General features: G+C 40.9%; 5 protein-coding genes and 1 pseudogene across 8 annotated transcripts in view; 4 read left to right on the top strand and 2 right to left on the bottom strand.

Moving 5' to 3' along the window:
* Window positions 1–43,987: 43,987 nt before the first annotated feature.
* On the top strand, window positions 43,988–50,666 carry cfd (complement factor D (adipsin)). Its single transcript, XM_028566743.1, has 5 exons — window positions 43,988–44,089; window positions 44,763–44,919; window positions 48,635–48,776; window positions 48,901–49,191; window positions 50,002–50,666. The coding sequence occupies exons 1-5, from the start codon at window positions 44,026–44,028 to the stop codon at window positions 50,179–50,181; spliced, it is 834 nt and encodes a 277-aa protein (XP_028422544.1). The 5' UTR covers window positions 43,988–44,025; the 3' UTR covers window positions 50,182–50,666.
* Window positions 50,667–55,560: 4,894 nt separating this feature from the next.
* Window positions 55,561–81,470, top strand: dnaaf9 (dynein axonemal assembly factor 9). Its single transcript, XM_028565861.1, has 37 exons — window positions 55,561–55,737; window positions 56,187–56,266; window positions 56,418–56,543; window positions 56,644–56,768; window positions 57,402–57,498; window positions 57,707–57,813; window positions 57,969–58,046; window positions 59,596–59,697; window positions 60,012–60,067; window positions 60,179–60,314; window positions 61,984–62,065; window positions 62,324–62,360; window positions 62,481–62,565; window positions 63,503–63,579; window positions 63,687–63,731; window positions 63,894–63,939; window positions 64,054–64,165; window positions 64,429–64,499; window positions 64,639–64,686; window positions 64,783–64,873; window positions 65,180–65,277; window positions 66,290–66,433; window positions 67,249–67,334; window positions 67,695–67,796; window positions 68,976–69,093; window positions 69,230–69,318; window positions 69,471–69,605; window positions 69,953–70,078; window positions 72,298–72,335; window positions 72,682–72,817; window positions 73,156–73,242; window positions 73,941–74,047; window positions 74,336–74,410; window positions 75,674–75,843; window positions 75,991–76,056; window positions 76,595–76,688; window positions 77,504–81,470. The coding sequence occupies exons 1-37, from the start codon at window positions 55,682–55,684 to the stop codon at window positions 77,608–77,610; spliced, it is 3,435 nt and encodes a 1,144-aa protein (XP_028421662.1). The 5' UTR covers window positions 55,561–55,681; the 3' UTR covers window positions 77,611–81,470.
* A 3,567-nt stretch (window positions 81,471–85,037) lies between these two features.
* Window positions 85,038–95,300, bottom strand: ky (kyphoscoliosis peptidase). The gene is made up of 7 exons (XM_028566837.1): window positions 95,227–95,300; window positions 91,369–91,976; window positions 90,107–90,221; window positions 89,453–89,570; window positions 87,968–88,159; window positions 86,995–87,185; window positions 85,038–86,793 (listed from the first exon to the last, which is right to left on the bottom strand). Exons 2-7 carry the CDS (start codon window positions 91,954–91,956, stop codon window positions 85,466–85,468), a joined length of 2,532 nt encoding a protein of 843 aa, XP_028422638.1. The 5' UTR covers window positions 91,957–91,976; window positions 95,227–95,300; the 3' UTR covers window positions 85,038–85,465.
* Window positions 95,301–104,556: 9,256 nt separating this feature from the next.
* Window positions 104,557–250,818, top strand: slc4a11 (solute carrier family 4 member 11). Of its 4 annotated transcripts, none has more exons than XM_028565928.1 (20): window positions 104,557–104,819; window positions 168,355–168,405; window positions 185,945–186,061; window positions 194,595–194,638; window positions 200,766–200,994; window positions 211,477–211,558; window positions 212,111–212,234; window positions 218,373–218,582; window positions 222,653–222,737; window positions 223,697–223,822; window positions 224,890–225,003; window positions 227,664–227,796; window positions 228,601–228,674; window positions 232,161–232,389; window positions 232,775–232,881; window positions 237,230–237,395; window positions 240,784–240,957; window positions 242,396–242,591; window positions 243,985–244,154; window positions 249,855–250,818. In XM_028565928.1, the coding sequence occupies exons 1-20, from the start codon at window positions 104,759–104,761 to the stop codon at window positions 249,919–249,921; spliced, it is 2,559 nt and encodes an 852-aa protein (XP_028421729.1). In that variant the 5' UTR covers window positions 104,557–104,758; the 3' UTR covers window positions 249,922–250,818. The 4 variants fall into 4 exon arrangements, with proteins under 4 accessions (XP_028421729.1, XP_028421731.1, XP_028421732.1 ...); XM_028565930.1 differs by having other exon boundaries at window positions 104,737–104,819; window positions 185,950–186,061; XM_028565931.1 differs by lacking the exon at window positions 104,557–104,819 and adding an exon at window positions 128,681–128,757 and having other exon boundaries at window positions 185,950–186,061.
* Window positions 239,743–239,851, bottom strand: LOC114547477 (uncharacterized; annotated as a pseudogene).
* Window positions 250,819–254,404: 3,586 nt separating the features above from the next.
* The window catches only part of rpia (ribose 5-phosphate isomerase A (ribose 5-phosphate epimerase)), a 13,096-nt gene continuing 1,216 nt past the window's right edge, over window positions 254,405–266,284 (top strand). Inside the window, exons 1-9 of the mRNA XM_028565760.1 lie at window positions 254,405–254,763; window positions 255,826–255,886; window positions 256,098–256,153; window positions 256,914–256,973; window positions 258,659–258,723; window positions 258,825–258,893; window positions 259,499–259,640; window positions 264,054–264,153; window positions 265,799–266,284. The exon at window positions 265,799–266,284 is cut by the window's right edge and continues 1,216 nt beyond it. Coding sequence (XP_028421561.1) covers window positions 254,554–254,763; window positions 255,826–255,886; window positions 256,098–256,153; window positions 256,914–256,973; window positions 258,659–258,723; window positions 258,825–258,893; window positions 259,499–259,640; window positions 264,054–264,153; window positions 265,799–265,896 — 861 coding nt within the window. The 5' untranslated portion in view covers window positions 254,405–254,553 and the 3' untranslated portion in view covers window positions 265,897–266,284. The remainder of the gene's footprint in view (window positions 254,764–255,825; window positions 255,887–256,097; window positions 256,154–256,913; window positions 256,974–258,658; window positions 258,724–258,824; window positions 258,894–259,498; window positions 259,641–264,053; window positions 264,154–265,798) is intronic.

Raw genomic sequence — 266,284 nt, 5'->3', positions numbered from 1 at the left:
TGGGAACCTCATTTTTTAGGAGACAGGTTTGTTAGGAATACCAATTCTCCCTTTCCTAATAAGTTTTCCTTCAGCCTAATTCAGCAACATTTTAAAGCAGCTTTCTGTCCGAACTGTTACTGGAGGTTACAGCTTGTGGAGCCTTGGTGAATTTTTTAGGCCACCTGATTGAAATCCACAGAAATGGAAAGAGGGTTATGGTCTGGGGTTGTGTGTGTGTGTGTGTGTGTGTGTGAGAACAGAAGGGGGGGGGAGCTGGAAAGCCCCCGGTGCAGGTGCAATCCAGGGCCATCCGCGACGCTCCGTCAGCTTTGCGCCGGGCCAGTGAGGGGTTCAGACAGGGGGGGGGGGTGGGGATGAGATCTTCTCACCCCGCTGGCCTTCCTCTGCGAAGAGCGCTGGTAATTTGGACAGAAAACTGGATTTGTGCCCAGCGGAGCCTGGGCAGCGAGGCAGTGAAGCAAGCGGTCGGGGCTCACAGCAGGGGGAGAGGGGCTGAACTCAGGATGACCAATATGTTTTCAGTCAGTCATTCATTCATTCGGATTTTCCTCAGATTGTGCGTCCTCACACACACACACACACCCCCACTCCGTTCTCTCACTGTACCGATCCACTTCTCTGTGATCAGCTTAGTCTGCCTCGGCGGTTCATCGACTCCATTGTTAACAATGCATACCAGTAGAAATAGTTTTCTCTGAATTTGGCAATTCCCCTATTATAAAGTCTTTCAAATATAATTTTTTTTCTGTATAAAAGAATGTAAATAATATTACATACAAACAAAACACATGAGATAGAACAGAATACAAATTAAAAAACTGTGTTTAGAAGTATAGTTTTTTTCTTTTCTTCCTATAGTACAAAATGTAATGCAATAAGTGATTATTTTACCAAGCGTTGAGAATTTGTTTTCAAAACACAGAACGATGATAGATAATTTTATTTTGGTTAGCATACAATAAAGAAACAATTATTTCCCACAATTAGCCACCGTAGCTAAACTGAAAAAGAAATAGGCTTATTTTTACCTATCTTATAATCCCCATACAATCACCCAGAAATCCAACACAACTAAATGAAACTATGAGTACAATCCTAGTAAATTTACATTTTAATCAAATTACTTCATAACTACAGTTGGGTATTGTTTTTTTCGGATAACAATGATGAAACGATTTTAAAACACTTTTAAAACAGTGCCGGTGCCTGAACCGAGGCTTAATAGTTGCAAGTGAATGCACCATGTCTGTGTTTTTTTTCTGACAACAGCAGCTGCATAACATCCCGCTGTTGGAATCCTCTACAGTGAAATACAGACACCTTTTACATTGTTTAGTTGTCAGCATTTTAACCGTGTTTAATCCAGCTGCTAGCTAACGGTAGGCTAACTTTACTTGCTGTTGAGTGAAGTGTTAACTAGTGTCACGTGCAGCGATGCTCCTGTTGCCTCCAGCGTCTGTTTCAGAGCATCAGAGAGCAGCGCAAAAAGGCAGTTAATTGGCACCGAAATGAGGCACCGAAATCTGCGTTGCAATTCGGTCTGGTAGATACCGGTCGTTTAGGCACCGGGTTTCGGTACCCAACCCTATTCATAACCCTTAATTAATCTCAACAGAGACGTACGCTTTCAACTCATCATTAAGTTCATCCCATAATTTAACCCCCAAAACTAAAACACATCTATATTTTACATTAGTCCTAACTTTACCAGTTTCAAAGATAGAGAACCGTCTTAAATTATATTTACCTTCTCTTAATTTAAAAAAAGATATATATGAATACAGACAGGAAGGCCATTGTTCACAACTCAAAAAGATATTTCCAAAGTTTTTAAATATACAAGATCAGGAAATTTTAAGATTCTGGAACTAAATTTTTTATTTGTTTTGAAATTGATTAGTTGATTCATAATAAGCTTTATATATTACTCTAATCGCTCTCTTCTGAAGTTTAATCATAGGATCTATATTTGTTTTATATGCATTTCCCCATATCTCTGCACAATGTGACATATATGGCATTACAAGTGAACAATACAACATATGCAGACATCTCTTACTCAACCAATCCCTTACTTTATAAAGAACAGCAATAGACTTAGATCATTTCCTTTTAATCTACCAACCCCCACAATTTACAAGCAAGCAACGTATACCATTTACAACATTGCAGATTATTTCTTTTGTTTTAGCTTATTTGGTTTAGCTTTATTTGGTTGATTGAAATAACTTATGAAACTACACATCACCTGGGACCATTTTTATTAGAAAGTCAGTTTCACAGTGGTCGATATCTCAAAATGTCTGGGAAACCACTGTATCTTTCGTGATTTGTGTAAGCGGAGTGCACAGAGGAAAACGTGGTTGATGACAGCGCAGAGAGTGAACCACAACAGTAGCCACGCTACGCTAGCCTCGTGAGACCGTCCTGATCTCGCGAGCTCCAGTTTTCCACTCGCAGATCAGTCTGGCATCTTGAGGCAGAGAAAATTTGGAGCCGTTAGCCAAACAACCGGGCCAATCAGCGTTGGTTTTGAGGTGGGTTAGGTGGTGATAGACAGATGGTTTATCCAATCAGCTAACCAGTATTATCAGCCAGCGGTAGCCCTAATTCTGTTAGCCGCTCGCTAATGCTTTTTTTCTCTTGGATCCTTCTTTTGGAATATGGTCCGGGAACCTGAAATGGTGCCTTTTATTCCTAAACTCTCGTTACACAAACGGCAAATCTCCTTTACCGACATGTTGCTTGCATGCTGAGCTTACGAGCTATGCTTTGCCTGCAGCAGCAGGGGCGGGCTTGTGGTTGTATTTTCATACTCTTCGTGGATCTGATTGGTTGATTTGGCCCGTCTATTACCAACATAGGTGATAGACAGATGGTTCATCCAATCAAATAACCAGTATTCCGCCCCTTCCCAAAAGTTCTCCAACGGAAAGTTCCCAGATGGATATGCCGAGCAAATGCGAAGCAATCCATCTGGCGGAGTCAGGTTAACGCTACGCTGCTGTAAGACCAAAACTATGAGCTATGAAAAGGCACATACAACCTCTTCAAGGAACAAATTAGCTCATTCGTTTGTTTCCATTATTCAAAAGTGACTTGACTATGGTCTGTCAATGTTGTCGGGATCAACAAGTCACAGATTACGTAATCCTTGGCCATCGTTATCCATACCTAGACTTTTGCAATGATATAACTTCATCAACAAATCCATCCTTGGATTTCTGCCAACATACAGTATGTATCCATTTACATGTCACACAAGCACTGCAGTCCCGGCCTACGCTCCCAGGCCTTTATTCCCTTCAACATTGTACAGAGCTTGGCAAAAAGGCTATCTCTTTCTCTGCCCCCTCAACCTGGAATACACTGCAGCAGGATCTAAAAATGTCCAGCTTGATCCCGATTTTAAACTCATTTTAACTGTACTAGAAGAAAACAAACATTGTGATCTTGTTTTTAGCACTTTAGTGTTTTAAGTGTACTTGGCACTTTTGTTTAAAGCCTCGGAACACCTACACAGGCAATTTCAGTTATTATGGCTGAATAGACCTCTGCTCAGGTTGAAGGTGGGCTCTAGCTTAAGCCTGGTTCAGACGGCAAGATAATGAGGCCGATTTTAGCCCCGATTCACCCCTCCCGACAATCCTAAGGATGCTCCGATTATCATAAAATAATCTGATCAGATATTCCTGCCGTGTGTGCTGTGTTAAGACTGCTTTTGTGCTCGGAAGGACGTTGGGACAGCTCCGATCTCAAATCGGGGATATCCAACATGTTGGATTTTTTTGGCCGGATTTCTCCTTGTGTGTGCAGTGTCCCCCGGGGACAAACGAGCACGCAGCCTGTGTAAAATAAATAGTCGATGGGCATAACTACATCCACAACTGCAGTCCACCAGAGTACATGGAAACAAATATATTAACTTTGATTTCAACGGTAATTAATCTGTGTAATACGTAACGACATTTCTATGAGAAAAAACTAATCACCTCCATATCATGATGTAGTAAGTATAGTCCATGCTCGCGTTGTCTTCTTTGACCATCGCCTTTTCTTTTGATAACGTTTTTTTTCTACAACTACAAACTATCGCCACTGCATCTTCTTCGTCCGCAATGATTGTTTACTCTGAAGTCACGTTTGATCACGTTTTGCGAGATTTCCCGTCTGACCTGGGAATGCTCGGGAGTCAAATTGGTTTGTGTGTGATGAGTTGATTTTGCCGTGTGCTGCGCACCACACACTGTACGACCAAAACTGTTAGACCCGTGTTTTTTTATTGCCGTGTGTGGGGTCTCTCAGGATTGGAAAATCGGCCAACCATTTTAAAATCGTCCTGTGTGAAGCAGGCTTTAGATGGGAATTTATTAGGTCACAAATCTTTTCTACCAATAATAGGGTGTTCCATTTACCTCTGAACTAGGAAGCAGGAGCGCAGAATGGCGTCATACCCGAGTTGAATGCGTTCCATTTACAAGTCTGACTTTCATTGTTTTCATTAGCTCTATCCAGGTTAGCCATTGTAAGCAATATCAGTTTATGACAACGCATTACATTGTTTTTAGTGTGCATACAAACACTATAGCAACATGTCCACAGATAGAAGACAGACAGCGCTGATTTAGTGAGACACAAATAAGACAGAAGTGCTGATAACTGTATGTTAATACAGCTTTCACTGCTGTTGATGCACGGAGCAGCCATGTTGGATTTTGAGGTGTACTCGGTGGTTGTCCGAGTTCCGAGCATGGAAATCTGAGGTCAGGGTGTTTCTGACTTTGACCTCGGAAAATCCGAGTTCTGAGTACAAATGGAGCACACTATAACAATGATAAACCGTTCATTTGTCCTGCCCTTACAGGGGCAACAAAGCTAACAGGAGACTCAGGAAGATGTCAATTAATCAATATATACACACCCACGGAGACCTGGGAAGAGGTCCAATCAGCCAGATTAACTGAAAACACCTGTGTGGGTGTTGAGAAACTTTAAATATTGTACATATTAAATATTGTGTATACTATTGTAAAATGTTTGTCTGTCTAACTGATGTTGTGTATTGTCCCAAACAGGTCCCTCTAGAGACTGAGACCCTGGGCCCTATCTTGCACCCGGCGCAGCGCAAAGCCCGACGCAAGTTGAAGACCGACTCGGTTGTCAATTTCCCATCCAGTGCCCGCGTCATTTAAATAGCAAATGCACCTGCACCCATCTGTGCGCCCATGGGCGTGCTGGTCTTACAGGGAGGTGTGTTCAGGTGCATTCTTTTGCAATTAGTAAAATGCTCCTAGGCTCGTGCACAGAGCGCACGCACTATGCTTGTTACACACACATGGAAGCGCAGCAGCACACAAACATGCAAAATATTACAAATAAAAATATTACGGTGCAAATCCTCCATCATAATAGCAATGGACCAAGGTCCAAACACGCCTGGCTTTTAAAGGGAATGGGAGATGACACTCTGATTGGTTTATTGCATATTACTCCCAAAACACACCTATGAATTAATGAAGACACTAAGTACAACCCTTTTGAACCCTTTTTTCCACCCTCAAACTAGCAAAAGTGGATTTGGACACGCCCCAAACGCACCTGCGCTATGCGCTTCACCCCGCACGCTTACATTGTTAAAAAAGGGCCCCCTGAGTCTCAATGAGATTACCTGTATAAATAAATGTTCTATAAACATTAAAAAAACACCTATGGGCTCAAATCAGCTCATTTGTTTGTGTCCATTATTAAAATGTGATTTGACTATTTGTGTCATCCCCAGGCTGCTGTAAACCGTAGTTTGTCAGTGTTGTTGGGGGATCAACAAGTCACAGATTACGTAATCCTCCTTTGAAACGCTGCTCTTTTTTTCTGTCTATCTTTGCACTCAAACAGAAGAGCAGTCTTGTAGATTCACCTGCCAAGCTTTGTTAGTCAGTGTGAGGTCTACATGTGCCAAGGCAGGCACAGCAGAGTAATAGAAGGTAATAAAGTAGCCCGTAATAGAGCATCTCAGGGGAGGTAATTACAGTGAGGGGTGCCTCTTAAAGGGTTGTTTGTAATGATTCATGGTTGCACAAGTGCAATTTTGGTTGTCACTCCCCTCTCATCGCTCACTGCTGCTCGCCTGGATCTGCAGGTAACCTTCCCCTCACCCCATGCAAAGGGGCATCTCTACTCTACACAGAAATGGCACATCCTAAGGAAAGCTCATTGTGGGACTGGCGCTAGTGGCTGTAATTCTGCACCAAGGCTGAATTTCGGGAAAGAGACTTCAGATACAGTATTAGGGGACCACTAAGGTCTATATAAAACAGACTTCAGATACAGTATTAGGGGACCACTAAGGTCTATATAAAAGAGACTTCAGATACGGTATTAGGGGACCAGTAAGGTCTATATAAAAGGGACTTCCGATACAGTATTAGGGGACCACTAAGGTCTATATAAAAGGGACTTCAGATACAGTATTAGGGGACCACTAAGGTCTATATAAAAGAGACTTCAGATACAGTATTAGGGGACCAATAAGGCCTATATAAAAGAGACTTCAGATACAGTATTAGGGGACCACTAAGGTCTATATAAAAGAGACTTCAGATACAGTATTAGGGGACCACTAAGGTCTATATAAAAGAGACTTCAGATACAGTATTAGGGGACCACTAAGGTCTATATAAAAGAGACTTCAGATACAGTATTAGGGGACCACTAAGGTCTATATAAAAGAGACTCTATATAAAAGAGACTTCAGATACAGTATTAGGGGACCACTAAGGTCTATATAAAAGAGACTTCAGATACAGTATTAGGGGACCACTAAGGTCTATATAAAAGAGACTTCAGATACAGTATTAGGGGACCACTAAGGTCTATATAAAAGAGACTTCAGATACAGTATTAGGGGACCACTAAGGTCTATATAAAAGAGACTTTAGATACAGTATTAGGGGACCACTAAGGTCTATATAAAAGAGACTTCAGATACAGTATTAGGGGACCACTAAGGTCTATATAAAAAGCATCCAAAGAGCACCATGTCATGGGACCTTTAAAGGGCATCATCAGCCCTGTCTCCTAACGTTCCTAATAATGTCCCGTCCAAAAAAACTGAATTAGCCTTCATTTCCTTCAAGATTACACGCTGTCGTACCGGCAACAGGTGCAGGTTGTGAAACAGTCAAGGTTTGAAACAGGTGGCTGCGTTTTGAATTGAAAAAATAACTTCTCGGTTAAGTTTAGAAAATTGTTTGGATTCAAATTTGTAAATTTTTTATGTAAATTAAAGGGACTGTACTCAAAATACTGACAAAACAGCGGGCTGGGATTGCCTTTTTCACGGCCACGTGCACAAATAAGCACGCCCATACGTTTGTATCCTTACATAATTACATTACATATTTTTGCTGCTATGTTAATGTTCTGAATGTCGAGTACAGCTCCTTTTAACTGTACATAAATAAGTATGTTAAGTATGTGACGTAAGTAGTTACATAAATTAACTCACTTTGGGTTTGACACAGGGACACAAACAGCGATCTCCTGAGTTAGTCTTGTGTTTGTTTAACCCATCTATCCACCACAACGTCCTCCCTACGCAAATTCTGAACACAGTCTTTGTTTAGAAACCATATTCATAGGTCAAACACAAACGTAATCCAGGGTATAATACATTTCCCTCGAAACGTAATTAAGAATGCATTTTAGTCGTTCAAGAACGTCATTTTTCAGGAGACAGGGCTCCATTGAGGCTCATTCTTGGCTTACATAACTGTGCTAAAATAATCTTAACTTAAAGTTCACTTACTAGCTTTGCTCCAGAGCTTTCAACCATATTGCTTATTCTTCAGCGGGGGGGAAAAAAGACGCTGCACTCATTCTACAGTGAATACAACAAGTGTCATTACCTGACCTAGGGGTTGAGATCCCCCATAGCTGAAGTATGCAGGTATGAGAAGCTCAAAAGCTCAGGACAAAAAGCTAGTGAGTGAACCTTGAGTTTAGAATATTTCATACCGGTGATGTACAGGATAATACTGACTCAACAGCCTCACTCGGGATATTCCAACAGTCATGGATTGCGGATCAAAGAAAAACTCCAGTGCATCTAATTGTTTCTAAATTCCAGAAAAGTTCATCTTTGACTCTCCCCCCCTTTTTTTTTCATGTGATGTAGTCAAATTGGAGATGTCATCATCTCTGCCCCCTGACTCATCTCTGATCCCTCTGTCTCTTAGTCAGTCTTGACAACTCTATGGGCCTATTTGTCACCACAAGAAAAGCTTCTCAGCTGCCCTTGGACCGTCCCCCCCCCTCCTCCCTGCCCTCCTTCTTCTTTAATAACCTGGGTTCGCATGAGACGTCGTTCATGTTCAGAAAAAGCACTCGGGCGGGCTTGGAAGAGACTCGCGGCAGCAGAGCATGCCGCAGCACACCGCCACTGTCTCTTCCCCTCCGCATCCTGGCCCCATCCGAGACCCAGACATCAAAGGCAGGTGGAGTGAAACCATGAAATTACAGGTAAGGTGTCAATTACCCTTTGAAACCAAGCACTCTCCAAATCCAGGCAAGACCCAGCGGGTCCCTGGAATTAGAACAAATAAAATGGAACTGAAGGGAGAATGGCAGAGAAGGGGGGGGGGGGGAGAGTGGAGGGGGAGGTTTTACGGGCCGTGTTGACAATATGGCATAAGTATAAAAGGTCCTAATTCAGCTTTAAATTACCCCCTGTGCTACTCTCCTCACACTGTACAACCTCCCCCTGCCTGTGTGCTTGTGTGAGGGAAATAGGTGGAGAAAGGACTGGTTGCACGTAAAAATCTGCGTCTACACAATTGTGTTTACTCACACCGAGATTTTAAAAAGCAATACTTTTCGACTCAATTACATCCCCCGGTCTCGCTCAACCACCTTTCTCTCCAACACCCTACGCAAATTTGTGTAATGGAAGGTAAATCCAACTGAACACCTTCTAATTTACAGGAGCACTTTATTTTTTTTTACGAGGGACATAAAAATCTTTATAGGGCATATTACACTAAGTAGCATCAAATTGATGTAAGTCATTCAAGTTTACACTTCATGAAACAGTGCTTCTCGGGCACACAATCTACTTTTTGTTGTTTTTATATTTATGTTTGTACTGTAGAGGGGGACTTTTTTCACAAGGCTTAGTTTAGTTTATTACTGAGCCAAACAGAAAGAGGCTGTGGACAGCAGCAGTCTTACAATACAAACACAACAATCTCATAGTTCTCTCTGATTTGAGTTTAATAAAATACCTTATTTATCATTTCCTCATGAAGAAAAACTGTCACTGTGGGAGTTAATTGAATTAATTATTGTTCTCACTTGCCTGTCTTCTTTCTCTCTCTCTCTCTCTCTCTCTCTCTCTCTCTCTCTCTCTCTCTCTCTCTCTCTCTGTGTGTGTGTGCCATGAAGCCAGTTGACAGCTCATGTGGGAAAAAAATCCAACCACAGCTTTGGGTTACACAACACTCACCCGCCCGCTGAGCCACAGACAGCGCTAGCCTGGTCCAGCCCAGACGCTGCAGAACACCCACAACGCTTCCCCGCCCCTGGCCTGCCTTGCTCTGCCAGGGAGCTCGCACCGAGCCTGGCTCTCAACTATCTGTAGGAAGGTAAGGATGGACCGGGACAAAGGGAACTTTTTTCTTTACAAAGAATATGCTGGGTGTGATTTTTGAAAAAAAGCAGAGGGGCTGGGGATGTTTTTTGATCATGCACAATAGACAGTCCCTCCAGAAAAACGCGATTATGCGATCGCATAATTCAATGCATAATCAGCCAACGTCCGCACATTGATGCGGGGGCCGCATTTTTTCAAATACGCCACACTTTCGCCGCATAAATTGCCAATTTCTGCGCTAAATATGCGGGGCTTGCATGATTTCATAATCCCCAAAAAAGTCCCATAATATATTTTAGCAGAAAGTTGAAAAATGTTGCGTTTACTTCACACAAGAGCAGCCATTTTCCCCTGTTGCCATGGGAACCTTATCAAGTGACGTAATTATGCGACGTGAACATCATCGAAAAGCAGGGTGTTGGGGGAATCTTTTTTTTTTCTCTTTTTCATCAAACTGCAGTTTTTGCAAGTTCCCGCAATTTCATTGTATAAAACTGCATAAATATCCCACATATTCCATCGCATTTTTTAAGAAAATGTGCCGCATAATCGAGGATTGTTGCCTGCAATAATCACACAAAAAAAATTCCTGGAAGGACTGAATATAGGATGGACACCCAAACCAAGTTTAGACAGATATTTAGAAATGATGTTCGGGTTCGGGTCAGGCTCAGTCACATCAGCGAGATAAGGCATTGAACATCTTAAATTTAAAACAGCTTATTATGCAGGTGCGCGTCTGTGTTAATGTGCGCTTGTTGCCCCGTGTGCGCTGATGCGCTCATCTGTTGACATTTCCGAATGCCTTCCTACAGTTGCTTAATAAAATCTTTCCACACAAATAAACCTACATGTGTCATTAGTATGAGAAGAAAACAAGATTTTAACTGTGTCGGGCTCGGGTCGGGCTCGGACATAAATATCTTAATGCCTGTAGGGCTCGGGTCGGGTTCGGTTATAAGCGACCCGATCCGCACTCTAATGCACAACAAAACAAAAGATGCAAGAATTAAAGCCTCCTTCCAATACTATGGATATAGGGCCACTCCGCCAGCCATGCCAAAACACTTATTTATGAACTTCAATATTTAATGGAAAATAATCTCAAAATGAAATAGGACAACGTGGTGTCAACATAAAACACAACGCTTTCAAGGCGGAGAGCTGAGTTCACTTGGCGGCGAAAACAAAATACTTTCACCCAGGAAGCCCTCGTTCGTTCCTCTGTGTGTTAACCAGTGTTGGGCAAGTTACTGAAAATTAGTAATTTAGTTACAGTTACTAGTTACTTCTTTTAAAAGTAATTGAATTACTTTACCAATTACTGTATATCAAAAGTAATTAGTTACTAGGGAAAGTAACTTTTAAGTTACTTTTATGTCTTTTTCAATGTAAATATGAACAGCACTGAACAGTCATACACAATAAACATACTTTTTATTGTAATCAACAGGGCAACAGGCCTTCAGATCAAGCAGTAGTACAAAAGTCCCTTTTAATACTTGAAACAAAATAATCATTTAACAGTTTTTTTTTTACCACATTAGGCCCAATGAAATAAAAGCGATTGGCCTACAGTATACCTAGCAATCAATGTATTCAGCTCTGCCTGGCTTATCGGCTGCACTGCAGTCCGTGTAAAATCTAGCTTTGGTTGTTTGCATGGCGTGGCGCCTTCAGCATCCGTAGGGCGGGGCTCTTTCGCTACTAGCCGTGTTGAAGCGTGTTGCTTCAACAGGTGCTTCATAAGATTTGAATTGCTATTCTTAGATGTGGATAGGTTCTTTTCACGAGCACAAAATTGACAACTCACCACTACATTTTGTCTTTAATTTCGACGAGCGAAAAGTAATGTCTGTCATATACGGTAGTAAGAATGCGCCTGCGCATATACTGTGATATATACAGTAGCACCCAAAACGTGTGTGTCACTGCTCATTTGTTACTTGCATCGGGACTTCAGAGTAAAGAAGACTAAAGGATAAACTGCTAACTATCATTTTACAATGTCCATACTTTCCTGAACTTTTGGTCGTTTTGGTACTTACACTTAACTGTCATCGCTGCATGATGCTCACTTTTTCTGGCTAAACTCCATTTCCCCTCGGGGACAATAAATTGTATTCTATTCTATTGCCGCCTTAACAACTACCGCTGGTAGCCGGCATCCCGGAGCTCTGTAGCAGCTAAATACAACCAGCAACGGCAGCTCGGATTTTATCGTTCTATGGCGCTATGTGTTCACGTTACAAAAGCTGATGTGGAGTTCTCATACCCTGGTTAAAAGACCTAGATAACTCCTTTAGTACCCGGGGTATTCGTGCATGTGTACACCTTAACCAGGGTAGGATTGGGTTATGCGTCTGTGCATGCTCTTTAGGTTATAACTGCCCCTCCCTACTGCGCTGCAGTGGCTGTTGACCTAGAAATAGAAAAGAGCAGTTGTAAGCAACAGCGCCAAAAACAAGAGCAACAACACAAGCCTACACCTTTAAAACCACTGAGGACTTCTCCATGGCAAGTTCTATCAAAAAGACCTATTTCTGGACAAACTAGGAAACAAAGTTCTCCCCACTTTAGTTCAGTGCATCTCACTTTCCTTAAATTGCAATTTGGAAGGAGGAGGAGGGAAGAGCAAACGAGCAAATGTGTTTAAGAGGGATGAGACATCCTTTCCTCTGAAGCGTCACATGAATTCGTCAGCGGTTTGGGTGGAGTAAGCAACCCTTTCAGCTACACGGCTTCCAGGAAGGCTGCTCTCGTGTTTCCTCGCCTATAGATCCTAATGAGCCCTCCTTGATGCTCGCTCCTCGGCGTAGAAATAAGGGCTTTGAGATGGCCTCGACGGAGGAGGGACAGAACCACTACCGTTTCAGCCAAGGACCTAGGAGTCGAGGAGTTATGAAATGAGGGACATGGGATGTACCCCATGTTTTTGTGATTTCGGAACCAGAAGAAAAAGCCTTATTCTGACCAGTTGTGTGTTGGCAGAGCGCCATCTACTGTACTGGAGGTAGAGTAACCCCTGTCTTTCTTCCCCTTCTTCCCCACTCATGTATACGGGGAGAACTGGCATAACCCGGTTATTCACTTAACCGCAGTAAGACCATACCCCGGTTATTGCTGTGCATGTAAATGCACTAACTAACAGGTTATGTTTAACACCAAAGAGAGAGTTCCATTAGACGTTTGTTGTGAAAATCTACTACTGTATATACATTAAGTGCATTCAGAAAGTATTCAGACCCCTTCTCTTTTTTCACATTTTGTCATGTTGCAGCCTTATGCTAAAATCATTTAAATTCATTTTTCTGTCATCAATCTTCACCTAATATCCCATAATGGCAAAGAGAAAACAGGATTTTCAGAGTTGTCAATTTTAAATTGTATTAAAAATAAATAAAAAACTGAAATATCACATTGACACCGGTATTTAGACCTTTTGCTATGACAGTGTACATTTGGCTCAGGTGCCTCCCATTTCTCTTGATCATCTTTGAGATGTTTCTACACCTTGGTTGGAGCCCACCTGTGGTTAATTAAATTGATTGGACATGATTTGGAAAGGCACACACCTGTCTATAGAAAGGTCTCACAGCTGACAATGCACATCGAAGCAAAACCCAAGCCATGAGGTCAAAGGAACTGCCTGCAGAGCTCAGAGACAGAACTGTGTCGAGGCACAGATCTGGGGGATTCTACAAAAACATTTCTGGAGCACAGTGGCCTCAATAATTCTTGGAACAACCTGAATTCTTCCTAGAACTAGCCACCCAGCTCAACTGAGCAATGGGGGGAGAAGGCATTGGTAAAAGTGGTGACCAAGAACCGGATGGTCACTCTTGATGAACTGTGAAGATGCTGTGTGGAGATGGAAGAAACATACAAAAGGAAAACCATCACTGCAGCAGTCCACCGATCTGGGCTTCATGGCGGAGTGGCCTGACGGAAGCCTTTCCACAGGGAAAGACACATGAAAGCCAAAAAAAGCACATGAAGGACTCTCAGACTGTGAGAAACCAGATTCTCTGGTCCGATGAAACTAAGATTGGACTGTTTGGCCTCAATTCCAATCATCAGGCATCATGTCTGGAGGAACAGGAAGGGAACCAGGTAGTACCCTGCCAGTGGTCAAGCATGGTGGTGGTAAAGACTGAGGGACTGGTTATGGTTTAGGGGGAGCACAACAGAGCAAAGTAAAGAGATCTCCTTAATGAAAACCTGGTCCAGAGCGCTCAGGATCTCAGACTGTGCCCAAGGTTTATGACAATGGAAAATAACCCTCAGCACACAGCGAAGGCAGTGGATAAGGATAACCGTGTGAATGACGAGTGGCCCGGACTTGAACCCAATCGAACATCTGCGGAGAGACCTGAAAGTGGCTGTCCACCAACAGAGCTGGAGAGGATCTTCAGAGAATGGCAGAGTCTCCAAATCCAGCTATGCAAAGCTTGAGCTTTTGGTCATACCCAAGAAGACTAGAGGCCGTAAGCACTGCCAAAGGTACTTTAAAGGATTTTTCCTCTAATACATTTGCTAAATTTGTTTTCACTTTGTCATTATGGTGTATTAAGATCAAGATGTTTATTGTCATACCGGTTATACAAGTACAAAGATGTGAAATGCTTTAGCTGGGAAGCGAAATTAAAGAAAAGGACATAGTTACTAGCAAATAGTAAATGTAAAAGGCATATCAAAATATAGTATAATAATTCTAAGAGGCAATGGAAGAAAAACAGAAAATGTAAAAAGACATCAAATTTTATAACAAAATATAAAAAGTAATAGAAAATACTAATATATATATATATATATATATATATATATATATATATATATATATATATATATATATATATATATATATATATATATATATATATTTTTAATATACCTTTTTAAAGTAGAAACACAGAGTGAATATCACACATGGGGTTGAACTCTATTCAAGACGGCGGGTGTAAATTGAGGAGGGGAAAAAAACGACTTTAGCATAAGGCTGCAACATAACAAAATGTGAAAGCGAAGGGGTCACAACACTTTCCGAATGCACCACTTACCATAGTTCATCTGTAGCTGAAATCTTTACACCTTAATGTGGTTTCAGATGTCTTAATTAAGCAGCTATTTAATGGATCTTGTGATATTTTTAGTCAGTTTACAAAAACCTACTGATGCAATAACACAACTTCCTTATTTCAAGCTACACTTTTGTTTTTGTTTAGTCTACTGTCGAACAGTACATTTTGTCTGCACTCTGTGAGGTCCTCTGTATTTTTTTCATGCATTGTGTAACTGTCTTGTAATGTGCCAGCACCAATTAATAAAGTTAAATTCCTGGTGTACCACTTGCACTTGGCACACAGACGTGATCCTGACACCGAGCAACCGTAAACAGGTTCATTCAATAAACTGAGTCACAATTTCTGCACTCATAAATTTAGACACATTTTGACAGTTACCATGGAACCACCGACTGTATTATAATGACACCGCCTCCTAGTGCTGACAAAAAAATGTTAACATAATCTTTTGAGTCAGCTGGCAGGATTCCGTTACACCGACTTTCTTCATTACTAAGTTGGCGTGTTAAAGTGAAAGTCCGTCTGTTAAGTCCCTATCTATAGCTGAATGAGGTAACACAATTGATTGAGCCTGTGGCCCACTGAACGCCCAGCGGCTCGCGTGAAAATAGACTTGTCGCTTGTCTTTTTAGTGGAATGGGGCCGATTGACGCACACTTCTATTACGCAGCGCAAGCGTGCCCAGTGGAAAATAGGGGTTAGTCTTGCGTCACCCAGCAATGGTTTGTCCGCCAGAGAGGAAAGGCGGAGCTAATGCAACAGATTCACTCTTCAACTCACTTGTTTTTTTTTCCCCCGGTATCTGCTAGCGTTGCGAATAAACGATTACTGTAGCTGAACAAACAAAATAAAGGACTATGACTTGACAATAAGACTCGACATCCATAAATACACCCGCAATTACCGCTTATCGCCATAGAGGATGAAACGTAAATCTTCGAGATTGTAACTTTAAGTCCATTAACTACAAGTTAGTTTTAAACTTCACTAACTTCACTAAATCAGGTTGCACCATTAAACAAGAAGAATGTCTTGGCTAGTGAAGACTTAATGTGTCAGTTGCAGGAAACGGTTGTAGTGTGCCATCCAATCAAAAGCAAACTAATTCAACAGGCAGTCGCTGTAGCAACATTAGCTGTAACATAACTTCCAGAAGTAACAGTTTTAGGGGATGACTAACCTCCGCCAAGGAGGTTTTCAGTTTTATGTTCGGTCTGTCCGTTTGTTTGTTGGTCTGATAGCAGGATTAAGGAAAAACTTCTTATGAAACTTGGTGAAAGGCAGAAGAACACGGAAGAACCCATTACATTTTGGAGTGGCTATGTACATGGAGAACTATGTATGTTTTAGGGTTAGTTGTACTCATGCAATTTAGAATGTGTGCAGTATCTGGTTATGCTAACCTAGCTAACATTAGTAGGTCATTTAACAAAGTTTTGTAATTTTGAGGTATGTTGTTATTTGAGAATTAAAGGGACAGTTCACCCCAAAATGGCTCTTATCTGTAGTGCTATTTATCAGTCTAGATTGTTATGGTGTGAGGTACCTAGCATTGGAAGAACTAGGTCTGTGGGTTATCTTGAGTATCTGGGTCATGATTTCTGGAACGTGACGTTGCTGTTGAGTTTTTCAAATGTATTTTTGGGCACTTTGAGCACCACAAGCAGAATGCAGTCTGGTCGCATTATATTATTAGACGGCAGACATCCCTATGGCCAACACCACATACTCTAAAGAGCTTTCTAACATGGACATTTCTTTCTTGAAAGGAATTGTTATATATCAGCTGAACTATTAAATCACCTGATCAACACATCAATGACTAGTGTGAAGTTCCCAGAAATATGGAAGCAAGCAAGAGTCATTCCAATTTTAAAATATGGGGCAATTATCGGCCAATAAGTATCCTTCCTGTTTTCTCAAAAGTTTTGGAAAAGATTGTGGCAATACAACTAATATTCACATACATACTTATCTCCAAACTGTCAAAGTATAATTTTTTTCTGAAAAAGCTTTATCTTGGTTTATATCATAACTTATGAATGGTGAACAATGCGTTAGATTAACAATACAAATGTATCTTTTCTGAAGTGTATAACAGTAATCCCTCAGGGTTTGATTTTAGGACCGATGCGCTTTAGCCTAGGTATAAATGACCTTCCTGAATCATGCAAAGGGGCAGGTTTATAAATGTAAGCAGACGACACGTCTGTGTGCCTATGTTAAAACAGCTAAGGCAGATGTACAGATACAGTACAGATGGATGTGTCTTGTATGTTTATGTGCTTTATGTATTTTAATGTGGCATTGTTAAATGTTTGTTTTTATGACTGTTTAAAAAGCCTTTCTAGGGATGGGCATTGGAAAATAGCAATAGTTATAAATGCTGTGATGCTGTACATTGGATATTTGTTGCACAAATATCCAATATCTATGTCGTAGCATCTGTCCCTATTCAAATAAACATTACATGAAAATGAAATGAAATATCTCCAACACTGGGTAATGTGGACCCAAACAATCTAGACTGATGAATAGCACCACAGGTAATAGGAAAAATATGTATTTTTGATTTGGGGGTGAACTTTCCCTTTAAACAGCAGTTTATGTGGTTTACTTCAGTCATGTGTACATTTCCTCTTGGTAAATACGTATCGGTCGACTTATGACGAGCTGGTGCAGCCGGCTACAGCACTGTTGAAGTATTGTATTGAAAATCTGCAAGTCATCAGTCCAGTTTACCTAAAAATATAATCAATCATTATACAAACAGATTACAATTTGTACAAACTGTTTACAAATATTTCAGTTGTTAAACTGTATACTTTGGTCCTAATGAATGTCGGAGTATTAAAATGCATGTAAACAAACTAACAGAGAGAGCGAGGCAGACAGCACGTCTATCAACAGCCTGATGACAATAATAAGTCATCTACCTTTTCAGGTTCATAAACAACTTCCCATTATTAAAGACTGCTGTGATTCATTGCGGTCTCCACAGCTCATCGCAGCCAAGTGTTTTATGCATGGGGTGTGCTGAAAAATGTGTGTGTGGCATAGTTTCCAGCAGCCTGGGCCAAACATCTGTCAATTTATTTGACACTTCCTAATGAACATTTAGGCTTTGTCTCTTTCATCATCAGGCGGCTGTGCCGCGCCTCGAAGACTGCTGGCTTAATTCTGGCCATGGATCTGTCCTTTAAGCCCTATGCTTTATATGAGCATTCTGTTACATATAGTCATTCCAGGGAGATGCGTGGGTTAGGTTTCTTCTTCGTTGCATTTAACCCACACGGGGAAACATTTAGATTTTTCAAGAAAAGCTCATACAGCTACGTTTGCTTCAAACTAAATGCCAAGTTTAAAGCCACTATATGAAAAGTTTACCTTATCATACATACATATGTGGGTGCCAAAATTCCTACACACAGTGGCTTTGAGATAAAGTATCAGTAATGTATGGATACTGGATATGTTAAAGTTTAAATAGAAGTAGGCCTATCCTTGATCGACAGGTGTCTTGCCGTATCACAGTCAGCTATTGAACTGCTTCAATTCAAAAGGGCTCAACAATTTAAGATATTGATGCTACAGCTATAAGTTTCTAGTGTGTAGATCAAGTACCACTAATGTTTGCTGAACAATCAGAATAATCTCAATAATATACTTTAGTATATGGTACAGCCTATATGAACTTTTCTCTTGAGGTCAGTGAATGTTTTTTTTCAAACAAGATGTTCGCAACTCAGCAGCTAATTCAGTTTCTTCTAATGTGTGTTTTGCTGGTGTGTTGGTTTATTAGTTTGTTAATTAAAGCAACACTAAAGAACTTTTCCCGCTACGGTCCCCCTACAGGTTAGAAGCGGAATTGTCCATTACCGCTGTTGTAATGTCTCATTATGTCTCATAGATCCGCTACCCGATCTGGCAAACTTGCATAATGTAATGTAATGGACAATTCCGCTTCCAACCTGTAGGGGGACCGAAGCGGGAAAAGTTCTTTAGTGTTGCTTTAATTAATTCTCTTGAGGTGATTGTACTTGTGTAGTTGATTAGCAGGTTTCTTAGCAGAGATAGAGCGCTTCAGTGCCACCCAAGATGATTGTGATTGGTTTAAAGAAATGCCAATAAACAAGAGCACACTTTTCTCCCATCCCAGAATGCTGCATGGACTAGCCCGACCCTCCATCATAGCGCTGTGGAGGAAGGTCTGGCAATGCAAGACTAATGCTAACCTACGTACCTACAGCGTAGATTCAACGCAGAACCATAAATCTGACTATATAAGTAACAAGTTGTAACTCTACCCCAAACCCTGTCTTTTAACCTAAACTTACCCATTCATAGCTAGCTATAGCTGCTAACTTTTTGTTCTATTGCTTGCACAGCATGCCAGTTTGGTTCAGTAACTATAGGGTTGTAGTAATGTGTATTGCAGGAACATAGTATAGCATTTGTGACTTAGGGCCCTATCTTGCACCCGGCGCAGCGCAAAGCCCGACGCAAGTGTCTTTGCTAGTTTAAGACTGACGCAGTTGTTAATTTCCAGCAGCCGCATTGTTTAAATAGCAAATGCACCTGTACCCATCTTTGGTGTGTTCATTACTCCCTAAACACACCTATGAATTAAGGAAGACACTAAACACGGCATACGGACCCTTTTTTACACCGTCAAATCAGCAAAAGTGGATTTGGACGTGGATTTCACACCGTGCGCTTAGATCGTTAAAATAGGGCCCTTAGCGTTAAAATGTTCTCAGCACCTGGAATACCTAAATTGCTCAGGAAAAAAATGTGATTTACTAAATCTAATAATTAAATAAATGAACTCTGTCCATTGATATTAATATTATTTTAGTAACACTTATTTCAACATGATTTCAGTTTCCAGAACAGCACCCATTATGGTTACTTGAAATGATTCTGTTACACTGAAATATTACTGTCCTATATTGTCGCACGTACATGGTTTTTAACATGTGAGTGATATTTCCATAAGAAATGCCATGCCTTTAACTTTGTCAGCAAAAGCCATGTAACATCAAGTAACCGTTTAGGCGCGGAGCCTTCAGACAACGTGTGAACTTGCCTTCGTCAGAGCCGCGCACACAACGACAAGTGAGTGACACTTTTTGCCTGAGTCCCTCAAAGGGGAAGTGATGTAACGTCGAGCCAGGAGATCCAAAAACAACACGGAGCCCAAATGAGAGAGGCCGTCCGGCCTCGCTGACAGACAAGGTAGTCTACTTGACTGGGGGAGCCACGAAAAAGTCTTCAAAGTCTCTTGGTTTGGTGTCACTTCTCTGGTGTGTCTCTCACGCACACATTTAGGTTTCAAAATGGCTTCTGTGTTGATATCCTTGTGTGCAGAAGCCAGTTCCTCTGGGCGAATGTGAACAGGCTCCCAGCTGCTTGCCTCTACGTAAGTGGCTGTGTGTGGTGGATTTCCTTTTTTATGACTCAAACATAAATTACAGATGGAGATTACAAAACATAACATCGCTCAAGGTTTGATGAGTAACCACAGATAAACCCGACAACATCAAGTATATGAATATTTTTCTGGAGGTCTGTTGTTGTTGCTCAGCTGGGACAAGACAGCTGACCCCCCCCCCCCCGTGCTAAGTCCTTACATCGGATCCCCTTATTACAGAGAATCCCAGCAGTAATGGAAATAACCTGTCGTCATGGGCCAGGTAGCTTGAAAGGCCCATAAATCAAACCGGTGTTTGGGCAGGCGAGGGAGGGGGGGTGGGGGCATCACAGGGAGAGTATGCAGAAGAAGAAGAAAAAAGTAGGGCAAAGAAGAGGGAGGAGTTTCCTGTGCTTGTTGACAGGCATAAAACCAGGCTTGAGCAAACAGGCTCTTCAAGGTGTGAGGAGCTCAGACAAGTAGGGGAATAGGTAGACTGGTTAGAGGCACAGAGACTGGCTGAGAAACTTTAAAGTAGTTCATTCACGGCTCATGAAAGTAAAAAAAATACCCTAGCAACAGCAGCATAACTGTAATGACCCTCATTTTTTTTTTTTCTTTCTTTCTTTTTCTGGTGCACCGGGTGGGTGGGGTTCACTCCATCAGTGTGGCTCAGGTAGTGGGATTGGGAGGAGTGGGGCTGTTCATTGCAAATGTTTGTGAAAATAAGTTTAGCATGGAGCATGTATTATCAGTGACGTCTGTCAAAGCCTCAGTTGATCCCAAACCCTCCCCAGTCTAAACACACACACACACACACACACAGGTTTGTGGCACTATCTTTGTGGGGACCCGTCATTGGCATAATGCATATCCCTGGCCCCTTACCCTAACCTTAACCCTTAACCCTTACCCTAACTGTAACCATCACAACTAAATGCCTAACCTTAACCCTTACCCTAACCATAACCTAATTCTATCCCTAATCCTGAAACCAAGTCTTAACCCTCAATCAGCCCTTTAAACTAGTGGGGTCCAGCATTTTGGCCCCACAAAGCTGTTGGGACCCCACAAGTATACTGGACTCCCGGTTTTTGGACCCCACAAATATAGTTAAATAAGCCCACACACACACACACACACACACACACACACACACACACACACACACAGCCTTTGTTCCAAGTGTGTTGAAAAATGTATTATTTGAAGATAGCATTTATCCAATGTTCGACAAATCCATGCTTGGTCTGAGCGTTTTAATGTACCTGAGACTAAAGTGTACAGATGGCACAAAACACAGTCATGTACTACTTATGGTACACCTTTACGTAATACTTTACACATTGGGCATCTTTGCAATTATTGATTAAACAAGACTTAATATTGTACAGCCATGCCAGCAGCTCTGTAAGGCTGTGCTCAGACACAACATTGATGCTTTGAACTAAATGCTAGCAGCATGTTAACATGGTCATAATGCTAACAAGCTGATGTTAAGCAGGTATAATGTTCACCGTCTTAGTTAAACATGCGTTGGCATGCTAACATTGGCACTAAATAAATGTATGCAGCTGAGGCTGGTGGGAACATCATTCGTTGTGCAGGTGTTTGCAGTATTCAGATCCTTGACTTATAAGTAAAAGTACTAATACCACACTGTAAAAATACTGTTAAAAGTAAAAGACCTGCATTTAAAATATGAATTATGTAAACATATGTAAGTATCTTAATGTGTAAAGTAACTAGTAACTAAAGATGTCAGATGAATGTAGTGGAGTAAAAAGTCCAATATTTCTCTCTAGAAGTAGAAAGTGGCATGAAAAGAAAAGGCTCAAGTAAAGTACCAGTGCCTCAACATTTGTACTTAGTTACAGTACTTGAGTAAATGTACTTAGTTACATTCCACCACTGGGTATTTGGTAATAAACCAAAGTCATGCACCAACTGCAATTCTGACCTGATGATGGTGCTCGATGAAAAGTCAGAGGTTTACCCAAGCAAGGTATTACAATTCATCAGGTGGGGGCCATCATCCAATAGCTGGACCAAACTAGTGACAGACCGACATCCCCAGAGCCCCATGGATGGCTAAAAAGTTAAATGTGTCTCCATGAAAGCAAAAAAAAAACCACGGTATCCCAGTCTCATCTGTGTGATCCGCAGTGCACCACAAGCTTTTCCATTGAGTGCTGAATTGCTAATTGTTTGGTTGCTCATAATTAGCATAGACACATGTACTCCTCGGTGGGTTGCTTTGTAACAATTTGTCAAAGAGAGCCTTGTGGCATCATAATAATCAAAAGCCAGTTTCAGATTTGTTGTACTTGGGTTGGGATTTTGGTGATTTGTCTCTGGAGAGGGGTTAAATGCCTTGTTGCTGAACAATCCTGCCACTGTTTCTCCTCCTGAGTTGTGACTGATTAAGTGTCTAATTATGATCTCGCAGACTAAAGGCGGAGTGGATTCTCTGTGATCTCTTGGTGATTAGCTAGTATGATGTTTCATTGCTGTGTAATGGAGCCAGAGAACTCAAGTCCTCATACCTAAACCAATTAAAAAAAAAAAAAAAAAAAACACCGCTAATGTCAGGGAATTATCAAGGCCACGGTTCAAAGACACCACTGACTATAGGTAGTAAACAAAGTTACCTGCTCTATAGTCTCGCTTTGACAGACCTTCCTCCACAGCGCCGCGGAGGAGGGTCTGGCTAGTCCACACAGCATTCCGGGATGGGAGAAAAAGTGTGCTCTGGTTTATTGGCATTTCTTTAAACCAATCACAATCGTCTTGGGCGGCGCTAGGCGCCGTACGGAGCAACGGTGCCTCTGCAAAATAGTCTCGGGAAGGAACTTGTTTTGGTGGAACGTGTGTACGTTCAAAAGTTTTTTTAGTCGTGCAACAGAAAGTCAGACATTTCACAGCTGAAACACACGGTAAATGTCACAGGCATCCACGTGGCACAGTTACCTAATAGTCAATAGTCCCGTTTCTGTTTTCAACTGTAAAGCGAATTTGAAGCAAACTTTTGAAATGTCGCAAAACAAACTTTTCCATCGACTGGTTTGGAGCGAATTAACCAGGCTACAGCAAAGTTCTGTCAGTTGTTCCTATAGGTCACGCTTGGCTGGAATCCACCAGTCTATCAGTGGTACTTTGGAGTAATGCGGGGGTACGTGATATTTTTAATTAAAAAATATCAGTCATGCATAACCCCATAAATATGTATGCTATAATAATGGAGGAATTTAGTGATACAATTTCAACATTTGAAATGTTGTCTTGTGTCTTTTTCAGTAACAGGGTTGTGACTAGTAGACTGATGGTGCAGCACTGTAATGCACCAAAAAATGCTTTGCGCTTGTCAGGCGGTACGTGGCTGAAAAAAATATTTCAAAGGTGGGTAGATTATGAAAAAGTTTGAGGAACCACTGATCTAACCCACATGTGTCAAACTCGAGGCCCGCGGGCCAAATACAGCCCCTGGCAGATTTAGATCCGGCCCTCATAACAATTTATATTCATCATAAATTTTGGCCCAGCTAGTTTTTGTCACTTTTTCAGAGGTTTTTGTCACTTTTGTCGATGCTTTTGGCACTTTTTTTTACTTTTTCGCAACTTTTGCCAACGTTTCTGCTGCGTTTATTCAACTTTTTCCCCTCGCTTTTTTCGACCTTTTTTCTTTGATGGCTAAGTTACATTTTTGGGGCTTTATGTTGACCAAGCTGTACGTGAGGAGAGTATATGAGACATGCAATAATACAGTCAAAGATGGTTGACTTTTTTGATTAAATAAAAACATGTCAATAAACTAAAAATGTCTGGCCCTTCTTATTCTTATTTTCCAGTGTGGCCCATAGTGAAACTGAGTTTGACACCACTGATCTAACCCGTTTCCAAGAGAAAAGTGGAGCGACGTCTTCAGGAATTTGGTTCAAATGGCAATCGGCAATGTTTCATGTTGTCCGGAGACGAGGACGTGTTATGGGAATATCCGGAAACGCCATCCAACAGCTTAAACAGCTGTTTATATGTGAGTTAAATTTTAGCTAGGTCAGAACTTATTCTGCAAAAGCGTTTCCATTTCCCATTTAGCGCATCAACTCTTTTTCAACAAAGCCAAAAACCATCTCAAGGGAGCATAAAAATTTTTTTTTTTGTTGTTTGCACGATTGAGGAAGTTTTATTGAACATACCGCTTCGATACGTTTTCTAATGCCATACTTCGTAATGCGCATAATGATAAATGGAAAAGGCAAATGACACTTGACGCTTTACTCGTCTGCAAATGTCTGCACAGAGTTGGAGTTGAGAGGTTTTTCACAAGTGTTAATTGAAGCTGTAAATGATAAAAACATTCATTATACATTAACTTATATCAAAGCACTACATAATTGATAGTTTTGGCAGCGTGTTTCACCAATTGTTTATTCACGGATAGTCCAACTGTGAGGATGATCTGGCAGAGGTGTAGTGTTTACGAGAAATCCAGAGGGAAGCCACTTAGAGCCGTATTTATCACTCCCATTAGTAAAAAAAAAAAAAAAATGGAGGAAAACGCAGGCGGGTGCCGAGCACAATGGCGCAATTGTTTTCCTAAGGGTAGGGGAGGGCGATATTAAGTGCTTTTAATATTCACATATATCTGTTAGCAGTTTGGTCTGCAGCCTTGTCCTCCTTTCCAGGAGGGCTCGTTTAGCGCCGATCCCTGCGGGGGTTTGGGAGGGGGGGAGAGGTGGATGTTAGGTGCGTTCTCTCGTCGCATCAATATGCGCAAACCCACACACACACACACCAGGACACAACACGGCAGAACGGATGGCATAGTTCAAATGTTGTTTAATCAGCTCGTAATTGTGCCTTTGTGTTCCAGAACTGCCTTATTTGCATACCTCATGAGTCGAAAAAAGGCCGATTATGTTCCATCACGCCACCCCATCGACGTGTTCTTTGGGCATGCAATGATACGTGTGCTTGGCAGGGGTGCTAGCCTCTGCATTTCAACACAAAGCATTTTGTTTTAGTGCTAATTACACGGCAGGCAAAGACAGATGGGCCCCGTTTCTTCCTCCCCTCTGTGGGTGACAGTTATTGACAATTGGCCCTGTCTAGCCATAATACGCCAGAGGCAGTCAATCAACCACTTCCAACGTAAACACTGCAGGGAGAGGAGGCTTCAAATGGTGGCAGATTCCACCTTGACAACTGTAACTATGTTCAACAATTAGTCCCAGAATCCCTGGGTGTTTACACTCCTTGAAATGAAAGAGATTGCCTTTCCTGTGACAGACAGGAGGGATTCTTCAGATTTTGTGTTTTGTTTTCATTGCTGCGGTTGTGAACGGGCACAGCGGATCACACACACTCCAAGATGCCAGTCTGATTCTCTTTAGGTGTGTGTTTGCGTGTGTGTGTGTGATTGCCAGAGGGTCAAATTGTATTTGCAAACTGTTCTTTGCAGATTTCTTTTGCCTGTGTCGTGTTCCACATTTGCTGCAGAACAAATCCGAACAGTTTGTCTGTCAATTCCAGGACATTACACATTTATTTTCGGAAAGGCATTTTCCGTGCACATTTTAATCCTCTGTCACTCATACTCGAATATTTCCTAGTCTGTTTTATGGCTTGCGCTAGCGTTTCTGAAGCTAGGGTGAAAGATCAGCAGCGCAGGTCTGTTTGAACCCAAGGATTAGTAAGTCTTCCCTCCCGCTAAGTGACTCTCAGTCTTGTGTGAAGGTGGTTGGAAGGGTCAGCGCCTGTGAGTGACCCTTAGCTATTTCCTTCGCTCCACGGATTGTCCCAAGGTCTGCATCCAACACTTAGTCACAGCAGCTTCAAAGGAAGGCAGCCCGTCACAACCCGCACATCAAAGACCCACTGTCAACATCCGTGACAGTCAAACTGTACAAGTAAGGGAATCCACACGCACCTTGTAAAAGGACCCACAGATGTGACATCCTGTTGTCCCCAAATGGACTTATAGATTTGCCCAGTCTGACTGGGTGTTTAACCAGCGACAGTCAGTGCCGCATGTCAGTCAGTACATCCCGACCCAGAGCGTCACAGGTAGGGTCGGGCATCGTTTAGATTCTAACAATTCTGATTCCAATGCCGATTCTTCCTTTCCATTCCGGTTCTTATCGATTCTCGATTCCGATTCTTTGAGGGGTGGAGTTGAAACGGGTGACATGCTTATTTCACAAATAAGAGGAGTTTAAGTTTTATTTTGATTCAGTGTAGGGCTGGGCAATATATTGTTATTATATTGATATCGTGATATGAGACTAGATATCGTCTTAGATTTTGGATATCATAATATCGTAAATGGCTTAAGTGTTGTCTTTTCCTGGTTTTAAAGGCTGCATTATAGTAAAGTAAGACTGTTCTAGCTGTTCTATTATGTTTACCTTTACCCACTTAGTCATTATGTCTACATTACTGAAGATTATTTATCTAAAATCTCATTGTGAAGATAATTTGTTAAAGCAGCCATTGTCAACCCTATAATATCGCCACATCGAGGTATTAGGACAAGAATATCGCGATATCTGATTTTCTACGTATCGCCCAGTCCTAATTCAATGGTGGGTTGCAGTTTTACAGAGCTTTTTCAATAGAAAATAAAGCCACACTAGAGCGCTGTTTACTGTGCTCCATGGCTGCAACACAACAAGCGCCTGGCCACTAGCGAACCAAAACTTGCGCATGTTAAATTGTGAACCGTTGATCGGATTTGAAATCAAATCCTCCAAACGATTCCAATAAAGAAACGGTTCTGCTGGAATCGTAATTTTTGAAATGATTCCAAGTTGGAATCGGTTCTCAGGCCCAATCCTAGTCAAAAGTGACGCCAAGAGTCCCGATGCTAAAGGAGACTTTTAGCGTGAATAACAAACGCCAAAGGCACATGACCAAGCGTTCGTATTTTAAGCGATGGGAGAGTGAGAATGTGTTGACCCTCCAGCTGCAAACCATCTATTTTTTGTCTTTTTTTTTATAAATGTTTTAGAGCATTTTGTAGTTTTATTGGACAGTAGAGAGAGGACATAAAAGAGAGATAGGGAGTGACATGCAACAAATGTCCCCAGCCAGATTTGAACAGGGGGACATTAAGGTTCCTGGTCAGACCATCAGGACACCCCACAAACCAGCTAATTTTAATGTTAGTTTGAATTATTTGTTCAAACTGAATTATTTCAGGTTGCCATTAGGGGAATTTATTTGTGGTCTATAGACAATGCAACATTCAATACAGACATCAGCTTACAAAAAGGCATAATAAGGTAAGGTTTGTCAGCTGTTATTAGAGGTTGATAAAGTATTTCTAGTGCTGTACATTAAAATGGGCGTGGCATTTGGGCTTGCAGGTCTACATTTTTTGTTGAGCACGTCCTGATTTTGTCATGTGGTCACGCGGTCGAACGCTGCAAGCGGACACTGATCAGCACAATTGACAGTAAACAAGGCCTCAGGGCAACACGTACAGCTCCCAGCATGCTTCAGGTGACAGAAAGGAAGGAGAAGAATCAGGAGAAAGTGAATGAGAAGCCAGTAAAGCGTTTGCACTGCAAATCGTATTTTGAATCTGAATTACGGAATCAAAAACAGAAATCTAAATAACCCCCTCCCTTTTTCCTCCCGACGTTGGCTTCACTGGCCCTCCTGCAGCAGCTGGCACTTTGGGAGGGTTAATCAGCTGATGGGCTGACACCTGGGTAGGCCTCAATCTAGGCCTCAACCAAGGCTATATCTACATGGCGCGTCTCATTGGGTTTGTCTCTCTCCTGGGCTCCACATCTCCTGGGGCATGGTCAATCTGAAAACAGTGTGCTGCGGTTTCCTGTTTGATCGACATGTTTCCTCGGACCGGTGCAAAGCGGCTTTGAGATATGGTTTCTCTGGTTTTATTGGCCGTGTCCCAGGTGATACCCAATCAATAAACTCATGGTAATGAAAAGGCAGAGACGCTTGCGCACACAACAGGGTGTTCAATGCACTCCCATTTCAGTTTAAAAAATTTTTGCTACCGTTTGTTGGGACTGAAGTTATGTTGCAGTCACCAAACATCCACTGCTCCTGTGCGTCTAATGTACCAACAATCAACGCAACTGACTTTATACACTCATAGGAAAATGTTTCGGTGCATGCGTGCGTGCGAGCGTGCATTTGGACTTAAAAAGGTGGCACATGATCTTGGTAAGCAATTTGACAAACTCGTAATAAATATTTTTGGTGCATCAAAAAGCGTGCTCGTTAAGATACCAGCTAATCCAGCCCAAATTAGTGCATAAAAAGTCACCAAAATAAAGTATTTGAACCTCATAATTGTATACAAAATGAGGGGAAAAACTGCAAAAAGGTCCACTTTTTGAAAAAATAGAACCCCCACCTTCCACTAGGCTGGCTACGGGCCTGTATCTAGCCTCATATATCGATGTCGGTGTAATATCGATATACTGCCCAGCCCTAATCTGAATGAGAGCATTGACTTCCAATAGATCCATCTTCCTTAGCGCTGACAGCTGCTTTAAGCCCTGTGAATACCTCCAGGCTGAGACTCCCACATGTAGCCTACGTACACCCAAACACAGCGGAGGTATCCGACTGCCAAGAGGAGCACTGTGAGCCACGTCAGGCCTCAAATCTCACGCTTTAGTAAAAACACCGGTTCTCTGTCTTCGCTCCCAGGGTTTTTGTTTTTTTATTTATTTTTTTGTGTGTGCAAGTTGCTCACATGAGCTGAAGTGCAGGTGGTCCCACATTCTGCCAAAGTGATCTGAATCTGGGTAAATTACAGCGTCTGAAAACCTCACTTTCACGACATGTTCAGACGAGGCTCGCGCTCGCAGATCATTCTCTCTCTCTCTCTCTCTCTCTCTCTCTCTCTCTCTCTCTCTTTTTGTCTGCATGCTCATGTTTTCTTTGTTTTCCTCCTTTTTTCTCTCTTTTCATCTTTGGTCTTTTGCTGTGTCTCACCTTTCTAAATCCCACATTATTGTTGTTTGATTTGTATTTTTCATTTCTTTAGTATTCTCTTTTTTTTTTTTTTTTTTTCAGAGAAGGAGTCCAAATTCATACAAACCATTGATCTATTGCACTACAAAAAAAGGGCAGATTAATTTCTGCCCCGGTAGGTTAACCCTGTGAGGTCTAAGGGCATTTTCATCTTCTTAAATTTACCTTTTTAGGGTGTTTGCATATAACTGATCCCAGTGTGTGTCACATTCAATTGTTCGGAACAAACTCAGCTTTCCGTACAGCGAGGCCCAGATTTTGTCCCAGAGCAGCGTGTAAAGAGAGAATTTGGCGCGAAAGCTGAAAAGTTGAAGTTGGCTTCTTGAAATTCCTCAAATCTCTTTTGATAACAAACCTTAACTTGTGATGTGTTGAACGAACTGTTTCGGTGCTTGAAATGAGTTCACCCCAAGTCTTAGGCTCACAAAGCACCGTGATATAGGATTGAAATAGTAAATAAATGTCTGAAATGAAATTTTGTAATATTGCCTTTTGAGTAGGAGTTTTGCCAAAAACATGGAATGAACATGGACGTTTGGCGTCTTTCGTCCTCGGAGGGTTTTAAAATGAAATGTGATCAGTATGTGGAGGAAAAATGTTCATTTCTAATCCAACAAAAAAAAAAAAGCTCGTACCGAATGTGATTACTGCAGTATTGCTGCACTATGGTGTAGAAACAGTGCAGTATAAAATACTGCGGTTGGATATTCCACCTAAATGAGTCATATTTGTTTATTTGATGAAGACGATAAGATTTCTCTCCTGAAAATGGAGGGTTGATGATATTGAACTCAAGACTGACCACTCCCCTTTTATAGAAGTAAAGGGATTTAAAGGTGTTGTAGGTAGGATTGCCAAAAAATGTGAACATCGACAACTTCTCAGTCCCTCCCCCCTTTCCGCTGAAGCCCAAAACTGTCTCCTAAGCCCCTCCCCCCACAAGGGAGAATGAATGCGTGTGCACGAGCAGTGATTGACACACAGGCTGTAGGTGGTGCCAGAGGAGTCTGTTGACCTGCTTCATGTAGTTCTACTGGAACATAGGATCAGTTTCAGCAAATATGACAGAAAGTTAGTTTTATAAGTCTTATCTACAGCAGCTTTAACTGTTGAACAGAATTATTATTTTTTGGGCTTTTCCACCTTTAATTTTTGCTTGTAGCTAGGTGAGAAAGGGGGAAGACATGCAGGAAATTGTCACAGGTCAGACTTGAACCCTGTACCTCTGCGTCGAGGCATAAGTGTATAATAATCTCAGTAGAAGTGCGCCTGCTCTACCCACTGGGCCAACCCGGCCACAACTGTTGCTAAGAATTAACGCAATCAGGCATCTATCAGTCATAGGATTGACTCTCAGACTAGATAAGTGTGTTGTTTGATTGCACATAACCGTTCATCAGACCAGTCAACAACTGATGCAAGTATTAGTTACATTGCAGTATTTGAAAAGTTATACATCTCTTTCTCACTCAGTGGACACATCGTAATATCCCAAAACGCTAGGGTAGAAAGCAATTTCATGTTTATATCCCTCTATCTCGCTTACTCTCATATACTACCTTACATACTACCGAGTGTACTTATAATATACTATACTTTAACAGAGCAAAACTAAAGAGAAAACAGTGAATATAATCAGGTTTCTCTTTTGGTTTGACTTTGTTTTCTTTAGATCTGGGTAAGTTTAATTTTCTATGGCAAAAACCGTAAAATGCACCTTTTTATGGAGACATCAAATGCAGTAGAAAAGAGGGTTAACAGAAATATTCATCAAGTTCTCTTATTTTTTTTTTTCTGTCTCCAAATTTGGACCTTGAGATATTTTGCTGTAACTTTTTTCCACAGTTTATTTTTTCAGTTCTGTTGTTTATTTAGACATTATTTATTCCCTCGAGGTTCATTACAGGCATGTTTTTTTTACTCATTTTCTTTCCGAATGTGTTGTGAACATTGTGGGAAATGTTTTTTTTTTTTTTTTTTTTTTTTTTTTAAGGTCTGTGGGACAGTCCCACGTTCTCAACCTGCTCTCTCTTGGATGTACAAACACTGAGCGCCGCGCACAGATAGGGACAAAAGGCAGGCTTATGGGCGAGGCCGGGAGGAGTCAGGTGGATCAAGGAGCCATGTGGGAAAAGGTGGAATCTCCCGCCGATCGTCCCGGGACCACCACCAGGAAGAAGAAACGTCAGATTTACAGGATTCAGCGTTCTCCTGGGAAACGAGGAGGCTTTGACGCACTCACACGCAGTGCACACTTTCACACACACATACACACACTGGGAAAATGGAACAACTTATTAGCTAGTAGGTAGATGTTACACTGTTGGACCATTCCTGAGAAAACGAGCTGATGGACTTCTCACACACGCATAGGCATAATTTCGAGTAACAATAATCAGAACTGGCCAATGCAACCCGTGTTATGACTTCCTTTACATAAATAAAGCCATTTGCACCATCATTTGATGCAGAAAATGTATACATTGTTGCAGGAAATTCAACAGAATACAGGAAACTTGTACAGTCACACATGTCCTCCCAACATCTGGCTGCAGTAGCTGAACTGTAGGCATATGATTATGCACATGCACACAAACTCATGTACAGCTAAAGTCAGATGATATACCCTTTAATGGTCAACCCTTGTGTTGTCCTCCTGGGTAAAAAAATTGAAACCTAACACTTTTTTTAGTTCTTGGCACTTTTTTTTTTTTAAAGTTTCTGGCACTTTTCTCAGGATTTTTTTGTTTCTTTTTTCTACACTTTTTTTTTTTCTCAAATTTTTTGAATTCATGACCAATAAACCTCATTTATATGAAATTATACCTATTTTTTTTACTTAAAAAAAAGCTCAAATTATTAATTATTTTGACTAATATTTAAAATCAGTGGAACATATTGAGAGGATCACAGACTGGTCTATGTCAAAGTTTAGTCAGGATACTGTTTTGAAACCAATTCTTTTATTTTTTATAAAACACCTAAAATTAAATGAAAGTAGTGAACTGATTATTAATTGTACTCGAGGAGCCTTTCTCTGAAACCATCCATGTCATTTTTTTGCAATTTGGTTGAAAGAAACTCAAATTTCTGACAGAAACTTTAAAAACAGGTACAATTTGGGGTTTAAAGGGTTGTTAAATGGTAACAAAAACACTCCCTCACATTCACACACTAACAAGACAAAAGTCCAATTTTACAAAATCCTTTCACAAGTTGCTGCATTTGAAAATCCATTTATGAATTTAAAAAAAAAAAACACATTTTTGGACTAATGCTAGTTTTCTGTGTGAACATTTGGATTTTATATTCTCGCTCCACGTGCAGCAGGTTTTACTTAAAGTGAATATATTTCAGCAGCTTTATGGGACAGATATTTTCAACCATGTTCACATACTGAATCTAAAATGTCTGATTTCAACCTTTTCGAATGTAATTAAATTTTTCACATAAAAAATAAAAACTGATTTTGTCTGGATGATTGCCTTATTTATATATTTCAATTTGATTTCCAAATAAAAGGCAATGTCTAGAAAACAAAGAAAGCCAAAGTGTCTAAAAAAAACACATGTACTGTATATACAGTGTATATGTTGAGGTCATTTATCACCGTTCAGCCCTGAAGTATAGATAATGTTAGAAAGCCCCATCATTATTTGTTATGGTTTCCCATAGGGGGATGGGGGGGGAAACACACCTTTTTTAAAAAGTGGCTGTATTCTCCAAACTGAAAGTACAGGCTTGTCATGTTTTTCAGAAGGCTTTGGTAGAAAGCGGAGTGTGAGGCAGGCAGGTCTGTGGGACCCCGGCCTGAAGTAAGAGGAGAGATTAGAGAGATTAGAGTTAAAGAGTAGCTGGTCCTGTGGAGCCCCCCCTAAACACCGGCTCCCATCACAAGGGCCACGACTGGTGGAGGAAACAGCTGAGATTAGACCCGTTTACCAGTAATCCCTGTCCTCTGGAGCAACGCCAGCACAGCGCACAACACCACCACTCCACTGGAGAGACACAGAGAGAGAGACAGAGAGACACAGAGAGAGAAAACACACAGAGACAGAGACACACAGAGACACAGAGAGAGACACACAGAGACACAGAGAGAGACACAGAGACACACAGAGAAAGAGAGACACAGAGACACAGAGACACACACACAGAGAGACACACAGAGACACAGAGAGAGACACAGACACACAGAGACACACACACAGAGAGACACACAGAGACTCAGAGACACACAGAGACAGAGAAACACACAGAGACACGCAGAGAGACAGTGAGACACACAGAGACACAGAGAGACAGTGAAACACACAGAGACACACACAGAGACACAGAGAGAGAGACACACAGACACAGAGAGAGACACACAAAGAGACACAGAGAGACACACAGAGACACAGAGAGAGACACACAGAGAGACACAGACAGAGAGACACACAGAGACACACAGAGACACACCGAGACACACAGAGAGAGACACAGAGAGACACACAGAGACACACACAGAGACACAGACAGAGACACAGAGACACACACACAGACAGACACACAGAGAGACACACACACACACACAGAGAGACACACACACAGACACAGAGACACAGAGACACAGGTACAGACACACAGAGACACAGAGAGACACACAGAGACACACACACAGAGAGACACACAGAGACACAGAGAGACACAGAGACACAGAGAGACACACAGAGACACACACACAGAGAGACACACAGAGACTCAGAGACACACAGAGACAGAGAGACACACAGAAAGACAGTGAGACACACAGAGACACACACAGAGAGACACAGAGAGACAGTGAAACACACAGAGACACACACAGAGACACATAGATCAATTTACAGGGGGGACGGGGGGTTGCAACAAGTTTGTCATGCTTTTTCTGACATTTGTCACCTTTTGACATTGACCATTTTTTCGAGGTTTTTGTCGCTTTTTCTCAATCCATGCAGACATGTCCCGGGACCTCCCTAGATAGTTGGAAATCACATCCCCCAGATGTCTCACTTTTTTCTCAGCTTTATTGTTTAAAATAGGGGCCGATCACCGAGACTTAGAACAGAAATATTAACCCTTGTGTTGTCTTCCTGTTGACCATGCAACGATTTGTTTCTCTGGGTACATTTTTATATTTTTTATTTTAACGTTTTGGTCGTCTTTTTCGCCACTTTTGTCGATGTTTTTGTCAATTTATTCCACGTTTTTGTCACTTTTTCCAACGTCTTTGACAATTTTTTCTGTGATTATTTTTATTTTTTAACAGTTTTGTTTTTCAATGTTTTTGAATCTTTTTTTCAACGTTCTTTAAAATAAAAAAAAAATTGAAATGCTATGAATTGAACATTGAACACCCAAATTCAATGAAAGTAGTGAACTGATCATTTATTAGATTTGTGAAGAGTAATGGTTGTATAGAACCATCCACGTTTATTTATTTTGACAATTTGGTGGAAAGAAACCCAAATTTCACTGAACAGGCCTAAAGGAGCCAGGCCCAGGGGATCAGGTGGCCTTTGGGCCAGAGCCAATGGTTAAAGTGAAAAGTGTTAACACTCACAGAGATCTGTTAAAACTACAGACGTCCTGATTATGTTTTTATTTTTAATTTTTTTTGTTTTAATATTGTATATATTAAGTCTCTCCATCTGTGGCATGAAAAAAATGACCCACAGCAGCACCTGAGAGTTGTGGTCTACCTGCAGAATATCCCCGGGAGCGAAACCGAACAACGCCAGATGTCGACGCTGTTTTGTGTCTTTAAGTATGAGAGTCTTGTTGCATTTACATGTCTGTGCCCAGAGGCCCATTTTCTCATAATCTGTCCATGTGCAGATTGTCATTTATTTTATTTTTTTTCAGTGGGTAGAGCAGGTACACATAAACGTAGAGGTTTATGCCTCAACGCAGAGGTCTAGGGTTCCAGTCCGACCTGAGACGATTTCCTGCATGTCTTCCCCCTCTCTCTCCCCTTTCTCACCTAGCTGTCCTATCGATTAAAGACCCCCCAAAAAATTATCCTTTTGAAAGAAAAAAAAGCCCTTTCTGAGAAACTTTTGATGTTGGGCAATATAAAAAAAAACTAACGAGGCCATACAGGGTCAAACTTTTATTTGAAATATGAATCTATGAGGTCTCAGTAAAGTGGGATGGGAATCTCCCTAATGCCAGTGTTGATCCTCACAACAACAAGAATGTAACTGCAATGTGACTGAAGTCTAAATATCCCCATTAACTTGTAACAGTGATTGGAATGTATGCACACTAAGAAATAGCTATGTATTAACAGAAATGGATTCACAGTTGTATTGGTTTTTTTACTTTGGGATTGCATCATTCGTGCAGTGTTTTTTTTTTTTTGAGACTGCACATGTAGTTTGCGCCCAGTTGAGTTTCTCTTAGTGTTAAAGGTGTATTGGCTGCAACTGTTGCAGTGTTTTTTTTGTGTGTTGGCATCTGTCAAAATGACATCTACTAAGTATGTGTGACTAATGCACTAGTGACTCAGTGACTTCTGTAACTCACTATCACACATGGAGCTAGCTGTCATGTCAAGTCCAATAGTCAGAAAGTCAGAATGGCCCAATCTGCCCAATTAAATTGTAGGTCTATTGCTTTAAAAATACATATGGTTAATAGTTTATATATATATATATATATATATATATATATATATATATATATATATATATATATATATATATATATATATATATAAACTCTCTAACAGGCCAAGACTGAGGAGAGCCCAAAGACATAAACAGACAAACTGGAAAATGAAAAGACAAACTGAGTGACTGATTGACTGATAGATAGAAAAAACCTGCCAGACACACTGACAGGCTCGCTGACTCAGTGTTTGAGAATGACAGTCAGACATAGAAATGAGCGAGCGAAGGAAGAGAGACTTGAAGAGAGAGACAGAGAGAGAGAGACAGAGAGAGAGAGAGCAATGAAACATTTAAAACATTAAGTGGAAAATGACTCTGTTAACTCCAGACCACACACATGGATGAACAGATATGGATGCGCACACGCACACACGCACGCACTCACGCACGCACGCACGCACGCACATACACACACACACACACGTAACAGACAAACACACACACACACATTTATGCATGTGTATATACATATATGCAAATAAATATGTGAAGAATTAAATTGTTTTGTATTTAACTAAAGTATTAAAAAATAGAAAAACGTGGTAGGACCAGAAAAGGTTTTTTTAAACTTCTTCGTACTCCTTTTTGAACATGGAAATCCTTATTTAAATAATGTTCTATAATTTAGAAAGAGATGTTTACTGAGGATTTTGTCAATATTGGTTTTCTTGCCTGTACTGAAATGTACATATTCTTATTTACCTTTTTCATTTTTTAAACCCTAACCCTTATGTTAAAAAAATAAATAAAAATAAAAACTCAACAACCTTTAAACTCTTACAAGAGAATTTGCTTTAAATGTTGTCACAGTTATTTTTTTTTCCCTTCCATTTTCCAGCGAATGTTCCTGCAGCTAAATGAACACATCATCATCTAGGTGGATACAGATGTCTTTGTCAGTTTGAACCTATAATTTCCAACTGTTATGTTCCTCCTAACATGTAATTGCGAGTGCGTGAGTCATGACTTAATTGGCCAGGAGTATAGGAAAATGTTATAAAGCGATATTATTTCCCCACTTTACAGTAAAAGCCCTGAGTAAAAGTCAAAGCCCTGAGACATTAAGAAAGGAAGCTCTTAGTAAGCATTTGCGTAACTTTAATTTTCACAACAGGCCTGAGAAAATAGCCGTAATGATGTAAAATTGGCATCCAGTCAATAGACCATAACACTTTTTTGACACGACAAGACATTTGTTCATGTATTTTGCTGTTTAACGTTCAGTCAGTTTACATTAAAGGTGCTGTAGGAAGGATTGAGAAGATCCAGGACTTAGCCCAAAAATGTGAACATTGACAACTTCTCAGTCCCTCCCAGCTTTCTGCTAAAGCCCAAAATGGTCTCCTAAGCCCCTCCCCCTACAAGGGAGAATGAATGCGTGTGGATGAGCGGTAATTGACACGCAGTTAGACACCCCCCTGGCCCTGATTGGTGCATCTGAACAGGGTGCTGTGGATTTTTGCAAATCACACTACAGGCTGTAGGTGGTGCCAGAGGAGCCAGATTTTTTTTTTACCTGCTTCATGTAGTTCTACTGGAACATAGGATCAGTTTCAGCAAATATGACAGATAGTTTTATAAGTCTTATCTACTGCACCTTTAACAGCTTCCAAAGTTAATATCAACTTTCATCAACACATTCACTATTTGAGTGAAATGTGAAGTGTTAACCCTTGTATTGTCTTCCCAGTGACCATGCACTTGTTGTCCTCTGACCCGGTCTGGTTTGCCTGTTAATAAAGCATAGAACAGTATAATGTGTCTCTTAAAGTCTTACGTCTTCCCAGCCAACTTCATTCCAACTCATTTGAACTAATTTTACACTTACTTTTGCATCAGTGGTCAATAAAACCTAATCCACAGGAAATTATCCATCATTTCTAAGTAAAATGATGAGAAATGGTTAGTTGTTTTGGATTACAACAGACATATGTACTATGAGATTTTTTCAAGAAAATGTGATTATATATCCCTTTTCCGCATGTCATGCGAAAAATGAAATCAATTGTAGCCACAATATTTATGGCCACAGAATGCTAATTTGTGGCCACAATATACTAATATGCTCTGTTGCTCCGCGGCTTTTCGGCGATGTGTAGCTGCTCTTTCCACAACTTACATTAACAACGTCATGCTGATATTTACAGTAGACCTATAAATAGTCCAGATGTCTGCTTTACGTTGTGTAGATGCTATACTCATATTTATACATTGTCCAGATATCTGCCATAGGCCTAACTAACTTAATTGTTTTTTCACTATTCTACATGAATCAAGGTGATTTTGGCATTTTATCCTAGACTTTTCATGTGTCCCAGATTATTCTTATTCTTTATTTATAAAGGACAACACAAATTAATTAACATTTGTGTAAATGTACCAGTGTTAGCCAGCTAATTTTCAACTGTGGTCCTTTGGTCAGATTATGTTAGACCAGAGCAACAGGAAACAGCAAGACAGGTTAAACTATACAGACAGAAGTCAACAAGACACCATACAGACAGCGAGAACAACATATAAGCTTTCTCAGTAAGCCATGCAGAGCTACAGGAAACAGCAAGACATTAGCACAGTTATTATTAAGGACACAACTGTCCCACATTAGGAAGCTGCAGTTTTTCTCAGACAACTTGTGCTAAGAGCACTGACATATCTATAATTTCTTTTGCCAACGTGTCTTTTGCCATCGGCATTTTCTCTTTTGATTTGATTTGATGACATTGCCAATAAGCCTACGTCGAGTCAATGTGCTTACTGGGAAGTAGGCCAATTTATCCAGAACATGCCCACATTATAGTAAGGCTATGTCATTGCCACAAAATACTAGTTTGTGTAAACAAATGACTAATTACTAATAACACATTTTGATTTATTTTTTTTCGTATGTCATGTCAGGGGCTCCGTACTTAACTGATTTAAAACCTGAGTAAATATTCAAATAGTATTCACTAACATTACAAGTAAGTTAGTTAGTAAGTTACGGGTTTGGTCGCCGTTCCAGGGCACTTTCACAGGTAGAAGGTTGTGAAAACACGAGTTACGGGTTGCCTGGAACGCAGCATTAAATACACAGTGAAAACAGAAAGTTAAAAAATAGAACTATAAAAAAAAAATTCAATACAAAGAAAAAAGGAATAGGCTAAAGTAACTTGCATAACAAAAAAGGCTGAATGGGTTGAGTGCAAAATTGATAAAGTATATGCAAAGGGCAGATGTAAAGTCAAGGATGATGGTTAGTGCAGGTTAGTATAAGTGTAGTGACTAGGGATGGGGGGGGGGGGGGTTAAGAGTCAGTGGGGGTCCAGAGCCTTGTTGGTGAGACTTACTGCTGAGGGGAAGGGTTAGGTTTGGGTTCAAATGCAATGCCTGGGATGGCCGCTACGAGGGGCACAGGCGGAAGGGGGCCACTGATGTGGATTAAACACTTAACCTTTGTGTTGTCTTCGACGTTGTTGTCACTTTTTTCTAACTTTTTGGTCACTTTTTCAAATGTTTATGTCAATTGTTTTTCCTGCATTTTTTAAGCTTTTTCTGACATTTTTGTCACTTTTTTCAACGCTCTTTTAAAAAAAAAAAAACAATGTATGTAACTTGTGAAGAGTAGAGTATAAAGGGAGTATAACACTATAAATAAAAGGTCACCTCCACACCTGCCCTGCCCTCTCTCCTAAAAATATTACAAATAGAACTAAAAAAATGAAATAAATATATATATATAAATATAAACGCCCCGGTGTCACAATACAAAAATCTATCCCGACCTTAAAATATATTTTATTTAACATTAACAAGGACTAAAAACATATAAAGGTCTAAAATACTTTCTGAATGACTTGCCTTTGAGGTTAAAAAGTAAACATAAGATTAGTATAACTATATTGAGTTAGGGTTAACAGTATTGAGTTGAGGGAAACCACAGCCACAGATACAAGCTGCACAAAGTTTTAGCGCTGGGAAAAAAAACGTAAATCAAGGTTGACAGGACCTCCAATCTAAACTAATCCCAAGGTGCAACAGACCTTTGCTGAAACAAAACAGCATTGGTACTGTATATTTCCCTGGGTAAAATTGTTTTTTCTGCGCGAGGCCTCTCCTCCCCGAATGTAATCAGCCAAACGCAACATTTCCCACACCCAAGGCAATATTTCTTTACATGTTCACGACAGGATTATTCTTTCCAAACAAGCCAAAAAAAGAGATTGAGTTGAACAAACATTTCTCAGAGCTGCTCTGGAAGCAGAAACCAACTCATGGCTTGTTTGTCTGGTCTGGACAAGTAACGTCAAACCGATGCCAAGTTAAAAAAAGACAAATGAGGTTGTAATATTTAATTCAAGACATAGATTTCACAACACTGCAACTATGGTATTTCCCAATGTGAGACATTTGGACACTGCATATACTGTAAAACCCTTTGATAAACGAGATCCTGGCTTAAAGTGTGTATTCAGAAAGAGACATGTTGTGCTTCAGCTGAGTTGAGAGCTTTATGACCTGCATCATTCGTTGCTGTTGCAAAATTGGTATTTTCATGCCGGCATCATGTTGGAAATATTTGATCTGAATCTGTGCTCTCCTCAATGGCTACAGATGGGAAGATGAGGTCCAATCTCTGGAAGTTCTGGGCACACCGGTGTAGTACGTTATTCCCTTTTTGTCACCTTATTAATGAAGTACCGAGGCGGTCATGACTGCTCCAGTGGTGGAACGTAACCAAGTATTCCTTCAACCTTCAATTCAAGTACTGAATTGAAGGTACTTGTACTTACTATTTTCTTTCCATGCCACTTTCTGATTCTACTCCGCTACATTTCAGAGAGAAATATTGTACTTTTTACTCCACTACATTCATCTGACAGCTTTAGTTACTAGTTACTTTTCAAATTAAGATTTTTGCACAAAACCACATGTAGTTTATAAAATACAATGTTTTACCATAAATTAAACTACCCATCAATATACAGTGCTACAAGTCCAGCTGAAATGATCAGATGATTAAACACACAACTGTGTCACCTAGTCACTACACTTTGCCATAACATAAATATTTTTGCACAACCTGCACAAAACCATTCCACCTAGTTTTTCTTAATGTTAAACAGCTGTTTTGGATATATGTGTGTCTGTATTTGTAGTTTACTTCGTATTAATGTGATATTATGTTTATGTATGCATCAACCACCAAGCCCATTTCTTTGTGTTACTTGCCAATAAATCCTTTTGTGATTCTGATTATATATTTAAATTGCACTGTATTTAGATTGCATTCTTGCAATGCATTTTTTGCGCACACAAAAATACCAATAGGAACAGTGTCCATATGTAGCAGCCTATATTGAGGTATATGAGGTCTCACCCAAGATGGTGAAACTGCCAATAATCACTTTTTGTAAAATCATGTTAAAGGTCCTATGACATGGTGCTCTTTGGATGCTTTCACATAGACCTTAGTGGTCCCCTAATACTGTATCTGAAGTCTCTTTTATATAGACCTTAGTGGTCCCCTAATACTGTATCTGAAGTCTCTTTTATATAGACCTTAATGGTCCCCTAATACTGTATCTGAAGTCTCTTTTATATAGACCTTAGTGGTCCCCTAATACTGTATCTGAAGTCTCTTTTATATAGACCTTAGTGGTCCCCTAATACTGTATCTGAAGTCTCTTTTATATAGACCTTAGTGGTCCCCTAATACTGTATCTGAAGTCTCTTTTATATAGACCTTAGTGGTCCCCTAATACTGTATCTGAAGTCTCTTTTATATAGACCTTAGTGGTCCCCTAATACTGTATCTGAAGTCTCTTTTATATAGACCTTAGTGGTCCCCTAATACTGTATCTGAAGTCTCTTTTATATAGACCTTAGTGGTCCCCTAATACTGTATCTGAAGTCTCTTTTATATAGACCTTAGTGGTCCCCTAATACTGTATCTGATGTCTCTTTTATATAGACCTTAGTGGTCCCCTAATACTGTATCTGAAGTCTCTTTTATATAGGCCTTAGTGGTCCCCTAATACTGTATCTGAAGTCTCTTTTATATAGGCCTTAGTGGTCCCCTAATACTGTATCTGAAGTCTCTTTCCCGAAATTCAGCCTTGGTGCAGAATTACAGCCACTAGAGCCAGTCCCACAATGAGCTTTACTTAGGATGTGCCATTTCTGTCTGTAGCTATTGAGGAGGAGAGAGGGGGGGGCCAAGATGGAGGGTGGGGGTGTGGCCTTGACCAACTACCATGCTTCACTCCTTTGAAAGCCATGATGTCTCTCTCTGTCATGGGTGGGCCAAATTCTCTGGGCAGGCAAAGCAGAGAAAGGGGAGGTAACCTTGCTCCTTATGACCTCATAAGGAGAAGATTCCTGATTGGTCCATCTGAGCTTTCATTTTCTCAAAGGCAGAGCAGGATACCCAGGGCTCGGTTTACACCTATCACCATTTCTAGCCACGGGGGGACCATAGACAGGCTGGGGTAACTCATATTAATGTTAAAAAACTCATAAAGTCAAATTTTCATACCGTGGGACTTTTAAAGACACACTGAATAATCCGTCTGGTAGGTGGGCCTGTTATATACAGTAAACCACACCTTTTTTGGTTTGTGTGTGCACTGCAATGTTTGTGCACAACATACATTGCAATGGACAATATTATCATTGGATAATCATTTGTGACCTATTGTAATTGCAAAAGACGCAAGATGTACTTACTTGTTCCAGATTGGCTGACGTTTTCCTGCTGGATTTACTGGAATAAAAGAAGAAAATAATGTCTTCTTCTCTGTGAGTGTTGTGATCTCAGCATTATGTAACTTGAAACATCATTAAATCACACAAAAAGTGAAACTTTCTGCTGGCGTACATACTTAAGAAGACTGTTTGTCTGTATAAAAGGTGAGTATCTTTTTTTTCTAGTCTAAACTTCACCCAAAGGTCAGGCAGAAGTAAGTGATGTGAAAAATGAGAAGGAACATACAATAACTGAGCATAAAACGTATGCTACAACATTTTTCTCTGGAGTTGAGATCCACTATACACAATTGTCAAAAAATATTTAAATCTAAAAAATATAGCCATTACAGAATTTTAAGTGAAGAAAGTACCTATCAAAGAAAAAGATGACTCCAGATCGATGTAACACAAGCTGCTGGAGAGGATGCAGTGAGAGAAAAGCAAATCAGACGCACATATTTTTAACTTGCTCAGTAATTCAGGTGTTCTGGCAAAAGTTAATATTAAACATATACTTGACATTACAGTTCCACTCACACCTGGAAATCTTTTGGGTATTAATACAAACCTCAAGATCAATGCTAGGGACAGATACATATTTAAAATGCTCATCTTAACGGCACTGAAGCCAGTGACCAGGCTGTGGAAACATGCCAATTCCCCAGATCTTTAAGCATGAACAAACACTGGAAATGGAAAAGCTCACTCTAACAGTAAGAAATCAAATAGAAAAATTGAATAAATTGTATCCAGAGCATATAGTTAGAAGAATAAATAATCTTGCTAATAAGTGCATACTGTAGATGGATATGCATGCACACATGCACACATACACACACACACACACACACACACACACACACACACACACACACAGCCTTTGTTCCACGTGTATTGAAAAATGTATTTGAAGATAGCATTTATCCAATGTTCGACAAATCCATGCTTGGTCTGAGCGTTTTAATGTACCTGAGACTAAAGTGTCCACCGTTGGATAGGTTGGTAAGAACACACACACACACACACACACACACACACACACACACACACACACACACACACACACACACACACACACACATACAGTGCAGCTGCCCCCTCTTTTCTTCTTTTGTGTGTGCGTTTTGTTGCTGTCTTTTTTCTCTTCCCTGTTGTGTGATGTGTTCCCCCTGTTCCCCCTTGGTGTTATCTATTGAATGTTAATATGGGAGAAAAAAAATGTAGTACGATAAAGAATGTAATGCTTTTTGCACTTGACACTAAGGAAAAAAAAAATGTTGTTTTGCATTCCTGTTTTACATTCCAGGAAACTGGGGAGCAGGAGCAGTGTCAGACTCCCACTTGTGTCTTGCACCATATCTACATGATTGACATTTCCTGTCTTTCTAAAGGAAGCCTTTAAAACCCCCCAGTTGCTGGTTTTGGTTCAGTTAAACCGACATCATGGTGTCAAAGAAGGACTTTCTTGTGGCTGCTGCTGTTTTGGTTTTCGCCCTCATTTCACACAGTGAGTGTATTTTCTTTTAATAGCTAAGTATTCATCTATTTAGATTTGGCTTCTTAGTAATTCATGTTCAATGGTTTATATTTGTATTGTATTATTTTCACTGTAGTATAGTGTTAAAACATTTATTTTTCTGCAAATATGGGTTGGTACTATTCTAAAAATGTTACCATCTATTTTATTATCTATTCTTTCTGTTCTTCTAACTGTTATTCTAACTGTAAGCATTTAGCTGATAGCTAGATATGTTTAAATAACAAAGATTCTTTGACATGAGATGCAAAAATTCCTTAACTTTAATGAATATGTTTTGCCGATGACTCCAAAAAAATATCATATATCATAGTGGGAAGGTCTGGGTGCCCTCCCCCAGGGAAGTTTTGGGTATCAACGACTTCATTTCCTGTATTCATATTCACTTTTATGCACCAGTTTATGGTGGAAATACCTTTATTTGGTCTATGTGAAGGAGAAAAACACAGATGACAATTCAAAATATAACAAACATTTAATGGAAAGTATGTTGTTGCGTGTCATTGGGCATTTTTAAGTGAATATATGGAAATCCTGGAGCTTTCTTAGTGGGTATACCTGCGTATCCCGCAGACCACATCACTGGTTAAAACTACTTTATTTTGAAACTTTTCTTTGAGCCTGTGTGTTTTGATCGTTTCAGGCGAGGGTATACTTGGTGGCAGAGAGGCGGCGTCGCACTCTCGGCCCTACATGGCCTCCATCCAGGTGCCAGAAGGAGAGAATCTGAAACACGAGTGTGGAGGGTTTGTGATCGCAGATCAGTGGGTGATGACTGCGGTGCACTGTCTGCCAACAGGGTGAGGCCAGTGGTGGAAGAAGGATTCAGATCCTTGACTTAAGTAAAAGTACTAATACCACACTGTAAAAATACTAGTACAAGTAAAAGACCTGCATTGAAAATATTACTTAAAGTGCTCATATCATGCTTTTTGGCTTTTTTCCCTTTCCTTTATTGTGTTATATATCTTTTTTGTGCACATTATAGGTTTACAAAGTGAAAAAGCCTAAAGTCCCCCCCCCAAAGGGACTTACCATCTCCAACAGAAAACACTGTTCACCAACTGCTCCAAACAGCTCTATTGTAGTCCAGCCTTTACTTCAGAGACAAACGTGGTCACTTTGTAACACACGTTATAATGCTCGCCTAGCTGCTAGTGTAGCACGCACTCATACTCTGCTTCTGACTGGCTAGTAGTCCTTACCTAGGTACTGTCAGGGCACGCCCTCATACTCTGCTTCTGACTGGCTAGTAGTCCTTACCTAGGTACTGCACATGTGCGACTCCCAACAAAGATGGAACAGAAGTGAGATGTCTCACTCTCTAGCTAAAACAGAGAGCTCAACACACAGGGTGAAAAGAGGAGCTGCAGCAATGTGCAGTACAACAAAATAATATGGTGTTTTCTGAAAATTAAACCAAGTAAACCTATTCTGGTACAACCTCTAAATACAATTATGAACCTGAAAATGAGCATAATATGAGCACTTTAAAAGTATGTAAGTATCATCAGGAAAATGGACTTAAAGAATTAAAAGTAAAAGTCCTCAATGCAGCAACATCCTCACAGTTTAGAAACTGGAAACGATCCAAACAGTTCTGTATTTAATCATCTAATCATTTCAGCTGGACTTGTAGGCCATTATATTGTTGAGTAGTTCAATTTACAATAAAACATTGTATTTTATAATCTACATGTCTTTTATGTTCAACAATCTTAATGTGTAAAGTAACTAGTAACTAAAGCTGTCAGATGAATGTAGTGGAGTAAAAAGTCCAATATTTCTCTCTGAAATGTAACGGAGTAGAAGTAGAAAGTGGCATGGAAAGAAAAGACTCAAGTAAAGAAACAAGTACCTCAACATCTGTACTTAAGTACAGTACTTGAGTAAATGCACTTAGTTACAATCCACCACTGGGTGAGGCCACCTTCTTCTAACCACCATGGAGGAAGTTTGTTATGTGGGAAGCAGAACGTACGAGACGAAGAAAAATTAGGGCCATGCAGTATTGTTATAAAACAATTCCATCACAACTGGGTTGTGGTTCTTATCCTGTCACGTACAGGCACGGCCCCTGTTGATTCTGAAAGCAGTTATGAGATCTCGGAGAACAAAGTGACGCGAAGCAGGGTTCAGCTCACAATGTTCTAAAGTAGAGATCTTCAACTGGGAGTCCGTGACCCAAGGGCCGAAAACGCACGCATACTAGAAATAGAACCAACGCCTACTTTTCACGCGACACGCAATACAAAAAGATGTTTATATGTCATTTTGACACAAATACATTTAATAAATTACATTTTTTGATGTTTAAAAGTCTCTAGGTTTTTACATAAATGCAGATATACATTTAATTAAAAAAAATAATAAATAATTATCGATTTTCAAGTATTGCACCTGTCAATACAGAACGAAATATTCCGTAGCCTATTTTGCCGTCAGTACTACCGACGTTGTCTTTGCTGTAATCAAATTAGTATATGAACAAATGTGCAAACACACAAAATAAAGTTGAAGAACACACGATTATTTCATTTGATCAATGGAAAACATACATGTGTACGGACAAGGCTAGCAGCAGCAGCAGCGCATCAGACCTCAGGGGTCCTCAGAGTTAGTGCAGGACGATAAGAAAAAGATAAGAAAGATAAGATTACTATAGGTACGGTAGCCACTATAGTAGCCATACAGTTAAGGAGTCACTGTGTCTTCCAAATGTTTAACATTAAAACATGATGTATAAATAATAACCATTTATTTTCATCCATTCGGTCCAGTTTATTAATATGCAACTCAATCGTATACAATATTTGTCATTTAGCTGACGCTTTTATCCAAAGCGACTTCCAATTTAGTGCTTTCAACCCTGAAGGCGCAAACTCCAGATAAGTACTAAGTGACAAACAGCCAAATGAAAGTGCAGCTTTAAGAGTATTTATATATATACAGTTGTGTTCAAAATAATAGCAGTGTGATTTAAAAAAGTGAATAATGCTCAAAATCCTTTGAATAGCTTTTAATTCCATAATATCAATGCATTGCGAACACTGCACATTCAATTCTAAATCAAAACATGACCAAAATTTATCAAGTTTGTGTTATACCTTTACAGAAAGTGAAGAAAAAGTAAAAAATTACTTTTTAGTTAAAAAAAATAGCTGTATGCATTTTTCTTTACAAACTCAAACATTTACTGAAAAACTGACAAATGTCTCAAGGGTTTGCTTTACTTTGAACCACTGCACTAATATTTAGTTGCATAACCATTATTTCTGAGAACCGCTTCACATCTGTGTTGCATGGAGTCGACCAACTTCTGGCACCTGTGAACAGGTATTCCAGCCCAGGACAATTGGAATACATTCCACAATTCCTCGGCATTACTGGGTTTGGCCTCAGAAACAGCATTTTTGATGTCACCCCACAAGTTTTCTATGGGACTGAGGTCTGGGGATTGGGCTGGCCACTCCATAACATCAATCTTTGGTCGCTTACTGGTGTGTTTTGGGTCATGGTCTTGTTGAAAGACCCATTTCAAAGGCATTTCCTCTTCAGCATAAGGAAACATGACCTCTTCAAGTATTTTGATGTATTGAAACTGATCCATGATCCCTGGAATGCGATAAATAGGCCAAACACCACAGTATGAGAAACATCCCCATAACATGATTTTTGCACCACCATGCTTTACTGTCTTCACAGTACTGTGGCTTGAATTCAGTGCTGAGATGTGTTTTTAGCCTTCGGCGGAAGTTGCGTAGGCTTTTGACCATGGTTTTACAGTTAAGTGTCTGAGTAAAGTGCTATATAAATAAAATGTATCGTTATTGGGGCGAGCTCTAGCTCACCCAGTAAGAGCGTGTGCCCCATGTAGGCTGAGGCCTTTGCAGCGGCCCGGGTTTGAATCCGACCTGTGGCCCTTTGTTGCGTGCCATCCCCAATTTCTCTCCCACCTTTCCTGTCTATCCACTGTCACTCTGAAACAAAGGAAAATAAGAATCCTTAAAATGTATTATTATTAATATATGCAGTAGGGGGTCCCTACTCAGTGTCTCTTTCAGCTAAGGGGTCCCTGGCCTAAAAAACATCAAAGACCCCTGTTCTAAAGGTTTAATGAGAAAAACAAAGATTTATACATTTTCTAACAATCGCTCCCTTAGTAGATAAATAAGTAAGAGGCTCCATAGGAGAGGAGGACTGGTCACACAGATAAATCAAACATGTGATTCTCCACATGTAAACGTTCTGCGAGCTGATGTAGCTCAGATTTGGTCTGTGAGTTTTCTTTGGCAGTATTATCATATTTATTTGTTCCGTTTCCATGAATTATTTGGGGGATCTCTAGTTTATATTTTTGAAGGAGTACAGAATGTGAAACAGAGCATGCAGTTTTATCATTACTTTTTTCAATTTATGTCCCCTTATTTTGATTTTTTGTTTTTGTAAACGTGTGTATAATGGTATGATTTGAAGATTATTCTATACTACAGTATCATTGTGCTCTTTTCACAGGCCAAATGGAAGGAAAGTAGTGCTGGGTGTCCATTCTCTGAGTGAACCTGAAGAGACGAAGCAGACATTTGATATTTTGGAACTTTACAATCACCCAGACTTCAGCGCGTCCAATTATGACAATGACATTGCTTTAATCAAAGTAAGTGTATAGATTGTGTCAATTGCCAGTGGTACCGAGGTGTAAATTGTTGTTATGTTCTGTTTTGGGGAACAAAAAAAAGCTTCCAAATTTTGAAACCATTGTCTTTATGATCTTTTTGCAGTTGGATCGTCCATTCAACGTCTCTGAAGCTGTGAAAGCAGTGGAATTCCTGCGAGCAGGTGGCACAAACCCCGACACAGATGCAGTGGTGGAGACAGCCGGGTGGGGATCCCTGGATAACCTGGGGTCCAGGCCAGACAAGCTCATGGAGGTGGTCATCGAGGTGGTCAACTCCAATCGGTGCAAACGCAGCGACTACTTTGGCAGAAAGTTCACCAATAACATGATCTGTGCCCATAAAGTATGCCCAGACCCCTGTGATCAACCACATAAGAAAGAAGACACTTGTGATGTAAGTTTAAGTTCTTCTCTTCTACTAAATGTGAATGGTTGTCAACAAATGGGAGAGACGACACATCATGTTCGGGTGACCACGAGCCAAATGATGTAGATATTTGTCTGATTTTCTTCTCTTTTTCTGTGTTTAAAACTTCAGGGACTAAATGGCAAAACCGACTATTGGTTTGGCTCATATTACATATTATTTTGCTAATGCTGATATTATTATCTAGCTATTGTTTATTGTGTATTGTTTATTAAGGATCCCCATTAGTTATCGCCGTAGTGGAGACTATTCTTCCTGGGGTCCAACACAAGACAAACATAAACAAATATTATAGCGCAAAATACATATTGTTATATCAGAACAATGAAAACATCCTGGATTTTATAAAAACAAAAGGCACAGTAGCATGTTTTTCATGTCATAAAAACAACAAAACAGTAACATGAAATAAAATATATGAAAAATAAAGAAGACAACAGAAAGGAATAACAGAATCAAACAGGTTTTAACCTAATTTTACAAAAGGATAACAGATTCTCTTAGTTTCTTTTTGAAGCTGGAAATATTTCCCATTAGGATTAAATGTGTGTGTGTGTGGGGGGGGGGGTTCCAATAAGTTATAGCTCTATACAATACATTGTATTAAGAGCATTGGTTCTGGACATTGGCCGGGTAAAGCCATAACCTACGGCCAGTCTAGTATCATAACCATGTCTGTCATGGGTGGGTAATAGCTTCGAGGACAGGCTGGTGGGTTTGCGTAATGATAATAAATAAGAACTGAAGAATACAGTGTGTCTTTCTGTTGTCCCTCAGGGTGACTCTGGAGGTCCTCTGCTCTACAATGGCATCGCAGTGGGCATCACTTCCAACGGAGGAAAGAAGTGTGGCCAAATTAAAAAGCCTGGAATTTACACCATCATCTCCCACTACACTGAGTGGATTGACAGCACCATGGCCCTGCAGCCCGCTGCAACACCAGACCAAAGCAATTAAAGAGCATATTATCGCACTTTGGTTTCCACCACTGAGTCACTTATTATTGTACCTGCTATGAAGGGCTCCAATCCCCATTTGCAACTAATGCATGGCTCTAGAGCAGATGTGTCAAACTGAAGGCCCGCGGGCCAAATCCGGCCAATTGCAAATTTAGCTCCGGCCCCCCTGGTTGTGGGCCAAACCAAAAAGACAGGAAACTGCAATTATCAGAAATTCCCCCAGAAGCCGAGAGTTTTTATATTCAGCCTGTGAAACCGGTTAAACACATTTGAATACAGTCAAAAATATTTGACTTTTTTGATTAAATATAAGCATGAAAATACACTGTACACGTCTGGCCCTTGATGTGATTCTCATTTTCCATTGTGGCCCTTGGTGAAGTTGAGTTTGACACCGCTGCTGGAGAGATATACATCCACTTGTACTAACAGATTATCCATCACTTTATAAAGGAATCAATAAAATACAGTTTATCACGTTCACATGTCTGTCTTGAGTTGTTTCTTGGACAATAAGCGTAAGATGCAGTACACTAACAAAGAGAGATGTGTAAAGATAAACAGATATATTATAGCATACTAATTAACACAAATAAGAGTTGCACAATAATTGCTATAATACAATCTAAACACGTATTGCATCAATCTTGTTTTGGTGCAGTGGAATCAGTTTGTTGGCAACTGAGTCTATCTGAAGGACAGTGTTAAAGAATGTAACTGTTAGGCAATCAGGATTTCAACAAGCAAATCTCATAAATCTGTCAGATACTTCCATACGGGGAAGTCCAAAAGTAAATAAAATCTGCAGCTGTACTTCTTCTTTACTCCCCCTCCCTGCTCTATGTAGATAAACACAGCCATAAATAATCCCTAATGTGTTCTCCTCTTCTGTTTAGTTTGGAAAATCCCCACACACCACCACCAATTGTTTTATGCACAATTCTAAAATGTATTAAATATTTCTGATTTGCTAAACAACCTTGACTGGTTGTGCCGGTTGGGTATAAATCTCAATTTTCTTAGAAATAGAATGCATGTGTCATTTACCTTTGATGAATGTATGCCTATATGAATATACCGTTTACATAATTAGAAATCTATAGAAAGATAATTCTCTTAAATTGCAATGGTTTGAGATTTTGTCACTCGGAGCACCTCCAGCGGCAAGATGACAGCATCTATAAAAGTACATACCTTTGCAGTGTAATTCAATCCAGTGCAAATTCCCTGCAGGACTGATTCCAGATAGTTGAATAAACTCTCCTCTGGCACCATGCTAAGATAAATAGGCAAACGATTGCAGGCCTGTTGTATTGGATTGAATCACGTCATATAGGTGTTGCATCTATTTCAGGGATCTTCAAAAGGGAGTTCGGGACCCCTAGGGGTCCTCAGAGTCAATGCCTCCAAATTATTGTAAAGTTTTTTAAAGTCGTAACATGAATCCAACATATTATTAGCAAATATAAATCCCCACTGATGATAGGCTTACTATCCTATAGGTAAGGTAGTCACTGAGGTAGCCATCCACAGGTACAGTTCATGCTAAGGATTCACTGTACCACATGTATGTCTAACATTAAAAGATGATTTACAAATTTCAACAATTACAAATGAATAGCTTTGTATTCTATGCAAAAAAGGTATGTATAAAGGCTTTGGGCCGCCCTACACGTAATTCTAAGCCAAGTTTAATATGCAACTTAATTTTATACAATATATGTAGTAGGGGGTCCCTGCTCCGTATCTCTTTCAGTTAAGGGGTCCTTGGCTTAAAAAACGTTAAAGACCCCTGAATTATTGTGTTAACCCCCCCACCACCACCACCACCATCACCACCACCTGCGTGTATATAGAAATCAAGGATCTCTTAATATGTTGATGCCCTCCAAAGCCCCCTCCTTTCGCTCCCCAATCACTTTCTTTCTCCCCTGCAGCTCCTGCACAGAAAATCTCTTCACTGAGTAGGAGCGTCCTCCGTGCAACGCCACCAGTTTGTTGATCCCTGAGAACATTTCTTGTACCTGAAGATAGCTCAGAGCATTCTGGGACTTTCAGTGACGTTCAGCTCATAATACCGGCTCCCACACTTCCGGATAAGATCCTGGAGGGTCGCGTGGGCTCCGGCCACGTGCTCGTTGATCCTGTGAGCCCTGTGCTGGCTGCCGTCAAAGCGAACGAGGAGCACCACGGCGTGCTCTGCAAAGTCCCCACTTGGAGCACCAGTAGAAAGACGTGGGGTCCAGGTAAGGACCAGTCCTTGACCAGTTCCAGAATGTCCTCTCTGTCCTCGTCCCACACCTAAAAGGAATGGCCTCCCTGCTGCAAACACCTGTTTTCTCTCACAAAACAAGGTGGGCTTAGGGGGGTCTTGACTAGACTCATTCATTGAGTATTGATTACCTGTTCTCTCTAGAATTACATTTAGAGCAGAAGACCTCCCGCTGCCAAAAAGACCCAACAGGACGACCGACGTGTCATAAAGTCAAAGAAAAAAATGGAAATGGTTGTTTTTTTAGAAAGATTAAAGATTAGAACTTTAAATATTTTAACAAAAGGTAGAAATTAAGAATACCCACTGGCTTGAAAATTGTGTTATTTTGTATATTTGTAGTATATATTGTAGATTTGACATTGTTTGGCATTGTGTGGACAGCAAAGGAATTTCATTGTACAGGGAAACATGTTTTCCTTACTGTGCATATGACAATAAAACTTTGAAATTGTAAACCCATTTCTGGCTACCACTAAAGCATTTTTATTGTATTCATAATATTGAATGTGTCATTTGCCATGTTGGGGTTGAGCATGAATACTTTCTGACTGTCAAATGCTGTAGATGATGAGTGGTGCCTGCCCATCTCAATGTGTGACTGTATCACCCCCTAGTGGGAGAGGTTGCGTCATAAAAATTAACTTTAATGTCAAGTGGACACTTCTCTAAATGAATGGATACTTTTCTAAAGAATGTTTTTTTCTAGTGTCTCACATGAAATGAAAGTTGATCCAGTAAACCTGTCACCTGTCCTGTTCCAGTAACCACTGTACTGCATTATGTATGTGTACAGATGTAAATGTTTGGAGTACAGGAAACAGGGCAGAACTTGAAGCGACTGAAACTCAAGTCTTACCATCAGTGGCACTGATCTGCAGCTGCACCGTGGCTCTGTGGCTTATCACAGCCTCCACCAGGCTCTCTCTATCTATGTGTCATATTGCTTTCTTTCAGCTGCCTCCTTCTTTCTTTCCTCAGCGTGTTTTGCCCTCAGCTGCTCCATCTCTTTGGCTCTTCTCTCCTCCTGTTGTTGAACCAGTTGCTTGAACGCCTGCTCCTTCTCCTTGACCTCTTCACGGCTGAGTCTTCTGTGCTCATTTGCTTCACGTGGCATTGTGAGCAGCTTGTCTCGAGCTGCAGATGATGAGATAGGGCGGTATCTTCCATCGCACATTTTTATCAACTCCAGGAGGGCATCATCCAGTGTGTCAGCAACCTTTCCATCTTCCAGAGAGATAACCACCAGGTATTTTAAAGCCTCAGCTCCAAAGTGTGCCTGCAGTATATCTACCATTCTTCTTTCCCTCTGTGTGTAATGTCCACCTTGGATCAGCAGCAGAAATGTACTGATTCCATCTGTGCAAGACTTAAGGCAGCCATCTATTGCCTGGCTGATGCCCTCCTCTGTCATGTCGTGGGTTTAAATCTGCGTAAAGAATGCTGACCAAGCGACCATCCACTGTCAAGTCGCACACTTGATTTGATCCCAGAAAACTAAAGGTTAACTTGAGAGGTTTATCCCCTAAGCTATCCTGTTGCAGCGCCTTCATATATAGGACCATTCCTCCACTGTGGATATGACCACCATCATCTGCTTGGTGGTAGTTTTAACGTCTGCCAAACAACACAGTAATGACTTGTCAATGAATTGTAATTAATATTGAGTGCACGCACACACCAAGTTATAGTCAGTATTACCATGTTTTTTTAATAGTAGCTAACACTTTTTCTAATAATATGACCGCAACCCAACTGCATGTGTTATTTCCGGACCTTGCAAACATTGCCTTTGTATTGCAAATTAAATTAGCATTGAATGTGTAGGAAAACACAAATGTATGTAAAAAAGAATGACTTAGTGTGCAACATGTCTTCAGGTGCTCTCATACAGGTCTGCTTTATCCTAGATCCTTGCCAGCTCAAGACAACACCTGAAACAGGGTTACAAATAAGATGCTTCCTGAATACAACATTTCATGTGTGACCCCCAGTTTTGATTTCGAGGAAGTGCATTCCACAGCACAACCTTGAATAAACAAGATACTTGTCCAGCGCATCTCCCTCATTCTTCACATCATGCTTGAGTTCTACGAAGAAGCAGTAGGCCAATACCTTTAAACCAAGATTCTGTGTTCATGCCAACTGTAAAACACTCTCTCACATACACACACACACACACACACACACACACACACACACACACACACACACAAATAAATAGAATTACCATTGTGTACCTATAAGGATACAAATGCTTGTCGAGGGAGAGGTACCCTTTTGACAGACAACTGTGCACCTTTCAGTACCAGTACATTTTTGTACCTTATTTAATTCTACCACTTGAAACTGCGTGAATGTGAGTACATTTTTAATATGCCAGTGTTTCAAAAGTCATATTTGAGGTGAAAATTTTTAAACTGAACCAATATGGGAATTTGCAAACTCCTAATCAGTCGGCCTGATTCAGTTTCCTTTTCCTACCTGACTCTATTAAGTTGCTGCCCTCTACATAATAAAGCCTGTCTGAGAGGCATCCTGTGATTGTTCCTTGTCTGCATTATTGCTGAATCAGCCTCACTGCAGACATCCATCACATCTTAGTGATATGAGTGACATCCAAGATTAAATGTGAGCCAACGTCCAGTAAAACTGTACATTTCTGACAAAAAATTAAATAAAATCTTTCTGATGAATTAGCTCCTCGATTGCTTTCTTTATCTTCATATTAAGAAACGAAAAAGAAAACAAGAAAACAAGTACAGCATGAAATTAATAATTAATGTATTGCAAGAATATAGCTGAGATTACTGAGCGATTGCACCATCTCCCTGTGATGCTGAGCGCGGCTGTCTGCCGCTATCAAAACGGCCAAAAACAAGGCAGTACGACAGCTTAAAATGGGGGAAACAGTCTGGTAAATTCTGATAATTTTTTTTTTTGTTAAACGCTTAATTCAGCAAGTACAAAATATGGTGTTACATAAAGCACCTTTTTAGGAAATTATAATAATTAGTGCTAATATTTTTACTATTTCCCCCAAGTATTATATTGATACTCTGGACGCCCCTAAATATCAAATGGTTTGCTCCGTTGCTATGCTATCTTGTGTAGACATTCTCCAGGGTGATGATGAAGATGTAGCTAGTTATTCAGCCTGAAAATACATAACATTAACGTTGTTCGGTTTGAAACGTAAATTGTGTGTAACGTAACCACAATTGCAATGGCCGGTATAAGGAGAGTTAACGGGAAATTATCGGGAATCAACCCAGCTGTCAGGTAATGTTAATCTCGAATCGTGTATACAGAAAACGCCTCAGTGAAGCTGTCAAGCTAACGTTAACCTAGCAAACGTTAGCGCAAGCCGTTATTCTTCGACGTTTTAACGTCAGTTATAGTTAGTTAACCGACACTAGTATCAGTAATTCTAACGTAAGCAATGATTCTAGCCAGCTATAGGTTCGCTACATTGTCAGTATTATTCAGCTGGTTAAGTTATGCTACACATTAATTTAGCTAACGTTAACGGTGCCATTCCTAGATATTCCCTGCACATCACTCAGTCAAGTAGCTAGCTAGCTACGTTAGTAGTGACGTAAGCTAACGTTAAACCGTTTGGCTCAACATTCACCTAAAGTTAATGTTAGTAACTGAAGCCATGACTAGCTATATAGCAGATACTGTATATATACATATATATATATTCTTTTTATTGTGATATTTTCCAGTTGCTGTCGCCTGTGTCAGGTTCAGTCTCTGCTATACGAAGGTGGCACTGCCACTCCTGATGGCATCCTGTGCTCTCTTGGTATGTTGAGTTGCAAGCTTTTTAAAAAAAAAAGAAAAATCTGTAACCTTTATATCTTTATCTGGCCTGGTTAACCGCACTGCCAACTGCTAAGGCTGGAGGAAGTACTTTTTCAGAACAGATGGTGAATCATTGTTTTCGTTTATTTTAGGAATTGACAGCAGATATAATGATGGGTGCACTGAGCTGGCGAAGTATCTGTTCTATGGACTATATGGAAGAAATCAGCTGAATCTGGAACATGTCCTTGAGGAATTTCCTGAAGAAATGCTGGATGGTGAGTTTTTCAAGTGTTGTTCACAGTGTTGCAATCATATTTTATGCCTGCATTAGTTTTTTATATTTTCTTTCTGACACAATGCTTGTCTGCTTTCCAGATGTAATCCTGTTGATCAAGGCAGAGTGTGTTCATCTGTACTGCAACCCAATGAACTACAGTTACCTGTTGCCCTACGTGTCCCACTGGAGGAACCTGCATCTTTACTGCATGACAAAGGCAGAGGTATAAAAGCCCTCTCACTCCATTAACAGGCTTATCATTTCTTTTAATTATAGTTCCTGTATTCATGTAGGAGTAGGAACTTTATCAAGAGTATGTAGGCATGTTGATGTATACACCTGGCTGCGATTTTAACCCTTGCAAGCATGGTTCAAAATAAGCCGCATCTTTGAGCCAAATGCTGGTGAAATATGGAAGTGGCTGGCAGATTTGCTTCACTCACCAGCTAAAAAAACAATTGTAATCGATTGAGTGGCTGGTAAAATTTGATCGTTCACTAGCCATTTGGCTGGTGGATGAAAAACAGTACATTTTGAACCCTGCTTGCAGGTTACTATTTATTTTTTAGACACTTTCCTATTAGACCTGTGTGCTTATATGTTATACCTTGTCTACACAGGCTGCACAATGAAAGCAGCACATTCACTTTCACCAATGACATAGTGTTTTCTAGTTTTTACCACTGTACCTGCAATGTGTGCACAAGTGTATAGGTCTTTTAATGTAATGATTGCCACATTGCTGAAAATTGTAAATATGGCCATTTGTAGCAGTGTTTGTAATTGTCATTCCATCCTGAGATTGAGTCATTTTCTAAGTTGTCTGCCCATGCAATTTTCTCACCTCCACACACAGTATGAAGATGAGGAAGCAGCAGAGGAATTCAAAATCTCCAGTTTCGTCACAATGGTGCAGGACTGCTATCGTATTGGAGTACCATACAGCTCCCAGGGTACATTTCATCACATTTTAATCTTCACATTCATTCACTACACATATGTTAAAGAGATAGTGAAAAGCATTCACAAACATGACATTACATCTCTCAGTAAGCTGGAATACAATGTAGTTTCACCTTCCTAACAAGACATACTTTTAAAATATAATTACAACAACAACACAGGTAATTGTACATGTACTTGCTCTACTGTTACTTTTAGGACACATCCAGAGGTTTGATATGTTTATGATGGAAAAGTGGCCCCTGATTCAAGCTTTTGCCCTGGAAGGCATCGGTGGAGGAAGCTTTTTTACCATGAAATACAAGGTACCTTCAAGCAAAATCAAAAAAAATAAAATATTTCTTAAGCTCTGAAGTGTTGCAAAATTTAATAATATATAAAAAGGATTTGTAGCACTACGTTGTACTTGTGGTCCTACACTTCTTGTTTCAGCTTGTTTTATATATTCCTGTTTTCCCAGCTAATGGACATGAGTGAGAAGCTGTGGCAGGTTTACAACAGACTCGACCCAGTGTCCCTGGATAATCTCCTCACAGAGGTAAGACTGAGCCTCTTTTTTCATCTAAAAATTAAAAGGTTTGGCAAGTGTTTCAAATACCTTTATTTGTCATCTTGATGTACGTGTATATTAGAGCTCTCAGTCTTCCTCTATAATATCATTCAAATTTCATTTGTTATTTTTTTAAAATATTCAAATAATATTTGAATATTAAATGCTCAAATGTAGCCTGTTATTAATATGTACTACACTGCTCAGGCTTAGGCATTGTCAATGCAACTATAAGCATGGGGTTGTTGTTACACGTTCTGTCCACTAGAGGGACTTCCAACATCAGCCTGGCCTTAAAGGGGATCTACGTCATGGCGCATTGCATTTCTGGCAAGCCGCTCTCTGTTTACATTATATCCCACCACGAGCACACAGCGACAAACCCAAATCAACAGAGAACTCTGTAATGAAACATTATATAACAAGTGTATTGAAGCAGCTCTGTTGTAAAGGCTAACGTTGCTCGGTTAGCACAATGACATCACGTTAGAAAGCACAGCCAAAACAATTTGTCATAAAGTAAACAATAGTGTTAGCCATGATGCTAACGGCATTGCTAACAAAGCCAAATGGTGCTGTCACTACTATTTTAGTGATTTATAAGCAACCTGTTTCTTCCAGATTGTCATGTTACTGAGAATACAGCTGTTAGAAGGTAATATATGAAGTTGAAGCTAACTCTGACAGCTGTAGGGCAGCTAACATTAACTTTAGCTGTCTCCATGAAGCTCCCAGCTAAGCTCCTATAACCCAACACAAACGAGCTAACTATGGATAACATAAGCATTTTGGCTCGGTGGATGTCGATTTTAAAGTCATGTTAAAACTTGTCTGTGCATGGTCTAAACAAAAATCAGCCTTGGTCATTCGGTAAAACCAATATAGTAAATGTTCAAATTGAATAATGTTTTTAATAACTAAAGGAACTACAATTATACAAATATGAAGCAGATTTGGCTATTTTCTTTTCTATATTTCCCCTTTTTTCATTTCCTTGTGCAATGTTTTACTTGCATGTTGAAGGTTTTAGAGAAGTCCAATGAAATGATTACATTTATGAGATATGTTATTTCATATTTCGTCCGTGTTACACAATATATACTATCGCAACATCAATGTCAAATCAGGTTTGTTCATGAATATTTATCCTCAAATTAATAATTTAAAATACAGTCATGGTCAAACCAAATGACTCTTTTGGTGATGGTTTGTCTGTATTGTAAAAAATGACAGAAGCTGTGTTAATTGATTGCATAAACCACAAAATCTCATTGGTTTGTTAACATTAATTAATCAAATGAAATAATGTTAAAAGGTACAGTAAAAATGTCCCTATTGTTAAAAGCAGTTGAAGTAAAATGAATTGATTTTAATAATGAAGTGTTTTAGTCAGTCTCAAGTGACATTAATATTTCCTGGCTGAACAATAGTTATATTTAGTATGTGGTATACTGTATCTAGTAAGTGGAAGGTGTTAACATGATCATTCAGTATGATTTACTCTTAATATATGTTGGTATTGTTTGTTGTATTTTAGGACTTGGTTAACTTTGAGAAGCAGTGGAGTGGCTTTTTCTCCAGTATGGACCTGGAGAGCCATCTGTCCATCTTGGAGCTATCTGAAGCACAGGCAGGCGAGGTACGATTATTGCAATATATGTTCCTACAAAAACTAGGTGGAGTGGACGGCAAAAGTGACTGGAAGGAGATCAAGTCAATGTGTGCTTACATGACTACTTTTACATTTGTTGTGAACTTTATACTTTGCGTGCGTGCACATGTTTACAACAAATGCACATGCAGAGTATTGCGACTTTGAGTCTGTAAAAGCGCTATATAAATTCACTGTATTATTATTATTATTATTATTTTCAAATGGCATTGTTCAATGTCTGGTCCTAGTAGTCAGCAAAGTGTACTTTCTGCATAAAGTGTATTCTCATCAATCCATAGGCGTTCCGTACATATTACTCTCATGGACTGATCTCAAGCAACATCACAGATAAAAGGTATTCTTGTTATTCAACAGTGTCTTAATACTGAAATGATGTTCCTCTGTAGACTTGTGGTTTGAAGAACGGAAAAATACTATTGGGTAATCAAATGTTCCTTCATTTCAGTAAAAGTCAGCAGCCCTTTGTGTTGTTTGGGAAGCATTCCTCCTCCGAGGATTTGGAGAGTTATTCGTTCAACTTTCCCTCCGAGAGTCATCAGGTCCGCAACACAGGACATCTGGGTTCTGCAGCCAGACACATGGTAAAAAGTCTGAAATGGGAAACACTGAACTACTTTCATTACAATAGCGTCCCTATTAATGGCCTGGCACCTGTCAAAGTGGTTAGTATAGTAGAAGAACTGCCAGTGTAAATACTTTTCAGCATTTCAAATAGCATTGATGTATTTTATCTATTATGTGTGTTTTATGTCTTTAAACACGCATTTTTCAAGTTAAAGAGGAAAACTGGCCTGCAGCACCTCCCTCTGAAGTAATTTGGTACAACCAGTGGTTTTCAGAGGAGTGTTGACAAATCATCTTAAACATCTCAGGGAACATGATCACTGATCCTATGCAGGGGTTTTTCCCTGGTTAAGGTGCAGCAACAAGCTGTTTTGGGCAGCACCTAAGCCTAATGAATGTATCTAAAGGTAGAGATGCACAGATTACAACTTTCTAGGTCGATTCCGATTTTCTTTGAGTTAGGCCAGCCGATACCGATTTTAGCCGATTCCGATTTCAGTTTTCTAACCACTTAACAGCACACACAAATATACATTTTTTATCTTTTCTTTAATAGAACATTTTGCACAGAACATAGACATATTTTTTAACAGATAATGGATCACAAAATGGATCATAAAAGAACTATATAAATTACTCATGGTGTGGGAAATTCACACACATCTAAAGAGCAATGTTAGAACCATTTCCTTCTTTTCACATCCAATATCCAACTAAAAAACTGTGATTTTGGTTTTTGGTGTCGTCCCTCCACGCCCTACTTTTTCCTTGCAGGTGTTGCAAATTGCAAACTTGTTATCTTCTGCACACACGCTGAAGAATTTCCAAACAGCTGACATGTTGCAGGTTAATTCACGCGGTTCCCTAATGTGTGAGAATAGCGCGGACACACGCTTCACACTGCGAGCGGTACGCACGACACACGGCGGAAAAGTTGAGAGAAAGGAAAAAGAGACTGTGCTGTCGCGTCCGTGTGTCCTTGAGAACTGTAACTCGTTTAACTTATGTTGTCAGTTAATTGTAGCATTGACCGGCATGAAATCGGCATATGTCAGACTGACCTGCCGGTCACCGGTCATGGCCGAGCACTTGAAAACCAGCCAATTCCGGTCACCGGCCGGTCTATTGGTGCATCTCTATCTAAAAGACTTTTCTCAAATCTAATGATTGAAGTTGGACTTCTTTAGAACATTTTGTTGTTATGCTTTTTAAATGTTTTTTATTTATCTGCTCTAGATTTTCCAATGTTTTAGACACCGATAATAATAATAATAATAATAATAATAATAATAATAATAAGATAACAGATAAATAATAAGGGTCCAAAATGATGTGAAAAAGAGACACCACTGACTACAAAAAGACGGCATATGACCACAGGGACCCAAAGAAAACCAAAATGACCAAAGCGAGACACAAAACTACCCCAAAGACAACCGAAAAAGGAGACACAAGATGACCACAAAAAGAGAAAATCCCACAAAGACCGAATGTATGGGGGAAATTATTTTAATTTTTTTATTGAAAAACATAACATTTTCTTGAGGAATGAGGCCTAAGCCCCTCGCCAAATACGGGCACTTAAGTCTTCCACAAAACTAGGGAAAACACTGCTATGTTTCCTGTGTCATTTGTGAACATGCCATGATTCTATCTAACAAATTAAACACTTTTTTTGTCCATTAGATTCTGCAGTGTGTGGCTCCCAAAGGACCTCTAGCCTGCTCTCGAACCTATTTCTTTGAGACCACCCACACTCCATATCTTGGTGAGGTTTTACTGTAGGACTTTGCTTATTTAATATTAATCAACTGCACATTTGTTTTTAAAGCATATTTTATTAACCCAGGGTTTCAAGCTATATTAACTAACCCTCTGTCAGAATTGTTTGTGTGAAATGTTACTTTGCATGAAGTCAAATGCAGCGTCCAGAAAGGTCTTGCCTGGGGTTAAGTGTAATATGAGAAGCCTCTTCTTTGTATTGTTAGTATATCATTTATTTACACTCGCTGTATTTCACCCACAGGAAATCAAAACACAGAGCAAAAGAAAACAGAAGTCTTGTAAGTGATTTAATTTTGCCTCTAATAATCAATATTTTTTCCCTGAAGGCTAGTGGCTGGCCATTGTTACATGTTAAAGAATGTCTGAATTAAAGAGTATGTTTACTGTTTTGTTTATAGGCTTTTGTCACAGATATATTCAGCTGCTGTTCAAGCAGTCCTTTCAGGAATCAAATGCTACTCCTGTACCTCCAGTGCTACCAAGGTATGAAAAAAAGGGCACCTATTTTAACATTTATCTTTCAACATGTACTTTAAAATGACAGAGGCCTATACTACGAAGCAAGATCTGGGGTTACCGAGGTAAGTTCAGGTTCAACCCAGGGTTTTGTGTATCACGAAGGTGGGTCACTTGTTACCGGATTACATCGGCATGGTAATTTATGCTGAACACCTAACCTGCTCAAGCTCAGAGATCAACCGGTATGAAAGCACCGCCTACTGACCAATCAATACTCAATTGAGAACGGCGTCACCATTCTTAGAAGATCCGGCGGAACAAGGTGCGCGAGACCAACAAAACCGGTTAACATTCCCTGATGGGTATTTTTATGAAAGATATAGATTTTCAGCGTATGAAATTACATATCTTTGTCAGCTTCTTGAGCCGTATGTTGCCAATGTGACAAATCGGATTGAATTATGTTTTTATATTTATTTTTTATTTGCTCCCAGGATCGCTTACCACTGCCAGGATGGCAACTGAAATAATAGGCTAAAGCAGCGACAGTTTATGGAATGCGCAAGTGTAATTATGGTCCGATCTTGTTGTGCCTGACTGATGGGGCAGTGATATTGATAAGCCGTTGCAATTTTTGTATTACGTGTCTGTGTTCTTCTTATTTCTGTAGGATTATCGTTTGCTCTTCTTGTGTAAAATACGCTCTGGTAGACTTGTCCATGTTTGCGATTGGTCAAATGGTCCAAACACCGCCCCTTGTACAGTATGTGAACGCACTTGTCGCTAGTTTGGGAAACCCTGGGTTGATTGAACAAATTGACAACCACCGTCGTGTCACACCTTATGTGGGACCGCGGTTGTTAGGTTTGGTGAAGCAGGGTAACAGAAATAAATCCAGGGCATGGTGATCTTGATTTGTAGTATTGGCCTCAGATTCATTATAGCGTGTTTATTATTGCAGGCTAAGGATGTAGCAGAGAACACCTTTCTCATGGCTTTGGACTCGATGAATTTAAGTCTGTACCGCAGTTCTCTCAGGTACAGTTTGATTTAGATTTTTTTTCACCTCTGTGTGAGCCTTCGGCCAAGCATGAAATGTTTTGTATGTATTGTTTGAGGTTTGATTCTATGTTTTCTCTCCTCAGGTCCAAATGTGAATTCAGCATTCAAGCAGTGAATATGCAAGGAAGGTAAGTGTTAACAAGTCCTTAATGAACATTTGCAAGCATTTGTATTTTCTTACACAGCTCCTTGAAAATGTAATTGTCTTATTTGAAAAGGAAAAAAACATACTACATTTTTGTAAAAATGTGATTTCAGATCTTAAGAGCCTGTTTTATTTTTGTTTTCAGGATCATTCCCTTGATTGATGAAGAAAGCCGTTATGCAGTTAAAACAGTAAGTTAGAGAAGTCTATTGTTTTTTGCTTGACCAAAGGATAACAATGAAATGACTTCAAATGAAAAGTTTTTATTTTATTTTATCCGCATTAATTCCACTTTTGTTTTGAAGGCCTCCATGACTGTCCGTGACATCCCAGACTTGCAGTGGGATAGGGGCGACCTGGGCTCTGTGGTCTTCTCTGAGTCCTTCTTGGAGTCCAGCATCAACATTCAACAGAAAGGTACAATATTGATTTGATTAAGTCTAAGTAGAATCGCTGATTAAGTCCACAAAAGAAATGTGATTTACATAATAAGCAGGACAAATCCACATTTCACCGTTAACAGAAAAAGGCAAAAGTAATTTTAAAACAACAGAGCACTGGTCTAAAAATAGCCTATTTCCTTCTCTGAGGATCATATTCTTCATTTATCTTCTTTGTTTCTCATCATTTGGCTTTGTTGTTTGTGCTGCATTTTAAACAAGTGTGTTTCTCTCCTGCAGATGGCACTGTGTCCTCAGACAGCTGCTACGCCATCCTGACTACAACTGTGCCTCGATATGCCTGCTGGCTGGTATGTATGGGGCTGAAAATCTATTTCAGATCAATTTGTAGATTTTCTTTACAGTTTAGGTTTCCCAAAACACACATTTTTAGTCTTCTTCTATCCAGAAAGCATGTTGTCAAAAGTCTTGTGGTCATGTTGTTTTTAGATGGAATCTGATGTCAAGGAATCTGAGCAAGCCCAACATCTTGCTAAGGTAAGTTCAGAAGCATCATGTGTCCGCTGCAGTGTATGAATACATGTTTATGTATGTGCATGTAACATCATCACTGAGATTATGTGTTTTAAACAGAAGGAGGAAGGCACGTGTTTGGGAACTGCTCTGACTGTAGCAGATGCTGCGTATGTGTTCTCCAGCAGCCAGCTCTCCACACCTGAAGAAGGTGACACTCTCCATTAATAATAACATTTCTGCCATGTAGTTGATATTTATATACAGTAACTAGTAAGTTACTATGCTGCTGTGTAATCTTTGATTCTTAGATTTCTAACTCAACTGTAAAGTCAACTTTACACCACCCTGTGAATATGGCTATGGTTAAAAGTCTATTTTATTGATTCACCATATTCATTTGTGTTTGATTGATTTGATTGAAGATATATTTTCATATATTTTGGCCAATGTCATCCCTTACGTGACAATGAGTTGCATCATTTTTTTTAAATATTTCTTTAAATGTTGATCCTAGGAAAAATAATTTTCTTCTCTGAGGGACTCCTGTTTATCCATTCTCAATACGGAACCTTTACCCTGTCCAAGGATCACATCAGCACCATCAAGTTCTATGCCTAATGGTTTGATATCTTATGGGTACCGCCTCGCAACTGGTGGTTTTCCATTACGTGGTATGTGTGATGTACTGTTTTTTTAGTGTCAGTCGAGGTTCCAAGCGAGCTGTGACGTGTGTGTGATTGGGGGAAAGAAACGTCACTGACCACTGTGAGCGAGGGCATTTTAAATAGTTTAAGCGGTGTTTTTGCTGCCGGAGGCTCCAGAGAGCTTTCTCCGTAGCATACAAGTTGCCTAATGGTTATCTGGTGCCTGGTGTGTGTGTGATGATGTGTGTGTGTGTCGAGCGTGTGTGTGTGGGGACTCTAGAGTCATATATATATATATGACCACGGTGGGAAATCTGGAGCAGTAAACGTTAACTATCTCTTTGATATCATGTTGTTTACGGAGAACCAGGAAATGCGTCGGGGATATGTCAATGGGAAAGCAAGCTACTAAGCCACGCCCACGGCAGTCGCTATGACGACCAGCCACGCTGAGGCGATACTAAAATCTGCAATCTAATTGCGATGTTACGATTAAATTTTTTTTTTTTTTTTGCTAAAATATTGCACCTTCTACGATTATGTTAAAAATAAGGTGATAAAAAATAAATGAAAGATCCACTTAAAAAATGGGACATTTCTGCAAACAATCTGTGATATGTAACATTATTCCAGCCTTTATCTTATGAAAAAAAAAACGTAAATATAATAATGAAAAGAGAAATAAAAAATGTTAAACCAAATGTTAGACCAAACATTCAATTAAATATTTCACATTTGATTAATCACGGTCTTCACAATTAAATAATCACTTTCTTCTAATCACGATTTTGATTTGAAAATGATTAATCGTTCAGCCCTGTTTTCTACCCAAGATCTATTTTGTTGTCACATTAAAGACAGTTCTTTACTTGCTTCCCTATACTTGTTGTAAAGTGTGGTAAAACATATAATATGGATCCATGTGCAATAAAATTTCTGGTTCCAACTTGTATACAATTTCTGTGTCTTCTTATTAACAGGACTCCAGTGCTGTGGCATCTCTGCTTGTGGAGTATGAGAGCAGCGTGCTCCCACACCTTCCGTTCCCTCTCCACAGCGCCGACCATTGTCTGGTTTTTGCTCTCCAGCCCAGGTCAAAGAGCCACAGGGCCTTCTACTCCAAGGTACGGTCTTTAGCCAGGGACTCTGACAGGGTTTGAGTCTAAAGAGGTACACATGGGGCATCTGATAGATCACAAATCTGGCCCCTTGCAAATTTTGATCCGACCCCTATATCAATTTAGTACACAATAACTTTTTTGTTTGCCCATGTAGTTTTTTTCACTTTTTATGTTTTTGGCACATTTTCCAAAAAATATTATGCTTTTCGTGAAGTTTTTGGCACATTTTCCAACATTTTTGACGCTTTTCACGAAGTTTTTGGCGCTTTTTAGGGTATTTCTACTGCTTTTTTTGTTGTTTTTACTTTTTTTAAGCTTATCCTGACGTTTTTTGGCATTTTCTTCGACATTTTTGACGACCAAACTGTAAGTGACAGGCTATATGAGACATGCAATAATACATAAAAGCAATAAACTATACATGTTTGGCCCTTGATGTGATTCTCATTTTCCAGTGTGGCCCTTAATGAAACTGAGTTTGACACCGTGATTCAGTCTCTACATCGTGCCTGTATAACATTAATCTAAGGATTTATTTATAGCAGTGGTAAACGTAGTAAGAATCAAATCGGGACAAAAGCGTCCCAGTACTAGTGTTTATCCCAGTTTATCGGATGTTCTTTCAGGTTTTGCTGCGACTAAATTCTATACAGTAATTTTCAAAAAATACATGTGAAGTATTTATGACAGATTTCTTCTTTTTTTTGAAGGATGAGTTGTGAATGAAATATAATTTGGGACATGATTGTATAACTTCTTCTTCACTTTAAGCTCATTAAAGATACAGCTCCAGTTATATGAACCTTATCTCTCTGCAGGTGTTGTCAGTGTGGCAAAACTCTAAATCTGGACTCACTCTGCAAATGGTGGACCAGAAGCACCTGACCTGCAACCAGAAAAACATGTAAGAAAACTGTGTCGTCTTTACAATTTAAGATTAGTTGTCTGTATGCTAGATTCCATTAGAAATCTAATTTGATCCAATAAGATCAATTAAAAACAAATCAAACCAAATACACATAGGTTTTTGATAAATTCTGACACAATGTTGTTGAATTTTCCCAATTTGTTTTAGAAAAAGTGAAGAAAAAAAAAAACATTTTAATATGTTTTACCAAGCCCCTTTCTTATCATGTCACAAGATTTTGAGATTGTGATTCTGTTAAAACAATGAATCAGTCTTCTTGATGCTATAAGGTAGGCATGTAAGGTCTATCCAATGAATCACAACAAAGAAATTGTTATGACTTTATTTTCCTCTCAGGCACACTAAACTGCAGAAGCTACATGACAGTCAGGAGCCGCCCGTGGCCAAACGCAGGGGCAGCCTAAAGACCTCATACTGCCAGCTGCCAGACCAGGACATGTTAGTACACACTCAAGTCACTCAGTAGAGTGCTTCACAGTTTGACCAAACAAGTAATAAAACCTGATGCTAGGTATTGCTTCATCGTGAGTATGTCTTCCCAAAATAGAATCTAAGCCTGTGTTTCTTGATGCAGTGTATTCATCACTGGTGACCATCCACACTTCAAAGGTCTTTAAATAAGATAATGAAGCTTCATTATCTGACCCACAGTGCACACATATTCTTTTTTTTTTTTTTTTTTGCCATTATAGCTAAAACAAAGACTACCACATGCAAGGATAACTCAGCTTCATGGTCTTCCCAAATCTGTCACCTGGTATAATTAGATGTACAACTGTTTTAACCCCAAATAACCCTACCATACATAAATACAGTATTCATCGCTCTTTTTTGCACAATTTTGCATTATCAGTCTTATTTATAAGCGCTCTATTCTAGCAGAGAAAAAAAACAGATTTTATGTTTTTATATAAATGTATACTGCAACAACTGGAGCAAATACGAGTAAAGCTTGATTTATGGTTCTGCGGAGGCTCCACGCAGAGCTTTTCCCATAGTCTACGTAAGTGGCTTGAAGATTAAACTTCACATATCAGTGCGTGGGTGTGTGCATTGAGCCGGCGTGTGTGTGTGGGGAGTGTGTGGTAGAGCGAGAGAGAAAGTGAGAGAGTGACGGCGATTAGCTTGGGAGCGAGTAGCGACTCTACAGTCATAGTGAGAAACAAATTGTCTCCCCTGTGCTTTCTGATCATGGTGGGAAATCTGGAGCAGGAAAAGTTAACCCTCTCCTTGATTTCATGTTGTTTGTGGAGAAGAAGAACCAGGAAATGAGTCGGGGGAAATGCAACGCTTCCATGCCACGGCCGAGCGACGTGCGTCGCCGCAAGGTGTAGTTACATTTTTCGGGAGGTGCACGTCAGGCTACGGCGTAGGGTCGAGTCTCCACGTCCCTACGTACGTAGCCACGGCGTCGATTTAACGCAGAAGTATAAATCACGCTTAATGAGAATAAACGACGTGACTGGTACGTCTTAGCTGTAAAATTAAAGCACTCACTTTCGTGCATTACCTTACATACACATGATCGGTCCCAAAATACCTATTTTATGTAGTTGTGCCTGTGAGTTGTAACATCATTTCTGCTTGCTGATTGTTTGGTTCTGGTCTCTTTGCCAGGTTTCTTCAGCACTTTGCCTTGAGTAGTATCGGTCAGGAGCCCATTCTGTATGACCACCTGGGGGTGCTCTTCCCCTCTGCAGAGCTGAGGGATCCAGTTAGCAGTCAGGGAGACAAGGTGAGCATATTAACTAAGGTGCAGTGGATATTCCTCATTTGTAAAAATGTATACAAGAAAAAGGAAAAAAAAACCTTCAAAGAATTCTTTCAGATAAAATTTAAATCTGATGTGGTCTTTTTTTGTGTGTGAAAAGGTTGTCATTACCATCATCACTGGACTACCGGGAAGCCATAAGAAGAGACTGTGCAACTTCCTGGTCCAGTTGAATAAGGAACAGGGAAGGTGAGAGAGATTTTCATCCAACAAGGTTTCTTTGGTTTCATTTTTGTTTCTGTTCCATTTGTTGCTCTTTCTAATCTCACATGTGTTATGGCTATTTCATAGTAATGAGAATAACAAAACCAAGTACAAATTGATTTTCACTTGATCCATAGGTGGGTGGTGTACCAGCCTGATCCTGACAGCTGCAACAGCTTCTCAGCCTCTCACCTGCAGCAGTATTTGTCCAGCTTCCTGGAGAGCCAAAGAGGCCCAGGAGGCAAACCCCGTCTGTTGGTGCTCTCACCTGGGTAAGAAAGCCCGCCGATCAGCTTGATACAGCTTGATACAGCTTGGTACCGAAAAAGTCAAGACTTCAGTTGATCCAGTAGAGCAGAGCTGAGCTAAATGGTTACATTCCAAAAATACCTCAGTTTGAAAATGTTATCTGACATTTATCATTTAATGTCTTGAATACTAACAATTTCATCCCAGTACATAAAACAGATCTTAGCATCTGTACCTTATGAGTCTTTAGAGTATGTTGCAATATTCAAACCTAACAATAACAGTGTTTGAAGAAAATACTTAATGAATTTATTGTTGTTTGTCAGTGTGAAGTTGACTTATTCATTTGTAAATGTTAATATTTGGACAGATACACAGATGTTCTGGATGTGGTCCAGGCTGTGCTTTTCCACCCTGACCCAGTTGTCCAAGCGTGTTTCACCATCGGCGCTGTCACTGCTTGTGTGGACCCCCTCGCCTCCTGTATGGAGCACAGGTGAAATTTCAGTAGATAAGTCTCAACTCTGCAGCTGTTAAAGTAAAAATAAAACAATCTTTGGCTGCCATAAGTGATTTTTGTCACTCCAATCACTCCTATAGCACAATCCGCTATTCTGCTATCTTCCAAAAACATACATTTTACATTTCACTAAAAATAGCTTCCATTTGTTCCTAGCACAGTAGGTTTGCTTATATTTTTTTGTTTGCTACCACTTTATGCTAGTGTCATGTTTTGGCCTATTTTGCAAAGTTAAAAAGGCTAAACAAGCTAAAACACACTAGTAACAGAACCTGACACTCTAGTTGAGGTTTTCACTTAGTTATGCTTTCAAGTAACATATGGACAGTCCAGATGATGACAGACAGGGCCGGATGTTGATAAATTGTTGAAGCACCAGAGGTTTCCAGGACGAGGTTACATGACACTTTTAGCTATTGAAACTCAAGGCTGGGTCCCTTTTTACAGAGAGGGATCAGTCCTACATTTAATCTCACTCTCCTTTTGTTACAGGCTTTAGATGTAGCTTACAGAGTTTCTCACTGTCGGAGATTGACTGAGCTGCTCCACATAATATGACATACCACTCTGGGTAATAGGTTGTTTTCCACTAGACAGCCTAGCTGCATTGGCCAGAGATACTTACATACAGATGAAGTCAGTCTAGATGGTCTGGTTTTTACAACACTCTTGAAAGAAACTACTGCTCCTGTCTTTCTTCGCCAGAATTTTAATTGAAAAGCGAGTAGGTGTTATAACAAATGCTGGAACTAGTTGAAGTATAACAATTTGTCACATTCAAAAATACTAGAGCATATATGCAGGAAGAAAAAATCTACCTGGAAACTCCCACAGTGAAACTCCCAATAAGGTGATTTCTAGCAAATTGAGATTTAATTCTGAGTTATTATTAATACATCTTAAACCTGTTTTGTATCCTGTGCTGTCATCATATTGTGATGAGTCTCCTGTCGAACTCTGAAGTCCTACTTGGCTCAGCAGTGGAAAAATGTACTAATAAGAGGTTTAGTTAGCAATGTGGTTAGCACTGACTTTTCCATGTGAGGCATCTTCAACAAGCCCCCCCTATCACTGTCCTTTGCCAAAGATTGTGTGGAGATGTGTGGACCCCCACTATGGCGCTAATTGGGTGTGGTTAGCCCAGCTTAGGCCTGACCTGCCTGTCAACCCCCTCAACATAGCCCTGTAATCCCCTAGGTCCATGTGCGACCAACACCCCCCTCCTCAGTGAAGCTCATCAGTCAGTCATGAGCCATTCTTTGTGATGAATGTAGACAGTTCATTACATCAGGACAGGAAAGATAAATGCCTTTCAAATTGCTGATCCCCCAGCCTGCAGGCTCGCTAAGAGCTGCGGGGAAGGGTCTGTGGTGGCTGGAGGGGCTCAAAAGAGTTATTCAGAGAGTGGTGTATAACAGTAATCGATTTGAGAACTCAGGATAAATTATTTTGAGATTAAATGAGATTACAGAAAAGCTTTCACATTGGTCGGTTTCCAGTCACAGTCATGATGTCACCCTATGAGAAATGCCTCACGATTGATAACCGGATTGCTAGCCTAGTGCCATAACATGGAATTATCCTGTTTTATTACTGCACAGCTTTGGCAAGCACCCATTATTCATTTATATCATTTTTGTTAGTGATGATATATGTGGAGCAAGACATGGGTTAAAATAAAAAGAGACTGTGAATTAAATAAATTAAAACACAGCTCTTATGTGTGTGTCACTCAGGAACAAAACACCTTGTTTTCAACATAATCTATCCACAATGCTGCAGTGACCATCTCAGTCAAACTAAATTTGCATTTGACTGATGGATGGCACTCAGTCCTCACCCTGTACTCAAGTATACTGTATATTTAAAGTGCCCCATAAAAAACTCTCTCTGTTACTAATGTCTGTGCCCAAGCACTGACTAAGTGAGAATCTACTGAGCATGTGTGACTCCCAACAAAGATGGAACAGAAGTGAGATGTCTCACTCTGCAGCTAAAACAGAGAGAGCTCAACACACAGGGTGAAAAGAGGAGCTGCAGCAATGTGCAGTACAACAAAAATATGGTGTTTTTTGAAAATTAAACCAAGTAAACCTATTCTGGTACAACCTCTAAATTAAATAATGAACCTGAAAATGAGCATAAAATGAGCACTTAATAACGTAACTTCTTCTGTCCCTTGTCTGTCACTGCAGGTTTGCATTTCCTAAGCTGTTGGAGCAGTGCAGTCAAGGTAAGTCCTGTCCTGTCTGCCTGCCTGTCTGCCTTCCTGTCTGTCAGAAAAATCCCAATTTGGGAAGTCTGCTTGGAGCTGTTAGGATGAGCAAGAAGCAACCAGCACAGTTTAATCTGTCACATAATTATTTATTATGCCTTTTTATATCTTAGCAATCATTTTGAAGGAATCAAAAGTAAATTTCCCTAATCGTTTAGCTTGCAGCAGTATTACCAGTAAACCAAACCCAGTGTGAAATATAGTGTTTCTGCTGTGGCTACACGTACGGGATTTTGTTTTTTCAAGAAAGTGAGCCAGTTTCTCTCGGAATTCATATTTCCTTTTTGCGCCTCTTGTATGTCAGGTATTGTGAGTACAGTGGTGTTCACTGGGCTGACAGCAGAGCAGAAGCGCCCTCTTATGCAGCATGTTCATCAGTTGGTACGCTCTGCCAACCCCACCGCAGCCTTCATACTGGCAGAGAAAGGAGCTGTCACCAGGTAGGCGCCCACAGAAGCATGATCAGTGCCGCAAACAGTCAATTAACTGCTTTTATCTTTGCCTAAAATATTCAGTCTATAGGCTACATTTTATTCCACTTTATGAGTCTAAGTCTGAATCAGTTGGGTCAGAGCACGGCTCGGTTTGAAGAGTAATGTGTCATGAACATTTCCCAATGCATTCTGTACTTAAAGAATATTTCATTTTTGTAACTAAAACCCCATTTTGGCTAAAGTATATTTAAGTAGTTATGTGTTTTTTTTCATGAATGTATTTGTACAAGTTAAGTATCCCATATAATTCTGTATTTTTTTTTTTTTTTTTTTTTATCAATTAGGAATGAAGATGTGAATTCGATATTATCTGATAGCAGCTTCAATGAGCCACAGATGCTGAGAGCGCGTTATGTCCTCTACCCTGGATGGTAAGACCCTCACCCTGTGTCCCTTTCTACTGGTTGTGACCTCCGTGTGTCCTCCTGGGTACACACTCAACCTTGTAGCCGCTGAGCGACAGATTGGCGTTGACTCCTGCCTCAGTCCTGCCTCCCCTCCCTCCCTGAAGTGTAATTGCCACTCAACTACAGTGGTGGGGGTATCTGCTGCCGATTGCTGTAAATCCCCTCAGGGCATCTTGTGTTCTATCACCAGCTGCCTGCTGGCAGCACAGGAACAAGCTGTTGGTCATGCAGTTGCCATGTACACAGAGGGGGTATCCTTCCCTTTGGACTAGGTCCATTCAGCCTTCGTGCCTCAGTGGTCAGCCTAATATGAACCTCTGCTAAATCCTCCTCTCAGATCATACTCTGGATATCTGGCCAGTCTGCTCTTTTTGATTTACTCATCTTCAAGCTTTATTTTGTGTGTATGTGAGTGCGTTTGAAAGGCTTCTCACATGTCCTAACCCTTTTTTTACCTGCTGATGAGAGTATCTACATTTACAGATTTATCATCCACTTCCACAGTTTTACCATCAAAATCACAATCACTGGCCTATTTCCTGTGGGCAGCTGGTAGAGTAAACAACTTTCCAGCCAAAGACAAAATGTAGCACAAACATTTGGCTTGCTCTAGACTTAACTTTCTCACCATTTGTGTAATGTGCATGTGTTCTGTGTTTCAGGTGCAAAGGGCGATTCTTTTCCGGTTCTGGGTCTCTGGTCCTCACCCAGCAACGTCTGGCTTTCAAGCGGCCCCTAGAGAGGCCTCTATTTGTCACCCGCTGTAAAGGTGAGACCGAAAGGAATTCTCCCCCTCTTATTTTGACTCTTACATGTGACAGAAGTTCCAGATATGAGCTGGCAGGGTTTGATGATTATTACATAAGCCGCCTTTGCCTCCAAATATGGAGACAACTGAGGTCTCAAAGTAATTGTTCGCTGTTGCTGTGAAGCAATCTGTGATCCCTAAGGATCCACTTATGACATCTTGCTGCCAATGTTGCTTTTCAGAACATTTATATTCTAAACAATTTATTTCACAGTACTAACTGCTAAAACTCTCATCATGTTTCTGTAGCGTTGAAGTCATCACTAAGACCAAGCCCCTTCCGAGGAAATGTGTACAATGTTTGGGGAAAAGTCCGATTTTCTGGTAGGAATAACACATTTTCATTTTATTTTTGTCGTAAAAAAATACAATGCCACTTCTGCTAACTTTTTGAAATTTCAGATCAGATTTTTAATTCCAGAGAACTTTGAACTTTGTTCAGCATTACTAAACAAATGTGACTTCTTTTCTATAGTAAATATTTAACCTGCATTTGCATTTCCCAGTTTTGGGAATTATTAGAAAAAAGGTTGCCCTCAAGGCAGGCAAGAAGCTCCTGACGGTAGGAATATTGCTCGGTTGTTGCTCTGGTGTCTGGTGTTTAGAATTCAGCTCATAGTCCACTGGTTTGGTTTCCTCCACATAGTTTTTTCTCACTCTTCTTTCATTTGGAGACCTGTGTAGAGTTGTTGCATGAGGAGAGAGTGCAGGTGTCTGTGAGGAGATGTGCAGAGAATGTGCAGATATTTTGTAGAGAGCCTGGGAAGATACAGTAGTATGGAACGAATGTGGAGACTGTACAGTACCATCCTTATCCTAATACTTGCATTCCCTTGGTGTCAAGTGTGTATCTCAGTCACTGTCTTTAGGGTAGTGTATCATTTACATCACTTTATATTTAGTTATTTTTTACTTTCTTTTATTTTTTTGTACTTAGCTGTTGCACATTCAGTACATATTTTATATTAAGTTAGGACATATTTGACATGTTTTATCTTTTTACCACACACGTGAGTTCTGTGAGCCATTTTGGGAACAGAGAGGTTGTATAGATGTTAAAACATTAACACCCCTCCGACAGCATGTGGTTGTTTCCATATGGAGCTGCTGAACTGTAGCAGGTGTAGGATTGGGCATTGAGAACCGGTTCCAACTTGGAGTCGTTTAAAAAAATTCCAATTCCAATTGAAACGTTTCTTTATTGGAATCGTTTCGAATCCGATCATCGGTTCCAAATTCAACACGCGCAAGTTTCGGTTTCCGTAGCGGCCACCGTACTTTCAGGTGCTTGTTGTGTTGCAGCCATGGAGCACAGTAAGCAGCACTCTGAAGTGTGACTTTATTTTTACTTTGAAAAAGCGGTAAAACTGTAAATCACCATGGAATCAAAATGAAATGTTCCTGTTATCTGTGATATAAGCATGTGAACCGTTTCAACTCCACCCCTCAAAGAATCGGAATCAAAAGGAAGAATTGGAATCGGAATGTGTTAAAATCAAAACAATGCCCAACCCTAAGCAGGTGTTACACAAGGTGTGAACTGTATGTGCGACTTGGATGTGACTTGCTCATCTCTGGAACCTCCAGACTCAGACCAACTAATGGAGGTGAGCTACAACACAGTGAGCGGGAGCCTGAGCATTGTCCCTCTGACCCCGGGCCCCAAAGACCCCACCACGGCCTGCTTCCTGATCTTTGATGGTGTCGGCCTCACTGAGGATGGACTGAAGGACTGGCTCCGGCTGTGTGCCAAGCAGGTAGGCGTTTAAATAGGCTTGCTGTTTTTAATGGCAATACACACTGAGACTCATGTATAGATCTATGATGATTGGTAACATCAGTCAAGTACTATATAAGAATTGTTGTGTAATCACAAGGCTGTTGTTTCTGTTTGGTGTTTACAGAAGCAGACAAAGAAGCCTAAGAAGACTAAAAGTACTTTATCGCCACAAGAAATCAAGAGCATACACGTGAGTGTGTTTATATGTATTATTATAATATCATTTTAATTTTACCTGTGGGTTTTGTGTGGACAAAACAGCATTAAAGCTTGACTATGGGCGATTTTATGAGCGCGCACCTGCTTTGTTTGTACCTATATTGAATTACTAGCATGCACGCAATGCACATATGCACTTCCCAGCTGCTGGTTTCATGCTTGGTGGCTGTAAGAAATTTAGCAGATGCAACTGGCAAAAGATGGAGAAGAACACTTCTAGTTGATCTAAATAATGCAAGTTTCAAATTATTAAAATGTATCAACAAAAAAAAACTTGCTTTGCAAATACATGTGGAATGAAATGCGTTCAACACATTGTATAGGCCCCAGGGATACATGAACATATGCTTTCTGATAAACCATGAATGTAAGCATAATTGTGTTTGTTTACAAGAAACCTCCACAGGCTACCTTTACTTTTATTGTCCATGAATGCCACAGGAATAGCAAAAAGTTTGTTTGTTTGTCAAAAACTTTGACTGAACTTGATATTATATGTTCTTGTTTAGATGACCAGGCACCTGGACCCACTACCACCAGGCTTCTTTTACAACGGTTATCAATACGTTGACATCTTTGGAGAAAAAATGAACTTCCATCCCTGTATCCTTTTCCAGCCTATTCTCATGAACTGCTTGTACGTATAGCTAAAAAAAAATGCACTGTAATTCAAAATAATTCTACGTATTAATTATTGTAGGCCCCGGATTAATGTTTGCTGTAAGGCAACGTCTTCTACTGCCTGTAGTTAATTATGACCGGAGCAAAAAAATCAGCGTAGGAAGGAGGTCGGAGTGGTGGACGACACAGGACTCGTCCACCACCAGGAGTTGTTTTGGTGTATAAACTTAACTGTCAAGTACGCTACGTAACGGTGACCAGTTGCCATTTCCCAGTTGCCATTTCCCAGTTACCTTTAGGTACATATACTTAACTGTCACGTAACCAGTGACCAGTTTCCGTAATTTCGTAAGATATCATACAAATTGTGTTGCATAAGTTTACGTGCAATATCATACGAACCCCTTGATGAGAATACGTTGCCTTTTCATAGTGGTGACTATTGTAGAACCTCAACTACTGTACATCTAAGTTGTCACTCAGGCTTGGAATACTGGAGGATTTTCATATTTCAAAGGCTAAAGAAAAGAAAGAAACCAGTGCACTTAAATCAGCTGTTTAACAAAAGCGTACCAGGTGTTGATACAGTTTGATGTTAGTCAGTTTAGTTAATAAAAATCCAGCTCTGTGTTTGATAAGTCATAGAAAATGTGTACAGTTTATTTGACAAATATAGATAGAAAGTTAACTTTTTTGAGAGCAGTGATTGTGAATCATTGTGCAGGTCTGCTTGCATCTATATTTACTGTTGTCGTGGTGATTGTGCGGCTGTTGCCCTTACATTGCTTTTACCACAGACATGGAAGAGTTTATTAAAGAGTACCTCGCCAAGGCCAACAGAGAGGTCGAGCAATTCAACAGTAAGCTGGAGCTGCAGGGACAGCCTGACCTGTTTGATCCATGATAGAATCTGTCTGTATGTCCACTGCCTCCATCTGTCTTATTTAACTCTAAGGGGAACCACTGTGGGAGGGACAGGGAGGGCTCCAGGGCTACTAAACACTCCACTAGAATGGTCAATGTGTGGTCACACCACATGCATCTGCAGACGCTGCTGCTAGAAGTCCATTCATTATCTATGTACTATGTCACTTTGTTTCCTAATTTGTGTCCAAATGAGCTTTTAAAAAATGACATCACCCATCCAAACCCGTTACACATGACATGGCCTTACTTCCTACTACAACACCACTAACTGTACAGTTAGCACTTTGGCGAGTTAGGTATTATATTTATCAAATGAAATTCGACAAATTGATGTGGTCACTTTTTTTACACAATTAAGACAGGTTTGTCAAGAGATGAGAGTTGCTCACAACTGCAGACAAATCTGCAACATAACGTAACACAAGACTCCATCTTTAAACCAATGTGATTACGCCCCACTAAGCCTGCAAGCTATGGGACTTTCACAATTGAAGGGAATTTCCAACTGCACACTCCTACAGCAAATTAATGCCTCTATTTCTGGACAGGCATGGATAGCCGTGTGATTCTGGTGTGCTCCCTGGTGGGGTTTCTCAAGAATCGCTCCTCCTCTGTTGTCACCCAATCCATGGCCCACCTGTTATCTTGTCTGCGTGCCACGCTGCAGCAGTGGGAGTGCTTGGCCACAGGGCTGTAAACATTGGACAGCCTGTTGGCTGCAGACAACTGATGAATGATGCCATTAATCACATAGCTAAACACCGTCCCAGTGCTTTATTTTAAGACTCCTAAAGTGAATCTAATGAAAGTGCAGTAAAGCAGATTTCAGTCCGTGCAGCAAAGTGTTGTAGTTATAAAACAGCCGAGGCCGTCGAGAAGCATATTGAATCACTCAAACAGAAACTTTATCTGAAACCACTGTGTTCTATTCATTATGCTGCTAGTTAAGAGTGAGAAACCAGGTAGACACAAAGTTAAGCTAAGCATCACTGCAGCCAGGTGTGGATCACTAATTTCGTCCTTTTTGTCAAAATGTTCATTTGTTGTTGCATTTGTTATAGGTGTGAACATTCCCACGTTTTTTGTTTTTTTTAATCTTTTGGGTAGGTAAAGGGGGAAAATGAAATAATCTGGGAAAACCTAGATTCAATTCCCTGTTGGGGTAAACATGAGTAGAGCCTTTAGTGAAAAGTGATAAGGCTTTGTGTTAGCGGTGTAATGTTGCGGAGAATCAGACTTTATGTCCTGTTTAAATGAGTAGTTATGCTACTGTTTGCTCTGCGTTCGTGTGTCACACTAATGGCGTATGCATGTCTTCCTCTTATCAGGGTTTCTACACAGGTTTTGAAAATCTATTGCTTAAAATGTGTTTGATTGGGTGGACAACCAGTGCAGTCATTTGTACAGTTGCATATTTGGGTCGTATAAGACCCACTAAAATTTTAAGTTGGTATATCTAAACAAACCAAGCATTTCAAAGTGAAAGCTTGGTATATAAGTGGGATTTAGAAGTTATAAATGTGTAGGAACCCTGCTACATTCTCTGGAGATGTGATGGCTTTCATTCATTATGGGGTCAGCAGTGTAACATGCATAGTAATTCATCTTTGGGTCATGTGGCGCTAAGTTTGTCTCGAGTAAATTGATACTGACAAAGGAACATTAAAATGTTCATACAATTGTACACCTAGTACTGCTACTACAACAGTAGAGTATATTGCATTGGCCTGTGTTCACTTACTATACCAAAATCATTAATGAGTACTCTGAGATTTTTACCATCTTGCTAAGAGAATATTTTAAACCCAAAATCTAATTCCTTAGGAGACGGGGGAATTCTTGCTAATGTGGTAAACATATATTCACCGTTGTTGGGTTTCTTGTCTAAGATATTTTTAGATCACTTGTGACCTCAGTGTATTTTGGGTTGCCGTTTACAACACTGGCTATGTCGTGTTTTTACATGTCTATCAGTGCTGTCAACAGCCAGTAAAAATCAATACTTTTGTTTTCAGCAGACCGAGAGAGAGTGATAACATTGTTAGCAAGTTATTCCCCCTCTGCCCCCACGGTAGTATCTACAGATTCAAATAATCCTGATGTGAACTCGGAGCTGACACTGCTGGCCCCATCCGTCCTCTCAGTAGAGTCCACTCTAATGATCTAAACAAGCCATACCATCTTATGCTAGATGTGCCACTGTCTTTTAGAAGAATCATCTAATGCATAGGATAGCACATAACATAGCAATGAAGTATGCCTCTAACATGTATTACCCTGGCATGTTCCAGCCAGCAAGAGTTACTCAAAGTTACTCATTCCCTTATCTCCTCTCGTACACTCCTTCTCTTTTACTCTATAAAAAAAAGTGCAATTGTATCTTGTGTCTTTATATATTGTACTTACAGTACCCTCAAATAGCTCTTTAAGGACAAAGCAAAGAATTGAGCTGCTAAATTCTCAGTCTCTCCCAGCTTGTGTTCTGTGAGCTAATGGATTCTGGCTTTGAGTGCTTGTAGCTCACACTAAACAACAAGTGAAGGGTTTTGTGCAAAATGAGATGCCACTTGAAAAGAAAAAGCTTTACCTCCGCTTACAAATAACAGATGGAACATAATGCAAACAGATTACAGTGCTTTTTTTTTTTAAAGTGGAGCATGATAGTATGTAACATAAATCCTTTGTTGACAATATAACTGTTGTTTGAGCTGGGTCCTCTGTTCAGCGTTTCAGGGATGCATTCTCAAAGCAGTGTGTTGTGAGCAACAGTTGCTGTCGCTCTGTAGTTATGTAATACTGCAGAGAGTTACCTTGATTGACAGTGAAATAGTTGTGAGGCTGACGTATGAAGGTTCCACAACTTTGAAAGCTGTGACACATGTCAAAGAGAACCGTGAAACTGAAACTATAATTGGCCAAGAGACCAAAGAGTAGTCCTTAAAGAGTTGAGGGTTATGTAAAATGTTTGTGATATTTAAATCAAATTACCACTTACACATATACAAAAATACATGTCTACACTATTTTGCATGTGTTGAGATGTCATGTGAATATAATTCCACGTATTTTATGACAAAAATTGCCTTTCACCAAACTGGTACAACAACAAAGAGAAAAGAATCACATTTATTTTACGTATCTGCTAAGAATTTGAATTACCTCGAAAAAACGACAAATAGTATTTTTATAAGACTGTGAATTGAACATTCTAGGTGCAAGCAAAATGTCTCCTTTCGCACAAGCTACAAAAAGCAAAAGCAGATGCAATTTTTTTGTAGGAAAAAAACTCAAAGAGAATCTGAATGGTCGTGAGATGTCAGGTTTTTCTGATCCAGCAGTGCCTTGGCTATACGGCTAAGAAAAGCAGAGATTAAAGCCGCATTCAGAGCTCCATCCCTCTCCCTGTCACAGGCAGGGAGGAGGAGTTGTCAGGCGAATATCTGCCCTTCAACAGTGTTGGTGAAAGGGATCCATAGAGTCGTTCTTTAAAGCAATGTTGTTGTTTTTACTAAGTCAGAAGGTAAAGTAGGCAATGTCACACAGGGGGGAGGCCGCTGGAGGGCTCAGGGAGATTCAAGTATTCTTGCAAATTAACCAAAAAGACGTTGGAATACGGGCTGGGTACCACAGCAAGTGCTGAAACCGGTACAGTTTGTTTGCTTAAAATGTATTCAGGCTCAAAGTAGTACATTTCTTGGTTGCTTATTTTCATTTGGTACATGGACAACATCAATTCAACCGAATGATATCAAATTCATTAGCTGGATGCCAGCCGAACTTTGCTCCGCCCACAACATTTGAAGTCGGGAAGTTCAGTCTGGACTTGATCCGTTGTGCAGCAACTGTGCTCGAACCAGAGCTGTTCGGACCAATCAAATTGTCTAGGGCGGGCTTTATACGATGATGGACAGATGATCAGCAGTAACTGAAACTGCCGCCTCTGCTTTTTGCTCTGTCGAAGCCTGCCTTTGACTCGCAGCTTCTGTGACGTCTGTCTCCGTTGCTCTGATTGGTTCTAGGTCTATCCGTTGCTCTGATTGGTTCTAGGTCTATCCAATTGAGTGCAGAGGCATTTTCTTTTCTGGTTTGACTAGAATCTGAGTCTGACCACGTCAGGCTACAAATTCATTACTTCAGTGTAAAATCACGGAAGGCATGTAACAGAGTTGTTGTCATTTCTCAGAATTCCTCAAGGAGACAGAAACTACGCACTATAGCTTTAAGCTGCATCTTTGTCAATGTCAGTAATATCCTAAATAGCGGGAACTAGAACTAGAATGCCCAGCCCTAGTTGGTACGGACAAAACCAAAAGAGTATTTAAGTTTGTTGGGTGACCCTTACTTATTTGCACGTTGGGGGCCCAAAGAGCCCTCCACAAGCCTCTCGGTGTGACTGCTACGCAGCTCTCTGGCAAACTGAGCACCCTGGTGTCTTCATCCTGTACGTGGAGACTAGCCATTTTGTAGCTGAAGTTATAGGAACAAAAACAAAGTTTGGTGTTAATTGGTTTTATACAAAGGGGGGAAATGTGGTGTTCTCGTGCTGCAGTGTGATAACGCAGTATGAGAGGGTTTTTTTTTTTTGTTCTTTTTCTAGTTTTAAAGATTGGCTCCGTGTTCAAAAGGGGCCATCAGTGTGGAACATATGCACTTCTTGAAGAAGTGGATAATTTTAAGGTATTTTTGTGCTTATTGGATAAAGCGGCTTGGAAATGGATTTTTAACTGTCCTAATATTTCTCAGGCCTCGGGGGACTGTTGATACTAATTGTTGGAGCTGTTCTGTCCTAGCGAGGTTAAAAGGGAATCGCAGGCTCTTAACCCACGCAGTCCTCACAGACAGCGAGAGGAATTTGCTCAGGTGTATTTATTATTTCCATACCTGAGATTACATATTTGCCCTATAAAACCCAAGTGGGATAGAAGAAGATGGGGGTGAAATTGTGGTTAATATCTGTAGCCACACACCGCCAGCCGTGTATAAAAAAACACCCGGATGTTTTATTATTCGTGTCAAGTAACAGTAACGACAATTCAAGTTGAGAGGTGTTTGATGTTGTGATGGCAGAATTAGATCGGGGGGGGGGGCAAAGAGCTCATTTCTTCTCCGCTATCTACACGCCGTCCAAAGTAAAAGAAAAAACTTCTTATGGTCTCTATTGTAATGACAAGAAAGAAAGGAAAAAAAAAAAGAACTTCAAAAGTGCCAAACTGACTTCCACATTTTTTGTTTTGAGGGTGTTCACAGAAAGTGAGCAAAACTGAATTGCATTTGCACAAAACTACTGTAACTTCTGTTTTTTTCCTGTGACTGATGCTTTTATAATCCAATGATTGTTTTATTGCACCACTTAATCCATTAAATATTTATATGGTTGATCAATGTTGGTTCTTGTGTCCAGCTATTAACGCACTTTGTTAAGAAAAAATGGCAGCTGAAATAGTGCTGGAGAGAATGTGAGGAATCCTGCACACCCAGTTTTAGCCCCCATTTCCTCATGCTGTGTGTGTTTAAAAGAAAGGGGGTGTGTGTGTGTGTGTGTGTGTGTGTGTGTGTGTGTGTGTGTGTGTGTGTGTGTGTGTGTGTGTAAAAAAAGAAAGGAAGGTTATGTGTATGTGTTATTAAAAGAAAGGAAGTTTGTTTGTGTGTGTGTTTTAAAAAGGAAGTTTGTGTGTGTGTTTAAAAGAAAGTAGAATTGTGTGTGTGTGTGTGTGTGTGTGTGTGTGGATAAAAGAAAGGAAGATTGTTTGTGTTCAAAAGAAAGGAAGGTTATGTGTGTGTATGTGTTACTAAAAGAAAGGGTGTGTGTGTCCTGGTATTGTTGCCAGGCAGATACAACGCTCCACATGGCTCACCTCTGACATCAGTGTTTCCTCGCCTCTCTCCTGCCACCAGTGCCGCCAGTTTCTCCCCAGCGACTCAAGGCAAGACCCCACACCCGCAGATACACTTAACACACTTAAAACACACTCCTACCATATCGCTACCATTAACCGCCCTCTTCTCTTCCCCCGCGCCCCTCTATTGTATTTTTACTGAGGCAGTGAGACGAGGCTATTTGTGGGCTATTATGACAGCTACATGTAAACACTCTCACTGGCGTCTGCCAAATCCTGCAGAGTGGGCCCAGGTCACTGCAACAATAGTACACTCTACAGCCACTTTCATTAGGTGGGATGTGGGGGAGTTCTTTTCCTTTTTAAACTGAAGCTAAGACGCCAATATGTTGCATGTTCTGGTATCACCAGCCGTGACCCCAACATGAACTCGTCCATGGGTTTGACTGTTGTGACTGTGCTGTAAGAGTTCTACACTCAGTTGTCGGTTTATTACGTATGCCTAGCTAAAAGTAATGCAGTCTTAATGCAACATTCCTGCAGTAAATCCTACCTTCAGGAAGGTTATGATGTTCAGTTTTTGAGAGGTGTTGATTCAAATGTATTGAGAATGCCATTTGTGGTGCATGTTGAATTTTATAGCGCTATACTGCCAAGTGTTTTTATGATTTTTATTATTATAGTTATATTATCAGTGAGGGTAGGCTAAATAACAGAAATGCCTTTCTGTATATTGGAATACAGTTCAGCAGCACTGCAAACTGCAAACCCCCTAACCTGACTGCACTGACTTGTAGGGTGATCAGCACTGGCACTCTAATTTTTCCTTTTTTTTTCTTCCCCTTTTATAATGGGTGTAACATATGTGTGTGTGTGTGTGGGGGGTGTTTACATGTGCTTTTAATGGGTATTGACTGTCCTGTTATGAATGCTTTTTGTTATTTTGTAATGAGCACACTGCACCAAATTCCTAGCATCTTAGCTGTAAGGCAATAAAGCATCGAATGGCAAATGAGTGTGAATTACTTTTTAGTCAGTGTTTTTCCAAAATAGTGATCAATTATAAAAAAAACAGCTAATAAAAACAGACAATTTAAGCTCTCTCAATAACGTTGTACATAGTAATTCCAAGCAGGTTTTGAGTATGTATCATTTGTTACTGTATATTTTTTGGCATTTTAGGCCTTTATTTGTGACAGGACAGCATACACATGAAGGGGTAGAGATAGGGGGAATGACATGCAGCCGCATTGGCCGCAGATTCCAGCCGAACCTGCGGCCGCTGCATCGAGGACTGACGCTCTGGCGCCCTCTACCAGGTGAGCTACCCAGGCGCTCATCTTTCTGGATATTTTGATTAAGTTTAGTTGCCTTAACCCTTAGGCTACCTTTTTTTTTTTTTTTTTTTTTTTTTTTTTGTAAAGTTATACTTTTAACCTAAACAAATGTTTGAAGATAATTGTTAAGACTATATTACATAATTCATGTAATTGTTAAAACTAAGGTTGCAATGTTTCACAACTGTGAAAAAAAAGTCCAGATTTAGATCTTTTCACAGTATATTTTTATTGCATGCTTTTTGACAATTATTATATCATAATGCAGGTTTACATCTTAAAAAGTAAATATAGCACAAATGCACTCTTGATCAGTATGATATTGGGACTGAGCACAATGTTTGTACTGAATACTACCTGGATCAAATAATTGCTTTTAAAAAAATCCAAACAATTGCCAGGTAAGTTTTGAACTGCATTTCTATCACTTCAGTGCTACAGAGTTCAAATAAAATTTTCATACACCTTATGATGACCTATGACGTGTCGTGTTGATGCAGTTAAACCTGAAAGATCGGCTCACAGTTAGAATTATTTGCAAATATTTTCTACCTCAGTCTTATTTCCATTAGTCCAAAATCAGTGACTTCATTAGGCAGTTAACAGCTATGTTCAGAGAGCTATCCATCCGGGCTTTCTTGTTATTATTATTTTTCTCTCACTCTTCTTTCTCCAACTGCTTGATGTCAAAGGTCATCAAAACAGCCATGTCACTAGACTCTCCTGACGTCGCGGCCAGTTTCAGTTGTTGGAGACCGTTTCCGCTGAAAACCTCACCCTCCCAGACTCTGCTCTTATTCAGTTTCAGATCAGTTCGCACCTCTCCCATCACGCTCACTCTCTGGGCCCCGGGGACCCGGACCCTGAAGCGAACCCACGAGAGGGGCTCCAGCAGGCCCACGCGGGGCTCAAAGAGCACAAAGCCTTTCCTCCAGGCTGAGTAGACGCAGGGGAACGGAGGACCCGGCTGATCACAGCTGTTCCTCAGAACAAAGTCACACATGGGGTTGAAATCTCCACCGGGGGTGATCTTGGCATACAGCCCCAGCCGATACACCCCGGCATCGGGCAGGCTGACGCTCACCGTCACCTTGCTGTCTGTGTACGTGCAGAAAAGGTGGCGTGATAGCGGGACGGCTGCCGTTTCAGTCTCTTCCCTGCTGAGCACTGTGTGAAGCTCAAGGTCCCGCTGGTTGTGGAAGGTGATGTTACACTTGCCTTGCTGGGTGCTCACCAGCGCTGCCGTGTGGCTGAATTTGGACAGCCCTGCCTCCAACGTGCGGGTCCCCGGCCCGCACACAGTGCCCAGGTGGGGAGGGTAGAGCTCGTCCGGACGGACCACCTTCCCTTTGCAGTGCAACAGGAAGTTTGCAGCGTTCTGGAACTTGGCTTCCGTTTTCTCGTAGTCTCGCACGAACACCGACAGCCGGTAGAAGCCACGCGAGGGACACAGGACGTGGCAGGTCAGGGCGTCAGGTTGAATCTGAGAAGCCAGGCAGCGCTTGGCCACAGCAGCTTCCAGCTCCGGGTGGACCAGCTCACACAGCACCATCAGAGGCCTGGACGTCTTCAGCGCCAACTCGTAGACGCCGTCTTCCACCTCGGCGGCCTTGCTGCCCTGGCTGCTGCCGGTTATGCCCAGGGACCCCGCAACAGGCTGCAGGCCCCAAGACAAGAAGGGGTTCTCTGGGATCTCCTCCCTGGCCCTGGGGATCGGACACTCCACTGTGAAGGAGCAGACCCAAAGCAGAGCCGTGGTGGCCGTTTCAGGCCGGGCGAACACCTTCACGTCATACACGCCGCTTGCAGGCGGCAAGAGCTGCAGCTTCATGCTCCGATGGGAAACGTTCAGAAGGCCAAAGGAGGAGTTGCTGGACTCTTTCTGCTCCGGAGCTCCACAGTGGAGAAGGTCCCGGTGCTGTGTGATCTCATAGGTAAACGTGGCTGGCCTGGAGAAGCTGAGGGACACGTTTGCCTCGCCATCATCTGAGGAGGAAATCACAGGTGGAATTTTTTTTTTTTTTAAGCAGTTTTAAGACCATATTTCTTTATATTGAAATGACAGATATGAAAGATTGATAGATGTAGGTTGGGAAACATCTAAATATCGTTGCCTGAATTTGCCTCAAATTGTGTTAAAACGGGAGGACTTATACATTTGCAGGCCATGTGAAATCCCAGACGGACCTGTGACGATGTGACAGTGCTGAGGTTGAATTAGCCTGAGCCCCATGGTGAAGAAGGTGGAGGTCTTGAAGACCCTCCTCTCAAACTCCCCCAGGGGGATGGGCGTGTCCAGGAGCTGCCATTTCTCCTCATCGGGGAAGTGAGAATCTATGAACTCCTCCGGGTCCGTTAGGAAATAGAAATCGTCGAACCTTGGAGGGAACAGATGGAGACAGCAGACTGCTTTGAGACTCGAACCCCCTGCTGGTTTTGTGTGTACGATAATAAACCAACGAGCAAACTCAAACTTGTCACGGTTGCAGCGCCATGGCGCTTTCATGGAATTGAACTGCAGTAAAAACAGATAGATGCTACATCACTCCGATTCAGTTTCAAATTCCAAGTTTGGACTTATTTCACAGAAAATATTCGCTCTGAAACTACATTACCGCTGAATGGTGAATGTTGGGGGAGGGGTCCTTAGTCCTAACCTCGTGAGACCGTCCTGATCTTGCGATCTCCAGTTTTCCACTTGCAAATCAGTCTGGCATCTTGAGATAGAGAAAATTTGGAGCCGTTCGCCAAACAACCGACCAATCAGCGTTGGTTTTGAGGCAGGTTTAGGTGTGACGCAACGAGAAGCGACTGTTAGTCTAAACAACGTGGCAGCTTCCACGGATGAGATGAGCGTAGCTATCGCGCAATTTTTATCCGAATTAGAAAGTATTCCTTCACTGAAAGAAGAGCAAAAAACGGCACTTTCTCTGAGGAAAAGATGTTTTTGCTCTTCTCCAGACTGGTTTCGGCAAGAGTTTGATCTGATTGGTTGATTTGGCCCCAGACAGGCAGATGGTTTATCTAATCAGCTAACCAGTATTTTCGCCCCTCCCCAAAAGTTCTCCAACGGAGAGTTCCCAGATGGATATGCCGAGCAAATGCGAAGCAATCCATCTGGCGGAGTGAGGTTACCTTAGTCCCTCTTCCTTTTGCAAACCTTTTGACGAAGCTTTCGTGCTCCATATCTACTCGTCCTGCTCCCCAGCAGGCGTCCAATAGGAACCACTGTCCTCCCAGAAGCACAGAGTTCCACAGGTGATCCGATTTCACATGCTTGAGGCTCTGGCCCTGAAGGTACCCGATGCCTTTACTGTGGCCCGGCACTTCTTGGCACTCGATGCCGACCTCTCTGTAAACACAAACCATACGGAACACGCTCACTGCCTTTTGTTTGTATCCTTGTGTCCGTAAGCTCAAGTTGAAGGTTATTGTTTGTGCTGTCGAGTGGGTCCTGAACACAATCAGTTCCATGCACATTATTTATAATAGAAAGGTCTATCTTGAACTTAGAAGGGACCAAGGATGCAGAATGCAGCACAATACCAAATGGGTGGATGGAAGAATGGCAATAGAATGATTAGAATGAATTTTGGTGCTCGCATCGACTTCATTGTCACTGAAAATTAGGCCCTATGTTCCCACATTTCTGGGACATTTACAAAATTAGGTCTTGTGTTCCTACATTTCCCTTCAATGTAAGCCCTATCCTCCCACAAGATTTTTTAGGGTTAGGCTTAGGGGGATAAAATTTGATAGAAATTTATGAAAAAGTAAATGTGGGAACATAGGGCCTAATTTTGGAAAGAAAATCTTAAATAATGTGGGAACATAGGGCTGTGGGAACATAGGCATGCTCCCAAAATGATAATAGTAGGGAAAACCCTGAGTAAGTTCAAGTCAAAACTAGGAAAATATCAATGAGGCATAACCCCGCAGCCTGGTTTCAGCTTGTTTAGGTGATCCATTTGAATATAAGGTATTTGTAATAAAAGGGGAAAACTAGTCTTTAAAAATGACCAACTGTTGTGCCGTTATATGTGTAGACATTAAGTTGTGAGACATTGATGTCATTTATTTGAGGAATAGTTTTTAGTAAAAATGTTCAACGTAAACCTATATTCAGCCGGGCCTTTGATTAAGAATGATTTATAGACATTATTTACATAATTTTATTGTTTCTACATTGTTAAAGGATACTCTTATTTCATCGCTGGTCATTATTTTACATCTTTTTATACCCCTTATCAATTTTAATTCTTATTCTGTCTATTCCATCTAGTTTTTAGTCTCGCTTTTACATCTTATTGTTATTTTTATTTTATCTTCTAAATCTTTTTTATTGTCCTCTTTTAATTCCTGCTTTGTCTTTTAATCTAGTTTTTATTTCACCCTGCTTTACTATCATGACTCTCATTATAGCTCTTAAATCTATTTTATAACTTTTCATCATGTTTATTGCCTCACGTGCATTGGTCTCTAATTGTTAAATATTTTTTGTTTCTTTTATAGTTTTACGGTTTACACTTTTTCTGTTTAATCATCGGCTGGTCGGTCATCTGCGAAGCCCTTTGAACTGCACTCACCTCTAGAAAAATGTGCTACACGAATGAAGATGGATTGATTAAGTTTATTTTGTGTTTACCTGCACATCTCCGTACAGAGGCTGGAGTAGCCGCAGCAAACGCCCCGACCGGCCGCTATCACCTCCTCTGGGGAGCTCAGCTTCTGTGAGTGGCCAAGGTACCCACTCACATCATACTCTGTGAACACAACATTCCTTTTATTCCCAAACAAGGATAACAAATATAACACCTGCTCTAAAACATTCACAGATTCTAAAATTCACAATGTGCCATATTACCAGGGGCTATTCCAGGATTTTTTAAGTGTGGGTGGCACGGGATATCAGAATACAGCATAGAAAATCAGCTAAGAAACATAGGAAACATTGGATAGGATAAAACAACACTATGTAATTCTGCTAAATAGAACAACATTCATTAGTAATTTCACTTCTTTTCATTTTAAACAAATTGTATATACGAATACAATACACATTTTCTATAGGCTCAGTCTGCCACTTTAAAAATGTTTTGGATATTCACTATGGAAACATGAATTGGTCATGTTACGTGGGCTAGGGAACATGGCAGAAAAGGCAGCCAAGTGACAGTTCTCTGATTCAATGGAAATCACAATTTTCAGATTGACAGCACTCTAGCCCAATGGGTTGGGGGGGGGGATGGTGCCATCCCATGCCTCCCTTATAGTACATAGAGTTGAGTCAAATACCCACCGATGTTGTGGCACAGCCAGACCCAGATGGCCCGCAGCCTCTCCAGCTCATTTCTGGCTCCTTGGGTGATGCTCTGTACTATCGTCTTCACATCATACACACAATTATCCTTCAGCTGCAGCACACAAACGCACAATAAATATTAACTGTTAGATAAAATATGTTTTCGTTTTTGTTTAATGTATATATAGGTGTCCAAAGTTTAAAAAAACTTTCATTCAAGTGTTTTCCTCATCATACATCGTCTTTCCGTGTCATTTAGTGCATTGAACGAACCCGGTTACTCATCCAAGCTCGAGGATGTCAGTGCTGCCTGAGAGCTGCGGTATTCACTGCAGTAGATGAGTACTGTTTTGGCTTTGTGTTTTGGTGTTCTTAGTTATCTTTTGGTCCTCTTATTTAAGTATGGATGAGCTAGAGTTGTTGTTCTGCATAGCTTAACAGATGAAGCATGGACTGATGTTAGTCATTGGTAAGTAGATTTGCACTTTATGACCGCCAACAGTAAAAATGTGAGCACTCCCTACGTTATGTAGGGCTGGTCACCGAGTTCAATCATTATTTTTAGGCACCGGCCAAATTGCCTCTAAAGTATTTAGTATCAATACCCAATTTCAACACCTAAGGAGTAAATCTCATCAGTGTCAGGGAGCCAATAAGCACGCAGCATTCTTCTACCAAGATCTAGTAATGCTGCTGATTGGCTGGCTAACGTTACACGTCATAGACTGGCACAGGCAGGAAAAACTCGACGTTACGCTCAGGGCTCACGTAGTCGGAGCTGAAAAATAAATAAAAAGATTTGTAATGTCATTTTTTTGGGGATATAAAATTGGTATCTTTTAAGAACCGGTATTGAAGTCACGGTATTGGTATCGGTACTGGTATCACACTTTTTTGAACAATACCCAGCCCTAATATTGTTATTCCAGGATCTGGGTTTCCCCCAGAAAAGTTCTTTAGCCCAGTGGCAAGTGTCTTTTTTTCGCCAAAAAGAGCCCAAAAGATTTTGCGATATCAGAATCATGGGCAGAACTGAGGAGCTATGAGACAGATTCCATAGGGCCGTACATTTAGTCAGTGCTAAAAGCTAATTGGAAATTCGAAAATATAACATTGTCTAACTTTCCAACCGAGCAGCCCCACCGTAACTAGTTTAAAAAATTCATTACTAAATAATTCCCAGTGACTTAGGCCTGGTGGTGGCCCACCAGACTTGCATTACATGGGGGGACACTGTTGTACTGTATGTGTGTCATCACCTCTGCTCCTGCCCTGATGACATGGGAATCAACCCTGTGGAAGACCTCAGAGTTGGTAAAGAGGTCCTTTCGACGCCTCCTCTTCCCTACCGCCACAGGGTGCGGCGACGCACTCGGCCCCAGGTGTGCTTTGGGTTTCAGGTCCCTGTGTTCCTCCGCCTCCTTCCTCACTGCACTCTTCTTCACCACGGTGATGGTCCTGGCCGCGCTCTCAGACGACAGCTGTCTCTTTGCCGCGGGACGCTGATCTTCACTCTCAACGGTCAGTTTCTCAAATGCACTCTGCCTGGGGACCACAGCACTCTGGGAAGCCTCAGCACAGACCTGCAGGACCCGGGCAGCTGCTGCGTACCCCCCAGGAGGGGGCTTTGGACTCTCCTGGGCATGGTTCTCATTCTGTACCAGAGCTCCTACGACAGCAGCAGGGCTCGCTTCGCTCAAGATCGGGTTCTCCTGGAGGTCATGAAGCTGCAGGGGCTTCACCTGTACGCATCCCTTCTGGGTCCCCTGGTCTGGCTGAGAGAGGCGTGCAGCACCAGCACAGGAGAAGGGGAAGGAGAACTTCTGGGTTGCAACTGAAGCTGACATTACGCTGGAAGCATGGCGCCCTGACCGAAGAGAAGGGAGATACTATTCAAAAGACAGCAGCCATTTTCTTTGAGTTATTTTTAGCCAATATTTTTAGTCCTGGGAGTAGGTAGGGCTTCAGTACCTTGTTTAATAGCTTACAATGAGACACAGGCAAGGGTGTAGGTTTTGTTTCAACATTATGGGGGGGGCACACATCATAACTGACCCCCTGGAAAAGTTTAAGCGTCAAACGCTTCATTTCCTGCATTCTGGTGAATCTTTATGCAACAATTTGTGCCTTTTCTGCATCAATTTATGGTGCAAAATGGGAAATTATTATTATTAAAGGTGCAGTAGGTAAGACTTATAAAACTAACTTTCTGTCATATTTGCTGAAACTGACCCTATGTTCCAGTAGAACTACATGAAGCAAGTAATAAAAAAATAAAAAAATCCAGCTCCTCTGGCACCACCTCCAGCCTGTAGTGTGATTTGCAAAAATCCCCAGCTCCCTGTTCAGATGCACCATTCAGGGCCAGGGGGGGTGTCTAACTGCGTGTCAATCACTGCTCATGCACACACATTCTTTCTCCCTTGTAGGGGGAGGGGCTTAGGAGACTGTTTTGGGCTTTAGCAGAAAAGGGGGAGGGACTGAGAAGTTGTTAATGGTCACATTTTTTGGCTAAGTCCTGGATCTTCTCAATCCTACCTAAGGCACCTTTAATCATATTCGAAACATCACACGTGTTTCGGGATGGTTGTTTTTTGGTATTATGTACTTCTCAACAACAAATCTGTTGGCCATAAGCTCAATTTAAGTCTAAATCTACATGAATCTATCTTTATTCTTTGTGCTCCTGTTGAGTTTTTTAAGCCCAATGTAGCACAAGTACACCCAATTGTTGTTTTCCGTACGTGCCCCCTGAATGATATTTTTACCTCTTTCGTGGAGTGGGAATGTCTTTCATATTTTTTAAAGGGAGGACAAATCTACCTCTTCAAAATATTGGGGGGGGACAAAAGGAAAGATCCATACAGCACTGTTGCACATGGGGCACTGAGTGAAGCAGAAAGTATATTCCATACAGTACTATTCTGTGTAAGACAGTGATGAATTGGCAATTATATCATGTCTATTCATGACCAGAAATGAACGCAAAAGGTTGGAAAGATTAGTCACTGTCACAGCAAACAGCGCGAAGAAAGTCAAAGCCTTCACCAGATTAGGATGACCTTATAGCTCCATGTGTGTGTGTGTGTGTGTGTGATGAACCTGCAGACAGACTGATGGGCGGATTCAACATGCCTCAGGAATGTGCAACATGTGTGAACACATTTTGACTAAAATTTAGTAATTTGTTAAAAAAAAAAAAAAAGTCGTATTCTTTTGAAGGGACAGCAGGTTGACACAGTGGAGAACACTGACCATCCTTCAACCAGACGACCCGAGCAGAAGCCCCATGTTGGCAAGTAACTAGTGTTGGGCACCGAAACCGGTAGTAGGATTTGTAGGAACCCTGTTTCATAGTGGAACCGGTTCCTACGCAACCGGTAGGAATCGGACTGGATTAGAACGCAAATTTCCGGTTCCTCATTTCGGTTCCACTTAATGTGTCGACTGAAATATTTTCCCTCTGTCGCTCCGAAACAGACATAAAAATATCACCCTTTCTCTTTCTTATTATATATTTAAGTACTTTAAACGTTAATGTATTGTTAAATTTTAATTATTTCAATTTTTTAAAAAAGCTCTATAAAAGAGCTTTCTTTGATGTCATTTTTCAGTTTTTCAAGCATCGTTTTAGGAATCGGAATCGTTTTAAAAGTACCGGTTCGGCATCGGAATCGTAAAAATCCAAACGTACCCAACCCCTACGAGTAACTAGCAGCATCTCTTCTGACTCTGTGCAAGTTTTAAACTATGAATACCGACTTCTGCCTTCTAACAGTCCCCTCGATGAAACACAACAGGCTCAAGAAGTCTTTTATACATCAATCTATCCTGTTGCTAAACCAAAATCAGTGTGCTGCCAATTAAGGTCTGGATCCGAGGATATCATGAGACATATTTCTTTGTCGTGGCTGCTGATATGTTTTCATCTTTTGTACTATGTGTGTAATTGTTGTTGACTGGTGTTGTCTTCGACCATTAATTTGTTGTCCTTTCGGGTCAAAGTCACACAGTGTTGTCAAATATCTATTCCGAAGCTGTAGGGGGAGCTCTATAGAGAAACCTGCCAGCAAAAAGCGAGAAATGGCCAAAACTGCATAATGCCCCTTTTAAAAATTTACTTTTTTTGGCGCTTTTCTCAATGCTTTCTTTATTCATGGTCAATAAAACTAATTTAAAAGACATTATAGCAAATTCTTTAGTTACAAAAAGCAGAAATTATGATTTATTATGAATAATAGTAAAGTTTAGAGGATGTTGAGTGGATCACAGACTAGTTTATGTCAAAGTTTAGTCAGAATGCTGTTTTTTTTTTTTGTCAAATGCTACAAAATTGAATAAAACATCCAAAATTCAATGAAAGTAATCATTGGTTTTACCTGCAAAGAACATTCTATTGGTTCTCTACAACGTAAATACATACATCCACGTTATTTGTGGGTAATTTGGTTGAAAGAAACCCATATTTTTCAAATTTGACCCGAGGACAACACAAGGGTTAAGCAGAGCTGCTCGGGATCGCAAAATGAATTTCAGTGTAAACTGACGACGAAGTTGTATCTCATGGTATCTGCCCAGCTCAAGTGTCCTTCAGCAGGCTACTAAGCCCTATCAGCTCCGTGGGCACTACACTATGCTGCAGCCGACCCTGACCTCCGGCCCTCCTGGAGTGGGACTACGGTAAAGGTCCCAAAGGATACCATAAGGTTATCACCGGTGTTTGGTGTTTTAAGCCCCCAACGTCGTCTTCCAGGCAGCGCTGCCTGGAAGGCACTAGGATTACGCAATGGTTAGGGTTAGGGTTAGGGTTAGGTGCCTTGAATTCAACGGTTGCAGTGCTGCCTTGAAGTCGACGTCGGGGGCTTAAACCACCATCGAGCTGTTATCACCACTCATGCTGGAGTCAATCCAGTCCCAATGATGAAATATAATCACGATATGCATTTCCCTCCCAAAACCACACAGCATTTTACCATCACCGATACAATGTTAACGATAACTCTTCAAAATGCAGATTTATGTTAGATTTACACCCACAACAGCAAAGGTGGGTGAAGCCAGTCTAGGCAGGTTGAACTGTCGCTACATCCCTAAAAGTCGCGGAAGATTTTACTCACCCTGAGAGGATTGAAAACGCTTGCTGGGTGTTTTTTTTTCTGGACTGTCGGGCAGAGATGTTTCCACTGTGTGTTCTGAGTGGTCCCCTGTTGCAGGGGGGGGGGGGAGGCTTATATACCCTCCCAGTGGCCTGCCAGGACAGGCCCAGGAATAACAGGCCTAAAAATACTACAAAGCAGTTAAGACCAGCCAATAGAGTAAGCCCCAACTGAGGAGCGTGACGTGTGTGTGTGTGTGTGTGTGTGTGTGTGTGTGTGTGTGTGTGTGTGTGTGTGTGTGTGTGTGTGTGTGTGTGTGTGTGTGTGTGTGTGTGTGTGTGTGTGTGTGTGTGTGTGTGTGTGTGTGTGAGTGTGTGTGTGAGAGTGTGTGGCTTACAGATGTATGTCGTGATGTGCTTGTGTGTGTGTGTGTGTGCGCGTTGGGCCAATCAACACACTGCAGCATATCTGAGCACAGTGTGAATTTGTGATTGTGCGTGCGTCAGGTTGTGTATCTCGCCATGTGCCCGTACGGATTGTGAACGCGTGCGTCTGTGTGGCGTTGAGGGGCGGGTGGGAAGGTTGGGGTGCGATGAAAGGGTCCGGATTCGACGAACAGTTGACCGTTCTAAGAAAAGGAGCGAAAGGTTCATGAAGGGTTCATGAAGGGTCCTGGCATACGGAAATGCCCACATCGACATCAGACACACGCAGTGGCGGATCTAGAAATTTTACATGGGGGGCAAAGGGGTAGCAAGAGATCTTGGTAGGGTGGCAGGGGAAGACGGTACATGGGAACCCCCATATGTAAACTGCTATGCCATACTACGGCCCGCAACGCCCTGCTACGCCCTAAACTGCTACAACTATTATTTCTAGTCATAGTTCCATTATCTTTTTTGTTACTATAATTACCATTATTATGAATCATAATTCTCTATATCTGTATATCTGTATCCATCTGTATCTAACCGGCAGGGGCCACCAAGACCCTGGATCTGTCTGATGTTTCTGCCCAAAAGGAAGTTTTTCCTCGCCACTGTTGCACCAAATGCTTGCTCTTGGGAGAATTGTTGGGTCTTTGTAACTTAAAGAGTGTGGTCTAGACCTACTCTATCTGTAAAGTGTCTTGAGAAGAGTGAACTGTTGTTGTATATGTAAATATTTACATATCTAACCCTATAACATATACAACAGAATGGAAATAGCCAAAAACAAAAAAAAAGGTCATGTCACGACATGTTATGTTACTGTACTGCAATTTATATGTAAGGAGAATATAAACCAACCATATGGTCCAGGGGTAACTGCAGCCTCCTCTTCCTCTCTGTCATCTTCATCTGCCTCCTCCTGATCTCTCTCTGCCTCTGTCCCTCTCTCTGAAGCTGCAGCCTCCTCTTCATCCCTCACTGTCAATTCTTCCTTTCCCTCTTCTCTTTCACTCATTTCTGCAACCCCTTCTGTGGTCTTCTCCTCCTCTGTCTGACCTGCCTGGTCTCTCCAGTTTCCTGTCTTCTCCTTCTTCATTTCCCTCCTCCTCTTCCTCCTGTGCACATCTCAGGATTTTCTTGGCTGGCAATATCCCCACTTTTAGGCTTCTGCTAATATCTCCAGCTACTCTGGCCTGCAAAAGTCAAGATGTGAAAAGCTCTTGTTATTCTTCTATTCCATTACACTGTATGGCCCTGTAGCTAATATAAGTAGCCTAAAAAACATAACATCAGACGAGATTTATTACATGCACACATCAGTTATGTTTAGACTAGCCTTCTTAACCCCGTTGTATTTGTTGTTTTCCCAGTTTGACAGTAAAGGATGTTGCCTGGTTTAATTTGTGCAGCCGTATTGCCGTGATATGTGAGAGGAAGTGGATTTTATAATACTCCTTAACTAATCATATACATATGATCGGTCTCAGCAAGCACTGTGTAGTGTGTTGTAACGTAACGCCACCGAAACGGCGACCCTCTGTAAATGTTATGAATTCAAACATGCCAGTTTGTAATATTTTGTATTATGCTCTTCTTGTCTTTACTGAAATCAAACTAATCAAACAGCAGAATGCTCTTACAAACCACGAGGGAGCGATTTGACTTTTGGCTAACGTAATGGACGCGCTGTTGTTGATGCTGACTCGCCTTTAGCAGACATTATAATTATTACAAATGTAACTTTAGATGAAACGTGTGTTTTAACTTCACCTGGGGAAGCTGACTTCACTTTCCGAGGCTCGGCTCGGTCGCTCCAGTCTTCGCCGGGATGCAGGGCCACCGCCCCGCAGCAGACTCGCTGTGTGTGTGTGTGTGTGTGTGTGTGTGTGTGTGTGTGTGTGTGTGTGTGTGTGTGTGTGTGTGTGTGTGTGTGTGTGTGTGTGTGTGTGTGTGTGTGTGTGTGTGTGTGTGTGTGTGTGTGTGTGTGTGTGTGTGTGTGTGTGTGTGTGCCCAGAATGTGCACGCTCTGCTTGATGCAGAGACGTAGTATTTGAGGGGCAGGGGGCTAAGATTACATCTACAATTATTATTTATTATGAATTAATATAAATGTTTGTTTCAATGTTTTAAGAAGCCTGTGCACATAGTGGCAGTTTGTTTTTACAAGCAAAGTTTTTTGAACACCAAAGAGTTAGGGGGGCAAGGCCCTACAGTGGGGGGTCAGCTGCCCCCCCCCACCTTGCCCCCCTGTAGATCCGCCCCTGGACACACGCTCGGTCGCCCTCGTTTCTGTTTCGCATCAAATTCACAATGCACTCCATCTCAGTTGCACTTTGCAATATATATCATGTATTGAATACAATATTTGAATATAGGCCTATGCCGATCACCTTTATTAGAACAGACATGTCGAGATAATAGCAAGTCAATTCTGGTTTAATGGAACGGGTCAGTGTCTCAAAAACCTTTCCCGGCGTACAGCAGCTACAGTTCCCAACACAGCATGTGGCGCACATGTTGGTTTATCACCTTTTGTTAATCGCTGGAAACAGCTGCCCGCTGCAGCGGAGAACTACACTAGGAAACTAAAAGAACGGTACATTTGTGGGCCAGAAAACAAAAACAATTAGCTCAAACAAGCTCCAGTACAAAAAAAAAACCCCAACCCTGCAGAGCTTATATTATCTGCGGGTTCATAAATACGAGTGACTGCTTTGACATTACACATCATTAAATATATATATTGAATAGAGATTTTTCTGGTTGAAAAAGGCTGTTCCAAGAGGACCTCCTCCTCTGCCACTTACGCAATAGGAGATGCAAAAGTGGAAGAGAATTACAAAAATGCAACATAAGGGGCGCCTGGTTAGCTCACCTGGTAGACCACGCGCCCGTATATAGAGGTTTACTCCTCGACGCAGACGCCGCAGGTTCGACTCCGGCCTGTGGCCCTTTGCTGCATGTCATTCCACCCCTCTTTCTCTCTCTCTCTCTTCCCCTTCATGTCTTCTGCTGTCCTATAAAAATAAAGGCCTAAAATGCCCCAAAAAATGTAACAGGCTACAGAACCGTTGCAACTGTGGAATTTCCACAAGAAAAGAAAACTATTTTCATATAGGGAGAAATGAAATATATTATGTCAGATTGAGCAAAACCGAGCCATGCAATGGGAGGGGGGGTGAGCTCTGTAGGAGCAGAAACACTGATGACTGAGAGGTGGAAAGAGTACAAAAATATTCTTCTTGCAAGTACCTAAGTACTATTACTTTGATAAATAAAATAACCGGTATGAAAATCGAGGGTGGGGAGATATACTTTTTTTTATATTCATACTTATTCAATAGGTTACACTTTACTTGAAGGTATCTACATAAGCGTGACATGAGCATGTCATAAACAGGGTTAGGGTCAGGGTTAGGGTTAGGGATCATGAGTCATGACAGTGTCATGTCACCCTTATATAGATACCTTCAAGTAAAGTGTTATCATTTAATATCTTATTTCTACTGTTTATACTTATTTATCTTTTGCAATTTGATAATGGCACAAAGCCGCTTTGGATAAAAAAAGAGACCTTTTTTATTTACTTTTTTTTTAACTCCGTAACAAATGTGATTAAAAAATTTAGCAAAGTACAATACTTACATACATAAGTAAAAGTACAGATTTTGAAAACTTCAAAAAAAAGTCAAAGTATACAAAAAAACTACCCGATTACAGTAACGTGAGTAAATGTAATGTTGTGACACTGACACAGTCCTAAATGTCCAGTCCAGTGTATCATCTTCTATGTTCCGTTTCCCGCTGTATGAGCATCCATAAATACTGCAGTCCTTGAACCCAGCTTTTGTCCAAATGAACCACCAGTGGACAGAAAGAAGGGAGAGCGTGTTGGGTGATCACCGTTAACAGATACAGTATTACATAACGACGCCATATGTTGGTGTTGATGTTGGCTCATGGGCACGACGGAAGGGACCGCCACCATCCTGAGCCAGCTGACTGAAACCGCGGAGTAATAACGCCATCTGGAACAGCTGTCAAGCCAAGGAATCTCACTCTGGCTTATTAGGGAGAGCAGAGGAGCTGGGGGGAGGAGGGGGGCGGTGGGGATTCTCTCCGACTCAGAGAGAGAGGTGAAACATATGGAGGGGGAGATGTGAAGCGTTGATATGGCAGAAGAAATGAAAAGGAAATCACTGCAGGCTGAAAAAAAAAGGAGGAATCTTAATCTGGTCCCAGGCATTAGTGATTTTTCTTTTACAGTGAGAAAACGTGGATGTCAGTCCCCTCTGGGCTCGCAAGCTTCCAATGTCTAGTTCACGCTAAAATTCTGCGACCTTTCACACCCATCAGACAAATGATGGATTCCCTGTTGAGGTGGTTTCTTAATTTATGAGCATTTATATCATTTAGGTTGACAGTAAAGGCCAGACTGATCTCATAAAGTGGCGTATGTATGACACGCCAATTCATATGCCATTGTGGCGTGTTTATCAAGACGCATAATCGTTAATATTTATGTGTGGATTTTTTGCCGTAGCGAGTAGTATGAAAGGAAAACACAGGACTTCCACCCACGAGAGCGGGGATCGCATCCCGCGCGTGGTGTTTTTGAAATGTTTTTTTTATTCATTTTTTTAAGCCTTTCCCAATGTTTTTTTCCTAAACCCAACTGTTTATTGTTGTCCTAAGCGTGTGACGTTGGTCACCGTCGTGTTTTTGTGTTACTAAAGCCTTTCAGTGTTCTTTTCCTAAACCCAACCTTGTTTTTGTTGTTTTTTGTTACACGCGTGTGACGTTCTCGCGATAGTACGGCACGTTCTCGCGATAAGACGCCACGTGGCGTGTATGTTTACATCCGCTGTATACAGCGTAGACATACACGCGGATAGCTCAAAATGCCTACAGATAACACACCATTTGGCTTTAGGAAAGTGGCGTGTATGTTTACGCAAAGTCATGATGCCACGTTGGTAAGCAAATATACATTTCTTTTGATACTTATTATTTTGTGACCAATGGCAGTGTACCCCTGGAACATTGAAATCTTGTTTAATGACCTTATCCCTGTAATAAAGCAGAAAATAACTCTCACTAAAGCTCCTCCTTGGTGTTTGTTTTTTTTCTTTTCTAGCATTGGTCTTCTTCACCCCCCTCAATCTACAGAGGAAGACAGTTAGATGTTTTTTGAAAGTCCAGAGAAAGAAAGTAAGTGGACCTTGTGTTACAGTATATTTTTGTCAAGAAGGAACCTTCGCACTGAACGTCGAGCTAGTATGAATCGCAATCTGGACTCTACACGAGACAAATAAAGGCATTTAAAAAGAAGGAAATTAGAAGTAAATGAAATCAAAGTGCAGTGGAGGAAATGAATCAGTGGCCTGGAAAAATAGGACAATTTGAAAAGTTGGCCTTGAAAGTGGCTAAAGTTGCGTCATGAGGTGTGTGTGCAGCATCGTTGCTAAATCCATCTCCACCATGTTTGCCTTTTCTGACTGGAGGCACAGAAAACTGGTTCCTTGAGATCTAAGGCACAAACTGGGTTTATATTCTTCAAACATATCAAAAACATATTTTTTGGCCTTCAGCTATTATGTGATTTTTACACTAGCAGAAGCACTTTAAAATCTATAACTAACGTGGAGCTGGTGTAACATCCTTGGCTACCTTGGCTCTCATTATTGTAGCGGCAGCAGCAGCATTAAAAATGGGTCGCAGTTGTCTTTTTGAGAAGATCAAGAACAAGAGCGCATTGCGCCCTGCTGGAGATGAAGGCACCAGTGAGTTTCTGTAAATCTCACGTGGACATGAGACCTGATTCTTGCTATTTTGAAATGTTAAAAAAGCGGATTCAGTCATTACTGTGGCAGTGCTCTGTCGATGCAGCAGCTGCAGCTACAATCGGAGTCCATTCAAACTAAAATAATTCTAACATGGTCTTTAGTTTGTATAGCAAATTGTAAGAATAAATGAGAAGGTTGCAGAGTGCAGTATAACCCCTATGATCTTATGATCAAAGGGCTGACTCCCACCTATGGATACAAATACAAGTTTAATCAGATAGAGTCTCTGGGATACAACCCCCCCCCCCTCCCCCTCTATGTATCCAAACTACCTGCACCAGCCAAGAACTCCCAGCACTCAGCATATAGCAGTTCTCCCCCTCTTTCAACAGCTGGTGAAAGCAGCTTAAAAACAGCATCATCCGGACAGCTGGCCTCTGTAATTATGGATGATTTATACATTGTAATTTTAATGCATTGTGATCATACCTTGTGGTGATGTATATAGCCGTGGTACTGTATAGTAATCCTGGATTCTTTAGTAATAGTTGTTGTAGTCCTATATCATACACAGAAGATCATAAAATGATTAAATTGTCCAGTTCCAGCATTATAGCTGCAGACAGGTATCAGTTGTCCACACTGGGGATAACAGGAGGAAAAAGTGGGCTAAAAGAAGCCATCATCTGGATGGTCGGACAGTATGCTTCAGCAATAGCCAAGTCAAATAGAATATCTTATTTTACTTGTTCAAAAAACCCATGTATAAGAATAGGAAGAAGGTATACTTTATTAACTCTCCTGGTGTCCTTGGGTCAAATTTGACCCATTTTCAAAAAGTTTCTATATCAGAAATTTAGGTTGCTCTCAACCAAATTGTCAAAAAACTGACGTGGATGGTTCCGTACAACGCCATTCACATGTAAAATAAATGATCAGTTCGCTACTTTCCTTGAATGTGGGTGTTTTATTAAATTTTATAGCATTTGAAGAAGAAAATTGATAAAAGAACGTTGAAAAAAGTGACACCGGTCGCATCGAGGAACATTAACCGGGACCTGACGTTTTGAAGAACATTTGGATCGTGCAACAAGGCAGGCCTGCTTGATTCTTTTTGGGGAAAGATTGTAAAGTTTTACAAAGAATATGTTTACATTATGTTCATGTTATGTTTGCATTTCCTCTCTAAATGGGATGTTTGTGGGAAGGATTGGTGAGATTGCTGTGGACAAAAATACTAAAAGGGGCAATAGACCTTTTTCACAGCAGACATGTTGACATTTCATAGTAGGAAGAGCACAGGCCCTGGTATTAAACCATTACTGATGGCTGCATTCCACTTAGGAGAGGTCCTGGTATTAAACCATTACTGATGGCTGCATTCCACTTAGGAGAGGTCCTGGTATTAAACCATTACTGATGGCTGCATTCCACTTAGGAGAGGTCCTGGTATTAAACCATTACTGATGGCTGCATTCCACTTAGGAGAGGTCCTGGTATTAAACCATTACTGATGGCTGCATTCCACTTAGGAGAGGTCCTGGTATTAAACCATTACTGATGGCTGCATTCCACTTAGGAGAGGTCCTGGTATTAAACCATTACTGATGGCTGCATTCCACTTAGGAGAGACCCTGGTATTAAACCATTAATGATGGCTGCATTCCACTTAGGAGAGGTCCTGGTATTAAACCATTACTGATGGCTGCATTCCACTTAAGAGAGGTCCTGGTATTAAACCATTAATGATGGCTGCATTCCACTTAGTAGAGGAGGTCCTGGTATTAAACCATTACTGATGGCTGCATTCCACTTAAGAGAGGTCCTGGTATTAAACCATTAATGATGGCTGTATTCTACTTAGGAGAGGCCCTGGTATTAAACCATTACTGATGGCTGCATTCCACTTAGGAGAAGTCCTGGTATTAAACCATTACTGATGGCTGCATTCCACTTAGGAGAAGTCCTGGTATTAAACCATTACTGATGGCTGCATTCCACTTAGGAGAGGTCCTGGTATTAAACCATTACTGATGGCTGCATTCCACTTAGGAGAGGCCCTGGTATTAAACCATTACTGATGGCTGCATTCCACTTAGGAGAAGTCCTGGTATTGTGCATGCTGACTCACTGAAATAGCTTACTGGGACACTTGATGGAACTGAGCCATCGTTAAGGTTATCAATTTCAGCTGGGCTTTTCCTACTATGACAAGTCAAAATGTCTGCTGTGAGAAAGGTCAATTCCAATGGCTGGTTATTTATATGGCTGGTTATTTATATATATATATATATATATATATATATATATATATATATTAAATTTACATACCGATGCTAAAGTTGACTTAAAAGAGGAATAAAAAAATAATGCCTTAATTAAAAAATGAGGAAAAATCCGACCTTTAAGGACACCAATTTTGTTTTTGTGAATGAATAATGTATGCTAAATAAATAAATGTTCTTCCTTACAATACAGGGGGCATAAGTCTATATACCCCTATGTTAAATTCCCATAGAGGCAGGTAGATGTTTATTTTTAAAGGCCAGTTATTTCATGGATCCAGGATACTATGCATCCTGATAAAGTTCCCTTGGCCTTTGGAATTAAATCATCACATACCCTTCACCATACCTAGAGATTGGCATGATTCTATTTCAGTTAGCCTAATAGCTGGTTTGATTTGCCAATCTCTAGGTATGGTGAATGGTATAGGGGTACTTATGCCCCCTGTATTTTAAGGAAGAACATTTATTTATTTACAATACATTATTCATTCACAAACACAATTGGTGTCCTTAAAAGGTCGGATTTTTCCTCATTTATTTAATGAAGGCATTAAGATCAATTTCCAAAAGATGATTTTTTTTATTCCTCCTTTTAGTCAACTTTAGCATGGGTATGTAAACTTATGAGCACAACTGTATATGGATAGATAGATGGATATATGGATATATAAATGGATGGGTGGATAGATAGATAGATAGATAGATAGATAGATAGATAGATCTATTTACAGTATATAACATGAAACAATAGTTTTTCCCTCAGCTTGGTGTAACATGGGATACTTTGTGACAGTCAAATCAACGGTCTCGTGCCTGTAACGAGCGGTGGGCGGGGTCGCCGTTTTGTGGCACTCGGCGGGCGTGTGCTTGTCAGCAGCACCTGGTGACCGTTGATTACTTGATGAAACTATCGTGACTTTTTCTGTAAATGTACCTGCGGGACAACATTGGACACCTCCGTGTTTACTCGTGTTGCCCGAACAAGTAAAGAAAAGCCGGTGAGAGAAGAAGTTCTTCTGACGTGATATCTGGAGACCGGGGGGACGTTATGAAAACGGTGAAGGACGATGGAGATGTGACGGTGGCGTCTTTAAATCGATTTACTAGAGGTAAGATGCACTTTAGTTTTTTTTTTTTTTTTTTTTTTTTAAGTTCTTGCTAACGGGTTTTCACACGGGCAAACAGCCTTGACATTCGTGGTTTGTTAATGAGAACTGTATTTTATTTTTGCTCGACATATTGTCCAAAAAATATTTAATATTAGCCTACTGTAAATGCTACTTGTAGCCTGTAATGGCAGGTAAGTTAGCTAGCTGGCTACAGAGTTAGTTAAACTGCTTGTGTGTGTGTGTGCGCGCTTGTGTGCGCGCGAGAGAGATGGAGAGCTAAAGACAGATGGAGAGAGATTCTACTTTATTAAATGGCACACACAAACTGCACCAGAGGAGAGACTATTTACTAAAGTGGAAAATTAGGCAGAGTGGAAACAAGACTAGTAAAACACCCTCCATTGTGTAGTTTGACTTAGCATTGCTTTTGGCTAATATGTCCCAACTGTTACAGTAATTTGGTACTAATTGAAGTGCTGTAGGAAACCTGCAAACCACAATATTTACTGTACTGTATCAGACACCGCAGCCTATAAGCTAAATATAATGCTATTATTATTTTTTTATTACAGAATGTAAATTTCACAACGTCTCTGCATATTGACAGTACATTGTTTCTCATTGCATTGACATCTTTGTGTGTTTTCCCCCATGACGTGTTCTGATGTGTCAGGGGATGTGTGAGGAATACAGAGAATTTTATATGGATAGAGGAAATGTTGGAACACGCAAGTAGATGCAACAGCAACACAAAAACATCAAAGCGGTAAAGTACGTACAGATAGGAAGAAGTGCACGTTTTTTTTTGTCCAATACTGCACTCCCATAAAATATGTGCCTGACAAACTGACCTTTGACTAAGTACTCATTCATTGACATCTTATGATGTATAATATATAATCGTAAAGCATGCAAATGTAGAACAATAATTTAACAATAACTGGCTCAACAGAAAAGTGATAAGAAAAAATCTTCATAATTAGCCATGCAAGTCATTTATCAAGCAAATACACTAAACATTTGTTGGTAACCGCTTCTCAAATGTAAAGATTTGCTACTTTTCCTTAATTTTATATTAATTTATATATATTTAATTTGCATTAATAAATTAAATGAATGTATAAGATTTGGTGTGTTTAGCAGACTGAACTAGATTATTTTTCAAACGTTACCTGCGGTTCTGACTGAGGTTAGACTCAGCGGTTAATCAGGTTATGAAAAAATAATCAATAATTAATGGAAATAACTAGCTGTAGTAGAAATGTTAAACTGAATAGATAAATGAAGTATCAAAGAACCAATATAAAGAAAAAGTTGTCCTGCATACTGTAGACTTGCGGTAGGTCGAGGTTTTTGTCTTCTACTACTCAGTTCCTACATCATAATGAAATCAAGGTGCTTGTAATTGGAACACTTCACAGAGAGACCCACTATTAGCCTTTTGAACCTTACTTTGCATTATCTTGTATTTTTAATTGGGTGTTGCAGAACAGTGTCTCTATAGCCTGAATCCTTGCAAAGTTCAGAGCCTTCTATAAAAATAATCTTTAGTCCTGTGACCTTGGTTTTTTCCCCATATCATCCAGTGTGTATTGTGTAACTGTCTCTCTTAACCAGGATTACCTCTTTTTTTTTATATGCCATTTGGCTGGCTCTTTCATCCTGAACTCCTCGTGGACTTAAGAGTGCATACATGTTGTTTTGTTCCGGTGGGAGTCGAGCTTCTATGCTGCTAACGCCATGCTCTACATGTTGACCTATACAGGAGAATACACCATGCCCCTGTTAGTACTGTAGGGTCAAACCATATGGGATGTTAATGGTTGATTACATTTTGTAACACCGTTAGCTGATATTCTGTATACAGTAACATATCTGAAACAATTTTACCAGTATAACGTCCGTTGTTTATCACTCTACTTGTGCTTTTGAGGGTGTGTGTGTGTGTGTGTGTGTGTGTGTGTGTGTGTGTGTGTGTGTGTGTGTGTGTGTGTGTGTGTGTGTGTGTGTGTGTGTGTGTGTGTGTGTGTGTGTGTGTGTGTGTGTGTGTGTGTGTGTGTGTTGAACCACAGACTGTTCAGTGTGAATTTGTGACTTTGTCTGGTTCAGTACGCCCTATATACCAAACTATTAAATTAGTTGAACACTCTTCTCCCAGTAATATTGCTTGTTATTATACTGTTAATCTATAACAGGGAACTTAAATGTAGTTGAAAAACCCCCATCTTGCAGCATAATCTTGGTTAAAACAACCTGATTTAATGCAACTTCAGTTGAATGTCCTCCCTATATTCGTTAATGACATGCACGCACGCAGTAATCAGCATAGGCTACTACATACTTGCCAACATGTAGTTTTTAAAATATGGGAGTTTATTTTAGTTTTTTGGGGGGAGGGGGGTAATACATAACCCATTGCTATGTGTGTTAATTGTATAGCCCACTTGTTCTTGGCTGGGAACAACAGCACTGATGGTTACCTTAGCACGCATATAACCATAGTAAACCAAAGGCAGCATGCTAGCTACCTTCATATGTTAAGCTAAAGGTCAATGGTTTGGGCTACTACTTGGCCTACTGCAGGGCTATTGGGGCCACACCCACTGCACAGATCATTTTAAAAATCCAACATTCAGCAGCAGATTGAAGCTGATTGAAGACAGTACTACATTTAATCCCAAGGACTACATCCCATCCAAATTCCCATAATTTCCATTAATTCCCATGAAAGTATCCAAATTGGAATGTTTCCAAAATTCCCCAGCTAAACATTCCATGGAAAATTTTCGACAATTTCCGCCCCTTTGCAACCCTAGTCACGAGCCAAAGCATTCAGAGTTTGTTGTAACAACCAACGTAATAATAACTTTGATTAATATAGCGCATTTTATGAAACCCACAGACGCTTTACACAGGTACAGGGAAAAGACACAGTATCATCCATAACTACAACAGATAACTTCTAAAATAAAATTAGAATACAATTTGGCCTATAGCTATAAAGAAATCTCCTGCTACCTTTTACCTGGCTAGATACGCTAACACAGGCATTTCCGATGTTACAAAGAAATCTGTGAGCAGTCAGAATGTGTTACTGTAGAGCTGTTCTACCTGCCGCAAATCATTCTGTGACTTTGCTGGAAATATTGGACCCGGCCAAAGGCATTAATAAAAACGACATAAAAATAGCGTTCTTTTCACTGTTCGTCTTGTTTGCTGTTACAGGTCATTTATGATCATTATATGAAAAATGACAAATGACACTGTTGCAGAAACTTAAAAATGTTAAAACTTATAGTAACTTTAACACTCTAGTATAGAGGGGATTAAAATGCTCTGACTTGTTTGTATTTCTTTAACCAATCGCAATCATCTTGGGCAGCGCTAAGCCCCGTGCCTCACTCTAATTAGAAATTCTCCCTCCAACCAACTAAAATTGATTGGCCAATCATTTGCAAAATGATAGCTCACCAGGCCGACGGCCGATTTACCATGAGATGCCTTTGCAAAATGGTTGATGATGGAATGGATGGTTCGGAGGGATGTGCGAAGGCATGACTCTGCCTACTCTGCCTCTGATTGGCATACCCTGATATTCTTACCCTATACTTTACCAGTCTCACTCCTCATGCCTAAACCCTAAATCCCAGGAAGTGCGCAGAGTTTTGAAGCCGATTTGACAAAGCGGCCAAACAGTGGAATTACAACTTCCGTCTCATCACATGATGCCACTGGGCCAAAAAATACTTCCCCATACACTTGCATGGCAAAAGAGACTTTAAATCAGTATTTGCAATATAGAAAGTGGAGACCGTGAAAGCGGAGGAGAATGCCTGCCCACCCACATTGTACACCCAAAAAACCAGACTAGTTCAATACATTTTAATTACAGTAGGACTATGTCTTTGCATGTGCAACTATTATTTGATTAATCAATAAAATAATCAGCAGATGATCTCATGAAAATGAGCGTTAGTCTCATACAATACTTATTCAATAAGACACTGTTGTTTTTTTTTTTTTTTATGACAAATTTGGGCTTGAAGTGTTCTTCTGTCTAAAACTCAAACTTGGGTATTAGTCAGTTGCTGACCCAAGGTTTTGAATATTCAGTATTTTATAATTTGTCTTTATAGTAATAAAGCAACAAATATTATGAAAGTATGATCAAATTAACTTTTTTAGTGTTTCTCTGCCTTGAATAATGCTGTAAGTTGTGTGTTTATGGACGCGTAGGAATTTGGTTCACAGTGTTAATTGTTTGTTAAGTAGCATTCATTATTCCCTGTCTGGTGGGACTGCTGTAGAATTAAGTAGCTACTGGTGAAGACATTAATCAATCAGCTCAGACACAGTGACTCACTTAGCTTCCAGCTCCCTTAGTCGCTTTAAAAAACACTTGCCATGTAAGAGACATCATTGTGTCTGGGTTAAATTGGTATAGGCTTAATAAAAACTTTAAACTTTTTAAGTTTACACATAATAAGATGCGTATAATATAATCCCACAACAGGATCTCATGTAAAATGAGTCAAGTCTGTGAGAAGTACAGGGTTCAACAAACAGATGGTTCATGTTTTATCTATAAATTATTTCTTAAAGGTATAATATGTAGGATTTTCCTTAAAAACAATGTTCAGACTAATACAAAAATAATCCCTTTTAAATAATCACTTATGACCAACTAGAAGTGTGTGGGGATGTCTGTTTCTGCAGAGAACCTTCCCTCGGTCTGTCTGAAAATTGTTCCAAAATTCTTTTTAATGGTTAAAAGGGCTTAACATTGGTGTGTTGTCAGGTCAATGCAGGAGCATGTTGTTCTGCTATGTCAGAGGTCCATTCACTCTTTTAAAAAAAAAAAGGAAGGAGGAAGATTGTTCAGTGACATTACACTTTGGTTCTTTTTATGATTTGTTGCTTCAGGAGAGTGTGATGCAAGTTTGCACACACTTACCAAAGTGCCCTGGTGCTGAAGTTAGCATGTAGATTCTAAAAATGCATTGCATATTGTAAGATTAATTGATTTTTGCCTGTTGACCCAGGAAGCATTGATTTGGTTATTTGCAGGTAAAAAGCTTCCATCCATCTAGTTTTAAACTGGGCTATATTATAGTTCAATCGTTTTTAGAATTAAAAAGACCTTTATTACATGGTGCACAATAATGTAAATTGTAAAGAGTTGTTTAGTTGCCTATCAATGGCGTTATTAAACCGCTGACCCTTCTAGTTGCACTAACTTCCGTCAAAACAACTATTTGTGTAAATAAAATTATGGGTTATTTTTTCAGAGAGTAACCATTTTCTGGGTTATAGGGCTAATATTTTGACCCAATTCCTGGGTTGTTTGGATTTCTGGTTTATTTTTCAAAGAGTAACCCATGTTCTGGGTTATAAGAGTGTGTGTATGTATGTATGTGTGTGTGTGTATGTGTGTATGTATGTATGTGTGTGTATATATATATATATATATATATATATATATATATATATATATATATATATATATATATATATATATATATATATATATATATATATATATATATATATATATATATATATACATACATACATACATACATACATACATACATACATACATACATACATACATACATATACACACACACACACACCCCTGTAACCATCCAAAATGTATTGCTGGGGAAGGGAGGGTCAGGTCTATTTGGACTAAAGGTCCCAAAACTCCTCCGGTGGCTTATGGTTGGTTATTTTTAAATAAATAACGAACAGTTCCTAAAACAAAGTTTTATTTTCTGAAATAAAGGTGGTAATGTTGACACGCTGACATGCTAAAGCATTGACATCAGGCTATTCATACCTTTGCACGTGATGTCACAACTACTGGCTGGCGGGCAAGAACATCATTCTATAATGTATATTTGTTGTGTGAATTGAGTGAATTTGCTCAAGAATCAGTTTGTTGGCTGAAAGCCTACTGTGAAATTTAACACCGGTGTCCGCAAAAGACACGGTTAAAACGACACAGATAGGAGGCGTTGCAACAATGTTTACAAATATACATCGTAACGCTGGCGGCACAGATTGCAGACGCAGACCGCTACGATTGACTGACACACACACGTACACATTGTTAAACTCATACGCTGGACGCTTTATTAGTCTTTCTACATGGGTTTAGTTAATGATCGGGCTATAATAAGACCACGTCGGTTATGTAGCTAATCGCTGACAACCGGGACAATTTCATATAGTGGTTGGTGTAAACCGGGATATTTTAGCCTCCCGACACAGCTTTTGTCGGGACTCGGGACTGTCCCGGTCAAACCGGGACGTCTGGTCACCCTACATGATACAAAGCCTAGTGTTGGCAGAAGGTTTAAAAAAAAAAAAAAAAACGACTTATCAAGCTGTCATTCGCCGACAGGCAAGGTGTACGTATTCAGATGAAGGCTTTATCACACGACGGAACAGATTAGCAAACGTTAGCGGGTAGCTATAGCTAACTAACTAGTAACACTCACCTTTGCTTTGATTAGGAAGATATTCCTGTTTTTCACCTCCCATATGACAGCGTTGTTAACACATCCACTCTTGGAAAAAAGATAGCTATCCGTACTGTTGTAGGCTTTCATTTTTTGTGCGGTGTAAAGTGACGGATTCTCTATAAGATAGATGTAAATATCTCCAAACTCCAAGTCTGGTAGAGACTTGGCCAGCTTCAAAGCAATGAAAACATCAGCCGGTGCTGTGTATGGATCACAAGTTCCGAGTGACATGGTGTGACATATGGTCTAAATAGTTGATTGATTGTAGTATTGGAAATCTGCAAGGCTGCAATTTCCATGACTGGCCACTGTTCAGAGCCATTCTATTGGCGTTTCTGGCCCGCCAGGTATCCATGGTAATGACGTCACTGCAAAGTATGAATTGTGGTGAGCTAGTTCAGTTTTACATGCTTTACCGAGTTTTAGTTTTTTCAGCTTGAAATTATCCTTAACTTTGGACACTTTTTGTCATTTAGCCTGTCTCTCCCTCGCCCCTTGCTCATTTCTCTCTCTTCTTCCATTTTGCAATCCCTGCAAATCTTCGTCACATCACCTGTACATACCAACTACATCGTTAGCACGCTGTGTCACAGTAATAATCATCTGTACGGAAGCAAAGTGGGCTGCATATACTGTATATAGTTAAATGGTTTATACGGAGCCTTGATGCAAGAAGATTTGCGTTGACAATGGTGGTTAACAATGACAACTCCCATGATCCCACACAACTTCCCAAAGTCATCAAAAGTCCGTGGGTACATTTCACATTTCAATGCGGTAGAAAATTACATATTGTACGTTTTTAAGTATGTCATTTAATTAATTCATAGAGACCTATCTCCACAGCGCTGTGGAGTAAGGTCTGGCTACACCACAGATACATTCTGGGATAGGAGGAAAAAACGCTCTGAATTGGCATTTAGCAAATACATGGTTAAACGAAATTTGTTCTTACCAGTGTATCGCTGTTTGTACTTCAGCCCCAAACGTCCCAGTTAGAGAGTAAATGCCGTATACAACATATTCTTTGTAAATCACTTTGGTGTGTGTGTGTGTGTGTGTGTGTGTGTGTGTGTGTGTGTGTGTGTGTGTGTGTGTGTGTGTGTGTGTGTGTGTGTGTGTGTGTGTGTGTGTGTGTGTGTGTGTGTGTGTGTGTGTGTGTGTGTGTGTGTGTGTGTGTGTGTGTGTTCATGATAGATGAATTTTGTTATTCTCCGTGGCAAGCAGCACTTGGCCAGCATCTGAAAACAGACAATGCAAGGCAGGAGCCGGTCAGGAGGAGAGGAAATCCCATCCAGTGTTTGTCCACTAACTGTGTCTTTGCTGTCTTCCTGCTTGGAGCACAATACAACAAGGTGCCCTTTGCAGTTTATTGCAGCGTTTTTAATGTGCTCTGTAGGTGCTTAGAATTTTAAAGTGGGCTGTAGAGTGACATTTTTCTTAGAAGCAGTTGTCTACAAGCAATGGCAAAGGCTTCTTTCCAAAACGAAGCAGCTTAATCTATTTTCATAATAATGACATGCACTCTAGTAAAAATATTAATAGTACAAAGTAGGAGGAGCCTGTAGTATTGGCTGATGAAATAAAAATACACTTTTGCAGACTGGATGATGAACATCAGGAAATTATAATTTTCTCTGAAAGAGATGGGTAGTGATTTCAAAATGTATTCTTAAACCACACATCAGATAAAGTGAGTAGCACATGCAGTATTATTATCAGTAATATTTAATTATTAATTTACAATCATTTTGGCATTCACTTAAGGATAGAGTTGAATATGACCCACCCTACCAGTTACATCTGTTATAGAACTTTGTTTAAAATTAACATAGTCCTGTCTCAATTAGTGTAGTATTTGACAAATATATTGACATAACAATAGGCTTAGTGCCAATTTAAATGATGTTTAAACATTTAAACCAGTTTGTCTGGTCCTTTTTTGTAGGAGAGACTGATTTACAGCGAGGGCAGAGGAGGCAGGATGATCCGGGTTGCTGATTTGACTGTTTCACTCGCTCACTTGAAAGTTAAAAGTGTCTGTGTCAGCATTGCTTCCCCATAAGGGCCTTTGGAAATGTAAAGACAACAAACATTTCCTGTGGGGTGTGTGTGTGTGTGTGTGTGTGTGTGTGTGTGTGTGTGTGTGTGTGTGTGTGTGTGTGTGTGTGTGTGTGTGTGTGTCACAATGAAGAGGGAAAACACATAAGGGGAAACTGGAGGTCAAAGGGCACAGCCGCTATCTTCAATTCAAAGCCGCTTCTACTCTGCACATTTCTTTATCTGACCAATCCAAGATCAGACAAGTCTTATTGAGATAACCAGTCTGTGTTGATTTAAGCTGTTTACTAGGCCTACTACTTTCTCTACTTATTGTTGAGGCTATATAAATAGATGTAGACCTAAATCTTCTACTCATGTTCACAATATTTTGCTTTAAAAATTGATACCATTAAGAAAAACAACAAGAATAAAAAAATACATTATACATTTTGACAAACCCACAGTAGTGTCCCTGTTTTGAGCCTCTGTAGCTTCCAGCAGAGGGCAGTGTGTGTGTCTGTCTCAGTGAACAACACAATATATTCTGTTGAGTCTGCTTGTGATGATGTTCAATATCTTTTGCTGAAAAGTCCTTAGTCATCCTTAGTCTTTATCTGCATTGCTGTCGAGTGAGCGAGTGGTTGTATGCATCCTCATACCATGAATATTTTATGTGAAGCAGTACCTGCACAGACCAATAATTATTGATCACATCTGTATAGGGTTGGGCATCGTTTGGATATTAACGATTCTGATTCCAATTGCGATTCTTCCTTTCAATTCCAGTTCTTATCGATGCTCGATTCCTATTCTTATTTCACAAATAAGAGGAAAGTTTTATTTTGATTCAATGGTGGGTTGCAGTTTTACCAGGCTTTTTCAACATAAAATAAAGCCACACTAGAGCACCGCTTAGTGTGCTCCATGGCTGCAACACAACAAGTGCCTGGCCACTTCGGAAACCAAAACTTGCACATGTTAAATTTTGAACCAATGATCAGTCCAATAAAGAAACGGTTCCACTGGAATCATAATTTTTGAAACGATTCCAAGTAAGAATCGGTTCCCGATGCCCAACCCTACATCTGTAGTCAGTCAGTGAGTGGCCTCCAATATGCAAATTCTACTTGTGCAATTAGTAGTAGTTTGCATCACAGAGACATTTGTCTTTTTTTTTTATGGTCATTTATTACAGGTTTCTCTCCTGCTGACTTTGTTTCCCCTTGGGGATTGATAAAGTCCATTTTTATTATGTAGAATATTCATGGGGGTAGTAGGAGCCATGAGGTTTGAGAAGTGTGTTTGTGACCAGAGGGTTGCTGGTTCAAATCTGAAAGGCTGTGGATGGAGCTAGGCAGGAAAAGTGAATATATAAACCAACCACGTGCCCTTGAGAAAGCAAGACTGTTGCATGTGAATTAGGGCTAGGTACTGAACATTGATACTTTTAGACACCGACCGAATTTCCTCCATAGTATTGAGTATCGAAAAATGGCTCATAATTCAATACCAAATTTCATAACTAAGGAATAAATCTCATCAGCGTCAGTGAGCCATGCAGCATGCTTCTACTAAGATCTAGTAATGCTTGTGCTGTCTAACATTACACGTCGTTACGCACAGAGACGGGGTGTGTGTGTGTGTGTGTGTGTGTGTGTGTGTGTGTGTGTGTGTGTGGGGGGGGGGGTTGTATGTTGAGAGGCTTGACTACAGTGTGCGTCACATAGGTGTAAAGGAGCTAAAAATAAATACTGAAATGTGTAATTCATTTTTGTTAAAATGGAATTTATAAAATTTGTAACCAAAAAAGTATTGTTCAGGAACCAGTAACAAATTCACGGTATTGGAAACATAATTAACGATACCCAGCCCTCATGTGAACGAATGTGTGCTCTGAGCAAGAAGGGGCTGAAATAAATGTGTGTGTGTGCTCAGTCAGCCTTCCCCGTTTTAGATGAGGGTTTAACTTCCCCACTAGGCTTGCTGCACTGGAATTTTGATTTCATATCTCAGGCAGTCATTTCATTCAGGTTTTCAGGACAGCTTTTTTTTTTTTTTTTTTAAGTGAACAAGTGGGATTTACTGTGTAGCACTTTGCTAGGGCACATTGTTGTTGAGGATTGATTCTGTCAAACTCTAGGCCGCTCTGGCATCCATTATTTTGTTGCCGGCCCAACAAACAAGTTAACCAAAAGGAACAACAGTGTGTCATTTGTGACGAGAAGCACCCACACTGTTGCTGGTTAACTTATTGTGCTGGGGCGGTTAGAATGAGTGGTAGCCTACAGAAGGGTTTCAGGGCTAGGAGGACTTTTTGTGAGTACTGACTTAATTGTAGCATTTTTTTGTTTAAGCCAATTTTTTATTTGGTACAGGAATTAGAAATACTGATGCATTTGAGAGGTAAAAGAAATATTTTTTTTATATCTTTTTGTGTTTTAGTTTTAATAAATGGCCATATGCTGCTCGATTATGGAAAAATCATAATCAAGATTATTTTGGTCAATATTTAAATCATTATTTAACACAATTACTCATTGATCTTTGGCAAGATGTTGCAATTGTTGAATTTAAAAAAACCGTGAAACCGTTAAACAAATCAACATTGAAAACACCTTGAACTGTGAATCTTCCCTTAATACTTTTTTTCCATTCAGAACACAAGATAAAATAAGAGTTTACTTGCAAAACGTAATGGGCAAAATAATATTTTTTCTTGATTATTTTGTTTTTGTGATCATGGAGCCGAAATCGCAATTGGGATTTTTAAAATGTAATTGCACAGCCCTACTACTTAGAATTTCACTTGGTAGCAGTCCAACACTGGAAGTCCCGGACCGTGGCGTGGAGCCGTCTGTAGCTAAAGACAGAGCGTACCTTACCTGTCGCCTGCAGCTGCACTTTTCCAGACACCACGACCATTGCCAGAGTTGAAGGTGACGGAGAAACAACCCAACTGTTAAATCCTCATTCTTCACTATACTCATTGTGCCTTGATTATTCCCAGCTTGCATGTCAGTGAAGCATTTTATCTCATATTTTTTATTTAAATTCATATTAGGTATTTCCTGAACAAACAGCTTTCCGATGCAAACTTTACTACCGGTGTGATGAAAGTACCCACCTGTCCTCACATATGTTGAATATATGTTGATTTGTGTGTGTTGTTATATCCCTGCACTGATGTGTGTGTTCACGTGTGTCATCTTAGTTACGTTGCGCCGATTTTTGCCTGAGAGAACATAATCAAGTTGTTTTTCTCCAAATTAAATCTGTAGCTAGTTTGGGACCTGAAATACATCCTCATCCCCCTGGCAACGCGCACACACACACACACACACACACACACACACACACACACACACACACACACACACACACACACACTGGGAATTGCGGGAGGGTAAATTCTCCTACAGTGATGTGTGGGGGCAGCGGAGTAACCACAACCAGCTGCTCCCCTCATCCTCTTTCTCTTCCTTCTCCTCCTCCTCTTCTTCATCATCATCTTTTTCCTCCTCTTCCTGTTTCCCTTCATCTCTCTTTTCTCCCTTATTCCGGAGTGTTATTATAATTATCACTGTGCCTCTCTCTCCTGCTGTGCCATAGTACAGCATAAACATCGACAACAAAGACGATGCTGAAGAAAGAAAATAGACACACAAATTAACAAGTGCACAAGCTTATAGACACACACACAGACAAGATCGATGCCTACCCATGCAGACATGGAGGTGTAGTTAAAACACATGCAAAGCACACAGTCGTTGCCCACACACACTCAGCTGCTAATGACGGTTGTTCCCAGTCAAAAGGAGGGAGCAGGATTCCCTCTCTGATTGATGACTCACTGAGGAAATAGCTGTTTGTGCATCATTACTCGCTATGCTGTGTTACCATTAATATTAGCACTACTGCAGACGCAGCTACCTTAGGAGCCCCATGGCTTGTCAAAATCGGTTCAGCAGGATTTAAAATCACCAAGTGAAAAGTCTTAACACCGGTGCAGAGGCATGTTGGCATCCTAATGAGTTGTACACCACATCCTGACATCTGGCACAAGGACAAAAGGACACCACCTACACTGCAGCAGCACAGTACTGTACAATACTGGACTACAAATCGGTTAAATCACATAATTTCTGCAGCCCTATACTAAACGTGGCTGTATTAGAATAGCAACAGGATCATATTTGCAAAAGATCTTTGTGTTGCTGCACCTTTTCAATATTTATCTCTAGTTGTTACTGTTGTTGTTAAACTGATCCTGTTACAGATCAGTAACTTTACAGTACAGAACAGTATTTTTTTCGTTGACCTTGTAAAGTGCCTTTGAGTACCTTTTTTTTTTTTTTTTTTTTTAAAAGTGCCATATATGTAATATTAGCATAGCGACAGGATCATATTTGCAAAAGGACCGCACGCTCAAAAAATGTTTACTTACAGACTGTGGAGAAAAATTACAGAGCACAGAAGGACTTGTTGGGGGAAAAAAATTATATGCACAAAGAACGGTAAACAACATTTTAACATATGTTTAAGATATGCCAAAGGTAACAGTTGTTTAACAGGAAAATACAAGTATATCCACACATTCAAAAAGTAAAATAAAACTGCATTAAACCCAAACGGCTCATTTTAACGAGATTATCTCTGGCCTAAACCTACCAGTTTATCTTGCTGCAATATGCACCCACTTGTTAGCAGCCAAGCTAGTATTGCTGAGACAATGTCTATTGTAGCAGCAACTGTATAAAGAGTATCACAGCTACTGGCCTGGTGCTAACTCTTTTCCCTAACAAAAGGGAACCGCCACACCAACCTCTTACTTCAATTCTTACTGTTACAGTAACTTTGTAAAGTAAACTCCTGTTCCTGCTTGGCTCTTTGGAAAATAGTGCAAGATTACAAAAAACAGATATTGTATCTGCAACCATTTTGATGAATTACATAAGTAATTTTCCAAGCAAAAATACCAAACATTTGATGGTTTGTGACTCTTGGATTCCAGGATTTGCTGCTTTTTCTGGTCTTACTTTATTGTAAGTTGAATATCATCGAGTTTTGGACTGCTGGTTAGTCATCGATAATGAAAATAATTGTTAGTTGCAGGTGTGCTTTAGTATAGATGTTTCTCTGATTTACTTAAATATTTAAATAAATAAAAATAATACAAAAATGTACTGTACAGCATGGATGATGCAGTCCTCTACCCGTGAGACTGTTCAGCATTAAATGTTTGTGTATGAAACGCACACTATGTTGACACATCTTTATTTGCCTTCTGGGACTGTGTTAAGCCCTGGCTCTGCTGTTTAGAAAAGGTGTACACCGTAGGCACGTGGTTGACCTTAATAGTTCTTGATTGTTGACTTTGAGCTCACCAAGATGTCATAAAGTAGTAATAATTTTATATCTACTGATTCCCATAGGGTTGCTCTGAATATCCCATATGTCAGTAAATTTGTACCTTTTCAACATGCATCCTGTGCTTTTGTTTATATTGTTGTGATTCATTTTAGGTATATGTCGGCTCCTTCTCTGTTTCAGTTTCTAAGGACTACAGAAATGACTGGACTTAACGGAGTCTCCTATATGCAGGTTGAACCTTTCATGTGCTGCCACCTACCTCTGCAGTGCAATTTTAGCTTTATCAACTGAGTCAAAAGAATGAAAAGCCTTAGTTTAGCTGCATGTATGGCTTCCTCTGAAGCTTGGCAGACTGCTGCTAGTTTAGGAATGTAGTGAACTATTAAGAATTGGCTTTTTGTCATACATGTAACTCACACAGCTTTGGACTATAACCTTAACACTAACAAGGCAGACATCTGTACAAATCCCAGCTTAACTACGTAACAACATTCAACTTCAACCTTATAAATTACATCAACTATTTACCAAGAGCACCTGCCAGCATCTGATACAATTAAAGCCAGAATTAAGAAAAGCACCTTTATTGTAAGTTATGTTTGACTATATTTTAAGTTTGTATCACACGCAATGTTGAAATGATCATTATGACTTTTCATCATTATGGAGTGGAATCATTGACACTGAAAATGGGCCCTTGAAGATAATGCTTGCATGAGAAAAAGTTTGTAATAATGTACTAACATTCAATTCTATGCTATTCAAATGAATCAATACTTTTAATAAAGTTTACGAAGTAGTGTCCTAAAGTTAAAGGGGACAGCTTATGACCGACTGGTTGCTGGTTTAATACCTGGATGGGCAGGATAATGTTGACCAGGGAAGTAAACTAGCAGCTCTTGCTCCTTCTTATTTACTACTGTTAAGGTGCCTTAATATTGTTTCAGTGGATCTAATTTAGGGCTATAACTAAGAATTTCTTATCCATTAATCCAAGTATTTTTTTATGATTAATCATTTACTTTGCAACATGTTGAAATAATGGCCAGCAAAGCCCAAAGATATCCTTAAATTAGGGCTGTCCCAAATGATTATTTTTTAAACGATTAATCTAGCGATTTATTTTTTCAGTTAGCGATTATTTTTTCAGTTAGCGATTATTTTTTCAGTTAGCGATTATTTTTCCATTGCTCAATTATTAACAATTTACACAAAACAAATTTCAATAAGGTTCAAATCTCTATTTATTAAAATTGTTTAACACTGCACTGTTCAAGTAAAATACATTTTTAGTGCAACCTGAAGCCAGATTCAGGCTATCAATCCAACCACAAAATTTGCATTTGCTTTTTTAACAGTAGGTAAAATAATGAATAAGCTCTTGTTTAACATCCAAGCTCTTTTCCCTTTAATTTAACTTTAATTATTTGTATCTAAAGGCTGGTTAAGAGGAGAAGTTGGACAGTTTGTTTTGTCTCGTTCCAGTGATTGGCACATCTGGGTGACGGCGTCAGATATGCGTTAGCATGTTAGATGTATTTCCATTCACATACCCAACAACTGCTGAACAACGCCGACACACAGTCCTCGTCTCATCCACCACTCTCTCGCCTGTAGCCTACTGCTGGAACTGACCCGAAGACCGACATTTTCGAGGCGGGGAGGCCATGAGATGAGAGGGCATGACACGGGAGGCTCCAGGCTGCAGCCATACAGTCTCGAAAGTTTTCCCAAACTTGCGATCTTAAAGAGGTCGGCGGGGAACTCTTGTGGGTTGCCACCACTCGCCATACTCGTCCTTTCGTGCTGCTATCTCTGACTCCCTCGCTGGACCATCGACCTGACAAAAAACTGCATGTAGGCGAAGGAGCTCGGCTAGCTTTAGAGATAAGGCGGGGCTACAGTTTAGGTGTCCCTAGAACCCGCGTATCTAGCAGTAGTTCCACATTACATTAGTTCCACATTACATTAATTAATTTGCACGCAAGTTTTATTTATTTTATTTAGTGACGCGTCAACGCAAATTATGTGTCGACGCATTTGCGTAATCGTCCTACCTTAAATTACTTGTTTTTCCTGATTAACAATCCAAAAACCAAAGATGTACAATGATGGACAACAAGTTTTCCCTTAGTGCTAACAAAAAAAAGAAAATTGTAGAAACATTCACACAACAAACCAAGCACTATGTTCTACCAAAGCATTTACTAGTCAAATGAAAATTGGGACAAATTCAAATCTTCAGGGTTGGCCCTTGATCCACAGTGACTTAAAGTAAGTAGACCGTAAGGGTTCGGTGTCAGGGACAGCTGAACATATGGCTGTGGCAAGTGATGCCTCTTATGCCCTCCTGTTCTTTTTGTCCTGTTTTTTTTTTTTTTTCACAACCTAAGAGGGAGTACTACTCAAGAACATCGGTGTGGTTGAAATGAATAGTTGTAGATGAGGTAGTGAAAGGCTCTCCTTGTTCAAACATGGTAGCTGCTTTGTTTTTTTTACCAGCTGTGTTGTACTGGAGGTCTGGTTTTTGGCTATGACGGCAGTTATAATTAGAGTAAAAACAATTGTTAAATATATCTGTTTATATAACTCTCCCTTTTTCCCTTCTCATGATGTTTTGACAGCCAACACACTTGCTCCCTCTTGTCAGTCTCCCCCGCTGTTCAAGAAAATGTTGCTGTGAGATGAGAAGGTGCAGAATAATTCAAAGAAATACTTGTATATGTTGGTTGATTAAGGCTATATATATGTATGTATGTATGTATGTATGTATGTGTGCGGCTGATATTTGTGGCCAAGTTTAGCTACCGTGATCACATATTGGTGTTTTTGTTGACAGATAAGTAACAAGAAATTGCAATACAGTAATGTTACACATATGTAAAAGTTAATTCAGAAACTTTCCAGGTAGTTTATTTTTCAACTACAATGTAACAAAGTACATTATTAAATTAAAATGTTAAAAGGGTCTCTTGTAGTGATCAACAAAAGAGAGAAACAGACTTAACCCTTGTGTTGTCTTCTGTTTTTAAAGTGAAATCAGAAATATGGGTTTCTTACAACCAAGTTTCCCCAAAATAACTTGGATGCATGCATTTACATTGTATGGAACGCATACAACATTCTTCACATGTAAAATTAATGACTGCTTCCATAGAATTTTTTTTATTTTTTTTTATTTGAAAAAATGTTTTTAAATGGTTTTAAAACAGTGTCCTGACTAAACGACATATACCAGTCTGTGATTCACTCAACATCCTCTGATCTTAACTATTAGTCAATATAATTCATAATTTCTGCCCTTGTTTATCTAAATAATTTGGTACAATTTCATTTAAATTAGGTATTTTTTAATAAAAAAAAAAAAAGTTAAAAAATTGTCAAACGTTTAAAGAATTGTCAAAAGCGCCAAAAAAAGTTCATTTTTAATTTTGACCCGGAAGAACAACAAGGTTATGGTCCATGTGAAGACAACACGAGGGTTAACATGCTTGCTGTCTGGGAGTTTCAGGTGACTTCAAGGAGGACATTACCGTATGCTAGTGTGGTGATGCCAGGCCATGGAGCGGTTGGCTGTGGGTCCAGAAGACTGACGTTCTCTCCAGATTACTATGTAAATCGGATGAGATTTGACTTATCTGGCTTCAGTAAATAACAAAGATGGAAACAAGTGTCAGTTCAACTTATTCAATCACATTTTTCTCTGTGTTGTCACCTCCCTGGCTTCACCAAGACATGGGTTGTAATGTAGCCACGTCATTTGGTGTTAAACTAGAGTGCACCCATCATGACACCTGGGTTGCAGGTTTGCGGTGGATGAGAACACTTGAAGTATCCTGCGGGGAGAACGCGCCCTGGTTCACTGAGAGATGCATTTGCCTCACAGTTCGTAACAGTTTTTATGCAAAGCAGACCCACTGGCCATACCACACACAGTGGTGTTATATATGCTGGTTTATGCAAATGAGTGACCTTTCACAGAGCATTCACATCAGGGTGGGAAATTAACTTTTTGATCCAGTGGCCTCTGTGTCTGGTAGATTTATAAAACTGCTCATTATTTCATCAAAATCAAAAGAACAGACTCCAATCTAACACTATAAAAGGCAAAGTCTTTTTTAATAAATCCACCTTTAGACATCTAACAGAGTAAATAAGTGGAACGTTACAAGCTATTTCCTCAAGCCATATTATTATTTAATCTGTAACAAAATATATGCATTATTCAATCAGCTGGGCAATTATTTTTTTTGCGATACATTTTTTATTGGTACCTTCAGACATGCAAAACAAATTCCACAACGTGTAACAGGCAATAGCAGATGGTGCACAGAACAGATAAACCCAGATTGAACAAGAACAAAAACCCTCTCCCACCCTCTGCAGTCTCGAGAAAAAAAAAAAAAAAAAAAAAAAACCTTGTCTAATCACTCGCCTCTAATTCTTGTGAGGCTGAGGTCACTAAGTCTGATATTTGTGCTGCTGCACTTTTCCATAAGCTGATAGTTGATTATTTGGCTTTGTTAATCCTTGCTGTAAAGAGCTCAAGCATAACTATGTCTAGAAAATACGCCAAAGCAAGTGGGTGTGGAGCCAGCGCTGAGCTATCATTTTCTTGGTTGCAGTTGAGCCGGCTAGCCAGATTTTCCTCGGTCTCCCAAGCAGGTGTAATTTAGAGTCCTCATTAAGCAACAAAACAATCGGGTCAGTAGGGATTAGATATCCTATCGCATCAGCTATTATTGATGTTCCAGAACGCATTCACCTGTTCACACTCCCAGACCATATGTAGGAAAGTTCTGTGCTGTTGATAGTAACTCTGGATTCGCTTTGTTTTAATTTCAGAGCAAGCAATTTGCTTAGTTTACAGCCATTTAAAATAATAATTTTGCCTCACTCTGTGCATTATGAATTCAGCAGATCATTTAGCTCTGTTCGACTTGTGACTAGAAGAGTATGTGTAGATTTAGAAAAACAAGTCTTAAGAGACTGCTCTTAAGATTTACAGCGTTCTTCCAACTCTGCAGTTCTTGCCTCTCTTTTCCTCTTCAAGTTGACCGCGAAGGAAGATGTGAAATCTCTAATAAATCCTTTAGTTGCCTGCCAGATAAATGTCAGAAACTGAGTCTGTGTTGATTGATATAAACTCAGCCAGTTTGGCTCTAAATTCTGCATCAAAAGCTGCGTTCTGGAGAAGGTAATTATTAAATTGTCACCTCCTAGATCTTTCTCCTAACATATCACAATGGAATGGGGTTATCAGCGCATTGTGGTCAGACAGGATTGCTGGTTCCATTGCAATCGTGTGGAACATTGCCTTAAGCTCACTCGAGCACAACATATAATCAATGCGGGAGTGGGTGAGGTGACGTGTGGAAAAGAAGGTGTAATCCTTGCTAGTAGGATTGTGCATCCTCCATATATCTGTAAGATGGTGGGATTCCACAACTGCTTTAAACATGTCTGATATTTTTTTTACGGGCTTTTGTGTGATTAACCCCTGATCTATCCTGATTAAAATCTAGTACTGCATTCATGTCTCCCACTATAATTAGTGAATATTCATTGAGAGAACGCAATTCATTGGTTAGGCGCGTAAAAAACTTTCATCGTATGTAGCCGTAGCCTTGTGAGACCGTCCTGATCTCGCGAGCTCTAGTTTTCCACTCGCAGATCAGTCCGGCATCTTGAGATAGAGAATTTGGAGCCGTTAACAAAACGAGCAGGGCCAATCAGCGTTGGTTATGAGGCGGGTTAGGTGGTGATAGACAGATGGTTTATCCAATCAGCTAACCAGTATTTTCAGACAGCGGTAGCCCTAATTCTGTTAGCCGCTCGCTAATGCTTTTTTCTCTTGGATCCTTCTTTTGGAATATGGACCGGGAACCTGAAATGGTGCCTTTTATTCCTAAATTCTCGTTACACAAACGGTAAGTATCTGCAGCAGCAGGGGCGGGCTTGTGGTTGTATTTTCATACGCTTTGTGGATCTGATTGGTTGATTTGGCCCGTCTATCACCAACATAAGTGATAAACGGATGGTTTATCCAATCAGCTAACCAGTATTTTCACCCCTTCCCAAAAGTTCTCCAATGGAAAGTTCCCAGATGGATATGCCGAGCAAATGCGAAGCAATCCATCTGGCGGAGTCAGGTTAATGTAGCTGGTGCATATACCGAAACAAAGGCTATTTTCCTACTCCTTATCGTGGTACATATATAAGATATGCTGCCTGATAAGTCTTTACTACTTTTGTCTACGGTGACACGATGGAGCCTTTGGTTTTGGTGTCGTCACTAGATGAGGCAGCAACCTTGAAGTATTTATTTTGTAGACGATTTACGTATTTTTTATGTAAATGTGACTGTTGTATAAGCGCCATGTCTATGTTCTTAGCTCGTTTGATCGGCCTGTTTAGTCCCCTGATGTTACCTGAAAGGATTGAAAGCTCAGCCATCTTCAAGATTTACATGTGTACATTTAGATCCAAGCAAAGTGTGGTAAAAACATAAAAAATTAAATAAATCCCCTAACCCTCTGAGACCACAGACCCCCCCTTCCCTCTCTGTAAGATACATGGCTGCATCAAACGCAGGTCGCGCCAAAACTCCAGCTCAAAACTCCAGCTCAAAACTGCCCCTCCTGTCTAAAGTCCCAGGTTAGTTGAACCAGGTCTAGTGAACTCTTAGGTTAAACATGAACAATTTTACAAAAAACCTTGGAACTAGGTTTCAACCAGCTATTTAGTTCTGGAATGGGTTATGTGAAAAACACACCAGCCTAGTAGGAGTAACATAGCCTAGATTATAAACTGAATAGTCCGCATTTATCATGTTCTTCCAGTATAATTAAATGCTTGGGTCCAAAACTTACTTACTATATTTCAGCCAGCTATTAAGTTCTGAAATAGGCAATGTGAAAAACACACCAGCCTAGTAGGAGTAACATAGCCTAGATTATAAACTGAATAGTCCGCATTTATCATGTTCTTCCAGTATAATTAAATGCTTGGGTCCAAAACTTACTTACTATATTTCAGCCAGCTATTAAGTTCTGAAATAGGCAATGTGAAAAACACACCAGCCTAGTAAGAGTAATAAACACATTATAAACTGAATTGTCCACATTAATCATGTTTTTTCAGCCTAATTAAATGTTCCTTCAAAAGCTTGGTTCCAAAACGTACATACAGTGCTCTCGAGTCAAACTTGTACAGTACTCCAGATAGCGCTAGTCCATAGGCGCTGGGTCCGCCAGCCCCGGTCCCTCTGCCGGCCCCAGCGTCAGACAGTGAATGCACTGTAGTCAGGCTTAAAGCATGGTGTTGCTTCGGAATCACGAATCGGGCCTTTCTGCTGTACTTGTATCGTCCCGTGAAGGATTGCTTGTCGGTCCTGATATCTCAAACACCTGAAAATCAGAGTACGTGTCGTTGTACCCTTGCTGTAGATTCTGTGTGCTCTGTCAATCTCGATGATGACTCTGTTTAAGGAGGGGATCCACACTGTTAACTGATTTTGCAGGAACCCACCTGGGTCCTGCAAAACTGTTTAGTGATGCACACATTGTTGCGTTGGGATCGGTCTTCCATTTCGGATAGCTTAAACTCAAATTTCTTCTGGTCATCCAAACAGTCCTTCACCATGTTTCTCATCTGCCTGTTGCACCAGATCCCGTATCGGAGCTCCCTGTCTTTCAAACTCTGTCCTGATGTGTTACAGCGAGGTATCAATTTCTGCTAACTCTTCCGTCACTGTGTTGCGGATCACTGATTCGAGCCCGTTTTGTTGTTTTTCAAAGACCTTGGCCATCATGTTTTCCATGTGTAGGTCTGCGCTAGCATCAGTAGCCATGTTGGTAGCTCTCTGTGTCCGGGTAAACGGCAACGAGACCAGCTTTTTTGCTCCTGCTGGCATTCCACTGAGTCACTGTGTTAACAAATAAAATGATTGTCAATGAAAATACGGAGGTCGGTGAGGAGCTTTAGTCCTGGGCAACCATTGCGATCGTCGGTCACGTGATCTGGGCACTTTTGCAACACAAGTGTATATGGTGTTTAATTTTGGTAATATTGGATTTTAGTAATTAAAAAAAAAAAAAAAAAAAAAAAAATATATATATATATATATATATATATATATATATATATATATATATATATATATATATATATATATATTGTGTGTATGTATGTGTGAAAGGAATCTGTCAATTAAAAATGTCTGTTCTTGCTCCCTCTCTGCCTGTTATTTAACCAATGCCCCCTCCCTCCAAATTTAAGTTTATGCATGATAATTCTGTGTAGCTTACCAGATTTATAATGCCGCATTACTGTACATGCTGTTTTCTTGAAACAAAACCCAAACCCATTATTATATTAACAAAAAGCCTACAGCAGCAATTGCCTTGTAAAAACTGAAAGCGGCAGTTCCAATCTCCTACAGTAACAGGTGTTTTTTATTGAAGAACATATGATGCGTATCTAAAACCTTTAACATATTGCAAATGAGGATTGATAGAAGAAGCAGCAGCAGCAACAGTCAAACTGCTAAGATTGAGGTGAAAAAGCTAACTATTTGTTAGTTTCAGTGGCTGTTACTGTAGACGTAGTATTTATAATGAAAATACAATTAGTATTCATTACAGCAGCAGTAAATACTGGCACAAATACTAGCAGTTATTCTTTGGAGAATAAGTGTGAGTACAATTAAAAGGAAATTAAGAGGAAGTGGATTACCTCCACAACAATTCCAACATTACATTTCCAAATGATGCTTCCATTTTAAGGCTTGTCATTAATAAGCCTCAATGTCCACAAGCTAAACTGATGTAAAAGTTGGTGACATTGCCTCTTTGGACACAACATATATGATCAGAAGACTTGTTTGGCCTGGGAGTCATTCTGGGGAGCCCAGGAGAACCTGTTCTCCAGGGTTATGACCTTTCAAAACTAATGGCCTAAACACTAATTAATAGTTAAATTCCACGAGAGGGGTTGGCTTTTTTCTGTGCATTTGAATGTAGGACTATGTTCTTAAGTGCCAGCCTTAATTAACCAGGATTTAAAATCCAAAATCATGTGCTCTCAGCAGTAGCTTGTTGTTGGGACAGCTTTTTTTCTTTTTGGACAGAGTTGGTGTTACCTGTCACCATGCAAGACTGCATTTGGCAACTTAATGCTGAGGTGTCAACACAAATCTTTTCACGTCATGGCCAAGCATAAGTCAGTTTTTGTCAGGGCTGCAACTACTTAAGATAAGTTGTATGGCATTTTATTTTATGGTTGACCATATAGATGCAGACAAAAGAGAGAAAGGGGGTATGACATGAAACAAAGATTCATTTGTTCTAACAACTGGTCCTCCTTAAAGTGCCGCTATTCTAAGTAATTATTGATACATCTTTCACATAGAGAGAGAGAAAGAGAGTTCAAGCTTGAATTGGGCTCGGGCCTGAACTGGTTTAGATTTATCTTAAATAAATTACCATATGATACAATATACAAGCTCAACTCAATGGGGAAACTAGTGTAGCCAGTCTGAGCTATAGGACCGAGCAATGTTGACCAGGTGCGATGGTGTGGCTGACAATGACAAGATGACATGATGCATGCTGGAGGTTTGCTGCGTGAAGAGAAGTGTGTTGGGGAGGTGTGTCTTGATGTGAGGTTTGCCTCGCTGCATGCTGGCCTGCCATAGGCTGCTGACTGGTGAGCGGGGAAGTGAAGGGGTTGGGTGAAATCAGAAGGCACTAGGACCCAGCGGTGAGCGTGTGAGTAGGCAGGCAGAGTGGGGCTGAGTCACTGCATGTGTCTGAGAGGCAGTCAGAAACAGAGCAGAGCTAAGGGAGCAGAGGTGATCTCACACTCATCAGCACAGGATAACACAACCATGATGGGTTGACTTGGGGGGTTGGCTGTTGGAGAGAGGAAGTGTGCATTCCCCACCACTTGCTCAGCCATGGAGACCAACAAAGTTCTACATTTTGTGCCTTCGGGTAAGTGGATCAAAGCTCTGAGGGCTTCTCCTCAGCTGTGCACGACACAGCGTTTGCTGGGAGAACCTTGGGTTTCCCTACCTAGTGAAACCTGAGAACCCCCTGTGCAAAACAAAGTGCAGCCCACCTCCACTTCCACTCTGAGGGACGGCAGATGTTTGAGTGTGCATGTGTTCTACTGTACCGACTTTTTTGGTGTTTTTTCTTTCTGTGTACTTAGGAATGTGGCAATGTTCTGTTTGTTACAGAACTCCCGTTTTTTATTTTATTATCGGGGGAGGTTGGGTTGAAGAAGCCCCGTTGTTCTTACAGAAATACAGTTGTTTTTTTTGCATTTTTTGTATGCGTACGCGTTTGCCGTTTTTTTTCTTTTCTTCTTCTTGTTTATGTCTGGTATGCGACACAACAGGTTCCTGCGTCGCATTTTTTCAGTTCAGGAACTGAACCTTTTTAGAAATTACTGTATTGCAAACCCACCAAGAGAAAGGCAGTATACCTGCCGAGCAGAGACAGCTGGAATGCAGAGCTCATAATGCACTTTTCTTGTGCTGCGCTGACGGGGCTTGTGCAAGTGCGCTCGCTAGACAGAGAGGGATGGACACAGCACAAGAAGCAGTGTGTGTGAATGTGCACATATATATATATCTGTGTATTGTTTGAGTGCATGTATTTCTGTGCATGAGAAAGAGTGTGTGTGTGTGTGTGTGTGTGTGTGTGTGTGTGTGTGTGTGTGTGTGTGTGTGTGTGTGTGTGTCAGATTAGTGTTGGTGACAGCCACAGGAGAGCAGCGTGTTCTCCCCTCACTGAAAGTCCTCAGAGAGACCAGAGCCCATTTGGAGGTGTGATGCGGCTGCTTCCCCACTTTCATTTTGTCTAGGAAGTGGGACGCTGTGTGTGTGTGTGTGTGTGTGTGTGTGTGTGTGTGTGTGTGTGTGTGTGCGCGTCATGCACTGTGCACACTAACTACATCTCAGAGTGCGTGTCGGGCGTTATGGACACTGCTGTGGCTCGTCCTCTGAGGAGTAATTTGCATTAATTTGCTTAGTGCTGATTAGAGGCGGAGAGGGCAGGTTTGATCCTTGCAGCAGAACAGGAAGGTATTCAAAAGGTTTGTTACCAATTACAGGAGAGGTTGAGGTTTGAAAAGAGTCGAAATGTCTGATTGTATCCGATGTCTTATCCACCTAATTACAATTGTTGTCAATGTCTGTAATGTCACCTTGGCTTTAAGTAGGCATTTTAATGACTTACTGCCCAGTAGAACCAAAATATATCTGCAGGAATTTGATGGAGTTATTGATCACCACCAGTGACTCAACAATTACTTGGCCAGATTAGATTTCTCGCTTCCCAAACTCACTGTACTACCATCTGGATTTTCAAATAAAAGCAGAGCGAGTTGTTGTGCGCAGCACCTTTCAGCATGCGTAACAGGAACGTGTTGTCCATCACAGTGTTAACCCATACAGATTACACCAAATGTTGGTGTGTCATCTATGAACATTGGCAAGCCCTTATTGTAGCATATTGCAAGTAAATCTCCACATGGTGTCATTAGCGGTGGCAACCTGCTGACAGGTAAAGGAGCAGCTGTCGCTGTGGGAGGAGGTCAGGAGATATGGGATTCACTTTATGGAGCTGTAAATTACCACAGAGCTTCACCATGGGATTACACATTGTAGTCATACTGCAGTGAGCCTCTGATTTTTATACTGACGACGTGTAGCTTGATTTACCTTTCTGATTTTGTTTGCTTGCTCTCACAATGGAGCAAATGCAGCTTGTAACAATGCAGTGTGGAACAGTGTTTACAGAATGTTTTGACTGCGACATTTATGTTGCTGAGGATAAAGTGTTTCCGATAATGCTTTCCCTTGGACTGTTGTTCTTGATTCATTACTTAATCTGGGGAAAAACTGGGGGGGGGGAATTCTAAATAGGAATGGCCACACCGATGCACCGATTTCAACTTTCTAGGTCGATTCCGATTTTTCATTGAGTTTGAACTGCCGATACCGATTTTAGCCGATTCAGATTTCATATTTTCTAACCACTTTACAGCACACAAAAATATTTTTTTCTATCTTTTCTTTAATGAAAAATTTTACATTTTCATAGAATTTTTTTTGAACGATAATCGATCACTATAAAATGGAACAATATAAATTACTCCTGGTGTGGGAAATTCACACACATCTAAAGTGCAATGTTATGGAAGAACCATTTTCTTCTTTTCACATCCAACATCCAACTAAAATATATATATATATATATATATATATATATATATATATATATATATATATATATATATATATATATATATATATATATATATATATGCGCGCTCAAATTTTGCTGAATGCAGCAATGCCACCGTTAGGCTTACATTAGACCAAACTAGTTACACAGAACTTCAACTCTTTCTTGATTTTGTTTTTCTCCATTTACTTTATATATGAGGGTATGGTACCACAGCGTGTTCCAACAATACTTTTATACAAACCGAGGGGGTTTAAGTAATCCAGATAAGTTGGAACACCTGTGGGAATTGGTAGCACCAACTTTCAAAGCTTGATCAACCTCCATTGCTGCAGAACAGCGTTCTACTTTTTTTTTTTTTTTTTTTTTTTTTTCTTTTTCTTTTTTTTTTTTAACCTCAGGCAGTTCACCACTTACCTTTGTACCATTTCAAGCTATTCATTTGACTTGAACTGCTAAAATTTCAATAAAAAAATTGGGGTGTTCGAAAACTTTTGACCAGTAGTGTATATAGTGTGTGTGTGGATAGATAGATAGATAGATAGATAGATAGATCTCAGATGTTCTTGTTATTAACACAATCATTTTTTAAACCATATCTCGCAGTCAAAACTAAAAGTATTCAGCATTTCAGAAGAGAAACCATGTTTGTTTTTCAAATGCCAAATTATTTTAGAACTGTAACAATTATTTTCATTATTTATTAATCAGCCAATGATTTTCCTCAATTAATCAATTAATTGTTTAGTCAAAATGTCAGATAGTTGTGAAAAGTTCCCATCACTATGTCCCTAAAGCTCAAGGTGACTTCTTCAAATTTCTAGTTTTGTCTAACGAAACTCCCAAACCCCAAACACATTTGTGTTAAGTTTACTATCACTTAAGAAAAATATTGACATTTGAGAAGTATGGTGGTATGTTTGGCATTTTTGCTTAAAGTATGACTTAAACAATTAACAATTTATCCAACTGGTTGCCCATCAATATTCTGTCCATCTACTAGTTCAAATTGCTTTGCAGTGAGTGCTTTCAAGAGTCCGTTCTTGCTGCAAAGTAGAAAGATCCAGCTCTGCAAAAAACATAGTAACTGTAAATTTAGCCACTCAAGCCAAATCCACATTTCTGCCATCTTTTACAAACACTGATTAAATATCATAATCACGACATAAAACTGAAATCTCCCGGAGTGGTGGCAGCAGGGTGTCAGTCTTCAGGTGTGACAGGCAGCCTGGTAATCGGTGTTGCAGCCTTGACCTGCAGAGCCACAGAATCTCAGCATGGAGGACACATACTGGCGTGAATTAGTAGTTTGACCATGTGGAAGTGGAGGTGTGTGTGAGTGAAGATGGATGACGTGAGCCTGTGTGCATGCGCATGCTTGTGTGAGTGTGCGTGCTGTAGATGTGACAGTGATCAGTATTCACCACTGGCAACAGATCTCAGAGGCTCCAGCCTCTGAGTACAGCCATCTGGGCAGAGGAGAAACTCACATCGACACATACATACAAATTATTATACAGTAACACACACACACACACACACACACACACACACACACACACACACACAAATATCAGAAAAACATGTATTCACACATAAGCATTTTTTGACGCACACGCCTATTTGCACACACAGAAATACACACTCACACCGACTGTGTCATAGATATTGTCCGTACACACTGTCAGTAATTATATACACAATTCATTTTATCTACATAATTTGTTGATTTACACACACTCTAACACATGCGCACGCACACACACACAAAACAATTATGTAGATGTGTCAACATAGATACTCATGCACAGTTCAAGAAACACAGAATGAAAAAGACTTCACATTAATTTTTTTGTTTCCATTCTCCTTCTCCCACGCGCACATTTACATACTGTTCTATCTGAATATTTGAACCCATAAAACACACACACACACACACCCACCAACACCAACAAAAGAAAAGATTTGTTCACCAAGTGTAGCAAAAGTGTAGAGCAATGGTTCAAGGTGATAAATGACTGTCAGTATACAGACGGATACTGTGTGGCATGAGTAAGTACTGATGATTATTTACTGTATAGTGAGTTTCTGAATCCCCCCCCCCCCATCTGAAGAGTGTCTGGTTTGTGTGTGGATTGTATCCCTTACAGTACGTGTCCACTGTCGAGCGTCATTTCCACGCTTCACCTTCATTGCCTATGTGAACAGCCGTGCAATACATTCTTGTAGTATCGCGGGGACTTTGGAGAAGCAGGGCGTCGAGTCGCCCGCTCCTCATTTGCATAAAGTTGAATCCAGGCTACTTTATGCAAATGAGGAGCGGGCAGCTCGACTCGCCGCCCCCAAAAACTCACAAAAATCTTTTAAACTGACCATTGTCGATCTGAAATGAAGACCGATTCAGCAACTGCATAGCCTATATCTTGCATGAAATGTTTTCAGAAACACATTTCGGTAAACTATTTTTGTAAAATAAGATAACTTTTTACGAACGAGTCATTACAGTCTGTTTTGAAGTCCAGGAGCAGACGTTAAGCTTTGGTACAATCAGGTGCAGCCATCGCGGTGGTAGGAGGGTATAGCCTAGTTGTCTTTGCTTGTCAGTGGTCCGTGAAAAGAAACTGGTAACTGCTAGTGGCAAGCCCACTGGCATACAATGCTAGGAAGCAGGGCGATTTATTTATTTATTTATTTATTTTTTTTAAATATACAGAACAGACAAACACAATTGAACAAGAACAACAACCTTCTCCCACCCCCCACCCTCTGCGGTCTCGAGGAAAACAAAAACAAAGCAATAAACAAAAACAGAAATCCCACCTTGCCTAGTCCTTCTCCTCTAGCCAACCACTGTTTTATACAAAGGGTGTGTGGGGGGGGGGCAGCGCCGAGCTATTATTTTCTTGGTCGCTGTTGATCCGGCTAGCCAAAGTTTCTTTGGTCTCCCAAGTAGGTGTAATTTAGAGTCCTCATTAAGTAACAAAACAATCTGATCAGTAGGAATTCAACATCCTATCACATCAGATATTATTGATGTTTTATTCCAGAACTCATGCACCTGTTCACACTCCCAGACCATGTGTAGGAAAGTTCCAGTTTGTTCAGGTTGACAGAACGTGCAATAGGGAGTACAAATGCCTTCAGAGACGTATCTCTTCTGAAGAGTCCAATATGTTGAAGCGGATCTGCTGGTGATTTGGGTGCTTGGAACAGTGGGAAATGTTGTCCCAAAACAATTAATTACATTCCCCTCCGGGCTCAGCTCTTGCTCCCATTTCTTTAGTATTGGGAGTTCTTCTACGGATACTTGCATCAGTTTAGCATACATCTTGTCCTCTCACAAGAGAATCAACAAGCCATTTAATGATTGGGTGCATCTCAAGACTGTTCCCCCATGGTACTCCATAACATTTTTGGGCTGATCTTAAGCGAAGATAAAGGAAGAAGGATGTCCTCAAGAAGGGACCTCAAAGCTAGTTCTCAGTTCTTCCAAACTTAACATACCATCATCATTGAATAACTGGTCTAGAGTACAAATACTTCTGTCACTCCACTGATTATAAACAAAAGGTTTGTTACCAGACATTAGGTGTATGTTGTGCCAAATTGGGGTGTTGAAATGCCACTTATTGGTGTAGCGTAGTTCCTCCTCCACCTGTTTAAAGTTGGTCAATGTGTTGGTGATAACAGGGCCATAGGCTAGCATACACTTTTTTGGACACACACCTGTAAAGGAAAGGTCTTGCGGTCTTAGACTTCCAGTGAGGTTTTGCTCTATTTCTCTCCATTGGACTGTAGATGAGGGGTCCATCCACACTCTGAGGGCCTGTAGCTGAAAGGCTCTGTGGTACACTTTAAGGTTGGGGAGGTCCAGGCCTCCCATGTTTGTGGTACATTGCAGGGTAGAGAATTTTAGCCTAGGTTGTTTATTGTTCCAAATATACTGCCGAATTACGGTATCAAGTTTCTTCCAGAAATGTATTGGTGGGGGTAAGGGGATCAATGTACTTAAGAAATTCACACGAGGAACTATGTTCATTTTAACAACAGCAAGTTGTTATTGGTCTGCAGCAGAGCAGACCAATTGGCCAGTTCCCTTTGAACACTACTTAGTATAGTTTCATAGTTGTCCTGGACAACTCGCTGTAGCGATGCGTGAATGGTGATGCCCAAATATGTAATTTTGCTTTGGGTTGTGGTATTGTATCACTAATAGCGGTCACCTGTCTGTTGTTCAACAGAAGATTAGATTTATTGCAATTGATTTTATAGCCGGAGATTGAGCCAAATAGCCAAACAGAGTCCTCAAGGTCAGATATATACAGCAAAATATCATCTGCAAATAACGATATTGAGTTGTTATTGGATTTAATCTGGACATTACATATTTTATTTTGCCTTATGGCCTGGGCTAACGGTTCAAGAGACATCGCAAATAGCATGGGAGAGAGTGGGCATCCCTGTCTCGAGCCCTGTGCAATGGGCAATGGCTGTGAATGCAGCCCATTGGTTGAGACTATGGCTGTGGGATTAGCATATAAAGTACGTACCATGTCAATGAAAATGGCTCCCAAACCAAGCCTCTCCATTACTTGCCACAAGTAGTTCCACTCTAGGCAGTTTAAAGCCTTTTCCGCATCCAGTGTTAAAACTGCTGCCATTGTTGGAAGGTTTTTGGCTTCTTCTATTACATGGAGTAATCTGTGTATATTGTCTGCAGCTTGACACTTTGGTATAAACCCTGATTGGTCGGGATGGACTAGTGTGGCGTAGTGCCAAGACTTTGGAATAAAGCTTCATATCAGTCCCAATGAGGCTGATGGGCCTGTAGTTCGAGCACTCCGTAGGATCTTTGCCCTTTATGTGTATGACAGAAATTAGTGCAGTGTTGGTTTGTTGATGAAAGGTGCCCCTCTCTATGGCCAAGGTTAAAGTTTGTAAAATGATAGGTTAAAGTACTGTACTAAAAGTTCTGATGGAATTCGATCCAACCCCTGTGTTTTCCCTTTCTTAGCTGTTTTTAACGCTGATTTCAGTTCCTCTAAGGTAATAGGTTGACCCAGTTCTTCTGCCTCCTCTGGGTCGAGAAGAGGCAGGTTTTAGCTCTTTCAGGAACTTTTGGCACTGTGTCAGATCTGGATTGCAGGAGTATACCTACAACTTTGAATAAAAGGATTGAAAAGTGGCAGTGATATTTTTAGGATTCGTTGAGATACCTCGGTCCGTGCGGATGCTGCCAATAGCAGCTCTGGACTCGCTTTTTTTTAATTTCAGGGCATGCTATTTGCTTGGTTTACAACCATTTAAAATAGTAATTTTACCTCATTCTGTGCATTATGAATTCAGCTCTCCTTTTTAGCAAATCATTTAGCTCTGCTTGATTTGTGACTAAAAGAGTGTGTAGATTTAGAAAAGCATGTCTTTAGAGACTGCTCTAAAGATTTACATCGTTCTTCCAACTCCGCAATCCTTGCCTCTTTCTTTTTCTTCAAATTTGCCACAAAGGAAGATGTGAAATCTCTAATAAATCCTTTAGTGGCTTGCCAGATGTACGCTGGGTCCGAAACTGAGTCAGTATTGATTGATATGAACTCCGCCAGTTTGGCTCTAAATTCTGTATAAATGTGTTTTGGAGAAGGGAATTATTAAATGGCCACCTTCTAGATCTTTCTCCTAACCTATCACAATGGAATGTGGTTATCAGTGCAATGTGATCAGACAGGATTGCTGGTTCTATTGCTATCATGTGGAATATTGCCTTACGTTCACTGGAGCACAAAAAATAATCAGTGCAGGAGTGGGTGAGGTGACGTGTGGAAAAGAAGGTGTAATCCTTGCTAGTAGGATTTTGCATCCTCCATATAGCTGTAAGATGGTGGAATTCCACAACTGCTTTAAACATGTCCGATATGTGTTTTTGGGCTTTCGTGTAGTTGACCCCTGATCTATCCTGATTTAAATCTGGTACCGCATTCATGTCTCACCCTATAGATAGTGAATATTCATTGAGAGAACACAATTCATTGGTTGGATGCGGGAAAAAGCTTTCATCATATGTAGCCTGTGCGTATACCAAAACAAAGATGATTTTCCTACTCCTTATCGTAGTACATATACAATATCCTGCCCACCATAGACATTTGTCTATGGTGAGTTCGCATTTCTGTGACAGCAGCACAATGGAGCCCTTGGTTTTGGTGTCGTCACTAGATGAAGCAACAACTTTGAAATATTTATTTTGTAGACAATTTACATCTCTTTTACGTAAATGTGATTCTTGAATAAGCATTACATCTATTTTCTTCCTTCTTAAATAGTTCAGGAATTTAGCTCGTTTGATTGGCCCATTCAGTCCCCTGATTTTAACTGAAAGGATTGAAAGTTCAGCCATCTTCAAAATTAACACATATGTCTCGAGTACCCTATCGGAATTCACTGATAAATTTGTAGCAAGGGGTGAGCTGATCTAAGCACAGTGTGGTGAAAACACAAGAAATAAAATAAATCCCCTAGCCCTCCGAGAACGCAGACCCCCCTTCCCTCTCTGTAGGATACGTGGCCGCATCAATCTATTAAGTTCTGAAATGTATATATGAAAAACAAATCAGCCATGTAGGAGTAGTAGACATAGATTATAAAATGCAGTCTAATCCAGTGCTCCTTATAACTCTGCTCCCAAGCTCATACATTTACATTACATAGTTTCGACCAGCTACTACTCTCTGAAATAGGCTGTGTGGGAAACAAACCATGCAAGAGTAGTAAATATAGATTATAAGTTCATTCAGTCTAATAAAATTTTTCTCCCCAGCTTGACTCCCAAACTCACCCACCACGTTCCAACCAGCTACCAGTTTCTGGAGTAGGCTATGTAAAGTGAGCAGTCCATGTCCATCATGTTTTCAGCCTCCTCAAACGTTCCTTTAAAGTCAGGTTGCCAAACTTGCATGCAGTGTCCTCGAGTCAAACTTGCACAGTGTTCCAAATACGCAAATCCACAGTCGTCAGGTCCGCCCACTCTGGCTCACCGCACCGGAAAAAAAGGCCCCCACGCTGCCCTTCGGGACCGATGGCAGCTCCCATACTGGTCGCGCAGCGCCCCGCGCAGGCGCCACATCCCCCTCCTCCATAATAAGAAAGTTTGGGATGCCTTTAGCATGCAGCTTGTGCTGCACTCCTATAAATTCCTGGCGCTGTTGTCAGGCTTAAAGCGCTGTAGTCAGGCTTAAAGCAGAGCGTTGCGTTGGAATCGCAAATCAGGCCTTCCTGCTGCGCCTGTCTCACTCCCTGGATAATTGCCTGACGGCCCTGGTATCTCAGACATCTGAGAATCGGCGTGCGTGTTGTTGTAACCTTGCCGTAGATTCTGTGTGCCATGTCCGTTTCAATGGTAGCCCTGTTCCGTAAGGAGGGGATCCATTTTGGCAACTGGTTTTGCAAAAACCCAACTGGGTCATCTTTTTCGCTGCCCTCTTTCAGTCCAATGATGCGCACATTGTTTCTTCTCGATCTGTCTTCCAGTTCAGCCAACTTCAACTCAAATTTCCTCTGGTCTTCAATGCAGGCTTTCACCGTGTTTCTCATCTGTCTGTTGTCTCTTTGCGCCTCGTCTAGTCGCTGTACTAGGTCTCTGACTGTAGTTCCCTGCCTCTCAAGCTCTGTGTTGTAGCGAGGTGTCAATTTCTGCTAACGCTTCCTTTACTGCAATGCGGACCCCTGATTGAAGCCCACTTTGTTGCTTTTTCCAGGACCCTGGTCATAGCCTGCTCCACGCGTAGGTCCGTGTTAGCATCAGAATCCCCACTAGCCGTCGCCATGTTAGCAGAGTTGGCAGAGATCTGTGCTCTGTTAAACGGCAGTGAGGCCTGCTTTTTCACTCCTGCTGGCATTCTACTAAGTTACCGTGGTGACAAATGAAACGATTGACGTTGAATAAAAACGAATAGACCTGGTTTTCAATGAAAATGCGGAGATGGGGCGAGGAGCTTTAGCCTCGAGCAGCCATGTGATTCGTCGGTCATGTGATCTCCAAATAATTGTTTTGAATTGCTCTTTTACGTTTATGTAAAGCACTTTGAATTGCCTTGTTGCCAAAAAATGTGCTCTAGAAATAAAGTTGGCTTTGCTTTGCCCTACAAGTCCAGCCTGTCAGTCTGTCACCAGGGCACAGAAAACGCTGTCTTAGAGGAAGTGTAGCCGCACAGCGACCGCTTTCGGCTCCCTGTAATACATTCTATTGCAGTGAACAGTGTCTGCGTGGAGTTTTGAAAAGTGTAACAACACTTGCGACCGCTTTATCGGCATTGCCAGGACTCATGGTGACTGGAACGAGCTGCAGAGGTGACGTAGTCTCGCTCCGTCTGCATCGCAGTTCTGCCCGTGTGTCGGTGCGGAGTCCCTCTCTTTGTCAAACATGCAAAGGAAACGACAAAGGAAACGACAGAGAAGAGAACGGAGAAGAGGACACCGAAGCTCAAACTTATGTACCGAACTCTGGCACCGATTGATTTAACGCGAACGGTACTCTGTAGTACTGACATAATTCGGTCGGTACCCTAAAAAGTAGCGAGTTCGGTACCCAAACCTACTACCAACTACTGTTGTTACTAATGGTGGTATAAATGATGAGGATTTCATCCATAATATTTTCACCCATAATAGTTTGATTAATGTACTGTAGTCAATATTGGACAACCACATTTAAGTCGTCTTAAATGTTTGTATAGAGTTTGAAGAGAATCAGGATGGCAAGAAAATATCAAAAACATGTTGGGCTCTTTCTTCATGCAAGCAAACAGTTGCAGTTCTGCATTGGTAGAGCTGCATTTTCCCGAGACGCAGTTCCTCCTCCCAATTTCCTCAGTAATGCAGCTGTATTTTGGAGCAGTTTTGGTGGCTCATTGTACATAGCGTACCCATGCTCCCTGTTTTCCTACCCTTTAGTAGATGGAGGTGCACTGCTGCATAATTATACTTGCTTGTCTACATGTCCTAGATGAGAATTTTTATTTTCCTTGTCCGAAAATGGTGGTCTTACCTCTCTACATTACTACCAAACTGTCATTTGCTCCAAACACACCCTTTACTTGTTTAGCATCTACATTTTGAATGTTGAGATGTGCTGCCCCCCTCTTCCTGTACGCAGTTTGTGACATGAAGTAACGCACACTAGGGTTGGGTGAGGTCTACCAAATTGGCATATGATGGGGGGGATGGGGTGCACCAATCTGTGCACCATTAATGATACCGATCAATCAGAATTGTTAATTTTTAAGCTCACAATGAATGCCATTAGCGCCGCAAACCCGCCCCCTGGTGTTGGCGTGGACTGTGTGGATGGGGGACGCACAATTGTCATTTGTTGATGCAGTTTAGGGAGAAATTAAGAGTGCATGGTTTGATGCATTTGATCTCCCCGCTGATGCAAACACTGCAGAATCATTGTCCCCTAATAATGAGATTGCATTGAGGCATAAATCGAGATCATGGTCTGTATTTCAGCTGCAGAGATTAATGAACTAAATCAACAAAATATATCGGCAACTTTTTTGATAATTTGATAATTTAAATAATTTAAAGCCAAACTTTAGGTAGATCCAGTTTCTTAAATGTGATGATTTTATACTTTAATATACTATACCACGCTTTTTGTCCCAGTTCCCGGACAAAACAAGTCATTTGAAGATGTCACCCTGCGCTGTGGGTCCATCTACTTTTTACTATTTTAATTCATTTTAATTTTAAAGATAAATCAAGTAATTGAAAATAATGTGCAGATTAACTGATACTGAAAATATTTGTTAGCCATAGTCTTTAAAAAAAAAAGTGTATTGAATTTTAGGTCACCACTTATCCAGAAGTTTAATTAATTTTCATTTCAATAAGTACACCACAGAACATATATTAAACAGTCCTAAAACGACAGCTCCGAAAATGCTTTAAGTAGGCCAATAGAGAGCGTGAAAGAAAAATGTATTTAATTGGTGCTTTTTTGTATAATAATTTATTTTTTAAAACATTTATAAATTAAACACTGATGAATTCCTGGATCCTCTTTTTTAATAGAAAAAAAATTTAAATTCATTATTAGGCAAATAAGCATGATTATGAGCAGCAGCAGCTGACTGAATAACTTTCTAATAAGTTATTTTGTGTTTTTTATTACCATTTCAAATTAGTATTACTAGAAAGAGCAATTTTTGACTGTTATGTGTTCATCTTATTATAATTGAATGAATAGTTCTAAAGGCAGGTTAAGACCAAGAATAATTCCTATTCAAGGACAAGACAAATTTACGCCCTAAACGGATATATTTCCAAATGTAGAACCAATGCCCGAGGCCTTCCTTAAGTAGAGAGATGTTCATGTATTAAAGCAAGCTCTGCTGTGTTCCCTTCAACATCAAAATCAATCACAAACTCAAATACTACTGAGGAGCCCAAACTAAACCGTAGCGGGTTTGGTAATTACAAACTAATGTGGAATGTACACGCCATTTAAGCAGCCTATCCCTATTAGCCCCATGTACAAAAACAGCCCTGTAGTTCCAACATGGTAGTTAACATGTTACTTTTGCAAACCTTTTAATTCCACATGTCTTCACTGCTTTATGCTCCAGATGCAGATGTATAAAAAGCATCTATTATTGGGAGTATGGAAGCAAAACTCTCGTATTCTTTTTTTAACGAAAAAACAAACAAACATTGGGTTTAAATACTAAGATGCTGCATCCTAGAAGCACAACCAGTCATTGTAAATCAAGTTAGACTGAATCCAGCAACACCAGTGCAGTTATTTTTAACACTGGTTTATAACTGTCTTTGAAAATAACTGGGAAATTCTTTTTTTTTAATTCACATAAGTGGATGTGTAGCACTGTTTTTTTTTTCTAGGTTGCTTTGTTTTTAGCAGCAGATTACAAGTTTGAATTTGAGTATTTAAGCGGTTTTCAGCGGGGGAAAGTCCAAGATGAGAAACTGATGTCAGCGGCCTTTTAGTGTGGATTTGATCCATTTCAATTTGACTTCACAGAGAGGTCATGTTGTAAGCTCATTCGAAATACGATCAATGCTTTTAACCCAGAAATAAAGCAGATTGTCGGCTGCCATTGTCTCTAGATTTAAAGAAGAGGATCGTTCGCTGAGACACAAAAGCAGGAATAAATGCACACAGACATGGAACTAATCTCTTACACAGCATTTGCACACACATAAGAATTAAGATGATGTAGCTTACATAAGCACACGTAAATGCACATGTTTAGAAAAAATAAAAATAAAACAGTGTTGGTGGTCCTCTCCCATCTTTGGTCATGACAGGCTGCTCTGGTTTGTCGTTGTGTACTGTAATTAGGCTATAGTTTACCGCTACCCTGTAGCATGTACACACCCATTCACTGCAAATTAAAGCTTACTGCACAGGTTACAGCACAGGAAGCAGTACTGTGCACAAGCGAGGTATGTGTTTCAGTTCCTATTTAATATTGCTCTTGTATGGTCTACCAAGGCTGCACAGCGCTACCAGCACAGAACAATTTGTACTGTGCTGGGTGCTTTCTCCTTTGCGGTGAATTTAATTTAAAACCAACAAACAGAACACGACAGAGTGGTAGACATGGCGCTCTGCTGCTTCTGCCTCTCCATTTCTACTCTCCAAATCTACACCCCCCCACCCCCCTACCCCCCCAACACCACCACCACCACCACACACAGACACAGTTCTTATTCTGAAGATTCCCCTGTCAATGAATTCCCAAACCTTGATTGTAATTGTCCTTTTCCATGTGCCTAAGTGTGCCAAAAATGTCAACGTGGTAAATAGACTGTGGCAATATGTATTGCAGGTATAATGCAGACTTAACTAGACATAGGGTCACCACACACACTTTATTACAATCTCACTGACACACAGTCACACGCGTTGTATGTATGACCCATGCTATTTAAATAAAATGCGTTCTGAACTGCAGAAACAAGTTGCATTGTGTTGTACGATACACATTTTCTCCTTCCCCCTCAGAGGTTATGTTATGTGAGGTTTTTCATACAGCTGTTGAATGTGGCGTTTGCATCCATGGCATGTATGGTCCTTTTCCATAAGAGATGTTTTGTACTGTTCCTTCACTCTGTCTGATGTCCTTTTTGTCCTTGTCGCTTGCCGTGATGGTGCAATTGACATCACCCATACGCTGCAGCACCATCCATATTCCAGCACATTTAGTGTACTGTTTGGTATTCTAATATCTGTAGTTAGGGTCTATCTGAGTAGGATGATGTTGTTCAATAAATGTTAAGCAGTGTGACTTTGTAGGTAGCACTGGTGGAGAGACGCATCAGCGCAGTTCACACTGACTGACGTACAAGGACACAAAGATCTACACAAGACACAGAATAGACAGAAGACTACACAAACCTCTGTACACCCAGTGTCAGGTGGAGGATTAAACGAGACGACTAGCAGTGAGACATACTATCTAGGAAGACAAGCTGGGAAATGGTAGCCAAGGTTGCTTTATTTAAATTCTGTCAGTATGGTGTGGGATACGACTAAGCTAAGTAAAGAGACAGCCACTGAGCAGGGCAGGGGCCAGGCACTGACCCTACTAAGGTTAGTGATTTGATTCTTAACCAGCGCCTCGCTTTGTAAAAAGGTATGAATACTCAGCTGAAAGCCTCATTTGATTAAAACCGCCATTAAAATATAATATTAATTCTCGTTTGAAATGTCACATCCTCTGTAAGCCGATAACTATTCCAAATCGCTTATTTCCCCTTATGTCATATAGGGTACGAACATGCACAGTATACACCTAAAAGGATCTCACACAAGGTGGAAACAGACAGGCCGACAGATATGCAGTAGACTAGATTTTGTGCCGGCATTTTCTCTCCCGCTGCCTCACATCGATTCTGTTGAAACTGTGTCCGTGTAGTTCTGTGGGGGGACACCACAAATGAAAAGCAGCAAGAAATGCTGTCGGATGGCGGTCAGGCTGGAGCAGCATACAGTAGAGGGCTGTGTGCAGAACAAGGAGACTTGAAAGGGAGATGGTGGCCTGGCTTTAATCGAGGAAGAGGAAGAGGAGAATGTGCAAGCAATTAGCAGGAATCCCCTAGCACTGGCGTGTCCCCCCCACCCCCCCTCCCCTTATGAAAATTGAGGCAGCCAGTTTCTTCAGTGAGCAGTTGTGTGTGTGTGTGGGGTTGAAAAACACCCTCACTCGCTCCCTAGCTCATCCACTGTCTGGCTTGTCACTATGAACACACACGAACGGAGAGCAGAGCATCCCTGCTGCAGCACCTGAGCATAATCCCATACCTGTGTGAGATTGTTCGAGATTGGGAAGACAGAAAAACAGGAGAAAAAGAAGAACACAGGAATCCGAATTAAGGGGAAAGATTTACATAGATGGAGGAGGACAGACAGGGGAAAAAAGAGGGTAGGAAAACACTGAAGCGCCAGTGGAGGAGGGCTTTAAATTGGAGCATGTTCCTGCTCTAACCTCAGTCACGAAGCCTCGTCTCGCTATGCTGCAGACGGGGCCGGATTCATCTGTGAACTGGCAGTAGCCAGCTCACTATAACTATCAATCCCTCTCAGGTGAATAGACCAGAGGATTACTGCACAGCTTTTCAGTCCACAGACCTCACGCCAACTGACTGTTAGGAGGAAAAACTAACTGGGGAACCGGAATGCTGCAGGACTGGATTTTTTTTTTTCAGAAATGTAAATTTCCAATGAGACAATAATTCAAAATGAGTTATATTGATTGCAATCCTGGAGTGTTCATGTTTGTTCTTTGGGTCACATAGCCATCTGGCTGTCACAGTATGAAATATTCGTGTATTAGTTTTTACATTCCTAAAAATAATTAAACCAAATTTGCTGTCTTGTTTGTCCTGGCTTGATCAGGTTTGCCTGTGACTCTGCCCTTTGACCACACAGGCTTTGCTGCATCTTAGCCTGAAGTAACTGTTGGCATAGACATTAGGGGAGTAACTGTACGCAAATGTCACAATTTGGTTTAAACCCTGGGTTAGGAGTCACGGTTTGTGACTTCAGTACAGCAAAAAAACCAAATGCATTATGATACTTTATTTTCATTTATTTTGAACAGACCGTAGTGCAAGTATCAAAGACAGGCAAAATTCTCTTGCTGTGGACGAAGGTAGCATTTTGCTCATGGCAACTTTGGTAAACTATTTTCATTCTAAAAGATAAGGAACATGTAATCACTTCTGTATTACACTGAACGAACACTGAACAAAAACTTTCCCAAAAGGCAACAGGTCACAAAACTGAAAAACCTCTCTTATGCGATGAAATAAAAAATACCGAAATACATACAATAATAAAAAATACAACTTGTGCATCAAATGTTTTTAATTAGGCTATATTTAAACATTCAAATCACCAAAACATTAATGTATGCCTGTGATTGACACATCTGGATGATGCCGTTAAATGTACATTAGCATGTTAGATGTGTTTCCATTCACGTACCCTACAACGGTGGAGCAATGCTGACACACTGTCCTTGTCTTCTCCACAACTCTCTCCCTCTGGTTCTGTTGTAGCTGACCGGGAGCTCACAGGCGGGCCTTCCAGCTCCTGCGTTTCATGTTCATGTTTTCTTGTTGTGCAAATGTTTGCCGTACAGCTAAAAGGGCGGACCTCAAACTTGGGAACTTTGTTTCCACATGTGCGTGCATCAGTATGAATGCAGTGTATTCTGTGTGACCATAAACCCGCGTACCGTGACAGTTGGTACAAATACATGAATCGTTACAACCCTGATATACATACCACAAATTTATCACCTGTTCTACAAACACACAAGCAGACCCAGAAACACGTGTAGAATGTCAGACCCATACAGACAAATTATACACATTGATGTATGAAGTTGTGATAACAGATATAAAACACACACATACACACACTAGGGCTGTACGCTACAAGGAAAATATGCGATATGTGACAACATTATTGAATGTCGCGATAACGATATTACTTGGGATAAATAAACGGATATTAAAATGTACTCAGCTCTGCATTTCGTTTGCTTTTGTATGTCTTTTAGACTACAACACATTGCTTGTCGCATTTGAAACCAGAGGAAATCATTTCTAACATTCTTTTATTGAACAAATTGAACATCGAATTGAATATAAAAGGCACCACTAAAAAAAGAACATGTTACATTTTAATGTGCCCTGCAGTTTGCTCCTGATATTTTCTTTCAACTAACCCAAAAAACCTGAGTGCCTGCTGCGATATGTTGCAGCCTTTCGCAATATGATAAAAAAAACGATATATTGTGCAGCCCTAACACACACACACACACACACACACACACACACACACACACACACACACACACACACACACACACACACACACAGGATATGGCTGAGTGCACACACTCCCAGCCAGCCAGAGTCCACCTGCTTGCCAGACAGCTCGGTCTTAGCCAGCCTCATGGTCAGGGCTCTGCTGTGACATCATCCACGTCAGACACCGGGGGATACAACGGTCTGTAGCAGAGCCAACAGCTCTTCCCCTTAATCAAACCAAGTCATTCTTTTTTCTCTCTCTCTCTCTAACATTTAGAAAAGAAGCTCGACCAGTATGTCTTGTGTGGATGTAAATATGTGATGACAGCAAGCAAACATGTTCAACATCAGTGCAGCGCAGTGATGAAAACTAGTGCTAGCAGAATGTGTCCTGGAGAAGGAGGGTTCCAATTTAATTGTGAGATTTTGTCATTTTGAGTTTAATTATTCTTAGTAACTTGTGAGAATATGGAGTTACAAGCCTACATTTCTCTACATTTCCTTGTCAACAATGTAAGTATTCCTCTCTGAAAACATATAAATAGGGTAGAGCTTGCTGCAAAAGTGATTCATTATGCTCTTGAGTTTGAATAAGAATTTTGTACCTTTTCTATCTGTTCCAAGGGAACTCAGCATCTGCCTATGTGACTCATAGTTCTTCAAGGTTCTTTTGATAAAAGCATCCATCAAATAATGTGGAGTTTACTTTAGTTGACCGGCTGGACGACAGTAGAGGCTTGTTAAATTTAGTGGAATTTTCTACAGACTTAATTGGCAAAACACATTGATAACCTGCAGATATTGAAAAGCTATTAAATACATTGTTTTACATCACATTACTGTAAATTGTTTTGAGATTTTGTCGGTGTTTGGTGAAAACCAATAAATAACTGACATTAAATAAAAGACTTATTTTTAAATTCCTTTAAAATAATGTATAATAAGGGATGGTATTACACAATATGTAAGGACATTAAGAAAAATGGGCAGATGGGGCTTCAAATATGATTATTTTAATTAGTGATTAGTTTGCTGATCATTTTCTTCTTCTTTTCTACTTAAGCCAAAGGTGAGGTCCTCGTATGTATTATTTTGTCCAACCAACAGTCCAATAACCAAAGAAATCAGTTTATTATCACACAAGACTGTACAATTAACGAGCTAGAATTAGAGAATGTTTGCCAATTTTGCTTAACTTAAAAAAAAAAAATATATATATATATATATATATATATATATATATATATATATATACAGTGGGGGAAATAAGTATTTGACCCCTTGCTGATTTTGCAGGTTTGCCCACTTACAAAGAATGCAAAAATCTACAATTTTAATCATATGTACATTCTAACAGTGAAAGACAGAATCCCAAAGAAAATTCCAGAAAATCACATCATATGAATTTATTAAAATTGATAACCATCTGATGAGGAAAAACAAGTATTTGACCCCCTGGACAAACAGCAAGTATTCTGGCTCCTACAAGCCAGTTAGTCTTTCTTTAAGACACAGTCCCAATCCGAACCAATTATCTACATCAAATATACCTGCCTCACCTCGTTACCTGTATAAAAGACACCTGTGAACACCCAAACAACCAGCATCCAACATCACTACCATGGGCAAGACCAAAGAGCTTTCTACGGACATCAGGGACAAGATTGTTGATCTGCACAAGGCTGGGATGGGCTACAAGAGAATCGGAAAGCAACTTGGAGAAAAAAGATAAACTGTCGGTGCAGTTATCAGGAAATGGAAGAAGCACCACACCACCGCCAACCTCCCTCGGTCTGGGCCTCCACACAAGATCTTGCCTCGTGGGGTGTCCCTGATCATGCGAACGGTGAGGAATCATCCCAAAACCACAAGGGGGAACTGATGAATCAACTGAAGGCAGCTGGGACCACAGTTACAAAAAGAAACGGTTGGTAACACACTACGCCGTCATGGATTGAAATCCTGCAGCGCACGCAAGGTCCCCCTGCTCAAGAAGAAACATGTACAGGCCCGCATGAAGTTCGCCATTCACCACCTGGACGACTCAGAAGAGGCCTGGAAGAAGGTGATGTGGTCAGATGAGACCAAAATAGAACTTTTTGGCCTCAACTCAACTCGTCGTGTTTGGAGGGCAAAAGAACACCGAGTACAACCCAAAGAACACCATCCCCACCGTCAAGCATGGTGGTGGCAACATCATGCTTTGGGGTGCTTTTCAGCCAAGGGGACGGGACAACTCCATCGTATTGAGGGGAGGATGGACGGGGCCATGTATCGTGGAATTCTGGACCGACATCTCCTTCCCTCAGTGAGAGAGCTGAAGATGGGTCGAGGATGGGTGTTTCAGCACGACAACGACCCTAAGCACACCGCCAAAGCAACAAAAGAGTGGCTGAAGAAGAAGCACATCAAGGTTCTGGAGTGGCCTAGCCAGTCTCCAGACCTGAATCTGATTGAAAATCTTTGGAGGGAGCTTAAAATTCGAGTTGCCAGGCGACAACCTCGGAACCTGAATGATTTGGAGGCTGTCTGCAGGGAGGAGTGGGCCAACATCCCTGCCGAAATGTGCACAAACTTTGTCACCAACTATAAAAACCGTTTGACATCTGTGCTGGCCAATAATGGCTTTTCTACAAAATATTAACATGGTGTTTGTCCAGGGGGTCAAATACTTGTTTTTCCTCATCAGATGGTTATCAATTTTAATAAATTCATATGATGTGATTTTCTGGAATTTTCTTTGGGATTCTGTCTTTCACTGTTAGAATGTACATATGATTAAATTTGTAGATTTTTGCATTCTTTGTAAGTGGGCAAACCTGCAAAATCAGCAAGGGGTCAAATACTTATTTCCCCCACTGTATACGATTTGATCGATTCTCTAAATAGTAGCAGTTAATCGACTAATCGTCCCAGCAAGAGGTTTTTTGTTGCTGCTGTGTAATATGGACCAGTTTATCACCCAGACCTTTTTAAATGTATTTGGCTGTGTCTTAGAAATACTGCCCCATTTGGAAATATTGATTAAAAATGCAGTTTTAGATGTGCAGTGAATGTCTATAGAAATGTCTATGAAAAGATGGGATTTTATTGACTGCTAGCTTCTGAAATTGGTTGGTCCATGTCTTATTTTTTAACTGCTGTAGTTTAACTTTGGTATGAATATACATCAGTCTGAAAAGCAGGGAAACTGTAGGAAGGCTTTTGTTGACAGGGTGGTATTGACAAATGGGTGGCAAATAGCAGTGAAAGTGTGAGCCTGTGAATCTGATGAGAGACTAGTAAAGACTTGTCCTGGTCGAGCTGGGAGGAAAGTGACTGGGACTTTGGGGGGTTAGGATGAGAGAATCGGGCCAAATCATGTTTCCTCACACATCATCTAAACCAGATTTGGCTTGGAACTACACCCAACTGATGTGGTTGGCTTTCAACAGCTCTGTGGCTGCAGCACGGTACAAATACGGGGTGGCTTCCCAACTGAGCAATCAGTTCGTCCGTTTTTTTGTGTGCTTATCTGCGACAAGATTATAGCGGAGTCCCTTCTACTTGGCAGATCACCAAGAGGCTTTCCGTGGCCAGCATAATATGGATTTGTCCTCACCTGGCGATGGAAAGGATGAGATCTCCGATACAATCAGTTACTGTCACACTCCTTCCTTAGAGATAGGAGGGGTGGGAGTCCTCTAAAATATTGACAAAATGCAATTTTTTGCCATGCATTTCTATTTTTCTGTATCTTCATCATAGGGCTGGGCGATAAAACGATCTGGAAACGGGATTGCGATAAAATTCAGGTCGATAATGATGATAAGCTTTGGACATATTTACCAAAGAGCACAACTGCCGGAGTCTGGCTTTTCAGCTTGCCGGGCCTGTGCCGGGCACGCCCACTTCCTGTTATGAGCGTTTGTGTGTTGCCGGTGTTGTGTGAGAGTGTGTTCCCCCTGTCTAATAGTGTTTCCCTCCTGTTAAAATACATAGCGCCCCCATCCATAGTTAGGGTTTGAGATAAGGTTTGGGTCAGGTTTAGGTAACGTTAGGGGGAAACACATACCAACGGGGGAAACGTCTTTGACTGCGAAAATGGTTTGGATTCCTCAAAAGCAACAGTTCCACACAGCCTGCAAGTTAAAAGTAGTACCGTTACCGTTAGTTGGTCGCAGTTGGTTAACAGCGCTAGCATTAGCTTTAGCTGTGCTGTAGCTGCTGTACCAAAACAATGTTGGATTCCCATAGGGTACAGATTTGACCATTGGCAATTTATCTAAGATGTTTTATCAATATTAATAAAGTTATGAATATGGTTATTAATAACTTTATCAAATCGACAAACAATCAAAACGGGGCACCACCCTGCAAGTCAGGGACCAATAATCAAACTGTGGAACAGTCTCATTTCTGTGAAAATCCTTTAAAAGGAAACAAAGGAAGGGGTGATTTCGAGCACGGACCGGTTCAGCCAGCAATTATTACAATAAGTACAAAAATAATCACAAGCAACTGCTAATTAAGTATAATAAGATTTATTAATGTCACAATTATCAGTAGCTAATCAATAATCCTTCAATAATAAACTTATATACCTTTTTACAATATCACAACCATAAACAAAGCAAAACAAAGCAGCATGGACGTGTGTGTGTGTGTGTGTGTGTGTGTGTGTGTGTGTGTGTGTGAGAGTGAGTGAAAGAGGAGGGGCAGTGTCGAAATGTAGTTCTAACACAACTAAAAAATGGCTACTCCGGTGAGCTGCACATAACTATTTAGCCTCAAGAGGGCGGTAGTGATGCTGGATGCACGAGGAGGGGCTGAAGAAGCCAGGGGGCTTGCTAGGTAACGCGCACGCTTACCCGGTATGGTAGTTCCTGTGTTAGCTCTGTACAAACGTAAGCCGATTCCACGTGGCTAAGCTAGCAGCGTTAGCTCGGGAGCTACGCGGCTAGCCTGTGTCGTGTGTATGTGTGTGTTAGTAAAAGAAGAAAGAGAAGAAGTGTAAAGAAAAGAGGCACTCTGATCTTAGTTATCGATAACCACTCCAGTGGCTAACAGCTGATTTCCGCGATTATCTCGCGGACAGTAACTAAACTCCGTGAAAGGAGTGACTTAGCAGGTAACAATTGCAGTTACAGTATACCCAGCTACTTAACACAACATCAACAGTACCGTGATTACTGATACATTCACAGAAAAAGATTAATAATCACGTATAGACCAGTACATAATTAAAATCATAGATCACATTAATGGCAACAAGTGGTAGCGAACCTTTTTGCTCATTAATAAATACACCTACTTATCTCTGCCCAGACGTAAGCCTTCTTACGGGTGTGTTCAGTCCGTTTATTCCTGTCCAGAGATTTCCACAGAAATGAAACAGAGCGGGTCCTTGGTGCTCGTCAGCGGCCACGGAGAAACTTCCCTCCAAAAAGGCAGCAAGGGGGCAAGTTTAGTCGACTTTGAGAAGAAAAACGTTGTTTCCTTCTCACTGCAGATATGAAAACACTGGTGCGTTTTCAAGGATCCACCGAAATAAAATCCACTTTCTCCAGAAAATGGAAGTTCAGCACAAGCGTTTGTGCGTCTCCTGTCAGCAACGTTAGTTGCGAGTGAAGACAACAGGATTTTGGGTGATCAGGCTTATTTATAGGTCAAGACTCCATGCTGTGTTTATGGTCCCGCTGACCCAATAGGAAGACTTGAAACTCTTGAAAGTGTCGAGACTACAATCTTGTAGTTCTTTGACTTCCTGCCAGTTGTGAGGCTTGTCCCTTCTGGCTGGGACTTTCGCATAGAGGTGTGAATTAACCAGGCTTTGGGGTTTACATACAGGCCACGATTCGATTTGTCTCTCTGGTCCGCTCAATCTGAGGCCTTTTTGGTTAAATCAGGTTTAACCAGCTTCTTGGTCCCCAACAACAACAATCGATCGTGTAGTCTTTATGGGGCACAGGCCATTGCCCCATATGAAAAACATTCAAAAAGGAGCAAAAATATTAATAGCATAATTTCTTATTGGAAAAGCGAAAGACACTTGTCTACAACCATTTAAGATGCTTTCTTGGCAGGAGTTTACATTTACTATGTTGCATAGTAAGTAAGTTAATCTTTTGGTTTTGGTCATCGGTTTTATTTTGACTTCCTCTCCTTTCTAAATCGAACCTCATGCGACGTTGCCAAACCTCTTTCTAAAAAAAAAAAAAGAAAATACGTGACTAGTAACAGGTTGAATTTGCAATGAACCTGAATTAATGAAATACAGACATGCATCAAGAAAATGTTCAGTATGGATCCAACCGGAGATAGCAAAATGCGTAGACGTATCCTCATAACTTTAGGCTCCAGTATGCCCCTAAGCCTTTTGGGAAATACCTTGCGAACGCATACTGTAAATTGCCATTTACAATGTGTGTGTAATTAGCATGCCAACTGAAGTTTTAAAAAAATTCCTTGGGAATTTAAAGGATAAATAAAGGCCAAATGTGGGCCTGCTGTTTGAAATGTGTATATGAGAAAACGGCACAGCCCAGATCATCGGGAGGAATTCCCTTTCAACGACCACAGCTCCAGAGAGGGCGGGTGCCAAGAGAGCCTGTGGGCACAATTAGCCAACAAAAGGCCCGGCCTCGTCTTGGGTGCTGGCCCAGCCCCTCGTAGATTCCCCTACAAACGCAGCAGGGGCACCTTTTAATCTCTTGCCCTCTTCAGACTCTCAGCCTTACCACTCCCTTAAATTCCAGGCTTTGTCTCTCCTGGGGGTTCTTGGCATCTGTTTTGCATGTACCTGCAGCGCACTACCCTGCACTAGATCAGCCTGCACAGGGAGGAAGGTTGGCTCAGTTTCAACCTGGCTGGTTTATGTACACACCAAGGGTCGTATAAGTTGACTTCCTGTTGTCTTGGAGCATTTAAATACACATCAAAACATGCTTTTCTTGATGCAATTAAGCCAAAAGTCTGTAGTGGGTTAGAGTAATGAGTGAGTCTAACCAATAAAGTCATCCACCACTGCTTGTAGAATGTACAAGTCCCTTCCCTTTCAGATGATTAAATAGCCTAAGCCATCAAACAGCAGCAGAGAATGTAAGGTGTATGACATCTGCAGTCTTTAAGCATCACACTGTGTAATTAAACAAAGGTCAAACAGTGTGGGTTTTTAAATGTATCCTTTTATTGATTCATTTTGACCTCGCAAAATAGGTACACAAACGTCTGTGGTTTTTTTTACACACCATTTTCCCAATTTAGTGAATATAATTTATATATAGAGCAGAACTTGGGACATTTGTTACTTTAAAAGAGCTGTACTCGACATTCAGAACATTAATATAGCAGCAAACAAATATTTGCTATGTAAAGAAATGTTGGAGAAATGGCATCCTGAGCAGAGAATAGTCACACTCCGTCTGTGTGTTGTAATCCGAGTTTCTCTGTTTTTGTTTTTAAAGCCGGGCCAGCCGCACGCGCATGTTGCATGCATGAAAAAAACATCTGTATTTCACGTATTGGGGAGTGGTCTGTAAAGCCGTGTGGAGGCAGTCCCAGCCCGCTTGTTTTTTTTCCCAGTATTTCGAGGACAACACCTTTTTAAAGATGGATAAATCCGGTGATATATTCTATATTTTTCTTGTAGTCCTTGAATTAAAATTGAACAAATGCACTTTCAACTCCTTATTTATGTGTTTACTGAGCTTTTTTTTTTTATTCCTCTATATTAGTATTTGGTGATGTTTACTTGTTTCTTGCTAAACTTCTAAACCGCCTGCTGCTTTTAAAGGGGATTAGAGGTGATGGCCGTTCTTTAAGCTCTACTCCCACTTCACCCGCTGACACTGTACTTCTACTTAAAATGATATTCATCCTGCTTTAGCCTCTTCTAGATTGTGCCACACTGCACCAGGATTGCACTTGTGCCTGTGGTCACCAAACATTGCAAAAACCATTTCCATCCACATGCTTTTGTGTCCTAGGTTGACACTTGAGATTGCACTTGCTCCCAGTTTCAGGAAATCAGAGTATAAAGTACTGTATATACTGTACTCAATCTGTTTCCAGTCGCATTACTTTCTTTAAGCGAGCAAAGAGTATTTATCGTCCCTCACAGAGAGTTCCCACTAACAACCTGCCAGTAAACTTTTCTTCTCTGTATGACTGTCATGCCAGATAGGCAAGGGCTGGGTTTCCTGCCGTGTTTAGCTGTAATGGTGCTCTGTGACTTGGTAACAGAAGTGGTAAATGATTAAATGTGGGCACGCGCACACACCTACAGGGCTTCATCTTAATCTTTGCCTGCGGCATCCAAATCACTAGAACTGTCTCTGAATGTACTTCATACAGATTATTTCTTCTTCTTCTTAAGGACTGTGGGAAGTCACGTTCCCCGCACATTTCTTTTTCTCTTTTGAGCACACAAGGATCAAAAAGGGAATTCAAAGCAGAGGGAAGGGTCGGCTCGTCTTTGATTCGTAGCCAGGTATTTGTGGTTGCAGAGACAGAAATCATAGGAGCATCTCAGGTAACGTTTTTGCAGCTGACACCCCTTTGTCAAACAATTGTTTTTTTGCTGTGTCAGTAGTATTCCAACTGATGCAAAAACCACAATCGCTGCAAAGGCAACAAGCAGCTGCCTGCCATCTTTTTTTTTTCTTTTTTTTTGTATGCAGATAGTTCGTATCCGACGAAGTATCAGAAAGAGTCTGTCATGCAGCATGTACTGACACTACATCAAGCGATGAGCGCAGCAAATGTTGCCTTGATTGTGGGTTTGTGACATGTAAACTCGCCTGACTGACAGATATTTCCCTTATGTATGTTGGGCAATGATAAAAGGACTGATTCCAAGTAAGAGACTCTCTATCTCTCTCTCACTCACTCACTCACACACACACACACACACACACACACACACACACACACACACACACACACACACACACACACACACACACAGCAGATCAGTGAAAAGGATGAGATGTACGTGTGATGCTATTCTAACTAGTTGTGACTTCCTGCCTGCAAGTAGACAGCTTCCTCTTTTCTGCAGAAGGTTATCATGCAGCTTTCTTTTCTTTTTTGCATGTACTTCACTTCTAAAAACCGAACTTTCTCTTCCCGGAAGAGCTGTCTTGCCAGTCACTTTGGTTTAGCCAGTGTTTGCATTTTTTTCATCATAAAATCTGCAAGGATCCAATAACTGATTGTGAATGATAAATAACCGCAAGAGGCTTTTAAACCTTACATCAGAAATAAATTTCAACCAGACAAAGAAGAAATGTGCAGGGGAATGTCTTCTTTACAGAAGCTTTCTCATTTTGTAGTTGGGAGATAACCCACATGCATCGGTGCTACTGAGTTTTAGTTCTGAGCATTCATTTATTTATTTTAAGAAATAGTCTGTGAGGCCTAAATGTGACCATAGGCCAGATATACAAAACTACAGAGTTTGTTGTGTGCAACTGGAGTCCAGAACAAATTTCCCTAAGGGTACATAAAAGTATATCTTATCTTATAAAGACAGAAATATGTATGCATACAGACATACATATATTGCTTGCATATCATTACATATCCCCTCAGATAAGGGTACCCACAGATAATGCTCTAACAAGGGCATTTGGGAGTAGATTGAATCTGGATTCTGACACAGTTGTTGTTGCAAGAGAGTAAAGTAGAGGGCCGAGTTTATTTGCAGAAGGGCCTACGTTGAAGCACAATATCTTACTTGTGTCGGTAAGCAGCGTGTCATTGCGTGCCTTTGCTGTGATGTCATTGCGACTTGTGCACAGATCTGACTTCTGTTTCTCAGTGTGCTATGCAATGCTGCCTTTACACCACCAGACACACGCATAACTATCTGTTGATGCACCAATGTTTCATGCGTCTACCGTTTATCAGTGGTTGGTTACATATGAAAATCTTAAGGCCGGCTACACACTGTCTGCGTGGTGTGAGCGTGCCGTTTCTGTTGTGTGTCACCTGCGTGGCGGCTGCTTGGATTTTTCTATGTCTTTATACACCAGAAACATGTTGGCCGTACACATGCATTGATAAAATGAAATAATGTTAAATGTTAAACATAAATATATACTGATTTGATTACAGCAAAGACAACGTCTGCAGTATCGACGGCAAAATAGGCTACAGAATATTTTGTTCTGTATTGACAGGTGTAGGGCTGGGCGATATGGAGACAATCAAATATCACTACATTTTTGACCAAATACCTCGATATCGATACCGCAACAATATTGTAGTGTTGACTATTAGTGCTTTTACAAAATATTTTACACAATTAGATTTTTGATAAATAATCATCAGTAATGTGGATATAATGACTACGTGGGTCAAGGCAAATAAAAGAACAGCTACAACAGTCTGGTAAGTTAAAAAAATTACATAACTTTACTGTAATGCAGCCTTTAAAACCAGGAAAAGACACCACTTATGTCATATTACGATATCCAAAATCTAAGACGAGTCTCATATCACGATATCGATAGAATATCAATATATTGCCCAGCTCTAGACAGGTGCAATATTAGAAAATCTATTTTGTTTTTTTGTTTTTTTTTATTACATTTATAACTGCATTTATATCAAAACCTAGAGACTTTCAAACATCAACATGTTATTTATTAATATGTATTTGTGTCTAAATGACATATAAACATCTTTTTGTATTCTATTTTGCCTGGAAACGCTTCCAACACACTTGCTTGTCGTGTAAAAAATAGGCATCGGTTCTATTTCTAGCAGGCATGCATTTTCGGCTCGAGCCACGCCTGAGACGTGCGTGTCACGCAGGCAGCGTGTAAGCTCTAAACTGTTAACATGGGAGCCGAAATAAAAACGGACACGCCACGCAGCTGACACGCTCACACCACCCAGTGCCAGTGTAGCCAGCCTAACACTGCATGCACTGACTTTCTTTTGCATCGGACTAATTGATTAAGGTTTTCATTAAGCCTATAAGGTCTTTGTTAAAATGTAAAAATTAAGTGGGAGCAATGTTGTAGTCAAGTCACCAACTGTCAAGTTTGAGTCACAAGTCACCAGTGTTTGAGTCCAAGTCACCAAAGAAGAGTCAGAGTCGAGTCACCCTTACCTGAGTTTGAGTCTGAATAGCGACTCAAGTCCTCCATCGCTGAGTGTGAGATATTTTCACTTTTTATAACTTTTTTTCTAATGTAAAGCAACCACATATTTCTTTGTTGAATATACTTTGAGTTCAAATTTCTGTCTCTAAATCTTTCATATTTAGCTTAATCTCTAAAAAGATGATGTTTTAACAGGTTAGCAGTTTAGCAATGTGTTTCTGTGTGTCCCAGTGCCTCACTGGGCCAGGTTTTCTTGTACCTTTTTACTTTTCAGTGACTTTTGGTTGTCAGTTTGTTTCAACTTGCACGATCCTAGTGAATCTGCTTGTGATTTCACAACAGACTTCTAATGAGCCTGTCTGTAAAAGACATCAGAGCATGAAGTATGAAAAGGTCTTTAATCAGCACTGTCCGCATGTGTGTGCAGCCCATTAGAGGCAAGACAAACAGCACAGTCTCAGCTACAGCTCATTTCACTTCTGCTCTATAAATTCAGTCTAATTTAGATTCATGGTCTGCAAAAATGTTCAAAGGATGTACCAGGTTACTCACTTCCAGAGAATAAAACATCTTTTTGTTTGTTCCTTTCACTAAATTAGTGGTTAAATTGATTCATTTATTTTGGCTAAAATTTAGAACAAAGCTCTATTTGTTCATAAAGTGAAGCTTGGTGTCTCACAGCCAGTGGTGGAATGTAACTAAGTACATTTACTAAATGTTATTATGTTATTATGTTCTTATGTACGGTACTTAAGTAAAAATTTTAGGTACTTGTACTTTTTTCTTTCCATGCCACTTTCTACTTCTACTGCGCTACATTTCAGAGAGAAGTATTGTTCTTTTTACTCCACTACATTCATCTTTACAAATTAAAATTTGGTAGTAGGGCTGGGCAATATATTGATATTATATCGACATTGATATGTGAAGCTAGATATATCGAATTAAAGGGGAACTATGCTGTTTTTTTATTTTTATTTTTATTTATTTTTTTAGCTTAATTTACCTTAACTGAGCAGCTTCGGAGTCACTGGAATATGTTAGGACTTTTTTCGAGTTGAATGGTGGTCGTCCCGCTTCCCCCGAGCACCTGTGAGCGGAAAAACCTTCGGCTGGCAAGCCGCCGGCCTCAGTGTCAGGAAGTGTGGCGTGATATCAGGTCTCGCCATGTAACGAATTGCTTCACGGCACTGCACACATACACGCCCCCATCCAGGAACTGGCTAGCTATAAGAACAAGGTAGCGATGGAGTTTTTAACACTATCGTCATGGCTGAGCCGGCAAAAAAGAAGCCGAAAGCTAGGAAAGCATTGTCGGAGAAAAAGAGGAGACGGCAGACTGACCGAGCAATCTATTCCGAAGCTGTAGGGGGAGCTCTAAAGAGAAACCTGCCAGCAAAAAGCGTAGAAATGGCCAAAACTGCATAGCGGCGCTTTAAATTTTTTTTCATTTTGGATATCGTCATATCGTGACGCAGTATTGCCATTACAGTACATACATTACATTACAGTAAAGGGATGTCATTTTCTTACCAGACTTACTAGATGTCTTATTATTTGCCTTTACCCACTTTGTCATTGTATCCACATCATTGTGTTAAGATTTTGTGAAAGCATCAATAGTCAACCCTACAATATCGCTGCGATAACGACATGGATGCATTTGGTCAAAAAAATCGTGAAATTTTATTTTTTTTCAATATCGACCAGCTCTACGTAGTTATTATAAATTGAACTACCCAACAATATAACGGCCTACAAGTCCAGCTGGAATAATTAGATGATTAACCACAGAACTGTTTGGATCGTTTCCAGTTTCTAAAATGTGAGGATGTTTCTGCATTGAGGACTTTTTACTTTCAATACTTTAAGTAAATTTTCCAGATGATACTTGCATACTTTTACTTAAGTAACATTTTCAATGCAGGGCTTTTACTTGTAACGGAGTATTTTTACAGTAGGGTATTAGTACTTGTACTTAAGTAAAGAATCTGAATACTTCTTCCACCGCTGCTCACAACTGAGGAGCATCCTGCTGTATTTTCATTGATCTGGCAAGGCTTCAATCCTTTGAAATCTCTTCCTGCACATGTCAGTGCCAAACAGCTCAATACGAGCGGAGCACATGAGCCCTCCGCGTCCATCGCAGCCCTCAGAATAAGACGCAGGAGCACGGTGTCCACAGGAAGCTGGGCCAACAAATGAACCTCTCCAGGATGGAGAAAGATTTGCTTTTGTTCAAAGATGTTCCGACATCTCTGCGAGTGCTAACAATTACTTCTTTGAAAATCGTTTTATCGATCTTATGTAACGATTTCCTTCGCCCACATGTAGTTGCAGTTGCCTTTTTAATGATCCTGCCTGTTCCCAAAGGAAACCCTGCATGGGATTATTTTAACATTATTGGAATGTGATCATTTTTGTCACCTTGGGCTTTCGGGCATTTTCCATTGTTTTCTGATGTTTTATAGATTTAAAAATCTATAAAAAAAATTTGGGGAAAAATTGACACTTTAATTGCCAATAAAAATGATTATTAGTTTCATCCCTAGCTACATTTCCTGATGGCTATTTGGCATTTTGGTGTGTGGAGGGAGAGGAAGTGCCATTCACTGTTCTCTCACAGGCTGCATCAGAGAATCTCCCTATCATTTTTTTTTCATAAACTTCATTATTTATTAGATAGAGAATTCAGTGGCCTATTTTACAATCTCTGATGAGACTTTAAGTTGTGACTCTAAATGAATTCCTATTTGCTTACATGTGAAGGTTTCTTGCTGAATATTCTTATGAAAATTGAAAATGTAGAAAGGCAGTGCTGGTCTGATTATTATTAGAGCCTAACTGATTGTCATTTAACAGAAAATGAATCAGCAATTAGAGTTATTTTGATAATCCATTCTAAAAATGCCATTTTTTTGGTAACATTTGTTGGTGTCTGCTTCTCAAATGTTTGGATTTGCTGTCTTTTAATTTGACATATATGATTATTAATTGAATATTTTGGGGTTTTGGATTGTTTGTCGGAAAAAAACAAGTAATTTGAAAATGTCACTTTGTGCTTTGAGAAGTTGTGATGCACATTTTTTCACAATATTTAAGCATTTCTCCAACGATTAATCGGGGGGAAAAACAATTAACATATTAATTCATAATGAAAATAATGAAAATAATAATTGTAGCCGTATTTATTTTTGTTTTCTTGTCTACCTCTTGTTTTACACTCAAAGTAGAAAGAAATGAATTTATAGACTTATCTGACATAGGATCGCCTCGACAACTTAGTGTAAAATGGGCTCCCTCAGTATTTTGTGCTCTATTAAACTGATGCATAAGAGATGATAAGTGAGTGATACATTTATTGCACTACTCTTAATAAGGCGGAACATGGCGATTTAATCTCTCTGGGTTTATTTAACCTTTACGTTAATGTGACAGCTATCAGCTCAGACTCGTGCCGGGTTGGACGCATTATGGAAATTCTCCTGCCAGTGTTGTGACTTGTATGTTAAAGTCACTTGGAGAGAGAGAGAGAGAGAGAGAGAGAGAGAGAGGGAGGTAAAGACTGGGGGGTAGGACCTAACATAACACTCCCGTTGTAAAAGGGATAGGTAGAAGCCCTAGGCTTATCAAGTCCTACCCCCCCCAGTCTTTACCACATCTAAATCAGTCAAACAAGATACATCAAATAGACCATTTTAAATAATAAAAAAAACTTTATCTAGATATTAAGATAAGGAAGAACAAACAAAAACAAGCAGCAGTAACGTCAGTGTAACTCTTTGAAAATCTTTCCCTCTACTTCTGTACTTTTCAAAAAACTATCTGTCCTCTCTACATTTACATGGAAAAGGTGCACATCTGAAAACCTTTAACCATAATAATATCAGCAATAATAGTATTACTTTCATCATAGCTGAGATAAATGTAGTGTGCTGAAAATAAAAAAAGCTTGTACTGAGCTCGAGCACACACTATGTGCCTCAGGCTGCTGAGCTGTGAGCATGACTAGTTTATTTACTAACAGCTGATTTTTGAGGCAAGGTCAAATAACTCATTGTATACAGAATACAACAAATTGCTGTATGTTGTCCATTATGCTTACGGTCTGGCTGAGTGTTTGTGCTCTGAAAAAAGAAATGTTTAATGCAGTAGGTGCAGGTAAGCAGACTGCATGCCGGGGATGTGATCGATGTGTAGGAAGGTGAAGGGAAAATGTACGCTTTATGTGACTGACATCGCAATCCGACACTCAGGAATGCAGCAGAGGAGGTCCGAAACATTTCCCCACACATTTGTGTTAACACGGAAACTCTGATCGGGGATTTGTGTTTTGATATTTGAGGGAGAATTTAAAAAAAAAACACACACTGGGAAGTTTAATTTGACTAACGTTCTTCTACTGACTGATGCCATAAATCAGAAAGATCTACAGCCAAAAGTATTTCCTGTTTTTCATTTATGTGAAACCAAAAGACACCCACCTGGTACCATTTCCCCTTTGTTTCAGTCAGTGGTGGAAGAATATTCAGATCCTTTACTTAAGTAACAGTACTAATCCCAGACTGTGAAAATACTCTGTTACAAGTAAAAGTCCTGCATTGAAAATTTTGCTTAAGTAAAAGTATGTAGTAAGTTAGAATCATCAGAAAATGTACTTTTAAGTATTAAAAGTAAAAGTCCTCAATGCAGAAAAATCCTCCCAATTTAGAAACTGGAAAAAAAACTGTTCTCTGTTTAATTAGCTAATTATTTCAGCTGGACTTGTAGGCTGTTATATTGTTGGCAGTTTAATTTATATTTTGTAAACTCCATGTGTTTTGTGTGTACAAATCTTAATGTGTAAAGCAACTAAAGCTGTCAAATGATGATTAATGTAGTGGAGAAAAAAGTCCAATATTTCTGTATCTCTGTAATGTAGGGGAGTAGAAGTAGAAAGTGGCATGAAAAGAAAAGACTCAAGTGAAGTACAAGTACCTCAACATTTGTACTTTAGTACAGTACTTGAGTAAATGCACTTAGTTAAATTCCACCACTGGTTTCAGTAAGTGGGACAGATGTGAGTTATCACCAAGCCTCAAGTAAAGAATTTCCAGCTAAAATAAAGAATGTCCAGAATGTGAGAGGCTCACAAAGGTAAAAGTATTTTTCTATTAGTAGCCAGTCAGACTGACTGTCTTGAAGGCCGCTACATTGGGCTAATAAATCAATCGATCCCATTTCAACTATTTTCAGTTTTGAAAAAGGCGGCGACTCTCGCTTTACAAGGATACTGTGATGTGGCAAACTCCATCATACAACCAATCGCATAAATCAACAACCAGACAACAATTAGACAAAAAAAGAAGAAGAATCTAATACCAATAATAAGATTTGGTTATCCTTCATGTCTTTTAATGGCGTTCCATCCATCCATCCATCCATCTTCGTCCGCTTATCCGGTGTCGGGTCGCGGGGGGAGCAGCTCCAGCAGGGGACCCCAAACTTCCCTTTCCCGAGCAACATTAACCAGCTCCGACTGGGGATCCTCGGCGTTCCCAGGCCAGGTTGGAGATATAATCCCTCCACCTAGTCCTGGGTCTTCCCCGAGGCCTCCTCCCAGCTGGACGTGCCTGGAACACCTCCCTAGGGAGGCGCCCAGGGGGCATCCTTACCAGATGCCCGAACCACCTCAACTGGCTCCTTTCGACGCAAAGGAGCAGCGGCTCTACTCCGAGCTCCTCACGGATGACTGAGCTTCTCACCCTATCTCTAAGGGAGATGCCAGCCACCCTCCTGAGGAAACCCATTTCGCCGCTTGTACCCTGGATCTCGTTCTTTCGGTCATGACCCAGCCTTCGTGACCATAGGTGAGGGTAGGAACGAAAACTGACCGGTAGATCGAGAGCTTTGCCTTCTGGCTAAGCTCTCTTTTAAATCAACGGTGCGATAGATTGAATGCAATACCGCACCCGCTGCGCCCGATTCTCCGACCAATCTCCCGCCCATTGTCCCCTCACTCGCGAACACAACCCCAAGGTACTTGAACTCCTTCACTTGGGGTAAGGACTCATTCCCTACCTGGAGAAGGCATTCCATCGGTTTCCTGCTGAGAACCATGGCCTCAGATTAAGAGGTGCTGATCCTCATCCCAACCGCTTCACACTCGGTTGCGAACCGATCCAGTGAGTGCTGAAGGTCGCAGGCCGATGATGCCATCAGGACCACATCCTCTGCAAAGAGCAGCGATGAGATCCCCAGCCCACCAAACTGCAACCCCTCCCCACCCCGACTACGCCTCGATATCCTGTCCATAAATATTACAAACAGGATTGGTGACAAAGCGCAGCCCTGGTGGAGGCCAACCCTCACCTGAAACGAGTCCGACTTACTACCGAGAACCCGGACACAGCTCTCACTTTGGTCATACAGAGATTGGATGGCTCTGAGTAGAGACCCCCTCACCCCATACTCCCGCAGCACCTCCCACAGTATCTCCCGGCGGACCCGGTCATACGCCTTCTCCAAATCTACAAAACACATGTAGACCGGTTGGGCATACTCCCAGGCTCCCTCCAGGATTCTTGCGAGTGAAGAGCTGGTCCGTTGTTCCACGACCAGGACGGAATCCGCATTGTTCCTCCTCAACCCGAGGTTCGACTATCGGCCGAACCCTCCTTTCCAGCACCTTGGAGTAGACTTTACCAGGGAGGCTGAGAAGTGTGATACCCCTATAATTGGCACACACCCTCTGGTCCCCCTTTTTAAAAAGGGGAACCACCACCCCAGTCTGCCACTCCTTTGGCACCGTCCCCAGACTTCCACGCAATGTTGAAAAGGCGTGTCAACCAGGACAGCCCCTCCACACCCAGAGCCTTGAGCATTTCTGGACGGATCTCATCAATCCCGGGGCTTTGCCACTGTGTAGTTGTTTGACTACATCAGTGACTTCCGCCTGGGAAATCGACGACAATCCCCCATTATCCTCCAGCTCTGCCTCTAAGATAGAGGGCGTATTAGTCGGATTCAGGAGTTCCTCAAAGTGCTCCTTCCACCGCCCTATTACCTCCTCAGTTGAGGTCAACAGTGTCCCATCCTTACTGTACACAGCTTGGATGGTTCCCCGCTTCCCCCTCCTGAGGTGGCGAACAGTTTTCCAGAAGCACTTTGGTGCTGACCGAAAGTCCTTCTCCATGTCTTCTCCAAACTTCTCCCACACCCGCTGCTTTGCCTCTTTCACGGGGTACTCTGGCGTTGTCTGACATTTTTGGAAATGTGTTTGTTTGCTTCATGCAGAGAGTTAGATGAGAAGATCAATAGAAGAGTTTATTTGGAAAAACTAGGGATGCACCGATCTGACTTTTTCAGTCCCGATACGATGCCTGGGCTTTGTATCTGTCGATATCCGATACCGTTGTTGAACTAATAATACACTGTATACCTTCCACCTCATACCTTTCTTCCACCATGTGGAGGAGACTAAAGGCACTAGACTTTCCTAACTAAACATTACTTTCCTAACTAAGCCAAAATAACATAGATGTAATGTATTGAATTCTTATTTATTTGTACACTCAACTCTTCCAGCATGCGACACACGTGCGACAGAGGGGAAAAAAAACCTAACAAAACTGCCCGTGGATCTGTTCATTTTTCCGATCCCAGCTCCAGATATTATTTTAATTGTTTTTTTTTTCTTCACATGGACTCTAACCACTCTCATATCTAACCATTAATATGAAGCTGGAGGCAGGAGATGGTTATCTTAGTTTAGTTTAAAGACTGGGAACAGTTAGCCTGGCTTTGTCCAAACGTAAAAGGAAATCCACCTAATCTAAATCCACTAATTCATTTTGATATCTTGTTTGTTTAATATGTATCAAAAGCTAACTTTTATGGAGGTTACTGTATGTCCAAGAATTGGCCGAATTCCTTAAGCTTCGTCGGCACTGTTTTCAGCCAAGAAAATGTGAAGGCACCAAATTGTCATTAATACAGTGTGATATTTGTACAAATTAAACAAACGAGATTGAAAGTGTTAATGAGTTTCAGAAGTGCTGGACAGAGCCAAGCTATAGCTGTTTCCACACTTTCCCAATCTTTGTGCTTGGCTAAGCTAACCGGCTCCTGGCTGCATCTTCTTGTTTACTATCATTAACCATCCCAGCAAGAGTCAAAGAGCCAGAGAGGGAGCCTTAACAGAAAAAGGTGCAAAATGCAAATATCAAGCAGCTACGCTACATCATTACCTGTGTAGATTAAACAAGCTAATTGTGGTGGGGATAAAATAAATCCCCGGTTATTTTACTCTCTTTTTTTTTTTTCTCTCTCTGCGTCCAACCCCAAGAGTGAAGGAACATTTTGTATAATTAAAATCGTACTCTGTATTTGTATGCTCGTCACATCAAAGAATCCTTTCAGGAAGAGAAATATATTGACATCCCTCTTCTATATCAAAGTTTTCAGAGGTGTGTGTGTGTGTGTGTGTGTGTGTAGGTGTGTGTGTGTGTGTGTGTGTGTGTGTGTGTGTGTGTGTGTGTGTGTGTGTGTGTGTGTGAGAGAGAGAGAGATTGGGCCATTTCTTCCCCCAGCCTGTGTGCATTTGTGCGGGATGGCTGTGATTTTAACAGGAAAATACCCACAAGATATGCTGTTGATCCCCCCCAGCACTAGCCCACAATGTCTCAATAACCTTCAAAGTATCCCCTCTCTGTATCTGCCTCGTCTGTCTGTGTCATCCGCATGCTGCACGCATCCACAGTGCCGTGTGACAAAACACTCTGAAATGTTGTACTCTAAATTCCCTCTCTGTGCATTTGTAGTGGAGCTCTTCACCAGATTAAGTTTAATTCCAAAATGAGATATCCACCATTTTAAAAAATCCTGCACCCTGCCATTGCAAAACGATTGCTTTGCCCGGAAGCAGAACTCACTACGGATTATCCCTGAATACTGTATGAGCAAAGTCAAGACCTTTGCTGATGAAAAGAGTTTGTGTTGCATACAATCATTGCCTGTTAACATTTTTTCTACCTAATGAAATGAAATGTTAGGAATGAAGTATTCTGCTTTTCGCCTTCTGGTTGAACTGCAGGCTTGCCGAGTTTGTGCACACAGTGTGTACAGTGTGAGTGTCTTTGACAGCTATGGCCTCATTAGGAAGCAACATTTTACTTACCAAGCCTGTATTATACAATCTAAATAGTGTTTTCACAGTTTTTCAGCAGTTGTTTTTCTATGTCCACAAATCTCTGTAGAGGTGATAGGACTGAGAAAAGTCAGCTATTGGTCTGTTTTGCACACAGTTATGTTGCATAATTGAAATGTCCAAATCAATCAGAGCAACAGGTTGAACAATGTACACAGTGTCTTTCAGTTAGCTGGAAAACAATATAACTAGAGGATGAGTTTAAACCTCATTTAATGATGTAAAGATTAATCAGCTAGTCTATTAAAATTTTTGATGATTGCTTAACACACGTGTTGTGGAAAGTTGCTCATTGTGTCAGAACTCTTTACACAGGCCAATTATTCATTCATTATTATTAGCACCGCCCCAGTTTGCATGTGTCGCTCAGCGCTATGTCACATGTTTGGTTGCTCTGATTGGTTGTAAGTATATCCAGTTGCATCCAGAAGCCTTTTGGTCCGCGCTCCTTGGAAGTTTAAAAAATGAAGTGAGAGGTTCCAGACTAATATAAATTAGTCTGGCGATGCCTAGTCTCGCGTTAGCTGACTTTCCTCCACAGCGCTGCGGAGGAGGGTCTGGCGATTTCACGCAGCATTCCGTGATGTGAGAAAAACGTGCTCTTGTTAATTGGCATTTCTATTCTCTCTATCTTTAATTTCGGCGCTAAGCGCCGGGCGGACCAACGGCGCCTCTGCAAAATAGCCTCGGGAAGGAACTTGTTTTGGTACATGTGTACGTTCAAAGGTTGTTTTAGTCGTGCAACAGAAAACTCAGATTGGACAGATAGTCTCGCTAGCTGTCTGGATTTACCCTGCAGAGATCTGAGGAGCAGTTAACCATAGTCCTCAGAAATCCACCAGAGTTTAGAACGTCAACACAAAGAAAGAGGAAGGTAACTGACATCCAGTCAAAATGAGGGACATTTGGCGGAATTTCCAACGGCAACGGAGCAATCCAGGAAATGGAACATTGTACTGTAGACTAGGCAATGCCAGGCTAATAGCAAATAAGACCTAGAACCACATGATCATTAGGCGACATTGTCATGTCTCCTAATGGCCATTAGGGGGCAGATACTTAGATCACGAGTAAATAAGTGAATAAATTCAAGGTGCCGTAGGTAGGTAGGATTGTGAAGATCCATGACTTTGAAAAAAGAAAATTTGAACATCAACAACTTCTCAGTCCCTCCCCTCTTTCAGGTAAAGCCCAAAACGGTCTCCTAAGACCAAGGGAGAATGCATGTGTGTGCATGAGCAGTGATTGACACGCAGTTAGAAACCATGGCCAGGCCATGATTGGTGCATCTGAGCAGGGAGCGGGGGATTTTTGCAAATCGCACTACAGGCTATAGGTGGAGCCAGAGGAGCTGGATAATTTTTTTATTAACTGCTTCGTGTAGTTCTACTGGAACATAGGGTCAGTTTCAGCAAATATGACAGAGAGTTTTATAAGTCTTACCTAGTGCACCTTAATATTTCCATGTGTAACTTACTGAATTCATGAAATGCTTTACATTTAAATGTATTTCCCTCTTGAACATCAGCACTAAATGACTAAGAGAAGTCTGACAAAGGCTGGTATTTGTGTTTTATAACCATTTCTCATACCAACAATTACTGTGTAAACAAATAATATCTCATTTTAAAATGAAAATTTGCTTCCCGCAGGGCATGTTACTATTACCAGTTTCACCTCTGTGATTACTGTCTCTCTCTGTTTTGCTCTTCCCTGCAGAGGCACCTCCCTCTGGGATGTCCAAGAATGGATACTTCTTTCAAGAAATGGGTGAGTCTGAGCCAACACCACAATATAGGAATGCAGTGTCTAAAAAGCCAGTTTTCCACAATGAAAAACCAAGGAATAAGGAATCCATGAGTTGGAGACACTGTGTGAATAAAAAGGTGTAATCCTCTCATGATGGGTAGTGGGATTTGTTTTTTTAATTTGAATGCTGCCAGTGATGTGCTTTGTACAGTATATCCATAGTGAAAGATGCGACTTATGCCTACCATACACTAGAAGATTTTAACAGACTTTGAACAGACTAGTCTGACACCATCTCACATCTAAAGAAAATCATCTTACATCTAACGTAAAAGACTGTCATGATATGTAAAGACTGGGGATCTTAACTACAACTAGATTTGTTTTGAAAAATGTAACCAAGCTAGCTCGCTAGCTACCGCTAGCTACCGCTAGTAACTTAAGGGAAAGGTTGCAAATGTTCTGTTCTGCCGTACATGCAGATGAATGTCTCCAGTACCCGGAGGTCTATGTTTATCCGCCGGTAAATCTCCCGTTGGATGACGCACTTCAGAAGGGTTGAAAATCGGAACTTTCCCTCTAGCGCGGCGCCATAGCAACAACAAACAACATTGTCTATAGCCGTTTGCTCCTGTTTGGTGCTGGACGGAGATCATTCATTGGTTGTTGACAATGTTCACATAATATAACTTCACTTCCAAGACTTTAAACTTACGTTAATATCAAACCCTTACTTGGACTGAGTTTTATGACCACCTTACATCAAACGATTGAGACGGCGGGAGGGCGCCAACTCTCATTCATGATTTCATTCCGATATTGGAAAAGTATAGTCTGCAAAACTGAAATCGCTTAAAAAGTCGTAAGGTGTGGTGTAAGGTTGGCATTAAAGATTTGAGCTGCAGCACTGACACAGAAAACCTCTCCCAGCTCTCACACACCACTGCATTTTGGATATAAAGAATGAACTTTGCTCCAGCTGTTATGATAACAGCAGTTTCATTACCCTTAATCCAAGGACAGGCACCCAATTAGTGTGTGCAGCACAAGCAGTCAGGACAGAATATGCGTGCATTCGATCTCCCTGTCTCCCCGAGCCAATTATTCCCCTTCTGCAACACACACACATTCACTCAGGAGACTCACAGAAGCCCCCCTGCTGCAGCTGAACATCGCTGTCTTTATTAGGCAACCTTTTATCAGGATATAAATGCTGTTACATTATTGTAGGCAAGTAAGCATTATCCACCATTGTCATCTCAGAGGTGCATTAGTGAGGTGACATGAAAGCAAGGTGACATGAAAAATATTTGTTGCATGTCTTGCACTGTAGAAGTGAGTCTGTTGTGAGTCTTCTGTGCCATTATGTTGTTCATTAGCGTGTTAATAGTTTATACGTCTTTGAGTCATATCAACTATTTTAATGTGCTCATTTAGTGCGCTTGGCAAGCAATTGGGAGTGACAATGTGATTACGGCTGCACATTTACGGGTTAAATCATGTTCTACAGAAGCCAAAAAGCAATGTGCGAAGAATGGAAAAAAAAAAAAAAAACATGAAAAGAAATGTTACAAAATTGCTGTGGAACAAATTTTGTGATATGTGTTTGCCTGTGTGATCTGAAGTGATGCATCGGGGTGATTGTGCTTGAGTTTTCTTCTGACTTCAAAGCTGCATCACAATGTATTTTGAAGCAACTCTACAGGTTGTTTTTATAGGTGAATGTTTCATATTTTAGGACTTCATCCAGGGAGTCCCCAAGGAAATTGTTTAGCAGCGGTGGTTAGCCACTCAGATCCTGACAGAACATATCTTGTGATCTTTCTAGTTCATAAATAATGACCTAAACAATAGCCAGACTCATTTATAGGGCTTGGTATCGTTTTCATTTTCGATACCGTGACTTCGATACCGGTTACTAAACAATTCTTTTTTCTATACCAATTTTATAAAAGAAATTAGAACATTACACGTAATGGCACAAATCTTTTTATTTATTTTTCAGCTGCTACTACGTGAGCCCCGTCTCTGTGTGTAACGCAGAGCTTTTCCTGCCTGTCTCTACGACGTGTAACGTTAGACAGCCAATCACAACATTATTAGACCTTGGTAGAAGAATGGTGCATGATTATTGGCTCACTGACGCTGATTACATTTACTCCTTAGGTATAGAAATTGGGTATTGAATGAAGAGGCATTTTTCCATACTCAATATTTTAGAGGGAATTCGGTCAGGGCCTTAAAAGTATTGAATTCGCTACCCAGCGTTACTCATTTAATTTATGGAATTTACCTTATGAAATAGTACGTCTGCTCTTTTCTCTTTCTTTTTCTGTGTCTGGAAACCCTGTAATTTAGCTGTCCACACTGTGAAACCCCAACATAACTTGCATCTAAATGGCTCGAGAGGATTTGATGACATAAAAGCATACTAACATTTATGTCATAGATATTAAGCTTTTCAGCTGATGTTAGCGATTCCATGTTTAGGGCTTTTCACACTGCATTAGCCCAGTGTCAACCTAAGCCCAGGGCTGTACCATTCACACTGCACTTCTACTAGCCCTGGGTTAACGGTTAGTTGGAACACGTAACCAACATTTACAGTGGGGGAAATAAGTATTTGACCCCTTGCTGATTTTGCAGGTTTGCCCACTTACAAAGAATGCAAAAATCTACAATTTTAATCATATGTACATTCTAACAGTGAAAGACAGAATCCCAAAGAAAATTCCAGAAAATCTCATCATATGAATTTATTAAAATTGATAACCATCGGATGAGGAAAAACAAGTATTTGACCCCCTGGACAAACAGCATGTTAATATTTTGTAGAAAAGCCATTATTGGCCAGGACAGATGTCAAATGGTTTTTATAGTTGGTGACAAGGTTTGTGCACATTTCGGCAGGGATGTTGGCCCACTCCTCCCTGCAGACAGCCTCCAAATCATTCAGGTTCCGAGGTTGTCGCCTGGCAACTCGAATTTTAAGCTCCCTCCAAAGATTTTCAATCGGATTCAGGTCTGGAGACTGGCTAGGCCACTCCAGAACCTTGATGGCTTCTTCTTCAGCCACTCTTTTGTTGCTTTGGCGGTGTGCTTAGGGTCGTTGTCGTGCTGAAACACCCATCCTCGACCCATCTTCAGCTCTCTCACTGAGGGAAGGAGATGTCGGTCCAGAATTCCATGATAAATGGCCCCGTCCATCCTCCCCTCAATACGATGGAGTTGTCCCGTCCCCTTGGCTGAAAAGCACCCCAAAGCATGATGTTGCCACCACCATGCTTGACGGTGGGGATGGTGTTCTTTGGGTTGTACTCGGTGTTCTTTGCCCTCCAAACACGACGAGTTGAGTTGAGGCCAAAAGTTCTATTTTGGTCTCATCTGACCACATCACCTTCTTCCAGGCCTCTTCTGAGTCGTCCAGGTGGTGAATGGCGAACTTCATGCGGGCCTGTACATGTTTCTTCTTGAGCAGGGGGACCTTGCGTGCGCTGCAGGATTTCAATCCATGACGGCGTAGTGTGTTACCAACCGCTTTTTGTAACTGTGGTCCCAGCTGCCTTCAGTTGATTCATCAGTTCCCCCCCTTGTGGTTTTGGGATGATTCCTCACCGTTCGCATGATCAGGGACACCCCACGAGGCAAGATCTTGTGTGGAGGCCCAGACCGAGGGAGGTTGGCGGTGGTGTGGTGCTTCTTCCATTTCCTGATAACTGCACCGACAGTTGATCTTTTCTCTCAAGTTGCTTTCCGATTCTCTTGTAGCCCATCCCAGCCTTGTGCAGATCAACAATCTTGTCCCTGATGTCCGTAGAAAGCTCTTTGGTCTTGCCCATGGTGGTGATGTTGGATGCTGGTTGTTTGGGTGTTGACAGGTGTCTTTTATACAGGTAACGAGGTGAGGTAAGTGTATTTGATGTAGATAATTGGTTCGGATTGGGGCTGTGTCTTAAAGAAAGACTAACTGGCTTGTAGGAGCCAGAATACTTGCTGTTTGTCCAGGGGGTCAAATACTTGTTTTTCCTCATCAGATGGTTATCAATTTTAATAAATTCATATGATGTGATTTTCTGGAATTTTCTTTGGGATTCTGTCTTTCACTGTTAGAATGTACATATGATTAAAATTGTAGATTTTTGCATTCTTTGTAAGTGGGCAAACCTGCAAAATCAGCAAGGGGTCAAATACTTATTTCCCCCACTGTACATTCTTGAATGATAGCAACGTACATTCCTTTAGATACAGTATTAGGGGACCACTAACGTCTATATAAAAGAGACTTCAGATACAGTATTAGGGGACCACTAAGGTCTATATAAAAGAGACTTCAGATACAATATTAGGGGACCACTAAGGCCTATATAAAAGCATCCAAAGAGCACCATGTCATGGGACCTTTTAAGGCGCTAGGCTAAAGTTGGAATGTGCCAGGATTGTGCCAGTGTGAACACTTTCTTAGGCTACATTTACATTGCTGTTTTGGAGTTTTGAGCCAAAAGCAATCTCCGTGCACAGTGTTTTTAGCTTAAGTAGAAGAACTAATCTCAGTTTAAACTAACACGCCCAAACCAAAATATCTCCTTGACATTCACGTATACTGGGCATGCTCGTGCCGGGGTGAACAGGAAGCCGCATGTATACTCCGCCCGTTGTTGGTAGTTGTCATGGTAACTTAGTAGCTTGGTCTCAGAATGAGATGGCGTGACCCAATCAGGCGGGGAAACGTTGGCATCAGTGTCGGTGTTGCCAAAGGTCTCCGTTTGCAGCCGTTGAGACTGCTGTGTTGCAGTCCGTTTTGTTTTGGAATCTGCAGGGCTGTGTTGCCCTGCAGATTCCAAACCAAAACGGGTCAGAAGTGTTCCCAAATGTCTCCGGTTTAGGGGCTCAGAAACGCCAGAGCAGTGTGAAGATGAGCAAAAGATATTCGTTTTTAAACCAAAGTGTAGCAATGTCAATGTAGCCTAAGGCTATTGAAAGCTTTGAAACTAGTTGTGTTGAAACTAATAGTGGACAGAAATCCAATTTCAAACAATGATTGAGGATTGTTTCCAGCTTCTCAAATGTGAAGATTTGCTGCTTTTCTTAGTTTTTACATAATTGTTAATCTTAAATTTTTAACGTTGCTAGTTACTACTTTCATTACTGATTAATCGGCAGATTATTTTCTCGACTAAACAAATTATTAAGTCTATAAGATGTCATAAAAAGTAAAATATTCCCATTCTAATATCCTTAAGTCTAAATTGTTTGTTTCTAAATGGGTTGTTTTGCCAAAAACCTAAAACTATTCAGAAATATAAATAAGAAAATGAGCCAATCTTTATAATTGAGAAGCTAAATGTGTTTTGCATTTTTGCTAGAGAAAAAAAATAAATGACATTGAGACTTTTTTTGTTACTCGATTGATCAACCTGTCGTTTGAGCTCTATTCGGACAAAACAAATAATCTCCTTGGGCATTTTATAGACATTTTTTAACGTTACAATGACGGCAGTTGTGTATCTTCTTCAAGGGGAGGGGGGGGTTCGGCTTCATGCGCAGCTTGTCTGAATTCCCATTTATAATTCCAATCACATTGTAAAAAGAATCCAGATTGAGATTTTGTATACAATCTGCCCTAATTCTGAATAGTGCATTGTATATTTGGAGTTTAATATTCAAATTAAATAGACGGGTAAGAAAAAAGCAGATGGGATAGAATATTCAAAGTAGTAAACGTTTAAAAACGTTTTCTAAAACTGAAAGCGTTTTGGAGTGAAAACAGCCGACCGCAGCCGTTGTTCTCTGCCAAGGTGATTTTAAAGTCCGAGCGCAGCCGGTGAGTCTGAGGCTCAGAGGGATGCAGGCAAAGGAGACGACACTGCCAGGTTCAAATAATGTCAAGTGCTGAGGGATGATCCTGATGCAAGACAAACTGAATGAACTGAAATTAGGGCCTCCGCACAGATAAGGTCAGCAGATAAAGAGCACGAGTATTGTTCTCGTCGCATCAAGCCGCGATCGCCGCATGATATTTGGGAGCCCACTAGTTACTGTAGGATTGGATTCAAGAGGCTGCTGTGTCAGGGGAAAAAAACACCGGGATGAGTCATACAAACAGGCTCCAGGCTGAGTCCTGTGATGCTTTCTAGCATACAAAACCCTGTCCATTACACAGCAAGTAAACATGTCTACCGGCTGCTTTAGAAGACTTGTCTTCATATCAAAACAACCATCGACCAACATCATTTCTTTGACAATTTATGCCTCTTTTTTTAATGGGTTTTTAGACGGAGAGGTCCTCTGCTTACACACATTTATGCATTAAAATGATTAAAAAATCTCTCCCAGGTAAATCTGTGAGAATACATGAAATCAGTGAGAATACAATGACGTCAAGAAGACATTATTTTATTTATTTTGACAGCAACAGTGCTGATTGATCAATGGTGAACAACTGTTAATTAGTCAGCCTAAAAGCCTTGTGTACCTTGTCAGATGTAAAAAGACAACCTTAAAAATACATATGTTATGGAAGTCATATACACAACATAGTAAATGTGCACGATATCATACACACCCTGAGAATGCGTTGCACAGGGTAGCCACCAGACATGCAACAAAAGCAGTAACAGGACTGACACATTACGTTTTCTGTCAACATCTTTGGTTAGTGTTTGATAAACTTTCAAATCTTTTAGACATTGTCCTTCCAGAAATTAATAAACCCAGCTCTTTCACCAAGACATTTGGTCACATTCTGTTCTCTCTACACAGATTTGTGTAGGATTCTCGTAGGGTACGGATTTGATCATTGGCAAATTATCAAAGAGGTTTTATCAATATTAATAAAGTTATGAATATGGTTATTAATAACTTTATCAAATCGACAAACAATCAAACGGGGCACCACCCTGCAAGTCAGGGACCAATAATCAACCTGTGGAACAGTCTCATTTCTGTGAATATCCTTTAAAAGGAAATAAAGGAAGGGGTGAATCCAAGCAACGGACCTGATTGACCAGCAATTATTACAACAAGTACACAAATAATCACAAGCAACTGCTAATTAAGCATAATAAGATTTATTAACGTCACAATTATCGGTGGCTAATCAATAATCCTTCACTAATAAACTCATATACCTTTTTACAATATCACAACCAAAAACAAAGCACAACAAAGCAGCATGTGTCATGGACACGTCTGTGGGTGTGGGGGTGTGTGTGTGTGTGTGTGAGAGAGGAGGAGCATGTCGACATGTATTTCTAACACAAAACAACTCCAAAAATGGCTACTCCTGTGAGCTGCACAAAACTATTTGGCCTCAAGAGGGTGGTAGTGGTGCTGCGTGCACGAGGAGGGGCTGAAGAAGCCGGGGGTTGCTAGGCAACGTGCACGCTTAGTCGGTATGGTAGCTAGTTCCTGTGTTAGCTCTGTCCGAACGTAAGCAGATTCCACGTGTGAAGCTAGCCTGCAGCGTTAGCTCGGGAGCTACGCGGCTAGCCTGTGGGTGTGTGTGTGTGTGTGTGTGTGTGTGTGTTAGAGAGAGAAGAAAGAGAAGAAGAATAAAGAAAAAAGGGGGCACTCTGATCTTTAGTTATCGATAATGACCCAGTTCCCCTCAGCCACTCAGGTCTGGGCTAACGTGTGGTTTAGGACAGACTGAGACTTTGTTTTGCTGAGGAGAACGTCACTATAACTAATTCAGTGACTAACAGCTGATTTTCGCGATTCTATCGCAGACAGTAACTAAACTCCTGAAAGGAGTGATTTAAGCAGGTAGCGATTACGGTTATACCCAGCTACTTAACACAACATAAATCAATTTATACATTCACAGCACAGATTAATAATCACATATGGACCAGTACATGATTAAATCAGATCACATTAATGGCAACAAGTGGTAGCGAACCCTTTGCTCATTAATAACAAAACAAAACGCACTAGTTCTAATATCTGCCCAGAACTGTGTAAGCCTCTTACTGTGTGCGTTGTTTGTCAGTTAAAACTCTTGCCAGAGTTTAACGATCCGTTTTGTCCCGAAGCAGAGGGGACAAGACGTAATCCAGGTCGACCAAACAAGAAACAGGACGCCGTCCTTTTCTTGAATCCAGGCTGATTAAACCCGCTGCAGATGAGGGAATACTTCGGCCAGTATTTCCTTGGATCCCCTTTATATCAGACCGATATAAAGTTGTCCCAGCTCAAATCTCGACCAGCGAGGTGATGCTGGCTAACTAATCCGGACCAGTGCCTCCTTTCAGCAACCGGGGGTTACCGCGAAAAGCAAAGAAACACAAACGCGGACAGCTTTTATCCTTCCTCCGCCTCCTAGTGGCGGGGTGGTGCATTCAAGGGCCCGACGACCAATGGGAAAACTGCAACCTGGTCACAGGTGTGAAGCAGTTCTTTGTCTCACCACCAGTCTGCCTTGCCGTCCTCGTGTTTGAATGCACTTTCTCCATCTTGTGAAGTGGCGGCTTGTAGGAGTTTGGTGAAACTGGCTTTGGGGTTCACATGTAGGCCAAGATCCTCCCAAATCACTGTTTAACCAGCTTCTTGGTCCCCAACAGTCCCCCTTTTTGCTCTGAAGAGCGGTTGGTCCCCGGTCTTTGGAGCAAACCAAGGACCATACAGTTCATGGGAGGAAAGGTTAAACTGATATCAACATAGTCCATGCCTTCCTGGGACTGAGAGACAGTTAACAAGTTCATAATGTTCATATGTTGACTGAGGCTACAGTGTCTGGGCAGACGAATGAGGCAGTTGTCTGGGCAGACAAAATTCTAACTGTAGCTAAACACCAAATGTTTAAACAAGACACAATAGGCAAGCAATGAATTATCCCCTGTGCAATCATTGTAGTTATTTCAATATGACATTAACCCAAAATATAGTGAAACAAAAACAAATGAAGGAAGATAGGAAAGGAAAGTGAAGTAGTTAGGGGTTAACAGGTTCACTCCAGAAAAGAATTGGGGTTCACCAGTGTATGTACATGTGACTGTGTGCATGTACCTGTGGACTGGTGCATGTATGTTTTAATGTCAAAACAAATACTTAATGCAGACTCTAGTCTGTATACATTCTGTCTTCTGATGCGTAGGTAAATAAAATTGAGTCCTATCTCTCATTCTTATGAGCTACGTAAATTTTGAATTGCACTGCCAAGACTATACGTCAGATGTACCTGTGAAGATCGCACAATACGGTTAGTAGCAGATTTATGGGTCTACAACAAGGCTTGAGTTTGTTGAAAGAGATTCCTTCTCTACCGATGCTTCACATTAAATCTCTCGCTACTAGTACCTGGTTGTGTTTCTGTGACACCTGACAGTCTAAAGCATGCCCTGGGTTCTTGAGGAACAGAATGGAACTAACAGTAAATGGTATCCTGAAAAGAATTTTACTACTGAAGCTCTGAAGTAGTTTGATTACTGTTTGAAAAGTTTAGGATGGAAGTGCATGTCAACAGAGTGAGGTGAGGCATGCAGCTATCCCTATGACTCAACTGGTTTGAGTCTTATCCTCTTGGGGAAAAAAAAAAACCTCCCTCCCCCTTTCCAGGTGCAGAAGCTGCTCTTCTCCTGGGAGTGAGGATCGCATGTGGAGTTGGTGTGACTGAACGTGTGGTTCAGGAGCGGGACAGTGGTTGTCACGGCTGTGCAGTTGGGTGCTGAGAGGCATTCAACCCACATGGTGAGGCTGCACGTGACGATCAGGAGGTACTGGGTACCTCGCCCAGTTCTGGTAACTGGGCCGATCAAGTTTACCTGGTGGTGGGGCCATAAATGTATGACCCCCTTTCCCTGGAGTACAGAGAAGGCGCCTGCTCCAGCCACCTTGAGGAGAGTCTGCGGGGACTCTGAAGAAAGGCAGTGGTTTTGCTGTGTAAAAGCTGGAGGCGGGTCAGGTGGGCGCAAGTGATGGTGCAAGTCTGGCCTGACGGCAAGATTCTTTGGCCAAAGTGATATGGGCACGTCTGTTGGCGTGGCGCCATAAAAGGGTGCACCTTTAACCATACAGGTGTGGCACGGTGCATCGCTGTTGTTCAGCGAACAAAGGAAAGACCTGTGAGGGTTGGAAAAGTCAAGGTTGCCAGACTGCAGCGGCTGTGTGCTCGCCGGCGGCAAAGAAAAGTCAGAGCCAGGATCAGGCTCTGGAAGAATCATGGCCATTTGCTCATGAATGACGGTGACTTGTCCGTCTGGGGCTGGCAGACTGCCTGCAGGATCAAGTGGCCTCAGGGTGTCGACCTGGGCCTGACTGTGTTCCCGGTGGCTGTCAGCGAGTGGGCCCGGCCTCAGTTGGTTGTGACCGCTGCCCAAGTCTTCTGTGTCACTCACACAGATGAGACCAGGATGCACCAGAGTCATCCTCTGGGGTGTGATATCGACCAAAACTGGTTTTGTAATGGGCGAATTATCAGGCAGGTAGCTGGGAATGCTACCACTGAATGCTACGGCTAGTACTGGTGTACTGAGGGGAAGCATTGGTTTAACGACTTCTGCAGGAGTGTTAGAATGTGTCTGACTTATTCTGGAGACACAGTCCAGCAGGGCTAGGGTGCTCACACCCCCTTTTTCCCCTGCTGCGGTATCTGTACCGTGGGCGTTGCCCTTGTGGGCAGGGTCTCCCCAGGACGTCAGGGGAGGGGTTTGTGAGGCGCTAGGCGTCGTGGTTTCAGGGAGCACTCTGGGCTCCTTTAAGTTACCTCCCTGGTCTAGTTCTGCTGATGATGAATCAGTGTCAGGCCCCTTTGAGGAGTCTGACAGTTCTGCTGGATACAGACCTTGATTTTGGGAGGGACGCGTGTTGACCGAGTCATCGGGAGCTCCCTTCCCCTTTCGTGGGGGTGGAGTCCAGTCAGAGTGTGGCTTTGAGCTACACAAAGTATCCATTGCAGTGGGTGAAAGTTTTGATCCACTTTTACCACACAAGGTTTGGAGGTTTTCTTCCTCTTTAACGAGTGGAGAAGTTATAGTTTCTTCAGGAAGCAGGATGTTGCAATCAGAAATTAGCTGGGGTGTCTCCTTGCGGAGTGGAGCACCTGTTTCCAGCAAACCGCCCAATAGAGGCTCTTGATAACTCTCACCTATGACCAGCTCTGACACCTCCCTACTGGAGTTCACTAGGCTGCTAGCCGTGGTCTCGGAGTAGACCAAAGTGACTGGAGGCTCCGAGGGGGGCCAAGTAGGTTCATCCAGGTCGGCTGGACCGTTGGATGTGGTAGGAGGGTCAGGCTCAGGGTCAAAGGTAGCATCACGTGCTTCTTGGACGTGTGAAGGTGTTAGCATACTTACCCGTTCCGTTGGGTCACACCGGTCACTCTGTCGTAGTTTGAGAGTATCATGCAGCCAAGGCTCGATCAGATCATGTCTCTGGAGCCGGCGGGGGTTGTTCAGAACAGGAGAATCATAGTCACTCAGTTGAGGACGGCTCCTCCCCTTTGTCAGTGGGGATGGAGTCTGATCAAAGCGGGATGGCGAGCTTTGTGGCTCGCACAGTTTGTCAGTGGACGGAACTCTGATTCTACCTGTGTTCCTCTGATGTTGCAAGACATTCCTCCCCCTTTTGGCAGGGGGGTGGTAATCTCTCCTCCGAGGGGGAGGAGGAGGAGGAGAAGAAGAAGAAGAAGAAGGGTCTCCCCTCCGGGAAGGTGAGGAAGAAGGTTTTCTCCGCCAAGGTAGCGGAGTTGAACAAGATCGGTCTCTCCGAGTAGGAGGACGAGAAGAAGAGGAACAAGAATGGTCTCTTCTCTGGGAAGAAGACAAGTGGGTTTTTCGCCGAGGTGGCGGAGAGAAATGGGGTCTCTGACTGTGAGGAGACCGAGGAGGAGGAGAATAGAACGCTGTTCTTTGCTTGGCACGCCGGAGCTGTGCCGAGAGGTCCTCACGGCTCTCCTCTAACCGGGAGACCTCATCACGCCTGGCTTGGACTCTCTGTCTAAGCCAGGCTGTTTTGCGCTGCTCAGCTTCATAGCTGTCTTGCAGCAGTGCGAGCTGTGCTTGGAGGACAGCGCGTTGCCGATGGGTTCGGCTCTGATAGATTAGCACCAATTGGCCAAGCAAGCCTTGTATGCTAGCTTTTGGCATCCAAGACGGCTGTGCCCTGTAAGCCAATAGTTCCTGGAGTATTTCATCGCAGGTAGTTTCATAACCATCACGGTTATTCTCTTCAGAGTCTAGGATGAGACAAGCGACCACATTCTGCAGGACTGTGTCGGTCGGCTCGTCGGAAGCTTTCGCCTCCAGCCTCTGGTACTCAAAGCGACTCATTTTACCTCTAGTAAAGAGATTGTACCAGGGCTCAATTCCTTTGTGGTGACAAAGGAAAAATTTACTGTGAACAAGTTGATTCAAGGAGCAGGTAAAAGGCTTAACCTGTAGTTCCTTTAGTTTTAAGTGTTGACTGCTAATTAAGCTTATTACTACCATTTACCACCAACCCAATTCTATTGGGTAGTCGCAGAGGTCCACCAGTTCCGGTGCGTAATAGCTGTTACTGTCAAAAATCTGAGTGTTAGTATTAATAACTTTAAGATCGAGTAGAGCGTGAAAATCTTGACTGCTAACTAAGCTAGTTACTACCATTTACCACCAGCCCGATCGTGTCAGGTGGCCGTAGAGGCCCGGACACCTCAGTTGAGTAATAGCCGTTACTGTCAAGGGTTAAAGTAGAGCGTGAAAACCAATGTACACACTGAAAAATTCACAGATCACAACTGAATGTATGCTTGGCAGGTTGCAGAAAAATTAATTTTCAAAAATAAAATTTCAAAAAAAAAAAATTGATTTTTTTTTTAAATATTTAAAATTGAAAAAAGAAGTATGGACAATTATGCCTAAATGTTGCACTAAACAAGGTATTCAACGCTCGCACGGGGCGTTAAATATGTTGTGGGAAAATTATAATTTTCAAAAATAAAAAATGTTTTATTTAAAAAAAAAAAATAATATTCAAAAATTATGGATTATTATGTATAATTATTGTAACAACGCTGGTTCTAACAGGCCTCACACGGGGCACCATTATGTAGGATTCTCGTAGGGTACAGATTTGATCATTGGCAAATTATCAAAGAGGTTTTATCAATATTAATAAAGTTATGAATATGGCTATTAATAACTTTATCAAATCGACAAACAATCAAACGGGGCACCACCCTGCAAGTCAGGGACCAATAATCAACCTGTGGAACAGTCTCATTTCTGTGAATATCCTTTAAAAGGAAATAAAGGAAGAGGTGAATCCAAGCAACGGACCTGATTGACCAGCAATTATTACAAGTACACAAATAATCACAAGCAACTGCTAATTAAGCATAATAAGATTTATTAATGTCACAATTATCGGTGGCTAATCAATAATCCTTCACTAATAAACTCATATACCTTTTTACAATATCACAACCAAAAACAAAGCACAACAAAGCAGCATGTGTCATGGACACGTCTGTGGGTGTGGGGGTGTGTGTGTGTGTGTGTGTGAGAGAGGAGGGGCATGTCGACATGTATTTCTAACACAAAACAACTCCAAAAATGGCTACTCCTGTGAGCTGCACAAAACTATTTGGCCTCAAGAGGGCGGTAGTGGTGCTGCGTGCACGAGGAGGGGCTGAAGAAGCCGGGGGTTGCTAGGCAACGCGCACGCTTAGTCGGTATGGTAGCTAGTTCCTGTGTTAGCTCTGTCCGAACGTAAGCAGATTCCACGTGTGAAGCTAGCCTGCAGCGTTAGCTCGGGAGCTACGCGGATAGCCTGTGTGTGTGTGTGTGTGTGTGTGTGTGTGTGTGTGTGTGTGTGTGTGTGTGTGTGTGTGTGTGTGTGTGTGTGTGTGAGAGAGAAAAAGAAAGAAGAATAAAGAAAAAAGGGGGCACTCTGATCTTTAGTTATCGATAATGACCCAGTTCCCCTCAGCCACTCAGGTCTGGGCTAACGTGTGGTTTAGGACAGACTGAGACTTTGTTTTGCTGAGGAGAACGTCACTATAACTAATTCAGTGACTAACAGCTGATTTTCGCGATTCTATCGCAGACAGTAACTAAACTCCTGAAAGGAGTGATTTAAGCAGGTAGCGATTACGGTTATACCCAGCTACTTAACACAACATAAATCAACTAGTATAGTGATCAATTTATACATTCACAGCACAGATTAATAATCACATATGGACCAGTACATGATTAAATCAGATCACATTAATGGCAACAAGTGGTAGCGAACCCTTTGCTCATTAATAACAAAACAAAACGCACTAGTTCTAATATCTGCCCAGAACTGTGTAAGCCTCTTACTGTGTGCGTTGTTTGTCAGTTAAAACTCTTGCCAGAGTTTAACGATCCGTTTAGTCCCCGAAGCAGAGGGGACAAGACGTAATCCAGGTCGACCAAACAAGAAACAGGACGCCGTCCTTTTCTTGAATCCAGGCTGATTAAACCCGCTGCAGATGAGGGAATACTTCGGCCAGTATTTCCTCGGATCCCCTTTATATCGACCGATATAAAGTTGTCCCAGCTCAAATCTCGACCAGCGAGGTGAAGCTGGCTAACTAATCCGGACCAGTGCCTCCTTTCAGCAACCGGGGGTTACCGTGAAAAGCAAAGAAACACAAACGCGGACAGCTTTTATCCTTCCTCCGCCTCCTAGTGGCGGGGTGGTGCATTCAAGGACCCGACGACCAATGGGAAAACTGCAACCTGGTCACAGGTGTGAAGCAGTTCTTTGTCTCACCACCAGTCTGCCTTGCCGTCCTCGTGTTTGAATGCACTTTCTCCATCTTGTGAAGTGGCGGCTTGTAGGAGTTTGGTGAAACTGGCTTTGGGGTTCACATGTAGGCCAAGATCCTTTGTCTTGCCTCCCCTGTGTCTCACCAGTCAACTCAATCTGAGCCAAATCACTGTTTAACCAGCTTCTTGGTCCCCAACTTTTGTATTCATTTCTGGCACTGATTCAAGATCCAATTCGGATCTATTGTCAAATATATAGAGCTTAAACGATTCAAATGTGAAGATATCCTGGTTTTCTTAGTCTCCTATGATAAATATCTGTGGGTCTTGGATACCCAGGACATTTTAAGATGATGTCACCATAGGCCCTGGTAGCTTGTGATGGGCATTTTTGCTATTTGCTCATATTGAATAGACCAAAGGATTAGTTGTTTAATTGAGAAGTAGATGAATCGCTAATAAAAATGATTGTTAATTGCAGCTCTGAATATATAACAAACCTAAAAGCCTGTTTCTTGCCATAACGTGTAGTTAAAATCTTTTTTTAACACTCAACCTTGCTGCAGGGAAATCTGAGTGCATATTTGACAAGTAAGCCTCCCTGTGACATGTTTCTGGTGACACTAACACAATATTTGCATCTAATCCAGAGGGTTTTTGTTTTAAGCACCAGATTTCTATTACAGTGTCAGTGTGGTGCACTGGATATCAGATAAGCTGTCACAGGGAAGCATAATTACCTCTAATAATATTTTGTCACTGTCTGTCACTTTAGGGTGTCCGGTAACGGGTAACTTCTCATGTTGTTGTTGTAAGTTTTTGAATACTAATTATAAGTGAGTTGTATTTAAATGGGACTAATTTTGTTTGTAGACCAATCAAAGTTCAACATCATTCAGCCTGGCATTTTAACATTTTAACACATTCTGATGGGATTAGGATCACTGTAGGAACAGGTGATAAGTAAAAATTGATCTCTACTAGTAAACTAGTCAAACTTATCACAGCACAATCTTTTATTCTGCTGTGTAGGTGAAAACTAGGGATGGACCGATACTGGTTTTTCAAGGCCGATACCGATTATTAGTAGATAATGAAAACGATAACTGATCTTTGGAACTAAAGTGAAAATTAAGGTTTTTAGGTCAAAATGTTACAAATTCCAATACAAAACTTTGTTTAAATGCTTTAAGCAATTATTTCATAAATGAGAAACTTTCAACATAATACACAGTAACAGATTGAGTCCGATAGTGTTGTGGGGGGGGCGTAAGTCAGACTCAGTGTTGAGTGAAACTGAAGCAGAGGGACAGACACAAAGCTGTAGCCGAGCCAAAGTAGGACACTTTTTGATATATTAACTATTATGTTATCAGGCAAATAAAATGCCCATACAGATAATCTGTAAACTGACAAAAAACAGACCGATTATCGGCATATGAATCTTAGCACCACCCAAGACGATTGTGATTGGTTTAAAGAAATGCCAATAAACCAGAGTACGTTTTCTCCCTTCCCGGAATGCTGTGTGGACTAGCCAGACCCTCCTCTACAGCGCCGTCTAGGAGGGTCTGGCTAAGCGAGACTATACTTCTGTTGGTATATAAAGCACTTTTATACTTTCTACGGTTTAAGCCTGGTTCAGACGGCAGGATAATGAGGCAGATTTTAGCCCCGATTCACCCCTCCCGACAATCCTAAGGATGCTCCGATTGTGCTGTGTCAAGACTGCTCTCGTCTGCTCGGAAGGACGTCGGGACCCCTCCAATCTCAAATCGGGGATATCCAACATGTTGGATTTTTTTGGCCCGATTTCTCCTCGTGTGTGTTGTCCCCCGGGGACAAACGAGCACGCAGCCTGTGTAAAATAAATAGTCGATGGGCATAACTACATCCACAACTGCAGTCCACCAGAGTACATGGAAACAAATATATTAACTTTTATTTCAACGGTAATTAATCTGTGTAATACGTAACGAACATGAAAACCGCACTCACGCGGGTTCTGTGAAATATGACCGCTACGGTTTATCGGAAAATAGCGTTGGGCACACTGACTTTGATGAATTTACTGTTTATCAGAACCCAGATGAGAAAAGAAGCTAACGTTAGCGAACACTGCAGTCCCTCTGCCTCTGACTCCCCGCAAAAAAACAGGAGACGCTGTATTCCTCCGACACGCTGTATTAACGTTACTTTCCAGGTTAGTGGGGGGTGCATACCGCTCAAAACCAACATGAAAAACGTAGTAATCTTCCCCCAGCATTTAGTTTTGTTGCTAAACTGTGTGTAAAATGAGCGGTGACGTTAAATGATCCGTTTCAGGTAACGGCACTCTAGGGTACCGTCTAATTGCTGGATTGTTCCGAGATAACAGTCGGTAGCTCACGTTAGCAGATAAGCCTGTTGACAGCAATGGTAGTGTTCATATTTATGCACAATGACACATAAAGCAAACTTGCTAAAAAGGAACTGTTTTCAGGTAACGTTACTGTTGACGTTAAAACAGGCCTGTGTGTGTGTGTTTTTTGAGAAATATCTTTAAACTGCAAGGCTATATTTATTTTATTTTAATTGTTTATTTATATATTATTGTATTGCCATTACTTGTTTTCCCTGTTTTCATACATACAGAAGTTTAGTTTGCTAAATATATCAATTTGTTTTAGTTGGATATTGGATGTGAAAAGAAGGATGTGTGTGAATTTTTTATTTAAAAGTACATACTTATTGAATTTCTGGACCTAGCGGCTACTTTGGCTGAAGATGAGAGTAAACGTGAGTTAGCTGGCCAGCCCGCTGGCCGCTGAGGTCCAGGAGGTGACCCTGTGCTGTTGTGTCCCCAGAGCAGCGGGAGGTGGAGCAGGAGGAGGGCAGCGAGGGCCGAGAGGAGGGACAGGACTCACCGATCGCCTGCGGAGATGACATCCATCTCTATGACAACCAGATCAGCCCTGGGCCAGGTCAGTGTACACACACACACACACAGGGTTAGAGTGTGTTGTAAGGTTTTTCAAAACACTACTGTCCTTATCTAAACATATAAAGTGAGTCACATGTCATACTCTTAAGAAAGCCAGTATTTTGCTGTCCACGTAAAGTCATTTCACTGCAACCTCTGACTTGATCTGATTTTAAGAGTCACAATCAGCTTGCCCAGGTATTAAAAAAAAAAAAGAAGGTTAAAATTGGCTAGCTTCCTGTCTGAATATGCCTCTTCCAGTCAATAATCTCCTCTGCTGTTCTGCTGTGTGATCAATATCACCCGTTCAACTTGCACTGCAGCCTTTTTGGAGATGTTTTATATCAAAACATGAGGCACATTCTTCAAAGGAGGCGTGCGTCTGCAGTGATGTCAAATCGCAACCGCGTCATTCAAGAAGACAGAAGAAGAAAATCCTCAAAACAACTTGGCACTAATTTCTGCGGAGGTCTTGTGAGCTCCAAGTCCACCCAGAGGCCGATGGCAGGTGTTGACTTGACAGACAGCTCCTCAGCTGCAGGTGCAGATGATTTTGACCCCATCACCGAAAACCCCACGAGTCAACAGGTTACCGTTGCCACGGCAACAGTCAAAGGTTCACCACGGGGAGAGAAGGAAAGAAAGAGAGAGATGCCCATTCCCTTTAAAAGTGACAGGTGAACATGTCACTCAGGGTCATTCTCCATACATAGTAACACTTAACGCGTCTGACAAGAGAGCCGGAGTGGTGCACGCTGGGAAAAAGTTAGAGGAAGAAAACTACAGGTGCTAATGTAAGGTCTAAAATAAGAGCGTGAGTGCACCATAGAAATAAAATAGATAGAAAGGTCATTGAACTGTTTGCCGTGGTTATTTGATTAATATAAAACAAAATGGCGATTGTTGTTAGTGGTGACAACGCGCGTCAGTGGGGCCATAAAGTGTGTTGCTGGGAGGAGAGCGGGCCGACGCAGCTCGGGAAGCGTTCTCCGGAGTGGCAGGGAGTGAGCAGGAGGCACGGAATGACCCAGCCCGCTGTTTCGGCTCATTTTACCAATGCAGGATGAAAGCACAGACGGTGGAACCAGGCGCTGGCTGGAGCACTGCTGCCTCTGCAAAATAGCACCAGGAAGGAACTTGTTTTGGTGGAACATATGCACGTACAAAAGTAGTTTTAGTCGTGCAACTGAAAACTCAGATTGGACAGATAGTCTAGCTAGCTGTCTGGATTTACCCTGCAGAGATCTGAGGAGCAGTTAACCATAGTCCTCAGAAATCCACCGAGTTTAGAACGCCATCACCAAGAAATAGGAAGGTAACGGACATCCGACCAAAATGAGGTACATCCAGCGGAATTTCGGCAGCACCTGAACAATACTGGAAATGAAACGTCATCGATATAGACTACTCATTTAGCGATAGCAATGTGCTTTGTGTGGATCAAGCATTAGGTTGTTATATTTGACTCATTTAGAAGCTGGCTCTCTGCCTCGTAATGTGACTACTCTAGCGTCTTCATGTCTGTTTATACAGAAGTTAGTTGATTTGAATCTATCCATTTTTCTTCTATGGTTTAGACTTTTGGGCCAGGATGTAAAACCATATTATAAGACCAAAAATATAAGAACTTACAACTACTGAAATAAAATCAGTGGTCCCATCCTTTTTCTTGAACCAGGTTTTTGCTTGTCCATTGAGGGTTTCCCTCAGTTGCAGATTGTTTGTTATGCCCAACATTGACTGTTCTATTCACTGACAGCTCAGCTGAAAGTTGATTAGTGTGTTTGATTTTCATCCCCCCACCACCACCACCACCCAAGTCTAGTTGTCACATACATTTGGCCCCAGTATAATAAGCTGTTTGTGTGCCTGCTTCTGCTTTTAATTTATGTCACAAATTATTATGTTATTGTATTATTCCACATAAGCAAGCCACTTTGCAATGTGTCCACCAGCGTAAGACTCTGAACAGGACTTTTAATCACGTCCTGTGTGGCTAAATAAGCAGTGGTGTGGAAAAGCAAATAGCTTAGTGATTACATCAGACCCAGAGACAGCAGCTCCTACCTAAATCTAATTTCAAAAACATCTGTGTGTTATAATTAATTCATTTCTCCCCTGATGTCTAACTGTGGCTTCTTTCATGAGAAAACGTAGTCATGCTTTGGATGCTTTTATAATTCTGGTCTCATGCCAGCTTGGTTTCTGGGACACTATTCAATATTGACATTATGATACCGTGCCTGTTGGATGTTTAACTGCACCATATTAAAGATATGTTTTATAATGGCTTCCAACAGTTGAGTTACATAAAGAGCATTTTTGTTTTAATGTCCCAAATACTAGCTCAGCCTCCGAAGTACTGCAGTCTTCTTTTTTCTCCCACAGTGCCATCATCATCCAGGGGATTCATCTTTGAAACACTGAATTGTTCTTGCTTGTGTGCTCATCTGGCTGAATTCATACAAATGTTTTCTATATTTAAATTTTTTAATCATCAAACCTGTATATACATGCAAAACAAAACTAAAACCTAGCTCCAACTTAGAAATAAGAGGAACAGAGGCACATTTTATTGATAAAGTAGATTTTAGTGACTACTAATTTGTCTCTTACAAACCGCAAAGCACAGAAGATGAGGCGAGCTTCGCCATCATTGTCAGAATGAAGGGAAAATTGTGACCACTCCAATAAGATGACACAGACGATGTGAATTGTACCATCAGAAGTAAATGATCCATTCAACCTCAAACAATTTAGAATAACTATTGGAAATGTACCATGCATTTCTTGGTTCATTTTGTTTTTCAATGCAGGCAAACTGTTCAATAAAAGTGCTGAATGTCAAGTTTCTGTGGCAGAGCCATTTAGAAAAAAAAAAGGACTACATTTTTTTTTTGTTGTACTGACTTTTAACAGTATTTCAAGAGGAAATCCATTACGAAAAGGAAAAGGTGCCAGTTTTACCCCGACAATAGGTCCATAAATAAAGCAATTTAGCGACAACTTACTGTAGTATGCTTTTTATGTAAGGATCCTGACACTGCTCTGGATTGGACAACCTAGTGCTCTGCCGTTACTGACGCTTTCTTCATCTACTGTACACGTAACACCCACCCCTGTAAAACAGTCTGTCAGATTCTACAGGGGGGATTGAAATGCATTCAAGAAAATGCCTTAAAGCCCTTCCTAAAGTTCATGCACAGCAGAGGAGGCAGATACATCTTTTGAGGGTTATTCAGCAATATTTTTGTTAGTCAGCAACTTGTCTTCACTCTGTCGGGGGTGTAGCGTGATTAAAGAAGTCCCCTCTGATGTAATATTACTATATATGACCATTGGGATTGTATCTTTCTTAGCCATGCGTGCAGCTTGGCTCTTTATTGGAGAAAATGTTGGTCTGCTATAGTACATGCTAAACGGAGTCTGAAACTATCTCAAATCTATATCTCATGGATTGCTATGAAATGTTTTACTGTCTGTAAAACATTTCATGGTCCCCAGAGGATGAAGGCTGCTTAGTTTGGTGATCCCAAGTCTTTCTCAGAGCCAGCACGAGGTTCTTTCTTTCTTAGAGAAATGTCTCAACAATTATTGGATGGATTGCCATGAAATTTGGTACAGATATCCATAGTCCACTTTGCTGATTGCCTATTTCTTGATGTAACACCACCAGAAATTACTCCGCATCTACTAGATGGATTGGCACAAAATGAATTCATGGTTCCCAGATGATACTCTCAGGATTTTGGTGTTCCTCTAGCGAGTTTACATTTGTTGTTTTTAGTCTGTCTATCTGGACAAATATTAGAGGAATTGCCACAACATTTGAAACAGACATTCATGTTCCACTCATCTATCGCCATCATCAGGTCAAAACTTTAATCTGGCAATATCTTAGGTTAATGACCAAATAATTGCAAAAACTAAACAATATTCCCATCATTGTCAGCTGTAGTTTGTGTTTAGTGCTAGTTGGCAAACACGTTGTCTTGTAATCTAATACATTGTGTCATTTTTCTTTTATCTGCATTCTCCCTGTTATTGATTATTGATAGATTACACTCTTTCCACACATACAAAGGTACTAGAAGTATCTGCAGAAATCTTGTGTGAGGGCCGAAGAGTCAGTAATACGTTTTGCTCAGTATTGGTGTGTAAATGGCATCAGACAAAGATCAAGTGAGTGTTTAAAGATTAGAGCTTACTTGAAATGTTGTCAGCTGGTAATACCAGGATGCTGTTTTTTTTATCGTTTTGACATGATCTTAAACATTCATCTCTCTACGGAGAACTTTGTCATAAAGCTGTCTAATGCTCCCAATAAATAGAATTGATTTGATGATTATATATCTGCCAGCCCTGGGCTCGGCTCCATCTCCGTTCAATCAATTTGGCTGAATGCTGAAGTGGAAAAGTCATGAGGAAGGACAGGCGTCCCTCACACTGGAAACTTGAGGATTTAGATTTTGACCAAGGTCATTACTTTACCTCGATTACTGTGTGTGGTTTTTTTTCATGGATATGCAGTATACTGAGTGTAGAGGACGTGAAGATAAAATAAAGTCAAATATTTCCATTGAACATTTAAGAATTTTATAATTTAAAAGGGAACCATGCAGTTTTTTTTTTTTTTTTTAGCTTAATTTAACTTAACTGTACAGCTTCGGAGTCATTGGAATGGTTAGGACTTTTCAGGTTGAATGGTGGTCGTCTCGCTCCCCCCTAGCACCTGTGAGCAGAAAAACCGCCCTTGCAACTTTCGTTTGGCGAGCCGCTGGCCTCAGCGTCAGGAAGTATGGCGTGATATCAGGTTTCGAGATGTAACAAATTTGCTTCACGGCACTACACACATACGCGCCCCCATCCAGGAACCGGCTAGCTATAAGAACAAGGTAGCGATGGAGTTTTTCACACTATCGTCATGGCTGAGCCAGCAAAAAAGAAGCAGAAAGCTAGGAAAGCATTGTCGGAAGAACCGAGAAAGAGGAAACGTCAGACTGACCATGCATGTTTTTACACAGTGTTGCCAAATATCTATTCCGAAGCTGAAGGGGGAGCTCTATAGAGAAACCTGCCAGCAAAAAGCGAGAAAACCGCGAAGAAATGGCCAAAACTGCGTAGCGCCACTTTAAAGTCATGAATTCTGTACCAAATGAAATAGAAGGCCTGGTGCAGTTGTTTGCGACAACTCTGTATTAGTCCGTCTCCGAGTGTGTTTATCAAACAAGGATTCCGTGTTACTTAACAATTAGCAATGAGTAAGATCTGACAAATAAAATATTTTACTTGTAACATAAAAATGAAGTATTTTTGAATATAGCTTAGATTCACCCTGATTTCGCAAACGCCATGTAAACACCTTAACCCGGTTAAAATCTGAGTTCTCATAACCCGGTTAACAGACCTTTAGTGACCGTGAGTATTCCTGAATGTACTTTATACATGTGACCCGGAAATAATCCGTCGGCGCTGTGAGTTGTAGTCATTGCTATGATCAAACATTGATACAAAAAAACAGCGTTGCGTGAATCAGCAGCGGGCCATCGACAGGAAAAGAACCAATGGTCCATCTGCTTTACTCCCTGCCGCAGACACAGGGAGATGGCTAAACGGATTGTCCATCTCCGGGGCTGTCGACGCTGTGTCTCTGCAAAAAAGTGGATGGACCGAGCAGCCCCCGCTGCGGCCGCTGGTTAACGTTAGTTAGCTAACGGTAGCTTGCTAATTTCACCTGGCACTGACTGGGCAACATTGGTTACAGATAATGAGCCTGTCAAGTTGTCTGTCATCTGGCGAGAACACTGTGCGTTCCTACGCTGTGACAAGAGTGCGTGAATGAAACATTAAGTTGTTCAATTTGACTAATTTAGTGGCTTGTCGGTGTAATGTTGACATAGGTCATCGGAAGAAAAAGCTAGTGTTGTGTTTTGGCAGGGCGCCACCTGCTGTACCGGAGGTAGAGTTACTCCTGTCATTTTCCCAATTCTTCCCTGCTCATGTATACGGGGAGAACTGGCAGAACCTGGTTATTCACTTAACTAGTAAGACCATACCCCGGTTACTGCTGTAATTCAGTAATTGAGTAATTCAGCCATCCTCAGACACCACCCTGCAACCCTCTTGTGGCTGACTGAATATAATCAACAGTTGTAGTGCTACATTGATTAAATAAGGAACTAAGAATGGAAAAAAAAGCCGTTGTCACTTTTTAACACCTTCTCTTCCTAATCCCTCAACTCTGAAATTCACCTGGATTACTTTAAGCCACACAGTACACCGAGACACACAGAAGCCAGTAGAAGAAGGTGATCATTGGGGACGAGGTAATCTTATATGAATATATGAATATCTCCTTACGGCTGCAGCCTGACAGCAATTAGAGCCACAGCTCGCTATCCCCTCTGGGAGCGGATCAGCCCAGCCGTGTGCTGTTTGATTGGGAGGCTTTGATGAACCAAATCCACTGCACACGACACGTGCCCCCTGCCACCGCCTCATCATAGAGGTAGGGGCTCTCTTTCTTCCTCCACTGCCTGTAGGGTTTTATGATGGCAAGGTGTTTGGTGTGGTGGCGATCAAAACCCCTTTTTCCTGCAGACTCACAGTCCAACATGTACACTTGTGGCTGGAGTATTGCTATTATAATATCCTGGTGCTTTCCTAAGGCTTAGTGGCTTGTTAAAGGGGGGGTTTTCTTGCTTTTTTCCGTTGCCGGAGGGAGGAGTAAAGCACTGATTGATTTTCAGACGGAGCCGACATAGTGCATCACGTGGAGCAGCAGAGAAAAGCCCGTGGTAACCTAATAACGTGCTCCCCACAGTAAACGGCGATAACTGCGTTATGTAACGGCGGTGGCGGACTGTTTTATGAGAGTCAGCAGGGTACTGAATCTGCTAGTTAAGGGACTGAAGTGTGTTGAAAACCTCATTCCCTCAGTTTGTCCCCCTATTGTTTGCTAACCTAAAAGATTTTTCCTCCCTTTCCCTTTTCTTCGACACTGGGAAAATCCAGACCTTTGTACTTTATCAGAGCACTCTCCTCGGCTCCACAGACGTGTGTATTAAAACCTTATCAGCAGAGAACTTCCAATCCCTGTTCAATGAGAGAATTTAGAGACTTGCCTCTTGATTATTTCATCACTTTTAGAAAAAGGGTCTCAGGCTTTTTTTTCTTTACTGGCTTAGTGGTTGTTACTTGTGATCTTTATTTCAGAATTTGCACCATCAATGAGGAACGCTCTGTTGGTGAGAACATGCTTTTAAATGCAAATACAGAGCATTAAGCAACGTTAAGCATTTTAACTTCATTCGGAAACAAACGCTGCTATATTGTTTAAAAGCTGAAGTCATTGGGTGCGCTTTCAAGTCATTCCTCATCATTCTCTCGCTCTCCTCTCTCTCCCTTCATTTCCTGTCATCTCTGTACCATGGACTTTGTACAGGTATAGTCATTTAATTATAAATGTTGGATAAAAAAAGTTTATGTACAGGGCAGCACAGTCATCTTTTGAAATGGTTACATGGCTGGCACCAGGGTTGTAATGTAACGTAAAGTACAAATTCTTTGTTACTGTACTTAAGTAGACTTTTTACGTATCTGTACTTAACTTAATTATTTATATTTCTAGAAACTTTTACTTCTACTCCACTACATTTCCTTAATACAGTGTATACTTTTACTCCACTACATTTCTCATAAGCATCTTCGTTACTACAAAATAAAATCAAAAGAAATTTGTTAGACTGCAAAAAAGCAGGTTTGGTGAATGGGGTGGTGATAAAGATAACGTTAAACACCTATGGCGGTATTTGCAAGAAATGTTTTTGTATGTTGGAGTGAAAGATTCTTCCTCCATTAAAAAAAAATGTAAATTGTGTTTCCGTTTTTCTCTTTGCTGATGTCAGCTCTCTCGAACTATGCCGTGTTTGGTCCTTTCACTTGGGAGCCACAATAAAGTTCATAATCAAAGTTATTTTTTACGATTACCTCTAATAATTACGTACATTTAATATCAGAAAATTACTTTTGAAACAAGTTTTGTTAAGTACAGTAAATGTCAGATACGTTAAGACTTTTACTCAAGTAATATTCTAAAAGGTGACTTCTACCAAAGTCATTTTCTGCTAAAATACTTTTACTCAAACATTGCTTTCAAGTACTTTATACAAGACTGGCTGGCACCCAGGTATTACAATAGAGAGGCAGCAAACTAGGTGTGGCTGAACAGGTGGCTGAGATTATTTGTGAGGACGTAACGTGAAAATGCAATACACTCTTTGGGTTGAGTGTGCTTGAAACGTACAGTAGTAGGTCATACAATGTGTTACCCTTTAAACAACTGTCACCTGTTGCTCCAATGGTGTAATTTTGCTGAAAGCACATGTTAGAGATATAACAATATAACACATATAGGTGTGAAATCGTTGTACACTAGAATATATTAATTGCTTACATACATACAGTATATAATGATGTTTTACTATGGCACACTTTGGATGTGTAATTGTACCCCTTGTTTTGTTGCTCCTTAGATGCTGACGACTCCGGTTGTGTGTTACTGAACACATCAAGAAAGGTAAGCATGAATATTGATTAAATTAAATTTTTAGGCACTAGCTCACGTCTTTGGTATGTTGTGACTGAGCGTTGTTCTGCTGGATGCAAAGCAGAAGGACTACTAAAGTGAGCTATTGCTTTTATAAAACAGTCATGTATGGCAATGTAAAAGTTATAGTAACGTTTCAATTACAATACATTTTGTATTAATAATTAAATAGATACAATAAAAAAAGGTTAAACGTTTAACGTTGCTGGTCTAACGTTAAAAAACATTAGACAAGCAACTTCCGTGTTCTACGAGATAAAATTACTGTTCTTTTCAATGGAGCCTAGTGTCTTTGAAGATAACATAGATAACGACCTCATTTCGCCGTCGGAAAGGGCTATCTGACCGCAAGGTAAAGCGATGAAAATATTCTAAATATAGCGTACACTTGAAGAGATACTGTGGATTTTAAAACCAGCTCGGTTTTACAACAGTGTGTGTGCACATCAACGGCTTCCCTCTGTGGCAACAGCTTTCAGGTTGTTAGTAACTCAGACGCAGAGTAACACTTATTGTGCAAAGGCAATAGACGTCATAGCCGTGGTATGCGGTTATTACATAACAGCTGTAAACCTATTAGATTGCTTGATTTGAGGTACTAGTTTAAAATTCATTAAAAAGACTGTCAAAACACTTAAAAGTGATTTTTGGCAGTCAAGGAACTCAGCCCATGCTGATGAGTGCAGTCATCTGTCAATACAGTTCAGAAACTGGATTCACAAATTTGGCATCCAAGATTTAAATACATAATAGAAAAGCACACAGTATCCAATATTTTAATCACAAAAGCCAAACAAACATTCGCTCCAACATTGGCATTTACGTCATTTTAACCCCTAATGCACATATATTAGTGGAAGAACCCCATAGAGCATTAATCACTCCATTTGGTGTCCTGATAGATCCTTTGATACTGATCAGAATCAGCCCCATGTTCAGCTGTTTAAGGGTATAATGACTTCTGCCCTTCCCAAAGTAGATCAGAGAAGAAATTTAACAACTGCACACCAAATGGGTGAGATAGAGTAGGTCTAGACCACACTCTATAATTTACAAAGCCCCAACAATTCCAACAATTACAGTAATTCCCTCACAAGCAAGCAGTGCGACAGTGGCGAGGAAAAACTCCCTCTTGGAAAGAAACCTTGGACAGACCCAGGCTCTTGGTAGGCGGTGTCTGACGGGCCGGTTGGGGGTGTGATGAACAGTGGCAGTAATAGTCACATTAATAATGGAACAGTGACTGGATGTAGCGGGAAGCTGCAGGGTTCAGCAGGAAGCAGCATGACATTGCAGGGCACCGCTGAGCTCAGCAGGGAGTGCAGCTGGACCACGGCAACAGCTGGAACCAGGATCTTGGTGCCAACGTTCTCCAAGGAAATACGCTGGGGGAAAAAACATAAGGACTCCGGGGAGTAAACTCCCCAGAAGCTAGGATTAGTAACAAGCATTTCTGGGACGGGATACACACAAATAGTAATAGTAATAGTAATAGAAAGGGAGAGGAGAGAGCAGCTCAGTGTGTCAAAGGAAGGAAGGAAGTCCCCCGGCAGTCTAGAACTATAACAGCGTAACTATAACAGCGTAACTAAGAGAGACAGGTCATAAGGAGAGGTAGCTTTTTTGGGCTTAGAACTCTCCCCCTGCCGGATCGGGCTTGGCTGGCCTGCCTCCCTCTACTTTGTTATGTATTATTAATCTAACAATTATGAAGAGAAGCAGGTGGGCCAGTTAGGTGAACACTGCAACTCCTCACTCCCTAACTATAAGCTTTATCAAATAGAAGAGTTTTAAGTTAAGTTCTTGAAAGCGATTACAGTTTCTGCCCCCCGAACCCAGATCGGGAGCTGGTTCCATAGGAGAGGAGCCTGATAACTGAAGGCTCTGGCTCCCATTCTACTTTTAGAGACTCTAGGTACCACCAGTAACTCTGCATTCTGGGAGCGCAGTGCTCTAGTGGGGCAATAGGGTATTAGGAGCTCTTCTAGATATGATGGTGCTAGACCATTTAGAGCTTTGTAGGTCAAGAGAAGGATTTTAAACTCAATCCTGGATTCAACAGGAAGCCAGTGCAGAGAAGCTAATACAGGAGAAATATGATCTCTTTTCTTCTTGTGAGAACACGCGCTGCAGCATTCTGGATCAGCTGGAGAGTCTTAAGGGACTTATTTGAGCAACCTGACAATAGGGAATTACAATAGTCCAGCCTGGACGTAACAAATGCATGGACTAGTTTTTCAGCGTCGTTTTGAGACAGGATATTCCTAATTTTGGCAATGTTACGAAGATGAAAAAAGGCTGTTCTTGAGGTTTGTTTTAGATTGGCATTAAAGGATATATCCGGATCAAAAATAACTCTTTTAATAACTCTCTAATTTCTGACAGTAGTGCTGGAGGCCAGGGCAATACCATCCAGAGCAGCTATGTCTTTAGATAATGAGGTTCTGAGGTGTTTAGGTCCCAGTACAATAACTTCAGTTTTGTTAGGGTTTAACATCAGAAAATTATAGGTCATCCAGGATTTTATATTTTTAATGCATGCTTGAAATTTAGCTAGCTGACTGGTTTTGTCTGGTTTGATTGACAAGTATAATTGGGTGTCATCCGCATAACAGTGAAAGTTAATTGAGTGTTTCCTAATAATATTGCCTAGAGGAAGCATATATAAGGAGAATAGAATTGGTCCAAGCACTGAGCCTTGAGGAACCCCATGGCTAACTTTAGCGTACTTGGAGGATTTATCATTAACATTAACAAATTGAGATCGATCAGAGAAATAGGACTTAAACCAGCTTAGAGCAATTCCTTTAATGCCAACCAAGTTTTCCAATATCTCTAACAGGATTGAATGGTCAATAGTGTCAAATGCAGCACTAAGATCTAGTAAAACAAGAATGGAGACAAGTCCTTTGTCTGCAGCAGTTATCTCTGATGGAGGTAGAATTGATTTAGTGGGAGCACTGAATGAAAGACGAGAAACAATATTTTTGTAAATGATGTAGTCCTTCTTTGTAGTCAGTAACTAGCTAGGCTTAATTACATCTAGAGATGTTCTAATCAAGATTTATTTTTATTTTGAGTCATGAGTATCGTCCGATACGGAGTCCCAGTCTACTACATGTTTTCCTACAGCACATACTGTAATAGCCCACAGCTCCATAGTGCACAGTGGAAGCACACTGAGGTTTGTAAAACCAATCCAATGTATGTAAGGTATGCTTGACAACTGAGTAGCTCTGCTGTCATTATGAATATTTTGTGTGAAACTGCTGTCTGCTGATGTTTATCTTTTCATGCATCTTGACTGTTTGCTCCCTTATATGGTTCCATCTTAGGAGCTGATTCTTGTTTTAGCACAGGCAATGTCACAGTGATGATACCTTTACAACTGCTGCTGTATCCAGACTGATGTAAAGCAGAGGACCAGTCTTAACAAATACGATCAATTAAAATGTACCTAAATCATGCTGAAATTAGGGATGCACAGACACGATACTTATATCTGATATTGGGCCAATACTGAACCAAATAGCTCGATCAGGTATCTGTGACAATGGGGCAGATTTTTTTCAATTCTATGTTTATATTGTGTTTTTATCGCACTCCAACCAAGCTTCCTATTGTACATCTGAAGAAAAAAAAAAAAAAAAAGATGACACAGCGTAGCAGGTAGCATGCAGCTAAAGACACAAGGTAACGTTGGCTAAGCGGTAGCCTGCAGCTGCACTTTTTCAGACACCATGATCACTGCCAGAGACGGACATGACAGAGAAACAACACAACTGTTAAATCCTCCTGCTTCCCTGAAGTCACCGGTGCAGCAACATTTTACCTTCCCCTGTGAGTTATGCACCTTCCTGGTGTGTACAGTGCTCCTTAAAAAGTTATGGTGCGTTCAGGTGCCCCTCTTAAACTCATGGTGTATTTAGGTGCACCTTGTAATGACATGTAGCTTATTAATTAAAGACAGGTATCTGAGGAGACTAAGACCTGGCATAGAGACCAAATAGTGTCAGAGGAATGAAGGAGATTACCATATTAACATATCTGACACTCAAGCCATACTAAGTTGAGTGGTTGAAAAACCAATAGCAGTATTTTAAAGTCTGCTCTCAGTGACAGGACTTTAGGTGTAATATCTGAATTTCAGAGCTTTTTTGGGTCCACCAGACAAGAGCAAATTACAGTAATCAAGCCAGCTGGTGATGAAGGCATGCAGACGTCTTTTTAGAGACTGCCCCCGAAAGAGAGAGTTATACTGTGGGAATATTCCTAAAATGATAAGACAATTTTAGTCTAATGTGTGGATCGAAATTGAAATTGGACTCAAAAACTCCAAACTCACAACTAAGATGATGCTTCTCGCTGTCTGAGCCTTTGCAGAAATACCATGTCTTGTACATCCATTAGAAAGCATTCTGTGAAATTTGTGATTTAAACTAGTTAACACTATATGTTTTCCAGTAGAACATGTAAAGGCTGAACAATGCAAGTGAGCATGAAAGCCTGACTGAAATTAGTAGATGGTGTGTAGTGTTCAGTGATACTATATACCTGCTCTAATATATTAGTATTGTCTAAGTAGATCACATTCAGAGACATCATACAAATCATTTAGTTTAATTCCAGCAACCTTGCAGAGTAATTTCCTTTAAAATTAGGAGCAATATTAATTGTTTTCTGTCTCCTGCACTGGAGATAGATCCTCAACTCCACAGTTCAAGGGGTTTAAAGCAGCACCCAGCGGGCATTAGTTTAAACTGATGACCAGGGCTGTCAAGAGTTGGACGTCATCAGTACAAGCCTGTCAGAGATTTCAGTTTGCTGCGCCTTGTTCCTGCAAACAGCTTGTCTGTATTACACATTTTCTGTTTGTTTGCTTCTATCCTTCTGTTTTTCTTTAAATGAATTTCCCATGGTCACAGCCTCCCAATGCCTTTCCCAATGCTGTACCCAGCATACAGTATGGATGGACCGCAACACCAGACATTTTGCAAGGTGCCTATGACTAGAAATAAATCTTAAAAAATGTCAAATTATTTTGTAATTTACACCTTTTGAATCACTTGACCCGAAGCAAAACAGAACCCAAAACCTGACAGATGTACCGTACAAACAAATCAAATGTATCTATAGAGCTCTATACACAAATATCTCCAAGGGCTCTAGACATGGACTCTGCTCAGTGCTTGTTTCATTTTAAAAAGAACAGCAGGGAATTCGCTCATCTTCAGAATTTCTGTCAATCTCACAATCAATGATAACAAAGACTAGAGGGTGTCTGGGCTCTCAATCGAGCTGTGGTCTTCTCTCTGTCCATCCGTCTGTCTCTTAGGTGATTCTCAGACACCGCTGGTCCAGGTTTGATAAGCTTACGTGGGGTGAAGCATTAAAAAAAAGACACTATTTGGCTCAGAGTGGTGTTGTGGGTGGATACTTAAAGGTCGAAACTTTAGGGCAATTTCACACTTGTGGCGTAGGCTTAATCTTTGAGTTGTTTAATTAAAGGTTTGGTGATATAAATGTCTTTTTCTGTACCCATGTGGTACCCGTGGATCTTAGGAATCAGTTTCACTCAACCTGCTGTACCATATGAAATAGGCTAAAGTCTTGAACTTTCATCGGTGATTCTGGTAGCCTTGTTCCAGACATCTGATTCTACGCCCACTTCTCTGATTTGTTCAATGATTTAGGCTTGATTTAATCTGCCAGAAATCCATCCAATGGTCTGACAGCCAGCTCTTGGATTAAATGAATCCGGTATCGGGACCCCCTCAAATGACTATTGGCTAATACTGACCAACAGGCAAATTGTTGTAGTCCTAATTTCCCAAATGCAAGATCAGAGACATTACTGCCATATAAAAGCCTCAGCATGTTGGGGATAGTACAATATTTCAGCTTAGAAATACATATGAGACTTAATAGAGCAAACCAAAGATATTATGCCTTAGGTCCAATTCTGCAGAAACTAAGGTAGATTCATTTTGACAATGTGCAATGCAATTCTTTTAAAATTACACTGATTGGCATAATCAGCACAGGAATCTCAAATAAACCTATTTCAGACTTTGAAAGGATTCCATCTTTTCCACAGTATGTGAAGCTGATGAACTTTGAGGAGGAGATCCGAGCCCACCGGGACCTGGATGGCTTCCTGGCGCGGGCCACTATCCTGCTGGATGAGACCGCTGCCTCCCTGGATGATGTCCTGAAGAGAATGCTTCACCACGTGGGCCAGGACAGCAATGCATCTGAGCCCAGCTGCAACTTCGAAGAGGTGATGAGCATGCTTTTCACAGATGCGGGAGCGCAGGAGGTCAACGGTAAGCAATGGATCTGTTCGACTTGCATGTTTAAACCAGCAAGTGTGTGGAAATACAATCACAGACGCACAAAACACAATAAGACCGAGAACTCGTACCACAATCACACCAAGACCCCATTACATCTGACAGCTGACCTAAAAAAACTCTGACGTCTGCACAGGTCAACCCCTAGCTGAAGAATAGCTTCACCTCAGGCTCAGGAGCACAATTGTCACATAGACTTGAGAATGGTTCAATAAGCCTTTAAGACCCAAAGGAGAGTTTGGCATGTTTGAATTCGTCCATTTGCCTTGTGACTTTTTCAAGCGGACACAAATAGAGTTCCATGTGTGTTTTGTTGGCAACCATTGACATGTGCAGACGTCAAACATTTCCCAGGAGCACTGTCAAGCTGTTATCTTACTAATAATTTCTTTTTAATTGACCAGGGCCCCGGAGAACAACACAACTGATAATCAAAACTAACACAATCATGTGTCCCTTCCACTAATGTTACTGTAGTTCAATATTTTTCAGATAATTGAAAAAAGTTTTTGAGATGTTGTGGTTTATTCGTTTCACCATGGTACCATTTAGAGCAGGTTGCTAATTTTCTTGTTTACAAATGGTTAAGTCAGTTAAAAATTTCAGGCAAAGAAAAGGATTTTCAGAATGCAAAATCCGGTGATTTTTGCCAACGGCTAACATGATATTAATTTTAACTGAAATAGTTTTGCTTGCACATTTATGCATATATATTTATGCTTTTTATTTGGACTTCAAAAGCTGAGGTTTATTGTATCTAAAAGTGTGTAAGATTTGCTTAAAGTTGTATGCACACCTCACTCTCTTCTAATGCATAAATTCATTTCTGAAGTGTCGTATAGTGTCTCCAGGTTTGGTGCCTTTTTGTCGGCCCACAGGTCCCTGTCACATTTAGCCCAGTCCCTTCAGCACAGGTCCTTTAGGCTGAGTAGCAAAGCCCCTTGGTTAAGGCGAATCTCCTCAGCCCATTAGAGCAGGAGAAATCCGCCCTCTTACATAACCGTATAAAGCCATTGTTGAAGCCTCGCTCTCTTCTGCAAGCTGTTCTGAACACGGCGTCACAAAAGTAATTGTTTGTCAAATCTGACTTTGCATTCTTTTAGGTTCATGTCACTAAGAAATAAAATTTAAAATATTTAAAAAAAAATCAGCGCATCAATTTGGCCTGGTTGTTAAATTTTTACTGAAGGTTTAAAGGTGCTGTTAAGATGCAGAAAAAAAAAGCATGATAGGGGTTTTCTTCCCACTATAAGAGCATGTGGCGGTAATAGTATTGTAAGGGCTGCCTGTCATATACTCTGCCTGCAGTGTTTTTTCTTGTCTGGCTGGGCTGGTGTCCGCAGTTGTTGATTGTTAGTCAGAGGTAGGTGGTGTGTGACGCTCACCCTGCACCGCCGCCTCTGACAAGATCCGCGAGGTGATAATTGACTTCTGTCATCGATCACTCACTTAGCTTTTCAAATGGCTCTCTGAGACTCTCAAGCTGTGGTGGCTGTGGCTACTTGACTGTTTTTCACCCAGAATACCCCACTCAGACGCAAAAGAAGACACTTTTATTTCTTTTTTTTCTCTCTCTGTGGCTGCCATCTTAACAAGAAAAGGCTTCAAGCGCATGTCTGGGCTGCCTGGAAATGTTTTGAAAATCAATTTGAGCATTCAGGGGTTTCACTGAATTTTGAAGTTTAATAAAGCAACATAGAAAAATAAAGGAAAAACATGTAGATCAGTGATACTTTATTATAAAAATCTACAGCCATACATAGAGTGATAGTTATAGTTGGTTGACAAAACTAATATCTGCACATACTGTATCAAAATATAGCACTTTTAAAGAAAACACCAGCACAACAAAATACTGTTGCTTCTTTTTTTTTCTTTTTTTATGTAGATTGAAATATTAGCATGTACTCTGCTGCTATGCAAGCAGTCAGTAGCCAAGTGTGCATCCCTATCAAAGTTAAAGCTAAAGATTATCCCAAACAATATATAGTCTTGATTTTCTTTTGTTATGTGCAGCAAAAAGTGCTGTTTTAAACCAGTTGAAACTCGAGTCATCACTCTGGGGAAATGCGTTAGCTGCAGCAGAAGGTTCTGGAGAAAAGTAGATGAGAATAAGTTGATAATTAGTTGCACACAGAGGATGATGTAACAATTCCACAAATAAGGACGACAATTTGAAACATGCAAATGAGCAACGCTACTGGGCTGTAGCTATTAAATAATATCTACACTCGGTTATGTAACCTACATACATATTTACAGAATGAGCAGAAAATATACTAATGGATACGAGGAAATTCGATTTGACATTTATATATGTATTCGCATCACAAAAGAGGTCTGTTTTTCAGTCAGAATGTGGATTTTGGTTACCTATGAGCCCTTAGATTTTAATTTGGTATTGTTAATTATTTAATAAGGATTTATACACCACTCCTCATTTTGAAATCATTTTGCAATGAATTCCCTTCACTTCAGAGTAACGTGTCAGATCCCTGAATTCAAATCATGAACATTCACACGTGAAACACTCATGTCAGTGCTCGGCTGGGGGAGAGAACAAAGGCTCTTCCCGGGGGAATACATTCATATTGCACGTAAGTATGTTATCAACGTGACATATCTCTTCAGGTATTAATTTCTGCCATATCTACGTTCACTCTGCCACAGCTGGGTGAGGGACCAGCTCATTTGGAGCGTAATACTGTACAGCTGTGAGATAAAGAGAACGGGGCGAGATTATAACCGGCACAGAAAGAACAGAGAATTACAGAAATGAAAAAGATGAAAAGCCCACAGAGATAATTAGTCCTGCTAGAACTTGTACAGAGAAGCCAACTTGTGCTGGTTTTTTGTTTTGTTTTTTTTGGTTCACTTTTGTCTCGGGATTCGGTGATGGAACACATTACACCCATTGTGCAGAGGGATAACGAAACAGCATGGCTGAATATGCAATGCATAGATAATATGACTTCAGCCACTTCTACAAACCTGCCTCTATTAATTAAAAATAATACTTTATCCTTTAAGATACTCCACACATTTAAACCAATAAATGATCATAGGACGCTGAAGATGATGACGGTGCTTACAACCGTGATGAGCGGCTGCCACAGAATGACTAATTTTGAGTAATGATGCATTTTATAATTGCATTTTCCGCGCTTCCTCTGTGATCCTGTTTGCAGCTACAGTGCTCAGCGCTATATGCGCTTCTGATTGTGTGCCCTATTTGTGATGACTGTACCATCATTTCTCCCTAAATAGCTGTCACCTTTGATCGATCCTGCCCGCTCTCCACTTTGCCTCGATTAGCATAATCCTCCTGTGTTATATATACTTTTCGCCAGCTCAAATTTCAGATTTTTTTTTTTTTTTTTTTTTTTTTTTTTTTACAGCTGCAAAGGTGAGCATGGGACTTCTTTTTTAAGACTAGGTGCTCATATATTTTCAAAACGGTCTTAAGAAAACGTATAACTGCAATAATTTACACAGCTATTTCTAAAGTGTGTGAGTTTGGTGACCCTCAGGCCCTTGATATCTCATGCAACTTGTTTAATGAATCAAAAAATAAATGAGCATCTGTTAAAGCAGGAGTGTTATTTGTATATGTATTTGTATATTTTTCTGTAAATAGGTGCTTGAATCAACCGACTTTGCCTTCTGTGTTGTAATATATCTTTTCCAGGCCTGCGGCATGGCTTTTCTCTATGAAAATCTCTCTGTATGTAACGCTCTGCGCGAGTGATCAGAATACTAAATTGAAACCATTAATTCAAGCTCTTTACCACATGAGAAATGGTGGCCATACATGTCATTTTTCTCATCTTTGATGTCTTCATTGACGTCGTTTCTCAGCACTTGCTGAACAAATAACTGTTATCGGTGATAAAATCCAATTTTTGGTAATAGCCTGTATACGGTAATCAAGATAAGATCTCTCTGCGCCCAACAAAGACGAGACATTGAGGGATTTTCTCTGGAAAATGATATTTAATATGCATGAGGTAAAGGAGGGCCGGAAATGAAGCGTCTGTTCAGCGGAGATATTTATGTACGTGCCTGTTAACCAGAAAGTGTGTGTGTGTGTGTGTGTGTGTGTGCGCGTGTGTGTGAGCGTAAAATCAAAGATACTGGTCGCCCATTGATCTGAAAAGATGACTGAACTGACTCTCTGGTTTCTCCTCTTGGTTTTTCTCCCTCCTTCTCCCCATGCAGACAAATCTCAAAGTTTCGTTTTCTTTGATGACGGTAAGCTGTGCTAATTTGATGAAAATGTCAGCCGCCATGAGGCTGCAATCAGTGGTTTGCTTCTGTACCAATCACCATCAGTGTGCCGTTTGTGTTCCACTCCACACTTGGGACTGGGTCGATCCATTGAGTCATCAAATGATTACAGAAACCAGCAATCCCTCCCGTGTCACAGATATCGATGCCTCTCCAGCTGCCACTCAAATCAACGCCCTCTCCATCCCGCGGACTCATTGTCCGATAACCTTAGAAGTTCTTTCTCCCGTAAAGAAGAAAAGCTGCTGGTTCTGTGTGAATTCTTTGAGTTTAAAGTAACAAAATGATTTGGCAACAGAGTTAGTCCTTGGCATGTTCTGGAGATTTATGATTTGTTTTTTGAACTGGTTATATAATTAGAATTAAGCTTTTCATATGTGCAGCACTTGACTGTGATATTGTATCCATGTAGGCCGTCGGTGTATTTACCATTAATGTAATTTGCTGTTATGCAAGCGCATACAAGATTAGAATTTACAACCTTTCTCGATAACAAGGTTTCACCATTGACCCAGTCCTAGTGGCCCTCTCATTGCTATGTGACATCATACGTATTTGTGCTGCATGGTGATTGGCTATGATGGATATCTACAGTGTTTCATCTGCCACTGCTGTATGAATCCTTACTGTGTTTTAATGACCTTCTGTGTGCCCTCCACAATCCACACTTTGAAGGAAACCAATCATTTGTGTGTGTGTGTGTGTGTGTGTGTGTGTGTGTGTGTGTGTGTGTGTGTGTGTGTGTGTGTGTGTGTGTGTGTGTGTTGGCAGGTCTACCGATGGTTGAGATCACAGTTAATCTTTAAGGCAGCATAAGATGAGAAGGCTTTATTGAGGTCACTTCTGAGCATAATGAATGAGCATGTATCTCTGTAGAGTTTCTGTTGCTGATGTTTGACTGGCACATCAGCCAAAAGAACTATTAACATCAGTTTTTTGACTGCTAGCATGTTTATTGATTCGTCTCTCTTATTTGTGACATACTGGATTACAGAAATTGCCATCTGTTCCCTCCCTCCCCCCCAACCCAATCATGTGAATAATGCAGTTAAAGAATTCCCCAAGAATCCAGAAAGATCAAAGGGGCCAATACAGCCATCCAGTCTTGCCGTCCTCATATTTTTTCATCACTTTTCCATTGAAGTTTGTCACATTTGATATGCTGCGTATGTGATATGCTGCGTATGAGCATCTGTGATATATATATATTTTTTTTTTTTTTTTGTCTTCTTTTCTGTGTATGGAAACTGCATACCAAAAGCTGACGAAACGGTGCCGAAACCTTTGCATAACTGACAAGCATCAAATGTGCATGTCTTAATTAGTCTCCCACTTGATCACATCAGCAACCCTTTCTCACACACTCTTAACACCCAGTAAGGTTTGTTCACCTCAGCGGGTGATGTATTCACAATGTCCCACACGTGATCATGGACATGTACAAAGCAGGTTGGGGTGGTGGAGGGAGCAATGTTGGCATGAGGATATCAGCCAAGTAAAAACAAAATCGCACCAGTTTGAGCTCTCCATTTTTATTTTTTTTAATGAGGACCGAGTTCAATCTGACTGAACTTTTGGCTTGCAAACTCGTAAGGCTCTGTCCACTCCCACCTCGTCAAAAACAGCAGCTTGGTCATTGGCCCTGCGTGTCACACTACGACGCTTCACTTACCCCTCCAGCATTAGTTTTGCATGTGCAGGGCTCCCCTAGTGGCAGTAGTATTCATAACGGGAGTAAAGAAAGAGGTCCACTTAGGGAGGAGCAACATGGCATCATGACTTTGCGTAAACATACACGCCACTTTCCTAAATCCAAATGGTGTGTTATCTGTACGCATTTTGAGCTATCCATGTATATGTCTGCGCTGTATACAGTGGATGTAAACATACACACCACGTGGCGTCGCCACGAAAACAACGACAAAAACTAGACGGTGAACAACGTCACACGCTTAGGAAAACAATAAACGGTTGGGTTTAGGAAAGAAACAATTGGGGAAGGCGTAAAATAAATGATAAAAAAATGGTTGAAAAACACAGCACGCGGGACGCTATCCCCGCTCTCCTGGGTGAAAGTCCTGTGTTTTACCCATCTGCCACCCCAACCAACAAACCAACCTCCTCCATACTACTCGCTACGCTGAAAATTCACATGTAATGTAGGTCAATGGCGGCTGAATGGCGTTGATAAACACGCAAAAAAGCGATTATGCATCTTGATAACACGGCAAAATGGCATACGAATTAGAGTGTCAAACATACGACACTTTATGAGATCAGTCGGGGGTCGGGTGGATGTACGTGTCAAAGAAACAAAGAGATTGCTGTTCGTGTCCTGTGTGATACTAAAAGTCAACGCTGACTTTTTTGGATTAAAGCAAAAGGAACTGAACTTGCGTCTTGACATAACGCACTTAACCCACATCACATAGGTAACGTAATTATTTTAACCCAAACCACAGTCTTTTCCTAAACTAACCAAGTAGTTTAGTTTGAGTTTCTCTGAGCTCAACTCAAATCTTAAGTTACATACACCAAGTTTGGAAGCAAATCATGATCCAGTATGCAACTTTCACAAGAGAGCTGTGGATACTTGAAACCTCCAGTGCACATACACTGATGATGGAGACATCTTGTGTCCAGTAGTTAAACTATTGAAATGAATATTAAAATATTCATAGATTGTGTGTTTTGAGGGAGAAGCGGTAGAAACCTAACATGTCTGTAGGGGATCTTTTAATAAATGCACACCAAAATAATATAAGCAGCAGAGAAAAGGGGGCACTTCTTGGGTATAGTGAGTGACAGATTTATGACAATATGTACTGTATGTATGTTATGTTTGATTAGAAGCTGTATTATGTACAGCTTTGTGGACTGCTGTTGTTTGCCCACAAGCTGTGCTAGCTCACGTAGTTTATGTATCCAACCGTAGAATGTATATAAAATCAAACAACACGTCCCCACTTCTTCCCGCTATACAAAAGTGAAACTAAAATATCCAGTACGATACGTCCTGTAATTTTGGAGCATGAGTCTGTGCAGTATTGATTGAGTGGTGGAGCCACGACAGTCATGACGTTTCACCTCGTTTTTATGGCAACAAATAACTAATAAAAAACAAACTTATCAGAGAAACGAACACTTGAACCAACATCTGTGAGAGCAGAACTACCTAAAATGACAGAAACCATCTTTAGGGAAAAAATTATTTGACGTGTATTTTGGGGGTGCAGCCAGCCACCAGGCGGCTATCCAGATGTTTTGGCTCCACTTACAGTATAAGTGAAGCCAAAACCTTTGGATCGCCTGTGTAAGTCTTATACAGCCTATGCATCTACCCATGTGTACATCTCTACCCACACTACTCCCTGTCCCTTCTGCTTTTTGACACACCGCGCAAGTACATTTTGGTAGAAATCCGATCTGACCACTTCTTCACAGTGGGGAGTGTCAGGTTAGTCAGCTGGTAGCCAAACTGACACCATTTAGCTAATGCAAGGGCAACTTTAGTCCTCTTCCTCTGCCTCGACTAAAGCAAAGCTTCATTATGGCAAATAGATGCAAAACCACGTTCAATAATCTTGATAAATTATGTATTATAAACACTTCACACACAAAATGAAATAATCCTTTTTTTCTGAGTTTTAATTACAGTTTGTTAGGAATCATTCAATTACAGAATTTAGTAAAGTAACAACACATTATCATATCATCCTATCTTATGAATCTATTTGGATTTGTTTTATATATATGTTTAAGAAGTACACAGAGAACCCCCTATGCATGGAAAGTAAAGGATGCAAAATACATTAGTCACAAAATCAGAAAGTGCTGCTGCCATGAATTCACAACTCTAGACCTTTTACAATTCAGTAATCATTCTGTCGAAGCTTCCCACGTTTAGTAATGGCGACATTCGACTCTGAACACGGACGGTATTCATTGCTCTGGCTGTTGAACTACTCCCAACACTGAAGCAATCGCTCTCACTTAGAAAAGACATTTTGTCTCTAAAAAAAGAAATATGGAGGTGGTGATAATACGAAGGCTAGCAGTGAGCAATTAGCTTCTCTTGGATGGTCGGACATTGGTCATCTCGTCAGTTGGTATGGAAGACCACAGATACCCCTGAACATCGTCTACCTCCTCCGTCTTCCATGAAACATCGGTCTTCTTTCCCCCCCTCTCTTTATCTTTTAATTTTCTTTTGTTCTGTTTGCATGTCTCTCTCTTTCCATCTCTCCCCTCCTCTCCTCCCTGACGTCAATGAGAGATTGGCTGGTTTGTGATTATTACATGGCTGTCAGGCTTACTGCTATTAATTGAATTGAATCCCAGTCCATCTCCTTTACTTCTCTGTCCCTTCCCTCCCTCTCACTCTTCTTTTCATCTAGTCCCACTCTCATTTCCCTTCTTGTTTGTCACTTTTGTTTTTTGTATTATTTTTTTTTTTCATTCCCTTGGTCCTTCTTTGCCCCTGTTTCTGCTTGCATTTTCCCCCTCTCTCGGTTTCCCTCTCTGCATGTCTCCTCCCATTCCCTCTCTTCCTGTCCCTCTCCTTTCTTTTATTTTTCTCTTTCGGTCTCCCCCTGATTCTTCTTTTCCTCCCACCTCTCTGAATCTCTCCCCACCCCAAATGTCAGCTTTTTTCCCTCCTCTTTCTCTACAAGCTTCTTTTCATCCTTTCTTCTACTCTTCCTCTTTCTACATGCTCTCTCTTATTTCTCTCTCCCTGGTCTGTTCCCCCCTCTCTCTCTCTCTGATTCTCCCATCCTGGCTCTCTCACTCCTTGAGCACTGTGATACTGTTGTCATGGTGACGCCCATCATATTCTGGCATGAATGGAGGATACCTTATTGATGAGACGCGGCATGGCAGCGAGAGAGAAAGGGGGAGAGTGATGGAGAGAGAGACAAAAACCGACGGAAAAAAAAGGAGAAACCACTGGCAGAGAAAATCCGAGTGATATGGAAATGATTGTCCCCGCTGCTCACGATACAAAACATTTCCACCCTGTAGTATGCTCAGTACTGATGAGTGGTAGAGAACATTGCAAGCTGAAGCACGCAGAATCTTATCCAGTGGTTAGGGGTAGTCGGGGCTGCTGAAGAATATCCCCCAAAACACTATTATTCATCACTCTCAGCGTGAGAAGTCGGAAAGGGAGATTCCTCTTATTAGGAAGCAGCGAGCCGCTTTCAGCGGTGTCCCTAGTTGCCCATGTTTAATGATTTGCACCGTGTAAACATGGCAGCATAATGAATTGTGTTTAGTTTTTTAAATCTGTGAACATAAGCGTTGATGTTTTCTGGGGTCGGGTGGACACCGTCATTAGTTTATCGTGGTGTGGTGTTTGCACACAGTAGATTCCAGTCTACAGCAGAAGGCAAGCTCGTTAGACACTTCTGATGTAGACATCATATTGAGAGGCTTGGCGCAGCAGATCAAGGCTCTAGACCTCTGTTAAACGTTTTAGGCATTTTGGCTGACACCATTAGGCTGGTTAAAGAAATCAGACCCAGGTTTTAATTTAAACACATCAATATTTCAGATTGAAACTACACGTAGGGCTGGGCAATAATTCAATATGATAATTTATTGTCTTTCGGTGCAATCACATCGTGATTAAATCACATATCGAGATATCATGATATACAATTATGTTGTCGAAATTGATAATAACAAGCACATACTAAGTCAATTTTCTCAGAAAATCTGTTGTAAAACATTTTGAGGGAATATCATTTGAAGAATTGCAGATTTGTTTTAACATCACATTATTTTTGTGCATGCATGTAAACCTAGTCAGTATATTTTTTTTTTTCAGAATTTCTTTTCTTCTCTATAATTTCACTTGAAACTGTTTACCACATTATTGATAAGTTATCTAAAATCTCATCCTAAAATCATTTTGTGAAACCACCAATTGTCCACCCTACAATATCATCGATGTATTATGACAAGAAAATCGTGAGATCAGATTTTCTCCTTATCGCCCAGCCCTAACTACACGTTTCAGGATTGTTGCAGTCGGCTGCCGTGGGTTGCTGGTGCTAGGAGGAGTTCAACGCTGTGTGGCGGGAAAATGAGAGCATGTGAGGATCAAACTGGATTTGAGGTCGATTTCAGCTAACTTGTGTTTGACCTCTGACCTTTCCCCTGCAGTGCACCTACTGTCAGAGACCATCCAGGGAGTGACAGCCACCGCTACCGGGATCCAGTACCAGCAGTCCTGGCTCTGCATCCTGTAAGCTGTAATGTTTTTGTGCATGCGTGTCGGCGCGAGTTGACGCAATTAATCAATTGTTCAAGTGTTTGATCAACCAAATAATGATAATAATTTTGTTAATTGATTGTTTGTATTCATTTATCAAGCCAAAATACCCAAAAAATACAGCTTCTCAAATGCAATTATATTATATAAAAGAATTATCTTCTTTAGTTTAAGTCAAATTTAATATTTTGGGGTGTGAGACTGTTGCTTGGACAAAACAAGCAATCTGAAGTAGTATGAAGTAGTATCTTTATAAAAATGCTATTTAAAAAATATTTTTTGTTTTAAAATGCACTTTATCCCAACTGATAGAACTATATGAATTGTGTGGGAGTGCCTTTGTGTGGGAGTGCCTTTGCCATACATTTGTGTATGTGCACATGCATTTAGGTGTGTGTGTGAGTGAGATACGGTCTACCTGTTGCTGCAGAAAGAGAGGTTAATCTATGAAAACAAAGGGCGCTGGCGGTGAGGTGAAGCATCGACATTTGTTAAAACCTTCCTCCTTCTCCCTCTCCACTCCAGCTGCAACGTGAAGCATCTCCAGAGGCGTCATGTGTGCATCTCCCGTCTGGAGAGGCCGCAAAACTGGGGGGAGAACTGCTGCGAGGTCCGCTATGTCATCCTGATCCTGGCTCCACTCAAAATGGTAACTGCTGCCCCCAGAGGGAGCAAATCTTACCTGGGATTTATCTGACTTTGGTGGATTACGGAGGCTTTTTTTTTTTTTTTTTTTTTGCCACTTGTTTGTTACATTTGTTCATATTTCATTCATGTTATGTATGTTTTCTTCTATTCTTTATATTATGTACTGAATTTGTGCTGTGTTGTTGCTGACTGAAGTTGCAACTACGACTCGTCTAACTAAAATATTCCTCTTTATTCATTTGTTAATTCCTTCAGTTAATCACTGATAATGTGCTGTGAAGAGATTTTTCTTATCATTTCCACTGTCATTCTTTCCTCTCATCTTTGTTAGCTGTAGGGCTATGGGTATTAGTAAAGTCCAACTCGCCATATGCTCAATGTAAGCATTTTGCTGCCATAGCACAACTAATTCATCATTTACATACCCTCCTGCTCTGCTTTCAGCTACTTTCTTTAAAAGGAAATGTATATTTAGTTCAACAGTTGCAGCTCTTTTTCAGATTTTTTCAAATTAGTCTGCTTATGCAAATTCAGTCAGCCGCCTGTCCTGAGTCCAATTAAGTTTAGATTTCTTAAAGGCAAGCTCAGTTCTGACTGAAACTATTGAATGAATAAGGATCACCATTTTCTGCTTTTGCCCAGATTAGTTTGACTGATTTTTTTTTTTAACAGGGTTTTATGTCTCTGTGCTTCCAAAGACCTGCTGTGTTTCTTGCTGCAAGAAAATACTAATTACCACGTGTTAAAAACAAGGCCCTGTTGTGACGATGACAGCTGAGACAATGTTTTCTGTAATTTAAAGTAAAAGGACAAGTGGGGAGAAAACACAAACGAGCTACTGATTATGTGGCACAGTAATTAAAGTAACAAGAAATCATTAAACAATTAAACCACAGAATGTCTGGGCTGCAAATGGTAGTTTTAAAATAACATTTCTAATTAGATTTTTGTATTATTATTTTGTATTATTTTTTGTTTTTATTTAAAAAACCACCTCCGGCATAATTTTTCAAAAGAGTGGCCAGCTTTAAAGGAAATATTCTTAAGGGTTTTTTTCTCATTTGAGTATGGATTTTAATTTTTAACGGGATAGCTCGGATATTTTGAAGCGTGGTTGCATGAGGTACTTCTCCATACTCAGTGTATGAGCTACAGCGGATGGCAGTCGGCACAACCCCATGTTTTAGAAGCAGGCAGGAGTACTGACACGGAAACTAAGCAATGTCCTGCTGTGGAAAGGGTCAGCAGCTAAACACATTTTAGACATCTAAATGTATGCTATATTTACAATATTTTCACCGCTTAACCTTGCTGTCAGTATCGTGGGAATTGTCGGCAAGCACTCAAACAAACCTAAAATAATGCACAAAAACACTGATGGATTGAAAATTAAAGTTATTATTAGTGTACAATAATAACAGAAAGACAAACCTCAGGAGGAGAAAGTTAGTTTTCTCAAGTGAAGTCATGTGCTTCAAGATAGTGTTAATTTTGTCACCTATTTTTAATTTAGGCTTAGTCTAGTGCCAAAAAGTTTTGTTAGTCAAGTTTTAGTTGACTAAAAGTCTCATCATTTTAGTCTAGTTTTAGTCAAAAGAGAACTCAAGGTATCTTAGTCAAGTTTTAGTCGACTAAAAGACTCGCCATTTTAGTCAAGTTTTAGTCAAAACATTTGTCTTTTTTTAAATAAATTATTTCTGATAACCATTTCAGTCAAATAGTTATAAAAATAAATAAATTATATAAAGTTATATAAATATTGAGCCTCTTCCTTATTTCACCAGTAAACGACAAAAACAACCACTGCATGGGAAAATGATATTTTACAATAAAATAAATGCAGCACGAAACTGGCGAGGCGTATTTCAAGTGAACGCAACATATGTGTTGTTTTTCAGACAACGGCAGCTGCAGACTGTCGTACGTCTCAGTGTTGGAATCCTACACAGTGAAATAGAGACAAACATTTACACCGTTTAGCGGTCAGCATTGTAACCGTGTTTACTCCAACTGCTAGCTAACGGTAGGCTAACGTTACCTGCTGCCAAGTGTAGTGTTAACTAGCTAACGGTATGCTAACTTTACCTGCTGCCAAGTGTAGTGTTAACTAGCTAACGGTATGCTAACTTTACCTGCTGCCAAGTGTAGTGTTAACTAGCTAACGGTATGCTAACTTTACCTGCTGCCATGTGTAGTGTTAACTAGTTAACGGTATGCTAACTTTACCTGCTGCCAAGTGTAGTGTTAACTAGCTAACGGTATGCTAACTTTACCTGCTGCCAAGTGTAGTGTTAACTAGTTAACGGTATGCTAACGTTACCTGCTGCCAAGTGTAGTGTTAACTAGCACCCCATGCAGCGATGTTTTGGTTGACTCTAACGTCCAATTAGGAGCATAAGAGAGAAGCGCAGGCATTTAAGTGTCACCAAAATCTGCGTTGCTATTCGGTCCGGTAGATAACGGTCATTAGGGCACCTGTCGGTGCCGTAGCACCGGGTCTGGTAACAGCTGAATATTCTATCTCATGATGAAAAAGTAGAGACAATTGTAGACAAAAATGAAGAGAGATTTTATCTTAGTTTTTATTTTATGCAAAACATTTTAGTCTCGTCTTTTTTTCGTCAACAATAATGCATGCTAATTTAGTCTTAGTCAGCGTTTGTGGACATTGGCGCAGTCTCGTCATCGTCTCGTCTTAGTCATGGAAAAAAAGGTCGTTGACGAACATATTTAGTCTCGTCTCGTCTGACGAAATTAACACTACTTCAAGACCTGATTGGCTTAAGAAAGCATTGGCTGATGCGGCATCTGACTTCTCACTATAGATGCAAGTAGTGTCAACAAAGAATATCATCCCCTTTAATCACAAGTTGAATAAATGAAAAAAATGTTCAATGAAGGTTTGATTTCATGTCAGACTTCCCTTTTCGATGGGGGAACTGAAGCCATTATATACATCTCTGCTCTCTTCAAAGCCACCGGACTCCTTTGACAAAAACAGTCATTTTAGCTCGCAGAACACGGGAGTTGCTGCTCTACTGCTGCCTCGATCGGTTAGTTTGTTTGTGTTATTGTGTGAATTTTTTTGAAGGGTTAGTTCGGATTCATTAAAGTCAAACAATAACAAACTAACCTATCGAGTCAGCAGCAGACCAACAACTTCAGTGTTCTGCGAGTTAAATTTACTCTTTTGATCAACTGAGTCTGGTGGCTTTGAACGACTTTAGTTCCCTGTCAGAGAGGCCTGTCTAATGGCAAGCTAAAGCGGTGAAAATACTGTATTCTAAATACAGCAGACACTTAAACTGATATTCTTTTTTTTTGGGTGGGCCTTTTTTAGGTGGCTACATTTTGCTGGGGACCCATCCACAGCAGTACATTGCCTAACTTATGTTTCAGTACTCCTGCCTGCTTCTCCAGACTGGTTCCGGCTGCCATCTAATCTGTCATCAATACACTGACTATGGATAAGTACCATGTAGAACCCCACTTCAAAAAACCTGAATCTATCTTGTCTCTTTAAAGTCATTTACAATCAATTTGTCTTGCTTTTTATATTTTAATTCACTACAATACTGCAAGTGCTACTGATATTGCTGTTAAGCTGCCAACTGCCTGTTGAACTGAATTTAATCCATAGCCCTCACAGTGTTTTGTGTGGGCACGAGTGTCCTGTTGGCTGAACCTTTCGGGTCACTGTTGTGTGCAGCAGGGCTGTTTTCTTCAGCTCTGAAGAGCTTTCTGTATCCGATGGAGAGTGCCACATGTCCTGTAATACCCTTCTCTCCCATCAAAACATGAACTCTTTCTACTTCCCATCAAACCACTCAACCCTCCTGTCCTCCGCTGCTTGGTCCTGAGCTTTCAACACACACACATACATGCACCGACACACTTCACTCTCCCGTCTCAGAGGGCACTGATTGTTGCCTCTCTTCCGATGGAAACCTCCAATCCTTAACCCCCTCTCTGCTGGAAAAAAAGGGATTTCTTCATGCCAGGGGGTTGGAGTGACCCTGGCAATCAGCAGTGCCTCAGCTACATTATTTTTTCTGTTTGTTTGGTTTCTAAATCTTTTTTCCCATGAGCCCTGCTTTGTGTTTGTGCATCTTTCTCCGATGCTTCAATCGCCCTCCTTGCCAGTCCTACAGGTAGCAATCACAACCACTAATGGCATTTTCAGAGACATTAATCAAAGTCCCAAGTAAACTTAAAGCACTGTTATGTCTCAATTATCCCTGATGGCAACTGGTTCTACAAGAAAAAATCTTTGAAGGGGCATGATGATAATGGTAATAGAAATTCCTTTAGTTGACAAATGTATGTAATCTAGTGTGTGTACAGGTGGACCATTTCCATCACGCTCCATTTAAAGAGCTTCACAGCATTTGTGGCTTTTTTTCCTCCTCCTTTTCTTTACCCAGCATGAATGAGCTGAACAGACATGACCTTTCTTAAAAAATGCTCTGTTTCTCATTTACTCAGTAAAACGCATACCTGAAAGCGCAGAGCCACACATGCATGTGCTGTTGCCCTGAAAGATACTCCTCAAGCTCCTTTGCTAGTCAGACAAGCTGCCCACAGAGTTACTCACTGTGTCTCTTTTTTACACAATCATTATTCCAGTCCAGTAGTTGCCTTCGAACCAAAAGGATGAATTCTACCGAATATGTTGTTCCCTTGATGTTTCCTTTAGGGCCAGCGGCAGGTCAAAATTCTCAAAACTCAACATTGAATAGACAAAAGAATTTATGGTTCCCAGTAGATGTATTTCAATGACTTTGGTGATCCTCTAGTGGCACCATGGGGTTGACATTTTCTGTTTTGAGTGAAATGTCTCGACAGCTATGTGATGGATTGTCATGAAATTTAGTTCAGACATTCATTTTCCCCTCGGGATGAATTCTTCTCACTCTGATCATCTCCTGACTTTTCATCTAGCGCCATCATCAGGTCAAATTTTTTTTTATTTGTCTTGTGGCTTTCAAAATTAAGCGATAATAACGAGTTCTGTGATTTGGGCCTCGGGCCGCTCCGTAGGAAATCAGAAAGCAGTGCAGCAGTAACAATGTGGATGGCTAACGTTAGCAGAAACAAAGCTCCTTGAGCAGAAGTGGGTAAAGAAAAGGGTCTTTGGAAAGGCATGTTGAGTTTCAAAGCCCTTCCAGATGGTTCTCTCCACAAGACTGAAGTTATTTGCATGTAATGTTACTGTAGATGTGACTGAGTTACTGCCAGAGTACGTCCAGTGTCCCAACACCACTTGCTGAGAACCCGAGGCCCACCACGCTGGATAATATGTTAATGTGCCCATCTGTTGTTGCTTGATGGGCTTGAGTTTGCCACCTTATGCTTTCAGCGGATTTTCTGAACATACAGTACCTTTTCAGGGTTATTCTGGAGAATATTCTAGACAGTATTCGTCATTGTTTTGGATTGTTGCAATAATAATAAACATTTGCATAAAGCAAGCAGATTTGTTCACTCCCATGTTGAGAGCATTAAAACATTAAAAAATATCCCTTTTAAAGTTCATTTTGAACAGAAATAAAATGTGGGATTAATTTGCAATTAATTGCCAGTTAATTATAGACAATCATGTGACAGCCATAATTTGTCCACATGCAGAAGTTTGCATTTATGTCAAATTGTCAATGCACACAGCCTCTCAAACCTATATTCTGACTGGAGGTACTTTACGCCGACAGAGCCTTCAGATAAATCAAGATCCAGGATTCTCTCAGCTCTGGTTAACATTCAGTTACCACTGTGAGAAAGCTTAAAGGCTTTAGTTACTCTGTTTGCTGCATCTGCTGCCGTACACACTGAGCCCGGCTATGTTTGTACCATCACCACCTGGCTTACAAGGCTTTGCTGGCACACTATCCCAGAGCCTCCCAGGACATTATTACCATGACACAAACACAACTCCAAATGAATGCTAATGTTGCTCTGTGTCCGCCTGATGCGTAAAAATGAACCGTTTGCTGAAGTTTGCCATATCCATAAGGTGATAATATGTCAGTGTTGTTATGACAGCTTGTTTCCACTGGTTTAACACAGGTGTAACAAAAACAAAACAACCTTGATTCTTGCATTCTTTTAATGCACAACCACTTCACCAAACGCTCTCCCACAGAAAAGCACCAAGACAGCGATGGAGCTGGGCAGGACGTTCGCCACCCTCTTCTCTGACATCTCCTTCAGGCAGAAGCTGCTGGAGACCAAGACGCAGGAGGAGTTTAAGGAGGCGTTGGTGTTACAGAGGCACCAGCTGACGGCAACCAACCAGCTGCCCACCGCTCTGGGGAAGGAGGAGACCGACCCCCGCAGTCACAAGCCCCTCAAGGTGGGCAGCAGGGTGTGTGTGTGTGTGTGTGTGTGTGTGTGTGTGTGTGTGTGTGTGTGTGTGTGTGTGTGTGTGTGTGTGTGTGTGTGTGTGTGTGTGTGTGTGTAATCCAGTGTGTACAACCTTTTAGGCAGTTAGACACATTTCCACACATTTTGAAGCAGCATGTATTCATATGATGGCATTGTGAGTCATTCCCAGGGCTATGAGGTGAGGCTTGTGATTGGTTAGCACTCACTAATTTTCCTCTCCATGTTAGACTGGAGGAGGTATTTTCCCCAAATGCTTCTCATCCTATCTTCCTCCCTCACCTTTTACTTACTTTTCGTCATCTCATTTCTCGACAGTGCTCTGTAGAGAAGTTAAACTATGCACATCCATTTACACTTTTCAACCTTTTTTCTTTTTTTTTCCTTTTAAAAATCCGCCTTCCATATCCTTCTCCATTTCAAGCCCCCAACCTCCTCCTCCGCCTCTCCTCCTCGCTCGGCTGGCTTGACTCCTCCATCTTTTCTCTCCCCCTAATCAATCAGCATCAACTCCTGCCAGGCCTCCTCAGTGGGCAAATGACCTTACATCTCTCACAGTCCTGTCAGAACTCCCCACCCCTTAGCTACACGTGCATGTATACACACACACACACACACACACACCCCTCCAGAGGGGCTCTGCTCAATGCCACAGACCAACATCTCCTGCTAATGTTGCCGTTGACAGGCCAGGGCTCCCAGACATTTTCCCTTGTGTTTTTTTTTTTTTTTTTTTTTTTTTTTTTTTTTTTTTTTTTTTATAGCGAAGGATTTTGTGAGGTGTTTATCCCAGGGCTTGAAAGGCTCAGTGCCACTCAGTGAATAAGCGATATATATGGAGAGAGACAGAAAGGGGGAAAGACGGGGATGGTAGATGGGGAGAGAGAGCGAGAGAGCAGGTGAAACCAAGAGGAAACAGAAAATGATAAAATGAGGGAGAAAATGTGAGCCCACCATCTCCACATCCGCAATTGAAAATCAGACCACCCGCAAGAACACACCACTTTGCTATACTTTGAAAAACGAGGCCAAATCGTTGTGTTTTTATGTTTTTCCTCCCCGTTGCCTCTCTCTATCGACCGTTCACAACGAATGGCAAACAGGTGGACAGTAATTCCTCTCTGAGACTTTTGTTTATCAAACCTGAGCCAAAAACGGGTGATCAGGCCGCACGCACACGCACACACACACACACACACACACACACACACACACACACACACACACACACACACACACACACACACACACACACACACAGAATACACACACAGAATACACACACACTTGTAATAATAAATGATTCCATGATGTATAGGGATTTAATGGATGAACAGTTCTTGTTGAACAAGCGTGTGTGGCTTCATAAAACTAGCCAGCCCACTTAGGGAGATGGGAAGAGATGTTGATGCTGTTGTTTGTTTTCAGGTTGTTTACGTTGAGGTAAATTGCTTTGTTCTGCCAAAAAACGTCAAAAGTTTTTTAGATGACAAATGAGGCAGGAATGATTTTCCTAAGGGCTTTTCTTACTCACACGCACACACACACTCATCACCTCGTTCCATCTTTATTGCGTAATGCTATGTTCAACAAGAAAATGAAACATTGGGTAATTGGATAATTTGCTTAATAAGCTCAGTCAGGACTGCACATCTTCTGTAACCTGAAAGCTCATCTTTTTGAGAAGCGTGTCTCCTTGTGAATCACGTGGCTCTTTCCCTACTGTCCTCCCTTTGACGTCTCTAAAAATACACTAAATCTTCTATCCCTCGCCGTTGCTGTCATCTCTCCGTCATTCCTGATCATTCTGGGAACGCAGGGATCTTTAATAAATGCACATGTAAATGTGGTCTTGCTGAACTGCTTACTTTGTTTTGGATTACGCAGTTGAAGCTTTTCCCGGACCATCTTGTTAAATTTGATGATTCAAATCAGCTTTGAGAAAGCCTCCTGTGGAACCACCAGTGTCTTAGCTGAGAGAGCAGGATGGAAGAAAGTGTAAAATTATTATTATTTTTTGGCCGTGCTATCCCATAAAGAACTGACAGTGGCCCATTGGTTAATTTTATTTATTGGCACTGTCCTGACCCAATCAAATCCAGGAACCCCCTTCTCCACTCCCGGCTGCAAATTTACGACTCCCACTATGGCAACGCCTCCTGGCCCTGACACACGAGCTGTAATAGTTATGCTTATGCTGGAAGTTTAGCATCCACGTTAAAATGGACAAATGACCACCAAAGCGCAAGGGAGGTGCAGAGAATTACGGGAGAAAAAGATTAAGAATCTACATGCCTCAAAATGTTTGGGAATTGGGGCTGTAGTAGCTGCTTCAACATCAGCATTACCTGAAGCCGAGGAGGAGGAGGAGAGGTTGCTGGCTATACAGAGAAGCAGAAACAACAACATGACAGCGAAGAAGCTGAGGGGGAGGGGAGTGACCATGACAGGGCCATGGAAGCGAGTGAGGAAAAGATGGAAGAGAGAGTAGTTGACGACGTGTTAAGGAGTAGGCAGATTAACAGGGAGTCTCAGGGAGGGTGTGTGTGTGTGTGTGTGTGTGTGTGTGTGTGTGTGTGTGTGTGTGTGTGTGTGTGTGTGTGTGTGTGTGTGTGTGTGTGTGTGTGTGTGTGTGTGTGCGAGCGTGCGTTATGTGCGCCTCACGTCATAACGACCACTAGCAGTTTGGCTGTAACATTAAAGTTAGTGGCTGTCAGGTAACCTAACTGCTTAAGCTTACGTTGAAAATGCTAGCGGTTAGCCTGTTGGGTAGCTGAAAAATCTGTGATCTATAAAATCAATGTTGATACAAGCATCAGTGTTCCTTGAATGGCTTAATTAGCTTCTCTTGTATTGGTGCTCTTTTCCAGGGCATTTACTACTTTGTTTTATTGTAGCTTTTGGGAAGGGTTATGGTTATTGTATTTAGCAGACACGTTTGTCCAAAGTATGAATCTTACAATAGTTAAAATTAACAGTAAACAGTTTTTAAAAGTTGCTAAGCCAATATTAAGCAAAATAGTAATAATAACAATAATGGCAATACAATATCAAATATCAATAATAAAAAAATAAACATACCATACATATACAAATCATAACTCTAAGAATTAATTAATTTGAAGGATCCAAAACCATCATATGAACGCTGAACACTAGGCAACTCATATCATAGAATGCACACATATTTTAAGAGGACTGTCTCAGGGAATGTGTCTGACTAATCACATTGGGTGTGGGTCGCCTGGGCCAAAAATGCCAGGGCCAATTTTTTATTTATTTTTTGTCCCAGCCTTGCCAAGTTGTGCAGTCACTGTCTAAGAAGTCTTGCATTGCCAGCTCTATCTTCACAGCACTATGGAGTAAGGTCTGGCTAGACCACACACACATTCCAGGATAGGAGAAAAAAAGTCTTGGGTGGCGCTAAGCCCCGGACGCAGCGACGGTGGCTCTGCAAAATAGTCTCAGGAAGGGACTTGTTTTGGCAGAACATTTGCAACCCGCAAAAGAAAACGCCACATACAATATTAAATGAAGTTAACTGTTCACACAAACCGTGTTCTTAATGCTGGAGTTCATGTGTAGAGCCCCTGGTGATACTTGGAGCAAAGTTTCATGTTGTGTCGAGCCTTCTTAATGTTTTAAAAATAGTGATTTTGATGCCATCATAGTAGTGCCCCTAGCACTCCCATTCAAAAGGCCATTTGACCCAAAACGAGAATACAGTCAATCTTAAAAGTGGCGTTTCCATCCTAATTATGCTTTTAAACGAAAGTTTGACTCAGGTACATTCACAAAAAGACCCTAGGTTGCATTTTGGCGAGAGTATAAGCAAATACGATCTCAAACACAAACAGCATCTATAAAAAGAAAAACACCTCAGTTGTAGCACTCAACGGCTGCAGGCCGTTGACAAGTGTCAAATTTGCAGCCGTTATTACTTTCCTTGCCTGTAGATGGCACACACTGGCATATCTGCAAACTGCTGCTGCCGATACTGAAGCCGGGCTGTGTGTCTAACATTTTCCCGTCTGTCCACAGTGTCAAGATTTTTTCAAAGTCGGCCGGGGGATTTATGAGGACTTCTGCCGCCGACTGCCTTTCTACCCCTCTGACTTCACAGATGGTAAGCTGGACCTGGACTTGTAGCGAGAGTGAATCATCTTCCTTATTATCGCACACCGGGGCGCCTCTGGCAGCTCCTCATTTGTCTGTCACCCTTTGCCTCGGATACATCTGTGCTCCATCTGGGTCACATCTAGGGTTGTCTCTGCTAAAATGACTCAAATGTCTTCCCGCTCCCATATGTTCCCGTTAGCGTCCAATATTATTGTAATTTCCCGAGCCATCAGACATGGACATTACCCTACACATTCCCTTTGCAATCTCAGCCGACTGGTGGTTTTATTGAGTCATCAAATCATTCTGTCTATCAGCAAATGTGTTAAAAGGTTTCTGGTGTCAGTCAAACAAATGTACACATGCTGCTTGACCTTTAGAATTAGTTTTTTTCCAAAAGAGAATATATATATATATATATATATATATATATATATATATATATATATATATATATTAAATAAATAAAATATAAAGTGCAATTTAGGAGAGCAGAGTTTTCTAGCTTCTCGGCTGTTCTCTTTCAGTCCTTTGTCATGTCATATAATCCAAACCCATTCATCGGTCTGTAACAAAATCAAGATACCACAGTCTTGTGAGTGTCATCAGATAATGATCATCTGATGAAGGTCACAGGACCAAAATCACTGTGATCACATTAGAGCCCAATTAAAGTGCTTTATTCCAAAATGAGTTATCCATCATTTGGATGAAAGCCATAACTGCTCTTACATAACAATGGATCGATCAAAACCAAAACAAATTGCTAAATATTTAAAAAGGGCAGTATGTAGTGTGAGCCTGTGTAGAATAGTCTTTCTGTACATACTGATACTGGATGTTCCATATTGTAGAGCCACTGAACGATGAACTCTGTTAATGTTTGTGTCGCTTTGAAATTAAAGCGATGAGCCTCCTCCGCTCCATTATGAGGTGAATGTGACTCATGTGTTTGTCTCCCCTCAGGTATAGTTGGCAGTAATAAAACCTTGCTGAAGTACATGACCACAGCCATCTTCCTCTACATTGCCATCCTCCTCCCTGCCATCGCTTTCGGCTCCCTCAATGACGAGAGCACACGTGGTGAGATAGGTATGAGAACGTGCACACTTTTCTCTCCTGTTTGTTTTGTCCGCAGAGTTGGGTACAAGTAGTCATGTCATTTAGCATTGTATAGAAATATTACTTAGTGTAGCTTTAAAATAAGTTAAAGAGCCCCTATTATACTACGTTTCAGGGTCATATTTGTACCCTTGGGGTCTACTAGAATAGGCTTACATGCTTTGATGTTAAAAAACATGTTTCTCATACTGCCCATTGCTGCAGTGTCTCCACCTGTCTGAGTTCTTGGCCCGCCTTCCTGAAAAGCCCAGTCTGCTGATTGGTCGGCTAGCCCACTCTGTTGTGATTGGTCAGCCAAATTACGGTCTATATCAACGACGTTCCACTTCCGTTATTGCTCAGGTGCCGCAGAAATTCCGCCGGATGTCCCTCATTTCGGCCAGATGTCCGTCACCTTCCTCTTTCTTAGTGTCGGCGTTCTAAACTCCGGTGGATTTGTGAGGACTATGGTTAACTGCTCCTCAGATCTCTGCAGGGTAAATCCAGACAGCTAGCTAGACTATCTGTCCAATCTGAGTTTTCTGTTGCACGACTAAAACTACTTTTGAACGTACACCACCAAAACAAGTTCTTTCCCGAGACTATTTTGCAGAAGCACCGTTGTAAATTCAAACAAGCCACTGGACGGGCTGTGCTTGCTCAGGCAGCACCTATGGGGAGCACATATGGTATTCTCAATCAGTGACATCACTAATTGAGGAATTTCAGACAGGAATTTGAACGAGCCGTTTTCAGGCAGTTGAGAAATAGTGCTGTCTGTGGGAGAAAGAGCTCAATTTGGAGTGAAATGTGTTTTTTTTTTTTATAATTTATACATCTAGTACATACACAATATAACACACTTTAAGACACCAAAAACACATAATAGGGGCTCTTTAAAGTCTTTGCATCATATTAAGGTTCCCTGTTTAAAAGATCTAATTTACTTCAGCTTCTGTTCAGCTCCACAGAAAATCCTTGCAGACATGTATGCACATTAATTAGTACACATCAGTACTTGCTCCTGAGTCTTCTCTGTGTGCGTCCTCTCTGTCCAGATGTTCGGAAGACCATCATCGGCCAAAGCATCGGCGGGGTCATCTACTCGCTGTTCGCCGGCTCTCCTCTAGTCATCCCCCTAACCACAGCTCCCCTCGCCATCTTCATCAGTGGTAGGCTTCCTCTTTCATTCAGCTCAGCCAAAATGCACTTATCTTTTTTACAGTTTCTGCCTATGGCCGATTTGAAAAAGGAGGCTGGGGGTGGGTGGCGTACTAAGAAGATTACATCAAAAATCAAGAGAAAGAGGCATCTAACCGTGTGACACAGCAGCTAGAAACTCTTAAGTCCCCCCCTGCCTCCCTCTTTTACCAGAGAACACCACCGTTGGAGGTATTTAGCTGTTTGTTCACACATATGCCCCTAATGAGTGTTCCCGGTGCAGTCAAGCAAAAGGCACATATCTCCAAAAACTTCAGGAATTTATTTATTTTTTGCTCACTGATGTTGTGTAATGGTTGGTTTCAGGGGCCTACCGGTCAGGCAATACGCATACACAAACGTGAAAACTTTATATTCAGTTGTGAGATCCCTTATATGGTTTTTACCCAACAGCAGTGTTTTGTTGGTTGGATTTTAAACGATCTTGATGGCTGGAAGCTGCGGAATGATGAGGAAAAGCAGCAACAATGCCAAGATGTAGTTTTAATACCAAAGCTGTTTGTTGGGTTTGTGGTGTGATGGTCTTTGAAGTAAATGGGTTAGAATTGTGCTAAGCATATTCTCATGGAGGTAATTATAGTACATTTCCAGCAGTGTGTCTGAGCAGAACAAAGGCTTGTTTGTAAAGTTGTAACTCATCTGTGCACAAATCTGCTCGACATTACAACTAAATTGTTATGGTTTTATAAAACCCATTACAATTCCTTTTCATGTTTTGAATAAAATGCGCTTGATTTTCCCCGTGTGTGTGTGTGTGTGTGTGTGCGTGTGTGTGTGTGTGTGTGTGTGTGTGTGTGTGTGTGCGTGCGTGCGCGCGGATGTAGAAATACAGTAGCTGAAGTAGAAATCTGTAATTACGTAGCAAGTAGCAGTAGCAAAAATATTACAAAAAGATGATCAATACAGCACAGTTCCTTATTAACCTAGTTTTTTTTTATTTTATTCATTAAATAAACATCGATCAGGCTCCTTCTGTTGACTCATTGTTTGTGTGTTTGTTTGACCGCCACATACAATTTCCCAGGCACTGATTGAATTTTTATGAAACTTGAAAAAAAAAGGCATTTCTTCTTGTTTCTGTATTCTAAAATGACACAGATTAGACCAGCGATCGTGCTACTGTCTCTGTGAACATCACAACCAAGTTGACACACGAGTGTTCAATGTCAAGGGGGCGACATGTTGACCGCTGACTCATCGACATTAGCAAAAGAAGCAAAGAATCCGTCAATCGACGAGAGTTAAATACAAACAGTTGTGAGGTTGTAGGAGCACATTGCTAAAGGTTACGGGACTCGCACGCCGCGACTGACGAGTTTGATTGCCGGTTAACGTTACATGATTGTCCACAGCAGGGTGACGTCGGGTTGCTTTTCTCCAAAAGTTGATACGGACTTACTTTTTTGCCGCAGGCATTCAAAACAAATGGAAAGACCTGCGTTTTTACCGGACTGTCTTACCGACATAGCGCTTCATTAATTAGCCAGCGTCTTGTGGACATTTAGCAAGCTTAAACACCACATTGAATTTCAGCCTGCATGCAAGTTTTTTGTAATATATAATATTCAGATCCCAAAATTGAAAATCGAATACCTATCCATCGAACGAATACTCAGGTATTTGGATCCAGACCTAATTGCCAATAAGGACTATTGATGTTTTATTTTGAACATAGTTTATATAAGTTTTGTAACAACAAATGAACAATTCACCATGAGGGCCCATTGGGCTTGTATATACCCACCCCCCTCCCCCCACCCATAAAAACATCAGAGGGTAATCAACCTAAGCAATATTGAAAATAAAAACAGTAAAGAAATAATAAATGAAATAAGGTAACAAAAGTAAATAAACAAACCAAGATCTACAAAACATGAACTCAAGTTATTTACATTGACACTAACACGCATATGGACAGCACAGGAAATAAAAAAAAAGATCAATAAACAATGCCATGATATAATCAGCAGACGGTTCAGTACTACACATCCAACACTGCTAGCTGCATGTACCGAAATCTTTACTCAGCCATAAAGTCATCAGGGGCTAAAGCATCAAGGCGACTAAGGAAGGGTTGCCATATCAAGATGAATTTGTCAGCCGACCCCTTGACAGAATACCTTATTTTCTCTAATTTAATAAAATACAGCATGTCCCTTACCTACTGCGCAAACGTTGGGATTACAATCTTTCCACCTGATCAAGATTTGTCATCGGGCTATCAATGTGGCAAACGACAGAAGTCTTAGTTTATTATTATTTAAAACAAAGTTTTGCGTCACCACTCCAAACAATGCGTTACAAACCGATATTCTTTCCAGTGGTTCTGGAAAGCATATCAAATATCAGTTTCCAATAATCAAACAACTTATGACAATCCCAAAACATGTGAATTAGAGTAGCTTGGTGTAGCTTGCAGCAATCACACATAGGGTCTATATTGGGTGTAAACTGTGATAGCTTAACCTTGGTCCAGTGTAAGCGGTGGATCATTTTAAACTGTATAACAGTATGTTTCATACATATTGAAGATGAGTATTCTGGACTATTGATGTTTTATGATCCGTGTTCATTTTCCTATCTATGTATGTGTGTTTGTGTACGCGTGCAGTGATCCGAGGAATCTGTGACGACTACAACCTGGACTTCCCAGCTTTCTATGCCTGCATCGGTCTGTGGAACTGCCTCTTCCTCATCCTGGGAGGGATCTTCAATGTCAGCCTGCTCATGAAGCTCTTCAAAAGGTATTTCTCATACACTTTTTCATATTCAACTCTCTTTCATTGTTTTCGTTTGCAGTCAAATAAAATGTAAAGGAGCAATTCTTACTTTTATTTTGTATCTGTTGGTGGGCTTTCCTCTCTGTCAAACAGAAAACGGGTGGTCATGTCAGTGTCTGCAGCAGAATTACTGGCACGCAACAGAAAAGTCTGTTTTGTGCAACAAACCGTTTTCAAAGCACGCATCCTGTGTGACAGCTCCCCTCCCAGCTCCCACACATCCACAGTTTTAGATCTTTTCCTTCCGCTTCCCTTTCCAGAGTCACTTTAGCTAAATCTCTGTTATACTCTGCCCTCTCTCAACTAAACTCTGTGAGGAAGAAAAAATATACGCTGTCAGGTTCTAAATATTATATATATATATATTTTATTGTCTTTAATACATTTGTTTTTACTCTTACTTTGACTTTTTTGTGTTTAAACATATATACAATTTTTTACTTTGCGTTACTTGATATTCATTTGATGTTGCGACAATTAAGGTGATTGATAGTATTTAGTTTAATTCAGTTCTGTTTACGTTGACTAATGCTGTAGAATCATTTTTGTTTAAAAGAAAAATCATGAAAACACATGCATGCAAACTAGAATTTGACACACTACTATTTTAATTTCAATTTTAGTTTTTTTGTTAACATTTTTTTTAACATGAACACAGTTTATATCAATCAAGTTTTGTAACACATTATTTTATATATATATATATGCATGCACATTACCACAACAACCTCGAATGTCACGTTTGTAATGTTTTCTGTGTTTCTCCAGGTCCACAGAGGAGGTCATTGCACTGTTTATTTCCATCGCATTTGTTGTGGATGCAGTGAAAGGCACAGTCAAAAGTAAGTTCCCAAACACGTGGCAGATCTCTCTTTTTCTTTGTTCCTACTTCACGGATTTCACAGTCTCACATTGCTGTTTTCCTGCCACATTACTGACATTTTGTCTGTGCAAATCAAACGCTTGGAACCAATGCTAACGCTAGCGTCATACCTGCTGTCAGAGCCACCACCAGTCCTGTCTTGGCAGCGTGTCAGCCTCAAACTCATGTCTGATGTTTTTAAAAAAGCCAATCACGCCGAGACAGCAAAACTTAAAATCCCCCAAAATAATCAACATATACATGTCGATTATACACACTTTTTATACACACTTTTTTACATTATAATTTAAGTGTGCAGCTCACTAATTGATATGGCTTTCCTGAATTATTTGTTGACGGATCGTCAACTGATCTCTTCAACTGATTATTTAGTCCATTAAAGTAAAACCTCTCAAATATATTTTTCCAGTGTCATTGTCATCCTGCAAATACATACTGTCATTCAGAAGAATCTCTTCAAATGTAGTGCTTATTGAAGAACAAACCATGTTTTTGGAATGTTATTGTGATGCCAGATAGTTAATTCCCTGAAAATAGACCATGATATTAGGGATATCAAAATGAACGTGAAAATAACTCAAATTCCTTGTAACGCCACCATTTGTTTTTACCACATGCACATTCTGTGATTTGGGCCTTGGGCTGCTACGTAGTTTGGGAAATCAGGAAGCACTGCAGCAGTTAAGGTTGTGGGTAGCTAGCAGAAACTAACCTTGAACAGAAATGGATAAAGAAAAGGGTCTTTTGATTAAAAAGTTAAGTTTCAAAGCCCTTCCAGATTAGTCTGGGAAAACCCTGACTAACTTCTGGCAAATTTGAGATTGTTATATACCCACTCTCAGTTACAACTGAGAAGGGTCTGGTGTCTACAAGGCTCCTTCCAGATGGTTCTCTCCCCAAGTTTTTTGCATGTGCTGTCGATGTGAACTGAGTTACCACCGTAGTACGTTGAGTCTCTAATACCACTTGCTGGCCAAGCACACGGCTGATGCAGAGTAACCAAAGGCAGGCCACGCTGGATAGTTTGCAACGGAGACAACTCTTCAAGCAACAAACTTTCAACAGCGATAGCACAAATGCACAATGTCCATTGTTTTGTGTTGATCTGCTTACAAAAATGTGATGTTTAGTTAATCTTTCCGAGCGTAAAGTGGGACAATACATTGTGTCAGTATTACCAAGTAATGGACCTTTTTCACAGCAGACATGTTGACTTGTCATAGTAGGAAAAGCACAGCTGAGATTGATAAACTTAACGATGGCTCAATTCCATCAAGTATCCGAGTAAGATATTTCAGTGAGTCAGCATGCACAATACCAGGGTCTCTCCTAAGTGGAATGCAGCCATCATTAATGGGTTTGAATACACCTGTGCTTTTCCTACTATGACATGTCAACATATCTGCTGTGAAAAAGGCCTATGTTCCATTCAGGTCAATGTGCCCATTTTTTGTTGCTCAATGGGCTTGAGTTTGCCATATTTTGCTTTCAGTAGATTTTCTGAGCATACAGTACCTTTGAGATTATTCTTTTTTTTCTTTTTTTTTTCAATAATAATAAAGATTTGCATAAAGCAAGCTGATTTGTCCGCTCCCATGTTAAGAGCATTAAAAACTAGAAAAATATCCCTTTTAAAGTACATTTAAAATGGATGAAAATGTGCAGTTAATTTGGAATTATTCGCAAGTTAATTATGGATAATAATGCTATTAATCGTGTTTAAGTATTTTAATTGATTGATTGACATCCCTACATGAAACACAACAAACAGATTCTCAGACAACCAAGACGTAATAATCAACAACTTTAATAAGCTGGTCGAACCCCTAACAAGTGAGCATTTTGTCTGGCCAAGAGTAAGAAACTGAGGCGTCTAGATAGTTTGGTGGTGGGAAATCAGAAGAGACACATTAGTTCACACATTAGAGTGATATTATGCACTAAATTAATCAATCCAGATTTCCAACCCAGCCTGCAGCCATATTACACCACCCCTGCCTTTACCGCACCTCATCTTAGTATATCATAAATATTTTACACAATTTAATTTCCCAAAAATAAGATGAGGATAGCAGAGTGTAATTTATTTTGAATGCAATGTTGCCGGCATAGTAGTTCAATTTTCAGAAACCATTTGTAAAATGCGCTCCGAGCTCCTATGCCATTACCATAACATTAACCTATGCCATTTTGTTGACACTTGTCATCCAAAATATTTTGCAATAACTTTTTTCCTGGATGATGAAAAGGCCTGTGGAGGGAGCAGCATGCAGGTCGCGGCACACACTCCCCAATGGAAGTGATGAGCGGAATTATTTCTACTTGTGTGGCACTCCTGTAGACAAGGTTCTTCTTATTTAAAATAGTTGTAAAAGCACTCTACAGAGTTTAACGTCCCAACCTTCAACATGATGCTCGCTAAAGGGGCAGAGCCACATTGTGACTGGTGGGTTGTTTATACTGTATATCTGATGTGGGTGTCAGGACTGTTTTCAGCGGACCGATTCCAGATAAAGATAAAAAACAATGACAAAGACTGTCTAGAATACTCTGCAGAATAACCTTGAAGGTACTGTATGCTCAAAAAAATCTACTGAAAAGCATAATATGGCAAACTCAAGCCCATCAAGCAACAACAGATGGGCACATAGACCTGAATGGAACATTACTTGGTAATACTGACACAATTTAAAACCCTTAATTTTGAAAGCCCTAGCTTAAACATGTTTGTAATTTACTGTGTTTGAGCCAAATGTCCAAAAACTGTAGGTAAGATAGTGCTGGGTACCTTGAGTGAGTACGTTTTATGATCCACTTGATGAGATTTGAGTGCAGAGCCAAAACTCAGCTCAGGCTTATCTCACTTTTATGAGGTTCCCTCTCCTCCAGCTCTTCCTGCAGAGTTTACAGTCCTTGTCGCCCAAGTCTCCTTATCCAACATTTTATCTAAATGTAGTATCTTCGTTGTGTTTCTGTGCTGATTGCTGCATAAACAATGTAAAATGCTTTTAAGGCTGTTTGTTCTTGTTTGATGTACAGTCACATAGAAGATTTCTTGTGGGATTTTGGGGATGTAGATTTGTAGTACTTGGTATCAAACCATGTGCGCTGATTAGGAGACAAATATTAGTAGTTATGTATTAGTAGTCTGGACATTTCACACAATAATACAAATGTGCAGGTAGCGCTAGAGGAAAAGTCAGGCTATCGCCAAACTCATTAGGATTCACACTTGGTCACCATGAATGTCTTCACAACATTCCATGGCAATCTGTCTAATAATTATTGACATATTTCAGTCTGGATCGAAGGTGTGGACCAGCCAACTGGCTAATATTCCCATCCCTAGCCCGCTAGCTTGGCTAAAAAATCTGCCTATGTTGCTATATTAGCTGTTATGTGTGGGGTTTCTCAGTTGAACTAAAACCTGTGGATTTGACTTTAGTCTTTCAAAGGTACTACCACGCCCCGACGCTGGCTAACGGAAGCATAGAGACCTTCCCTCAGGGTGCAGACCTGCTCGGGGGGAACCGGAGCGAGGTGGCGGCTGGGTTAGCACTCAACGCCCTCCCTGAATCCATCATCCAGTGCACTCGAGAGAGGCCCGTCCTCTGCCTCCTGCTGATGCTCGGGACATTATGGATGGGCTATACTCTCTACCAGTTCAAACGGAGGTACGTGCATTACTGCGGCACTGCAGCACTCGCACAGATAAATCACTGGAGAAGTTTAAATCTTGTTTGGATAAGGGCGCTGCCGGCTAGGACCAATACTGCTGAGTTGGGCATGAACTCTAAAGATTGTCTGGAGTGACTGAGCTTACAGGAACTTTCCAGACAAGCTCTTACATAATCCCGTTTCTGTCGAAGCTTCTGTTCCAGCCTGTGATTTAATAAGCATTAATATTCTACTTCCGATTGCCCCCAGTAATCAAATCAACCTCAAAGCCCGATTCAATTGTGTAAGCAAAAGGCGGACCGAGGTACTTAAGCAGTGTCAGGAATGCAGCCATTGTCCTTTTCTTGTCCACAGTAATTGTACCCCCCCCTTCTCTTTCAGCCCGTTCCTGCATGCCAAAGTGAGGGAGGTGCTGTCGGACTGCGCCCTGCCCATCTCAGTGCTCCTCTTCTCCTTCATCGGCTCCTACCTTTTCAGTGACATTGAACGTTAGTATTATGTGTTGCTTCACCAGATGCTAGAGAGTTTTTCATACTAAACTATACAGTCTAATCATAGTGTGGGAATATTGGCCTGCAACAAACGTCACCACAATATTATTTTATAGAGAGGTTCGACAAACAACACTCTGAAGTCAAAATTCTTGACTCTTTACTTAACTTTAATGATCATTATCAAGATCAAATCACACACACTGGTTATTTGAAATAAGCAATGTCTCTGATTTATATATTTTATATTTGCAGATTTAATGCATTATAAAAATGTGGACATCATAGATATTTTACCGAAGTAGTGTTAAACACTAACTCATTAAGATGTTTTGTCATGACCCTTTTTTCCATGGCCTTGGTATTCCATAGAGTTGCAAAGAGAAAAGGGATGTTAGCTGATGTTAGATGTTAGACGAAAAGTTTCTTCCCACTCTGAATTTCCATTTCTAAATTGTCTTTGAATGATATCCTCTCAACATAAAAATGCAGGAATCTTTTGAATAATTGAATGATACTGTAAATTGATGTCAGCTTTAATTATCTCAACTCTTCAACTAATGAATAATGATCATGTTTTGTTTTTTTTGTATAGAGGATCCTTCTAAATACTAAGATACCCATGAGCCACTGTTGCTATGGCGAAGGAGCTAGTCAGAGGCGCAAATCAGAGCTGTGGCATATTCAAAATGCTTTGTTAGCTGCATGCTGTAATATCAGGTTTCTTAAAAATAACGGCAGATGGTTTGTTAACACAGAACCATCTGAGGAGTCGTCAATGGAAACTGTGTGGGAAAGGGCAGGCTCTTTGGAAAAATACCTGGCAGGTAAACGGTTGAACCATCAGTCTATCACGTCCGCCATTCTTGTTTTGAATGGTGGCGGCCGCCACACACACCGAAACCACGCCCTTAGCTGCCAGGAGCTCCTCACAGGACACTGATTGGTTCGGTGAGCTGGTAGTTCATCTTTTAAAAAGGTTATATACAAACAATATGGCTCAAAATTCTTCACAGCATTATAAAGGATCAGGTGCATACCAAAAAAAACAAGAACCAAAAGAAAAAACAACAAATACAAGAAAAAATAAAGCTAGAGCTTTTTTTGTAAATCTTACTCTTCAATAAAATGACAGTGTTTCACTAGTCTGGCTATCACCAGACCAAGCTCAATCTTTAAAGATTGAGCATTAGTCTGGGGAGTCCGCTCTGGATTTTCTACTGCACAAAAGGCGTGATCAACGGGCATAGTTCAAATGACTCAATTGGATAGTCCTTCAACCAATCAGACCAACGGATCGTTGGTCTGATGGGTGACGTAGCAGCGACAGCGGCATCAACGGCTTGCTGCCATTCTCTTAATACATCCATGGTTGCTGCGCTTCAGTGGCCGCCACGTTGAATGTAAACAAAAAGCCGATTGCCCGTCGCTTCTCTGTCATTGTGTTAAACCCGCCAATAGCGCGCCAGATGGATAAGCCAGTTTGTGATTGGTCCCCGCAGATTTGTAACGGAAGCAGGATAGAAAAACTTACAGGTTTCCAGCCTGAGCTGCAGGGAGAAATCAAATCACCGGCACATCGGGCTGGCATAAATTTTTTTAATAACTTTCAAAAATAGGAAACAAATTCATGGTGAAATATATTAAAAGGTTTAATTTTCATATACTTGGATTTGTGTCTCTGAAGTTTTCCAAGAATGAGCATGTTGTTGACAACAAAGTCATCTTTGGTATTAGCCAGAACAAGTCCATAAACAATGTCATTTTGCGAGAAGAGTTGAAGTTGAGAAATCCATGGGTTTAAGCCAGCCGTGTAGATCCAGTCAAAAGGCTTCAGAATAAATGCATTGGAAGATTAAATGTTCAGTAGTTTCAGTACCATCACAGAATACACATTTGTTGGTTTCAATACCAAATTGTTATCGTAACAATTCACTGGATGGATACATGCCATTTAAAATCTTAAAATGGAGCTCTTTAGCTTTTGGAGCAATTATTAGATCAATTATTTTGGAGCAAAGGCATTACTTGACAAAATGGATTTTCATGTGATATGTGATCACACTATTCTCATGTGGTCTTGTGATGTTGCGAGAATCCAGCTGCGGTGCAAAAGTGCAATCTTTAGCATCCACTCACTGATGCACACAACAGAATTCTAGGCTCTGTGATTGGATGTTTCTGATCAGAATGCACATTTGGGGTTGTAGTTAACTTCCCTCCCTACTTTTTTATGTGCAAAGGCTTTTACCTACCAGCTAAGTTTTTTCACAGAACCAGATATTTTCTAACAGACAAAAGCTCATACTTTGTAAGGATGGTTCAACCAGGATATTTCACGTTTGTCACACAGAAAAAAATACTACAATTGTCCATCATCGCCATGGTATATGCAGAAAGTATACAGAACTTTGATTTCAGAAACCCTGGATGCCCAAAATACCTCCTCCCACATGGTAACTCTACGCCGCGTGCATGGGCATATATGTTTTCTCACAGCATTTTAATGAATTATGAAGTGATTAGCAGTTGTGTTTCTGTACTGCTAACTAGGGCGAACATGGCTAAGGGAAAAGAATAGTTGATTTCTAACATCTGCAGGTGTATTAGCATTTGTTTGAACTTATAGAAGGTTGTTTATTGTAAGACTTAAGCCTGTTATTTTTTGTCTTTAGGTAATGTTGTGAGGCTCTTTGCTGTAAAAAAAAAAAAAAAATAATAATAATTAAAATAAACCTGCAAATCTAAGCACAGCGTTTGCTTCACAACATCGCATTACATATGAAAAATGAAGGAGAGTAATGAAGTAAGAAAGCTGTTAGTGTTTGCTAGTCGGCTGTCTTTTTGTGGCAGTGCAGTGGTGTTTGGGGTGTATTTACACTTTAGGGATTTGGACTCTGGTCCAAGCCTGCTGAAGGGATCCAATTAATAGCTTGTTTACTTCCAAGACAGACTGTCTAACTGCAGGGCCTCCCCTATTTGGTGCCTTTATTGTCTTTTTATGTTTCTTAATCAAGGCACAGGCCAAAACACATTGGAGATTTTCATTTTTCTATCCTCCATTGTTTAGCATCATTTTTGAGTCTCCATTCATTGTTGCCAAGGCAGCAGCTGCTCTCCAGGGGTCAACACCCAAACACAGAGATGAGCGCCAAACCTTCAAGTGAATTTAAATTGAAGTGCCTGGCCAATTTTCTGTTCCTTTACCTACGGAGACAATAAGTCATAAGATAATAGGTCCATTATTGCATTGTCATTTCTTCCCAAATTTTACCAACTAAATTCAGCTGCATGTGATGGGATGCGATATTTACAGGGTTTCCACAGGGTTTAAAAAAAGTCTAAAATTTCAAAATCAAAATTGCAGGCCTTATAAAGTCCTAAATTTGCTGAAGCATTGTGTTCTAGGTGTTAATTAGTTTTGAACAGGTCTTAATTTCCCTTCGTCCATTCAACACTACCTCAAAATGCTCATTGAAATTCGCCCTCCTTTTTGATTCCATGGTGTTGTAGTTGTTTATTTAGCTAGTCCAAATATAATTTGCTGTATTACGACTACAAACATGCAATTTACATTGCAGCCAATCAGCTTTGGTCTTATTGGTGCCAGTCTCTTTCAGATTGTACCACAGGCACAAAACAGAGTTTATTCTTCAGCTATTAGCGACACTTGACTTGAAAAAAAACAAATTTAAGGCTTGGTTAAAGCCAGTTGCTAACGTTTTTTTTATTTTTTTTATTGTTATGTAAGTCTTAAATTTCATTGATAAAACTCTATAAAAGTTCTTAAAAAGTCTTAAATTTGACTTGGTGAAACCTGCACGATTTTTGGGTGAGTCATCACAGCAGTTTAAGAGACATTTGATGACGTCTGTGAAGATGGAATCTGAAGAGTTTGGGATGTCCTGATAGCAATTTTTTAAGAATTATATGAATTGGATTATTTTTATTTTCTAGGTTACTTTCTCGATAAATTTTTTTAGGATTTTTTTTTGGGCATTTTTAGACCTTTTGTTTGACAGGACAGCTGAAGAAATGAAAGGGGAGAGAGAGAGGGGGAATGACCTCTATCTATGGGCGCCCGCTCTACCAACTGAGCAATCCCGGCACCCCTCGATTAATCAATGTTTTGCCTAAAATATTAGTTGTTCTGTCCAATGAACACCCCCAAAACCAAAAGAATTTTAACTTACATATTTGAGAAGCTGCAATCAGCCAACGTTTGGCGTTTGTGCTTAAAACATGACTAAAATTATGCATTTATCTTCTGTCGATTGAGTAATTGATTTATTGACTAACTATTTCAGCTCTAGTTCAGTAACTTTTTCTCTTCTTCTGTGAACAGTTCCCGTCTTTAAAGTTCACGACCGTCCCGTCTTCAACGTGGCTCCGTTCGAGCGTCTGTCAGCCATGAACGTGGTCAGCGCCATGGGCCTGGGCTTCCTCCTGGCCCTCCTCATCTTCATCGACCAGAACATTGTTGTCTCACTGACCAATGCACCGGAGAACAGGTAGAGGCAAAGATGAGTTCATATACAGAAGGAGTTTCACAAAGCGAGTGTGATTTATTTTCATCTTGTATATGACTTTATACACTTAAAAAAACTGTCCATACTGTCAAAAGGGGATCTGAGATACTAATTATTGTGTATTAAAGGGTAATTACCGTTTTTTTTTAAACTTATTTCCCTATATTGATGTGTGTAATTGCCCGATAGGAACAACAGTCTTTGAAATTGGTCCAGTATTAAGTGTGAACGCTGTAACCGGCAGCCACAGACCGGGCTGCTATGTAACCCTATGGGGCAAATGTGCATCATCAATTTGGTCCACTAAAAGTGCTTTATTTTGCTACTGACAGGCTCCGATTATTACTCTAAGTGTCTGACAACATTTTGGAAAGGATCCCTACAGGGATAGGCCTTTTTAAACTTCTTTGAGAACTTTCTGTTTAACCAGAAACAGCTCTGAGATCGCTAGTACTAAAACCACCAGACTCTATTTAAAAAATCTATACTTTTAGCGTGTGTAGAGCCAACATATTTTCACATATAAATCAGTAAACTGTGTTTGAGTTGTGATTGTTGGAAAACGATGCTAAAATGACTGTTTATTTACATGGAGTCTGGTGGCTTTAGCTAACGCAATTTTTATGTTTAAAGAAAGGATCTTACTCTTTAACAGAAAGGTAGACCTCCTTAGAAATGCTTTTCATAATGTTGTCAGACACTTAGACTATTAAGCTGAGCCTGTCAATTGCAAAACAAGCACTTTTGTAAAGGTAAATACAAGCTGGACAATTGCCCTATTAACTTATATTGTAGCTTGTTTCGCCGCTGCCAACTGCAGTGATCTCGCTTAATACTGGACCAATGTCAAAGATTGTTGTTCCCATCAGTCACCTAGACACAAAAACATAGGAAAATAGGGTCCAGGTTGAAAAAAACAGGAGTTACCCTTTAACTGGCTTAAATTCTTACTATGACCCTTCAAAAAGCCACCAAGGACCTTTGGAATCTGCTGAAACCGGATATTTGCCCGTGTGTTAGGGAGGGAAGATTAACTGAGCCAGAAACTTGACATCTGAGTCAAATTGTCACAGTCAGGGAGCTCTGAAGAAGCCTCGGAGCCAAAACACCATGTCGAGCCTTTACCCCGGTCTCCTACATTTGCATTGGACAGACCACTTTAGTGCCAACAGGCATCAGCCAGCCCAACAGTGAAAATCTATAATGATGGAATTTTCAACCCTTATCATCCACATTTGTTGGACAGAAATGAATTGGATCAAAATGTCTGTTCCGAACGTGGAAGAATTCACTGGAAGGCAAAACAGTAGCTGCTAATGCATAAAAACGTGTGACTTCCAAGAAAGTTGATTTGTTCAACACTATTTTCATATTGTTTTACAAATTGTACTATTGTGATCTAATCTACTCTACACAAACCTATCTAAATAAAATAGAATAGAATCCAAAGCCTTGTATTAGCTGTAAGTGGTGTAATTCTACAAAGCAGGTTTTTAAAAAAAAAACGTTTGCTACATCTCCCACCATGTGTCACTAATAATAGAACAAAAGCTGGAAAAAAAGTTGTGGCTATTTCTGTTCCTGCTTTTCTTTTTTGATCCTTTTATCTAGTGCTTTATTTGCTTGACATCTTTTTCTTTTTTTATTTGTTCTGGAAAAAAGATGTTTATCGAGCCATCAACTTTTTTTTTCACCTGCACAGATCTTTTTTAGCATCACTTCTTTGTTTTCTGTTATTATTTATTCCAAATATCTGTCATTATTATGCAAATAAACATGCACTAAGCAATCTTTTTATTTTATAATTAATTTAAAACTCATACATTTTGGCTTGATAACCATTTAGTTAGACCTATCCAGAGGGATTTAAGGCACAGGACACATGGCTGGTGATGAGTCCAATCAGTGGTTTGATATTTCTGTACTGAACGGTTGCTGTACGCAGTAGAGATGCAGAGACAGAGAAGACGCACAGCACGTATGGCATCAGAAAGCTCGCAGTTGTTCTTTTATGTAAAGTAACTGTAATGTCACTCTCGGCTTACGATGTCCTCATCACTGACATATTGCTTTATGTTTTACTTTGTATGAAAACATGAGAGACATGTAGTTACATGGATATTCTTGTGTGAGAAGAATTATAAGAAAAAGTGACATATGAGTGGTGCTGGGTATCGTTCAAATTTTTTCGGTACCAATACCGTGACTTTGATACCAGCAGTTCCTGAATGATACTGGTTCTTGAACAATACTTTTTTCGATAAAAATTATATAAATTTGTGGTATAAAGAAGGAGCAGAGCCCCTGCTGTTGTAAAACGGAAATAAAAAGCTTACAGCACCGGGTATTCCCAGGCAGTCTCCCATCCAAGTACTGACCCGGCCCTACCCTGCTTAGCTTCCGAGATCGGGCGTGTTCAGGGTGGTATGGCCGTAAGCAATTAGAACAGGTGAACACAAGCTATTTAAAGATGGTAAAATGCAATTACACTTGTGGTATAAAGAAGGAGCAGAGCCCCTTTTTTAACAAAAAGAAATTACATCGCTAAGCATTACGACACAAATCTTTTCCTTCATTTTTCAGCTCCTGTCTCTGTGCATAACGTTTTTCGTGTGTCTCTACGACGTGTAACGTTAGACATCCAACCACCAGCTTTATTAGATCTTGGTAGAAGCATGCTGCATGCTTATTGGCTCACTGATGCTGATGAGATTTACTCTTGGGATGTCAAAATTTGGTATTGAATGATGTGGCATTTTTCGATACTCGATACTAGGAAGCAACTCAGTCGGTGCCTAAAAAGTATTGAATTTGGTACCCAGCCCTACATACGAGCGAGTTTATTCAGGTTGTGTTGAAGATAACCCTAGAAGAACGATGCCCTTTGTGTTTGTGTAGTCTATATCCACAACGTTCCACTTTCAGAATGTCCCTCTTTTCAGCCAGATGTCCGTCACCTTCCTCTTCCTTTGTGTCGGCGTTCTAAACTCCAGTGGATTTGTGAGGACTGTGGTTAACTGCTCCTCAGATCTCTGCAGGGTAAATCCAGACAGCTAGCTAGACTATCTGTCCAATCGGAGTTTTCTGTTGCACGACTAAAACAACTTTGAATGGAGGACGATCTGGCAATGCAATGTTGAAGCTAACCTTAGAAGAAGAATCCCCTTTGTGTTTGTGTGACTGAGCGTGTGGGTTGACTAACTGCTCTTGTTTGTAACTTTCTTTTTACATCTCCATCTGTGAGTGTATGAAGTGTGTGTTTCCAGCAGTGGTCTCTGTGTGGTGTGGGTGAGTTGCTGTGGTTCAGCCTGTTGTTGTCGTGCTGCAGTGTGTTGTTGATGCCGAGTGTGACCGTTGTGCTGCTCCTCAGGCTGCTCAAGGGCACGGCGTATCACTGGGACCTGATGCTCTCTGGGCTCATTAACATACTGATGTCGGTGCTGGGGTTGCCCTGGATGCACGCCGCCTTCCCGCACTCCACCCTCCATGTGCGCCAGCTGGCTTTCGTGGAGCAGCGCGTGGAGGGGGGCCACCTCTATGAGACGTGAGTTTCCCGCCCCTTCACCGCCGCTGCTAATCAGACGCTTAATTAAAGGTCGTCCTCAGAGCATGCAGTGACTGGTAATTCTGTGTTGCAGGCTAACTGTATCCTGCTCTTTCCTGATTGCATGATTACTATGTAACTAACTATTTTCTCTCCGGGTGGAAGAGGGGAGGGGGGTTTTAAGAGATAAGATGATTAGGTTCATCATTATGGCCACATAGATATGTGCAAAGGTAGAGTTAGCGTATATTCAGGATTAGAACTGTGATAAAGAAGGCATAGGGCACAATCTTCGATAAGAGCAGGAGCTCTAATTAGAGATATTGATTGAAGAAAATTATGTGGAACTTAATATTCCAAATTTCCATATCTGATTGTCTATGAACATTTGCGTAAGTGGTTATTAACAGCAGTGGTTCCAAACTTTTCCCATGTGTCAACATTAAAAAAAATCTTAGTTACTAAAAGTAACTAAGCTCACCTTTGAGCAGAACCTTGTGGAAGTGCTCCACAATAAAAAATAAAGCAGGAGACATAAAGTACCCAACAATAGAAAAAAAGTAAAATCACACAGAGATGTCTAAACAGGTGGATATTTATCTGATCTGTCCTTTAGTTTAAGCCTGGTAGAAGAAGCAATGTCTCCCCTCGAATAGGAGTTGTACAACCAAATACAAATTTTTTCTTCTAAGATTGTTTAATTTGAATAATGTTCCAAGGCCTGAAGAGGTAAAGAAAGGTCAAGAAAAAGAAAAGCATGCTTAGAGGAAGAATAGACTGTTTCTTGTCTGTCCCACTAATTATCTTGCGACCTCTCGGACGTATTTAATGAAATCTTGGCTTCACCCTTCTTTGGACAGGATAAGTCGAGGATTGGTGTTTCAGTTATACTGTGTGCAATACATAAGACAAGACAAAACCTAATTCTACATTTCATCATGAAAAACTACTGATTGGTCAGCTTAGATTGCACTGTCCTCCACAACATTACACCTATCAGAGGGCAGAGGGCATTTTAAGCACAGCCACACACACACACACACACATACACAGGACGTTTTTCATTGTGTGTGATCAAAGTCAATTACAATCTCTGTTCCCTCTTTATTAACTTAGGTACACAAGAAAAAAGGTTGGTGTAAATAGATGGTACAAAAATCAGGGTATAGCATTACTTTGTTCACAACAGTCCAAGATTAGAAAATTGTACTGTATACGTTTCCCTCAAACTCCTATATACTGTATACTCCAAACTCCAAGTAACTTGGTCTGGAAAATTGTGGAAAAGCTGCAAGAACGCTGATAAGAAAATCCTGAAACAAATGTTGTCTGTTGCATTGTATAAAACAATTGTGTGCTCTCCAGTAACCATTCAACTGTGTCTATTATTGTGTGTGTGTGTGTGTGTGTGTGTGTGTGTGTGTGTGTGTGTCCTCAGTATCGTCCAGGTGAAAGAGACCCGGCTGACGTCTCTGACTGCCAACATCTTCATCGGAGTGTCAGTGCTGCTGCTGCCTCTGCCGCTGCAATGGATCCCGAAACCGGTCCTGTACGGCCTCTTCCTCTACATCGCCCTCACCTCCATCGACGGAAACCAGATGTGCGACCGCATGGCTCTACTCCTCAAGGAGCAGGTGAGAGAGAGTGTGTGTGTGTGTGTGTGTGTGTGTGTGTGTGTGTGTGTGTGTGTGTGTGTGTGTGTGTGTGTGTGTGTGTGTGTGTGTGTGTGTGTGTGTGTGTGTGTGTGTGTGTGTGTGTGTGTGTGTGTGTGTGTGTGTATATATAATGTAAATATTTACCTTGCATAAGAACAAAGAGAGATGCATTGTACCAGGTTGTAGCACAATTGTTATTTTAGAAAATAGTGTGTGTGTGTGTGTGTGTATGTGTGTGCGCGTGCGTGCGTGCGTGCGAGTAACCATATGTCGATTGCAGGGCTCTGCAGATCAAATGGTTGACTGGGTGCCCGGTGCTGTAGGGCCACACATGAGTCAAATAATATTTGCAAATATGATTTTTTGGTGTGTCTTTTAATCTACTCAGAATACTTTACAGATAGTAAATTAACATAATTGTTCTTGTGTGGTATCAGCCACAGAAAGATGCGTTCTGTCACCCGTCTTACTTCCTGCTGAACCTCTTAACATACATATATTACCAAAATGTTTGTTTTTTTTTTTTTTTTTTTTTAAAAAGGAAATCGACAAGAATCTATTTTCTTGTGTCTCATCTCCTGTTTGTCCGATTTAACCTTGCTACTGGAAGCAAGACTTTCCCCTTAACTGTACACTTCACACACTGGCGCCTCCAAATGGCAGTGAGAGGTAACTGTTACCTTACATTAAAAATGTAATATTTCCCCCCCCTCCCCTCAGAAATGTATTTTGCTTATAGTTACTTCACTTGGATGTTTGAGCTTCACTGTGCAGAATGATGTACGTGCAGAGTTTCCCTCAACATCACAATATTCAACATGAAAGAAGTAGATGACAAGATCAAAATCCCTGTCTTAACATAAAATCTTGACGATACATGATTTTTGTTTCATGAGACACGTTTACAGGCCTCCACTGTGGAGTCTTGAGTCCATACGGTCCAGATAAGTCATGTTTCCAAAATTATTGCAGGCAGTGAGCAAGATTGAGAAAGAGTTTTATTGACAGAGGTGTGTAGTCATTTTGATTGCTGTTAAGGTTCATACCCAAGGGCGTAACTTTGGGTTCAACATGGGGGGGAGGTTGGGATCTCCATCTATCTTGCGAGGCCGTTTGTTTCATCATTGAGGGAACAATTTCTAACCGGGGGTTCTTGGGATGCGTGCTATAAATACACTTTATAAGAAAACATCCACTGAAAGCCAAATGCTATTTATGATCTAAAAGCCGCTGTGCACTTCTTCTAGTTGTGTGGGCTGTCCACTTCCCTGAGTCATTTCTTTTAAGACAGCAGGAGACTCGAGGACAGCGAGGAGAAGAACCTTGGGGTAGATTGTTTTTTAATCTGTCCTGATCCTCTCACCTCCTGCAGACGTCTTACCCGCCCACCCACTACATCCGCAAAGTGCCCCAGAGGAAGATCCACTACTTCACCTTCCTGCAGATGATGCAGCTGCTGGTTCTCTGCACGTTTGGCATGTACCCCATACCGTACATGAAGATGGTCTTCCCTCTGTTCATGGTCATGCTAATTCCAATCAGGTACGACTGCAGCCATTTTTGTCCCAGAAAATGAGTTTTCCTCAAGTGCTTTAAAACCGGATGCCTCTCAGCAGCCCACACATAACAAGTGCTGTGTCTGACCTGAATCTTTCTCTGGGCGAATCTGTGGATGTGTTTCTATTAGTACAGACATTATGCAACATGACACCACACAAATTGCAACAAAAACTCTGTCAACAGATCTAGTCTCATGGGAGTCTCCTCTATAACATATAAAAAGTCCTAAGAGAGCCAAGTGGTGGATAGTATTGAAAAATACTGAAATCCGTGATGCCACAGTTTCCCATTGCAGCCCCATCGCAGGGGGGTGAATAGGGAAAATATTTTGACTAACAGATATTAGCATTAAGTTGACATTAAGACGAAGGAAGGAATCATCTAATTAAATATGTGCTAATATGCATAAATACAGGTGTTTTTGGTATTTTTCAACTTGGACCCTACTTGCCCATGCATTGGTGTGACTAATGTGTACAAAAATCTTTGAAATCTTTTGAAATCTTTTGGTATTGAGTATTGAGCTGAAACCGGCAGCCACGAACCGGGCTGCAATGGAAAATACACACTGTCAGCCTCTGTCCACTAAAAGGGCTGTTTGTGCTGCTGACAGGCTCAGTGTCTGACAACATTATGGAAAGGATCCCTTCAGAGAGAGAGCTTTCTTTTTTGAAGAGTAAGATCCTTTTTTGTTTCCACCACTTAGATCTCTTAGGACTTGTTATATGCTATTGAGAAGACTTTTATGAGACTAGATCACTTGAAAGAGTTTCTGTTGCAATTTGTTGCATTCGCCCCTTTATTTCTCACAAAATGCTTGCACTATATTGTTGTCAAAACCACGTATCTTTCTAAACACTACCTTCTGGGGGGAATAAAGTTGACATTTCTAGTTTTCTTGATTAATCTTAATTTAATTTCTCAATTGATTTCCTTTGGGTCTAATGTGTTTCTTTTTGGAAACATCTGGCAGTCGAGATACAAATGTTTTGTGCCGCAGTTCATCTGCACAAAACCAAATGTGTGAAAACAGTGGCTGCAGCACTGACAGCAGATGGGTGTTGTGCATTATATATGTTATTTGTAAATTCACAGAATAATTTACCGCAGTCCTTGACTTTCTTTGGTGCATCAAACTAGTGGAATATATTCAATAAAAAATGATGTTTTTCATTTGGAAAAACTGTTCAACTCTAAATAAAGTCAACTTTATTTACCCAGTACTTAGTATTGCTTACTAGTATTTTCCTATTTTTGTGTCTGTGAAGCACCTTTGTGACTTCTTCTTTTCTTATCTTTTTTTAAACCAAATGATTATGAAAGTTAGTTTTTTCAGAGCACCATACCCAAGTTTGCTGAAACACACTGGTTGGAGTTCATTTCCACACCTTTACATTACATACCATTATTAAAGCCTGATCCAGTGGTGACATCACACCAACTGGCAGTTCCGAATGTCACAGTGGCACAAAGTTGTTCAGTGAAGAGCTAAATGTGTCAACAGCATCCAAATAATATTTCTAACTACAAAATCCACCCCGAGACCAGACAACTGCTGTTTATAATAGTCTTCACCTCTCATTAAGGCTAACTCTTTTGTTATTGAAACGTTTTCGGGTAGATGCTAGATCGGATCCGCTAGATGTGTCAACGTCAAAGGACGTGCCTCGTGGCCCGCCTTATTCTAATAATAATAATAATAATAATAATAATAATAATAATAATAATAATAAATTGAATTTATATAGCGCTTTTCACAAACTCAAAGTCACTTTACAGGGTATAGATAATAAAGACAAACAAACAAAACAAGATTCAGGCACAGATGAAAAGGGGATGGGCGTGGGGCTAGGGATAGGCAGTGGTGAAGAGATGGGTCTTGAGGCGAGACTGGAAGATGGTGAGGGACTCTGAGGTGCGGAGCTCTTGGGGGAGGGAGTTCCAGAGCCTGTCAGCTGCCCCGGAGAATGCTGTGTCCTCAAAACTGTGGAGGTTGGACTTTTGCATACAGAGACCAGCTGAGGTGGATCTGAGGGACCGTGAGGGCTGGTACAGGGAGAGGAGGTCAGTGAGGTACGAGGGGGGCCAGATGGTGGATGGCTTTGTAGGTGAGGACCAGGATTTTGTAGGTGATCCGGTGGGAGATAGGAAGCCAGTGGAGTTGTTTTAGGACTGGAGTGATGTGGTGCCAGGATTTGGAGCAGGTGATGAGTCGGGCGGCTGAGTTCTGGACCAGTTGGAGTCTGTTGATGTTGGTAGAGCTGATGCCGAGGAGAAGTGAGTTGCAGTAATCCAGTAAGGAGGAGATGAAGGCATGAATGAGTCTTTCAGCAGCGGGGGGTGTGGGAGAGGGTCTGATTTTAGCAAAGTTGCGGAGGTGAAAGAAGATTGGCTTACCCTGTTATTCCAACACCTTACCCTAACCAATCCCAACTCCTCGTGCCTAAATCTAACCACGTCGACACATCTAGTGGATCCGATCCCCTTTTCGGGGCACTTGAGGATAGTGCAGCAAATTGGCCACACGACATTGACATATGAACTTATACATTTGCTATTGGTTATGGCTAAATGCTCCACTATGTTCACCAGCTAGTCTCTGACTGTGTCTGTGTGCCGTTTGCTGCTGGTACAGTGGCTAGAAACAGCTGCATCATGAAACGGCGCTAATCAAAACAAAAAGACACCAGTTAACCAAACCAATCAGCTTGTTCACATGCTCCGTAGAGCTGAGGGGGAAATGCAGAGTTGGGTGATTCTCTGTCACTACAAGAAAACAGCGTTATGAATCCTGCGAGGGGAAACTACATTTTTACACTCTGTTGGTGTTACACATTACACACGGGCCCGAAATACACACACATGCACAAACAGGACCTTATACGTGCACTAACGGACAGATGTCAGAGTGAGGGGGCTGCCCATTAAAGGGGCCCCGAGCAGTTGGGGGTTCAGTGCCTTGCTCAAGGGTACCTTGGTAGTGCCCACAATCTGTACTTAGTCCATACGGGGACTTGAACCAAGTTCTTACCGACTGAGCTACTGCAACTAAGCAGCCCCTATACATCCCCTAGACATACATTTAGTCCTTTCATCCATATACTATGAGTGATTAGAGCAGCTTTAGGGCAGCCATCATGTACAATTTGTCCTAGTCTATATCGACGACGTTCCACTTACGGGATTGCTCCGGTGCTGCCTGAAATTCCGCCGGATGTCCCTCATTTCGGCCAGATGTCCGTCACCTTCCTCTTTCTTTGTGTCGGCGTTCTAACCTCCGGTGGATTTGTGAGGACTATGGTTAACTGCTCCTCAGATCTCTGCAGGGTAAATCCAGACAGCTAGCTAGACTATCTGTCCAATCTGAGTTTTCTGTTGCACGACTAAGGGCGTTTTCACACATACCTCGTTTGGTCCGGACTTTCGGACTTTTTAGTTTGATCCGAACCAAAATTACAGGTGTGAAACCTCCCCCGGACCGCGGTCCAGATCAAAAGACCAAATTTTGGTCCGATAAAAAGAGGTGGTCTCGGTCCGGACCAAACTGAACCATGGTCCGGTTCGTTTATAGTGTGAAAGCATTTTTTGGATGGTTCGGACTTTTGGACCAAATACAAGAAGCTCTGGCAGGCTCTCCTTGTGTTACTCCTTTAAGGTGCTTAGTGAGAGAGAGTGACGGTGAATGCGTTCAGAGAAGACAGCTGTCGGCTATCAGAGCAGAGAATACATCAGCAGTTTATTTGTTAAGTGGTAAATGTACAGCGTAGGTTTCAGTTTGTCTCTGAATAAATGCTCCAGAAAGAAAGTTCCCGTGTCTTGCTTCTCAACATCACAACAAAACAAAAAGGGCCGCGGCAGTAGGGGGAGAGCAGCAGTCAGTAGGGGGAGAGCAGTAGGGGGAGAGCAGCAGTCAGTAGGGGGAGAGCAGCAGTCAGTAGGGGGAGAGCAGCAGTCAGTAGGGGGAGGCAGCAGTCAGTAGGGGAGAGCAGTAGGGGGAGAGCAGCAGTCAGTGGGGGAGCAGCAGTCAGTAGGGGGAGAGCAGCAGTCAGTAGGGGGAGAGGAGCAGCAGTCAGTAGGGGGAAAGCAGCAGTCAGTAGGGGGAGAGCAGTAGGGGGAGAGCAGCAGTCAGTAGGGGGAGAGCAGCAGTCAGTAGGGAGAGCAGCAGTCAGTAGGGGGAGAGGAGCAGCAGTCAGTAGGGGGAGAGGAGCAGCAGTCAGTAGGGGGAGAGCAGCAGTCAGTAGGGGAGGCAGCAGTCAGTAGGGGGGAGGCAGCAGTCAGTAGGGGGAGGCAGCAGTCAGTGGGGGAGGCAGCAGGCAGTGGGGGAGGCAGCAGTCAGTGGGGAGAGCAGCAGTCAGTGGGGGAGAGCAGTGGGGGAGGCAGCAGTCAGTGGGGGAGGCAGCAGTCAGTGGGGGAGGCAGCAGTCAGTGGGGAGGCAGCAGTCAGTAGGGGAGGCAGCAGGCAGTAGGGGAGAGCAGCAGGCTGTGGGGGAGGCAGCAGGCAGTAGGGAGGAGCAGCAGGCAGTGGGGAGAGCAGCAGTCAGTGGGGGAGGCAGCAGGCAGTAGGGGGAGAGCAGCAGTAGGGGGAGAGGAGCAGCAGGCAGTAGGGGGAGAGCAGCAGTCAGTAGGGGGAGAGCAGCAGTAGGGGAGAGGAGCAGCAGGCAGTAGGGGGAGAGCAGCAGTCAGTAGGGGGAGAGCAGCAGGCAGTAGGGGGAGAGCAGCAGTAGGGGGAGAGGAGCAGCAGGCAGTAGGGGGAGAGCAGCAGTCAGTAGGGGGAGAGCAGCAGGCAGTAGGGGGAGAGCAGCAGTCAGTAGGGGGAGAGCAGCAGTCAGTAGGGGGAGAGCAGCAGTCAGTAGGGGAGAGCAGCAGGCAGTAGGGGGAGAGCAGCAGTCAGTAGGGGGAGAGCAGCAGTCAGTTGGAAAAACTCCGACACAGAGAGAGGATATGAGAGGACGAGGAAGCCCTTCAACAAACCAATCAGTTAGAAGTATCTGGAGACGTAGCTCACGTATGTGATGATGGCAGGACGTAGGTTTGTGACGTATAGATCTTTAGTGCGCTTGCAAAACTGCAGTGTGAAACCACAACTTACCGGATCAAATGTATACAATGTAACAAAAACATGAACCTTGGTCCGGACTTTCATGTGTGAAAACGCCCTTAAACAACTTTTGAATGTACACGTTCCACCAAAACAAGTTCCTTCCTAAGGCTATTTTGCCGCGGCACCATGGCACCATCCAGTGCTTAACGCCGCCCAAGACGATTGTGATTGGTTTAAAGAAATGCAAATAAACCAGAGCACGTTTTTCTCCACAGCGCTGTGGAGGAAGGTCTGGCCTAATGCCGTTTGTGCTGCCTCAATAGCAGCAGTTCTCCTGCATTAAAAAGAAAAGGAAAAATCATTTGTCTTGAAGATTTTCCCTTTTAGTATATCATTTTGTAGTTGAAATACAGTATATGCTGCATGTTCCCAACCAGATCTCTTGTGCCATGCTTCTATCAGCCACCACTATATCGTTGATTCCATCTCTTGTTCACTGGTACTGCTGAGAAGGAAGTGATAAATCTGGTCTGATAACATCTGACATTCTGATGGTTTGCTGGTTTGTTTCCTCCGGTTTTCTTTCTCAGTGCCGGTCTAACAAATAACGACTTACATGGATTCTCTGTGCTCTGTGTTTAGGAACAACGTGCTTCCTCATATCATTGAGGCGAAATACTTGGACATAATGGATGCCCAACACATGTAGCCACAGATGGAGACAAGTTCTGGATCCACCAAAAAAAGAAGGGGTCTGGAATTGAGAAAATGAAAGGAAATGAGGATTAAAAAACAACAAGATATTTTTCAATGCAACACTGTACGGAAGCAAAAAGGAGAATAACCGACTGTTTGGATTTTTGTATCCGATAAGAACATTCTTACAGGGGAAGCACTGGAAATGTGGGAAGTCGCGTGAGAAAGAGAGATGAGAGCTGTTGGAAATCTGTCCAAACGTGGACAGACAGCATCTCTCTGAGGGAAAGTTCTACCGAAGAACACGAGCATCCAGAACTCCCTGTTTCACCTCCGTTTGACCCCGTCAGCTTGTTCCGTGCCATATATACCTCCACGTTCTCCTCTCACGCCATATCAATATAATTACAATATCTTTACTAAAGTGTATTCATCTGTGTTTTAAGCTAAAAGTACTCACTAATACTGTGTAAGTAATTAAAAATGCTGCCAGTGTACATTGTAGAGTACGTAGAAAGGTGTAATGGCACAATGTAAGTATGAACAATATTTTTTTTGGGGGGGGTTTGACACTTTGCACTCACATTGTGTTTTTACACTGTCATTTGGGGAAATATTGCATACTTACACTGTGTTGATAAATACTTTTTTTTTTTTTTTTTTTCCTGTGGGTGAATTAGCTGGTAAGAACACTGCATTTAAGCCACTGCAAAGTAAAGCTGTACTTTTTGTAATTCTGTCATTGTGCAGTGTTAAAACCTTTACATTCCTGCACCTTTTAGCTGTGATCCCCCTTTTTCTACCAAGGACTCTTGTGCCCGTGCATATTTAGTTTCTAAGTCATTCCAGCAAATGTCAGTGTTCATCAAGGAGGCAAAGGGGGGTGTGTGTGTGTGTGTGTGTGTGTGTGTGTGTGTGTGTGTGTGGGTGGGGGGAGGTTGTGTACATTACTAGTCTGTCCTTCATCTAGCTTACTGCCAGCTCTTTAGAGAAGCTCATTTTTAAGGTGGAGTTTAATTTACTCAGCCAAATAAAAAAAAAAAAAACATTCCACAGGTATATATTACATAGATATTACAATTATTTAGAATGACAGCACAAACCACATCATATAGTGAAATCTTTATCAAATTATGAATATATTAGAATATATTATGGCAATATACAAAACAGATTTCTAGGTTAAATTCAAATAGAATATTTATTTATCATGATGACAGTTTATCTTTTAAGTACAAAATGAGAATTGTATATGTTTATCCCGAACTGGAAAGTGGTTTGTAATTGTCCGTTTGCTCCTTTACATTCCACAGTTACTGATTCCATGTTTTGAGTGTCTTGTTGTACATCTGGCTTTGCCGCAGTGTTTACATATCAAAGTCCCTTCCAGCTCCATGGCAAAGTCCAACACAGTTCTGGTGCATTGCTAGTAAAGATGGAAGTCAGGTAAAGGTAAAACAAACAGGAAAAAAAAAAAATAAAGATAAAGAAAGCGTTTGTGAGCAACAAAATGCATCTTTTTTTTTTTTTTTTTTTTGTGAACAAGTATTCAAAGCTGAGTTTTAGAATAATCTGGTTTTGTTTTATATTTAGATGTTATGATTAGATCAATGCTTGCAAATGTTGTCATGTAACAATCCAGATGTCTGGAAAGAGTAACTTGTTATCTACAGTACAAAAAGAACAAAAAAAAAGATAATTTCTAAGCGAGCGCCGGTTTGCTCAAAGCATGACTCATCTGGGTTTTTGATACAATGTGATGCCGATAGACATGTATCCTACGATTTAAAAAAAAAAAAAAAAAAAAAGAAGAAGTAGCAAGTCAAAACTAACTTCTCAATAAACCGAATGCAACGCTCAATATTCAGCAATACTGTGTATAAAAAAAACAGAACTTCACTGGTGAGATTCGAGTTTCACAGCGAAAAGACAGGCCAGCTGTATTTTTAAGACAAACTTTTCAGTCCATCCTCATGGTATAAAAACTGCTCTGTGCTGATTCAATTATTGCACACATCAAGGAGAAGAAGAATGGGGGAAAAAAAAGCATGCCTGTCAACAAGGCTTTCTCAGTGCTGGATTTTATTACGGTTTAAAGTACTTGCTTTTCCAATATCTAAATGGCAGCTCCCTCATGCAGTTCTGTTCAACTTTGTCTTACAGATGTGAGAAAGATGTCCAATTTAAACAGATGTCTCATGCCGAGATAGCAAGGCATGAAAGGGAAGCTCTTTGGGCATTTGCATAATCTCTGGATGAAGGCTTAAAACAGCAGTGGTGAGAGAGGAGAGAGATTGTGAGGTATGAAGTAATATGTACAGTTTGCAATGCAAAGTTTAGTTTTTATCAAGTTATCCATTATAATCCATGGCAAGGTATTAGTTTCTAACTTTGGGCCGAGTACAGAGATTTAACCATTCTTCTTCTTATGTGACAGTATTGTTGTTCCTTGATATTTTCTCTGTGCTGATGATTTTGGAATAGCAGCAAACTTCTCTCAGAGGACTAAACATTGGATTCAGAGTGATAGACATTTGTGAAACCTTAACTCCCTTCCTCCTAATTGAATTTGTTTGAAATTGCGTACTGTGGTGTTTTTTCTTTCCTTTCCCTGATTTCATATAACCTACTTTTTTCTAATGATGAATGTAAGATGTGTGGATTTTTATATAGCATACTAATTTAGGTGTCAAACAGAATCTGTAATTTTTTGTCAAAAAGATCAGCTATAATATGTAAAAATGAGAAAAAAATGGTTTAAGACAGAATGTGTTGGTTTACTATAGTGTATATATATATATATATATATATATATATATATATATATATATAGTGTGTGTATATATATATACTGTACACTGAAAAAGAGACTATCTTGAGCTGTTTGCCAAATAAAAAGTAGTAGTGATGAAAGTATGTGTGTGCGTGTGTGTATTGACCACAAAAAAATTCTCTGAATAACTGTCCAGATGTTCAGAACGTTTGATGTGTATATTAATGGCTTTTAGAGGAGGATTCAGGACAGAGATTTGACCCCCTTGACTATTCACTTTGTTCCATTATGAGGTATCATAAAAGGTTGAGTTGTACATCTACGCATTGAATTTGCTGGACACAAATCTGTTGTGGAGCTATTTTAACCAGACCATTTCTTTATGTAAAAAAATAACACTTTGTTTCAAGCAAGTGTAATCCCAAATGGAACTAGCACTGGGCCTGGAACCTTTCAACCTTTTGGTACCAACCAAAATGTGGCAGTGGTATCCAGTATCAAATACTGAAAGCTAGCATTTATTTATTTTATTTAACGAAACAATGTTTTATTCTAGACTAATGTGTTTTATATTTCCCAAAGTAGGGAGGACACAAGAAAGAACAATAGGATGGACGGGCAACATTTCCCATTAAAAACACATGAGTCTTATTGGTGAAGACTGGTTGAAGTGGCTGCCCCAGTTCTAAGTTCTCTGTCCCTCCCAAAGCTGAAATGACAACTGCGCTCTCTGCTGTGCACAACAAAAACCTCAAAATCTAATTTGCAGATCGACAGAGCAAATGTCCAGCTCTCTAGAGAATTGAACCTTTTCTTAATGTATTTACTTTACTTAACCCTTACCTCTTGCACCACCCTCAGGCCAAAATATCAACTTTGCACACAATAAATCTCATAATCTATCTGATATGAATGTTGTGATCATTGCTGAGCTCAGTCATGCTCCCAAAGGGATGAACCTTTTCAATTTGACTGACCCCATAGCTTTTCCTCTGGCGCCACCCTGAGGACAAACTTTAGATTTTCTGCTCCACCACTCTGAAAATCATCAGGATGCATTTTGGTATTTTTTTTTAGATACTGCACAGAAACAATCCCCACAAAAAAAAAAAAAAAAAAAACGTGACAAACGGGAGATGGAATATAACTCAGTGCATTTATTCTAGTATTGTACTTAAGTACAATTCTGAGGTTCTTGGGTCTCTTGTTTTACAGGGAGGGAAATATTTTATTGCACTACATTTATCTGGCAACTTTAGTTCTAATCACTTTACAAATTAAGTAAAGCGTGTATGAAAAGTTTGACTATAAGAGCAACTTTTTTGATAATAGTTTGTCAGTTTTCATACAAAATCATGTAATTCAGACTTATTTAAATCCTTAAAAAAAATTAAATATCTTTGAGGTTTGTAGGTTGGACAAAACAAACATTGTAAAGGTGTCACTTTGGGCTCTGGGTAATTGTTTTTTTCTCTCACTGTTTTTACATTTTTTACAAACCAAACAATCAATTATTCAATTAATGGAGAAAATAATCAGCAAAAGAAAAAAAGAATCAGTTGCATATTCAACAGACATTTTTCTGCATTGAGTACATTTTCGTAATTAAACAACCTCTTCAATGCAGGACTTTTACTTGTAATAGAGTCTTTTTACAGTGTGGTATTAGTACTTGTACAGCAGTAAAGGATGTGAATACTTGCTCTACAGGTGAACTTCTCTGAGTGCAGCCTCGGTTTGTCCAATAATGATGTATGATAACAAGTGGGCTGCTGCTGTGCTGCACCTGCGCAGATAACCGCAGATCTACAAGTCGTTAGATTCCTGGTGCGGAAGTGTTCCCTGTCTGACCGTCTCTTTGGGGGCCGGGTCATGAAACTTCAGGGGTGGATCTCCTTCAGTAACTTGGCAGCTGGAGTTCTCTCTTCAGCATCCTGGAGGCTGGTGGCTCTCAGCAGCAGCAGCAGCAGCAGCAGCCGCCGCCGCCAGAAACACGTGTGGTTCAGTCGGTCCGTCGCGAACAACATGGCAGAGGAAGCGAAGAAACTGGCCGCTTACGCCGCGGTGGATAACCACGTCCAGGTACATTAACTGTCACTGTTAGCTAATATATCCACAAGTGTCCACAGCCTGCTAGCTTTAAGTTTACAGCAGCTCAGTCGTGTGTAGTCTTAGCCACATTCTCGGATGCTGCATGCTAGCAAAGTTGGCTACTATACAAACAGTAATGTAGCCTAGCTTGCTAACGTATTCCCGTTACCTAACTTGCACGGTTTGAGAGGGAATTAGCTCAGTGTTATGCATGCTTGGCCCGGGATAGTGGGCTAACTTTGTTCAGAATTAAGGACTATAAATATACTGACCGTATGTCATAGATAGCATGTGTTAGCTGCTAATAGAACGGTCAGTGGGGTTTTAACTGCTGGACAAACAGAAATAGATGTTATACATGGCTTAAACCTGCAGCCTGAGTGACAAACAGAAGCTGACAGAGAGGCTGTATTCTGTGTCGTGTATTACGCATGGTGTAATAGTAAAGTATCAGTTTGCAATTACACATTATATAATTGAACTGCGACAGAGCAGGAATGTGACATATGGACAGTTTTGGTCATGAAATATCGGCTACAAGAAGTGGACAAAATGTTATCAAGGCGTGTGATATGTTGTTGAAACTGTTACTTACTTCAACTTATTTTGAACTTCATTGTATATTCGAGGCGGTATATTCATGTGTTCATGGGGTTTTGTTCCGGTATGACTCTGGAAAAGGAAAAAATTTATGAACACATAAATGCACTTTTAATATTTCACATCTCCAGTACTGCTCTCCACTTCATTTCAATTGAATTTTTTTGCATATGGACTGTGCATATGTTCCCACATTTCTAAGATTTTTTTTTTCTCCAAAATTAGGCCCTATGTTCCCACATTTCCTTTTTCATTGTATCACATTTGATCCCCCTTTCTCCCAATTTGGTAGCCAATTACACCCAACCTATTATCCAGTAGCAATGGACTACAGATGGAATGTAACCCTAACCCTAATTTAGGGCCTAATTTTCAGTGAAAAAAAGGTCTTAGAAATGTGGGTCCATAGGGCTGTGGGAACATTGGGCTGACCCCATTTTCTGTCTGTCATAGAACAACCAGGTGGTTGGAGTGGGCAGCGGATCAACCATTGTCTATGCTGTGGACAGATTAGGTGAGTGAAACCACTGACCAATTGACTTTTTTTGTCTTTTTAAACACTAACTTGGCCACAGTAAGATTAAAGCACAATGCTTACTTTTTGATTTTAAAGTTCAGTCTGCTTCTGTGTATGTATTGGAATTCTTTTTTATGTTAAAACAAAATGCAGAAGCAGCCACACTTAGCCATGCTTAAGGTTGCTTTGTGTATGCTGTTTATTCCAGCTGAGAGAGTGCGTCAGGAGAAACTCAACATCGTGTGTGTGCCCACCTCTTTCCAGGTTGGTTTGGAACATTTAGTGTTAACTTATAGGCCAACATGACTTTGAATAGTATTCATCCTCGTGGCGTAATGATACACAGTGGCAACAGCATGTGTTTCAACATTGTGGCTTCATTACCACACACAATCTTTTTTTTTTTTTTTTTTTTTTTTTTTTTTTTTTAACTTGCAAGAGAAGATGCATTCATTCCCCAATTTCCTAACATCAATAAGAACTCTTTGTGTATTTGTGCCGTTTCTACAAAAACATGCACAAAAGCACAGAGTATTGCAGATTTTTTTCATGTCTCCAGGGTTTCTGCAGGGTCTTAAAAAGTTTCCAAATAAAAATGTTAGGCCTTAAAAAGTCTTACATTTGCTGGAGTACCGTGTTCTAGGTCTAAGTCAAAATTTTTCTGACATCCTACACCGCTACCTCCAATGCTTTTTATTCCGTGGTGTTGTAGTTCTTTCTTATGCTAGTCCAAATATAATTTTGCTGTATTACAACTACAAATGAGACCAGCATGCAACTTACATTGCGGCCAATCAGCTTTCGTGTTATTGGCTCGAGTCTCTTTTGGATTCGAGCACAGACATAAAACGTTCAGCGATACTTGGCTTAAAAAAAGAATTTAGGGCTTAGTTGATGTATGATAAAGGTCTTAAATTAAATTCATAATGGTCTTAAAAAGTCTTAAATTTGACTTGGAACCTGCACAAACTCTGGTCTCCTGCTGGTCACATTGTGTCCCATCTCTGGGTTTGTCCTCCCACAGGCTCGTCAGCTGATTTTGCAGCACGGCCTGGCGCTGTCGGATCTGGACAGGCACCCAGAGGTACGGTGAGCTCGTTACAAACGAACCCGAAAGCCATGGCAGCAAGGAAGGGCCGCAATATGTTGGCGCTCAAACCCTGTCGGCATGAATTGGAGCGTTGTGAACATGATGCCCGTGCAGCCGCAGAGAAGACATGAATGGTGGAGCTGACTGTTGCTAATTCTGAATCTAGAGGGTGGCTTGTTGTAGGGCTGAGTATCGCCAGTAGCTGTGTATAGACCTTTTTCACGGCAGACATGTTGACATGTCATAGTAGGAAAAGCACAGGTGTATTCAAACCAATTACTGATGGCTGCATTCCACTTAGGAGAGGTCCTGGTATTAAACCATTACTGATGGCTGCATTCCACTTAGGAGAGGTCCTGGTATTAAACCATTACTGATGGCTGCATTCCACTTAGGAGGGTCCTGGTATTAAACCATTACTGATGGCCGCATTCCACTTAGGAGAGGTCCTGGTATTAAACCATTACTGATGGCTGCATTCCACTTAGGAGAGGTCCTGGTATTAAACCATTACTGATGGCCGCATTCCACTTAGGAGAGGTCCTGGTATTAAACCATTACTGATGGCTGCATTCCACTTAGGAGAGGTCCTGGTATTAAACCATTACTGATGGCCGCATTCCACTTAGGAGAGGCCCTGGTATTAAACCATTACTGATGGCTGCATTCCACTTAGGAGAGGCCCTGGTATTAAACCATTAATGATGGCTGCATTCCACTTAGGAGAGGTCCTGGTATTAAACCATTACTGATGGCCGCATTCCACTTAGGAGAGGTCCTGGTATTAAACCATTACTGATGGCTGCATTCCACTTAGGAGAGGTCCTGGTATTAAACCATTACTGATGGCCGCATTCCACTTAGGAGAGGCCCTGGTATTAAACCATTACTGATGGCTGCATTCCACTTAGGAGAGGCCCTGGTATTAAACCATTAATGATGGCTGCATTCCACTTAGGAGAGGTCCTGGTATTGTACATGCTGACTCACTGAAATAGCTTACAGGGACACTTGATGGAACTGAGCCATCGTTACGGTTATCAATTTCAGCTGGGCTTTTCCTACTATGACAAGTCAAAATGTCTGCTGTGAGAAAGGTCAATTCCCTTTATAGTGTTGATTAAATAGGGAACGATCAAACGAGATTTCGGACACTCGCGTTGCGTCAGTAGTTATTTGTGTGGCGGAGGCGTGCGCGCCCAGCATCATGTAAACAAACCCGAAACAAAACCACTTCTAATACGTCCCTGAAACATAGCGAGCCCTCAGGAGGACAGTAAAAGGTTGTATACAGTATATATGTTGCACGTTACACTTCCACTGTTTAGAAACTAAAGTAAATAAAAAGCACAGGATCACTAATTCAGCACCTCTACAAAGTCTGATCTTAAGGGCTTTACATATTTGACCCATTTGGACCACAGACTAACAAATGTACTTTTCTTTAGACGAAAGGAAAAGGTAATTGCTTCCATTACATATATCCCATTTACAATATCTATCCATTTTGAGACTGTGGGAGGGTCGGGAAGCAGCCAACGTCTTGTAAATGCTTTTTTGCAGTCAGATGTAAGAATGGCATATAAATACTTATCAGCAGTTCTGGCCAGGAACTCACAATTATGATCCCAGCAGTTTGTTGTCTGCTGTAATAATCGGTTGATGTTCCTCCCACGCAGCTGGACGTGGCGATTGACGGCGCAGACGAGGTGGACGCAGACCTCACGCTGATCAAAGGCGGCGGGTGAGTGCAGTTTGTAACGCTGACGGCAGAACTGAGCTGTCTGAGCCGTGGAATGTCTCCTCCGATTTCTGTCTCACCCTCGTCCTCTCTTTGTCTCGCAGCGGCTGCCTGACTCAGGAGAAGATTGTCGCCGGCTGTGCCAAACATTTCGTTGTCGTTGCTGACTACAGGTTTGTCTTTTTGCTGGTCGAACTCAATGAGAGAAGGATAATTACTGGAGAACGTGGCTTTGTTTGGTGGATTGTCACTGAAGATTTGTTGAATGTGTACAGCATGTATTAGCTGGTCGAGAGGCGGCGGTTTATGGTCTTGTAAGAAGTTCACTAGACTTTAATTGCATGTTTGTGTTAGACTTGATTATCAAAGCCTTGCTCGTGTGGTTTGCTTTTCATAACCAGTGATTAGTAGCATTAACTTGACGTTTTAAAAAAAAATAAAAGCTAGCTGACTGTCTTGGGGGTTTGGAGTCACTCTGTGCAATAGGACATAAGTTGGACTTTTGAATGTTATTGCCCTGTTTCCACACAGCTAGATCATCACCTACTCTACGTGTCTCTTTTACTTCTATTTTTGTGAGACGTTCCCCACACGAGCTATTGTATGAACATGGTAACTGGATGATTCTGTAGAACTCCGATCCAGCAGAAAAGATCTTCTCAGATTGTGTACCTAAAGGATACGCTCGTATGGAATACAAGGGCTCCGTGGTTTAATCTGCAGCGTGAATGTGTGTGCGCGCCCAGATATGGATCTTATCTTGCGTCTCCTCTCCCAGGAAGGACTCCAAGGCTCTGGGCCAGCAGTGGAAGAAGGGAGTTCCTATTGAGGTGATCCCCATGGCGTACGTCCCCGTCTCCAGGACGATAGCCAAGCGCTTTGGAGGGGAGGCAAACTTACGGATGGCTGTCAGTAAAGCAGTAAGTGGAGGATTGGCTTTGCTGTGTCTTCTGTCATCATAACACCTCTGTTCCAGCAGCGATTTCACAGTTGGTTATATTGCTGAAATTCTGTTTTCATACAGTACAGTTAGTTTCCTCTAGTTCTCTTTCCAGGGGCTTGGGGGGGGGGGGTGTTCCTAAGGTCCTGGTTAAGAATGATGGCTGGTGATACCTTTTTTAAAACTAGAAGAGCCTAATTATTCTTCAGCAAATAAATCACTCACTGCAGTCTGCTCTGGACCAGATTATTGGCCAAAATGGCTACCAAGTCAGTGTACCTACACATATCTGGACTTTCTGGCACCCTGTGGACTGTATGACCTATTGTAGCACTATGGAGCCTTTTTTTTTCACAAGTGTGTCCCCATTTAGTTTGTCTTGTGCAAGATGGTGACGTAACTCACATTTCTACCAATGGCTTCACACTATTTGACTTACCTACAAGCGGTGGCAAAGTGCCAAAATATGCTGCAGTGTGCAAGCAAAGGTCGCGAATGAGAAGACTTGCAAGCTAGTAGATGTGGATGTAAACGATGTAAAATTAGGGCTGTCCAAAAAAGTTTTTATTGATTTAAAAATGGTGCGCCCAAATCTATGATCAGAACTTTGTCCATGGCATTGGCCTGTTGTACAGAAATAGCTGCAGAACGCAGTGATTGACCAATCCGCATCAAATATTCAACCAAGCTGTGTAATACATTGTGTCAGTATTACCAAGTAATGTTCCATTCAGGTCAATGTGCCCATCTGTTGTAGAATAGAATATACTTTATTGTCCCCTAGGGGAAATTTGTCATGGACTCAAAAGTGCATAGTACTAGCTGCCATTACAGACAATAGATACACGTAAAAATACAAATAACAGCTAAAAACATACACAGGCTACATACACACAGAAAAAAATAAATAAAATGCAGAACACCAGGTTATTGCACACTTCTCAGGCCTATTAGAAATTGTACAATCTATTTAAAATTTTGATGGAGACTGGTACGAAGGAGTATTTAAAACGGTTCAATTTAGTTTTAGGGATTCTATACCTTCAGCCAGAAGGCAAGAGCTCGTATTCCGTTTGAAGGATGTGGGACGGGTCCAACAATACTCTCTGCGCCTGCCTAAGTACAGACTGCTCATAGATGGACTGAAGGGAGAACGTATCAGTCCTCCCCATCAGCTTCATAGCATTCTGTACCAGGCACTGCAACTTTGATTTGGACTGTGCGGAGAGATTGCTGAACCACGCCGTCATCCCATACCTGATAACACTCTCACTGCCTGATAAAATAAAAACATGATGTTCTGGCTGACACCAAACACCCTTAGTCTACGTAAGAAATACAGTCTTTGCTGTAAACGGGAACATACATAATCTACGTGGTCACTCCAGCTTAAAAGGTTATCCAGGTGGATGCCCAGATACCTAATAAGAAGTGACCTGTTTGATATCCTCCTATGAGTGGACAAAGGGGTATGATCCCCCACTAGGGCTGAAACGATTTCTCGAATAATTCGATTACAAAAAATCCTCAATGCAAAATGACTTGCCTCAAAGCTTCGTTATATCAATGTTACCAACGTTGTGTCGCTGACGGATGGTGTTTCCCTACGGAGCGTAAATAGCGAGGGGCTAAGAGAAGAGACAGGCAGGAGAAAACGACAAAGTGTCCAAAGTTTGGAATCCGTTCAAACGTAATTAAAACTCTGTACAGTGTGTCTACTGCAAAATCAAACTAGCTTACCACAATAATAGCACGACGTCAGTGCTTTAGCATCTCAACAGAAAACATGGAGTCTAACTTAATCATCCATTCCACGAAGAGGACTGACAAAAGTAAATCAGAGTCGTATGGACGGTGGAACTACACCAAACACAACTACCACCAAAATCAAAGACAAGAAAATACGTAGTGGTGACAACGATCTGATCAAAAGAGCTGACGCGTTGACTATCCCTTTAGAAAAACACCCGATTGTTGCGTCTCTCTCTCTCCCCCCTTCCCTCCGGAGAAACAGCTGATCAATGACCTAATAGCATAAGTGTAACAGAGCTGTATGACATTATAATCAAATATATAAATGAAAATAGGTTGAGTATAAATAATATTTACATATAGGCCTACTGTATATACAGATCAGTCTCAGGTTGAAAGTTAAGTTGCACAACTTAATGTAATGTTTGTGTAGTGTTTGTGTTTAATGTATGCCTTAGTTTGAGGTTATCATTTGGAAAGAATTCTTTAAAAACCATGCAATATGGCACTTAAATGCACTTACTATGTTTAGTTTTTTGAGAGATGATATTGTAAGCAATGTAGGCAATACAAATGTTGCTTTTTTTTCCAAAAATGTTGCTTTTTTCCCTAGTTTGGGTTGTTTTAAAAAACGCAAAAAAAAAAATTAATTGATCGATAAAGTGCTAGATTAATCGATTACAAAATGAATCGATAGCTGCAGCCCTATCCCCCACCGACCGAGGGTCAAACACCATCTCCTCAGTTTTTTTTTATGTTAATGGTGAGATGGTTCTTGTCACACCACAGAACAAATGTATTGACTTCCGTGAAGTACAGTGATGGATCGGAGTTCTGATGAAGCAGAAAAACAGGTTACCCGGGAGACTATTAGTGCAGTCGTTAGTATAAAGGGTTAACAGGACCGGTGAACTTACGCAACCCTGAGGTGCACCTGTACTGATGCATTTTGTAGCTTGATGGGCTTGAGTTCGCCATATTATGCTTTCAGCAAATATTTTGAGCATACAGTATCTTTGAGTTTATTCTGGAGAATATTCTACACATTTGTCATTGTATTGGATTGTTGCAATATTAAACATTTGCATAAAGCAAGCGTATTTGACCACATTCCATGTTGATGAGAGCATTACAAACTTGAAAATTATCCCTTTTTTAAAGTACATTTAGAACAGATAAAAAAAATTATTTAATTGTTGTGTTTAATCACGAGTTAAATATGGACCATTGATCGCAATTAAATATTTTAATCGATTGACAGCCCTAAAAATTGTCTTTGCAAATGTCTTATTTGCATTGCACACACTTGTCACACAATGTTTTGGTTAGAAACGTAAGGGTAACTCTTGTTTGTTCACAAGAATACTCTACAGGGCCCATTTTCCAGGAGGGAAGGGCCTGTGAGAACAGTGGAACCAGAGGACAAACACACCACTTACACATGCCCTGTATCTGCCTCATTAACAGTCTTTAGAGTACAACCTAAATGATTGACTTCCTACGCCATTCTTTTGAAATGAACAGCATCCAGCAGAAGAAGGGAGAGTGTTTGTGATTCTGGCTCTTCATGTTTGTATTGTTCCTTTTGGTTGTTGAGCCTGGGGGCAGTTTGTGTACTAATGACTGGACAAGTCCCATTTGGTTTACCCAGGAAGCCTTGATTATCACAGACGTGTTATTTAATCAACGTTTGCCTCCTAGTTGCACATGATCATTTAATAATCACATTGTTGTCACCCAATCGAGGTATGGAATGGGTCAGTTCTGCTTATCGGGGGCGATTCTAGGATCAGACCTTTAGGGGGGGGCTCAGCCCCTAATGAGAATGTGACATGGATACAGTGCCATGTAAAAAAGAAAACCACTAAATCAGTAATTATCTGATAATCTCTGAGCTAGCTACTGAACAACAACATCAGCTAACGTTTTTTTGACACTATTAACCTGACATTTTTTATAAGTCACAGTAATAACGACCAATTTGACCCAATGTTCTAACGTTCAGCAATTTTAGTGCTTACGGTTTTAATTTGGGTTCTAATCTGCGCCATGAAATTATCAACTTCTAGTGTTTAAAAGATGCCGGTCGGGCCTGCTAGCAGGCCGAGCTAGCTACCGGCATCGAGACAGCTTTCTTCACAATGTCGGAGTTGAAAACGCATCTTGTTGTCAAGTAAGCTGACAACCCCCCTAAAAGGGTCTAAAATAGCCAAAGCTGCTTATCAGCTAATTCAGATTTATCTAGACTTTGCCAAATTGATTTTTTAAATACGACTATTGTTTCTAGATTTATTTTAACCTTTCTATTGTCGGAGTGCACTGGGGAACAAAGTCCTTTTTTAAATGAAAATTGTTCAACGTTCAAATAACTCTTTTCAGTGAAGTTAACAAAAGTGTGTGTCATTTTTGTTTACCTCAGTCATGGTCCTGTTGTAGTCCCTTGTCTTGGAAAAACTGTGCTGGACCATTTTATCACAACATTTCAGTTGTGTAGTAAGTGCCCTAAACTCTGTCTTGTGAAGTTGGCTCACATCCCTCTGGGTGATAGATTACAAAGTTGTTGTTTTTTTTTTTTTTTTTTAACTTTTGAATGATTTTGGCAAGTGACTTGAGGTCTGAGTTGTGTCTTTCTGGCTCCCAGGGTCCTGTGGTCACTGACAACAGTAACTTCATCCTGGACTGGAAGTTTGAGCACGCCGAGAACTGGAAGGAAGTCAACACCGCAATCAAGATGATTCCAGGTGAGGACAAAAGTGGCTGTGTTTAGGCGCTGCTGCATATTGTGCTGCTTGGTAACAAACTCCTGCACACTGTTTAACTTGCAAAGATTCATTTAAAGTGCTCATATCATGCTTTTTGGCTTTTTCCCTTTCCTTTATTGTGTTATATATCTTTTTTGTGCACGTTATAGGTTTACAAAGTGAAAAAGCCCAAAGTCTCCCCCAAAGGGACTTACCATCTCCAACAGAAAACACTGTTCACCAACTGCTCCAAACAGCTCTATTGTAGTCCAGCCTTTACTTCAGAGACCAACGTGGTCACTTTGTAACACACGTTATAATGCTCGCCTAGCTGCTAGCATGGTACACCCTCATACTCCGCTTCTGACTGGCTAGTAGTCCTTACCTAGGTACTGTCAGGGCGCGCACTCATACTCTGCTTCTGACTGGCTAGTAGTCCTTACCTAGGTACTGTCAGGGCACGCCCTCATACTGACTGGCTAGTAGTCCTTACCTAGGTACTGCACATGTGCGACTCCCAACAAAGATGGAACAGAAGTGAGATGTCTCACTCTGTAGCTAAAACGGAGAGCTCAACACACAGGGTGAAAAGAGGAGCTGTAGCAATGTGCAGTACAACAAAATAAGGTGTTTTTTATTTATTTTTTTATTAAACCATGTAAACCTATTCTGATATAACCTCTAAATACCATTATGAACCTGAAAATGAGCATAATATGAGCACTTTAATGTAGGGCTGCACTGTGTGTGTATGTATGTGTGTGTGTGTGTGTGTGTGTGTGTATATATATATATATATATATATATATATATATATATATATATATATATATATATATATATATATATATATATATATATATATATATATTTATTTATTGTCGCAATCTCAACTGGCGCAATAAATGCATTGCGAAAGACGCTCAGACTTTTTATGTTAGTTGAAAGAAAATAACAATAGAAAACTGCACATTAAAATGTAACTGTCATTCCTTTTTTAGTGGTGCTTTTTATATTCAATTCAATGTGTGATTTGTTCAATAAAAGAATGCTGAATGAAATTATTTCATTTGTTTTAAATTCAAAAAGCAATTTGTTGTCTTTTAGCAAATACTGAAAGCAGCAGAACTGAGCACACTTTAACATCTGTTTATCGCAAGTAATATTGTCTCGTGATATTCAATGTTAACGCATATTTCCCTCTTGTTGTGCAACCCTATTTTATGGCCGTGTTTCAGTACTTAATTTTTTTTTGCCTTATGGTCTAGTACCGAGACATTGCAATTAAATGTATCTTTGCAAGTTAAGACAGTGTGCGGGAGTTTGTTTGAAACTTTTGACTTCCTTGTCCCTCTCCTAACGCACCTGTCTCATTAAATAGATAGCAAAGTATTTTCCTGTTGTGCATATTGTGCTGCTAACACATCATCATCACATACAACCTCCCAGAAATGGGGAAGCACAAGTGCAAGAGGGACAAAAACCGAAGGAAGTTTCCCGAAGGAAGACTTGGGGAAATGTTGGTTGCGTTTTGGCTCTTAACTAAAGCTGATAGTTATAATTTAAAACATTGGTAATCACCCTTAATATTTGGATTTGATCTTTGTATTCTAACAAAATGGTGTGTGTTTTGTGTCCTCTTCAGGTGTGGTGGAGACTGGGCTTTTCGTCGGCATGGCTGAACGAGCCTACTTTGGGATGGAAGATGGAAGCGTGCAGGTTCGAGATCCTCCCGTCAACTGAAGAGTTTGCCACGTTCCCGGTCGTCCCTCCTCCCGAATGACCTCACTTTTACCCACAAGTGCCGTGTTTATGATTTACACCTGGTCTCGGACTGTGTTTGGACAGAGCTGCACCTCCTGCAGAACTGGACCAAACTGTAGCTGGGCTCTTTTCGCACATCTCAAAGCCAGATACATTTGAGGATCACTTGGTTTTTCTCATTCTGCAGGTGATGCGTCTGACACTGAGTTTTAAAGTGCCTGATGAGTAAAATCAAGTGCATCGGATATGCTTAGTGTTTTTTTTATTATTATTTTTTCCTTATTGTTGCTCAGTTTGGCTGCCTGGTCTCAGTGGGAACGTTGGCTCTCCCTGTGATTAGCAGGTTTGACTAAATGTCTAAGTGCTG

The sequence above is a fragment of the Perca flavescens genome, chromosome 20 (genome assembly GCF_004354835.1).
Source record: "Perca flavescens isolate YP-PL-M2 chromosome 20, PFLA_1.0, whole genome shotgun sequence".
NCBI classification, from domain to species: Eukaryota; Metazoa; Chordata; class Actinopteri; order Perciformes; family Percidae; genus Perca; species Perca flavescens.
This window is presented reverse-complemented; position numbering and strand designations above follow the sequence as displayed.

Excerpts from the sequence above, each read along its gene's own strand:
- ky (XM_028566837.1), bottom strand. The coding sequence starts at position 91,956 with ATGTCAGCTTCAGTTGCAACCCAGAAGTTCTCCTTCCCCTTCTCCTGT. Across the intron at positions 88,160-89,452 it reads CTCTGTACGGAGATGTGCAG|AGAGGTCGGCATCGAGTGCC; the intron begins GTAAACACAAAA and ends TTGTGTTTACAG. Across the intron at positions 87,186-87,967 it reads CACGAAAGCTTCGTCAAAAG|GTTCGACGATTTCTATTTCC; the intron begins GTTTGCAAAAGG and ends GTTCCCTCCAAG.
- cfd (XM_028566743.1), top strand. The coding sequence starts at position 44,026 with ATGGTGTCAAAGAAGGACTTTCTTGTGGCTGCTGCTGTTTTGGTTTTC. Across the intron at positions 44,920-48,634 it reads GTGCACTGTCTGCCAACAGG|GCCAAATGGAAGGAAAGTAG; the intron begins GTGAGGCCAGTG and ends CTCTTTTCACAG. Across the intron at positions 48,777-48,900 it reads ATGACATTGCTTTAATCAAA|TTGGATCGTCCATTCAACGT; the intron begins GTAAGTGTATAG and ends ATCTTTTTGCAG.
- dnaaf9 (XM_028565861.1), top strand. The coding sequence starts at position 55,682 with ATGGCCGGTATAAGGAGAGTTAACGGGAAATTATCGGGAATCAACCCA. Across the intron at positions 64,874-65,179 it reads GCTCTCCACACCTGAAGAAG|GAAAAATAATTTTCTTCTCT; the intron begins GTGACACTCTCC and ends TGTTGATCCTAG. Across the intron at positions 69,606-69,952 it reads CTGTTGGTGCTCTCACCTGG|ATACACAGATGTTCTGGATG; the intron begins GTAAGAAAGCCC and ends ATATTTGGACAG.
- slc4a11 (XM_028565928.1), top strand. The coding sequence starts at position 104,759 with ATGAAAACGGTGAAGGACGATGGAGATGTGACGGTGGCGTCTTTAAAT. Across the intron at positions 218,583-222,652 it reads GCAGTCACAAGCCCCTCAAG|TGTCAAGATTTTTTCAAAGT; the intron begins GTGGGCAGCAGG and ends GTCTGTCCACAG. Across the intron at positions 222,738-223,696 it reads CCCCTCTGACTTCACAGATG|GTATAGTTGGCAGTAATAAA; the intron begins GTAAGCTGGACC and ends GTCTCCCCTCAG.